Source organism: Triplophysa dalaica, chromosome 24, assembly GCF_015846415.1.
Source record: "Triplophysa dalaica isolate WHDGS20190420 chromosome 24, ASM1584641v1, whole genome shotgun sequence".
Taxonomy (NCBI): domain Eukaryota; kingdom Metazoa; phylum Chordata; class Actinopteri; order Cypriniformes; family Nemacheilidae; genus Triplophysa; species Triplophysa dalaica.
This window is the reverse complement of record NC_079565.1, coordinates 6,221,899-6,431,983: the sequence shown is the minus strand read 5'-3', so window position 1 is coordinate 6,431,983 and position 210,085 is coordinate 6,221,899. Positions and strand designations below refer to the sequence as shown.

Genomic DNA, 210,085 nt, shown 5'->3' with positions numbered 1-210,085 from the left:
TCATTTCATCCATCATCATTACAAAACAAGTTTCTATATTCATTGTGTATATCTATAAATGTTGGTGCGTGCCTGTTTGCATACGCTTTGTACGTCACACACCTGGAACAATAGATGCTTTTGTTTTCGACAGGTCATTAAACTTGATCAGTAGCCGGCCATGAAAAACATTGCATAAATTAAACATACAATGGCAAAATGTGTTTGATATGCTTGTTTACATATAATGGCAAAAGCAGCTTTGCTGTGAGGTCTTCAGCGAGTGAGAGATGTCCCGGGCAGGTGTGTGTGCACCTGCGTGTATGCGTGCATGAAGCACCTGTGCACCTGAGTGCTGTAATGTGCTCAGTGGCTCTGCACTAATTTAATGTGGCGGACTGATGTCATAGCTTAATTCCCATTGGTGGTGATATAACACGCTCATCTCACATTTGTACTGAATGTACTGATTATTGTTTTTCAAAAATGCCCGAAAGGGACTGTGGTGCATTTGTGAATTGCCAACACGGTGATGTCTGAGAGATCTAAACCAGCGAACAATATACATTGGCAGTGTACCATAATCCTAACCTTTATCTCCATACTTAATCCTACATGGTTTGACAGTGATTCATTTTTTTATGAATCATAAAAATATTGGTGTTGTGATGCCGTGAGGCGAAACTATAGTGCACGCGGTGAGTTTCAAAACGTCGTCTTAAACGTGTTCAATGAATTAAATAAAGTGTTTAGATAGAAGTCCCAATGAAACAGAGTTTTGAAGACAAAAGTGGTGTTCCTTACATCACAATTTAACAAGCGGATCGCTTTGGAGACCTGGCAACCGCTCAAAACTTAAACATGTGTTAGCATGTGCATTACTCACTTTTTATTTTCTAACAAATATGTTAGTTCAAGCTTCGTGTTGTAAAACAGATGTCCTGTACCGGATATGCAGGGGCAGGTGAAGAAATGCTGTGCTGCCTCTCTACAGATTACATTTCACAGAAAAGCAGGATTTCATTTGTGCAGGTGCAGGAAGGGCAGGAAAGCACCTTACTGCACATGTTGCTTACTGCTATTGCATAACATGAGGTGTATTTGCATATTATTTCTTTACAGTCCTCGTATAAATACAAAATGTATTCGTAATAGATATGTAAATAAAGCTGCAGAAGAAAATAAGATAAAATAAGCACTGCAGATTGGTCTTTAGTCAGCAATTTTGTATGTGTTGTCCAGCATCTGTGGAATGTCAACAGATCAAAGCTCAGGAATGACATAAAGTCATCCAACGGCAGTGTGAAGGAGTGAGAAAATGCAAATATTCATGAAAGAAGGTATAAGAACTGGCTTGTTTCCATTTTCAACTGATCCTAAAGTAATGTAAAACATAAGTATTGTGTTGTTTAAACTTGAATATGAACTTGTTTTGTTTGCAGTATTCAAGATCCGCAAACATTGCATCTTTTTACTTCTTTTGACCAGTTTCTCCCGATTCAATTCTCTGCAATAAATAAAAAAACAAATTTTAATTTGAGAGAAATTTTTAGTTTATGGTATACACAAGAATTTTGTACAGGTGTTGCTCAGATTTTTAATCTGGATTTGTTGTAGAAAGTCCGGACCAGTCTACAGATTTTATCGTACGATGCCCTGCTTTTCTCTGCAAACTTTCAAAAAGCCTGCAAGTGTGTGATGTCTAGTTTTTTTAACTAAGTCAACGTATTTGATGCCTGGTACAAAACCGACATACATTTTTGCCTTCACATAGCCAACTTTTTTGTGTCAGACTTTTAACGCATCACTTCCTGTGAAAAATAACAGTGTATAATTGAACGTGGCCCTCTACAATAAACTTTAAATTCTTATATAACTTCATTTAAAGTGCTTGGAGACATCTTGAATGTTGTGTCTTTTAATCTTGCCAAAACTGTAATATTACTCTAATTATGCTTGTGTAATGAGCCCATGTCTGTAAAGGCAGTCCTGTGCACATCATCTCCTCTTATAAACAACAACGTCAATGTAAAAGAATAATGAACGTGCTGATTTATAGTCATAAATCCCTGCTTTTATTTTAGACAAACGAGATGTTAAATAATGGCAAACACCTCAAAAGTGTGTTAAATTCCCAGAATAACTCTGAATGTTTTTAATTGCTCGCTCTGCACGATGTCTGATTCAACACGGCCATGCAGTGTTTGTCCCACATTCGGCACGTTGCAGATTTCTGCTTGTCCAGCTGTTCCTGAATCTTGTCCAAACCTCTCAGAGCAGCTTGTGTTGGAGGCTGCGGGCACATCTATTTTTGCGGTTGTTTATTTGAAATGGTTCAATCCGATCCAGATTATTGGCGCTTTATCATCTCTGCCTCCCATCCCCCCTGCTTTAATCACAGAACAAACTGATGCCAACAGGAAACCAGACCCACAATTTTCCTCTCTTCCTTTTGTATCGACAGTAGATTTCACAAAGCCTATCTTTTTTTATATCTGGGCATGGAAACGTGCCTTTTAAAGTTCAACCCTAAAATGATGTCATCTTTTATTCACCCTCTTGTACTTTTAAAGCTGTATGACTTTCTTCTGCAGAACACAAAAGAAGATATTTTGAAGAATGAACTGAACAACAGCAGTAACCATTGACTTCTTTTGTATGGCTACAAAACCAATTCAAGTCAATGGGTACCGTCGTTGTGCGGTACATTCTTCAAAATATATATATTTTTTCTGTTCTGCATAAAATAGGAAGTCATACAGGTTTTGAAGGACAAGAGGGTGAGTAAAGGATGAAAGCACTTTCCTTTTTGAGTGAACTATCCCTTTAAGATTAGTACTTAAAGATTATTAGAATTCATATTATAAGTGTTATTTTTCAGGATTCATATGTGAGCGATTAACTTTTCAAAAACATTTCAATACATGTATGTTCATCTCTCTTCAAAGTTTATTTTGCAGCACCTCATTTGCATCTTCATAGCCAGGAATGTTTTAATATTCAAACAGTGTTGGGTAAGTTACTCCGAAAAAGTAATTCATTACTAGTTACTAATTACATATTCAATAGTGTTATTGGATTACTTTACAAATTACTCTCTCCAAAAAGTATTCCGTTACTTATTTCTCATTACTTTCTATATCCTACATCGACCTTGGTTAGAATTGATTTGAGGATAGACATGAAACGGCTTATTTAATTCATTCAAAAAAAAAAAAAAACGACTTAAATTGTTCTTATTAGTTAACCAAAGTATACAAATGTGAGGAGGATCATTAAAGGATACATTTTAAGTTAGACTTATAACTTTGATGTCATTTCCACTATTGAATATATTACACAGTATTTAGTTCAATTACATCAAAAGTAACTGTAATTAAATTACAGGGGGAAAAAATTCAAGGGAAAAGTAATTAAATTACAGTAACTAATTACTTAGAAACAAGTTACACCCAACACTGTATTCAAAATATGATTTTGATTCTTTCTGCGTTAGTTTTCAACACTAACAAACCTATAATGCCTAAACCCTTTTGGGGAACATTTATTTATTCTCTAAAACCTGTAAGCAAATCATTATAATTATTCATCTGGTGAAGGTGGGTTGACATTGAAGTTATATCTGGTTAAATGGATACTTCACCAAAAATTCTGTCATTTACTCACCCTCTTGTCATTTTAAACCTGTGTTATTTTCTTCTGCAGAACACAAAAGTAGATGTTTTGAACACCTCCCATTCACTTCTATTGTGTGCACACAAAACCAATGCAAGTCCGGTGCCGGTTACCAACATTCTTCAAAATATCTACGTTTGTGTTCTGCAAAAAAAGTCATACAGGTTTAAAATGACAAGAGGGTAAGTAAATGATGACCGAATTAGCATTTTGGGGTTTACTATCCCTTTAACACAGCCGTTTCATATGCCTAAACATTTCAACAATAAATACGTAATTCTTTAACATCACCCTACAAGCAATACAACAAATGCATGTTGTTTATATAAACATTGGTCTGCACACAGTGGACATCTCAGTCTATACGTTGGTTAATGAGTTACTATTTGGTAAGTAAGCGCCTTACAAGCTACTGTACATGTGTGTACATGTGAGACGATCATAACACTACGCTGGTCTATTTTGCATGCATTTCTCTCTTATAAAGAGAGAATATTACATTGAAATCAATAGAGACAAATGTTCCCTGAGTTCAGCACTGAACGACTCACACAAGTGACTCGCAAACAGCTGGGTTATCTGAGTCTTGGCTGTGCATTGAGCTCAGTCCCGTGTCCGAGTCATCATCATTGGCCCTGCAGGTCTTTGAGAGTCCCCTCGCCTGCTCCACCCAAATATTCTCATCCTTGTCAACGAGAGGCACCTGCTCGCTTTCATGCTCAGTCGATCCATCTTTGCTGTCCTTCGACTTTTTCCCTTCTAGTTCGTCTAATCTGTGAACCTTTTCCAGCAGTTCCCTCAACTCCCGTTCCTTCGCATCCAAAAGCTCCTGACTGAATTCCAAGTCGTTCTTTGCGCTCTCCGTATCTGTGTTCAAGCGCAGCCCGATGTACAAACTCGTATCCAGTTGTGTTTTGATTCTCTCCTCGTCTAGCTGAAGGTCATTGTCAAACAGGGGCTCTTGAAACTCTGAGATTGTATCCCCAAGGACCGAAGTCACCCTAAGGGCAATTTCCTCAGCCACATCCTCCGCGTCTTTGTCGGAGAGCTCCTCTCGTCGCCGTCTCATCCACCTGTGGTTAAGTTCTTCCTGTATTTCACCCGAAAGTATATCCATCAGAGCCTCCTGCTCAGTTAGTTCCTCCTGCAGTTTGATCACTTCGTCGCACCGTGACGCGTAATCCTCGAACTGCTCAACAGCACGCGTAAAAGCGCACGGCGCGTCTGGGTGTCCGGTGGATTCCGTCTCCGCGCACTGGTCCTGCATATAGGTGTCCTGGACGTAATTTACCCCGTGTCTTTTCATCCTGTCAAAGTGAACTTTTGATTCACACATCTCGATTTCGTTGTCCAGCTCTTTGATCCGCTGTATCTGCTGTCGAATAGTGTGATCCTGTGAGATAATAAGATGAACGAGCGTCTCCATTTTTTCCGCGGACGAATCGTCTCGTATCAAAGTCTCCTCTTTCTTTTTATTTATTTTGTCCAACTTTCTAAAAGCCTTACGCACGATCCTGCGTTGTTTGTCTTGGGAAATCGCCATCGTGGGTCTGGTTGCGCCCTTGTGGGTGCAAGGACTTTCCTTGCTGAGCACGACGCGCGCCTCGGCGCTCCGCGGTCCGTTGTTGGGCAGGGACGCCTCGTTTTTAACCAGGACGAACCTCACGTTCTCCTGCTCGTCACCCCAGGCGGTCCAAAGGCGGAGGATTTTAGTTTTATTGGGTAATATCCTTTCATACCCTCTCCACTTTTCCACGACGCAGTAAGATTGCGGGGAGCCAGTGAGCATCGCTGCGTTCTCACCTTTCAGTAAGTTCTGATCATCCAGCAGAACCCTCACCACGTCCGCGCAGGTGGTTCGTCTCGACAGTCCGGATACCAGCTTCTCCTCCCGGCATACCCACACCGAGATTTTACCCTCCTCCGGTTCCATCATTCACATTCAGGTTACTGAAACAGGTTTAACAGTCCAGTCGTTCACGGAGTTTGAATGAACTCAATATCCGGTTTGTCATCCATGGGTCAGCTGGAAAGTTTTAGAAAAATTACTTGATAAAATAAAAAATATACGTAACAACTTGTGCTGGCTGGTTGCGTGCGCCCGTAACATCGAACTGATAGTTATATTTGTGTCTAAACTACACTAGTGTGGTTCTGCGCGCTCAGGCACCGCCCACACCACATCATGTCCCAAGATCACATGATAAAGGCCGAATACAAACACCAGCAACTTTACACACATAGTCCTAACTCACTGCAATAAACAGTGCTGGTGTGATGGATTAAAAACTCAAACTATTTAATATGTTAATCTTCTGGAAATGTAAAAACAAACTTAACGTTGTTAATACCATGCCGTGCGTCACAAGCCTACTTAAGGGTAAAGGCCATTTCACATTGAGTCCGAAAGTTTCGCACGCTAAAAATATGCTTTTTGCGTTTTTACGCATCCGTAGCAAGCATTTTAGAGGCGTTTTAAGATACGATTTGAGAATTCAGGGACACCGTACAAACGCGCCAGATACGAAAAAAGGCATAAAATTGTATGTGCAAAGACCTTAAGACAGAAATAGTTCATTTAAGAACCTTTGACTGAATAGTTTTTTAGGGAACCAATATGATTCTATTCTAAAAAAAACTTTTATTGCACCTTTAATTATTAAGAGTGAAGTGTTTTTTTTAAGTGATGCATTACTAGTTACTAATTACATATTCAAAAGATTAGTCTACTGTATTATTCCCTCCAAAAAGTCATTAATGACTTATTACTAATTACTTTCTATATCCTATATCAACTTTAATTAGTTAAGTGATTCAAGGATAGAGATGAAACTGCTTTTTAATTCATTCAAATAACTAATATAAAACTACATGTAGTATTATTAACAGACCAAAGTATCACAAATGTAAGAGTTATAGATTAAAGCACAGATTTTGAATTTTGGTGTCAATTCAGCTTCTACACAAAGTATTTAGTTTAATTACATCAGAAATAACTGTAATTAAATTACAGATAAAACAGAGTAATCCTTTAGCCTACTTTACTTTTTCAAGGGAAAAGTAATTCAATTGCAGTAACTGATTACTTAGTAACTAGTAACACACAACACATTTACAAACAGAGAAAATTATAGATTCCATTAACCTAAACAATTCCCATATAAATAGCATTTCTTTGATGTTTTTCCAGGAGTAAATTCATTTAAATGCGAAAAGATCTTTACAGTCCTGTTTCCTGAATTCGTTTGAAACATTCCCCATTTATGTTTGTCAAAGTTATAAAAGATTAAAAGAAGTTATAAAGAGAATAACTGAAGTGTGTTCTTATAATAATAAAAAATGTGTACAATATATGCTTATACGTCACTGTCTTATAATCAGATGTGCATAAACTTTATCTTGATTTCCAAGCGTCCCATTGGTCATCGTCTATACATCTGAGCAGCCCTATTAATAATTTGATAAAATAATAAATCTTCTTTTTATATCATTGAAACATTTCAGAAAAACTGACTTTCTTGAACATTGATCATTTACTAAATTGTACTGCCATCTAGTGGTGTGATGAAACATTGCATATATTTTATTTTATTTTATCCAAAGCGACTTACATTGCATTATACTATACATTTTTGCAAATGAATATATATTTTTGTATTTATGTCATACATATTTATGTTTAGCAAAATATGGATATTTAATAATAGAAATGCTACAAATAACTTTAAAGCGTTTAAAGATATAAAATTATTATTTAACATCAAGAGTGAAAAATACAAAATCAGAAGCATTTGTGGTTCAAACACTAAGTTTATTTTCTTTTTTGTGTCAATTCTTCAATAAAACGAAAAACATACACAATTGAAAACAATTATTTGACAAAAGTGTCCACCTAGTACAAAAGCTATTCAGTGCTCTTACTGAAAACAAATGAACAAGAAACCAGAATGTCATGAAATACATTAGTTTTCATTTTACTAACAAATACTTTCCAAAACATGTACAACATGGTTGACCAAGAAAATAAATCTTGTTGAACCGTCTTAAGTAAAACTGAGAGCAACAATTTGAACAGAGTAATTTAAGATATGAAATTCTGACATAACTCTTATCTTCTGAGCCTTTGTGTACATGAAATCTTATCAGCCGTCCTCTATGATACTGTAGTCAATGGCTTTAGTATTTATTGTTATTTCATAATGTGCATTTCCCCCATTTTGCATTGTTGATGTCCAATGTGAAAACCAAACGTATAAATGTACATTTTTCATCAATATACAGTAGCAAAATGCACTTTTCTTTCAGCCAGACCCTCAGCACCCACAAGGCATTATGGTGATATAATCCAAACATGATTCACTTTTTGGTGTCAACATTTTAAATCTTTTCTGAGCTGAAAGAAACACACAGAAGGCACTTTCAACACCTGTAGCATTACCCTGGTATGAACAGAAGTGATAGTGGTGTATTTATTTGGTGTACAAGAGAGAAGATATGACCTACTTTGCTTTGTCTTACTGACTTAAAACATATTAACATTTTTGTGGGACAAAATACAAACGTTAGGTGAGAATTCGACAGTCTGTGATGAGAAACACTAAGGCACAATATACTTTTATGCTTTGGTGATTTTGCTATGTAGATTTCCTTTCTTCCGGAGCCTCTTTTGATATGAAAAGATATGGACTGTGAAAATCTGAAAAACACTAATGTGATGATTTTTATAAACGCAAACACTGAAAAATTCACAAACACAACTGTCTTCATCAAGTGGCGAGCGACACGCAAAAAGCAGTTTAGAGTTTTGGATCTGTTTGTCTTCAACATATTCAGTGTCCTGATTTTATGTACATTATTCGTTTCATGTTTTATTTTTGTATTAAAAAACTGTATTTGTTTCTAGTGTTTTAGTTTTTCGATCGCAGGTCACACTGAAAGAGCTCATGTGCAGTGTAAGGCAGACGGTTCCTCATAAATAATACAGTACATTTTCAATGCTCTTTCATAAAAGTTCACTAAGATGAAAATACCCCGGGGTTTAAGTCTTTGTAATGTACTGTTTTGTGTTAGAATAACAGATAGTACAACATAAACAAAGCTTTTGTGTACTATACCGATGCAACTTTATATAAACAACATCCTTCCCAAACAAAGTTGGTTAAAACATCAACCAGGTTAATAACATAAACATCCAATAAACGTAACAAAACCGTACCGCCAATTTTAACACAACTGATTAAAAAACAAACGAACAAACACCAAAGCACGAATGACAAAAATGATAATAAATGTAGTTATTTCACACCACGCCCGAAACGTGCCCTGGGTGGGACTGATACAGGCGCAGCCGCTTAAAATGAGCTTGTGAGTCATTCAAAGGCTTGTCTTAGTCCTCTTCGGCCATCGGCTGTGTAGTTGCCTTGGCTAAACGCCTCAGTGAATATAAAGTCTCCACTGTTCTCTTATTTCCTCTCTGTGGCCAGCGGGGAGCCGGATTCTGCTTAGTGTGACACGTGCGAGATGTGGAACTTCAATCTTTGACCAGTCGGTAGATGTGATGCTGTGCGCCGTGCTCGCTGTTGGAGACCTCGAACACGCAGGCCATGCACAGCAGGGTCTCTTGTGTTTCTCTGTTCGTCACCACCTGCCACAGGGCGAGAAATGCTGTTGTCAGTAATTGAAGAGACCAAAACCACGGTTTATAATTTGGAGTTTATGTAAACAAGCGGGTTCAAATTTGAGTCAGACCGTCATATGTATGATGGGGTCGTGGGGGATGTCATGGCAACCCCGATGACATATTTTAATAGTTTTAACTAACAGATCTTCATTGAGTCTTGTTTAATGGCCTCTATAAATAAACTATTGTACAATAAACTGCAGACATTGTGGAAGAATTTATCCACATAAAATAACACACACGTTTTAAAAACAACAAATGAAAACGATAGTGTTTTAGATTGTTGAATGAGCTAAGGAAAAAGGAATCGTGAATGATGATTTATATTTACAAATCTGATATATGAACTGGACTTAATAAAAAAGGACCTACCAATAGGATGGTGAAGTTTTCTAGTACGCTGTTCATCATGTATTTCTCAGGCAGGTGTTTCAGTTTATGGATGAAGTTGATCATGTATTCACACATGGGGGACCGGCTGATTTTGTACACGAAGCGTCCATTCTCAAACCGGGCGTATTCTGTCTACAGGAGAGATAATAAAATAATACCGCGTCACTAGTTCCAATTTAAGCAGCCTTGGCGATGTCATCCGATCAGAAATGTTGTTTCAGAGGCGGCACATTTCTGCAGATTTGTTATCACCAAATCAACTTAACTTTCTTTTCAATGATACATTTTAGTGAAACAAAAGCTAAAAAGTTCATTCTCACCTCTACTTTTTCAACCACTTGTTTTCCAAACGAGCAAACTTTGGTCGAGCAGGTGATGGTCATATTCTCTGAGCTTTCATACTGACTGGTCACACCGTAAAATCCTCCTGAATCTTCCTGAATGTTACAATTCAGATCAGCCTATAGGCAAAGATTTAAAAATGAATAAACAGCATAAGGAGACAATGGTGACAAGACGTGTGCATTTCCATCCCCAGGCTTCTGTGCACTTTGACAAATTCTTTCGCAGGAGTAAACAGCAAACCATTAATGTATTCTTCACCCACTTAAACTTTGAATAGAATCTCTTGATAGCTTCCGAGGCCGCAGACACATTTATGAAAAGTGTTTGCAACTTTTCCAGTGTATTTAAAATCAGAGAAATACATCATCAGATGCCATTGAATGGCAGCGCTAAAACAAAAAACATCCCTTGAGCAAGATTCAAGGCAATAAAACAAGATTGATGACAAGTGCAACGAGTGTCTAAAGAGCAGAAATGAAAAAGCGTGCGTCCATTTCAACAGCTGCTCTCCCTCTGAAAACATCTAGTACTATAGCAAACAAGGTGTATGTTTGTTGGTATAGCACGCTATAAAACCCAGCTGTGTCGAGCATCCCGGTTCACGTTCTAATAAGAGTTATAACCTTTAGAATGGCGCCAGTATTTTAATGAACAGAGAGACAGAGAATACGCTTTCTATCAGTCTGTATAGGATGTAGCCAGTCGGTTCGCTCATGTGTCTGCACCTGCCGTTCACAGCGGCAGGTGTTCAAATAAAGCGTCTCTATCTAACGCAGCATCAGCGGTATTGAAGGACAGCACTAGTTTGGTTTCACATTCAGATCGCGCTGGGATTAAATACATCACTGAAGGCTTTTAAACAGAACTTTAATAAAACCTGATACTTTGAGCGGCACACGTTCAGACGGGTGACTAATGACTGACCCATTCAGAAGCCTTTATGGTTTAAGGATTTTTTGTATATCTTTTATTGGTTTATTAAACGTTATGCTGACATATTTTATGAAAAGGTGTTGTGTACGTTTTAAAAACTTCTGAATGCCATCAAAGCCGCAATCCGTAACTTTTTTTGGTCTATAAAAATAAACAAAAATCAATCAAGCTTCAAGTACAGTAACTGTTTGTCACAAATGTGGGAAGTTCCAGCGTTCTGGACGTGACATTTTGTGTTATGGACATTTTATATTTTACTGAACCCTTGTTAAAGTCTAAACATAAAACACTGTCAGTCTATGTAAAAAAATTATATCTAAAAAAAGGGAAATAAACAAGCGTTATGGATGTGACAAAAGTGTTTTTGGGAGATGACAAACTTTGTAGGATTTCTGAAAAAAAAGCACAATCATGATGCAATAATACCCAATGAATGGAGAAGGGATGCCTCTTTATAGAACATAAAATAGTTGCTTTATATTTACTTTCATGTGTCCATTTATGAGGAATATGTGGCGTTATGGATGTGACATGGCACTTACCTGACTATGAAAAATCATGCACTAAAAATAAAACACATGCTTTAAAATTTGAAGAGAGATCTCACATGGGTATTTGAACCACCAAATGTTAAAATCTGCTGTTACCATAGTAAAAACCGCTGGTAAAAAAGTATTTTTTTCGTGGTGAGTTGACATTTTCACGGCATTTCCCATGTAAGTTGACTCACCCAAAACTTCACCAGGAAGAAGGCGTTCTGAGGCCCTTTTCCAAATAGCTCCTTCAGCCCGCCCTTCTTCTCTGGGAATTTATCGTAGATCTGACGTATGTCCACTGTCTCCAGGAGCGGGTCGCTGTAGGAAAGATTCGTCTGGCCGATCTGCACAAACAGATGCTTGTTGTACTGCGGAGAGAGGTTGTAATTAGATCAATGCAACATATCCGTTTACAGCGGCCTATTGAAAATGAATTAAACTCTGTTCGAAACTGCACAAAATTATTTGAAAGAAAATCGTCTTAAGGGGGTGGCTGTGAGAAGTCTTTTATAGTTGTATTGATTCCAATGCTGTTCCCAAATGTTGAGTAATGAAGCATTTAAAATCACATTTGTGAAGCTGTTTGTCTCCAAAGCTAAAAGTTTGCGTAACAGGACGCATGCTTTGGGATGGCAACTCATTCCATATATTGTTGCAACAGAAGATTAATAGCTGCTGTCATGCCGGACGAGAGGAACAAGCATTTCATAGAGACGCTGCCAACATGATAGATTACATAAGTCTGCTTTGAGATGGACATTTTGGTAACCTGTAGATCAGGGCAAGGTCTCACTTTTAATCCACCAATGTGGTTTTCATTTTCTTATCTTTAGAATTCCTGTAGCTTTAAGAAACAACATCATTTTCTGTGCTGTGTTCCAATGTAATTTTTTGGAGGATCTATTGACAGAAATGCAATATATAATATACATAAATGTCCTCAAAGGTGTATAAAAACCTTCCATAATGAAGTGTTATGTTTTTATTACATTAGAATGAACTATTTCTATCTACATCGCAGGTCTTACATAACATTCGTGATGTTGTATCTACAGTAGCCCTAAACGTACAAACTCCTCTCAAAAGTGAGAATTTGACAACATCTTAGTTCTGTGTCAGCCACCGTAGTGCATCGAGCTGTTGGTTGCAATTCGCAACCTCACCACTAGATGCTGCTAAATTTCAAACACTGGACCTTTGTTTTGATTTGAAAGTGATTTCATTTTAAAGACAGCAGGGTTAATGCTGTCATGGTTTTTTCTGTCGCCTGCTGTGAATCTCACAGGTGTGCTGACTCACCGATTCTGGGTCCCTCTGGTTCTCCAGGTAAGATGAAAACTCAACCAGCCGCAGTTTGGAGGTGCCGATAGACCGCCCGTGCCAAGGCGGCAATGCGGTTGACGGAGGTGTCGGCGACTCATAAGCTACACACACACAGAAACCCATCATATAAGTCACGACAGGCAGCACACAATGCTAACACCACAAACAGATGTCAAATATACTAATATATATTATAGTTGTGTAATGGCACACATCATAGACAACATTCTAGGTTTGAGCTCTCTGTATGCAAGTAAATACAAATCTAGCTCTGAAAAATTCAAAATGAATTTTGTAAAACAAAATAAAGAAAGCTAACTATTGAATGTCTGACACTAACCCGAACACAAACAGACATTTATAAAATAATAAATACATTATTAATATACACACCTGAAATGGCTGTGGCTGTCTGGATTGGATAATTTTGTGTGAATGGCTTAATGCTGAAAAGCAAGCGAGATTTATGATAAGATGGTGCGTGAAGGTTGCATATCTATGTATGTATAAATTAAGACTGAGCCTAAAGTCGCTCTAACATCATCTGCATATACTTACTCTTGCGAGGATCCCGGCTGCCCTGTTGACACCTGCCAAAACTAGAAAAGCAACACAAATGAGTTCGCTAACAATCTGTATATATTTTGTTACTGGATTTACGGTGGTTTATTGAGTCTCTTACCCCTGCTGCTCCAGGCAAAGTGGGTCTTGGGATCCCTGCCAGTCCCAGTCTGTTGTGGATGGCCGTGGCTGAGACTATCTGTGCCGAAGACATGGCTGCCATCCTGTTGATCGCATCGTTCTTCACGGTCTGGTCCTTCAAGAAATACCAAAATTTAGTCCCATTTGATCTGATGATAGGTCTCTAGTTGTGTTGTTCTATTGCCTTTATTGTTAGAAAAAACTGATTTAAAGAGACAGTTTAGCCCAAAATTTAAATTCCGTCATCATTTAGTCACGCTCAGGTTGATTCAAACCTGTATAAATGTGTCTGTTTTGCTGAACCAGAGAAAGAGATTTGGAAGAATGTAAGCAAACTGTTCTGGGGCACTATTGACTTCCACAAATCGATAAAAATCAATGAATCTAAGAACTGTTCCCTATTCCCTAAAATATATTTGTTGTGTTCAACAGAATATAGAACGTATCCAGGTTTGGGACAACTTGCGGCGAGTAAACTACGACAGAATTTGGGGTAAACTATTCATTTAATTCACGCTTGAATGTTTAGTTCAATCCAGCCTGTAATTCTGTATTAATGGAAACCAGCCTCATTATTCAACAAGGTTAAATTCATCTTGTTAAGTCTAAAAAACTGAATAAATAATTAGAATTTAAACTTTTCTATGTATGTATTATACAAGCTAAATAGGAAAAGAGAAGAGAGTTTTGACATTGACATCTTGAATCAGAACATCGTAAGCCATAAAGTAATGAAACAGTCTCTAGGTCATCTTAATATTTGCATAAACCTACACACTCGATTTTCTACACACATTAAATGATGTGAATTACGTTGCCTTTTCTCCTGCAGGTAACCATAGCTTAAAAATACTTTTTTAGGGATCAGTAAGAGGAAATGTTGAGTCAATGAATTGTCATTCACTGTTTAACCACCAGATGCCACAGCTGCTCAAACACATGAACCCCATATCACCCTATATCAGCCTCCCCCAAAACACGGTGGTCCACAACATCAGTCTTAAACATGTTCATAATGTGCCTTTTGTCATTTAATGTTACGTTGTGTTAATCCATTATTAACTTCCTTCAATATAATAGAATACATTAGAATAAAAGTCATCAAAGGCTCATAAAGTGTTCTGACATTTCAAATTTGCCCCTGAATTTGACCTACATTTTAAAGGTTCTATATTTTACACGTCAAATATTTTTCCGCGCATTCACCCAAAAGCAGGTCTTTTTGAAACACACTTTTGTGTGAAACAGGAAGGAAACAGATAGCATACAGAAGAAAAGAAGTTAGCAAGTGGACTGCATACTAACAACGCCAGTCACAAGCAGAAAATCTAGGTTAGCGACCGCCAAACAGCAGGGCACTCATCCACACACCATGTTTACTACGGATACGGCCTGAGGGAGCACACACATGCACGCTTAAACAAACACAATGTGTCCAACACGAGATTGGCATGTACCTTCAGCTTGGAGTGAAATTCTCTGGATTTCCGCCGGGCAAGAACCTGGATGTGACTAGAGACCTGGTCACACACACACGCAACAAACACAAAGGAACATTTTGTAACCATGGAGATGAAAGGCCTCCTGCCATTAGGCACAAAAACATGTCCTTTAATTACAAACTGAACATCTAATGCAACCTTTAACATCATGTTTACCAACGAGAAAAAAAGTGTCTTCATTGAGTTTGGAATTCATTTATTTTATCTTAAAATTGTAAAGACTTTTAGCGCACAAAGCAACAGGTGTTCAATGTTGTTAAGTATGTTTCGGTAACTAAGGAAGGCAGAAAGCCAGAGAGAACATGTTTAGAAGAAGATACAAAGAATGTCGGATCATTTATATTTACTGGAAATAAATGTAATTCAACATCTATAATTGTTTTGAAATATTATGAAATATATATATAAATGAACAAAAAATTATGTTTTTAAGGACATGTACTTCAGCCTCTATAATTGTTTTTAATATTACAAAAATGAAATATATAAATAAACATAAACAATGTTTTAACCAAATAAAATATTACAAAAATTATATATATAAATAAACATAAATAATATTTTAATTGAATAAAATATTACAAAAATTATATATATAAATAAACATAAATAATGTTTTAATCAAATAAAATATTACAAAAATTATATATATAAATAAACATAAATAATATTTTAATCGAATAAAATATTACAAAAATTATATATATAAATAAACATAAATAATGTTTTAATCAAATAAAATATTACAAAGAACGATATTTATAAATAAACATAAATAATGTTTTAATCAAATAATATACAGAAATTATATATAAATAAACATAAATAATATTTTAATCGAATAAAATATTACAAAAATTATATATATAAATAAACATAAACAATGCTTTAATCAAATAAAATATTACAGAAATTATATATATAAATAAACATAAATAATGTTTTAATCAAATTAAATGTTTCTTAAAATAATGTTTTAAAGGATGTATCATTTTGTTCAGCCTCTACAACTGTTTTAAAATATCATAAAAAATATAAATATATGCAAAAAACTATTATGTTTTAAAGGACATGTTACTCAGTGTCTTTAATTCGTTTTAAATATTATAAACATACGTTTTTTGTTTATTTATATATTTATGTGTTTTAAAGGTTGTACTTTAGCCCTATAATTGCTTTAAATATTATAAAACACTAAATATAAATAAAAGTATTGTTATTTTAAATTCAAAATTGATACCGAAATATAAAATACATGTAATACATGATATAAGAAATAGATGTAAAACTCATCTATAATATGTTAACGTTACATTAACTAACCTGCTTTCTTGTCCTTGTCTTTCCCGTTCTGAGTTTGATGTATCTGGCGATTAATTCATTGCGACCTGAACGGAAAACACAAAGAAATGCTTGTTAGTGAACAAAATTACATAACTTATCATTTTACTTTAATGTGCAAATTTTTCATTGGTACACAGCAGTTTTATCAGTATTTACAGGTTTACAGAAAAAAACATTTTTTGCCTTCTGTAACATTTAAAAATCCATCAGAGTATTTTCAAACAGAAACTTGTCACTTTAATACACACCACAATATCATTGGGTTCCATGTCATATAACTGAACTTGAATACACAAGTGAAATTGTTCAACTAAATGAAAGTCAGTTTTGCAACAAAATGATTTTGGGTGTCTGTCCCTTTAAGGACGCCATCTGACTCTAAGCCAAAAAATAGCGTCAGGGTATTTTCTTCGGTCAGCCTGTACCCAACGTGCCTGCAGTGTAATCTCTTCTTACCCAGACCCGGGCCTCCCTATTCTTCCAAACACAAACACGCGTCCACGCACTCGCACACACGCTCAGTGCGCACACAATGCGGGCATTCATGCACACCCTCCTCTCAGATCAAAGACTCTCCAAACGGCCAGCTGTGAGCATGCTTACTAGTGCATAATTCTGTCTTTTCACTCACTTGAAAACATGCTCAGCTGGACTTGGAAGACCTGCAAAACAACCTCCAGAGAGAAAAGGGACTTAGAGAGAGAGAGAGAGAGAGAGAGAGGGAGCCTGTTGAAAAGTGTTGAGTCTTGAGAGCCCCCTGCCATGGAGCTTGATCAACCAACCAAAGCAAAAAGTGATCAAAGACACTAATTCAGTCTCACCAGAAGATAAGACCAACGCTATCATTACAGAAGGACTGCAGACTACTGATCAACACAAATGTGCTACACGGATCAGATGGTTGTGTGTGTGTGTTTTATAAATAACAGGGTGCTAAATTGTTACCAATGTAATTGCATGTCACTATATGTACTTCGAAGACTACCATGGTACATACCATTGAGAGCACTTCATTGCTGTTGAACATGTCCAAAAATAAATAAACATGGTGCATGTTGCTGTTAGAATAAAAAAACTGGTACATTTTCAATAGTAAAATAGAAACTTTTCTGCTACTTTCAGTCTGATGAAAGATGAAAACATGTTGAAATGCCAACACTTGTTAAAATGCCAAACTCCCAAACATTAAATCGAAAAACAAATCTGTAAGATATCCAATAATGCATAAAGAGAATCTTAAATTATCCTTTTCATAAGTGTAAAAATTGTGTTCTCACTTTCCATAACAATCCTGAATAATCAGCCTTTTTCTGTAAAACAAATATAAATTTGTAATCATTAAAAATATATATTATAAATGTTTTACTCATTTAAAAATATATACTTTATTAAACCGTAAATGTGGTGTGACAGCAAAAAATGTGTAAAATAACTAACAATTAAGATAAATCATTCTTATGCTATTTTATACAATATAAATAAAACTGTTAATAATATAAAACAATATATTATTAACAGTTTTCAACACAGTAACAGTTTATTTGACAACTTCCCATAGTTATAGATATATACAAATAGATCTAGATCATTAATCCAACAATAACTGGAAACATCAGCCTCTTCTGATGACTAACCTTTGTCAGGCAATGTTTAGCTCTAAGAACAGATCTCGTAGAAATCTCATAGAGTTTGGAGATGACTCAACACATGGCCATTAAAGCGTACACCAGAAAAAAAACTTAAACGCAAACACAAGGTCTAAAGAAGTGGTACAAAGTTGAATCATTGACTGAGAATGGTAAGAAATGTGGTTAAACGGCTTGGAAGTGGCCGTATAAGTTTACTGTGGAAAACCCCCGTGCAGTGCAAGGTCGGACCCCATTCTTTTATAGTGCAGAAAAAGCATTGATATCAGCTGGTAGAAGTCATGCCACAAAAGCCCTTCAGGATGTGGTGAAGGTAATCAAATGATAATATGAGCAACAGTTCTATATTCAGGTAGTTTATTAAAAGCGATCAGACAAACGGACCTCATGTTGACTCATGGATGACCTTGAATGACTTCAGCACTTCTCCACTATAGAAAAAGGCAAAAAAAACAAGGACTTTTTCTGTACATTTACGTCCCGCAAGTATTAGGGTGTTGGGTACGACGGTGACTGGTGGGCGGAAACCCCAAATCTTTGGGACAATGGCTGTTGTGCCCTGCATGACCTGATGGATGACTTTAAGGTCTCGGGGTGCTATTAGAATCACAATAACCTAATCTAACAAAATAGGAAGATATTTTTAGGACATCCAAACACTTTGGAATGAAGAGCAAATTGAAGTCACATAATTCAAAGTTGCCAAACAACTTTTTCTGTATCTTAACTGCTAGAGAATGATGCTAACAACTCCAAGGTTGCTCAGGGAACACATCTGATAAACTGTACACCTTGAATGCATTGTAAATAGCTTTGGATAAAAGCATCTGTCGGATGCATAAATGCAAAAAAAAACAGTTGCATGGTTGAATTATATTCATGTGCAAGATTAATCAAAAAAACACATTAGCAGATTCATTTGCGTATTTGCAAAACTTTTATTTTTTGCTGGTGAACATCGTGGCTATGTTGGGTCCGCCAAACATGAAAATATATTCTGGTCTATTCAGCAGGGATGTCATTACTAAACTCTACTACCCCTCCCCAAAATTTGACTCCACCCTTCAGAACCAATTTAATCCTAATTACAGGTGTCCGCTTTCGTTTGGCAGGACCGCGGTTCTCTTAAAGCTACAGACATGCTGTTTCAGATGCACCATGTTTGAAGATTTTGGTCACCTAGATCGCAAACCGTCTGATTCTAAAACATGTCGACTCATACATCCGGAGTAATAATCCTGATTTACCACACAACCGCGCACTACAAAATGCCATATGGTTATAAATTAAAGGTCAGCCTCCGATAGCAGATGGTGACCTGAACAATCCCCTTTCTAGGATTGAGTCAGCTTAGACCGATATGATCAATGCAGGTGTTTCCCTGAGAGCAGGATCGAGGGGTGCGGCCAGTTTTTTGCCCCTGTCGGATAAAGCCATTCACACACATGCTGATATGCACACACATGCCTGCTAGCATCTGATTAGAGTTAGCCAGCTGTCCGCTGTGACGGGTAGGGCCCGTAACTCGATGACACCCCTCCATCGCAAGCCATTTTCAGAGGGAGGGTCTGAGAGAAATTTCAAGGCCAGATGGCAAGAGACCGTGACGGAGTCTTTTCTTTTCCAGTGGACACCCCACTAACACCCCCTCCCCATAAAGCTCATCCCGCCAAAACTGCAACGATTATTTAGTGAAACCAAATCTGAGAGGAAAGTCAAACATACGGCGGCCCCCGAAAAGTGCTCAGACACTTAGGCCGCAGACAAAAAAACGTTGCATCCGTTGTGTTTGAGCAATTGTTGAAGCATTCTAAAATTGTATGGCACTATAAATAAATAATCACTTTATTTTTTGTCTTATTTTGGGAAGTCGTTTTGGGTGAAATGAAAATGTGATGGTTTTGAATGATAAGCTGATAAACAGCTTGTAATGTTGCACAGTTTAGACACCTGTGTGAACTGACTGAGACCTTGGTATTGGTTGGATTTTTTATTAATTTTTACATTAAACGCGTTTTGATAAAAACAAAGAAATTAATATATTTTAATTGTAATTTATACATCCAAGGGTCAAAATTTCCTCACATAAAGACCAACAATGACAAGGCTAAATCAGTTATTATAATACATTTCATTTCATTATTATATGTTTATTTGATTATTTAATGTTATTTTATGTTATGACATTATATTGTCTTGTTTTTTATTTTATCTTATGTATTTATTTTTTCATTTCATTTATATTTTATTATATTGTATAATTTAATTTAATTTTATATATATTTCAAAGAAAGTGGCTAATAAAATTCAGTCAACATCATCTCTACCTTATTCCTGTTTTTTTGTGCACTAATTATATCTGCATCGAAAAAATGTGTGACTTTGTCTAGCTCCGCCTCTGAAGCAACGCTTCACCAGGGCTGCTATTCCCTCAACCAATGAGAGTCTGCGATGTTTCAGAAGGGAAGAAGTCTTCTATACAATTAAATATCATAAAGGTTTGACTCCTATCTGCTATTAAAACTCGCTTTTCACAATCCAATAAATTCCCGGTGCATAAAATCAAATCCCGCCCTACATTTTATCCAGTAAAATATCATACAAATACATCATTAGTGATTCATGTCAAACACTTTTAACCTTCATGACATTCTATAAAAGTCTAAACTATAGGACAGTTTTTCTGAAGCCTATTATCGGCTGTCTAGAGGAAGTAAACTGTACGCTGCCCTATGTTTCAGTTTAAAAGCCCTTAAAGCGTGTACAGCAGTCCAGTACTGAAAAGCCTCTCCAGAAAGCTGAAATCTCTGCTTCTCTTCCTCCAATAGAGTAACCAAACTGGAAACACAGCATGGAAGGAATTGGTTTGGAGGTTTTTTTTCTGTAATGGGAGCAATTAAGCATGCTTCCTGTGTGTGTGTGTGTGACTGTGTGAGTGTACATGCACGCGAGTGCAAGCGTGCTTGTCTGACTGTGTCCTAACATGGTGCGCTGGCTGGAAACATCACACCAGTCTACTGAAAATCACACGTGGAAAAACCAAACAGCCCCAAATGACCTTGTACTCTTTCTTTTTGTGCTCTTTCTTTCTTTTAATCACACTTTCTCCCTCATTAAGTTTAGCTTGAAAAGTTACATCGTGCATACTTGTGTGAGCGCTAAAGATGATGTTTGTCTGTCTGATGGTTTTCATGATACTGTTTTTCTTAGGCACTTGGATTAATGGCGAATTTAAAAAACATGGACTCTTTTAAAGCATTTTTATTGTATGCTCTAAATGAATAAGCACAAGTCGGTGTTGCTTTGCTAGAGTGTTGTGGCTGGTTATTAGTGTGTTGCTATGCAGCTGCTAAATTTTAGGGGGTTTCTAGGATGTTTGTATGGTTGCAAAATGGTAACTTTCTGGCCCACAATAAAAGCCTCTTAAAAACTATCCACCATCTCGGCAGGTGTGTTTACTCGGGCCAAAAAAAACATATTTTTGTATTCACATCTGACATGAATCGGATATTGTTGCACATTTGTAAATATATTAAAAAACTCCACTAGATCTTATTTTTATACATCTGATCTGAGCAACTTCAGAGTAATCACAGTGCTTATATCAACTAGAATCTTTGGTCCGGAGATTATTGTAAATATAAAAAAACTCCACATGTGGCTTTCAATCAGATACATTTAAGATTTCAGCACAAAATAAAGATACCGTAGCCAGATATAAGGCAAAATTAATATAAAATATAAGATCTAAACGCAGTTGCCACATGGCCGATGCAGATAAAAGAAAAAAAGTCAAAGAACCACGAAGTATATCATGGCCGTCATAGCAAGTGGAAACTTTGGATTGGAGATTATCGTAAACGCTCAGATACAAGTCAAGTCTTAAGTGAATGTAAAAAAAATATCAAATAGTAGAAAGACAATTCTGTACATTGAATTGGGATGTTTTAAAAAAACATGAGGACTACTAGGATACAGAAAATATTATTATACAAAACATCTAAAATATATAATATATATATATATATATATATATATATATATATATATATATAAATCAAAATAATTCTAGAATAATAATTATTATTATTATAAATTTTACAATCATTTATCAAATATTATTATCACTATCATAAAACAAGAACAATTATAATAATAATGTTTTTATTATTTTAATATAATACAATAGAAATAAAAATGTGAAATAAGAAATGCGAAAATTATATAAGTATATTCAAGAGCATTAAGAACAATAACTTTTTAACAGCTGCACGGCGCTGAGTGACAAACGCTTGTATAACAGGGATTACAGAATCAGTAACATGATATCAGTGTCCGTCTCAATCACTCATCCGTCTCAAACAGTTAAGAGGTGTGAGGATGGTGCATGCTGTGACCTGTCTCCTAACTGGCTCTCGGTGAGCTAACATGCATGCCCCTCGCACCTATCAGAGCCTAATGAGAACATTAATGCGCCTCAGACAAGACTCATTTCTCAGATCTGTCCGGTCCATCCCTAGCTGTAGCGAAGCCCTTCTTCAAATTCACACGCCATCTCTTGAGAGACGTGATTAAACTCTGTACCCCTGGGAAAGAAAGTGAACAAAAAATGACATGTCCTCAACAGCGGCCCCATTTTACGCGACACAAAAGAAACAAAACGCCATCTTTCAAATGGGAATATACATAGCTGATTTTGCAGACCTTAAAGAGTAAAGGGTTTTTAAAGTGACCCACATTCACGGACCTCCTCTGGAGCAACAATACAACCCTGAACAAGCAATGTCCTATGTGATTGTACAAACACTTTCACTTAAATCCCATATTTTTTACCCATCCTAAGCCACACATTTCATCTGGGCCCTTCTCTGTAACCCTTAACATACCCGTCGGGTGAGTAGTGTCGAGTGTTTACACATTTTTTTATTTATAAATGACAGTTATCCTTATATTAAGGTAAGATAGGACAAAGTATTTTAACATCCGAAAATGACACGCTTCACCTTTAAGAACAGTGGGGGATTGTCTTGTATTTTTGGACCACCTTGTTAAGTACTTCCATCATTTCAACAGCATACTAGTTAGCCAGCAGGTAATAATAAAATGACTTCAACTTCCATACCCTTTATTTTTTCATGCAGAATGTATTATGATCCAAACTGGCACTACACACTCGGGTCTGTTTTCCTGTTCTCCTATTGTGAAAGACACATCTTAAAATCACAGCGTTTCCTATGCTTCAAGGCACACATTATGGCCATGACCGCCTGAACACAACGTGCCACTAAACACTTTATTCATTTTTACAATGTCTTTTTTCTGACTAAGTAAGAGCAAATTTACATTCAGACAGTACAGTATCGCAAAATAAGGACACTACGGAAAGTCCGCTCAGGCCTCCGCTAGTTACAAAATAAATAAACGTACATTAAAGATTAACTTGAGTTGATTTTATTATGTTAAAATAAAGAGACTAGTGAGTAATACAAGATATATGAAACTAGGGCTGATCGATGACAAGAAAAAACATAATCATGATTATTTTAGCAAATATTGACAAAAACAACATGTTTTTATTGAATTAAAAGATTAAAATAGATTAAATAAAGTATAAATTCATGCATTTAAGTAAATAACATAAAAAGCAAAAAATAAATTACATAAAAAATGAATATTCTCCTAAAAAAAGGAAAACTACATTATCTAACTTAAGATGCCGCAATCTCGGTGAGAGTTAGTAAAGGAAAGTCGTTCACTGTTGATTTCTGTTTACATTTATGTATTTTAAGTGATTTAGATTGCATTCAATCTATGCATTTGAGAGTCAAAACCATAATTGTCTGCGCTGTTAATCCAACTAAGAAGAAATTCGACAATCTTTGCGAAAAGGATTGCGTCACCATAATCGTTTTCATTTATTTTCATTATTGTTGGAACCTGTACTTAAAATAAAAACGCTGACAAATAATTGCACAGTGCTAGTAGCACAACTGCTAGACGATCAGTTTTACAGTTTATAGCGGTTTATCAGAATCAAGTGCTTCACAAGTACAGGCGGAAATAAATGTTGAAATGGTTAAAAATATTATTTGGCAGAGATTAATTGAAGTCCTAAAAGAACATCCCCAAAAAAGTGAAACCATTGTGATTAGATCTTGCTTTCACTGAGCCCGGCAGGGAACTGTCAAATCTACTTAAGGGGTGTTTTCTCTGCCTAAATTAAGTGCTAGCAAAAGCAGAGCCAACCGGTTTGTGACATCATTGGAGGGTGCAGTAATTATCTTAAAATGCACAACATACCCCAGATTTAAACTAAACAAGTAATTTATTCCTCAAGGATGTATTAACGTTGAGATATTAGTGGTATGCCGTGAGGTTAAAGTCAACAAGAAAAACCTTTATGATAGTTGGCTGTATAAACTCTCTCTCTTCTGGCTTCACTCCAACTTTCGTGTCTCCAAGAAGCCGAGACGTGGCCCCTCAGGTAAACAGTGAGATAAGACGGGCCACGACGGGAGGAAAAACTAGTGATTGTTTTGAGGGTGAAAGGCAGTTGCCATAGTGATAGCTGCTAATTAACCACACAGCGCTAGCAGCAACCACGCTACAGACCTGGATCTTGACTTGTATGGGTCTGTGATGGGTTTCTCAGAAAAATTACATCTTAGCAGTTGCTACGGACAATGAAATAACTAACGAAGGTGACGGCAAAAAGGCCAGGGTACGGAATGTAACAAGGGCACCGGTGTGGGAGGTAACAGGTTTACCTCTATGACCCGAGACACCCCCCCACGAACAGCAGCCAATTTATTAAAAGCGAATCTGAAATACCTTCAGGAGAACCGACTGTGACCATGGGAACAAACAGGTGTCGATCGAGAAACCGTCGTTTTCGCATTCATTTCAACTTTACAAAAGGATTCATAGAACGTTTTATTTTATATTATAAGCATTATTTGCGGTTAGAATTAAGAATTAGTTCATTAATGCAAAATAAATTTGTGTGAGACAGTTTTCGCGAGTGACGCAAGTGTTTCAAATCAGAAACTGCAAAACTGAATAATCAATAAAATAAAACAATTAATTTGTTTTCATTAGCTAATAAGTTTATCGAAAATTATGCCAGTCAAAATAAAGTACTTTACAAAGTTTTGTAATCCCCAAAATGTATACATTTCTTTACGTTTCATAGTAAAGTGGACAACAGTTGTTTGGTGAGTTGTTTCTGAAAAAAAGCAGAATCTAATTCGGGGGAAAGCCAAGAGCATGTTCAATATCCAAAGAGAGAAAGAGGAGCAGTATTCCCTCTTTCCATGACATCACCCCAGCCGGGAGTTTTAGGGGGGCGGCTGTGGGGAATTGAGGGGGAGTGGGAGCGCAGCTGGTGTCAGCCGCAAGACCATCTGCTCCTAACTAATGGTTCACGCTGACTTTACAACAGAACCCAGGACGGCCAGCTCGCTTCACAGCCTGGCCCATCGGAGTCCCTTTTTCCAGTTTCAAAGGCCCAACGGACCTCACCGTTTCGCCCGGAGGAGTAAAACAACTACCAACTTTCCTGAGAACTTTCTGACGATCATTCTACCCGTCAACCTCAACAAACAACTCTCGATTACACGCAGTCAAAACACCCCTGTAACAGCAGTCTAAATACCGCATAACAAGTCAAAACAACATAGCGGTAATGTTGAGAAAAAGGTCTGCTTTTGAATTGCGCTAAATTGTTGGTGTTTCTTGAAACCCTTAGTTGTTTGCAATCTCAAAGGCAAAAAAAATTTGTGTGTGTTTTGAATTTAACGTAATTTGGGACACAATATGTTTGTTATGCCATACAAAAGGTATAACTATTACTTTGACTACATTGGAACAAATATCCAATTTCCAAAACATGTGTACTGTGAACAACTCCTGAGAAAAGTTCTTTAATATTTCTTAAATACGTTTTTTTTTTACTCACCGTACATCTTCCCCTCATCGGACAGGATGATTTTTCGTCGACCGCAGGGTGGGTAGATAGCCAAGGCCTCCTGAAAGCTCTGCTCAATGTCAGGACTCCACACACCCTCAGCATCCCCGTCCATTGGTTTATCGGCCGAATCGCTCATTCTTTCGATATCCTCCCCGGCACTCTCGCTGCCACTCCAACTGCTGTGATCCATGGCAACGGCTGGGACCTCCGAGCCCGATCCTGGGGAGCGCAAACCTGTGAAGATCAGCCGAAGGAAGTACATGACTGACCAGGTAAACTTCAAGGAAATATATAGCTAAACTCCCTGACAACAAATATTGAGGTATTGCCATGTCCCATAAAACCAGTATCATTGTACTTTCATGTACAGTATATAAACGTACGGATACTCATTCACTTTGGTTTTACATGGTTCTTTAAAGAATAATTGTATGACCATCATGGCGGTGCTCAAAAGATATACGGTACCAATAGCATGGTACTTTTTTACTATGTGTGAAAAGATTGATTTTGAGTTAATATAATGGAAAAACAAAGCAATAAATGTTGCCATTAGAATACAAAATGTCTTGATTCTCAAATCTGGTTTAGGAAATTAACAATGATTAATGCTGAATACATTTAATACAATTAAAACTTTCTTCCCCCTCGTAAAGCTAAAAGATAAAGCCTGAAAACTCATGAAGGAAATAACCGAAGACTTAAACCAAGCTCATTTGGAAGTGGCACTTAAACCATAACAGCTGCTGTCTTACAAGGGAACACTTACAAGCTGCCAATGATTGAATTAAACTGTGGTCGACATTTGCTGAATGACAAATTTTTATCCCTGAACTTAACAGAGAGCGATTAAGCCAAATCATATGCGACGCTCTTCCAAGACACCGCTTTCATCGTCAACGCCGCACAACCACATCATTTCAAGTTAAAGGGAATGGCTCGCGCAAACGCTGTGAAATAACTGTGGCTAATCACAATCCCTTTATAAAACTATAGAGCTAATCAGATATCTGGCAAAAAATCACCTTCATGTGCAGCCAAGTGCCTCATATAAATAGCCAACAGGGGTACAACATCAAACATGTGTGCGCACAACTTTGAAATGAAGCAAAGAAGCGTTAAAACAATGAGAAAACACTAAAAACAGACTCGAATGGTTGTTTAAAATTGTTAATGGCAAAATCTGTGTTTGTAAATCGCGTCTGGCATGGCGGCCATGCTTACGGGGACATGACCAGTGAAAACAGTGCTGCCTATTGTGGAACTACCACCATGTGTTTCCTGTCAAACTTGAGCAGGCTACACTTTACAATTTTTTCGGGTTGTGAGCTGTGTTTCTATGTCAAATGTATGTGATAGTATAAGCTATAGAGCCTCTGGACCAAACTGTCCACAGAAGTTAGCTCAGATTGACAAAAACTCCCTTGGTTGAAAATGTATATATTTTTTTGGCAAAAACAGATTAAAAATCACGTTTTATTATGTATCATGTTTATTGTTTTTTTACTTTATAATCAAAACAAACCAACTGAAGATTGATTGATATGAATTGGAAAGCACAATAAAAAACATGATTTTTTATTTTTTTAAATGATTATTATATAAGTTATGTTATTTTTGCAAAGGAATACTTAATTAATAAAAAATCACAACTAGCTTTATACAACTAAGATATTCAGGATTTTTTTGTACAACAATGTAATTATATGTCATATAATAATACCATAAAAAACGTTTCAACAAAACATCCCCTGATAAAACATTAACAGAATAATAGAATTAAAAATAGTTAATATTCATAAAATACTAACAATATTTAAAATATATATAAATTAATAAAATAAAATACCATTACATAAAAATACTAATACACTAATATGAAGGGTGTATTATTTGGCCACTTCACTTTGCTATGTTTGTTTGTTTTGCAGAGAGTTTTACGTCTCTTTTCATTCTTCATGCTTGTAAGTGCTGCTAGTGTGTGTTGAAAACGTACTTTCCTTAAGGTACAGTCACAAAATACAGGAATGTTTGCACAGTTTCAAAAGTTTGATTTTGAAAGATGTGCTTGTAACATTTCAATAACCCCACGACGTTTCCACTAGCACATTTTTATAAACGATAGAAGTCTACGGCACATCCCCATTTAGAAAACTACATTACTTTTTTGTCACTAGGTGGGTGGGTCTCGCACTTACACTGCAGTGATAACTAACTGTTTTTATGCAGTCTATGCTGACATTGCGAAACCTCAGTGGTACTGCTGAGAGAGTGATAAAAATTCTTGCATGCTGCAAACTGCTAAATGGTTTGGCTCTTAAACATCATCTTCCTGACTTAGACATGAACTCAACTGTAATGACTTCCAGCACAGTCATATGTATGCTTTTGGCTTCGGCCACAATGACATCGCAATGTGTAGTTTTCAACGTAATGCGCATCATGGAAACATGTACAGAACTCTGTCTTGTACCAAAGTGTATCTGCCTTTTCAGTTTTCTAGAACAGATAAGATTTGTGTAACATTTAACTTTTATCACAGAATACCAGATCTGAATGGTTGGCCACCTTGCCATGTGAAACCAAAGATATTTGCACACGCCACATCGGTTTGGATGTCTTAACAAATCTCCGTGTTCCGTTATGTCTGCACATGTAACCGACTCATAATTCCCGGCTGTGCGTCGGGTGGGCAGTCTGTCCGCTCTGGCGCTTTTGCTCAAGCAAAGTGGCCGTGAAAGCCAAGATGTTGTGACTGTTGCAATATGGCTGTGCTTGATGTTGGAGAGAGAAGTGCTTGTGCTGGGGCATCGGTGGCAGATGGAGGGCCGAGATTAGTCATGCAACAATGTACTGTGGTCACACTTACAATACACTTCACCCTGCAGGCAGCCTCAGCCGGCCAAACAAGACGCATGGGTGCGATTCCACACTAACTGGGAGGCACACATCCACCCTGGGCAGCTGTCTCGCTCCCTCTGGTCTACTGTTACTGCCAACGGATGAGGGTACCTTGGAGTATGTGTGTGTATGCTGGGCCTGTCCACATGCACATGCTTGATGTAATTACATGTAATGATATGCATATGGCCATGAAGAGTATCATGATGAGACTCATTTGTGTCAGAGAAATAGCAAACTTTCCCACTTGTCCCTCACAGTTTCTACAAGTTTAAATCACAAACATTTTTAGTGACGAAATCTGCTGTATGTATGCTGGGTGATGCTGAGGCTCTTGTGCTTCAGTACTAAATGTAGCTGTAATCGAACTGTCCATCCGCACATTAACAACTGCTTATGGATGTAGTTGGTAAATAGCAAAGATCAATAATTCTGCCTGCCACTTTGCTTCTTTGAAAAATGAAAATGTATTACAAAAATCTTTTTACCGTAAATTACAATTCCATTATGCCACTAAAACAAACATAATAACTTGACTGTTCCGGTGCATTTAATATTTCACGTATTGCTGCTGTCCTTCTCAAACCTCGTATCTCCATAATTTGTGATTTTTGCCATAAATCATTATTATAAGACACGCTTTACGATAGTCAATAGGTTTTGCAAATATCTAACCGATAAAAAGTATTAAAAAGTGCTTGTCTACTTTGTAGAGTATTTATTTATTTAAAAAGCAAAGCGTATCTTGACATCAGAGGTTTTAGAAGGACAGCGACGATATGTTCTACAACGTAGAACAAAATACAGTACGTTTATATAGAGAGAGTTCCAAATGTCTGAGACTGCGATTTTGATGAGATTAATCTATATTTAAACCTGGAAAAAACCACGTTTTAGCGTTCTGAAAAAATGTCAAACAAAGATGTTGGGAAGTAAAATACTCACGCTTCTACACTTTTTCTAGTACTTTAATCAAATAAGCTAATTTCTGACACTGACCTCCTCCTTTGTACAAAAGGTCAAATATTTGCACAAGATGCTCTTTGAAACATCCATAAATCATATTTAGATAACAAAATGCACAATGAAAGCATTTGTACAAGTGGCCTTAGATGTTGGAACCCAGTGTATGTCTCAAAAATTTTACATGCACAGACAAATAACTGCAAAATCTGTAACTGTACACAGGCTACACAACATCTTTGTTGCAAACTGTGCCAACATTGAATTAATATGATATATTTAATTGCAGCAATTGAATGAATGTCAAAAATGATTTAAACCATAACCAAACATCGAAAACAAACACAAAGCTTTTTCATGATTTTTTTAATGCCAATCCTCTGAATGCTCCATTCAATAAAACGAAACAAATCCTCCCCACATGGTTGCATTAACCCTCGTAAGCCATTGCCATTCTCATAACACAAGATATATAAGACACAATGGAGGCGGCTTATTAAGTTAATAAGTGAAGGCATAATGAACGAAGGGTTTTCATATATCCAGCGTGTGTAAGCGATCTATCTCCGAGCGCTTTTCTCCAGTGCATTTCGAGATGCACGCACAATGCTATTAGTCTCTATATTACTCTGTCATCAGGCAGGAAATTCAATTAAGAATGACCTAAAAATCCCTTCTTTCACTGTTTCTCTGAAGGGCTTGAGCATTTCAATGGCATGCGTTGTGTTGCGGCCGGCACATCCTGTGCTGCGATCGTCGTGTTGTATTTGCTTAGATGAAACCACGTCCTTTTATTTCTGCGGAGGAACCATGTCAGAAAATCCTGCCTCAAAGGAAGCCTTGCCTTAGAATCCAAACAGTATTATCTGAGGAAGACGTCTTCAAGATGCAGATGAAGAGTTCTTAAGAGCCGTGATTCACTGAGAGCGGCGCAGAAACGTCTTTCATCAGAAAATTGTTCTCAATCTTGTGATACCTTTCACCTCCTCCGGCTCTTTAAAAAGAGCTTACTTAAAAATAATGATTTGTCACAGTTATTAATAAAGTAGGAGGCTATCAATTTTTGATACACTCAGAAACAAGTCCATTAGAGGACATTTCACAAGTTATCTGAAGAGCATTGAACTGGCACGTCCCAACGTAAGGGGAGGTGGCACAAATACACCCACCTGAACAGTACCAGTTCACAATTTGGCTGTCTTTACATTGTATGCTTCCCAGATTATGACCTTTCTTTAAATTTGGAGGTCGTACAAACTTTCTACATATCCCAGCAAAAACTGGTCTGGCAATCACGCCGCATGGTTTCCTACAGGCGCTGGGCATGTACTATAAACGCTGTTGTTATTGCTTTTCCTCCAGCTACGTAATCCTCTCAACTAAGTGCCAATGACCCAAAAGTGAGAGCTGAACTTCTGTAAAGTTATTGTGAAATGGAAGGAGAGAGGTCTCCTTGAAATTGTTTTGCCAAAATATATGTCGATAGACAATTTTTTTCAAATTAGTCATGAATTTTGTATGGAATCAAATCGGTAAAATACAACTACACCCCAAAAATGTGCCAAGACAAACATGAAACCTGATGTGTAATACTTTGGTAAATCACATTAACTGACTAAATAATTTTCACTGTGTGCTATCACTTCAGCGCCATATGGAAAGTCCACTTCCTTCCAATCCTGAGACAATCCGGGTGCAGCCTAGCTTCCTTTAAGTCGCGGTGGTCTGTAATAACTCCACGAGCTCCATTCTTCCAAAAGAGGCTATTTTTCGCTGAGTCAGACCCTGCTATTATCCAATGTCTTCCTGGGGTGTCACTCTCCCCACGCCGTCCCACAATGCCTCCTCCAGGAAATGGAAGAGACGACGTGTTCAAATAAGTGCGAGCTCCCGAGAAGCATGACCAGTGTTTGCTCATAACCTTTCCTGACCATCCAGCAGGGCACAAATACATTTACTCCAAAGGGGGTCGTGAACTGTAGTCTCCAACTGATTTACCACAGATAGCTTCTCTGAGGGAACACAGACGGTTCTTATAAATGTCGTTTCAAAACTCAGAGTACATCTGATCGCGCTGTATGAAAACACAATGGCTAGCGCTTTTCGGACATCACCTGAAATTCATCTAGGTCACAGCGGTGTCTTTTCTAATCTATTGTCCCGACAGGAAAAGAAAAGGTTTTTTGCCTTTTGGGCTATATTTTTTCACAGAATACCATACTATCACCAAAAATATATTTACTTACAAAATGTAATGATAATGTTCATACTTTCAATACACATCATACTTTTAAATGTTAAATTGACACTCTATAGAGGGTAGGCTGAATAAAATAAACTAAGACTGTTACAGTTCAGACCTTATTTTATGAACGCTGTACAGGAGGGGAATAATACCGTGTTAACTGGAACTCTGAGGTCTGTGTTTGTTTCAGGAACTGACTCACTAACTGATTCCACTACAAGCACAACTCCCTTAGTCGTTTTTTCTGGGTTCTCCACTAAGCTAAGGCAACATTAAAGAGAGAAATAAATAAAAATATACATTTCGAGATTAAAACACTACCCACACAAAGGAGACTTTTAGTTTGTTAAAACCGCACAAGCAACAGTGTAGTGATCATAAAAATGCTTGTTGAATGTTTGGCCAGTAATCAGGCACTAGCAGACCGCTGACGTCAGTGGCACAGTTCCAGTAAGGGTCTCTCGCACACTCTCTGGCTGTCCTTGGTCTCGTGGAGCGGTGGGCTGTGTGGAGTGAGCGGTCCTTTTGTGACAACAGAGTTTACCTCAGGGCATGGCGTGGGCCTCCTGCTGCCCTGGGCCACTGAGGACACCCTATTGTTCCTGTGTTCCGCGAACAAAGCCGGCCACCAGTGCCCCTGATACACACGGTCCCACTGAGCTATTGTTGAACTGACAAACTCTCAACCCAAATTTCATTACATATGAATTTTCTTTTGTCGCCACTTCGGGCTTCCCTCCCGCGTTTTGCTCCGACAAATGTCTTCGGGTTTCTTTTATACTCGCCCCACACCCCTTCCAGTTATCACACAGGACTTGTGACTGCGCATGTTAAAAGAAATGGGAAAAAAAGGTAAGAGAATGGACACGTGTCTGACAAGGGAAAGCTGGTCTGTATGGTCAAAATGGGGGCCGGAGAATGCCAGAAAAATTAGTTTTTCACATGTTATAAACGTGTCTTCGATGAGCATGTAATGTCATCACTTCTTACAGAGTGGATTCTCAACACCTGTTGCTTAAATGCTTACAGTGTACATGTAATTAAACTGATTGTGTGTTTCAGAAAGCATATTTTGGACATTCGGCAAAATCTGATATAATATCATTTATTATTTAAAATAATTAATGAAAAATGATGTATAAAAAAGTTATAACTGATCAGATGTTTAAGAGGTCATTCAAAGAAGATTTTTTTGTCATTTGCTCAGTCCAAATTTTATTACTGTGGGCTTGCCATTGTGCTTTCAGTAAAATTAAAAAAGTTGAAAAAGCAAAACGTGTCATTCATTTCGTACTAAAACGAAAAGTCATTCATTCTCCGAAGATGTGTACTTTGACTGCACAAATCATAATACCTCCCACAACTGCGGTGTACTTACTCAATAACCCCCTCTTTGCATAAAAAGACAAGAGAACAGTACAAAATACAACATAATGGTGTTGATAAGCTAAATTACCAGACAACATCGGAGCACACACAAGCCATATGGTGCCTCCACCACTATCGCCTGTTGCTGGCATAACAATGGGGCTGGCTAGACGATGAGTGGCAGCAACAGTCAAACAAATGGCTGTTCCTCTGAATTAAGCCCCGCACCAGAATGAATACACAGTTTAGCATCTTTCAGCCTACAGGTGCGCTTAAGTGGCAAACCAGATGTCAGCATGCGAGCGGGTCTGTTTGTGGAGTAATTCAGGCGCTCCGCGAGCCCCTGCTTCAATAACAGCAGGGACAATGAAGGGCCCCTTCCCCCATTTTCCCACAATTCTGTGCTCCAAAAGGAAGCCCTGTCTAGTGATTTGTGATTCTAGTGATTGTATTTTTATTTGTCAAAGTTTATATTCTTAATAAAGAAAATGTAACTTTACAGTAACTGTATAGTTTATATGCATTGAACAAACTAAAATGTTAATTTGTTGACATAAATAAAAATAACCACCCAATGATACAGTGTAAATAATTTGTAAGGAACAATTTGTGTGACTGAGAAGGTTTAAGCATTTTTTGTGTCAGCTTGGGATCTAAAGACACGGTTTTTCAATTTCAAAAGAGTGCAGCTGCTTTGTTTACATAAGTTAAATAGAAAGGCAAAGTCAAAACAACAATACAATGGGGGGGGGGAGCGACCTCCTGTGAGACAACAAACTAGGCTTCTGTCAGATAATGCGTGTGAGAGAGGGGGACACAACAAACGAGTAAAAAGTGTTTCTGATGCAATGCTACTACAGTAGTCAGATCTTTAAACACTAACTCACAAACAAGTTGTAAACGGATATCGTTTATTTAACCTACATACGTACGTACGTACGTCACAAAACTGCCTGATGGATCGAAGTCTGAACAAAATTGTTAAATAAGACACATCATCTTACACAGACATAGTCCTAAATGTTCATTTTAAGCTTTTAAACGCACTTATTACGTCTATAATATTGAAAGCAGTATTAAGACAAAAGATTCAGACAAGAGCCTAATTTTAGTCTGAGGGCGCTATCAAACATCCAGATGAATTATTAACAGGGGCTGGACCATGGACTTTCTCCCTAATCCTTTATTTATGTACACAAAACTGGGTTTTTTGAGGAAAGCAAATAAAGAGACTACGAAATGTGTCAATTTAACAATACGTCACTGAGGTCAAGTAAATTACCACAAATCGCATCACAAACATGAATCAGCATGACGCGCAATATTAAACATTCAAGTTATAGTGACTAAGTTACTTACAGTTACAGAGAGATCGCGGTGAACCAGTTGGCGCAGCTGGTCGCAGGAAAATCCACAAGTGACGAAAATCTCTGCGGATGTTTGTACAATCTACAAACAAACAATTTATACATGGATCGGTTGATTTAAGTGGCAATGTTGGCACAAATACAAGATACAGTGCGATGACGTGACGCGTTTTGCTTCGCTTTTCAATGGGAAGATTATTGTCGCGTCACTTTTTGAAAAAAAAAGCGGTTAAAATTAACTGTATTCTCACCATCTTAGCCTTAGACAATTCATAAACACAATACATATAGGTTAGTAAACAGGTACAGTGAAAAAAATTATATTGATATTATAATAGAAACCAATTTTAAAAGGACACTAAATGGATTATATTACTTAACACCGCTTATCACAACTTCGTATAAAGCGCAAACTTACCTCAGTTTTTGAAACGCGTGTGAAGCTCGGGATCTGCTCGCGCGCACGCACGGATTTGTTTCCAGCTGATCACTTTTTTTCTTACGTCCGAGCGCGTGAGAGAGCGCGACTATTCCGCGTATCTAAGAGCGATGTGAAGTATGCGCGGAATGAGGGCAAGAATGAAATGAACGCGAGGATCTGAGTTTGCGTAGGGGGCGGGGCAGGAGTGACGTCGCCGAAGAGCTCCCGGGAGGTGGGCGGGGCCGCGGCTGTGTGCGTGACCTCACAAGGGGAAAGTTGCATTGGCGAGTTCGACAAAATTCGCGTTTAGCAGCAAATTTAGGGGTCGTGAAAGCTCAAAAACACACCTTCCATTGTGCCTCGGACACCCTGTTCATAGAATAACTTCTATGTGAAACAACGGCTACTTTTTAAAAGTGAACATGAAAAATGAAAATGTTGTCATAATTTATTCCAAACCTGTATACATTTCTTTGCTTGGTTGAACACAAAGGAAGATATTTGGAAGAATGTTAGTAACCAAACAGTTCTCGTCCCCCATTCATAGTAGGTAAACACTACAGGAGTCAATGGGGGATGAGATCTGTTTGGTCACCGACATTCTTTCAAACATCTTCATTTGCGTTTAGCAGAACAAAGAAATGTAAACAGGTTTGCAACAATCTGAGTTTGACACAATTTTCATTTTTGAGTGAACTATTCCTTTAAGGGAACCCCTATGTTTGAAACCCTTTCAATGGGTCCAGAAGTGATGTTGTTACTGGTGTAGTAGGTACATTAGAAATTAAGAATAGAAATATATTCTATATTCTAGGCAGGTTTGTCTACATAGTGGATCGCTCATCCATTATACTAACCATTGCCATCTTGTGGTAAGAATAGACAAAAGCTTGTGTCATAAACAAACACAGCATGGTAAACTGTCATGGGACCAGTAAACTTAAGTGATTTATTTATGAATAATCTATAAATTAGCAGCCGGTTTCATTTTAAACAGTAACGTCATTGTTATATGAAGAAAGGGGTATTTAAACACACGTTAATACTAGAAAAAAAGTTTTGTCTATAACATTAAGAGCAAAGATTTGAATACATCTAAAAGAGAAAAGAGGGAGATATGCATAAAAATATACATAAAAGTCATTGAAAACTTGTGCTTTAACACAGAGAGAGAGAGAGAGAGAGAGAGAGAGAGGAATGAAGGGGTGTAATTAAATAGTCATTTAATTGGATCTGTAAAACAAGCAATGAAGTAGCTTGTTAACTTGTTACTGTTACCCGTGAGAGGAAGCCGGCGTGCCTGAGCTCGCCATTTACACAATGTTGTTCTCCCGTCCTATAGGGACCCAATCAAGTCACAGTGAAAAGGAAACAGTGATGAAGTCCTTGTGCATTTTTTCTGAGAATGTCGTTCATCAAGTCATGACTATACAGGGGTCAAATACAGTAGAAAAACATGAATTGTTCGCAGATTTGTTGACCAGATGGAATCAAAAAACGTATGTGTGAATCAAACGCTCTTTAGGAGATTTGATGTCATGCCTTCCTGTAAACTTTTTATAAATGGAGTCCTTAAGCCGTGCCTGATGTTCTAGATAAATGGGTATTTGTCTTTGATGTTCAATTGCTGTTTGAGAAGCTGTAATTCTCATAATCCGCATGCTGAGGGTGGAGGATCCGACCAGTTAGGGGATCCCTGTATAAGGACAACACCGAGGACGGATGGAGTTTAAATTAGGAGACCAAATACAGGAGATCAGAGAATCTTTTGTTTACATGTAGCTCTTGTTACAACTTTGTCTAACCTTTTAAAGCACATTCATGCAAGTAATTCATGGGCAGAATAGGCACAGAGAAAACTAATAAGACATGTCAGTGTGACACAAAGAGAAAGACAGAAAGAGAACAATGTTTTGAAAAGCAAAAAGGGACAAAATAATTGGAACCTCATTGTAGCAACGCCGTAATTCAGGACATTACATACAGGTCAGTCAATTACTTTGCAGTTTTTCTATAATTTCCCCCACCAATTACACAGCCTCATGGATTTCAATATTCATGCTTTTGTGATAACAGGAAGTAAGAATAGATGGTAAATAATTTAGTCCCTTTTTTCATTTTAATTAAACAGAGCTAGTGAATTCTATATCAACCGTTTCTGCATTACATGTGCAAATAATGGTTTAGAAACAGAGCTAGCGTCATTTTGCCAGGCTGACAATAAAACAGGTTTTAAAATCTCACAGATTTACATTTAAGGAGGGACCCAAGCCGGAATATCAAAGAGATTTTAGGGTGGGCTCTCTTGAATTGGCCCGACTAGCAACCCCCCAGATACTCCTAGAAAACCCACGAAGCAACACACAACAAAACCCCTTAGAACCACCCTTTTTTTTTTAAGTCCATCAGTTCAACCCTTTAAAATGTCTTAACAAAACCATGCAGAAGAACTTCAGACATAAACATCTACTTCCAATGTAATCTTCGGAGGAATGTCCAGAAATCTATTTGGACTAGAAAAATGAAATGAGATCAATCCAATACAAGAGCACTTACAAATCTAGGATTATTTCCTTCCTGTTTAAATTACAGTCTGTCCAACTATCTAGTGACTTAGCACAGGATTACAAATGTTTTTTATATTATAAAATACGTTATTTTTCAAGTTTCTTTTTATTTTATTTGTAGTTAGATATTATTTAACAAACGTCCAATTGTTGCAGTGTATGGAGTCTCCAACACTTGTCGTCAGACCATCCTTTCAGATTTATACCATCACTTTGATTTCATGTCATTTTTGAAGGAAAGCATGCTGAAATGACTTCTCAAGCATCAGTTTCCCATGTGGACAATGATGGTTTTGAAGTAAATGATCCCAAAATAATCTATTTAAATAAGGACAATGAGGGTCCATGTCTGCTAGGCATCTACGTTGTATTTTTAAAGCCGCAAGCATTTGCTGCAGTGAGTGAAGCGAACAGATTCTATCTCTGACAATAAGACATAAATCATAATACAGCACTTGAGAACACAGCCTTCGGAATGGGCAGAGGAACAAGAAAATGGAACGAAAATATGAAAGACTGACAAAATCTCAAAAGGCAGTTTCATCCACGTTTAATGTAGATTTTTTTACATTTTTATCAGGTGCAAAAAGATGAACATGTAAAGTCAGTGTTTTATAAATGATGGCATCTATGAAATGTCGATAAAAAATTGTACAAGTAAAAAAATCTTTGATTAAAAAGGTACCTATACAAATGTTGCCCTAATGTGATTTAAGATGTAAGAAAAATAAATTATAATGAACAAAAATAAGAACCCATTGCTATGGTTTTAAGGTACTTCAGATGGCCAGACTGAGCCAACATGATATAAAAATATTTTGTCTTTGGTTAAGGCACACTCACTACGGAATTCTTCCAAGGAAAACAACACTAAGTGGAAAGTTACAAAAACGCTGGACAGAAATCCAAGAAAAGCATTTCATCCGACATCATGGTTATTTGGTCATGTATACTGGGAATAGGAGTGGACAAATTCCACTACAACTCCTATCAGGCCTTGAGCCTGAGTCAGGCCAAGTAGACTTTCTTTACTCTTACACTGTGATTTAGGATAATATAGTGTGATGAATAATGTGTGAATAACGTGAAGTGCAAGATAGGATGTTCTATATCTTCAATACAATGAATACATTTCTTCTTATAGAAACGCAAAATACATTTCCCCAAATAAGAATCTAAGTCTTGAGGTCTGGAATGCCGCCATGAAAAGCATTTATATTTTTGTGTTATATTCTTTAGTGTTTTACATCGACTTAAAAAAACTGAAGACACAAATGACAGTTATATAGTGGTATTACAGTACGATACCATAATATTTGCCTGCGAGTCTTAGATGTCATTCAAGAAAAGGTCCCCATAGACATGTGCTCATTCCACGTGTCTGTACCTGGTGAAAAGGTTGTACAGAACTCGAAGTGTCGATTTTAGATCACAATTCACAATATCTGAAAAGAAAATGTTGATATTAGAACAGGGGGGGGGTAATAACGTATACCTAAAATATACATTATCATTCAGACAAACCTGCTATAATTGTAGTGCACATAGTTTCATAATTTAAATAAATGTTTAGTATTTACAATACATATTTTTGCCAAAGACTAAAAATAAAAGCATCGACGACAATAGAAATGCTGATAGGATTTGCAGAAATCAAAAGCATAGTTACCCTCAGGCCTGGGTTTTGGCCTCTCCAGGCCACCATCTTGCATCAACTCAAAGGAGAAAAACACATTATGAACCTGCAATTGATACAAAATAACTTTTTGTGATACCTTGATGCTCAAAGCAGGACCTGTGTTAAAAAATAATCTGATTTCTCCAAACTAGACTGTAGACCTAAAGCAGTTATCTCGGAAATCCACACGCGAGCTTGATATTAGAAGTAGAACTAAGCTACACACCACTCCACTTATCCATTTCCTGTGCAGAGGCAGATTACAGATGCATCCCGTTGCTACGTGCCCATTTGGCACAAACCGGGCATGCTGGATGTGACCCAGGTGAGCAGCCTGTTCTCTGGGCTCGCTGTCAACCGCCTGCCCCTCTCAATGACACTCACAGCGGGCCACGGCGGCTTTCAACACTGAAGGACGGTAATCACAGACGTATTGCTAATGTATACCTTTTGGTCGAAATTCTCAGGGGTCAAGAAGAAGTTGTAGAGAGGAACGAAGTATCCTTCCAGCAGTCCCATCAGAAGCACAAGGTACACACCATCTGCGAACTACAAAAATGTCCGAGTCACAAGTCAATCCTCTTGACATCATCCATATTGATGGTAAAAGAAAATGATGGAACTACACACTCCAATTCATGGTTTCACTGGATTTATTAAACATTGCTGGTTCTTAACATATTGTTGGAACAGTTTTATGAAAATCACTATAATACATCACTTATGTAGCTTAAAGAAACAATTAAATTTTTATTTGTCTTTTGTGTTGGTAGTACATAATGTATGTGATACCTGTGTGTCCAGCTCAGATACCTCCAAGTTCAGTTTGTTTAGATGCTTGTTAACAAAGGTGATAAGAGTCTGCAGAAAAAAATGTGGGGTCAGGCTCATCTACGGATGTCAATGTGGAGTCTCTGGCTAATATTCATACATATTCATCATACCTTCTTCACCACATTGAGCTTGTCAGGGGCATGGTCAAACAAGGTATCAAAAGCATCACGCTCTATTTGTGAGAGAGAGTAAAATAATTTTAACAATACACCCACAACTACAGGAGAAGCATACATCAATCATAACTTGAACATGAAGATAGGAATAATTACACTTACCATGTCTGCCAGATAAAGCCCTTGAAAGAAAAACAACAGCCGTGTTAAATTATTTATATATGCAGTATACTATATATTTATTTAGCATATATCGCTGCTGTCCGTCTGAAACCTCGCAGAGGATTTCGTGATAAAACATTTTTTACTTAAAGCATCACGATTAGTCACCCTTTATGTTTGTCACTGGGTTTTGCAAATATCTAACCAATAGAAAGCATTAAAAAGTGCATTTAATCACTTTCAAAGCGCAGCGTTTTTTCTTTCATTTCCTCGAAAAACGCAAATTTTGACATCCTAAGTTTCGCAAGGCCACCGACTTGTAAATTTACATTAACAATTAGTTCAACATAATAACAATTGGCTTATTCTTGATTCTCAAATATCACTGATAACGTAAGTAACTAAAGTAAAAATGAATAAAAAAAACGGATACAATTATTATCCTAATTCCTTTTTATTTAGCCAATCGCCTTTGAGTCTCTTCTAGGAACATTATTGGTACAGTCAAAAGTAGGCGGTATCGGGGGAGGGGTGTTGTAGAGACAATTGCACAAAAGGAGTGAGTGCAGTATGAGTCATCAGTCAATCATGTGATATTCACAATAAAAAAAAACTATAAAATTGTAATCTGTTAATTGTCAACTTCAAAGCCCTTTAAATACACGGCGCAATAAACTCGGCATGCTTTTTTTATTCCTCTCCCATAAAACATGGGCAAAACAAATCTCCTATAATGTTACAGTCACTCAAACCCTGGCAGAACAGAGAGCGGTGATTTGGTCCGGTGGAAGGGTGATGAAATCGATCGGGCAAGTCTGGGACAGCGCTGGACAGGGTTCTCTCCCCATGAGGCCCCTCCTGCCACACTCTCTAATCACTTGTGCCAGCCATCAGCCCGGGCAACAGCAGCTACTATGCGTGTGATAACAGCCTTAGGAAGTTTTCCACAAACACACACACGTGCAAAAGCACACACTTATCTCCCCAGCTGCCAGGTGCCTGCTGGACCTCTCTACAGTCAGCTGTGCACATATGTGTGTGTGTGACTACACAAAGGAGTGATAAAACAGCGTCAAGGCTAAGCCAAGCGGCATCATAATGACTAAAGCACATGAAAGGAAAAATGACAAAAAGGTGTAAAGATGTTAAACCCCTGATATTGACACGTTTATTAACATGCCGAGGTGAGATTCGAAAATGAGCGCCATTGCAGCATTGACATACTCTGTGTTGCCTGTGATTTCCTCCAGAATTTGACGAGATTGGAGAATTCCTTCTCGTTTCTAAATGGGAGGAAAAAGGACAGACGGGTTATGAATACAGAATGAGAAATCTCTGGAGGTCTTAAGACACTGTTGCCTTTGCAAGCCTTATCGAAACATCTGTTATGAGGAAACAGTGCGTGCTAGTTATGCATGAGAGCAAAATACAGCAAGTCTGAAGAAAAACATACATTCTTAATGAACTGTAATAGTATATTAGACACAGATTTCCAAGACTGCTCCAGTATTCCCACACATGGATGACCTTTCATGAATTCTCCTTTTGTTCGTGATTACTAAATAGCGTTTTTTTTTTATTATTACACGTACAAAGGGCATTTTCTACTGACTTTATAATTTAGAAAAAATACCTTTACTATACTTATAGTATTCATTTAATTTTTTAATGTTATTTAACAAACCACATAAACGATTTTTGAGGAACAATAAGACTAATCACAAGCTACATACCTGGACCACAACCACCTGTATGGACACATGATCGGGGAGGCGAATGGGCGCTCTGAAGTGCTGTGACAGCGCCACCAGCAGGTGAAGGATGGCCACAATGCTCTTAGCATGAACAGCTGACAACAATCACACAAATGTTAAAAACAAAATCTGCATTTTTCAGGGCCAGGGCTGGCATGAAGTGTCTACTACTAAAACAAGCCTCTGAGACATGTCGGTCTATTACTTAAGGACATTGACTTAAGCTTGTCTCCATTTAAAACCTGAATCAATAAAGTGAATAAATCTTTCTGCCTCATCAAACTTAAAGCACTATAAACAACCTACAATCTCTTTAGCATCGTTTCTGCCACAGCGGAGAGATTGAATTCTGCTAAAAGGCCCTGTTACATCACCTTAAGTGTTTTGAGAGTCTTTGAACCTCCAGGTTGAGCAACATACCCGTAAATAGTGCCTTAAACCTGACAGGTGCTTTTTCACTCAAAATCCTTCAAAAATGTCAAATTAATTGAATTGTATCTTCTTCATTTAAGAACATGAAGATGACATCTTTCGGGGGGGGGGCTTTCTTGGAGAGCTCACATTCAAGCATGCACCCAAAATGAGCATCTTGACTAGTTAATACAAATGTGTTTGACTGGACTTGGATCTAAACTTTGCAGGATTAAAGCTGTCTAGGAGCAGAAGAAGAGAAATCAGGGACCAACCGTCAACGTTCCATTTGATGCTTCTGGTGGAGACCTTCAAAGCATCATTGATCCTCTCCAGAACCGTCTGAAGTTTCTGTTTCTGGGCAATCTCAGACTGGGTCACCTCAGCGACGTTGAGCTTCTCACCTTCCAGCTTTTCTGTGAAATCCAAAACACAGCATCGAATCAGAACTTGTGGAGGAGATCTCAAGAAGAATCTACTGAGATGAAGTGCACTCTTATATGTGTTTGAGATTCCATACCAAACAGTTTTTGAAGGACCTGTCCATCGTAAAGATCTTCTGCCAGGTCCTTCACAATGATCCTTTCCCCTACCAGCACATCATTGATCCAGTCGATGAGCACCTAATTCAGACATTCAACAAACGCAAATTACATTGAATCAATTTGCGTCAATGCATCTAAAATTACCTTCAGTTTTCATTCATACAGTCATACCATCCAACCTCACACTTCCATACAAAAAACGCATTCGTTTTAAAAGCAAACCTTCATGAGTTCTTGCAGTTTAGGATCATTCTTTGAGTTCGGGTCCACCATGGTGCGGACCTCATTTTCCTCTGTGAGAGACAGGAGATGGAGAGGGTAATAGTTGGAGGTTAAAGAAAACAGGTTTGTAAGGGCTTCCTATTAACCAGAGGGAGCATCTAGATGCATCAATCGAATAATCACGCTACGGGTTGAGTACCTAGCATGATGTCTTCAGGATGAAGCTCAAAAGGTGTGGGACTCAAGGGGAGATTAATGGCGTTCATCCCCTCCTCCTGCAGCTCTGACACTTTAAGATAGAATACATAGTATGAGGTAAGAAATTACAAAACCAAAGGAAAATAATTTGAAGAATGTCAGAAACCAAACAACACTGAAACCCATTTACTTTCATTGTATGGACACAAAACCACTGAGACATTTCTCAAAATATCTTCCTTTGTGCTCCACAGAAAAAAAAGAGTCAAGGTTTTGTACCACATAAGGGTGAATAAATGATAAGAGAAATCATTGCATTTTTATGCAGCTATGTGGAGATTTTAGCGGCATCTAGTGGTGAGGCTCCAAATTGCAACTAACGGCTCACTCCCCCCTCCCTTTCGAAGCACTGTGGCGGCTCTCACAGGACCAAGATGGCGTCACATCTTTTTTTTGATGAAGGAGAGAATGTATTTAAGAAATGCGCTCTGTAGAGCAGTTTGTCCGTTTAGGGCTACTGTAGAAACAACATGGTGAATTCCATGTAAGGGACTCGCGGTGTATGTAGATAGAAATAGCTCATTCTAAGATAATAAAAACATACTTCATTATGTAAGGTTTTTATACACTTCTGAAGACACAGTTATGTATATTATATTGCATTTCTGTGAATAGATCCTCCAAAAAAGTACACAGTGGACCTTTAATATACATTTTTTATCACTATGTGTGTTCCCTGGAAATCAACCCCACAATCTTTCCACTGCCTTCTCCGTGCTTAACCGATTAAGCTACAAGAACACAACCCCACCACCATAAGTGGAATTAAATGCTACATTTGCTCCACAGTCACTCCACAATCTAGTCTGCATTTATTAAAACTCATCCTCCTAACACGCCAGGCCACTTTCCTCTCTCCATCTAGTACCCTTTGAATCTTCTCCTCCTAGAAACCACCTGAGATGCCAGCTCCTCGCTCCTAACACATCCCAGCATGCATCTCTGTCTGCAGCGCTGATTATGGGATGCGAACATCCTGTGCTGGATTCCAGAGGCCTCCCGCGGAGGACGATATCCTATTAATCAACACCCTCTCGAACTCACGAACAGCTGATCTCCTGCTGCTTCTCACAGTCATGGGGCGGAGGGGGGGGTTTGATAAAATCCAAAGGCATGACAAAAACATCATGTAGTGAGTTCATATATATAGGTGATTCTAAAATTGATAGTAGGACTGAATGCTAATTGGCCAATACAGCATAGTTTTAGTATTAAAGGGATAGTTCACTCAAAAAATTTAAATTCTGTCATTTATTCATTCACATGCGGTTCCCATATATGACCAAGAAGATATTTTGAGAAATGTCTGAGCGGTGTGTATACAGTGGAAATCAATGACGACCAATATTGTTTGGTTACCAATGCGCCTATAAATATCTTCTTTTGTGTTCTGCAGAAGAAAGTCATACAAATAATTGCTTTGCTACACTGCCTTTTACTTACCTAACAAACACACACACGGATCTTTAACTTGAGTGTGTGTGCCATACGTTCTGTAATCAAACCGTTCAAAGTCTGCTTCATTTTAATTCACATTTCCAATCCAGTAACGAAAGCAATAAAGAGAAAATGTACCATCTCCTAAATACAAAACGTTGAATAGTCCACATCGAATCAAATCATAGATCAATTACTCATCCCAGTCACCGGTCTAGTCCCGTGCACGGGTGAATAAGATACAGAGAAATAGACAGACAGGACATCAGAAGGCTCAGCTGCATTCATCCTCTTACACAGTGCCGAGTGCTGATGGATGCACAATAATCATTACAGAAATGTACTCTGGGAACTCTGCAAACCAGGTAGAAACACTCCAGCGTAATGGACAGCAGCACACGGCTAATTCGGTTACTAGATAAGAGGACAACATGTCGCTATGGATTAAGATATTATGTAGTCGGATGTGGCTTTTTTGGGAAAGGAAAGCAAAATTAATTTAGATTTGGGCCACTATATCATTAATGAACAGCTGCGGACATGAAGCTCATCTTGAAGTCTGGGCCCCGTTCTCAAAAAAAATATTTTTGCTGCCTGTTCAATTTACTTAACTTGCTTAAGTTAAATCAACACAACTTTTGGAAAATATGGTTACAACATGATTGTTTTATGTTAAGTCATAACTGAATCCATTCATTTTGGGACAACATAAAGGAGTTGTGTTGTGTTAACATAAAATAGTTATAATAGGGCAGAGGACTTATATTTCCCAGCATGCTTTGCGTACACTGCATTTTGAGAGTTATTTTCTTAGATAAGTGTTTTATATTATGCATTTTTCAGTAAAAAGAAACACTTGTTAGTTTAATGTTCATTTATCTTAAAAGTTTTAAAGAGTTAGTTATATTTTTGAGTTTGGTGGTTACCCTTGTTCAGAAAAGTGTTTCCTTTGGTTAGGGCGTGGGTGGTTACAATAATATGCATTTCTGTCGAGTTCTATTTTCTCAATAACATCTTATTGCAGTTAAATGAGATAAAGTCTAATAAATGTTACAAATGTATAATATAAAAATGTTGAACATTTCAATTTATTTTAGTGTTTTTATTTGACCTACAGACTTAGTCGCTCTAAGTTCCAATCATTAAGTACAATCAACACAAATGGATAACATTAGCAAAGCTTATTTCTGTTAAATAAATTGAACTTAATCAGGTCATCTTAGATCAAGCTATAGTCATTAAATTCAAGACAATAATTTACATTTATTCAAAATAAGTGTGTGATGTACCATTTAATTAACACAGTTATGAGCGATTTACTTAAAACATTATGTTACAATTAATTGTATATTACCTTTTCCATTGAAGCAACTAAGTTTTGTGGGACCAGTTGACATAACTTTATTAATTAAATACAACATTTCATTTCTAAGAGTGTACAATAACATCTTAAGCCCTGTTCAGACTGAACGCCTTACATGGTTAGAACACTGCCATGGCTGGGTGTTGGCTGAAGACATGTCTTAAGCACACTGTTTTATGTGCCAATGTGTGTTTATAAATATAAAAAGAGATTATTTCTACAAAATTGTAGTTTAAAGGTATTTGATCATATCTGAATGGTTATATGGGTATATTTACCATCATCAGGTTTGCAATACTAATATAAACACTCCTGCAGGGCACATATTTTGTAGTCTTCTTGTCACGTAGCCTAAACTCAAGACGTCACAAAAAAAAATATCATCTGACGTGTCTGACGTTGGCAATTTAGCGTTCGTGACGTCATCTGTACGACGTCGTAATGGAAACTTTACGGAGCGTAATCACTCTTCACTACTTTCGCTAAAACGTTTAAAAGTGCGTGTTGTTTTGTTGTCCTCAAATTCTAGTCATGCAAAATAAACGTTGACGGTGTAAACGAACATAAATGAAGCGTCCGTCCGGCTCGAGGGAATTTTCCAAACTTTAGGAAAAGTTAGTTTTCGTCAACAAGCACTTTCATGCTAATCCATATTGTTGTAAGACATGTTTACTAGCAAACTAAGCATCGGAATCTTATTTTCTACCTTCTTTCGCCTTTTTTCTCCTGGCCAGAGTCCCACCAAGTTTCCCGAGGAACGAGTCATCTTTCTTCCTCGAGGACGGAGACTTTGGCGTCGGCGACTTGGGCGAGGACGGAGATTTCTGCGGGGAAGACGCCATCGATTCCCGGAGTCTTCAAACGAGTAAGCGGTGTCAGAAAGTGTAAATAATGCGTGTTTATCCCGCTGATTGAGTGAGAAAAACCCCAGGAGCAAGAACGGAAACGGAATTCCAGTTATTTGCCCAGCCTTCTGAAAGCAGCGTCCCGTCCTTTGATCCCGCCCTCTTGTCCTCAGGGAGCATATTTACAAAGTTATTCGCAGTTGTTTGCGCAATGTTTAAAAATGTACAAATTACGTTATTTTTTTAATTACCATGGTATTTATACATTGAGAGTGAAAAATATTCAATATAATATTTATGTAATTGAAAGTATAATTGTTTATTTATAAAAAAATACAATATTTAACCTAAATATTCAAATATATTTGTATTAATTGCGCATTAACTAGTGTTACCAGCAGTGTTGGGTGTAACTAGTTACTAAGTAATTAGTTACTGTATTTTACTTACTTTTCCCTTGAAAAAGTAAAGTAAGGGATTACTCATATGTTTTCTGTAATTTAATTACAGTTACTTTTGATGTACTTAAACTAAATACATTGTGAAATATATGCGTGTGCAATAGTGTATTTGACATCAAAATTCAAAGTCTTACTTTAAAATCTGTGCTCACATTTGTAATACTTTGGTCAGTTAATAATATTATTTATTTGAATGAATTAAATAAGCCGTTTCATGTCTATCCTTGAATCACTTAACTAATCAAGGTCGATGTAGGATATAGAAAGTAATTAGTAATGAGTAACTAAGTACTTTTTGGACAGAGTAATTTGGACAGTAATCTAATTACTCTATTGAACATGTAATGAGTAACTAGTAGTTACTTTTTCAGAGGAACTTACCCAACACTGGTTACCAGGCACTACCGTTTGTTTTATTTATACAGTATATTCTTGATATAAAAAATGATTAGTAAATACTGAAAGTAAAATTAATATTAAATGTGTTTATTGCTTTAAACTAAAATAGCTAACATGCAGTTTTTTATACATTTCCAATGAAATTAGTTTTAGATTTTAGTATAGTTATAAGGGTAGTCATTGTTTCATTGTTTTTACATTTATTAAATAAATTACATAATAAACATACATATAAAACCAAAGACCAACTATACATTTTCATAAGTGCCGTTTGATTCTTGAAACAAATCAAATCATATTTCAGTTTATTAAATAATTGCAAATAATGGTCACTTGGGAAGGTCTATGCATTTCAAGACTAGGAGAGAAACAGAGTAGCTCAACAGATATAATATCAAACTGCCTTTAACATTTGGCCTCTTTTAGAATATGCATTATAGAACAAAACAAACATCATTTTAACAACACCGACATATCAAACAAGTGCAAAAACGTAACCACTTTAACTATATAACCATCACTGCACAAAACCACCATTGCACCATTGTGGATAAAAATAGTTTTTCATACCTCTGTGACTGTGCCATTTTGTGTTTCTTTAAATGAAATTAAACATTTACAAACTCATTTTCCCTAAACAAAGAGGCACTTGTTTTGTTTTTGGTTTATTTCTTTTCAAGAAGGCAGCGTTAAGGTTAACAGTTTGTTTAACATCCAGATGCTGATCTTTAAAGGCTCTCTTATAGTTAGTCTCGCTGGATACTACAGTAGATCCACATCTCAAGTAAAACGTTTAATGAAGGCGAGTTAAGGAATGTCTTAGGTCCAGTTGAACTGATAACCTCTGGAGAGGATCGTGCTCTCCAGATCTCTGTCCTCAGCTTTTTCCTTCAGCCGTTGCTCCTCCAGTAGACTCACGAGTTTGTCTCTTTTCTCCACCACCTTCATGATCTCCACCAGGAGGCTCTGCTCCCCCACCAGCTCACTCGCACTTTTTTCACAGTCTGGAAATAAAAAGTAATACAAAAACAGGAGGCCTGTTGTTAGCTTTGATGATGGTGGTGGTGGATCAATTCACACTAGCTCAGATTCAATATTTTCCAAGGTCTAACTTTGTTAAATTTCACAAAAACATTTATTACATTTTGAAAAAAAGGTGTCAAATAGCTTCAATATTTTGCCAAAAAATTATATACAATAGACTATCATATGATTTTCTCCCACCACGGTGATGCTAGGGTGATGTGGTTGGTTGCTAGGGTGATGTGGGTGGTTGCTAGGGTGTTTCGCTATGCAGCTGCTAGGGTGCTCTGCTCTTTGACTTAAGAGAGGGATATAAATATGACTTGGAAAACATGTTCCATGCAAGTCTATTGGATGTTATTTTGCCATTTCTTGTCCTGGGGGTTAAAATCTTATGTAATCCATTATCACCCCTCTCCTCACACACAATCTGAGGTGTTGTTCATGTTTGCTGAGCCTCATCTTGTAGAACAAAAATACAATTTGCTGGAGGCTTAGGACCAACCATTGACTTGCAAATTAAGACCGCATCACCTTCCTCTGCAGTGATCAATTCCTGTTCACAAGTAAACAAGCCACTTTCAGTATGTTATCACTCTAACAACCAATTATCCAATGTCACATCCGATTCAATTGAAAGAACTGTGCCACGAACCGACCCAAACACTGTCAAACTCAAAATGGAATACGTATGAAAAATATCATGCCTTTTATTAATTAATTTTTCACACAAATTAACCGCAAGTCAAACTGTAGATTTAATTAGCTATTTATTTGTATAGACTAAACATCTCCACCTACTTCGACTTAGTTCAAAAGTAGCTTTTTTTTTTAAAAGTTAACTCAAATTGGCTTTGGAGGCAACTTCAATTTTAATTATCTTAAAGGGGTCAAATGACATGATGACATATGATGATCGTTTGTTTTAGATGTAATGCAATGTGTATACATGATTTAAGGTTAAAAAAACCTGTATTTTCCACATACCGTGCATGTTTGTATCTCCCATTTACTCCACCTCTCTGAAACGTGCAGCATTTGTAAAAAGCTAATCGCTCTGAAAAGCGAGGTGTGCTATGATTGGCCAGTTAACCAGTGTGTAGTGATTGGTCGAATACTGCAAGCGTGTGATGGAAATGTATCGCCTCTTACCATATTTGGAACATCAGGTACCAAAGCAATTGTACTGACAGGTACGCCCACCTTACTTGCGTATACATTTGGGCGGTCTTGGTAAAATCATACCACGAACAACTGACATACATTTGTGGGGGTGTGGTTACAAGAGGTGTTTCGCTTTTAGATAGAATGTATATTTTGTTCCAACACAATTTTACGTGTCTAATACATGAATGGGCAACTTATAACACACAGAAGACACAGAAAGCACATGTTTGCGCCAAATGATCCCTTTAAACTGCTTAAAATCTAGTTCATTTTTCTACAACCTGAATTTGAAAACAAATAAAGTTGAAATTGCCTAAATTATTTCACTAGGCTATTTTCACTAGCCGCAGAAATAAATTAAGAGACCATTCCTAATTTTTTCAGCATTTCTAGGTGTAGAAATGAAGGCCTATCCCTTTTCATGACAAGTTCACCTTCAGTGGCCATTCGCTGCCTCAGTTCTCGCTGCAGCCGACATTGTGTGTCCTCCAACTCCAGTTCCTGCGCACTAGAGACGAGATGATGTATTAGAGATAGATGTACAAACAGAAACATGAATAAAACCCTATAGTCACATGGTCTTACAAGATCATGAGTTCTGACTCGTATCTTGCCAGTTTGTTCTTCTCTAGGACCAGTTTGAACCAGGTTTGGAGTAGCGCCGTCTCATCCGTGGAGTCATCATCTATAAGACAAACAGTTCTTCTTTACTCAGTCAAAACTCAAACACCTGAGCAACTGATAGACAGTTATCACTTGAAAAGGCATTTCAATGACTAAATTGATTCTCCTTGCACATGGCTTTTCCAGGTCTTGAAATTACACTTTCTCAACATTTCCCAACTCCTTCATATCTCATCATGAGAATCCAGCCATACCTATTTCTACAAGCCTATTATGCGTCGAAATACTATTTAGCTAATAGTCTCACATAGTTAAAATGTTAAATTCTGCCACAGCATACTGCCGTTAAATGTCAGTTAACAAAGAGGCCATTCCAGAAAATGCACATCCCCACAGCCCCTCATCTTATACAATTTTTTCACACAAAGACATGTAAACATGCAGCACAATGGATACGGGCAGGTCAAAGTGCACCGTTACAAAAGCTCCCAAATATTTATTAATAGAATTCTGTTGCATTCAGTTAAGACACACTGCATCCTTGTTGTCCACTTTACAAAAGGCCGTCCTCCTCTGCATCCTTGTAACATTGTGGAAGTGCTCTGTTCAATGCTGCGCTCGCCAGAGAGGCACTTTGATGAAACAAGGCCAGAAACATGTCACATGACACACTTAAAGAAATGCTTTTGATGTATTAACATGATGTATTGCATGAGGAAGTGTTTTGTCGCTGCTTTACCCGGCTGCTACAGCTGGTTTTTCAATACCTAACAATTTCAATTCAGCCTGTTGGAAGTTAAGAGAGGACGCAAGGAAAGTGAATGTTAGAATTCAATTTACAGTCTTGATAATTACAGCTCAGAGCTTTCAAAAATATGATTATAAACTCATTATGCGGTACGTGAAAAGGGCGCAGCGACTTTGGCTTTTTTCTTTAGAAAGACTTGTTGCGTTTAATAATCCCCGCGGGGCATGTAGATCAACATTCACCAAAATAATGAAACATCACATTTCCAACTCATTTCGGAGGCACTTTTCCCCTTCTCTGGCTATTTACAGAACCCATTACCTCTGCAGTCATTTCAATATAATTTTGACTCTAAATGGCCATTTAGTGCGAATGCAAATCACTATTATTTGAATCTCTAATTTCGCCCCTCCAAAAAAGTCATAAATAAAGGCTGTTTTGCGGTTGCCTTTCTGTGCCGGCAGTCTGGATCCGCATGGTAGGTGCCTAGAATCTTGGCTATATGAAATCAAGTGTTCAAAATGTTTCTTTGGACAGTGCAAAAATGAAATGCGCTGACCTACGCGGGGAAAATAGGTTAAAAAAGGAAGGAAGGAATGGATAAAAGGGGGAAAAGACGGGAATGTAGGAGAAGCTGCTTTGAAGTGTGAAATAAAGAACTATTTACATAATTAAACTTGAATTGAATGGAAGGAAGAAAAAAGGAAAGAAGAAAGAATGAATGAAGGAAGGAAGGAAGGAAAGTGAAGGGGAGAGACGCAAGAAAAGATTGAAAGGAAAAGAGGAAGAAAAACTAAGAAAAGAAAGGAGAGAAAGGATTTATTATTATATTGATGGTGCTACAGAAAGATCAAACAAAACCACAACATTATAATCTAATTCAACAAAAGTACACAAATATTCCTGTCTTCAGTGTATTATGTCCTAAAGATGTGAGCTCAAGTGTGCACGTTTGACAAGCAAACAGCATCATGTGTGTTTTTTCACACAGCTGTCAGCAACAGAAATGCAAACTGTAAGTGTCATAACACCCCTTTAAATAATCAGATAACATCACAGAGTGCCGTAGGTGGAGTCAACGGACATGTGAGGAAAGTTAAAATGATAATGAAGTATGTAAATCATATTTCTGTGAGTGTGGCGTACCAGTTTCTCCTCTGAGGACCTTCTCCAGAGCTACACCTTTCTCCTCTAGAGCTCTCTGCCTCTCTTCAACTTCCTCCAGCTGTCTCTGGATCATCTGTGAAGCATTAAAACGTCTTAAAAGATTTTCAGTCGTTAAAATGCGTATCGTGTGTGTCTGCGTGTGTCATACCTGAGCTCTGTGGAGTCTTTTTAGCTGTTCCCTCTTGGTTTGTCGGACAGCGATGTTCTCCTGTTTTATCCTCTTGGAGTCAGATGTGCCTCTGTGAGCCTTCGAAGTAAACAATGACATTTATAGTGATGAACAGATTCAGATTTAATAGATTGCAGCCGGGTGAGATTTTGTGTTCTTTTTAGACGGGAAGTGAGATGCTGTACCCGTCGTGTATTGGGTTCCTCATCTTCGCTAGATGAGTTGAGTTCCTGTTGCTGATGTTGCTGAACAGAAGCTATGAATACAAACACACAAGAATAATGTCATTTAAATAGCACATTATTAATTCAGATTATTCATAAATCCATAAAAAGAAATTCTTTTAGGCACATTTAAACATTTCGGTATTTTTACTCGTACCCAGAAATGACATGGTACTGGCATAACACTGATCTCTCAACAAGTTTAACATAACAGTTACTAAAAATGAGTCGTCCAAACTTAAGAAGTGTAAATTTGACCGTTTTTGTCTTTTATGACTAATATTGTCCTCACAAACCAAGTTCCAGACGTAGTCACCCTTTCTTTGCTTCATCTCACTTTCCCTGTGCTAAAGAAAATTTCTAGAATATTCTAGCAGTGACGATTGGATATTTTTTAATATATGAAAATTTGTATAGTTTTTGTTGGTTTGCAATAAACCAATATATCAAAATTAATAATATAAGCTCATGATGATATGATGTTTTTTCCTTCCGAGACCCTCAGAGATGCCTTCTACAGTATGAAAGATGATATTTTAAAGAATGTTGGTAACCAAACAACATTGGCCCCAACAAAACCACAGAGACATTTTTCAAAATATCTGCTTTTGTGCTCTACTGATGACATATTCAGGTATTAAACGAGTGAATAAATAATAATTTCTGTATTCTGTATACATACAAATCCATAAAGTTTTAGGTATAGTAACAGTGACGCATGCCTAGGCACTTACCTTTGCTTCTAAACCTAGACAGGATGGTCATGATGTCCTTCTGGTTGTCTCCCTTCATCTGGTCAACTCCTTCATTTCTCTTTATCCGCAGGGAGGAGAAAAAATTGAGCTTTCTGGATGGCAGGGATGCCATATCATCTTTGGTGCCCTTGGGCACCTTCCCGCTGAGAGCCACTTGCTCCAGTAAGGTTGTCAGCTCGCTTCCACTCCGCGCTCTGGGTTGACTTTCTCCGGCTGATGGATTCTTGGGTTCCTCATCCTGGTTGCATTGCATGCTGCTTCCAAACATGGAGCTGAGGTTGAAAGATCCCTCAGACATGGGCCTAGCTTTCAAAGGTCTGTTTCTCCTGATAACCACAGGGTTGTTACCCTTGCTGGAGAAGGACTTACGGAAACTGTTAGCCCAGTTTTGGAAGCCAAAGAGAGGAGGGCTGGGCTCAGGTGGGGGACGGCTTGGTCCTGGTCTTACATCTGGTTCTGCTAGTTGCTGTTTCTGAGGTTCTTGAGATGAGCTGTCAGTCTCTTTCATTTTACTGGTGGCTACACCAGAAGCGGAGAACTTTCCGGGCGTGGACAACTCCCAGTTTAGCAGCTTCTCCTTCTCGGATAAAGAAAGCAACAGACGCTTTTTAGGACTGTTTGAGTTCTGCTCCTCCAGGTTAGCTGCTTTGTTGTCAGAGACTGGCTCTGAAGAGGGAGCGATGGCTGTTGAGGGCTTGGGAAGGAAGTGGGAGCGATACCGTGGAAGCTTTGGGACGTCATTATTGGAAGGTGCTGTTGATTTGCTTTCCTCCATTAGAGGGCAGTGAGACTCTGTAGCCTGAGCTTCAGGATTTGGTGGGGGAACCTGTGAGAAAACCATATTTTTATTGCATTCTTACATGCACAATAAATTTCCGACTTTTATTGAAAGTTGGTTGTCGACAATAAATTAAAGATTTAATCATGTTAACAAAGTCCTGCTTGGTTTATAGACGATTTCAGGCGCAACAATAAACAAACGTTGAGTGGCATAAACTTAACTTCCGGTAGACCTCAGAAAAGAATCAATAACGGTCGAGTAGTTTTAATGTTGTGTAATAAAATAATAAACAATAAAATAATAGAAATTACTATAGTTTACTGTAAACTATACTATATAGTTTACTATAAATAAAAAATAAAATAAATTGTTTTTAAAAACCAAAGACAGACCGGAAATGAACTTCAGGTCAGAAGAGAAGGTCAACTTAAATCAGGTCAACTTAAGTCCAAGAGAATAGCGAGCATCACATTTGTGACCCTGGACAACAAAACCTGTCTTGAAGGTCAATTTTTCAAATAAGAAAAATTAAGCTTTCTATTGAAATATGGTTTATTATGTTAGGACAATATCTGGTGTAACAACAACTGTTTACAAAGCTGAAATCTCTATGGGTGCAAAAAAGCTAAATATTGAGAAAATCACCTTTGTAGTTGTAAATCGGAGGCACTGTAGCAGGCCACTGACTCAGTTGTTATACATTTAAGGTAGGAAATATCGTTATGGAACATGATCTTTACTTAATATCCTAATGGTTTTTGGCATAAAAGAAAAATCTGTATCTGTATTTTTGGCGATTACTAAAAATGTTCCATGTACTTAAGACTGGTTTTGTTGTCCAGGGTCACATTTATGTAACACTGTTAATTTGTGGCTAAACTAGATGAGCAGAATAAAAACATAGCAAGCAGTGGAAATGAGAAACGTATTTCATACGGTTTCATGAATCTCCTCAAAGTCAGAGTCGCCATTCTCTTCTGCATTGACTTCGTATTTGTCAGCTGGTTTTCCACGTTGAAATTTCTTAATCAGGACGAGAGGCATGGCTGAGACAGGAAATGATGTCAGTAACATTTCTTAAATTTTAAGAAACTTCAATATTTCTTGAATATAACAAGCTGCATTAAAAACAGACATTACACATATGGTACAAACTGTATTGAGGACCAGCAGCGCTCTCTAGTGAAGAAGTTGGGTAACACCAGCATATATGTGCTTCACAAATATGAAATGAGACTAACCTAATAGATAATTCTCCAACTAATTGAGTTCAATTTAGTTAAAATGTAAAATATACAGAGCTTTCACATCAGTTGCCATTTCAATAAGTAAATCACGTGACGCGCGCTCAAGCGTGACCATAAAGCTGCATTAGCTTTCATAAATAGAAATCCAGGAAGGCTGATATTAATCCAGTCAGGGATTAATGCATATCTGAATTAAGATAAGCACACATACAGCTCCTGATTTCACACAGAGACCCTTATAAACAAGGCTTAAACACATTCTTTGTATTTGGAAATGGACTCATTATATGAGCTTTTAAATCAACCCAAGCTAATAAATAACTTGCACTTTAAATTTATATGACATAAATTTAGCAGTAGATTTATATGGAAATGTATATTAGAAAGATATAAAGGAAAAACACTTTTGCCACTTTTAATGTTTGTTTGTTTGTAAGAGGTTGAACTGATGCATACTGGATCGAATTTTCTTTCTCCAGAGGTTGTTTTTGTTGGTCATTTCTCCTTTGGCAGTGAAGCGTTTCCCTGATGAAGACAGAAAACCGGAGAATGTGTGTTAAAGTGATATCGATCCTCTAACATTTGTATAACAAGGAGCTGCTTTCAATTCAACTTTTACGCAGACTGTCAGCATGTGTTTATCGTTTTCTTTGCAATTACGATGGACAATGTTTCCTCGAAAGGATCGTATTAGCCAGCTTCACACAAAAGCATACAAAACGAACAGCTGTTGTCCAACTAGCAGCATGTGTGACCGGACAAAATGTTCTGCCCACTTCAAGACTGATTTACTGGCCAAGAATAATATACATGTAATGTGAAAGTCTGGCTTTGACTGCCACTCCCAAAGACAGAGGAAACGTCTGCCAGCACTTTGTTTTCGGGCCAATAGAAAGTCAGTATTATGACACGGGTCTTATGAAATCGTAAAAACTGCAAAATAAACTACAACAGCTGTTCACTGACCTTTCTGTGACGGGGAGTCAGGACATACAGGCAGAGATTCAACATTATCAGACTTTTGAGATGACTCTTTCACTTCACTACAACAAAATATGCAAACAAGAGAATTAAGCAAGATCATATTATTTAAAGACAACATAAATAGTGAATTAATAGCAATGTTTTGTTTTGTTTAAACACGCATCTAAATCATTTATCTTTACGTTTTATTCCTATAACAAGCGGATGAAGTGATATCAATGAACTGACATCTCATATGGCCCAGATAATGTAAACATATGAATGAGGTCTTTGAGGAGTACACAAGAAGTCTCATTGTTAGATTCAATCCACATTGAGAGGCGTCGATGTCAGTATGGTTTTGTAAACCAACCTCATGTTTATGACCTCCGTTGAGTCTGAGAGGACCGGTGTCCCCGGTCTCTCATCTGAAGTGCTGGGGTCTGTCAAACCCGCCTGGTCATTCTTATTTCTGGAGTCCGTCTCCGTTTCTGTGGGACCCACGCACATACAAATTGTTTAAATTTAACACATAAATAGGACTCTGCTCTCGTGCCGTCTAGGGAAATAAACTTCTACCCACCTTAACCCTCTGGGGGTCTCTCCCAAAAAAGAACTTTAGGTTTTGAACATTTATCATGACAATCGACACTCATTGACAATCATGACAATCATTGTGGAGTGGTATCATAAAACTTTAGATCAACTATTTAAACAAAAACATGGTAAGTGGTAAGATAAAATTAAATAAAACTACTTAAATAGCAGTTGTTTTACAAGTTATTTCAATTACATATCTTGTTTTTAAACCGTGTTTGAAATGTAAAAGTGCTTATCAACTCCTAAAAAATGTGCTCAATGTAAAGGAAGATTTTAAGGGATCGTTCACCCATAGTGAAAATTCTTTCTTTCATTTTTTATTCAGCCTCATATTATTCAAAAGCTGTATGACTTTCTTTTTTCTGCAAAAGACAAAAGATATTCGCTGGTCACCAAATAATATTAGTCTCCCTTGACTCCACTGTATGGACACAAAATCACTTTCTCAAAATGTTTTCTTCTGTATACTATAGATGAAAGCAAGTCAAACAGGTTTTGTAAATTAATGAGAGATTTTAGTTTTATTTTAAGGGAATACCTTTACAATTAAATCACTTCTTTTATAGTCCTTAAAAATCATAGTTGCAGATGAAATCTTGCTGCATAACATGTCTGAACATCTTGCCTATAAATCCTATTCTGTAATAACCTTTTTTTCTATTATGGCAGGTATCAAAAGTAACCATGGGCTATGCAAGGACAATGCCCATCAATTCAGATAATGGTTTAATGTTTAAACAGAATGTTTAAACAACCTTTTCCTTATTTTTTAAATCATCTATTTTACTTGGCAAAGAGTTAACCTTGAGATGCCCCCTCCCATACGAATGACCTTAAATACAATATTTTGCTCTCTTTCTCTTTCTCTAACACACATACGCTCTTCATGTTCATGTGCTTAGTATACGGCAAGAAGAGTCCTTGGAGCAGTTTTGACCTTGTAAATCGAACAAAGTAACATCCTTAAAATATTCGTTAAAGACCATTCAAGTTTAAATCAAGTTTTGTTTGTTCACAAAATGAAGCTGAATTAAGCACTTAAAAGGTTTTTTGTCAGGACAAACAGGACGAAGGTACTGATGTGTCATCTTGCACAATAGATTTGTGTCCAATCAAATACTGTCTAGAAAATGTTGTCCCTCCCCCCGTAATCAATTACAAAGATGAAAAAAGCTGTTGTTTTATGGCTCTCTGCTGAACCTTTGATGCCAGATTTATAGACGGTTCCAAAGCAACAACACAAACAAATGTTACTGCACATGCACACGTTTTTGGACTGCCCTAAACTTCCGGTACACATTCGCAAAAAATGGGTGTATCTTGCATGTCATGTTACCAGCTTTCCTGTAGCTCAGTTGTAAGAGCATTGCGTTAACAACGCAAGGTTGTGGGTTTGATCCCAGGGGATTGGAAATAACTATGTAAAATGTATAGGGTAAAGCAATGTAAGTCGCTTTGGATAAAAGCGTCTGCCCAAATGCCTAAATGTAATGTAAATGTGACCAAACCGGTAAACGGGTCTCATAACATCCGCTTGTTGGAAAAAGCAGTATCTGTGGATTTTAAAGGTAAATAAACTAACCTAGCTAGCTGTTTAAATTTAGGCGTTTTAAGCTATTTTCATATTCAAATGTTGGTGAGAAGAAAAAAAAAAACTTTTATATATCAAACGGTTTATGTGATGGGCATCGATTTGGATAATATTTGGAAGCTAATTTAAAGGGGTCATATGGCGCAAACACATGTTTTTCTGTGTCTTTGGTGTGTTATAAGTGGCCCATGCATGTATTAGACATGTAAAATAGCAAAAATGTAAGTGTCGGAACAAAAGATGCATTCTATCTATAAGCGAATGCTCACCCAGACCTGCCAGAAACGCCTCGGGTAACCACACCCCCACAAATCTATGTCACTTTTTGGTTGACTAAGACCACCCAAATGTATACGCAAGTAAGGTGGGCGCACCTGTCAGTACGATTGCTTTGGGTCCTGATGTTTTTTTCTAAATATGGTAAAAGGCGTGACATTTCTATTACACTGCTTTATTGGACCAATCACTAAGCACTAGTTAACTGGCCAATCGTAGCAAACCTCGCTTTTCAGCTTTTCAGAGCAATGAGCTTTGTAAAAAATCTGTGCGTTTCAGAGAGGCAAGGCAAAGCGGAGATACAAACATGTTTTTAAAAACTTGAATCGTGTATACACATTGCATTACATCTAAAACAAACTATAATATTTGTTTAAGCCGTGTCATATGACCCCTTTAAAAGCAGTCTCAGGAGGATAAAAGGATAGGTGATAGGAAAGACCCAAAAGACCAAAGTTAAATGAGATTATATTTTAAATCAGACATATTTGCAATGGGTCTGATGTATGTACCGTAAAACAGTCAATAAATTCAAAATACTGGGGATTTTCTAACAGTGGTCAGATGATCCAATGCTTTCAAAATGTGGGACTGTGAAGTTAGAGTGAGAAAAATATAAGACCATAAGGCCAAAAGGAGGTTGTTGGTTACGTTTGTGAAGTGTGTGTTTACATTTAATAGCATTTGTTTGTCACTCAAATATTTGTTGTGATGTTTTCATCATTGCAATGATGAATACAAATACTTGCGGACAGCTGGGGTTATATTACACCGTTTAATTGGCAGACAAAAAGGCAGAAACAAATTCATCGAGTTAAAAATGTATTTATTTTATCGCTTACAGGCTTTAAATATAAATTAAGACAAACAGTCTTTCATTAAATACATAGAGCCAAAATGTACAACAAAAGCTTTTCCTCAAAGGATTTTGTAACTTGTGCAAAACTAACTTGACAACTCAAGTTTGAGTTATTATAATGAACAAGAGAGAGGTCTTACATGGGATTGAGATAGTATATCAGCCTCTGCAACATAGAGGACAAACATGGAGAGAAACAAGAAGTCTTGTTACTTCACAGGACACTGTGAACTCAAGCGTGGCGCTAGCAAGAATCCATAATAACAGGTGCGTTTCAAAAGCATGCTGGGATTGGCGAGTGTAATTCTGTTAGTCTGTTAGTTCGGAAATGCCACAAAATGTTTATTGCTGTTAGAAAGGTTCATACATTAGACCCATGCTGAATTCTCAATGGTGGGGTTAATAATGTAGTTATGGAATATGCAGGGAACCGGTGCAAAGCATAACAACTTGATCACCTGACCCATGCAGGCCAATTGCGTTCCTGCTCTGACGGTTCAGCCAATCAGGGTTTGGAGCATTGGAAACTTGAAACATACTTTGTGTGATGTGGCATAGGATGAAAGAATGAAATATGAAGAGAGATGAGAAATTTAGAGAAAGACTTTATGCAGATGTGAATTTCCAGAATGAACTATAATTATGATGCAAAACAGAATAGTGCAAAAGTAACACTTCTTAAAGCTTTATACCAAACAAATTTGTGGAATGTTTATAGATAATAGAAACGTTACCCTATTTACTGAGGGGACAAAATACAATATAGTACAGATTTGAATATATTACGCAATTCCCCAATAAAGCTACTTGCAGCATCACATCACAAAGAAAACCAAAATGCAAATCAGATTTTGGTTAATTTGCATTGACCTTAAAGGAACAGTTCACTCCAAAATATATTACTACTACTAACAATTATGCCATTACTTGCCATCAACTTTTATTCTGTGGTACAGAAACAAATCATGAATCTTTATGCTATGATCAATACAAGAAAATATTAATATTCTGCATTATTACTCCTCAAAAGACTTATTTTTGCTCCACAGAATAAGTAATATAATTTTGTAAAAGAATCTATCCCTTTAAAGGGTGAACTATCCCTTTAAAGATTCTTTACAGAACAGTAGCCAAAAACACCTTACTACTATGAAAAACATTTCAACAAAAAGTTAAGCTTATATACTCATCAACAATGTTTTCAAAAAGCATTTTAAAGAAGAAAAAAAACAATACTGTTTGGCATTTCAATTGCATATATGACGTAACGGGAAATGCAACTTTACATACGTCGCTTTTACGTTAACTGGCAGTTTCCTCAGTAAGGTGCTCTTAGTTTATCATCTTTGGTTTCTTACATTGGTCAAACATGGCAATCATACAAATCTAAACTCTGAATATTTCTTAAACCCTGTAAGACCATGTAGTCAAAGCTTAAGAAAAAAACGACATTGCAAAAAAGCAAATCGCATAATACTGCAAAGTACCTTAAGAAACTTGTGTGACAGCAAATATTGCATAGGCAAGTAAACTAAGCATGGAATGTGACCAGGTCTACAGAGTTTAAATCGTCCCTGCCCCCTAAATTAGCCCAAGATTATCGAGGACCCTTAAAAGAGCCCTCGATAGCGCTCGGCTGACTATCATGCTCTATGGGGGAGGAACGATTTCCTCACGGCTCATCTGACCCGCGACCTCATGCAGCACATATAAGAAGGGCACGCCCAAACTCAGAAGCTCGTAAAGGAAGGCATAGTCCTCCTGCCGCTCTCTGAAGTGCAGCCCTACAGCCCGGACCGCCTTATACATCCAGCGGGCGAGCTGGCGGGGCATGCCGAACAGCGTGCGGCCCACGTGCAGTGGCCGGCGTAGACTTTTCCTAATAAAGGAAGTCAGGGTACCTGAGGGCTGGACGTGGTGGCCATCTGTGGCCGAGTAGTCGGATGTCGTGCTCGCTGAGGGCCTGCCGCTTCCGTGCACCTGCGTGATGCAATAATGATGTCATCACGATGCCATCACACTTCAAATCAGATATATATCAAACGCATCATTACCTCTCCTCTTCTATGTCTACTGCTGGTTGTCCGCTGAGAAAAGTGCAGCTTGCAATAAAAAGTGCCTGGAAGAGATCAATCGTGATTTAGGGACTTCAAAATGTTCTCGATTCAACATCGGACCTCTCAGTGGTGGCTCACCTTGGTTGGAGTCATAAGTGTGACCGCCCAGTCTCAAGGTGCAGCCACAGATGTGACAGCGGAAACACTCTCTGTGAAAGAAGTTGCCCTCCGCGCTCAGTCTCTCCATCACATACACTCGCTTCTTACAGAAGTGGCAGGTGTCGCTGCCGCCCAGACCCTGAGGGAAATCCTTTCGCAGGGTGGTCTGAAACACAGAACATGACATCACAGGAAACCAACAGTGATGTGGTACATTTATGGTAGTGTACAATGCACAGCAAGGGTAGTCTTCCGCAGAACTTAAAAGAAGATATTTTGAAGAAAGTTGTTAACTGGACCCCATTTAGTTCACTGGTTGTAAGTGAAAAGGGGCCAGTGCTGTTCAGTTACCCGATTTCTTACAAAATATCTTGTGTTCTGCGGGAAAAAGAAGGTCATAAGGATTTGAAATGACAAGCGGGTGAGTAAATGATGACAGAATTGTCATTTTTGGGTGAACTATCCCTTTAAAGCCACCAGATTCAGCGAAAACATTTTGTACCAAATAACAATAGATGAGCTTTATTTGTTCTGTTAATACACACGCCAAAGCAAAACCAGTAATTGTTATGTCCTTCATGTCAAGCGTAAGATGCATTTAGTATTGTACTTTAAATAGCCAGGACAAAAATATATTACCACCCCAGATTCTGTACATCTTCTGGCTTCTATCTGTGGAGAAAGACTCTCTTAACTACACACAAGTTGTGGCTGTCATTAAAAGAACATGCACAATCCTTGTACCCTTGTTCGTACACAGAGACTTTTGTTGTTTTATCAATCAGAAGATTCAAACATCTCTTACGCGACAAAAAACCTCATGACACAGCCACAGGCTTTAACTTTATTTGATAACAAAAATAAAACGACTGAAATTGATCAAATTCACTTTAGAGATAGAAATGACGAAATTGCTTAAGGCCCTTTCTGAAGATTCTGCAACTTCACTGAATGATTCTCACAGATGGAAAGTGCTTACCAGCGAGATGGTCAAAGGATTGTTGGGTCTATGATCGGTCTCGTATAATATGGCCAGTGTTGCTGCTTTAACCCCAATGGTAGAGGAAACTTTTCCCACTGTTCTCTGACAGTCAATAATGAACAAATAAAAGTTTAGAATGGAAAAGTAAGAAACAGAGAAAAGTAAGAACCAGAGAACTGCAAGACAGGAAAAAGATTACTAGTTAAAGACTAGCAAAACTACACAACACACTCTATTCTTGCATGCAACTCAATGCTCGATATAGATTATAATCCTGACACACACAAAATAATGACATGCTTTTTATGACAACAGGCCTGGAAAGGCTGCAGGAAATCCAACATGCGATTGACTACAAAAAGCAAAATAAAAGGACAAAAAAATCATTTCTTTGTTGTGAATTGTGTTAAACACAGGGAAAGATATTTGGAAGAATGCTTGTAACCAAACACTTCTTGGCCAGCATTGACTCCCATAGTAGGAAAAATTACAATGATAGTCATAAGTGTTTGCTTTTCTACATTCTTCAAAATATCTTCTTTGTGTTCAACAGAACAAAGAAATTTACAACGCAATTTTCCTACTATGTTAGTCAATAGTGGCAAACAATTGTTTTTGGTTACAAGCATTCTTCCAAATATCTTTCTCTGTGTTCCTCAGAACAAAGAAATGTTTACACATTTGCAACAACTCGAGGGCAAGTAAATGAAGAGACTGAAAATGAGATTAAACGTGAAGAAAAATAAAATGTGAGCGCTTTAATAACTGTAGAACATCTAGGAGATTTAGATGACAGGTTAGTGTTTGTTTACTCGGTTCATTTTTGTTCAGGCAGACGTGCAAACACTCAGTCTGAATACCTGTTTGGAGGTGTCAAGGCATTCAACACGCCTGACTTCAAAGCGATCTGTATGTTTATCATGGCTCAGATGTGATTCTGACTCAGTACTGCACTACAGCAATGAGAAAATACCAGGATTACGATTCTCAGGGTCTAGTTGTTTCAAAACCTCTCCGTCAACAAAACACCACCTGCTCTGAACATAAACTAATGTATCATTAAGTGACTGTGGGTTTGTAGAAGGTCAAAAGTGTGGGACTGCCTATTTTGAAGATCTCTTTAATAAAATTACTTAACATAATGTAAAAAAAATCCCCCGTTACTCGAACCATAAAAAGGAAGAAACATTTGGGCAAATGCAAGGTTTTACCTGCTTGTGTTGGACTGAAGCAACGGGAGACAGAAGACAGGAAAGAGTAGAGCGTTCTGGGATAGTGTGAGCTGAAGAAATGTTAGGAGAAGAGGAAACAGCAGAAGAGTCTTCAGATGCCTGTGTGAGGAGAGCAGGAAGATGTGGAAAGAGGAAACACTTAACAACATAAAAACCCATCATCTCCACAATCCACAGATTATTCAGCCACTGAAAACGACAAAAGAGCAAACGAGAGGGTTTATGGGTTAGCAAATGGTTATCTAAAGTATAGAGAGAAGAGAAAGACAGAAATTATTATTCTTTGAAGCAGCCAACTGCACCACTGTTAACAGAGCGAGAGAGAGACACAGAGAAAGAGAGTGAGAGAGACACACAGTGAGAGAGAGAGAGACACACAGTGAAAGAGTGAGAGAATGAGAGAGATAGAGTGAGTGTGAGACAGAGAGAGACAGAGAGAGAGGGAGAGAGAGAGAGAGAGAGAGAGAGACACAGAGACAGAGAGAGAGAGAGAGAGAGAGAGAGAGACAGAGAGAGAGAGAGAGAGAGACACAGTGAGAGAGAGAGACACACACAGTGAGAGAGAGAGACACAGAGACACACAGTGAGAGAGAGAGACACAGAGACACACAGTGAGAGAGAGAGAGAGAGAGAGAGAGAGAGAGAGAGAGAGTGAGAGTGTGTGAGAGAGAGTCTGAGAGAATGTGAGATAGAGTGAGTGTGAGAGAGAGAGTGAGTCTGAGAGAGAGAGAGAGAGAGAGAGAGAGAGAGAGAGAGAGAGAGACAGTGAGAGAGCGAGAGTGTGAGAGAGAAGCAGTTGCACTGCATTTTAGCTTCTGAACCAAAAATATGGCAATATACTAAAACGAATAGTGTTAGACATGATATAATAATGAATAAGCAACACTCAGGTCATCACATGCTTTAATACGACTGAAGCTGTTGTTCAGCTTGTGTGAGCAGACAGTATGCAGGACTCTGGTCTCAGGCTTCACCTGAGATTGAGTTGATTTGCCTGAGAAGAGACAGCTGAGCTGTTGTGCTCGATCCTTGACGCTTCTCTTGTTAAACTGTACAGTGATTTCAGCCTGTGCTTCATTCTGTAAGGACGGAATGGATGAGAAATGACAAAGCCAAGTAAAACATGACAACGCATGCTTAGCTTAAGCTTTTTTTCTGTTAGTTTTATGCAAATATTATATAAAGTGACGAACAAAAATGTTATTTAAAAGTTATATTATGGCCTCTATTGGATATGCATTCTCCAGGGTCCATGTAGAAAAATGCGGTTGTAAACATGAATTGGGATTCTCTAGCAATGCATTTCAAAATGTATGATTCAAGTTATAAATCTTGTCGGGATTAGTTTTGGATTCATGCACCACATCCTTCACCTGATTGACTTCATCTTCCAGTCTCTGCGTGCACTTGATCATTCCGTCCAAAGCCGGTGTGAAGGACGGACGCAAGTCCAATGGTTCTGTGTCCCGTGAGGACAGATCAGTTTGAGAAACCGATTGGAGCACTTTAAAGGGAATGTGGGAAGTTCTGGAAAGAGACTCGCTGGTTTGAAAGCAAGAGGTAAATTCTGTCAGCTGTAAACTGGAGTGAACTTCAGTCTTTTCTTGCATCTCTACATTCTCATGACTTGAATTTGCATCGGCGTGGCAATCAGAATGTTGGGCACGAGTGTGCCGGGTTTCACTCTGGATGTGAGATTCAAGCAGCCTTAGATATGGAGATGGCTGGGTGACATTTTGGGAAAAAGGTTTGGGAGTTCAGTTAGAAATCCAGGGCAAACAATGATGATTCATGGATGGCTCTTATGGCGGGCTATGCATACCTGCCATTTTTGTTTGGGTGGAGGGGGCGGTGGAGGCGAGGGATGGTTTCTAGGTTTGGAAAAGCGTGGGTTGTCAGTCATATCAAGACATACTGGCCTTTCATCAACTGAGTCGACTTCGGATTCAGACTAGTTACAGTAACATCACAGGAGAGGAGATGGAAATGTTTGGAAAAGATCAGAGGACAGTTAAAAGACTCACAGGAAAATGAACCGTAAAACATGCAGAGAGCAACTGAAAATTGTGCTGTCAAATCCATTAACCACGATTATTCAATTCCAGAATAAATGTTTGTGTTTATTTAAAGAATGTGTGTCTGGCGTGTATATATATATAAAATAGCAATTATGAATAGAAATATGCACATATATATTTAAGAAATATGTATACGATTAATCACATCCAGAATAAAAGTTTACATAGTATATATGTGTAACTTGCATATTCATTTTGCATTTATAAACACAAAAACAAACATGTATATTTATGAAGGAAGTATGTAGGAAATATTAAGATGCATTTATTTTTATCTACCAATAATTGAACTGAAATATAAATGTTTAGAAATTTTGATATTTTACTTTTTTCTTAAATATATGCATGTATGTTTATGTATTAATAATAGTGGTGGGCCGTTAACGGCGTTAACGGCGTTAACGCAGTGAGACTATTATCGCGCGTTAAAAAAAATGTCGCCGTTAATCTATTCTCAAAGTTGGGTTGTGAGCTGGGTCTATACTACGCAAGCTATGATGACTTTCACCTTGATATTTTAGCGCGGATGTATACCAGCTTGACTGCACTGTACGGGGCGAGAACGAGATTTTTCAACTCGCGTGATTCGCGTCATTCGCGGAAGCAGAAGCAGCCTCATCATCTCATAACCAGGGCTTCATTCTCGCAGCCTCATCATCTCATAACCAGGGCTTCATTCTCGCCGCCTCATCATCTCATAACCAGGACTTCATTCGCGCGATTCGCGCAGCAAGTAGGTCTATTGGCTCTTTTCATTAACATATAAATCACTCGCGCTTGAGGCGCCATTCGCGTTTGGTCTGAACACAACATAACGTTACTGTGAAATTACCGCATCAAACGTGACGTGCTAACATGGATGCAGCTATGAAGCCGCCGGGTTTGCTTCAGGGAATATTAATTTTTAAGAAGCTTCCCAATAGGAACATCGACAGGACTAACGTTGTTTGCACCTTGTGCAATGCGGAATTGGTTTAAAAAAAACACTTTCTCTCAACAGGTACTGGTCTAACTTTAGTTGAAACCAGTAACTTTGTATTGAGATCTAATGTATTATGGCTCCTGTATGACATATCGCTTGTTGCTCCCTCACTCTTTGTAAATCGCTTTGGATAAAAGCGTCTGCTAAATGACTAAATGTAAATGTACTGTAGGAGCTCTTCCAGTCTCAAGTACCACCTAAATGGAAATCATCCCTTAGCTAATGCGGAAGTAAACGCAAGTTCATCTTATTGAACATAATTTAATTTTCATCACCAATTATCATAGTAGAACAGCTTTCTCAAGCAGTTTGTGATGCATTTTGGAAACAGGAGATGAGCCCCTGGTCTAATGCGCCACCTGGCTTGAGAAACCCGCTCTCAAAGACTTACTTTTAGTCATTATTTGGGTAGCACACATATTCTGAATGCCTTCGGCAGAATTCAAATGAGCCATTTTAATCTAGATTAATCTAGATTAATTTTGGAATTAATCTAGATTAATCTAGATTAAAAAAAATAATCTATGCCCACCACTAATTAATAAATACAAAAATTAATATGAACTGTACACAGACACAAACTTTTATTTTGGATGCCATTAATCGTTTGACAGCCCTATGATTTTAAAATATAAATGTATGTTTGTGCATATTTGTATATACAGATAAAAATATACATGCCACACACACGCATATTATATAAACAAACATTTATTTTGGTATCGCGATTAATCCATTTGACAGCACTCAATTAAATACATAAATCTTCCACCATCCGAAAAACCGGACTGGACTCCTGATCAATCTGGTTGTTTGCAGTTTACATATAGTTATGGAGTATAATCAGTCAATGAGTAACCTACATCCTTTAAGCTCATAACCATGTAGCCAGACAGTATAATGACCACCACTAATCTCAAAGCCGACAGAAAATACAGACGTACATCAATTACGATTGCAAAATCACAGTTGCATAGCGATAACACCACAGAGTTTGAACCCTAAACACTGCGAGTTTTTTACTTTTGCAGTTCGCAGAAATGACTCAATGCATGTCTCATATCTGCGTTTGTCAGACATAAAATACAGACATTTATAAAGCAAGGAACCCCCAGTCTAAGACAAGCCCAACTCACACAGAACTATAACATTTTTATTATCATCATGGCCTGGCCTGTTGCATTCAATCTCCATCCAACAAACTAAAACCAGAGGATTTACCTTTGCTTCACTTTCAGTGCACAAAGACGAGTATTCATTAGGGATTATGTTTGATATGTTACCCCACTGCCTGTTCTCCAGTTCACAGAGATTTCCTCAAAGTAGCTTACGAGACATAAGATGGTGCCCACCACCAAGAACCTCAAAACACATCAATATTAACGTTTTGGAGATCTTAACATTTAGAGATGGCCCCCAGGACAGTTTATCCAACCCACTTGAGATTCAAACACCACTGAAGACATCTTGGCAAATTGGTGGCTGTACCTGTCTGCGCAAAGCGCAGCTTGGAGCGTTCTCCTCAAACCTGGCCAGCAGTTGAGTCGCCATGGATCGCACCTTGTTTTCTTTCAGTTCACCTCTCTCGCCAACAGAGGGTGCACCCTGATCGGACATTAGATATAGTGAAGGAGAGAAGTGGAGCAAACGTTCACAGGAAGTTTAAAGACAATTTAGCCAACGCAAAAATGGAAAGTTAACACACCTCCTCCAGGTGGCCTATTCCCTTCTTCCTCTTTTTGTTAAAATCATTGTCCTCCAACTTCTTGTCGACCTTAAGACAGAAAAACAATGCGTTTCCTAATTCAAATGGGATTATTTAGTCAAAATAAAACGTTACAGTGGGTATGTGACATAATGTCTACCTTTGGTATTCTCTTTCTTGGCAGTGCGAGATTTATGGAGTTGTGAACAGAATTTGCAGTCTTGGATGAATATTCTTCATTATTTGCGTCCGCCTCTTTAGGTACACCTGCAAACAAACCAAAACTCCATATTTACTTTGACAAAATACACTAAACTAATGTGCATGAGATCATAGAAAGCTCTGATGGAAATCGATGGTTTAATGTCAAATCCCAGGTGAGGTCTACCTGTTGCAGGCTGAGCAGAGTTGCGGAACATCTCGTAGAATTTGGAGAGGTAGAGGATCATGATGAGCTTGTCTGGCCCACGCTCTGCGTCCATCTCTTTCCCTGTAGTGATGGGCTGGATGCCAAACTCACGCTCTGCCACGTCAAACGCCAACTGGTTGTTCTTAGCGCAGTCTGCTTCATTCAGAGAGTCAAAATCACTGGAGGAGAGAGAGAGCGAGAGAGAAGCAATGATAAGGCTTTATCAGGACTAAATTCCATTCCACTAGTGAGGCTGTGTGTCGCCATCTGTATTCCTGGTTACCCATAACAATATTTGCAGAAACGCAGTCACTGGGAGAACGATGTGATGAGAACAGTTCCAGTTGATTTACTCGCATCTCACTGTGAGTTTCTGTGAACAGCCCATCTTTATGATATCATTAAAGCTATCACTCACATCCGGATGGGATTGGAGGAGTGGCAAGATTTATGGCAGACAACACACAGTATGTGTGAGAATTATAATGCATGTGTCTATATAAATCGCGATGCAAGCCTTGATCTCATGTCCGAGCGAACTAAAGGCTTTTCAAAAAGTTTCAGAGCAACACATACATTACAAATTTCATCGTATCATTATAGATTACTATATTCCTGCAGAACTCTTTATGGTCCAGTGTTTGAAATTTAGCGGCATCTAGTGGTGAGGTTGCTAATGCAACCGACGGCTCACTCCACCCCTATTACCTACCTTTCGCACTACGGTGGCTGACACAAAACTTACGTTTTTGCTTTATTTATCGAAAGAGATAACATTTACGAAACACGCTCTGTAGAGAAGTTTGTCCATTTAGGGCTACTGTAGAAACATGGAGAATTTCATGTAAAGGGACTCACAGTGTATGTATATAGAAATCTAAGGTAATAAAAACATATCATCTCATTATGTAAGGTCTTTTTACACCTCTAAAGACAGTAATGTATATATATTATATTGCATTGCTGTCAAAAGATCCTACAAAGAATGATACAATGGAACTTAAAAGCTTAAAATTACTTTCATTTGACATCACAGATCAGAATTGTTGTTTTATCATTCCTTCCTCTGTCTCTTAATAGGGAATGGAAACAATCTACAGACAAAGCTTTTTATTTTCAACTAAGAGAACTACTTTCGCCAAAGCTGTTGTCCTTAATTACACAAACAACTTGTTTTGATGGAAAAAGGTACAGACACGCGTGCGACAAACGTTATGTTATGACAAACGAAACAATAGATCAGCTTTAGTTGATAAAAGGCACCCTTTTTAACCATACAGTATGTTCATGGGGTGTGACCGAGGAAAGACACAAACACGAGGGCCAGTTTGTGTGTGTAGTCTCTCTTACATGAGGTCAGGCCTCTGCCGGTGGATGATGGCGCACAGAGCCAAGCCGCTCCTCCAGGAGGTAGTGAGATCAGTCACATCCACTCCCCTGTAACCCCGAGTCTGCTTCTGACACCAGAACAGCAGACGGCTGGGACGAACCTCTGATTCTGCAACATGCAAGATGAAAAATAAATATTTTGGCACGTTTTAGCCAAGTGACCATACACTTCTGTACGGCAGTGTTTATTAACATTCACTGGTTTCTACTTCTAAGCCTTTAGATCTTATGTAACCACACCACAGTTAAAAATCAAGCAAATTTGTGGGAGTCCCAACAGGTTTGAGGTTCACCTCTGTCTCGATGAAAAACACACACACCCATCTCAAAGGACATGCAAACAAAACTCAGTGGCTTTACAGTCCAGATTTCATGAAACCGTGAATCGATGACATAACTGCAGGAAGACCCATAAGGTTTTACTGAAATAAGGTCTGCGCATGCTTCTGTTGACTGTCTGAACCTTTCGTTATGTAACATGAGCTCTTTGATTGAGTAGAGGGTGTGGAGCAGTGATAAGTCATTGTACCTGTGAGGCCGATTCCAGGTGAGACCAGCCATAAAACAAACATGGATCAGGTGTCTATCGACTGCACGGTTGTCACAACATCCTATGCACGAATCAGGGAAAAATTGTACGGCAACAGGACTGTTCAATTTCGGAGTTTAATAGGGACATCACGGTTGAATCTCACGCATGTATATTTATGCACTACCAGTCTCACCAAAATAAGATTTCTTTTTTGCATTTCGTTTTTATATATGTTAAAAAGTCAATGTTGCATTATTAGATTCTAATTTGAGTGAATTTCTACACCGTGTATCATGCCAAAATGTATGATTATTAGAAAAAGCAATAATAAAAAAAAAACCTAACCAACACTGGCGCAAAAGCAAATCATACTTTAGTACAATATCGCATGAGATCATCTACAAAAACACTTTGTTTTCTCTCCATAATAAGCTGGGACAAGAGGAAATCCTTTCAAAAACAAAACACTTACTTTAATATTATGTAGATTGTGTTGCACAGTTATGTACTTCATTTTTTTTTACGTGGGCGCAAGCGACCACACAGTACGACCTGCGCGTACTGTGTACTATTCTGATGAAAAAATATGAGCCGTCCCTCGCGTAAGCGTACGAAGAAAACTATACTTCAGGCTTAAACAGGAAATCTATATGCACTACATCTGTCAAAAAAGATATACTCTACCTCCTCTGGAGAGGTTCACAGATCTGCGCGTGGATCCGTTGCGCTCCAAAACACTCGAATCCTGCTCACCTTTGATGTAGAGATGTCGTACCTGAGACGGGAAGTTGGTGGTTTATTGGTGTATACACGTTAAGGTGACTGCATACGGATTGCTATGGTAGTGATGGACCGGAGTCTCACCTGATGTGGTCGCACGCAGGAGGAGTTGAGGTTAGGGTAACGTGTAGCTGGGTCTATGGTGTATAGCTCAAAGTTTTTGGAGATGTTTTCAGCTGTGGTCTGAGGTAACAGCCTATAGATGCTCTCCCTGAACGATAGAAAAGATCATGCAGTATTTGCATGTTTTTGTTGATGTATAAGTGCACTGGGCAGTTTAAATGTAGAGTAAACATCATATCTGACCTCTCAGACAGAAGATCGAGGGGTTCTTTACCCTGAGCCCAACCTTTTATCATCCACACTGTGTCAAAGGCAGCCAGGAACCCTCGAGCACACCCTGTGCCCATAGGCCAGAACGGCTAGACACAAAAGAAAGAGAAAAAGAAAAGGCAAATAAAATGGAGAAACACAAATAAGACAGAGAGAGCATAGCTTGCTTACACGGAACTCTAAACAAAAGTTTTCAGGAATTTTCAACAGTTTATCCTCACAATATACCGTTTTTTTTCTCCAGCAGTATATTTAATAAATTCACTGGGTTTTGAAACAATGTTTTGGTTTTCAATTTTGCTTAATAAACTCAAAATTAGCCCTCATGAGAGATATTTACCCACAGATGTTTGCGTTACATTTATAAGAGATGAATGCGCTCTTTCAAACAGCACTTTGGAACCTCTATGTCCATATAAAGTAGCAAATATTCATTAAAAATGTGTTTTCGGTCTTCTGCGATGGCATGAAGGCGGGTTAGTTTTAAAACATGTAAAACTTTGTTGAACTATTTCTTTAACAACTTAAAGGAAATATTCAAATTTTACTACTAAATAAAAAACACATTTATTTATAACCAAGTGTTGTCATATAAAGAATATCTTCTTTATGTCCACTTTATGTTGTCACTTTTGCTGCCTACCTCTAACAGACTGTCCCCAACCAGAGCCACCAGCAGCTGATGGCCGTTCTTTTCTCTCACCAGCGCTGCATTTTCAGAGGCGTACATACAGGTGAAGTCAAACATGGCCACATCCGGCTGACCGTAGTGGTTGATGGCATAATCCAAGGAGGGCAGCTGGTAGTTCGTGCCAAAATCTGCAGCCTCGCGGGCATACGAGAGCAATGCTTCTTGGTTCACATTATTGCTCGCCAACAGCCGTTCAGTCTCAATGTAGTCCTAGAAAAGCACATTCAAATCCAAAGCTTTTTAAACCATAATACTTCCTTATGAATTTGGAAACATGCTCGTGTTATCTTTAAAACAAATGATTCTTGGCTTTTATTTCATAATTCAATGCAATGACATCTATACACTTAGCGGAACAGTTCACCCAAAATAAAAATTCATCATTTACTCACTTGTTTCAAATCTGTATAAATGTCTTTGTTTTGATTAACACAGAGAAAGATATTTGGAAAAATGCTTGTATCCAAACAGTTCTTGGCCACTAATGACAGCCATAGTAAAATAATTTACATTGATAGTCATAAGTGCCCCAGAACTGTTTGCTTTCCTACATTCTTCAAAATATCTTCTTTTGTGTTCATCAAAACAAAGAATTTTAGATAGATTTGCAACAACTCGAGGGTGAATAAATAAAGACAGAATTTTTATTGTTGGCTGGATCTGTTGCTTTAAGTGCGCCTTATGTGTCTTGCCCAATATAGACACAAAAAACAGAGTGAATGAGTTCAAGCGGCACTTGACGTGTGTGGAGCCCGAGTCACTTAAACGTTTACAATCACAGCAATCAAAATGTGAAAACAATAGGGCAATATTTTAATGCGATAAGTAGCTCAAGGTTAAGCGGATCACACTGTGACATCACCAACGGCGAAGCAATGGGCCTGCTTTCATCATCAGGGTTTTTGAGTCAGTTTCTGTGACTCCTGAGGGTGTGAGAGTTTCAGACTCCAGACAAACTCCAAACACTTCAATCCCTCAACTGCTCTAGTGTAATATCCTGTGTCACACGCTGAGAAACCATGTCTGACTCAGATATAGTTTCTTTTCATAAAAAACATGAAAGGGTTCTCTAATGCTCTCCAAAGCAAATAAAACACATCATTAAAGGACTAATGATCACTAAGTGCATGTCATTACACACACACGCACGCACGCAGAACATGGCATCCTGCCAGTATACAGTATAGTCTACCACGGTCTACACTGTCCAACTGTTTTCTAGACATCTGATGGTCAACAAGGTCAAACCTGTGTGATTTACCCCCCCCCCCCCGACTCACATTGATGATCACCCCCTTGTCCAGCAAGCTCTGTTTCTTTGCAGTCATGACAAAGTAGTGCGTGTTGTCCCTGTAATAGACAATGTTTTCCAGATCGATCCCTGTACAAGAGACAAATGGGATCAATTAGCATGTCTGTGCCAATGACAAGCTGTGAAGACTTCTATCATTAACTTTGATTTTCAGTTACAAACAGTCCACTTACACCTCAGACTTAAGGGAGGGTAACCATTACACGCTGATGTTAAATATGTGTCAGCGTTTGAATTACGATTTTTATATTAAAATCATTAAAGAGCGTAACGCCAGGTGTTATTGATGCTCAGTTAAGCAGAATAATGTTAGGAGTTGAGCTTGAGACCAGATAGAGCGTTATGACCTGGACAGTTTCAGCTCACCCGCTTCCTCTTTCAGCTCCAGGAAGAACTTCTGATTGAAGATGAAGGCCACGCCGCTGATCTCCTCCACTTTGGCCTCGGCTGTGGTGTTGCGGTTAACAAAGTTGGCAGTGATGGCGATAGCTAGTTTCCCTCTGAACTCCTTCCTCCTGAAGCCTGGAGCAGAAAATGGGATGTTCATTTCTTTTTATGGTACGCCACAAAACCATCCAAATGAATATTAGCTCAGAAAAAGTAACAGAATTGTTAATTATAAAATGAAAAATTTCATTGTCATTTTATTTGTCGGTATGTAACATGCGCATGACGACGAATCAAAGACACAAGATTGGTCGTTATCGATGTGTCGCCATTTTAACTTACTTTCTTGGTTATCGTCATGTTGTATGTTTACGATTAATTTCATCGTAACATTCTTCAAATAAATCTAAATATTGTTACGCTTCAAAAAACATTTATTAACACATCACAATCCTGTGGATTACTTTTATGATGGATGGATGCACTTTTTAGAGCTTCATCATTAAGTTTCTCATAGTGTTCAAAAGCAATGCTATTATATAACATCCTTTAACTCTCCTTGTGTTTGTCTGAAGAGAAAAAAAAATCATATAATTTTCTTTGAAGTGACTACAATTAGGTAAAAAATCCCCCAGACTTGCATTGAGGGAAGCATGTGAGCAATATCTAGACACAAATATCTTGAGATCTGGGTTCGGACAATCGTATTACCCTAGCAACCACCCGGAACACCCTAACGACTGTATAAACAGCATGCTTTAGTAACAACAACCCAGAAGAACACCATAGCAACACCCTAGCAACCGCCTGGAAAACTCTATCCGAAGCTAAAATCTGTAATTGTTGAAAATACTACTGACAATTAAAAACTAATGCCATAAGTGCCTTGGTCAACATGAATGTGGGTTTTTGGTTTAAAGTGAAAAAAACATTTAAATCAATAGATAACAACTGCTTATGCAGCATCCTGACAAGAGTTCAGGACCGATATGCAGATTATCACACCTCAGCGATACCAGCTGAAAAACAAAAGCGTTTGCAAAACAATTTTGCAAGACCGCCTGTGCACATTCTTTTGTCATAGAAGCAATATAATCACTTTAGTTCAAGAGTCTCTAACAAGTATGGAGCAACTTTGACACAGCATGGTCCAAAGGTTCCTTGTGTTCGCTTCTAGACATGTCCATGTAGGTCTAACCCAGAATCTAACTATGTCAGCAGCAAGTAATGAAAAGAGTTGTGTTGACATACTTCCTGTCAGACAAAAGAGCGTATCCATGTTCTGAATGTGGGACAGACAGTTTTTGTAAATAGTGCTTGGGAAAGAGTCACTGGGGCAATTAGCTTGACCAAATGAGCCTTCAGAAATCGTTACTACGCTTGAGAGAGCTAAATGACAAAATACAACAAATCTCCATAGGCCAAAATATAAAACATAAATATAAACATGTCATTCACAGAAAGAAATTTATATGGAAGACGCTTTTATCTTAAGCAACATTCAAGATTTACACTTAATCTATAAATGTTATCCCTGGAAAACAAAAACAACAGGTAACTTTATCGTCACACAATCACTTTGTTGTCTTGTCAGTATTTTTTTTTAATGTAATTCTTGTAAATTTACATATATGTGTAAATTTGTGTAAATACCAGGAAATGTCTATTGTTCTTATAAAGGCATTCAAGAAAGTTTTTTTATCATGCACCTACATTAAAATGACCATATCCATTGTTCCAGAATAAAGCAAAGTCATTTTAAAGTCTATTGTCGCAAGCAAAGTCAGAGAAAATGTTATTTAGAGAAATCATCAAACATCTAAAAAAGTTTGATTTCAAAAGATAAGCGTAAGATTAAATTCCATGTAATCTTCCTTTCCATGTCATTTCAAATCGTTTCTTACCATCAAGAGTGCTTCTCCTGCCATCTGCGCCAATTATCACATCAAACTCATAATCTGAGATCAGGTGGTCAGTCGGCCGGATCTCCACCCTCCATCCAGGCCCTGGAATACACACATCCGATTGGTCAAATTCAAAAGAGGCTCTGAGAAACGTAAACAAACTTGGCTGGTCTCTAGTGTATTTACTAAAACTATCAAGCATTCCCAGCCCTGCAGCAGTGTGGCCAAAATGATTGACTACGCCATGTGTAAAAAGGCTTTGCAGATACAGCGGAACAGCTAACAGCTTCGGAAAATTTAACCCGTTCTTTCCATATCTAACGCCTCTATAATTTGATGCAAAGCTGGTGCTTCTCTTTCGACAACCAATGCATAGCAGAAATGGTGCTAAAGACCCCGGTGACCCTTGAATCTATATATAGGAAAGAACTGAGGGTTTATCATTTACACAATGCGGACTGGTAAGTGTCAGTGACGCGAGAGGCCTTCTCGGTATCACAAGCGAATGGATCTCAAGGTCATTTAGTGAGCTTTCGATTATCAAGATCCTGATTCGATGCTTCTCTTCAAACGCAAATCCATTAAGACCTCAAAAATGTTTAGATTGTTGGAACTACCTCCATAATGTTTCATCCATTGCGCGATAAAACGACTGTACATGAAGATACTTAAGAAGCGGTAAATACAATTCAATTCAAGTTTATTTATATAGCGCTTTTCACAATGTGTATTGTTTCAAAGCAGCTTTACAGGGGCAAACAGGAAAAACAGAAAAGTTAAAACACAGCACAGTGCATGGTATTTATACAACGAGTAAGTTCATTCTAATAAATAACATCTAATTTCTAAATAAATAAATGAATGAATGCAGTCTCCCGGTGAGCAGGCCAACACTGCCCTGCTGTGGCGAGGAACCCAAACTCCAATGATTGATTAATGGAGAAAAAAACCTTGGGAGAAACCAGGCTCAACCGGGAGGGCCAGATCCCCTCTGACGTGTCATAGCTGCACTCAGACTGGTGACATGTGATGATGGGGCATTATTTATACTGGAGGTTATCCTTAAATAACAGTGCTACAGTAACAAGTCAAACAGTCGCAGTACGGCTCACATTTTAAACAAAGTGTAAATTAATTCCGCTTTAAGTCTATGATGTCATTCTTAAAACGCACTCAACGGTTTGTCTGTGTATGACAAAAGGGTGTGCAAACCGCCAAGAAATGACATAATACAAAAAGTTATGATTACAACTTGCATGTGTTCTCTTGTAAAAAAACAAGTTGTGCTCGTTCCCTGTGTGGTATTTATAGCTATTTATGGCAGCGTGGGATTATGTTATGATGGCTTTGAGTTGCCTATGAGATCTGTGATGTTCCATGATACACGGTAAATGCGAGCTTCCGGACACCGTGGTCCCAACCAGTGCTTATATAAATTCAGTTCTTGGCTCGAAATCTTAAAATGAGAAGCAGTTCCTGCTGACCGTAATATCGCACAACAAGCCTCGGAAATAGGCAGCGGGAATTCTGTTTGATAATGTAAAAGACAACTGGTAGGTGGTTGGTGGATTACCATCAGGGCCTTGGTCCTCAGGTGGCTCCAGAGGCTTGAGGAACTCGACGTTGACGTGTACCTCCACCCCAAGGATCAGAGCGATCTTGAGAAGCATGAGCTGCAGCTGCCGGATACCTGAACACAGAAGGCACTGTGATGTAGACTAAAAAATCAAAGTCGCTGTTATGTCGTTGTGTTCTCCAGAGGAAATACTGGGATTGGACAATAGACATTTATAAAGCTGCAATCCACAACATTTTAATTGTATTTTTTTGTTTATTCTTTGGGTCAAGTTATTGAGTAGGTATATAAAAAACCTGTTTGGAAAACTGTCGACGAGAAGCTTATGAAAACGTGTAGATAAGCTTATGAAAATGATTTATAATTTGAGCTGTCTGGGATGATTTTGGGGGAATGTCAGTTTGACGTCACCTGACTTTAACCATCATAAGATACACTGCGAGGATGTACAGTAACCAGCAATTTTATGTTTTGATGGTGATATAGAGGCAAAAATTAAGGATTGCAGTTTGTTGTAAATACAAACTTCAAGAAAATTTACATTTAATGACACTGACACATTGTTTGCATTCACACTAATTCAGATTTTCTTATCTGGTTTGAGGTTGATGTTCACATTGCATTTTAAACGCGTCTCAGATTAGATGCAAATTTAAACAGGTGGTGAAGCTCCTAAACCCCGCCCATAATCACACAAAGATAAATGCATTTGTTAGGATGTAAAAGTTCAAACCTTACTGTTCACACTACAATAATTCAGATTCAAAGCTAATTTATATCCACCTTCGAAAACATCCCACATAATAAAACAAAGATTCATTGTTATTTTTGTCCTCCCACTGTCCAGAGGACAGGTCTACTGTGTGTCACACGAGAGTGGAAGAAACAGATAAGATTTGTGAACTATATGAATGAACAAGCTATCAAACATCAGACTGATAACAGGATCCAATGGCAGCCCGCAGTCAGTACCCTGCGAGATATAAACAAGGAAAAACAGATTTGCATCATCCCAGCAGCTTTACATGTTTTGCATCTTGTTTGGTTGTGCTGGTCTGCTGTTATCTCATGGACCATCGAGAGGAACATATTACAAAAGCATGAGCTGGCAGAGCATAAAAATGAAAGGCCGGTCAGCATGATGGAAACAGATAAACGTAAAGGCTTATACACAGATCTGAATGTGACAACTATATTTATCACAGCGGGAACATGTTGTACTTGGACTAGGAGTCGGTTCCTTATTCATTCTCTTTAATAAGTATGAACGTATATAAAACGTTTTAAAATGGATGTAGTTTTGAAACAAGATCGTGGTTCATGGAATGAAGTAAGACTGCTTAACAATTAGTCGGTTGCAGTTAAAGGTGTTTGTTCACATGTGTGTGTGTATTTATAAATACAAAATTATTATACACATTGCACCCACATATTTTATGTAAACAAAAACTTTTATTCTGCCAACGATTAGTCGCGATTTATCATTATGCAGCGCTATAAGGAAGAAAGGAAGAAAGGTGACCTACTAATATGGTCTATAGCTCCAGCGCAGAACTTTCCATAAAACTTCTTGGCTCCAAGGTTTCTGAGGTCATGAATGGTGTAAGGCCAAAGGTGCAGAACGTTGTTCCTGGAGAATGTGTCCCTTTTTTCAATCACCACCACTTTGGCGCCCAACAGGGCCAATTCTATGGCGGTCCGAAAGCCACAGGGTCCACCACCAATAACGAGACACTGTGGAAACAAAATAAGAGTCTCATTGAGATCAGTGCTAGATCAATTCAATAGGAGTTCTTTAAAAGAAAGTGTACTGGGATCTGTTGTAGTGTTTATCACCGTTTGACTTTCTTTGGAAAGCAACTGAAAGATTAGCCAACATGACTGTCGTGGAGTGGGCGGGGCGAGACTGTGGTTCGAGACCGGTGAGTAATTGTTAATGCGCGCCAGCTGTGCGCGCACCGGTCTCAAATCACATAGGAGATCGGGATCATATAAGAGAACGAGCGACCAGACTGTCGAAGAGAGAGGACCGGGTCCGAAAACATGTTTGTATTTGTATTTATTGTTTTGTTCGACGGCGGTCGGCCGTGAGGGGCTGCCGGCTGTTATTACTTTATTAAATGTTTAAATGTCTTCCGGTTCCCCTATCCTTCCTTTTAATGAACCTCTCTACAATGATGCCAACAACGGCTACATTACCTCACCTTAAATAGACTTCATGAAGACTTATCCAAGCATGTCTAATCAAATGAAATCTTTTATTCCCTTCACAAAACAACTTTGCTTGTCACTTCAAGCCCTGATCCGAGCAAGTTCAAACACAAGTGTATCAACCAACAATTTCTGTAAAGGATCTTTTAGGGGAAAGCTAGCAATAGCACAGTTACTCCAAGCGCGTATTCTGTGTTTTATTTTAGAGTACAAACGTCTTTACTTGAAAGATGTTGCAACATGATTTCCACAACACAGAGGGCATATCTGTAGCATTGTGTACTTTCTGGGAAAAATAGATAATTGCTGTGGTTTCCATGTTAGTTTCGACATGTTCAGAAAAGATTCTGATATTTTGCATATCCCTTTTTGCATTCTGTATAATAGGAAGTAGGCATTATTTGGATGTGTACTTCGTTTCTGAGTGACCTTTCTAATTTCCTGCAAGTTGGCAAACTGCTCCTTGTGTTTCCTGTGGGCTTCATTCTCTCAGGCCTAAGGATTACTGTCTCTCTAACATGGAAGACCACCATGAAAGTAAAAAAAAAAAGAGAGATGTGGTATCACTAAGATTCAAAGATCAAACAGTGAAACTTCTAACTAATTCAGAAAAAAAACAATCTTCTCATAGGCAGAGGAGAATATATTTATGGGCGTATCTTAAAGGAACCGTGCATCAAATTGTAAAATCAAGTCATTGTTAATTCACCCTAATGTTTTAGATCTGCATGATGACTTTAGATGATGTTAGGCAATAGTTAAGGGGGACAAACTCTGTTCAATTTTGTGGGACAGGGCTCTAGACTAACATTTGAGAGAGGTGGCACTCTATTAGTATTTTGTGCGCAGATGTCTCAAGCAACCCGCGAGACCTGAAGGCTTTAAGTCATTATTCTTCTTCATGAAAGCTGCATTGATACACGTCTTTTATCAATAGCGACTCACAAATAAATAGGATTTATCACGATGTATAACATTAAGATTTTGTATGCTTTGCAATAGAGAGCTTTATACAATATTATAGTGCTTAAACTTTAAACACATGTTTGCTGCATTAGCTTCACATGCTTACAAAACACGCAACATGTTATCTTTGCCGTTTTGTACCTTAGCTGGGAAATTATAGTATTCTGCAGGCGGCAAAACATATTGGAGTTGCAAGATTGCATTACGTCTTTGGGGGCGGGGCACTGATGGATAAGTGAATGGTTGAAGGAAGAGAGACGAAAATGATTGACTGAATGCGCCACTTGCGCACCATATTTCTGCGCATTAAATTTATACAACACAGTATAGAGCCTTGGTGGAAATCTGCTCCACAGAAGAAAGTCTGGCATCCAATAATATGAGGGTAAATACAAATAACTTCAGATTTGTAATTCCATGTATTGTATCTACGACAAACCGAATAGTCTGCTTTCATTTCCTTAATGCCACGCTGTTGTACTCAGGGCAAAAAGTCAAACTTATTTGCGAGGGAACGCAGGATTAGAAAGACAAATAATGTGACGTAAAACAAAAACATATGCAAATGACATTGACTTTCTTTGTGACGTAACGAACACCAAAAACCCTTTTGTAAAGATCAGCAAACACGCCACAAAATAAATACTGTTTGGAAAGAGTAATTTTAACAGTAAATTACACTATTGAATATGTAATTAGTAACTAGTAATTACTTTTTCAGAGTAAATTACCCAACACTGCTCAAGACTGACGCTTCCATAGACAGCTTACAATGCAATAAAGCAGTTGTTGTCTAGTTAACGTTTAAGTAGACTTTAACTTTCATCCTGATTGCACAAGTAAACATTCATCCTGATTATATAGTTAAACAATAAGAGACCTTTTCTCTTAAGCCAACACAATAAAACAAACCCAAACGATAGCTACGGTAGTATATGACCTCAAACATACAGTTAAACTGTGTTATGAAACATGATGAACGGAAGAGCGATCAAGAACCAACCACTTCTACTCTTGGAAATATTAAGCAAGGGCTTTGACTAACATATGTGTGCATGAAATTTTTTACAATTGTCTAACACAAACAGCAGTTTACACAACAAGTGAATTTTGTCAACCCAAGTTGACAAGTTGCTGACCGTCTTTAACAACACAACTTCTTTCAAAGTGCCATCACATTCCTTGAGGCAATTCTCCAAAACGTTGTCTAGTATTTTGGATGCATGAGCTTATAAGCATGAGTAAAGCTCAACAGACTCACCCTGGTGTCAACGCAGATTTTGCCCTTGCCGTACTCCTTGTGGGTGGCTCTCTTGTCCAGCTTTCCCCAGAGGCCTTTGGCCTTCCAGTATGTGACTGCACCTTTTAGGCTGCTGTAGAAGTTCCGGTGGTCCGAGGGGTCCAGCTCGAGTTGCCTGCAGAGAACGCTGAAGGCTTGCAGGGTGCCTTTACAGGTGGTGGCCTGCACAAAATTCTCAAAAAGCTGGCCGGCCTGAGACACCCGTTCATCTTCCGTCTCTCCCATCCCTCCGCGCTTTTTGGTCACTTTCTTTCCCCTCTAATGTCAGGGGATTCAGTCAAGGGCTGGGTGGTACTCGCATTCCTCAAAAAGACTGGGGAAAGAAGAAACGCAACATGAGTTTTTATTAGTTTCCACACTATTAAAGTGTTTTAAATGTCATAACCCATCATCATCATTCATGTGTTGTATGGGACAAAACAATCTATATATGGTTATGGAGTGACATAAAATGACTCAATGATAATGGTAGTAAGTGCACTTCCGGTAAATTAATTTATTGCTTTAAAGCTCTTAGTGTAGTCTCGAGTTCATTGTATACAAAGGTCATTTATCTCAATAAAACAGTGCAGTCCTTAAAAGAAAGTTTACAGGTCTGTTATCCTCGTGGACTTGGACCATAAGACAACGCCTTGGTCAAAAAGGCCGTTTTATACTGAACTGTTGCATAAAAATGCTCTACATATTCAGCAACGCAACACATTTAGTATTTGCTGTAAAAATTGGCAAGACAAATCACAATATCTCAGAGTGCAGGACAGGATTACTGCATACTGAGCAAAGCAAACTGGACAAAACAAAGGAACACTCGACCCTGGATTTAGGACACACTTTGACCTAATAATATAGAACCTGAGCAGAAGACTACTCTCAAGAAATATCATATAAGGCATCTTATTTTATGTACGCTTAAAGGGATAACTAACCGAAGAATTAAAATACTGTCATCATTTACCAACCCTTCAGATGTTTCAAACCTGTGTATATATACATTTCTCACGTATAACACAAAAAATGATATTTTAAAGAATGTTGACAAACAAACAATTCCGGGCCAGTGAGCAAATCCTTTAAGTTCTTTAAATCTCCTTAAGAAGCGTAAACATACACACATCTTTGCAACTCAACAAGTTTGTGTTTCTCACCGATAAAGCCTTAAAAGGACCGTTCACACAAATCATTCAAAAAAAACACAAGAAAAACATTGGTAACCAAACAACACTGGCCTCCATTAACTGCCATTGCATGGACCCAAATTCAGAGACATTTCTCACATCTTCTTTTGTGTTCCACCCAAGAAAGTCATATACAGTTTTTGAACCACGTCAGGGTGAATAAATGACTAAATAAATTAAAACATTGGGTTATGCACTCAACAAAACGATGATTCTTAATGTCTTCCATCACTGCATCTCCATCAATGTCATGATCTCATAAGGAAGTTTACTTTGAACTCTCATTTCAAGAAAATGTAAAAAGCAATAAAACTCCTTCAAATTGTTTTATGGGTGTTGAATAAGGCTGGGGAAATCTAAAGTAAGATGTTGCCAGCAACCTGTTCTCTCCCAATAGGGAATGGAATACGAGATTGGGAGTGAAACCAGATCATTCTGATAAGTGAATGATATGAATGGGTGTGGAGATCATCTTAATGAGTGCAAACTTGCAGAAAGCTTCATCTCAACATCTGTATCTTTTCCTGAGGCTCACTGGAATCTCTCCAGCCTAATCGAAAACAGGCAAGACGTCTCATTAGTTGCTCATGTCTGTCATTTGCATAATTCCTTATTACTCTGAAAAACATAACTTGACCCAAATCCTTTAGACTGGAATCCCTTGAATTCTCCACGGACCAATGAGTGCACGGTTTCTAGCATGTCACGGTGGCCTGGGAAAGTTCCTGTTGCTAAATTTAATCATGTACTGTAAAGGGAGTAGAAAACTGTTCTAAAAACAACTCATGCTCAAAAACTGTGTAGTGTGTACCACCAACAAAAAGATTTTAAGTAATAGACAAATTTAAATCTAACCATCTTACAAAGCACAAATATCGCCATTTGCCTTTTGGACAAAATGGTGATCATGGCACAAATGCAAGAGCAATTCAAACCAAGCCTCCATGATGTTCTTCAACAAGATCATTTACATTTGACCATCACGTCCATCATTACAAATAAACCAAACTACCCCATGCTATGTCGCTATTACTCCCTAAGCTGGACCCTTCAGTTAGACAACATGCTCCCCAAATTGATTCTGACAGCTTGCTTCTGCAACTCTTCAGTTTACCACCTTAAGCTCCTTTTGAAACTTTCCGCATTAGCTTTGAACCATCAAAGAGTTCAATCGCGTCTCAACGGGCACCACTTTAAACAAGAATTTCTACGACCCACATTCCAACAGCCCTAAGATTCCTCATGTGACCTACAGTAGGATACAGTAGGAAATGAGAATATGCATCCAAAAGGACCATCTTTAGGGAAAGTAGGGCTTATTGAGTCAATATGATCAGTAGTTTACTGCCTGAAGGTAAAAGAGAATAAACCAAAGTATTCGGAAAGCACATATGTCCAGGAGAACTGAGTTACATTGGCTGAGGTGATGTCGGTAATTGTTCGGCAACTGATTTATAACCAGTAAGAGTGATAGGTAGTTCATTCGATTAACTGTACAGTAATTCGAAGGTCGCCTCAGTGGATGTTACTGTACATGCAAGTCGTTTGTTGGGAACATACAACAGATCTGATGTGGAAACAGAAAAATCACAATACAGAAAAAATTTACTGTTGTAAATTATCGAAAAAGTAAACTTGACCTGTGTTTTTGTACAAAGCGAGGAGGAATGAAAATAAAATAAACACTGAAAGGATTTTCGAGAAGCACTTTGCCAAGCATATCTAAGCATATCAAAAGGGCGTTTTGGAATTTTAATGGAATCTTCCAATGGATGTTTATTCCCAATTACCTTTTGATAAAATGCATAAAGTACATCAAATAAAGGTGCGTAATTCTGTAAATATTTCTCAGAAACTGCAGTAAGCGTTGATAAAAAGCGCCATGCAGGACTATTTTTTGCACAGTAGTTCCAGAGTCAAGATATCTGATATTGCTAGAGCTCCAGGTCCCTCCTGTTTGTGCACTTTTTGCTCCTTTACAGCAGAGAAGAATTTAAAGCAGCCCCTCGGCATTCAAATGAGTGCTAAAACTTTGTAGCTTTGTAAGAATTCAAAATATGGCATACCAAATGATGTCCAACCCCGAAAATGGGATTTTTGTGTCATATCCTGAGGAGGATGTGGAAAGCAAAATAAACCGAAAATGGGACCTGCTATTTTGGAAATGGTACAATAACTCTAATCCCAACACATTTCACACCCGCAAAACGGCAGGACTCATCACGCATTGGACTTAATGAGGGTGAAGGTGTGGGTCAAATCCGTAATGGACTCTCTAGACTAGAGTAACGTCTTTGGTGAAGATATGATCTAGTGACACTTCACCAGGCAACACCCATGTGCAACTAGGAATTCCAAGTCATCAAATCTTGCCGGATCTACAATTCCCTCACATTCACAGTCACGTAACTGCATACTGTACGTTCTCTGGTTGTTTTGCGGTTTGCGTAAAAATCTTTAGTATGCAAGATGATTTATTAAAATTATATGGTATGATCCTGTTACTGAGCAATAGGACAACATTTTCGCCAATCTCAAATACATTTTTGACAACAAAATGATGCAGAAACCACAATTGTAGCCTATTGAGCGTCACTAATTCTTGCGGCATGACTCTGTTGATACGGGAACATTCCTGCTGAAATGTTCTGAATGGTCACCGCTCAGAATAGACAGGCCTCGAGTTTCAAATTCTGCCATGCTGCGATTCTATAGCGGTGCAGCAATGTACAGCAAAGTTTAAAGCCTTTATATTAGGCTACAGAAAACCTTGAGTAAATAATGGATTCACTTGCTCATGCAGAACATCATTGTGCTTCTGTAACTGAATATTTAAGAAAAAAAGCTCCTTTGAGGTTTCCTGATGTACAGATACTTTCTGCAGCATCTTTAACAGATCATGTTTTCTTGATAATAACCCAAAACGATATTGTGCCAAATCAAACTCAGACTTCCACTTCGACTTTCTCTAACCCACCGGGAAATGGAGGCAAGAGAAATAAGTTATGGAATTTGAATAAATGCGACACTGGGTTAGACACGCAGGTCAAAATCTATTTTAAAGGGAAAGTTCACGAATCATTTAATCACCTTCAAGTTGGTCCAGATCTGTATACAATTCTTTGTTCTCATGAACACAGAGAAAGATATTTGGAAGAATGCTGGTAACTAAAAACTTCTTGGCCACCATTGACTACCATAGTAGGAAAAATTGCTTTATATATTTCTTTGTTATGTTAAACACAAAAGAAGATATTTTTAAAGAATGTAGGAAAGCAAACAGTTCTGGGGCACCATTGTCATTTTTCCAACTATGGCAGTCAATGGTGACCAAGAACTGTTTGGTTACAAGGATTCTTCCAAATATCTTTCTCTTTGTTTGAGGGTATGACAGCATTTACATTTTTGGCTGAGCCGTCCCTTTAAATGGCTCACACCAAAACAGTTTCAACTTAAGAGTTTAAAGCTTTTCACAATCCTCAAACAAGCGAAGGTACTTTGGATTTAGATTGGTATAGATTACATTAGAACAGATGTATAACCATTCATTTCAAAACTACATCTAAAAAGAATGCGCTTATTAAAGAACTCGCCACTTTGTGCCACGGACACAAGATATCAAATGTTAACACGAAGCAACTCTAAAAATATGGGAGTACATATGTTCATCTCAGTTTAGTCAAAAATAAAAAAGTATTAAGTAGCCTGTAGGGTTTCTATATCAAGAAAAGGGCTCTTACTTTGTCTTAAAGGAATATCCCACTTTCAAAATGAAAATTCATTCATTATTTACATGCCCTCGTCATTTCAAACCTTTATTACTGTCTTTCTTCTGCAGAACACAAATGAAGATATTAAAAAAAATGTCGGCATCCAAAAACTGTTGGTCCTCATTGACTTGCATTGCTTTTGTGTCGAGAAGTCAATGGGAACCAACGTTTTTTGATAAATGACATTTTCCTAAATATTTCTTCATTTGTGTTCTGCAGAAGAAAGAAAGTCATAAAGGTTTGAAATGACAAGAGGGGCTGTGGTTGATTTAACAGAAAACTGTTTAATAGAGCCACACCACAGCAGCAGTGTATCAGGATAGCCCTTATAAGTCAACAATAGCATATCCCAACAGCATGTCTATAACTCTGTCCTACAGTTTTCAGAGGGGAAATGTGTTGAAATAGCTCCTCTGAAAGATAATACAACACTGGCTAAAACCTTGGCAGAACCTGGACATTTTGCATTGTTAAAAATGTGATAAAGGGTGAAAAGGTTCGACTGTAAGAGAGACTGTAACTCCCAAAAGGCAAATTAATATTATATACCGTGTGACTCCGGTAGGCTATAAAATTACATTTTGAATACATTACAAGGACTTTAGGATATAGACATAATGGACTTCTATTAAGCAAAACCAAATATTTATCTACGCAACCTTGACGCACTCATTACGAAACCGAATAGATTCACAAGTGGACGCATTACAGAACCGAGACACATCTGACACCAGTCGGAGCCTGTGGATTTCAATACTGTACATATTGTCCTAGCAATGAATAATCCTATACAACTGGGTGAACAACAGAATTCGAAACAATTTACTCACATTATGGAAGTTGGGAAACTTCCAAAAGCAATACAAATAGTTATAATGTGTAAAAGTGTGTACGATTCCTGATAAAGTCAATATTTTATATTCTAAAGGTTTCCACAAAAAGCATTATGAAAGCTGTTTACCATTGAAAATATATGTACAGTAGGTTATGTGCTTTAGGCCTTATTCTAGATGTTATCCCGTTTCATCCACCAGATAACATCCCACCAATATAACCCAACGCATTACCAGTACAGCCCCAGAAACCATTACACTCCAATTATAACAATCAAATCTATTCAATTTTTCTTTCATGTTTCTAAAGCAATTCTTAATATAGACACACTGCCAGTCACAGGTTATGCTAATTCAGCATCTATATTTTGTACGCCTACCATAAAACCAATATTTATAGCATGGGACCAAAACATCTCGGTCATGTGATCAATCTGGTCTATGGTTACGTCAGGCAATTGATATAATGACCAAAACGAAGCTTAAAAGATAAAACTACAATGATACCCAGACAGCATGGAAGTTAATTATTTACACCACACTTAGAAATAAAGCTGACTAAGGTGTAATCCAACACACTGGATATCCGATACAAACGTGCAATTATCGATTTGCAACTTAAACACTTTAAGAAAACACTACATCCTATTCTCACATATTAACCTTGTTTTGTGTTATGTATCCAGTCAGTGCAGCGCGCGTCCAAGTTTCCCAACAGCAGTGACACGCGCTCAAAGAAAGCGTAACAGAAAACTTACTTTAACCTCTGTAACGTGACCTCAGCGCATGCGGCAGACGCTCCCGATGCTCCCGTCCAAATTCAGTCGAATAGCGATGGATTTTATCCGTACAACGTGTATAACGTGATGTTTATTTCATACGAACCGTTTCAGAGTGAAATGTTTGTGTGGGTGCATCCGCTCAATGTTGTTATCGGTCGCGCGCGCGACTCACTGGCTCTTATGCGCTTTATAATTAGAGGCGGCGCTTTACACGCCCAGTGGAAAGTTCAGACACACTTGGAGAAAGCGAACCTCATCCTTAAACTTGGAAGGTCTCAGAGGAGACTGTTTTGACGGTGCCCAAACGCCTCACGTTCCTGGTCACCAACAGCAGACTTTAAACATGCTCTCCACGCTGCTTACTTTCCCACACAATATTGCTATCTTATAATTTTGATTTTATATCTCGATAAATATGAATATCCTCATGCCCACAACAGTGAAAAGGCGTTTATGAGTCGTAGAGTTCAGCTGGCACGAGCAGTTTAATCGCGCGCATGCTGGCAGGTGTCTCATTTGCGCAGATAAAGCAGATGTTGTGCTCTAGCGCCATCTTGTGACCCACAACGCGTAACTCACCAAATGATTGCGATGCGCAGACATGCCCATGCAAGGCACATTTCTGACGTCACGTTTCGATAATTAAAGAAACACAGATATTTTTATATAGTATAATTTAGTTTTATTGGATGAGCTTCGTTTGAGACAAACAAAACATACAATTCAAAAGCGGTTTATCGTTTATGTACGCATTATCTAATTATCGTTAATAATAAGCATTTATAATCACTGTTAAATATGTAGGCTGTTGTATATTGTTAATAAAATATGTTTCTTATGTAAACAATGTACAACAACATTTACAAGACGCTTTTATCCAGTGCTTTATCCTATACATTTTACATAGGTATTTGCAATCCCCTGGGATCGAACCCACAACCTTAACGCAATGCTCTTACCACTGAGCTACAGGAAAGCTAGACAACATTGTAATTTTACCATTTTAATAATTTATTTGTTTTTAAGTGTTTTTAATGAATTCATTTTAAGTTTTTGTTCTTCGTTAAGAACCGCTGCGCTGTCGCTTTAATGGTTTTGCCATCAGACGCAATGGTGAGCCAAACATCTTTTTCCGGTCTTTTTTTCCCCTCAACGTTTCCAAATAAACCACGTCCAGACACAGCGTGTGATTCTCGGCGAGGTTACTCTCTTAAACCCCCAAAACGATGCTGAAGTTTGCGTTATTGTCGTGTTGGGTGTGTTTGGTGGTGGGCAGCACGGTGAACAGAAGGGGACATGGGGACATCGGCGAGACCCTGGATGCGCATGTAGCGCAGGGACAGACCACTTTAAACGAGATGTTCAGAGAGGTGGAAAAACTGATGGAGGACACAAAACACAAACTCGAGGAGGCTGTGCATCAGGTATGAACGCATGCAAAGACAGACATGCATTTTTTATTAAAGCTCACTTTTTGATGTACTCAAATAGTCTAGTGAGAGGATTCATCTTAACATTTTGTTACAATGACACTGTATAAAATACATAATTAGATGGAGAACGAGTCTTCAAAGTCGCTGTTACATGGACGCGACTTGCCGGCCAATTTTCACAATGAAACAACAACAGAGATTAAAATGGGAAATCGGACAATTCAACTGATAGAGAAGATCGACAAGGTAGGCTTCAGTGTCTAAAGTTTATAATCTATATATTATTAGTTATTTGTATATGAAGAATTCCAAAAATAAGATAACTCTTCAATAATGATGTTTTTTAGTGTGCACTCCAATTAATATCAATCAAACTTCATTTGGTTTGTTTTGATTGAACCCAATAACTAAAAATACAGCTAACTAAATAAATAAAACATATAAAAACATGGTAACATAATAAAAAAATATGATTTTGATTTTTCGACAATTTCTTCATATTATAATCTTGAATTTTATTTGCATGGTGCCGTGAATACAGCTGCGTATGTGCATTTGTGGACTGAAATATATAGTAGAATGATTTATATGAAGTCTGTTAAGTTCATAAAGACCGCATCAGTCAATTGTCATGAAAAAAAGTGGTTGTTTTTCCAGCAGATGGTTTTCTTTTCCCCCTCTGTGACTAACAACTGCTTTTCCTCTCTAGGAAACTGACAATAAGACTGGGAAAACTCAATTTTCCAGAACTCTTATTCAAAGCCCTGTTCGATGGAATGAAGTCGATCATGTAAGTTATTTCACTTATTAACGGCTCTTCTTTTATTCCAGTTGTTGCAAAATGTTTATTTGTTGAAAACAGAAATGCCCTGGTATGTAAACCGCATCGCCTGTCACTCTGGGCGCTGAGTTTTATTGTCACCTTGGCAACCTGAGGATAAAAAATGTGGATTTTCCACATCGACAGTCCTCATATTAGAACCTGCTGTTTGCTTGCGGCACAAAACTTGCCTTATTGAAGTGACAGTATTGAAGTACATTTTAACACATCCAAACCTGCACGACTTTCGTTCTTCTGCCGAATTCAAAAGGAGATATTTTTAAGAATATTGGTAACAAACTGCATCGGCACCAACTGATTTCAATAATATAGACCACTGAGACATTTCTCAAAATATCTTCTTTTGTGTTCCCCAGAAGCGTCATATACAGGTTTTAATGTCATGAGGGTGAATACACAATGAAAGATTTTTCATTTTTGGTGAACTGTCCCTTTAAGGATACTGATCTAAACAGTGGATTCCTGTAAACTGTCTGATGAAGTTGTTGAGGTACAGATGGTTCGCATCTATCCTCCCGCTCACTTTTGTCAAGACCTACGCAGTTTCCCATGTTGCACTCAAAACAGGAGTCGTGTTACCAAAATCTAAGCTTTTACTTCTTGTGAGATTTATAATACTCATGTTTCTCGTGTGTCTTTCACAGAATGTAGTCTTAAACCCCCGATCATATAAATGTACACATGTGCGTTAAGACAAAGGTGTTTGTGCGTTGCCACATGCTATAAATGCTTTACCAGACAGCCGTTGGCATTAGAAGTCTTTGGTCATGATGTCATCTGGCATCTTGGCAATATACTGTACATTACACGTTGTGATTAGGACAGCTGGAAAAAAAACGCATGGAAAACAGCGCATTGTGTGGTCAAGGGTTGATGCTAGAAGTCCTGTTGCCGTGAAGTAACGTTTAGTGGTTTGGTAATCATTGTGCGTGCCGTGGCAAATCTTAGCTCATAGTTAAAAGATATGCATGGCATAGGCTATTATTGTATGTGTATATGTTACATGGCTGCTTACGTTAATACAAAAATTGCACATATTTAATACATAAATATATCAAACAGTGTTTCGTTGTTGTTTTTGTCCCAGTAGAGAGGAAGTTGGTCTAGAAGAGATTTCTTTCTTTGTGTGACTCATTTTGAAACGTCTCAGGCTACATGTCTAGACTCTAGACGCTGTAGCTCTTTATAAGGGGGAGGGTTCAGTTTTGATCTTGGCTGCTAACTGGTCGGCTGAGCTGTATTTTTGCCCTTTCAACTCGGTTAATCTGTGAACAGTTATAATGCAGCTAATGATTATCAGACATCACCGTTTAAAAATGAATTTGAGTCTGCAGTTGGGCTAGACCGGTTTTTTATTTGCTAATCGTTTCAGAGATTAAAAACACAACCTCCTTTCCCTTAAGTCATTAAAAAAGTCAAAGTTTCCACCAGTTCATTGCAATTCCAATGTCATAGCATCTCGAAAGAAAAATAAACACACAAAAGACTGTGTGCGATAATTTTGACACAAATGTGCTTCTCTGTTAACAGAATATTTTTCCAAACTGGATTCTGTTTGGAAGGTGAAGCACCTATTCGGAATTTCCTGATCTACAATCCAAAACAAACACAGTTTATTAAAGTAGTTAAAGTTCCAATGTGTTTTTTTTTTGGAGGATCTATTGACAGAACTGCAATATAATAAACATAACAAAGAGTATAAAGACCCTACATCATGAAGTATGTTTGTATTGTCTTAGAATGAGCTATTTCTATCTACATGCACCTCGAGTCCACTAACATGGAATTCATGTTGTTTCTACAGTAGCCCTAAACGGACAGAATGCTCTACAGAGCGCAGTTAGTAAATGCATTTTCTCCTTCGGTAAAGAAGTGAAAACGTGACGACATCTTAGTTCTGTGTCCGCCACCGTAGTGTTTCGAATGGGAGGGATGAACTGAGCCATTGGTTGCAATTCGCAACCTCACCACTAGATGCCGCTAGACTTCCTTCATAGGACCTTAAGGAGCTGCTAAATGAAATGCTGTCAATTGTTAACATTCGCTTTTGAAAATACCCATTTATTTATGGACTTACGATGAAGACTTCTTCAAACGTGTCATCCAGCAGTTTTTCTATTATTGTTTGTTCATGATGTTCACTACCAGTGTCTGTACAGTGTATGATCTGTGTGTTTTTTCTTTGTTCATTAAGGAGTGCATGATTGATGAGGATTGTGAGGAGGGAAGCTACTGTCTTTACGAGATCATCACCTCGAAATGTGTCCCTTGCCAGACAGCTAATATGGTGTGTGCTTTTATAATAAGCATCATTTAAGTTCATTTCCTGTCGATGGCAGTAAGATAAGAAGTCATAATTCAATATATATAACAAAATACAAATATAATTTCTTAAAATAGGATCATTTTTACGTATTGTATATTGAACATTGCTAGCAATGCATCTTTAAAACCGAAAGTATAAAATAGACTTAATTATTTGCTCATCCTCTTGTCATTCCAAACCTGAAATTTGAAGAATGTTGGTAACCAAACATTGACTTTCAATGAATGGACACAAACAACTGATGCTCAAAATATCTTCTTATGTGTTCCACAGTCATATAGTCATATAAATGTTTACACAAGGGTGAATAAACCATTACAGAAATGTTAGTTTTAGGTGAACTATACCTTTAAAATGCAATCCGTGCAACAAGTGGTTAAAGCTCAATTATTTGCTAAATTGTGTAAAAGAATACCTAAAAAATGTTGCATTGCAGGCACTAATATTTGAAATCTATAGGATAGAAAGCGGTCATTTAGCTTTATTCTTCCTAAATTTCTCGATACTTTTTCTAGGAGTGCATAAAAGATGAGGAGTGTTGCGGCGAGCAGCTGTGTGTATGGGGTGTTTGTGCTCACAACCGATCCAAAGGACAATCCGGAACCATCTGTCAGTACCAGAGTGACTGTAGTCCTCAACATTGCTGTGCCTTTCACAAAGGTAGTACACTACTTAAACACCTTAACAGCATAGTGAAAAAACATCAATTCATCTTAAAGATAATGCAAGACGATATCCACAATGAGCATTTGGGTGTGTTGGAAAAAATCTGCAAAGCTAGTTTTTCAGAGAGCAAGGGCCCCCGGTTAGAGGGTCTCTCCTGAAATTACTAAATTGTTTCCTTGAACTTGGAATCTGACTCCCCTCAATAAATCTCACCGCTGCGCCAAAAACACGCTCGAGTATCCAGTTTGTTCTGCAGTTTTCTTAGCGTTGCCAGATCAGACGGCATTAAACACCACAAACATTTTCCTGCCGACCTAATATTTTTTACTTCCTTTCCTGTGTTACACCTCTCTCTGTGCTCTCATTCAGTTATCTCCACCACCCTCTTATTTTTTATATCATATCTCAACATCTCCAGCGCTGCTCTTCCCCGTGTGTCGGCCCAAGCCACAGGAAGGTCAGGGCTGTCACGATCACCTAAACCAGCTCATGGATCTCTTACTGTGGGACGAGGAAGGGCCGCGCGAGTTCTGCCCGTGTGTTGGAGGTCTAAACTGTCAGTCTCTCGGGTGAGCGAACATAGCTCATGACTTTTGAACAGTGGTGTCTTGTCGTTTATGATCAAAACCTTGCTGGCCAAATAAAAGCTTGACGATTTAAAAAATACAAACCTCAAAATTAACATTTAAAGAAATACTGAACAGACACTTTTTTTGTTTTATGTTACAGGAAAAAATCAGTGTGTGTGGATGAGAGGAATTCCTCTGGTGAAGGGATTTTTGACTGAACGCTTTGAAAGAAACTGAACATTATCAGTGGTGCATTATTATGCTCGGCATTTAGTTTATATTATTACTTTTTTATTGTAATTTGTAATAATTATTTGTAATTTGCTTGCCACCAAAGTTAAAAGAATTACAACTCTTTCCAAACACCACCACCAAGAAGAGCAATTTTGAAACAGACACTGTGTTTTGATCTTTTTATGGTGTATGAATTGCTTAGTTCTAGTCTTGTTTGTGTATTAAACTGTATTCAAATATTGAAGCACTTTCTTATGTCAGTATACATTGTTAGTTGATGACAGATGTTCCTATTGTTGTGGATCTTGCTGATCTTTCTGGAAAAAGCGTATGCATATTTTTGTAGCTTCTGAAGTGTTAATATTTCCACAAATAAATAATAAATCGATTGTTATTATTTATGCAACGTGTTCTCATTTGAACAACAGGGGGCAGTATTGAATTATGTTTGTTACAGATAAGGAAACAAAATGGACATTTGATACTCTATTCCTTTAACAATTCGTTTACAACTTTTAACATACGAAAATAAAACGGTCGCAATGATGACTCGTAAGAAAATAAGCTCACATAGTTTATTCTTGATTTCTTTTGGTTTACAAATGAAAGGCACCCATTGATTTTAACCCCCTCTGACATTTTAATGTGGCAATTACGATTCAATCAGAAACCACAGACAGCATGACATTGTTACTTGTAATATAGGAGTACGTCTTCTTGAATATTACGGTATATTAGACCCAACAAAAACAAAAACGTGTAAGGCAGACGAACAGGGAATAACCCCACTTGTAACATCAAATATTGTTATAATCAATCTTACATCTATAGTGATCAGAAGAAAAAAAATCCCCGGGGTGTTGAGACCAGTTATGAAGTGACTTGTTTTTTCTTACCCAACTCAGATCAGACCATTTCAAAAATGGGTTTCGCTGTGTGCTTTTCATTTTACCCTGTTTAGCGGGTGAAACTCATTTTCACAAGAACCTGAACACATACAGTTAAACTGTTTCAAAATTACATTTCCAGTCAAATCCCCACATAAAAATATGGATCCCGATACAGGCGGTAACAAAGGCAAGGATCCCTTTCCATAAATTATAAAAGACAATACTTAATCTATAATCCCCAGTTAGAAACAACATCCATCAACTAGCATTTGCAATATGACCATTAAACTGTGCAAAGAGTTAAACAGGTGTGACGACCATAAATTTAGAGTAATCTGTAAAAATAACTTGTATTGTGATTAGTAGAACACCTCAGTCATTCTGCACAACAAACAACCTATTATTTCAATCATGGAAAATACTTGTTAATTTACAATATTAAATTACAGTCCTATCTAAATAGATCTACAGTAACATTTAGAAAACGCTCACATTGCATGAACACTCAGGCACAATTCACAGAATACATAAGAACAAATTGATTTGAAACGAAACACTGAGTTATTGTAAATTTAATCCTCTGTCAAGACTCCACTGAAGAACAAATTGTAACAATGTAAAAAATAAAGCCTCTGCACAGCTGTGAATTTTGAAAGCCGGCATATTATTAGTAATCTGGAGAAAATGTATATACAATAGCCATTACCTGAACATTATGTGTTGTGGAAAGAGACGCTCATTGATGAAACATGAGCAGAACAAACTTTCTTCACAATCCTTCATAAACCAATCGTATGCAAATTCATTGCGACACAAGTTCCAAAACAAGTCATGCATTTGGAATAGTTTCACATATTATTTACAAAAATTCGTTTTACTCATGTTTTGTGAATAATGTCCAATATTTGTAAACGGCAACCGGTTAAGCAAGTGGACAAACTGAGGTGTTAATTGTTGTGTTTTCCACATTTCTATGAAAAACACAAATCTTAAAGGTCAAAGGAATATGATTCACTATAAAAAGGAATTGATTAATAAATTGAGATGTACCCCAAACCAGAGGTCAAGTAGTACAAATAAATGTATATACAGAGGACAAAAGAACAAAGATTACATTACAACAAAAGCTTAAGTGAAACGAAGCGTGTAGGCTTTGAACCAGTGGCTTGAGACTCTTATTTGATGAAACGCAAATCATTGCTTTCATCTCAAAGAGATTGAGAGATATCAGAATGAAGTGAAGCAAAACAAGCCAAGCTTGGAGGAATAATCTAACACAGACACTGGGCACATGATGGGTCATTTCTGGAGTGTAGGCACAAAGCTGAGCTCAATACCTCATTGCTTTGTGTAAACCATAACCAACAGTCACCCCCAACCCGGTTGCGCTCGAAGGTGGAACAGGTACGATAAGTGCTCGAACAAGCTCAGCAAGAATGCTCTTGCTATTCTTATATCTCGAGCAGTCGGGTGCACTCGTACTCTTATGTCAAGGGTGCGCTTGCACGGGAGGGTTAGAAAGCAGATACTACGCTTGTTTGCTCGGACCTGCAGGCACCTCGGAGTGTCGCGAAGCAGAAGTGTATGCATAGCCGTCTGGGGGAGGGGTTGGGGAGCTCCGGGGATCAGTATCTCATTGAGCTGGAGGCTCGAAAATAAGAGAGGAACTTGAAGCACAAGCTGACGACAAAGTACCAGATGTTTCGGGCCATCTGCGAGCGGGCGATGAAGATGCGCCAGATCAAAACTACCAAGACCGTGTTGAATGTGTAGCGTATGTTTCTCAACCTGCGGGAGATAAGAAACAGAAAAAACAAGTGTTCATCAAAAATGAACTTGTGAGTGCAGATGATTTGCAAAAGCTCAAAGTATTATAATACTCACTTGTTCAAGTGTTTGCGTGCCGCCGGAAGTCCGGACAGTTCTTCGTTGAGAACATACTTTTTAGTGCCCATGCAGTAATTCTCCATGTATTCTGCCCAGTTCAACTGCCTGATGTCAAAGTTAAACACCTAAACAGACGTTCAAGCAGAGTCAATGCAGAATAATCAAGATATAAAGTGTTTCTTTTAAGCATTAAAGGAACAGTTCACCCAAAACTGAAAACTCTGTGAGGATTTACTCAGCCCCAGGTTGTTCCAAACCTGTTTTTTTGCTGCTAAACACAAAGGAAGATATTTGGAAGAATGTCAGTAACAAGACAGATCTCATCCCCATTTACTGTCATACTAGGGAAAGTAAATACTATGGGAGTCAATGGGGGATGAGATCGGTTTGTTTCCGTTGAGATCCTTCTAAATATCTCCCTTTGTGTTTAGCCAAACAAAGACATTAAGGCGAGTCCAGGCTTCATTCACAACACACAAACCACAAATCTTCAATTACTGCATCACACAAGCATTGACACAATACAAACGCTCTGACTCACATCTGCAGATGTGATTCATATAACCGTTGACAGACACAAGTGTATTGATACATAAAGACACACACCTTCTTGTCCTCTGTGCTCATCTGGTTCATGAGCATGGTGACGTTGTCAGTGTTCCACACCCACGAGTGGCTGGTGAAGTACTCCAGCACCATCATGGCCTTGTGCAACCGAGTGATAGTCTTCATCATCCTGCGTCGCCACGTGACGGAAACAACAAACAGGAGAAAACCATGAACGTTAGCATAAAACAAGTGTCGACGAGGTCTGGCTGTGCAGCCTGAGCTGTTGATTTCTATTAGATACCTGAAATGGCATTTGCTTGAATAAGAACAAACGGTGACAAACTATTAAGGCGACACCAACAAATATTAAGAAACCATTTAAAATGAAATCTGCAGATCATGAATTGCTTTGATTTTAATATCTAGCAAGTTTGAATATATTCCCAATAAGGTCCAAAGATCTAAGAAAACAAGTGAAATACTTCTGATAAATCTTTTTAATTTCAGTTCAATGTAATATAAATATATTTGATATAGAATATGATATGATCATATATCATTGTACTGCATGTGGCCTGCACTCCACAAACTTTTCAACTTGAAATTAGATTTTGAAACTCACAAGAGTCAAAATGTTCTCAGTTCTTTGGACTTCAATATAACTGTACAAACACTGAACAAATATAGAATAAAAAAAGGTTTGGCCAAACCAAATACAAATCTGCGGATTCATTTTTGATCATTTCAAATAAAACTGAAATGACCCTAAATTTGCTCTTTATTCAGGTTAGTTTCTATGATTCAGTTTTTTTTTCCCACTGACCTCACCCAACCACATACCTTTGGCAAACACAAGTAAAGATTTCCATTACGATTTGGTTGACCAACGATCACACACTTAAACCTTAAATGATCTCGGAGGGCACCTGGGTAAATGTGTCTGCTTGACATGTACTACCTGTCTGCTTCTAATAACCATAATTTATGCCAAAATTCATGCTTTGTCAAATATAAAACCAATGTTGTTAAATAATCCAATTGTTCTGAAATACCCAGTTTCCCACCGAGACTTCATAAATGATTTGGATTAGGGCGGTAACAAACACATGCATGTCATTAAAACAATGAAATTATTCAAAGTAAATCAAATTAAAAACATTCAAATAGTGTTAAAAACTTTAACAGCACCTATTGTAAATACACTTGCACTCTAAACCAGATACATCCAATAAAATAGATCTGATTTATGGTGCATAACAAAATCGAAAACTCTTATTTCCAGATACCAAACAAATTCAATTGAAATCAACTCGATTTGTCAAAGAAAAATCTGGTAAGAGTTCTTAAGTCAAATTAAAAAGCAGAAATATAGCAAATAAGGTTTTTATACATACAAGTTTATAAGGCAGACAGTTTGGTAGCTGGGCTATAAGACTATAAATGCTTTTCTCAGATCAGCCTGCTGTATTTTGACACTTATTGGAAGTGTTTAGTGTAAACAGACAGAGCAGTCTGAGCAAAGCACTCGCTTGTGAATACAGCCTGTTGTGTTGCTCAAAACATCATTCCCAACGTCCACCGTCATCATACGAGAGCAAACCGAGAGACCTTTAGAGACTTGATGGCACGGCTTGAAAAAAAATCTAAAGGTACCCATGGAATTATGGGATGGCTCCATCTCCTTGACATCAAAACTATAAAACAGCCGATGCCATGAAGTCGAGCAGACCGTTTCTTCCCAGCTGGCCATCCCTGGCACACCACACACCCAAAACCCAGCGGTGGAGGTGAGGAAGGGGTTACGGGGCGGGCTGGATGCGGGCACTAAAGACCTTACCGGGGCTTCTGACCCGTCAACAAGAGCAACCCGTCATACAGCAGGGCAGGTAGGGTATGACTCACTGTTGTCCAGTACTTATTGGTAAAAGGGTTGGATCGCAGGTTAACATTAGGGCGTCTGAAAGCTTGATCTAAGGGGTTGGTCTTGAAGCTCATGTTTACGCAGTTCTCTGCGGAGAGGAATACAGGTATACAACATTCGAGAAAGCATTTTAACACACAGCTACAGAACACGCACACACAGCTGAGCACACACATGGACGGGAAGCGTGCAGAACCCAGTCTCCGAGTGGGTTGTGCATCCTTACCCGAGACATTGCAAGACACGTGACGGCGTGAGGAGCTCGACTAGAAAAGGGGAAGGGGCAAAGCGTTCAGATTTACCTGGGTTCTCTTCCTGACATCCTGAGGAAGAGATCATATAGGAAAGCTGGTGCCTTGTGGCTCACAGCAATCCAGTACTGATTGATAAGGTGATTGGTTGTGAGATTTACATTGGGCCGCCTGAATGCCTGCTCAAGGGGGTTCCTCTTGAAAGTAGATATAACATGGTACTCTATGAGACAAAAAGGGGTTCAACAGAGTAAACCGCACAGCTGGGCACGACTTGGTTATTGGTTAAAATGCAACATCCTACCCTCATTCATAAGCATAAGGATCATAGGAAAGCATCAGGGCTGTTTGCAAATCATTCCAATCACGTTCTACTGTCTATATAGTCGCAGTTTTCTCAAAACCTATATATGACTTTCTCTTCTGTGGAAAACATAAATAATATATTTTAATAAATGGTTTCGCGTCCAAACAATGAAAGTCAATAGGGGCCCATGTTGTTCTGTTACCAACATTCTTCAAAATATCTTCTTTTGTGTTCTGCAGAAGAACGTCATACAGGTTCGGAATGATATAAAAGATGAGTGAATAATGAAGAAAGGGGTGTAAGCTAATCCTTTAACAAACAAAACATTTTCGAAACAAATCGGCGAAACCACAACGCTACAAAATCAAAATGACCTTGACAACAGAACCACCAAAACAACAGAACCAAACCATGAGAAATTACTATTACACCCCATATAACTCATAATTCCTATTTAATTATCGTGAATAAATATATTTAGACAAAGGACATTTAAACATTATTTTAACTCTACTGATCAATCCTCCACCCTCGCAACATTTCAGCAGAAACCTCACAGGTGGATGTGAAACAAGCCTCTTCTAGCATTTGACGGCAACTAACACCTTTTTAAAAACCCTGTTCGAAAGCCTCAATTCTCAGACCCAAACTACTTCCACAACTCGCTTCGCGAAAGAATGAGCCAGTCAACGCCCAGTGGATTAACTGTAAAGTGCTGTAAGCTTGTTCAAACACAAACACGGTCAGCTCACTGCCCTGGGTGTGTGTTCACGGTGTGTGTGTTACTCAGTGCTGTGTGTGTTCACTTGGATGGGTTAAATGCAGAGTACAAATTCCGAGTATGGAACATCAAACTTGGCCTCACATCTCTTCACTATCACTCTTTCAAATGAATAAGCGTGGGAACCGTTCCAATCCAGCATTGCTAAATCTTTCATTTGCAAGTACGGAATGGGAGATTGAAGCTTTGAAGGCCACTGAGTCATTATTTACGATTGCAAATGTGATTCATACCGACTTCACCCCAGTGGAAAGGATTGATCCCGCCCGTTGTGCAGTTGTATACCAACATGCTTCTCGGCCTGCAGAGAAAAGAAGAATGACACTGATGGAAAAGCAGTCGCATATCTCCTGTGATTTATTGGTGTGAGGGATTTAGTGTGTCCGTCGGTGTTTGTGCGGATGCCCGACCTGGAATGCTTCTGAGATCCTGAATACCACGCAGCCGCCAAAGTGGTGTTGATGACTACATCCACTGGCACGAGGTCAGCGACGGCATTATTCGAAGCCCTCATTGTTCGTAGAATCCCTTTCCCTGCCTTCACAAAAAAATTGCATGTTATTCAAGTCCTAACACAAGCAATCGTGCACACAAAATGCAAGTGTGAGCATTACAATCTTCTGGATACTCACAGCTATGAATATTCCACTGGGCCCGTTGAAATTATCAATCCAACCCTTTTAGAGAATGGAAAAAGGATGATAAAATAAACGTTGCGTTTAGGCTGTATTTTTTAATGAGGTGGGAAGATGGAAATTAGCACGCTTACTGGGAAGGGTTCTTTCCAGCTGGCTCCCACTATAGAAGGCCTTACGATGGCAACGTTGAGGTTTCCACACTCCTGCTGGACAAGGTATTCGGCCAGAGCTTTCGTGTATGTGTATGTGTTGGGCCGCTCGCCCAACAGCTTTGGTGTCATTAAAGAAACAAGTTTGTCATCCATCCACCTGTCGGTGTTATAAAAATTAGCCATATACTTTGTTTCTACAAAATCCATATATAACTTAATGGCAATGTTACAGCTTTTTAAGAGGTCAAATCATGACAAATCGAAGAATTATTGAAATGAGAGTGTGGTGTGCTATTCTCATATATTCATATATTTCTTGTAATGTTAACATTATACCGTTTCCTATACTTGTATTTAGTATTAGCTTGTATTCTTACAATGCCTTCCAATATTTTTTTCCGCAATATGTATAGAAATTCACATTTGATATAGCTACGACAGTGCTCACACCTGTGCTATTATATTCTACAGGTAGCATATGACAGATAAACAAATTAGTTATGAGCAGCAAAACCAGTTCATCACTATGTGACCACGTGACAGAGTGTCAGTAATAAATCAACACAGTGTGTTTGGTGTTCAGATACGTGACCCGTCCAGTCAAACAGGAAAACAGTCAACTCAAAAGAGCTGTTAGCTGTTTTGCATGCAGACAGACCTCAACGAAAAAATACTTTACTTTCTGAAAAAAAACATGTAAATCTGGGGCTGGAAAATGTGGGAAAAACAAATTTGGCACAAAAGAAAACATTACACTTGGTGGAAAAAAGAATGCCAAGGCCGATTTTCCAGCAGTTCAACAATGGGCTATTTACACACGACCAGTAAACAGAAAGACGCAGTTAAATTTATGCCAAAGGTTGTATGTGCTTAAGCACTTTTGTTTAAATAAGAGAACATTGTTCTGACATACACATTCTTTAAAGTTCAAGCTGTAGACTTACTCGAGCGTGTCTATGAGCTTTCTGTAATCGACAGGTGGTTGATAGACCACCTCTTCGATGAGCTCCCTGTCGCAGTTGGCGTAGGCTGTGGACACATGAATAAAAACCTCCAAATGCTTAATTCTTTGAGCCAGGCGCACCATCTTCTGTGTGGCCAGCACATTCAACTGCATGGCATCTCTGCAAAAAAAGACCAAAACTTTAGAACAACGTGGTTGGATGTGATTATTTTGTTATGAAGGAGTAAGTACATTGCAAGATCAAATATAGAAATGACTAAAGAATGCAGTGACGTGTGCGTGTGGAAACCATGGCTTACTTCAGAGGCTCATTGAAGCGGATGGTGGCAGCGCAGTGAAACACGATGTTGATGCAGCTTGTGAGGGTCTCCTGGTCGTCTTTGCTCAGGTCCATTTCCGGCTGGGTCAGGTCGCTGTTCACTGCCACGATCTTCTCCGCAAAGTTTGGCTGTTCCTCTCGCAGCTTGTCGAAAAGCTAAAACGCACATTCACATTAATATCCTCACTGAGATCAGCTTTCACTATAATCTAATATCACAGTCTGGTTAACCATTACAGTTGAGGCGGCATATTAGGTTGAGAAACACATATGTATTCCAGTAATTCATACCATGCGAAAAAAATACTATCAATATTACCTAGAATGCGGATGTTTACATCCACACTGTGTAAAGTGCAAATAGATTGGGGGATAAGATTTATCTGTGTGATCCAGAGTTCCCAAAAGTATCTCAATAGTCATCGCAGCAAATCTGGTTTTGGTTCTCACAGCAGTGTGTTAAGAAAATAATCTGATCAGTCTTTAATCTAATGGTACAGAGAAGTATTAAACAAACAAATGTTTTTGTGCAGGTATTGATTGCCGCATGTGTAATACATAACAGTGTCACATTTTGAGTTGTATTTTTTGGGATGGTTTTGCGCAGATCTGGCAACCCTGATCAAAATGGACACATTTCAAAGCTACTTCAATTCAAAGATCTGCACCTACTCTGCACCTACCCTGCAGTTTATCATATCAGCGACACGGGCGTCAGGAGCCTGTCCCGCCTTGGGTCGCACAAGCACATAGGCAGCTCTGACCCCGGGACATGAGCGCAGCAGCTTCTCCAGAAGAACCTTCCCCATGAATCCCGTGGCCCCTGTGATGAGAACATGTTTTCCTTCGTAGTACTCCGGAATGGTGACCATCCTGACCGCACCGTCCCTCCTCTGTAAGACCCCTGAAACAGACCGGCAGTTATGAGGTCTCACTCCGCACATTTCGCACCATCACAATCCTTTCACAAGAGATGTCAGCCAAACCCTCTGTTAAGAAGTGTTGCTTCAGAAATCGTGTCGTTTCGTCAGTATGCGGTAAATATTTCATGCAGGTCACTTTTTCTCTTGCCAAGATCTTTGTTAGTCGCCATTACTCCTTGCCACTCAGATCTTTACTGTTTAAAAGTTTAACCGTAATGCACTTTCAAGTGATGGTGTTGTATTATAATCCAGCACCGCAACAAGATTTTGTTTTGTAGCGGTTTATATAAGTGCCTCCAAATGCCGTTCAGAAATATTGACCACAAGAGTTTTAAACTCATCCAATCAATAAGCAAAATGTAGTAGCGCACAAAAAAACAGAGCTCTTATCTCATGTCTGCTGATAGCAAAGCAATACAACTCATTCAGACAGTGTTTTAGTCAGTCATTGAGTTAATAAGTAATAAAATAATCTAATCTCTCACTGGGTTCGATAAGAAAAATCTTTACTGTTGTGCAAACACATGATTTTTTTTTACATTTCGCACACATTCTACCACAGATTTTTTTGTACTTTTTTTCTGATGTTTCAAAATAAGGTAACAAAGTCTAGTGCTTCACAATACAACTTCTGCTGGCTTTCTGGAAAACTAGCTGTGTGCTGTTTACAGCATCTTTTTGTTCAGCTCAGCAGACACGGATTGTTTAATGCATCACACCTGTGCCAAGAGCCCCAGTTGTATATAACCCAACATCAGCAAAGAACACAGGTGTCTGGGGTTTGTTTTAGGACATTTGGAAGAAGAAAAAAAAAAGAAAAAAAAAACTGCATCAAAAGGGGTCATATGGCAAAAATAAGTGTTTTTCTGTGTCTTTGGTGTGTTATAAGTTGCCCATTCAAGTATTAGACACGTAAATTGCAAAAATTATAATGTCGGAACAAAAGATGCATTCTATCTAAAAGCGAATGCTCACCCAGACCTGCCAGAAACGCCTTGTGTAACCACACCCCCACAAATCTAGTCTGTTTGTATGATTGACTAAGACCCCAAATGTATACGAAAGTAAGGTGGGCGTACCTGTCAGTACGATTGCTTTGGAACCTAATGTTCCAAATATGGTAAGAGGAAGTTGCATTTCTGTCACACGCTTGCAGTATTCGACCAATCACTACGCACTGGTTAACTGGCCAATCATAGCACACCTCGCTTTTCAGAGCGATGAGCTTTGTTAAAAATCTGCGCGTTTTAGAGAGGCGGAGCAAAGAGGAGATACAAACATGCACGGTATGTGGAAAATACAGCGTTTTTGAACATTACAAATTGCATTACATCTAAATGAAACGATAATATTCGTTTTAGCCGTGTCATATCACCCCTTTAATATTAGTACGGGTCAGATTGTTTATTCCCAGAGACAAGACGAGACAGCAAAAAATGAAAATTCTTTCCTCATTTAGCCTCATGTCATTGCAAACCCGTACTTACTATTTTCAGCAGAACACAAAGACAATATTTTGAAAAACACTGTAAAACAAACAAATCTGGCCACTTTAGAATCATATACTTGTTTTAAATTACATGAGGGTTAATAATTTTGAGTGAACCTTCCCTTTAAACGGAACTCGGGTTCAAGAGCAAGGAATTCTGGGTATGTGGAATGGGATAAATATAATCCACGAACTGTGGGATGGGATAAATAAATACTTTTCAGTTCCTATAGAGGCGGCTATAGCATTCTAACCCTGAAAGTCGATCGCACAGGAATGGATCAGATCAGATCATTCTATAAGGGGCCATCTGACATGATTAAGTCCCTTTCATGTATGAACACCAAATGCAAATTGATCCACATCCTCACTTTAAATAATTAATGTGTCACGTGGGATGGCACCTGAGGAACTGTACTACTGCGACAAGTGAGGTGAATGTAAACAAACACGAAAGCCATAACAATATTAATAGAGTGATAGATTTGCAATAAAAGCTGAAGAAACTACTTGAGTCTAGGCATGGGCCGAAAACCGGTTTCAAGGTATACCGAGGTTTCAAACCCACTTAGAGTTTCTAAGGTATGTGCTGCGTTTACACACAAATACATAATTCAGTCATGTGGTCGGATGTTTAGGTCTAATAAATAGGCTATGAATTTTTTTTTATAATATTATATATTTTTACATGTCATATATGTTCCATGAATTTTGGTTCAAATAAAAGTATTTGTGTCCAATTGAAAAGCTGTTGTTTGTGTACACAGACACTTTGCTACGGTTATCGTACCTTCAAAATCTCATACCGGCCCATGCTTACATGAGTCTAATGATGGCGGAAATCCTGTATGCACAGTAAAATATCACATCTGCAGGCCCCAGTGGTCAACACAATATGAAGGAAACATTACACACACAATGTGTCGCTCACACACAGCACGAGAAACACTCAACAATTCGTCTTATTGTCAGCTTCGTTTATTTGTGTTTTAGCTAAATAACTTGACGCCTGAAAAGATGCTCGATTTTACCGTAAGCAAACGCATTAAAGGGCGTAACAAATTTAAAGGAACCTCAGTAAATTATAGCAGACACAAACTTCCTGGTTCGACTTGACATCTTCCCAAAGATACTGAATTCAATTTTAAAGGCCTTTAACCACAATAAACAGTGCTCATACGTGCATTTATGACGGAGAAAGTCGCGATTCCGGTCAGCTTGAATGTGAGAGCGCGAGCCAAAACGACACATGCTTCGCATTTTATAGGACTCACGTGCTGTTGCATGAGGAAAAAACGCACGTTAAAATCTCCTACTCGCACATACTTCTGCTTATTTATATCGCCTATTTTAAAAAGCATATGGAATAAACGTAATTTAGGAGCAAACGCGTTCATTATGAAGGGGGAGAAAAAGCTGACACTCATTGTTTTACAGTTAATAAACGCATAAAACATTTAAATAATAAAGGTCAGATAAGTTTCCATTCGACAATATGTTAGGCAAGCACTACTTGTAGTGGTAAATATAAGCAATATGGAGATTGTTTGAAATAGTGAGTCAACAGCTGTCACATTTGACTAAAGGGGTACCTGTAGCGTTTAACGTTAGTCGATTTCGCACACCGGCGTTGAAAAGCCCACATGCGAAAGTGTGCTAACAGCTAGCATTTACTCCCCCCCCCCAAAAAACGCGCCAAACAAAAAATCGCGCAGATGAAAGACTAAAACGCAGTAAAATGACCAAACCGTGAGATCTCACCTGAGATGTTTAATATGATCCACCTGGTCGTGTCTATCTGCGTGGCGATCCGAGAGTTCAAGTGATCTATCCAACGGTGATGATAGGAAATGCAATAGGGAAGCTTAGCCTGGGTTGCCAGGTCTGCACAGCGGAACCACATCCAGTAGCCAATCAAAACTAACCTTACACTAGAACATAATATTATATCGAACTCAAAATATGTCACTTACGTTTTATAGATACATATCGTATTCGTAAGATTGACAAATAATTATAATTTAAAAAAAATAATTTGACTCCCTACGTAGGGCTCCCTACCAGCGCCCCTATTTTAAGAAAAATGCTTCCTCTGTTTTCTCAACTATCACTTTTATCTTAAGTTTAATATAAATTTGGTAAAGTACAATGTTTCCAGACAATAATTTATACAATACGTCAAAAAAAGTGGGTTTAAAGTATCCCGATTCCGCGTTAAATCAGCGGATTTGGCAACACTGAGGAACAGTAAGCGGTTGCCAGATGATGCGTGACTGCGTCACCGTGCGTTGTAACGTCACCGCCATGCGTTCGTGAAAGAGTTTAATACATAATATCGCGAGTACTTATATTAGTGCTTCACGCAGGCTACTGTAGACTTGTAAATGAGAATTGGTTCATAAAGTGGATCTGGAGAACAAAAATGATTTTGTGTTTAGATTTTTACTGTGGAATTAATGTTTGCTTATCCCTGCAATCTACATCAAACGTCATATAGCTGTCTCGTTTCGGAAGGCCGCGTCCCTGTATCCTCTAAAGGATGCATAGGCTATGTGGAGGATCCTTCACTAGAATCAAACGAGACGTTCTTCGTACTTCCTGTGACATACTGGCAGAAAAGGAAACAGGAAATACCACGTTGCCATGACAACACGTTGCACTCCCACACCAGTCAAATTAATTAAAATGATTTCTGCATGACTTTAAGCGTCTACCCTAAACAATGCCCAACGAGTTAAACAAATGTATGCATCGCTGTTTTAAACGTTTAAAATCGCTAAACCTATTTACTGCATATGCCTGTTAGGATTTAAACGTGACACAAGTTGTAAACTTAACATTTAAACGCCACGTATTTGATTGAATCTGCAGCTGCTGGCGTCTATTCAAATGGCCGACGCAAAGAATTGTGGGTTATCCCCAGCAATGAAGGACGCATCTCATGTGTCCTCCGAATTCTCGTGAAAGTAGGTCGCATTACAAGGGTGCATAAGGAGGGTCCTTCCTCCTTTTATGAAACGAGACAGTCGCAAAGTCTTCAAATGAGACCTCCGAGACTAGACACAGCTTATAGCTCAGTTTTTTAACAAAAGTGGGTCTTCTCGCGTCTAATTTATGTTAGAAGATCCTTTCAAAAGTGATGGACTGTATAACTCACTTTACTGGAGAATAAAAGGACGGTGTTTTATGTGTTTTATACAGGAGCCTAAGAGGTACAAGACTGAGAATTACAGGTTTTTCTGGCTTCGCTTAACTGCTGTACAGTGGTTTACTGGTGTTGCTAGGCAACGTGACTTCAGGGATTTCTCTTGGATATCTTGCTTGAAAGAGAATTCAATTTCACCCCTAAATTAGCACAGAGCGATTGGCATGCGCATGGACGGATTGGATTAAACAGCAGTATATAAATGTCTTTCTGTTTCTCCTTTGCAGGTCCACATATCCGTATTTAAATACCGTGTTTTACATGTCAATTTGTCTTTTATCTGAAATGTGATTTACATATGACTTTCTGGACACAAAAACCGGGCACAGAACGTTGACAATTTTATGACAGGCCACTCAGCCTGGCTGACGCCAGATGAGCCTCATACAGTCATTTATACCTACGGTTCTCTTTTGTGGAAGAAGAGCTCTTTCAGCTGAATCACAAATTGCTGTAAATGTTTTTCTTCTTCTGACGCAGATTAATGAGACACACACATGCACAAATATTTCATCACTTTCATCCTTTAAATGTAAAATAACTATATTTTCTAAAGTATGGTTAAATTAGACCCCTTATATGTACTGTATAGACTAAACTGTGATGTATTCATATTAAATCGGGTTTGATGACTTGTTTTAACTGCCATGCCATCCTCTGCTCACCACAACCCTTTCCTGTCTAAATCCAGTTACCACATTACCCCATTTGTCTAAAAGACCACCCCTTTAGCCCCTATAAATGCTCCTGACTTGCCCATCAGCACAACTAACGATGTCTGGAGTATCCTACAAGACATATGCTGCCTTCCTCAGATTGTTGTGTTGTTTCCACATAGTCTTCCCTGTCCATCTGTATGGTAAGAACTCACTTTTTGAAACTCTGATATAGGAACAAGCCAGAAAATTAACTTTGGTACTTTACTTGAAATCCAGATGCAAAGTGCGGCCTCTCAGGGCCAAGAACCACCCTTAACCGTTCTGTGAGGATCATCGGAGGGTCCGAGGCCAGACAAGGGTCCCATCCATGGCTGGTGAGCATTTTACCCATTCTAAATGGGAAAATACAATAAGTGTGACATCTTTTTTATGATCATCTACAGGTGTCTCTCAGGATCAGAGGGTCACATTTCTGTGCTGCAGCCATCTTGACAGATCACTGGCTTTTAACAGCTGCTCATTGTTTTGCGAGTTTATCAGTGTAAGTACTCTGACAGACCTATGACCAATCCTACACTGCAAAAAAAATTCTTTAACCGTAATTTTACGAAGATAAATAAATTATATAAAACAGTAATTTAATTAAAAAATGTAATTTTACGGTATACTTCTGCCCCAAATTTTGCATTTTTTTACAGTCTACTCTTGAAATACGGTAAAAAATTGTGAAATTACATGTATTAGAAAATTTACAAGAAAAACAGGTGGAAAGTGTAATTTTACAGGAAAAACTGTCATTTGATGGAATATTTATCTTTACAGGATTTTTAAAAGTGTACCTTTGGCCTTTAGATGGTTAATACTTTGATGACTTGCTCTCGATTTTAATTGTTCGCCCTCAGGGACCTCCTGCACTCTGTCGAGGCTGTAGCAGGTGATTTTAATCTCAGAAAGGTCGACCGAGGGGAGCAGACCTTCGGCGTAAAGACCGTTAAGTTCCATGAAAAGTATCACCACTCCTCGCCAATGAGCCATGACATCGCTCTCCTGGAGATCAAAGGACGTATTCAGTTTGGCAAGTCTAGCCGTGAAACAGACATTATTGATATTATAGATATAATAGATATTTTGTTTACATTTACATTTCTGAATTTGGCAGACGCTTTTATCCCAAGCGACTTACATTTCACTTTCCTATACATTTATACATAGGTATATCGAACCCACAACCTTGCGTTGTTAATGCAATGCTCTTACCACTGAGGTACAGGAAAGCTTTATTCTGTTTATTTTATATTTATAACGTGTTTTCCCAACAGGTAATTTGATCAAGCCTTTATGTCTTCCAAATCCTGGAGAGAGGTTCCCACCTAAGACCATGTGTGTTGTTGCTGGTTGGGGTCGTATTAAAGAGAGTGAGAAGTCAATTTAACATGAACACTAGACCTCTGAGATCTCTATTTATTACTAGCGTGATAGGGAAATCCATATATTATGTCTAGGAGGACCGCTGCCTTTGATTCTTCAGGAGGTGGATTTGGACGTGGTGGAGCAAAGCAGATGCAAACAAGTTCTGCAAACTCTTAGACCTGGACAAAAGGTCTTTACAGTCCTGTGTGCTGGTCCAGAGAGAGGAGCTAGAGATGCCTGCCAAGTACGTTGCCACAAAAAAATTATTTACATTGATATGGGTGGTAAATATCTTGGGACATGTTATGTTTGCAACTACAAGTTCTCCATCTGTCTGTGCTCCAGGGGGATTCTGGGGGTCCTCTTCTCTGTCCCAGGGCAGACGGTAGCTTGGTAGTAGTTGGGGTCACCTCATGGGGTAAGGGTTGCGGCCGAAGCTGGAATAACAACAAGATAAAACCTCCATCGAGAAGAGGCTCTCCTGGAGTATTCACTGATGTCTCATTGTTCCTGTTATGGATTAAGATTAATCTTAAGAAAGGCTGGTTTTGTTTTTGCAATTTACCTTTTAAGTTCAATAACTAACCATCAACATTTTGCCCTTGAGCAAATCACTCGAACACTTGAACGTGTTGTTGAATAACTTTTAACTTACTGAACCGGATATAGGTTTGAACAGACCTCTGTGCGGTGTAGAAGATGGTGTTGTATCTGACAGTAAAGGCATTATCAGAAATCCAGCTCATTTGGGGAAAAGCTACAATAACAATGAGTGAGTCACACATAGAAATATCTTTGATATTTGCTTCTCACACTGTAAAAAAATCTTGCAAAATAAATGATTTCCACTAGCTGGGGCGCCAGTAAAATACTGTAAAATAACATTTTGACCTCAAGTCTTTACGTTTTTCTTGAAAATGTGAAGGTTTGTCTGTAATTTGATGGGGGGTTTACCGTTTTTAAAAATATGTGAAGAATCTGATAAAAGCCTTTATTTTTTTAACACTGCAATGACACACAAACAACCACCTGTATATACACAGTTCTGTTTAATTTTTTGGTGCAGGATATGTCTGTGGTCCATTCGTGTCACAGGTGGTAAACATGTTTTATTGGAGTTTCAAGAGTTTGGCCTGGAGAACGACATGCGGTGCCAAAGCGACCATTTGACAGTGTTTGTGGATGGAAACAGGCAAATCGGTGAGGAGAATCAGTGAGAATTCAAAACATGCTTGTCACTTCTTTTACATGGAATGTCAGTAATTGATGGTTATGTATAAAGTAGTACAAACATACTTTACATGTTTCGGATTATGTGCTTTCACCTAGTAAGAATGAAACAGTGAAAAGTAAAACTTAGCTTGTGTGTTATTTCATGTATGTCTTCCTCATATGACGTGTCTAATGCAAATAATGCAGATGTTTTATATGAGTGTGTTCTAACGGTCTATCTTGCTCACTAGGGCAGTTCTGTGGCAGTCAAACTCCTCCTCCAATTCTTATCGTGGGTCCCCAAAGTGTCACAGTGCAGTTTGTGTCTGATGTAAGCAGAACAGGGACCGGATTCATCATGCAGTTCAGCGACGTTGGGGAAGAGTATAGTTTTGGTGAGTAGGATCTGTCAGACTGGTTTCGCTGGTTCCTGACAGTGCCTAGAAAGTCAAAGAAGTTCAGGTTAAAAAAACAACAGAGCTTGCATAAATCAGTTAGTCGGAACGGCAAATAACAATGTGAATAAATCATGCCTGTTTTAGCAGCACGAGTTATGTTCATCTGTCTGCTTCGTCGCCTCGTCTGCAATGTGTGTTCCCTAGTTAGGTAAAGAGAACTAATGACACCCCTGCAGAATTCGGTTTTCATACTGCAAACACATAGGGTCCTAAGAGAGCCCAGATCTTCCCTTAAATGGCACCGTTTCCATGGTTACATGTCTGCCAGGGGGCCGTCTACCGGAAGCTCTGAAGTTCAGAAAAGGTAAAAGCAGGGTTCAAATCATCACCCCGCTCCCCTCAGTGTGACCCCTGCCAGACAGAAACGGGACACCGCGCAGCTTCGTCACCGGACGGGCTGCATTCCGCCAGTTTCACCCTTTGTGTTTGTTCAAAAGCAGAATGTGGAACAGTGGTGCTGTTACAATCCAAAGAGACTGTGCAGAGCCCCGCCCACCCACAACCCTACAACAACAACATCCTGTGCCGTTGGGTCATCTATGCCCCAGAAGGTTATATAGTCAAGGTACAAACAACTCTTTGGTATTCTGTCTTGGCCTGGTATGTACCTGGTTTCCAATGTCCGATCAGTCGTGACATGACTGTCCGGTCATGAATGCATGCATGCAGTGAGATTGGTGGCTCTGTGATCGGTTTCACTGCTCGAGAGAATGTGATACTCAATTAGATTCTAAATAAAGACGCAATGACGCCAGTACACAGAACAAAGAACATGTAATGCTCGTATTTACCTGCTATTTACAAAATACAATGTGGATTGTTTCAATTTATTAACTTTTCCCATGCAGACGCCATAGCTGTATAAACCAACTATGGTAATTATTAAAGAAAAAATATTTTTATAGATTTAATTTATAGATATTTATAAAGGGTAAATTGTAAATTTACTTTAAATAATAATTTTAAATCAAGTAACTGTACTCTGTATTTTAAAGCTAAACTTCAACGACTTTGACCTTGAAGAGTCTGAGAACTGCCAATATGATTCGCTTACAGTTTTTGGAGATATTAATGAAGAGGACGAAATAGGTATAGTACAAAAAATGGCTGAAGCGTTAGATTTTGCTTCTGCATAATCTGTTTTTAGAATGTAAATGTTAATTATTGAATATAACACGACGGAATTATGGGAAATGTAGTGCTCTGCTGTTTTCCCTTTTGTGTTTTAAGTGGCTGTATGTGGCAGAAGTGTTCCCCCAGCTGTCCTCAGCTCCAGTCATATAATGGTTCTGCAGTTCAGCACAGACAGCAACGTATCCGGCCGCGGTTTCAACGCCTTCCTTTCTTTTATCAGCAAAAAAGGTGAGAAACCACTGGTATACATATTACTGTGATGCAATAAAATGAAAACACACTCACTAACTGGAAAATATTTACACCCCCACAGACGGACAACAATAAGGTCTAAAGTCTCAAAGGCATGTGTTTCACATAAAGCTAGAAAGAAAGGACAGTTTATGCTGTGTGTAATGTTTTGGAGGATCTAGTGACAGAAATGCAATAAAATATACGTAACTATGTCTTCAGAGGTGTATAAAGACCTTACATTAACAAGCGATATGTTTTTATTATCTTAGAAAGAGCTATTTCTATCTACATACACCGCGGGTCCCCTCACATGGAATTCACCATGTTGCTTATACAGTGGCCCTAAACGGACAAACTGCAGACCGCGTTTCATAAATACATTCTCTCCTACAGCAGTGAGCAAAAACGTGAAGACATCTTAGTTCTGTGTGAGCCACCGTAGTGCTTCGAAAGGGAGGGGTGGAGTCAGCCGTTGCTTGCTATTTGCAACCTCACCACTAGATGCCGCTAAATTTCATACACTGTACCTTTAAGGATGAATAAAATAAAACAAAGAAATGTGAAAAAAATATTAAAGATAAATTTACTAAACCATTAATCAAAACAAATTCACATTATTGATGTTTACTCGCAACAGAAGCATTTTATCTATTTTGCACGAACTAGTAAATATTATTCTTAATAATTAACAAAAAAAGTAAATAATTCAAGTATTTCATGCAAATTGTTAATCTACTACTGTCATTTGAAATAATTATTTTAGAGATAATAGGATAATATGTGACCCTGCCAATCAATTTTTTGTGTTTTCTACATAAAATCATCTTACTTAGTCTTAAAGTACATTCAAAATAGTACATGTAAAAATCTTGTATGTTTAATTTTGACTAATATTGTGTAAGGCCGTGTCAAAAGTTGAAATCATAGTGAAATGAATGGTTGAACTCAAACGTTTATGTTGGTTATCTCAAAACCAAATTAATCTGTAAAATATTTGTACATAAAACAAAATGTTTTGTAATATTGCACTTTATTAAAACTGAGTTTGTGACCAAAGACATCTGCCGTGCAAAATGATGCATATTACACTTCCTCGCAGATCTCAGAGATACGGCGTATGAAGATAACCGGGAGGAAGCAGATGATAACATCAAAATTATTTCACCACATTTACAGCCAGGTTTGTCCTGCACATACTTTAACTGTTACGTATTCTGATAGTTTCAAAAGAGGCTCTTTGGCTCAAGAATTAACAGTTGATATGAAACGGGACCTCTTATTTACCCCGAAACATCGATTGTGTGGGTGAATTTGGTTCGACCACAAACACTTAAAGTGGCATTCCATTGATTTCTCAGCTGCGTGTGGAATTCCTGCTGTCTATGCTGCCTCTGCGTTGGACGCCCTGAGGGAAGCAGAGGATGATGGGATTCATGCCTGGCTGGGGCACGTGAGCATTGGTCTGGGTGCAGGTCATGAGTGCAGTGGGGTTATTATCCGAAAAACATGGATTCTTACTGTTGCGCACTGTGTCTATAACCTGTAAGTAACCAAAAGAGAAAAACTGCAGATAAGGTCATTCTTAGTGCAGTGAAAGTATTTTCACTTTAAAAATGAGATTGTATCTTATAAATAAACAGTAGAATGTGTTGATAAAAACCTTACAAAGTGTGGCTTTCTTTGTAGGGAGGAGAAAGCGTTGAGATTTATTACAGTAAGAACAGGGAGTATAAAGGAACAGGTGAGAATGCTTATTTTGCAACATGTGAAGTAGAACATGTTCCTGGATCAACACCCTTTGTTGGTCCTAGAACAACATTCCCATCAACCACTCATATCTCCAACAATTCCTAAAAGGTGTTTTGTGTTCATTCTTAGATAAAATGATATTTCATTTTCTATTTCTTAAATCAAAGAGCAATGATTGTTTGATGGAAATGTTTCTCTATGGACAAGATGCTTACCTCCTACTGCAAATTGCATGAAACTGCATTTTATGTATTTTAACACAAAAACTTCTTTGTCTTTCAGACCGGTGATGTCATCAGAGTTCTCATACACCCTCATTTCAACTCCTCCTCTCTGAACTACAATGCAGCTTTGCTTCAGCTTAACTCTCCTTCAAGTCTTGGTGAAAGCACACGGCCTGTCTGTCTCCCCTCGGCTGGACAGGATATCCCCCTCTCCCTCCGCTGCTGGACCAGCCAAATGTGTACGTCATGCATCTGCCATTGACAAAAAAGAGCCAAGTTAAGATGGGCGTTATACAATAGCCTGTCTTGGATCTTGATTATTGTGTGTATTAAGCAAACATGACATTTCACAAATATTCGTCGAAAATGTTTAATAGTGACCTACAGTTGATATGCACTCTTTAGCAGGACATGGCCGGTACCAATCAGTACAGCTAAAAATATCCTTGCTGGAAAGAACAGTGTGTGAACAACACTTCAGAAGCAGATTGACACCTACTATGCTATGTGCTGGACTGACTGAACTGGACACTGCAGGGTCGTGCATGGTGGGTAACAAACTCAAGAACCGGTGCCATCACAATGCAGATGTGTGTGAAGTAATGCTGACCTCTAGTGGTTAAATGCGGAAGTGGTTCTTAATCTGTCATCGTTTACTCACCCCCGTGTTGTACCAGCGTGGTTTTATTCACACCACAAAAGATGTTAGACAGATACTTGATATAAAAATGTATATATAAATTCATCATTTATATACATAACATAAACAATTAAATTATGTTTATTCGCACGAGCGTGAAGACTTCTGCATAGCTTTTCGACCGTTTGGACGTGTCAAATTGTATAGAAAAAACGACCGTTTTATTTCCCTTAAAAAAAATCATCTTTTGTGTTAGTATATTAATTATTAATATAATAATAAATATTTCAGCTGTTTATTTTTGCGCGTCGAGTTTTACGTCAACTACGTCAGACGTCATTCATATAATTCTCGCGTTTCACGTCAATCACGTGAATAATTTGCAGAAACGAGACACGATGAGTTTTTTTTCTTTCTTTTATTTGATAAAATAATTGAAATAATGTAATATTGTAAAATACAATGTAAAAAAATTCAAGTCAGTGATTTAACTATGCCTATTTTCAAGTGTTTTTATTATGTATCTTTGTCTGAATTTCTAAATTTTTATCCCTGCATTTATTTATTTGTTAACACCACGTAATGAATAAATAAAAGCAATTATATTTGCATAATACATGCAGTATCCCAAATGTTTTTTTTTCTCATAATCTATTTTTTACCCTTTAACAGTCTCAGTGGATAGATTCAGGAGGACCTCTATTTTGTCTCAGCAATATATCCAGTGTTGTTTTGATGGGGATGAAGAGCTGGGGAGAACCATGTGGTGGGATGCAGAGATCCGCAGTGTATACTTCAGTTCCAGACCTCATGCACTGGATCTCACAGGAGCTGGACACAAAGTGAAGACACAGACATATGAACAACATTCTTTGTTCTACTTTGTATTCTGTAACCCTCACAAAATAACTAAAAGTGAATTATAAATAAATACAAATATTTTGAAGCACATGACTACGAATTTAATACTGTTCTATATGGTAGACTTTAAATACTGCACTTGAGAGGGTTCTTAATCCGGCCCTCTGAAACTATGATCAGACAGTGGGGTGATCCCACACCATTCACAGACATACATGCCAATTCTCTGACTCAACCCACTAAATTAAATGATCCACTCCTATTAGCCGAGGCCCCTGAGAGGTACACTTCATTGGTTGAATATTATTGACTCCACCCTATGGACACACTGTGCTGGTGCAAAGGTTGGAATAGAGGAAAAAATTAACTGTACCAAGTTCTACCTCATTTACAGTGAACTCTAACCTGATATAAAACAGAAAAGAAAATGGATCCAGTTCTTGTAAGTACCGTATATATATTTTGCAATCGTGACATTTGCAATATGCTATACTAGTGAAAGTCAAGTTTTCTATATAAAAGATATTACAGTGACAGATTATGCAGAATCTTTTCACAGATAAGAACAGATACTTTCCTTTTTCGAGCCATTTTTGATACTTTCTTAGATTCTGCAAAACTGTTCACTCACATGAACATGTGCTTAAACGTCCAAATACTTTTTAGGGCTCCTGTTTACACACAACAGTGATGATGCTTTACAATAAATGATTATTAATGGAAATAAGAAAGAGTTTAACAAAGCGTGCTGTTTGTGCAGACATTGCCTGTGTTAGTTGGAATCTCTATAGTGTTGATCACAATACTGTTCTTCGTCCTGAAACCGGGAGGTTCTGACGGAAGCCGGAAGCAGAGCAAGTTTCCAAAAACCCTGCAGGATCCAAATGTGAAATATCCATTGCCACTCACAGAGAAGGAGGTCAGTCGAGGAAAACGGATCCCTGCACATCTCTGCATTATATTACATGCATGCAATTAGTTATAAATAAATATCGCCTTCCATAAAATCGAGGTGAAGAGTGTAGAGATATTATAGCATTTTATTTGTATTTGCATCCCAATGGAATCATGCTGTCCTCAATCCTCTGCAACAGGAAATCAATCACGACACCAAGAAATTCCGCTTTGGTCTTCCGTCCTCATCACACGTACTTGGTCTTCCAATTGGTATGACATCTGCATTTTATCACATCAGGGGTCACCTGTCATTGCTCTCTGACACAGTTACTTACTGTAAAGCAAGATAATCACAACAACATACATTTGAGAGGTTCTCTGGCATTCCTAGGTCAGCATGTTTACCTGTCTGCAAAGGTAAATGGGAATCTGGTTATCCGAGCATACACACCTGTGTCCAGCGATGAAGACCGGGGATACGTTGATCTAGTAGTAAAGGTACAATTATCTACAGCTTCTTCTTTATGTGCATAATGGTTTATGGCACAGATTAAATATCTACAGTTTAAGAGGCTGAAAGCATGGTGTAACAGTGAAACAGTTGCAATAGACATTACATAAACATTCCCATTAACGTCTAACTTCAGGTTTACCATAAAAAAAACTCACCCAAACTACCCTGATGGGGGTAAGATGTCTCAGTACTTGAATGACATGAAGATTGGGGACACCATTGATTTCAGGGGGCCAAACGGGTTGCTGGTGTACAATGGAAACGGTAAGAATCATTAAGAAGCTTATTAATGTGTTAACACCTGCTTGTAAATGCTTATTTGAGAAATGTTGGAATGCACAAATGGTGTCATTGCAGTGTGAATAATGACATAGCTACACGATTTTCTAATGTCTACTCCAGTGATACTCGCCACTAGAGGGCGATATCTTATTGTTAAAGTTTATTTGATCTTGAGTGGTGTGTTTTTTAGTTATTTATGTATTTATGTATTTATTGAAGTAAAGCGGTAAATATACATTTTTATTGATATTTGCAGGAAAATTTGCCATTCGACCTGATAAGAAATCCGAAGCTAAAGTGCGGAAGTTCAGTCACGTGGGGATGATCGCAGGGGGAACAGGTAATGACAGGCCATCATCTTGATTTTTTGCTTCTAGTGTATGTATGTATTTTTTGACATTAATCTATTAGAATATGAATACAATATAAAAGAATGATATTAATCACATTGTTTCAGGCATCACTCCAATGCTTCAGCTGATCAGGAATATAACTGCAGACCCAGATGACCACACCAAGTGCTCCCTTATATTCGCCAACCAGGTCTCTCACATTCATAATGCAATATAAATTGATAAGCACTGTAATAGTGCACTATTGTACAATCATATGCGTATGATCATATTTTGACCGACTGGAATTTGTGGAACCCACATTACAAGTTTTAATGGTTTCCGTTTATCCCGACACACCCAGAAACTAATTCGTTTGCTATTGTAACGATAAAACCTATCCAAATTTCTTTGTGTTTTTTATGAAAGCTGAACATCACTGCCCCCCCCCAAAAAATGATAAATCAGATTTCTAACAAAACTGTCACAACACTTCATCTACTGTTGGTTGGCTGTGTTTGAAGACTTTATGTTTAACATGCACAGACTGAAAAGGACATACTGTTACGGAAAGAGCTGGATGAGGTTTATAAAGAGCACCCCGATAAATTCAATCTGTGGCACACACTGGACCAACCCTCAGAAGGTATAAAACACATATTTAGTACAGATATGTCAATGCATAAGGTGTGATAACAAACCAGTCTTGAATCCTGCCAATGCACTAAATCACACTAAACACCCTTTAATATAAATGTCTTGATAAAAATACTAGTTTGTAATTATTTGAAAAAAGAACTGTATGTTCTAGTGTAACAATACCTCTAAAGATCTCTCCGTCTCCTTGTTCAGGGTGGAAGTACAGCAAAGGCTTTGTTAACGCTGACATGATAAAAGAGCATCTCCCGCCTCCGGCCAATGATGTGCTCATCCTGATGTGTGGTCCACCCCCCATGATCCAGTATGCATGTCTGCCAAACCTCGACAAGCTGGGGTACAAAACAGAGAACGCTTTTGCATACTAAATCCTCTGCCAATAATTACTGTAGTGCGCAGGGATGTAATGTGACAGCTTGTTGGTTTACAACTGTGTTGAAATTAATGGCACATATAGTGTAATAAAACTTTGATTATTTCTTTTTTGTGTTCAGTCTGTTGTGAATTATTCCCTAAGTATTTTCAGACTGTTTGGTAACCGACTGAGTTTTGAACGTTTTTGCATCATTAAATCAAACTGGGGAAATTATCTTGAGACAAAACATCAGCGAATGAAAAGCTGTGTTTACACTGGACTGATTTGTGACCCTGGATCATAAAACCACTCACAACATTTTTAGTAAAAGACAAAATTGTATGGATCAAAATGATCGATTCTTCTTTTATGCCAAAAATCATTAGGTTATTAAGTAAAGATGATGTTCCATGAAGATATTTTGTACATTTCCTACCATAAATATATAAAAACGTTATTTTTGTGAGTCGATGGCCTGCCACAGTGACCCTTTTCTCAATATTTAGATTTTTTGCATTCTCCGACTCCAGAGTTTTAAACGGCAGTATTTAAGCAAGATATTGTTCAATTCATACAACTCATACATCAATAGAAAGTTTATTTATTCAGATTATGTCAAAAGACTGGTTTTGTTATCCAGGGTCACATTTTATTCCTGCATGATTTGTGGATTTTTTTAAAAGCATTTTGTGTGGAAAAGAAAATCAGCGAATAAAATATGTGAATATGGTCATTATGATAAATAATAATAAAATGACATTATAAACTATGTTGTTATATTATAATTTTTTATTACTTAGTTTTAAATCCTTAAACTTTTTTCAACGATTCCATGAACCGACATCTGAACATTAGTGTCACACATCATTGATAATTTAGGTATTTCTTAACAATTTAAATCAAAACTTTTATAAATCAAATAAAACCCAAATCCCCAACTACACAAAGCAAAAATGTTCATTATTTCTTTATATTATTAGCACTTTTTAAATGACATCAAGTCAATCGTTTAGCATTGCTTAGAAACATATCTAAGAGATGAGCTGCCCATCAGAATAACCAACAAAATTGTATATAATTCAAAAGCAACTCAGCTGTTAGGTAAATTTAACAAGCATGGTGAGAGGATCATCACCTTCTTTTCCAACCAACGCTTGCAACATCCCGCTAGGAGTCACAAAGCACTTTGCCCCTTTAAAAAAGTGCTCAATAAATGTGTGATCGATTCGAACACACTTCCCAACAGCGGCTTGCAGGTTGTTACTTAACAACCCATAAATGTTCCCTTCATCATTTTTCCGTCCAAAAAAGAGGAACAGAGCGTAACAATCTCGACCAATGGAAGAACAGAATCCCACCATCCTCTCGGCTTGGGTCCCATTTACCACTTCCATCCCGGCCATGTGCATGATCTTCCTGTAGACGTCTAAGCACAGTTCCTCCAAGTTCTCCTCCTCTCTCTCCTGCAGATGAAAAACCTGAACTGCGATCTGAATTCTGGGGTTCTTGCTTGGATGATCGAGAACAGCCCAAACCCAATGGGCTCCCAGTAAGATCCTCTGCTCCGGTGTCATGGCCGTGCAGTTGAAGATGTTAGTGAGATTCAACTGGCTGCTGCGTTGGATATACGTCATCAGAAAGATCTCACTGAGTGTTGAAGGACTCGGGTGGAACTTGCTTTCTGGATCCCTGAAGAGCAAATAGTCCTTAGTCCTGGATGAAGCCGCTTGGATACAGTCCCCGAAGAGGCGGATGAGGTCTAATGAGGCAACTTTGTTGGGTTTAGACCATAAGGTTCGAAAAATGCTGGTTTTGGATTCATTCTGGAGATCGGGTTGATTCATAGCAGCTGGTGGAATTCAAAGCGTTGTTTCTCGTATGCACTGCAAATATTCAACCGTGAATTTGTTACCTTATAACTTTGACATGTTACATTTTTTGGGAAAAAACAAATGTATTCACCCTCATGTCGTTCAAATCCTGTATTTCACTCTTTCAACACAAAAGAAGACATTTTGAGATATGTCTCAGTAGTTTTGTGTCTAGTCAATGGGGGTCAATGACGTTTGCTCACCAACGTTCTTCAAAATATCTTCCTTTGTGTTCTGCAGAAAAATTGAAGCAATACAGATTTGTAATGAAATGAGGGGAAGTAAATAATGAAAGAATTAGCATTTTGGGGTAATGTCTTTAATGTTTTGTACTCACCAGTGTCACTCTTTCCTTAGCGTTTGGTGAGAGTGAACCTACAATCGGATCTTTCTTTTTCTCTCCGGCGTCCTATTAAGATACATGTGCTACTTTAAAGCTCAGTCGTGCCGTTTAGATCCTCCCAAAGAAAATGTTTGTCATTCACGTGATGGGACACTTAAGAGATCTCATTTTTCACAGTAAATAGCCCCCAACCCAAACAAAGACATTTTACTCAACGGGTTGGATTTACAGGAATTATATAATAAAAAAAACAAATGGTCTGCGTGAGAAAACAAACGGCTTTTAAACACATTATATAGATTTAGAAGATTAAGCAAAAAGGCCAGTTCACTACAAAAGTGTGTTTAAACAAAATAAGCAGTCGAGAAATTACATCCCGGCTATGCAGAGGTAGAAAAAGATCAAATATCACTAACATGATGTGTAAAGAACTGGCATATTATGGAAAAAAAAAGTGTTTGAAACACCTCGGACGCAAATCTGAATCTGTATTATAATTAGAACAAACAAAATAATAAAAATGTCTTTATTAATAACTTATAACAGGACTGTGAGTTGGGTGGAGGATGTAAGATGTTGGGATCTCTGCTGTAGCGCACCACACCCACAATCTGCTGTAAGTGTCATTAATACTGTGGTGTTAAACACTTTAATTCTGAAGCTCTGACAGCTCGAGGCTTCGTGTGAGGAGGGTTAGGCCGAGGTACGAAAGAGGTGTGACTCCAGATTAGTTTCTGTGGGAGTAAATACGGGTCTGATCACACTACGGCGGTCTGGCTGCGTCTCATTCCTTTAAGAAGCTCGTCTTGGTGAAGTAAATACTGTAAGTGAGAGGCGAGGGGGAAGTATTAGCAAGAGTTCAATAGCATTTTAGTCTGCTGTGCATTTGTGATTCATTTTAAAGCTTTTTGACAAACAAGACTTAAGAATTTGGAATCTATAAATGGAGTAAATATATATTGAGAAAATGAAGCAGATCTAAGATCTGACAGGTCAAAATCCAAATTTTTATGTATTGTTACTTAAAGATTTTAGAAGAATTTTTCACAACAACAGCTTGCTTGACATTAAGTTATGAGATTAGAAAGCAATAAGCATTAATATGAACTAAAAACAATGTATTTAAGCATATGTATTCACTTACTGTGAGGTTGCTAATGCTTTTGGATAAAGACTCGATCTGTGTTCCTGTCCCGTTTGCATGAAGTATCTGAAACGTGAAAGCATTAACTTTTTATTACTTTACTTTTGCTACTATATAATATACATATATAATACACAATTAAATAAGTAAATTATCATTAGTTTAAGCCGTAGTTCACCAAAAAAGGAAAATATTGTCATCACCCCCTTGTCATTTCAAACCTGTATGATGTTCGTTCTTCTGCAGAATACAAAGGAAGATATTTAGAAAAATGTTGTTAACCGGGACCCATTGACGGCGCGCTTTGGTTACCAACTTTCTTCCAAACTTTCTTTGGAAAAAAGAAAAGCAATTCTTCTTTTGTGTTCCGCAGAAGAAAGAAAGTCATGCAAATTTGAATGACAAGAGGAGCGAATGATGACAAAATGTTCACTTTGGGTGACCTTTAAGCAGAAGCAATGGATGATCATGTTAAAGAAGCATTCAAGCACATTTCTTTTTTTTAATGTACCTGAACACGGGCGACTCTTCTATATTGCATGATCCTTTCCCAGCATGCACCTCTCCACATTGTGAAAACGAGCATTTGGTGGTGCAGATGCATGAATGACGGTTAATGATTAATGTTTATAAATCATGCATGCTGTTGTTCACAAAGTTCGTGTTCGAATACATAATCCTGAGTTGACAAGATGACAGGCCCGTTTACATCAATAACCATAACTATAATGATAAATCTATCATGTTACAAACAATAACATTTATTGTTGTTTATTCTAAGCTCATACAGTGCCGTTTTTAAATGCAGTAGTCCTTGAAATTAGAATGGATTTTATTTTTATTGTTATAGTTGTGGTTAAAACCCTGCTGTGCTTTTAAATTGAAAACAATTGTTTTAATTGTTATCATCATTGGTGTAAATAGGCCTTTAGTTTTCTAAGAAAACGTAATGATCAAGGAAATCGGTGACATAATGATACCATAACTGAACTAGTTTATGTTTACTATAACATGTCTTGCATACATGTGCAAGTATGTGAAAGTCTTTCTAATCCGTCTTCTATGTGCTATAAAAACACAGCAAAATATCAGTGGTTGATGAGGTTTATTGATCATCTGTATGTCACATTAGTTTTGAAATATATCATTACAATGAACAGACAAGAGCTCTTCATTAACAGAAGAGTCAAGATTTCTACCTATAAAAATATCATTGTACATCTTATTGTATGAAAATAACCAGGTAAGTCACATTTGTCAAAATGTGCAGTTTTCCGACGTGAAGTATTTTGCGTGTGTTTTTAAAATTCACCAACATAAATATACCATTAAATAAATCCCTAAAATATGCAAATATTGCATAAATATCATTGTACATACTGTCTTTCAAAACAGCACAAAGTAGGTGAAGGTTATAAAAATGGAATACTTGTTTGATAAACCCCCAGAATAAAACGTTTTTAAACAATTCACAAAAATAATAGAAGATTTTTCATTGTCCATCACAGGTAAAGTGGCACTGTTTTGGGCTAACCCTCTTATAACACCATGTTGCAATGGTGAGATGATGTCAAAATACAATATTGAATCCTTGGATCCATCGAGTGACTTTCTGAAGCGTCCAGATAGATCAATGAGGGATGCTGGGGTGTTAAATAATGGCATTGAAGGAAAGCAGGGTGTGTTGAAGTAGGCGTGGATTTGTGGGATATGGGTGGAGGGTTATTGGCTGCAAGCTCAGAGGTGATGGCTATTACAGCATCAGTTCTGTGGGGGTCCCACCTGCTCCCTTCTCTCTGGGTCTCTGTCAAAGATTGGGCTCAGACCCCTGAAGCCGCTGTAGGGCCGGCTGGTCCCGTTGAGCAGAGCCTGGGCTTGGGATGCGTCCAGAGGGCAAATGTAGTCTGTGCAGTCTTCGCCGCGTTTCTTACGATGCCCGAAAGTAGAGAAACCCATTTTACGAGGCTGAGGCAGAAAACAAAAATAAGTCAATAGATGCATTTTGATGCATCGCATCTAATAAGCTGATGTGTAAATATCATTATTTTAAAGTAACCGATTGAAAACATAGAAGACACAAAAAAGCGCAATGTGAGTTCCTCTTTGGATCCACTTTATCTTTCTGCAGAAGAAGCATTTAAACACATTCTCAAAAAAGAACGGGTGAATAAACGGCCTAAAAAAAGACCAAATGTTTCCTCTAAAGCTTTGTTGTGCTTAGTAAGTGCATCAGGGCTGTTCTCTCAGCATATTCTGTCAAGATGGCCTAAGCAAAGCATCAAAAACGCTCATTCAGCGTCAGCTAAGATTCATTACAACTCAGCCTGCCGCATGCGTCTGTTTGTATGATAGCATGTGTGAGCTTCATTCCGAGGTGTGAGGGATTAAGGTGTTTCTGAAAATGACGACAGCAGATGTGTGTTTTGTAGAAGGGGCAGCTAATAAAAACACGGTTTCTCACCCGGACTTTTCCTGTGGTGGTCAGCGGTGTGTATCCTGGTGATTCCATGTATTCTCGTTTCTCCTGCTGAGACTGAGAACCCACCAGTGTGTTGAACTTGGTGGCCAGGTGCCTCCTCAGAAGAGTCTTCTGCGTGGGAATATTCAGGAGCATGGCGAGGGTTTCCGAGTTAAAACGTGGTTCCAGAATCTGAGAAAAAGAAAACGTTTTGAGGAAGGTCTCAGTGGTTCTGTGTCTATACAAAGGAGGTCAACGGGGGTCAATGTTGTTTGGTTACTAACGTTCTTCAAATATCTTCTTTTGTGTTCAGGAGAAGAAAGAAAGTTATACAGGTTTGGAATGACATGTTTTTGTTTAAGTTGCTATAGGGAAAAATGACATATATGTTGATTTGAGAGACTCACTATCAGTCCTCCATGCACTCCACTGCCTCTTAGGTTGGGGGCGTATTCTGCCAGATCAACCGATCTCAGCCACTCCATCACGCGATGATTGGACCACTGAACCACCTCAGAAGGCGATGTCATGTTCTGTCACAAAAACATAAATAAACATTATGACCCTTGTCTCACTACATCTATACATTTCTGCCTCTCATACGCACACACCTCATCTCCAGGTCTTCTCTTCAGGCAGTTGGGGTTAAACTTGTTCACATGCAGGACGTGAATGGCACACTTGATGCTGAGGTGATGCAGTTGGCTGGTGACTTTAAGGAACAGTAGATCATTCTGAAAACGAGACCACCAGTTTGTAAGCATTGGGGCTCCTATGGCAAACACGTTTTTAACTGGTGCTAAATCAGTTACGATATCATGATACGTCTAGTATGGGCAGAATATTGATATTCGTGGTTTTAAATATCATGGTTTATATTGTGACAAATGTCATGTCACGTTGCATGTTGACTTTCAGTATTGCTTGTCATTGCCAATTTGTGATTCCGATTAGGACATGATGTAACAGTTTAAACAGTAATAAAAGCAAAGCATTACAGGAAGTGATGATGAATATTTACCACTGTAAAGTACTGCAGCATTCTCCCGTCCACACGTGCTTCACTAAACTGGTCTTTGTACTGCGGTAGACCAATATCATCCAGCCAACCTGTGCAAAAACAAACAGTTTCTTTATACATAACCGCAATTCTTCAGTTACGATAAGCGTTTATGTGCTTTATAAAGCAAAATATCAAGCACTTGTGTTACTTCTTTAATAAATATTCAGGAATTCATTCATTTATTTATCGCTTTTCACAATTTGCTTGACATACATTTCTATGCTGTAGTAAAAAAATGTAATTATGAAAAATAAAGACAACACTTCAGACGGTTTCAGCACCAACAACGTAAACAAATGTTATGTGGCCCAAACTTAACTTCCATTAGACCTCCACAAAGAATCAATAACTGTTGAGTATTTTTAATATAATTGAATATAATTAATATCCAATTATTTTGTTATATAAATTATTGTTAATATGAATTAAATATAAAACAAACGGTTATATTATAACCAAACACAGACTTGAAGTTAACTCTGATGAAATCGTCTATAACAACTACCCTATATTAAAACAGCACGAATACTTACGTGTGACCCAAACATGATGAAGTTCAGATGATTTCTCTGTGATCTTTGTGTTGAGGGAGCGCAGAGCCAGCTGAAGTTTCTTCCTATGCAGCGGGTGTTTTATTCCCAGCTCCTTAATGTGAAAATCAATGCAAACATCAGTAACGGGCAGGACGCGATTTATGTTTTAACGTTTTTGATGCAAGCGAATCAGACAGCGTCATTGATGTGGAACAGAGGTAAAGCATATGTGGCAGGTAGAACAGTAAGATTATAAGAAATTGCCCATGAACTGGCAAGCTGGATTTGAGTGGCACCACCACGTCCTGAAGTGAGAGGCGTAGCCAAATGATGTCATGTTAATGACCAGGTGTTGCATGAGAACCGTAGATTGTAAAACCTGGACTTTATTGTTCTTACAGAAGCAACACGCATAAATCTAAATTGCATTAAGGCATTAAATAAGTATATAAAACTGCACGATGTTTGCTTAAGCGTATATGTGATATTACCATTAATCGTGAGCCAACATTCACACGTATGAGTTAAAATTGCATTCACACAAATACATTCTTGCATCTCTCACCTTCTCAATGTCCTGTGGTGAAGCAGAAAGCAGTGACTGGCCGCTAGTGACCCACTGTCTGGCCATATGTGCGTACTGACCCAGCCCAAACTCCTCCATCCAAGCGCAGACCTGATCACATGACCACTTTGAGAAGGGAGCGTTCATCTCACTGCATTACACAAAGATGAAAAAATAAACATAATAAACTTAAAATCAAAGAAAATGAGAATAAGTGAATTATGTTTAGATGCCGGGATACCGTGGAGAGGCACCGATGCCGAGGCAGGTGAGTCGAGGACCGGCCGTGGCCCTGAAGCCTCCTCTCTTAAACTCTGAATCCGAATCTGCAGGGAGACTGCCTGACTGGGTTCTTCTGATCCTGTATACCACAGGAGAAGAAATTAACAGCAACTGCTTCAAGAAATGACCCAAAGTGATGTCCCCAACGATGTCCAACAATAGCATTGAACCTATTCGTAAAACTCCAGTTTTGACCTAAACCACTTTTTCCCTCTAAAACACATCACATGATTAATGTTTAATGTATTTTGAACACCATTTCAAATAGTCTTAACCAAGAAATGCTGATTTAAATGTGAACAGACTGCGTTTAGACAAAATACGTACTTTCCCCAAAGTTTTCTGAATCCTTTCTGGTTCTTCTTGTTTTCTGGTGAAACAGGCGACTGCTGGCCCGAATCGACCCCAGACGATACGGGCGAAAGGTCAGACAGCGTTGAGTCATCCGCCTTCTCAGACTTTCCTGCAAACAGAAACAAGCGACCGACGTATTCACACTGTGTTCATGATTCCTGATGACTGCTTTTGGGCTGAATACACATTATTCTGTGTGTACCCACCGATAACAAACTGATCATGGTTTCCTCGCGGTCCTGTGCCGGCAGGCGAGAGAGCACAGGAATAGAAAAGCACAGGCTAATGTCACAAGGCCTTTGTAAATGTTCCCTTCTTTGCACCGATTACGTGATTTCAGGGAATACTTGGGGTTTCAATAAATCAACATTGGAAAAGCCATTTTTCCCTTACAAATGAATACAGCAAAACATTTTAAAGCATTATTTCGGGGTCTTAGCAAGGAATGTACAAATCTGAAATAATGATGAGACTTGAATGCATATTTTTTCCATATAAAGAATTTAATAATACACAGATCAAAACAGGTCAGGGACACCGGATCAATGCTCTTGATCTAAATGATCTAAACCAAAATGGATCTTTCCTTCCAGACACACTGAATGTGAATACGTCACTAGTTTAGACTTGATATGTTTAGACTTGTAGCAGTAGCAGAGCTCATATAAACTCTAATCTACTGTACAAGGAAAGAGAGAGAATTATATTCTCGGCTTCTTTTAAAGAAACGGGATAGCAGAGCTTATTTTAAATCCGATACGACACAGCAAGTGTGTGTTCAGCGGTCGCATGCTAACTGGAGATTGAGAGGACAATACCTAAAGCTGGAGCGCTGGCGCTTCTGCAGCGGTCTTCGCACGGAGCGAGAGAGGAAAAACGACAGCACGGCAGAAGGAGAGGGATTAGTCACAGAAAAAGAATCAAGAGAAAATACAGGGTTGACCATGCAAAGACACCTTAGTGTTAAAACAGGCAGAGAAAGAAGAAGTGCTGTTATGGTCCAATGCTTGGAGTATAAAAGAGCAAACAAGCACAACACCTGATCTTAATTAGGTTAAAGGTCAAAACGCGAGTATAAAAGAAAAATCACGTGAAAACGGACTTTGCCGCAAAGCATTGTGGGTACGGTGTGACAATTGCTTACTTAAGTTAAACTCGCTGCCTTCGCTCTCATCGGGAGACTGCTGCAGCGGGGAAGACGCCTGCAGTCTCATGCCGTTCTGCTCCGGACGACCAAAATGTCCTGGGAGGGTCTGGTACTTGCTGTTGTCTGTATGATATCGATTCTGCATAGAACATAAATCATTATTAGTCTCTTTTAATAGGAAAATGAGCACGGTGGACATGCACAGAAAAAGCTTGGGTTGTGTTTGCGTTTAGTGTGTTCATGCTAGTTAATGCTGGTTAGCAGTACCTCTAAAGCAGCTTCTATAGGTTGTCCCACCACATGCTTAAGAAAAACCAGTAGCACAAAACACACGGTTAGCTGAAGCATACGATGGAGACATATGTGCACAGTGTGGTTAATATAAGCAGTATTGAAGAAATGTGGCTTGAGCAAAGGAAATGAGTGGAAAGTCAAAAAAATCGAAAACACTGAAAAGATGACTTTGTTAAATAAATGAGTCGCAAAGATGTAAAAAGTGTTTACTGCCGTACAGTCTGTGATCTCCCGCTTTGAAGCTCTTCCAGGCTGGTGGACAGCATTCGTGAAATCGACCTGAAAACACAACCATAAAACACATTAAACTAGATTTATCTTAAGAAAATATTCTTAATTTTCTGCGCAAAACATGCAGCCTTGATGTTGGACTTTTTTACAGGGTCTCATATACAGACCACTGTACATTATACAGATGGGACAAAACGTGAGTGTGAGTGTACGCTTGTAATGACATCACAACGACAAGGCAGCCGCTACGTTTTAAAGCCAAACAACACACACACAAAGCACGCTCCACTTGCCATTGTCTGTTGTACACATCCAAAACACCAATGGATACCATAGAAGTCCCCATGGAGGGCTGTGTATAGCGACAGCTGGGCCAGTGAAAGATAAAAAAGGATGCATGAAGAGAGAGAGTTGACAGAGTCAGAACTGCCTGGGTGAAGGTTCGGGACACAAAACGGTTCAGGTTGTGTTGCCATAGATGCCACCTGATCCCGGCGACTGCCTCTAGAAACAGAGGCCCCCGGGGACCACCGGACTCCATCATCAGTGTACTGTAAATAATAAAACCTCTCGCTCACCTGGAGTCCAGCTCTCTCTGCAGACCCGGAGGAGAGACCAGAAGCGGCGAGGGTCCTCGTGAAGACATCTGTGGAGATTAAAACAGCTGCTAAATCATCAAGTAAATGTTCATCACAATAACTTAAATGTAGAATGAAGGTAAGGGAGCATTTGTTATCATAATAAATTGATTTATTAGCGTTAGGGCTGTCACCATATCAGATTTTCGACTTGACGGTTATCACGATATTAGCGATAAAGACATTATTGTGATATCATTTAAATCTACAAAAATAAATCTAAAACATTAGAATCAGATAGAACATTCCGAAACATTTCATAATAGCATAGAACATTCTAGAATATTACAGAAGCAGTAAAAACATTCTGAATATTCCATAATCGAACGTAACATTCTATAACATTACAGAAAAGAATAGAACGTTCTAGAACATTCCAGAATAGAATAAAACTTTCTAGAACATTCCGGAATATAATAGAACATTCTAGAGCATTTGAGAATAGAATAGAACATTCTAGAACATTCCAGAATAGAATAGAACATTCTAGAACATTCCGGAATAGAATAGAACTTTCTAGAACATTCCGGAATATAATAGAACATTCTAGAACATTCCAGAATAGAATAGAACATTCTAGAACATTCCGGAATAGAATAGAACTTTCTAGATCATTCCGGAATAGAATAGAACATTCTAGAGCATTCGAGAATAGAATAGAACATTCTAGAGCATTCCAGAATAGAATAGAACATTCTAGAACATTCCGGAATATAATAGAACATTCTAGAACATTCCAGAATAGAATATAACATTCTAGAACATTCCGGAATATAATAGAACATTCTAGAACATTCCAGAATAGAATAGAACTTTCTAGAACATTCCGGAATAGAATAGAACATTCTAGAACATTCCGGAATAGAATAGAACATTCTAGAACATTCGGAATAGAATAGAACTTTCTAGAACATTCCGGAATAGAATAGAACATTCTAGAACATTCCGGAATAGAATAGAACATTCTAGAGCGTTCCGGAATATAATAGAACATTCTATAACATATTATAAATATTATAATAAATGTATCATAATTTTAATTGTAATCTTTTTAATTTAATCTTTTTAATTTTAATTGTTATCTAAAATTAAAATTAATATTAAAAATTTAAAATTAATAAAAAAATGTAAATTAAAAGATTAAAATTAAATTAAAAAGATTAAAATTTAAATTTAATTCATGTTACTTCACTTACGTTACGTTACATTACATTACTTTTTATTATTTTATTTTATATACATTTTTTGCTTTATTGTAATAAAATGATTGAATATTGTCCTTTAATTGTAATCAGTCTTTACACTTTAAACCTACATATTTAACTTGTAATATAGTTGCAGTAAGAAGAAAAAACGGTACTAAACTAGATGTGCACTACGTTATATGCACTAGGTAGTGTGTACAAGGTAGTGTTTTTTTATCGATAGACTCCAAATAAATAAATTACCTATACTTGTGAACAGTCTTTACTAAACTAGATGTGAACTAGGTTGTGTGCACTAGGTAGTGTGTTACATTTCGATGTAAACAACTAGTTTAGTGCACAACTAGTTAAGTACATTTTTTTATCGATAGACTTTAAATGAATAAAATGACCTATACTTGTACACAGTCTTAGACTAGTTGTCCACTATGTAGTGTGCAATAGATAGTTAGTGTGCACTAGGTAGTGTATAATTCGTTGAACACAACTAGTTTAGTGCACAACTAGTTTACTGCACATCTAGTTTAGTACTTGTACACAGTATTTACAATTCTAATCTACATATGTAACTTGGAGTGTAGTTGCAGTAAGAACTAAAAACTTGGTAGTGCGCACTTGGTAGATTGTACTACAATTCGTAGTACACAACTAGTGTATTGCGCAACTAGTTAAGTATTTTCATCGATAGACTTCATACTTGTTACTTAACTAGGTGTCCAATAGGTATGTACTAGGTAGTGGCGTAGTAATTTTAAAGAATATGATTCTCTGTTGAACTCTCATACCTGCAGTTCTGATCTGATAATATCCGAGTACGCTTTATGAGTCAAGGCTCTGATTTTCCGACCGCCACTGATGTCTTCTTCACTACTGCCGCTCAGTAACGGATCATTAGCCACAGCAGAAAAACCATCTTTCATTTTTCGGTACTGGCCTAACATAGCATTGAGTTCCTCTATATGGCGATCCTGCAAAACAAAACAGATTTCAGTCCATTAACCCACCATGAGCACAACTGCAGCTAACTAAAATGTATATCAAAGTATAAATGCCTCGCAAGTTCAAAATACTATGAAGATCCCGTGTTACCTTTTCATTATTGGTAACTATCAACGTCTCCATTCCCGATCTCAGCCTCTGTAATTCTTGATCTGTGACATATAGACCAAAATTCAGTTTGTATGCTGTGCTTCAAATGTACTGACTACACACAGAAGGGAGATGTTGGGGTTAACCAACCCCTTTGAAAAAACATGATAGGTCCAAAGTAGCTCAGGAGTTGAAAGATATTTGAAAGAATGCATATAACAAACAGTTTTTGGACACTATTGACTCCCATAGTAGGAAAAATAGCTGTATACATTTCTTTGTTATGTTGAACAAAAAAAAGAAATATTTTGAAGAAGTTCAGGGGCACGTTTGACCACCATTGTCATTTCTCCAACTATGGTAGTCAATGGCGCCCAACTGGGTTGGTTACAAGCATTCTTCCAAATATCTTTCTCCGTGTTGATCAGAACAAAGACATTCATACAGATTTGGAACTCGAGGGTGAGTAAATGACAGGATTTTTACTTTTGGATGAATTGTCCCTTTAAATTGAGATTATTGATTCAAGTTGTTCTAACGTACCCCGGTGCTTGTATTAATAGGTTACAGAACGTTTAACTCACAAATCCATTGGAAACTTTAATGTACCCGCAGGGTGCGACGACAAGCAGCCACTTAAACCCCCCCTCCACACACACACACACACACACACACACACAAACAGGTAGCCACTGACAGGATGGGTGTGACAGGGTCGACAGCATGCCAGTGGAAATTAGTCAGATTGACAGAGAGGAGCCTGAGGGACAGTCATATCAAGCTGGGAACAGCATGAGAGCTCAGAGACGTGGGCTTACATTTGTCTCTCAGTTTTCTCAAATACACTTCCTCTACAACAGGAAGCGGCGTCGAGCAGGGGCCGCAGAGATTACCGAAAAGAGCCACATGTTAGTAATCCCAGAACGTTTTTTCAAAACTCCCATGCAGAATTTATCCATGTCATGCAAAATAATTCTGCGTTTAATGCCTCAGCGGCACGTTGCGGCACTTCAGTAACCGTCAGGATTTTAATCTGCCAGACGTACCTCTCTCTGTGATGTCACTGCTGACGGTTCCCCTGGACAGGAGCTGGTTCTGCAAACGCTCGATTTCGGCATCTTTGGCGGCGAGCAGCTGCTGGAGTTTGCCCATCTCTGCCTGCCAAACGGAAAAATGCCTCAGCGGTTAGCACCCTCGAGAACACACTTGAAATGCTTAAAAACAAGATGTCAAAAGGAGATGATAGGAAGCGCGTTTTGCATGAGATCGCAGTGTCGCATCTTCAAAACAGACTGGAAAAAGGATATCGCATGAATCCTTTTGGGAGGACGGGAGAGTATGACAATGACAACACAAATGTGATGGCACGAATGGTTAAACCACAGAAAAAGGATGGTTGCTGTGCGTGGATTAAAATTGCCCGTAATAATTTTACTCTGTACACCTTTAAGCAAACACTGTCAAGATTAAAACTCTTTAATCTTTGAAATTCTTTTCTATACATTTATCACATCCTCAATGGTCCCCTCCGTCGCTGCTCGAACACATAGTAACGTATTTATACTAGACCACGTGGACCTCGATCATTTGCTCTATTTGTGAAAACGCTGGAGAGCAATCGTGAGCCGTCTCAGTAGGTTAGCATCAAAGAACATACACTTTGTGGATCGTGAAGCAGGAAAACACAAATAAACACAATCCAGGAGAAAAGGCTGAAGAAAACATGAGGCACAAGAAGGAAGCAGAACGTTGGGGCTTGGATAGGGAAAAACAGACATTAAGGTATTCGCCCTGTCCCAAATAATGCAAATCATCCAAAGCAAATAACTGAACAGATAAAAGGACTGATAAGATGCTTGGATGATTTTTGGGACAGAGCCATCAATGCTCTCTCCTTGTGTCACACCACACGGGAAGGACGACAAGAGACAGTAAAGGGGGAGCGAGGTTAAGCACCTGAGCCGTCCGACAACGCTCCTCCCAGTGCTGTCGTTCTACCTGAGTGTGCTCGACCGTGAGCTTCAGGGTAGAAAGCTTGGTCATGAGCGACTGGTAACATACATGGAGGGAATAGGTGATAGAGAGCTAGAGGAAGAGAAACCCAGAGGGACGTTTATTAGGGTGTGAGAGTACAGCAAGACGGACGTCCAGTTAATACATAGAAGAGGCAGAGCATCAAAGCAAGAAACTCTATTGACATGAGTTTGCATTTGGTCTTAAAGGGACATTTCACCCAAAAGACGAAAATCCACTTATGATTTATCCCATTATCGTTAGATTTCTGACTTCTTTTATTCAGTTGAAAACAAACAAAAACAAGAATGAATTATGTTTATAATATAATATATATAATAAATATAACATAGTATATTATTTATTATATATTACTGTAAATAATATTTTATGTTTAAATCATATAATATGTCGTTATATTAATTATATTAATATATTTCATTGATATTATTGAATATTAATGTAATTGAATTTAAATTCAATCATATTCTTAAGAATTACATTAATTTAATCTAATTTTATATTTAATTGAATTAAACTTTACATGTTGCAGCTCCAAAAAGTCTCACATCTAACATAAAAATAATAATAATCTAGTAGATGAATAGATATATCAATTAACACATTTGTGGGAGAAAATTATTAATATTTTGATCTTATTTAGCAAAATTTCAATGTTTACAAACATATCTATGAGATAGGTTCAAATATGGTGGCACATTTTTCGAAATCTCTTTCGTTTTCCTGTCTCTTGATAAGTTGTTATATGCGTGTTTCGTCATGAGACATGAAGAAACCAATGAAATGTTAATTTATTGATATGAACAGGCTGCCGGTCTACAACATTTTGTATCATTAGGTTACTCGGAAGAAAGTCATTTAGGTTTGAGACATCATAAAGGTGTAAGTAAATAATGTCTAAATTGTCCTTTTTGGGTGAACTATGCCTTTAAAGCCAATGTAGCAGAAAACTGTTAGTACATACTAAAAAAGTAAATAATAAAGTAGGAAATAAAAGTTTGAAAAAAAATCATATTTTTCCTAATCATTAGTTTCAGAACAAACAAAAGTGTTTAATCTGTTTGAGATGCCCAAATATACATTACCTTTGTGGCTTTGAGTTTCCTCTCATATTGCGATTTCTCTCCTTCAAGTTCATCAACTTTGGTCTTTAGAAGGTGGAGCTCCTGCAGCAAAGCCTGAAAAATACACAATATCACACAAAAAACAATTACACACCACCTCCAAACTGGCAGCACAGTAGCTTTAACACCAAACAGTAGATCTACCACATTAACCATTACCATCTTTATGTTCACCATAGAAGCACCAATTCAGTTCCCACACACCGTGCAGTTAAAAAACGCAAAAGCTCCAGAGTTTCCTGTAAAACCATACTGCCTCCTCACAAAGAGACAGAATTAAACGGTAAAACATCTACCACCACTAAGCCAATAACCCTCTGGAATCTCTCCAGCGCTACTCGCCAACCGTTAGTGACCTCCATCATGCAGAACCACACCCGAAACAAGTTAGGACATTGTGTCAAAAGCAATTCTACAAACACCAGCGGCCGTGAGATTTCCAAAGTGGAGTTAGTCATTCCTGTCGGGACGCCCACATGTGAGACAGGGAAATGGTTAACAACGAGTAGGGGGGTCTTGATGTAAGTCCACCATGTAAGACAGATCTGCCTACATTCTCTCCTCCGCCTCTGCAGCGACAGCCGCATTCCTCTGCGTCCGAGGCACCGAGGCCCACATCGGGGCTCTGGTCATAAGCCTCGCGTGCCGCGGCGTCCCCCTGGCTCTCGAGGGCCTGCTGTTTCTGAATGCGAGTGCTGATTTCCTCCTGGAATTTACACATCTGCTCCTGCAGTTCACTTATTAGGTTTACAACACTCTGAGAGAGCAGAAAAACAAGCCAAAAAAAGAAAATCAGATTTGGTGACATAATAAACAAAGTGTTTTACGAAGATTTGAAGAAACAGTAGGGATAGTTGTAGTATTTCCATAGTGCGAGTATGAAAATAATTGAAGTGTAACTACATTTTAAGCAATAGGAATAAAAAAATCATAAATGATATGTCCATTGTTTCTAAAACCTCAATAGTCTCTTTTGGAAGATATTACACCAGCGTCACAAACTGTGCTAAAAGTCTCCCAAGCTATAAAAGAGGAATCCTGTCGCAATAAAAGTTTCCCTCAAAAGCGATGAAGAACAATGGGCACGTCAATGTTTAATTTGTTAATCACAAGTAACAGATTAGTGAAGCTAATCTTAGCCATGCTGAAATGCTAACACCGTATGCCAGAGGAAGTCTCGTATGATCTCTATTCACACCGTTAATAACACACATGTTGTGTGTTTATATTTAGCCAACTGGGGTGTCTGTGGGGAAAGTGTTCGCGCCTGTGGTATGTTCAAAGTGAACTTTTGCCATTCCATCATTTTGAACGGAGCCGTGCAGCTGTCACCTTTGTGGCTGGTGTTCGTTGATGCAACAAATGCAAGGACGGCTCCGTTACCATGACACTGAGAGCGTATGCTGTGATGTCACTACATGCAATGTAGAAGTATCGCAGGAAATTTGCTAAAAGAGTGTGTCAATATTATAAAATACAAATAAAATTAAATCAATGAAATGCTTGTTTTGTCAATAGCAAATGTTCAGAAATGTTAACCAGTTATTGAAAATATATACTTTTGCGTTTGTAACATTTGCTTATTTGCTCACGCTAATTTTTACGAATTGCAAAAAGTTACAAGTAAAGAGTCGCAATGAGCGACTAGTCAACCTACAAACACTTTGTCGATTAGTGACGTTTACTAGTTTTTTTCTTATACGTATATTTCCTAGTCAATTTATCCTTTATGCGGTTTTGCACATCGCTATAACACAAATACCAATGACAAATATACACACCACGTGAATACACAAAATTACTATTAACAAGATGCACCGCGTTTACAAGAGGAATGCATCGCACAATATGGCCGCTCTAGTGAAGTCCAAACTTCCAGTAAGTCCCGGCTTAAAGTTAAACGAGCCAATCGTCAACCAATAAAGACTGCAAGACAATAAAGATAGATTTTATGGGGCGGGGCTCTCGTAAGTTGCTTGCCAGCCTGTACGCAGGCGCGGTAGATGAGGCGACATCAAACATCATGACTGCTAAGAAAACCAACGTCATTATAAAGTTCATGACATTTTAAATTATTAATATAATAATAAAAATGTTGTTTAATTGGGATTTTTGCCAGCGATTTTAGTGATATATACCTTACCCCATTCAAGTAGGACTGTAGACTTACTATGACGTAAACAGCTACTCAGAGACGTCGCAAACATGGTCGCCGAGTGGCATGACTTCCGTAAATGGTCTTTGAAGACACCCATTTCTCATTTGTATTAAAAACTGCTTTCGTGTCGTGTGGAGCTGAATGTTCATCGGCTGTGTTCAGCACTTCTGCCGTTTGTCATTTCACGTTCATCAAACGGTCCATCACTGTCTCTCATTCTCCCCCTCCTCATGCTATTGTGTCCCAACAGATTAACATCTTCCCTTATCACAGCATTGCCTTTTTGACACCGGGAGCTTACGTGGGAGTGCGTATGCATAATTGCCTCTGCAGACGCACACATCTGTAAATCATGTTTGTTTAAACACGCTGTCAGCGTGTGGAAGGGCTGAGTCTGTGTGATAGTCCGGTTTGCCTCAGATAGCACAATTGTTCTTAAAACACACCATGAATTTAACTGTTTTGACATATTTTCTGTTGCCACATGTATGGGCGGTATATGGAGAAGACCAATACATTTAGACAATGTTTTCCATGACGCTTTCTGGTTCAATCCCAAACTCTTATATTTGTAGGTTTTCCAGTTTGGGAAAGGCTAAAAAAAATGCGACCTTCCCATTTTTAGCTTGTGACAGCAAACCATACATTTGTTTCAAGAATAAAGGTTAGGACAGATGCATGTTTAAAGTTTTATGGTGTTTATCTAAAGTACACTTTGGTCTCTGTTCTAAAAGGCCCCATGGGAGGCGGATAAGTAATTAGGTGTTAAGAAGCGATACATCTACAGGATCTACATATAAACACCACAACACAAGCACTGCCATGAATTACCAAGAACTGTTTCCATTAGTCAAATCTAAATATGAGATAAAATAACAGATGTTTACTGATCTTGTACTTCAAAATACATTCTTTATAATGTACTAATATAATATTACTCTAATAAACCAAATCATATCCTCTGTGTGTTCTTTCATATTAAAATATGATACTAATAGATGACAATTTAGATGACCATGGCTGCTTCTCTGCGTGTGGTGTCCAATAAAATAAAGCCAACATGTGGACAACAAAACGTAACCTAAAGACAAGTGAAACCTCCCACGGTTTTTATAGTTTACTGAAACGAATAAAACAACTCTGTTGATTAAAATCAAATAAAATATTGGCCTTTTGTAACAAAAATTTGAAATATTGCCATAGAAAAAAACTGAAATAAGTACTACACACTACAATTCAATAAATAACCAATATAAATACATTTAAATAAATTAATAAATAAAATGATAAAGCAATATGAAAATTAACAAAAATAAAGTGACAGAACAAGAATGTAACAAATTGCTTAAAAAAATACACAAATCGCTCAAAAAAATAATAATAAATATAATATAGAACATAAAAACTAAAATGAAAAACTAAAAGCTAGTTCAAAGTATTAATAAACTACAGTAAAACTGAAAACAAAACTATAATTACACCTTAGTGTACACATTTCATTCATAGTAAAAAGTATATTATTTCTAAACTGTGAGCAACTCAAATTTGGCTCCAAAATGGTTTGCAGGCCTACTGATCTAAACTAGTAGTTAACATGCAAATATTAAGCAGTATTATTATATGGATAAAATAAAAAACAGCTATCAGATGATGCCAGACAGACAAAGTCGCCACTACCCACTTCACAGATTCATCACTGAAAACTAAATTTCGCGCCCTCTGTAAGCTGTGAGTCTGATACTATACCTCAGCCTTATGATGTCTTTCCTCTTCATCGGTGTTGTTGTGTGTGTCCTCCATACCGACCAACTTGAGTTTCAGACCGGAAACTTCATCCATCAATTCTAGTTTCTGCGTCTCCAGAGAAGTTCGACTGCGGAGCTCCTAAAACACATGCACACGTTAGGAAACACATGGTTATGCACAAACACACACAGGTACAGAGAAGTACTGCAGACAATGTCAAGCAGTGCAGACGGCTTCTTGCTGCTCTACTGGGCAACTCTCACAGTAACATTTAGCCAAATGCTAAGCGCCGCTAAATATACTCGCGCAATGAGCTCTATTTTTACTTCCTCTGCCTCTTCAGAGAGTGTGTGTATAAGAATGTGTGTGAGGCAAAGGGCCAGAAGAGGGAAACTCAGTTTCTCAACATTCCTGATACTGAGGGCTAATTTCAGCAAGGCCATGAGAGTCTTTGTTAACCAGTGTTTAAAATTCCAAGAAGGTCATAGATTATTGCATAAACATTATTAGCCGTACAAAAGATTACTGCGGTGAATGTATGGTACAGAAATGGTATCACGAGGTAATATTATAGCAATTTGATGTACTTTGAAGTTTGCAATTGGTCAGAATGATATTGTTTATAAACCATAAACTGATCTTACGATACATAGTATCACGATGCTGTGCCATGTTCATTATTTAAATCTACATAATAAACCAAATTTTCTTAATACACAGATCTAAATTGAAACATTTCGTATTTACTATAGTAAAATGTATTATAGTGTACACTGAAATATTTTGTAGAATTAACTATGGTAAGTGGACAAATTGTATCAAATATTGTAGTATACTTCAATATTTACAATGGACGACTCAAAAACACTAGGTTTTACTGTGATAAAAGTTATGTAAACTACAACATTTTCAAGTGGGAACTAATTCAAATGTGCGAAAAGTACAATTTATATTGCAATGTTTATAAAACGAAATATTACACTATGTCTACACCGGTCACGACGCGACATGACACACTGCTTATTCTAATGGGATTGTCGCACCGCGCCACATCCAGTGTGGACACAATGTTAAATCATAATATGTTCTAATGCGTTCTATTTGTTGCGTCACATCGCGCCGCGTCCGCGTAGAGGAGCTGTTAGGCTTACTTTAAACGGAAACTAAAAGGCGGCAGTTTTTCACGTAGTCAGTGAATCATTCAGCAAATTCGTTCAAATGTATTCAAGAACAAAGCAAATATCTCAATGAATGACTCATTATATCATCCGAGTCGTTCAAAACACAGAATATTAATTAAGAAGAGTAACAGAGCAAAAAGGTAAATGTAAGTGTTCAAATGAACGTTAATGCGCATATGCAACATTACTTCAGGTACTACGATACTATTGTTCATAAAATAGACAGGAATCGCAGGTGTTTTGAAGCTTTAGCATAGCAATGCTACCGTAGCACCGCTACACAGTGCAACCCTAATATAATACCACAGCATGATCATAACAGACAAAGGAAACATGATGCCGTTAATACCATAATACTCTACTGTAAGTAGATATAGAAAAATATGGAAGGAAAGCAACTTTAGTGATGGATCAGCTGGGAAAGTATCCCAAAGCTCACATTGTAATTTACCAATTTGACCTTTTAACTTTCCTGTCCCATTTTACACACTGAATTTTTAAACACTGTTCTCTTATTCCTATTTCTCAGCACTTCCCCTTTTTAGTTCCTGAATAAAAACGCCCCATGTAAATAAAAAACCTCCTACAACATAGACTTTCAATTTTCGAATGCACTGTCTATTATTTGCTTAATCTAAAGATGTGTACAGACAAATTTTTCAGACTTGGTTAATGCACTGGACACAACAATTCGGTCGAAACTGTTTGGTTCTACAGCAAACTACTAGTCCACAGCAAAGTCCTGTTGTAGTTAATAAAACCGCAGTGTTTAAGCTCTGACTTTACTTGCCCCATCAAGCAGGACAAACATGTGGGGTTCTTCGGTCTCACTATCTACCCATCTCTGGCATTCCATACTGATATGATTGTTAGCACAGCAGACTGCCAAGAATCCTAAACATCTTTCGAGACAAAGCTGCTTTTAATAGTGTGAAATTCTTATAAATTTGACACTAATTGGTATGAAACGGCAATAGAAACACTTGGTAGTTCATACTTAATGTATAGTTATTAAATAATTAATAAAAATATATTGTTTATAAAAAATAAATATTTAAGGGAATAATAATCATTTTTATATTTTCAATTTTTATTTTGAATTATTCTCAAATTATTAAAATGTAATTGTTTTATTTAATTTACAATGCAATTGATAACAACTAAATAACAACTGTAAAAATATTATTAAACTCTGGACAAAATCTTTTAAAAGAATGTCTGATTTGTAAAAAAAACTAAGGCTGTAAAATGATGAATCGTAATAAATTACATCCAGAATAAAAGTTTGTGTTTGCATATGTCTGTAAAATGTGCATATTAATTTTGTATTTATAAAAACACACAAAAAAGCATATATTTAAGAAAAAATATAAAATTAATAAACATTTATATATCATTTTAATTATTGGTAAATATAAATAAATACATTTTACAATATAATTATTTCCTAAATGTATACAAGTATGTATAAGTGTTTGTAAATACAAAATGAATATGCAAAATACAAAGACACATATAAAGTAAACACAAACTTTTATTCTGGATGTGATTAAGTTTGACTGCCCTAAAAGAAACCGTTGAAATTGTTAATCATTTATCCTGTGGTTAAACATACTCTGGAAGGAAAAAATTAGGTTATTCTACGTTTATGAATTTGTTTTCAACAGGACATTAAGAAACCCACAAAGAAGTGACAACGTCTGCGGTTTCTCGGAACGTAGCAGTTACAAAATGTCACATAAATCCAAACAGTTCCTCAATACAAATTAAAAGAACAGCTGACAGTGAACTCTGGCTAAATATATCAAGTCTCAAGTTTGGTCACAGTTCACCTCAGTTACTCATACAGCTAACAACATAACAAAAACACACATTTACAGCTATTTTATAACACCAACCAACAAACAAATAAACAGAGCTTAGGTTGGTCTACGCCAGGACTAGGACGCTGCTAACCGACATCATAAATCACGTAGATTGAAAACATGCACCATGGCTAAGAGGGTACAAGTCAAAACTACACAATTACAACTTGCGCAATTGCCGGGAAACCATGAGTTGCTCGAGTTTCAGGTGTTGAACATTGGACTTTGACAGTGTGACAACTTTCAACACAAAGTATCCTACCTGCTGGAGCATTTCCTCAGTAGAATTGAGTTTATGGTGGTGTTCCTCCAAGGAGCTTTCTAGATCCCTGATCTTTTCTCCTTGAGCTTCAACCTGGTCAGTAAGGACGCTCACCTAAAGACAGCAGACAAACGTTCATTCAGATAAAACTGAAACCTGTTTCCTTCACTCCCCCCACAAGTCCTTTTCACGTTCCTCCTACAGGTATGCTAATGACGGTTGCAACACACGTCCACCTCCAGCGTGCAAACACAGCAGAGGAATGCACATTCAATTCTGGACGGATGGGTTAAAAATCGCCCTTCTTCAGACAAGACGTGCCTCCATATTGACACCGGAGTCTGAGCCTCAAACGATTTGAAAACAGTCTTTTGTTTAATTCCAACTGAAGCACTGCCAACCAGCAGGACAGGTAAAAGCAGAAGTTGAACACCTTGAAGGAGCCAATCGCTTTCATCGGTGTGGACAGCCAATCAGAGTGCGAGAGAGGCCGGCTATGAAGAATGTCACCTTTTGGAACTGGTTTTGTAAAGACAAACACTGTAGATTCTTGTGAAATGTTTGATGCCATAATACTCACATATCCAAGTTTGTTGTGTAGAGATAATTTGTTTGAAGGCTTAGCCATGACGTCTACTACTGTCCTGGCTTAACCAATGGTGCGAAACTAGTCGAACACATTGAAACTTGCTGGTAACCACACAGAACGCTTTAGCAACCATATAACTACATTCTAAAAACACTTTAGCAACCACCCAAACATCATGGCAGCTAAATGTATGCAGATAGACCACTCTCACTATTATTTCGTACAAAATCTAATTAGCAAATTTTGGGCTTACAATAGTGTATTTGGTGCCCCTAGTGGTACAAAAATGAAATGCATCAACTGTATTAAAATGCTGAGAACTGTAGCATTTGCATTGCAAAATCACCTTCCAAGTTGTCAGCAAAAACTCCCAACATTTATTTAGTTAAAACAAAGTGTCAGATTCAAAATGCTCTTTAGCACAAAAAAGCTAGCTTGTTGACACTTAACACATAGCTAAACCACTTCTATGTGAAAAGAAACATCAACCATTCCACCACGATTGTCCCATAACTATTGTCCCATAACTGTGAACATTGTGAATTAGAAAGGGCAGCAGTGTCACCCCGGGCTGGAGTGAAGGGGTGTCACGTGTCTCTTTCTTTACCCTTTTTGACCCCGTGTGGTTTACAAGCATGTTGGTTAGTTTCTGCTCATTGTGTTGACATTGTGACTATTGTGTCGAATGAGGGCTTTAGGTGTAAAACTTACCTGGAGAACCAAAGACTCTTTGTCACCTTCTAGTCTCGCCAACCTCTCCTGATAGCTCTCATTGTTGCTGGAGGACTGATTTTTTACCTGTGGAGACACACACGCACTTGTCTTTATTATGGCGGGAAGTCAATTGATATCTATTGTCTTAAAGAAATAGGTCATCTTACATATTCTAGATATATGAAATACAACAGGAGAAATTCAGAGGAGACGTTGACTTCTCAGAGAGCAAAACTTGATCCACACGCACACAGAAACTGAAAGTCAACAGAGAGGCGGGCAAGAGGAGGTGCTAACCTGCTTGTCCACTTCATTGAATGAATGGCATGCCGCCAATGACTGAATAAACTTCCACAAAGAGACGTACAGCGGCGGTCCACACACATTTGTGTGCTGTTGTAAAGGTGTTAAATGACACTTTGGCAGCCAATAGAGAGTTCTAACCAGACGGCTTTGACATGACTTCAATGCTAAGCCAATAAAGGAGCTCACTACAAATTAACGAAGGCATTTGCATAAAGTCACAATTGCAACGGAAAATAAAGAAATAAGAAACTGAAATAAGAAACTGTTTAGCCACACTGAAAGAGAAACATGTACCTCAGGGTTGCTTAAGAACTTTGCGGTAAACTGAAACTTAACTGTAAAGAAAGCTTGCTAGCTAGGTAAACAAACAGTTATGAATTTAGAAAACTAAATACATAAATCGGTCTAGTCTTGACAGGAGAACTGCCCATATCATCATAGCATGTGCGACCGTGTCGCTAATCAACGTTATGCTAACAGAGCTTGCTTCTGCCATCTCTCTTTAAAAGTCATCAGCTTTCATTCACTGATTCACAGGAACTGATTCAGCACCAAAAAAAAACTGAAAGGGACAGATAAAATAAACATTGTGTCATTATTTACTAACCCTTGGCCACCGTTGACTACAATAGTAGGAAAAATGACAATGGTAGTCAAAAGCGCCCGAGAAATGTTTGCTTTCCCACATTCTTCAAAGTATCTTCTTTTGTGTTTAACAAAAAATAGAAATTTATTAAAAAAAAATCCTAATATGTTAGTCAATGGTGGCCAAGGCATTCTTCCAAATATCTTTCTCTGTGTTTCAGAGCAAAGAAATGTACAATATACAGATGTGGAAGATCTCGAGGGCGAGTAAATGAGTTTTCATTTTTGGGTGAACTGTCCCTTTAAACCTCTCGGCCATTAAAACAAATGATCACCTACAAACACACCTGTGACCTTAACCTTCAGAGAATCAAGTTCAGAGATTTATGATGAAAGAGCACCAACTCAATTTATCATCCCACCAAAAAGATGTGTTTATAAGCCAACCAACCCACAAATCTTGGAATTTCCCTCTTTTTATGTTTCCCTTGGTGCTATAAAGGCCAGAAATGGCTTTAGATGAGATCTGAAGAATCTACAGAGATCATTATTATTACTCCACTTTTGAAGAATGTATGACAGAATTGAGTTTTGCACTACAGACCCTCCCAACATGCACTCCATTTCAGATCCAACTCGTTTTCTTGTTATTCCACATCAGGCATAATGACTGTAATTTCTCTTTCTTTGGAATGTAATGCTTGGTTACATTTAACAGAAGCGGTGCCTGTTTGAGTGACAAGTGTCCTCTCACGAAACCTTGTACACACGCACGCTCCACATTCGGCTTACCGCAATCCCACAATACCTTGTAAAGCACATCAAGCGTGGCTTTCCAACGCCTCCTGCCTACAAGAACAGGTGTGCAGGTTGGTGATCTGAGAGCATGGGCTTCCAAATTGAATTTAACTGCTCGGTTTACTATGAGTATGGAGTGTCATGTCGATGAAAGCTTTTTGTTTGTATTCAAGGCCATGAGCTCAGAATGATTAAAGCTGGAAAGGACAGGATAAAAAGCGCTTTTGTACTATTGCAAATCAGCCCGCCGTACACCCAACAGCAACACAAAGCCTGATTTTTTGGTACAATAAAAAACAGATGACGACAACAACAAACAGCACGACGAAAATCCAAGCTCAAAATCTTCATATTTTAATTTAAACGTCACTAACAAAGCACTCGAAAATATTGTATTGTGAAAACATATTGAACATCTGAATGTGAAAACGCTCCTATTCAAGTTACACATTTAGCAAAGTATCGAACCCACAACCATAGAATACGAGATATGTACGTTATGTGAACACCACAAGAAAAACGATCAGGGAGATCATTGAAGAAAAGCGATATCAGTACGAAAACATCTTAAAGAAACAGTAACTCACCTTTTTAAGCCAAGTGAAATGCTTATAAAAGTCAATTTCTTCTTCCATGCTGAAGGCCCATCTCTACCCGTTATAGTGAGGGAGAGACTGTGGATTTTAACTCTGGGTTTCACACTACGCCTGTTTCACATAGCCGTTAACAACAGGATCTCCTAACATACTTAGACAACTGCACAAACCTCGTTTCTATTGCCAGACGTCTGCCCCGAGCCCCCCACGTCTGCTGCCCGACCAGCTCCACAGAAGCTTTGTGTGTGCGCGCGCGCGTGTGTGTCAGATGGAAAACAATGTCCACGAGGTTACGCTCCCGTTACGCGCTACCAAACACTGTCCCTTTATATCTCCCAGCTGAAACTCTCTCTTCACATGCTCAAGTTCCTCTATCTTAGCAGTTTAACACAAACACGTCCCCTCCCTTTCTGCCTTTGGCTCGCCATCGCAGCTTTTTGGTTTTTCCCTTTGGTGAGGAAGTGGCTCTTATTAACTTTATGTCCAAATGCAAGTCTGAAGAGAAACAAGCGAGTGTCTTCTTCTGCACGAGAGAGAGAGAGAGAGAGAGAGAGAGAGGAAGGAGAGGAAGAGAGAGAGGGACTGCCTTTCAGCACTGCCCCATCTGTTTTTACTCAAGACTGTAAATCATTACACTGAAGACCCCGTTTCCTGGGGAGGACATTTATTCATTCCTATATGTTTGTATATCTTTACAAGCCACCCTGCCGTCCAGTTCTCTTTTTCATGAACAAACAGAGCTGACTTTTAAGATACTGAATAGAACAGAGACTTCGTATACAAATTCTTTGGTTTTAAGGGAAATTTCACCCCAAAATAAAGAAAAATATTCAGTCATAATTTATTACCCACAAGTGATTCAAAACCTGTATTTGCCTCTCTCTATTTGACATAAAAGTCGAAATTTTGAGAAATGTCACTTTTTTTGCTCATAAAATGGAAGTCGATGGGGGCCAATGTTGTTTGGATACCGACTTTCTTCAAAATATCTTCTTTTGTGTTCTGCATAAGAAAGAAACTCACACATGTTTGAAATGACATGAAAAGATTACATTTTGGTTGAAATATCCTACACATTTATCAGGGCTGTACATACAGTATATGTTGCACATGCTACGTCTGTGCTAGGAATAAATGTAAAGTGTAGCGCGCGTGCCATACAGTTTGGCCAGTGCATAAGACAGAGCTGCTTGTTTGTGTAAAGTGCGTTTGTCGTTGTGCTTGTTCGTGTGTGAGGTTAACCATAGCGTACCAGTATTTATTTTCATTTTTATTTTGTTTTTGCAATTAAAACTTGTTTCCGGCTGCATCGAGTGCATTTATCTAGAGCCCTATGATCTGCGTGATGTGGGTTAACATGGAAGGAATCGCGAACGCGGTACTCTCCTATTTAAATATGTCCTCTGTTTGTTCTGCGCCTCTATGAGTGGATGAGTTGAACACTTTAGCATGTTACAAGCGTGACACTCGTGGATTTGTCTGTATCTATACGAGGACATGAACACATGAACTTCATCCACAGAGTTGTTCAAAGTTTATTTTACGAGCATTTCACAGTTTGAGTGTAAGAGTCTGGTTAATTTGAACCAGATGAAAAATAATTAACTTGTAGTCAATTTATCAACAGTAGGAAACACTAAAGTGTACTTAAATATTTACTGTAGTAAGGTTCAAATTTACTACAATACACAAGAATTTTACTGCGGTTAACACTATAGTATACAGTATTTTATGGACAAATGTCCAAATGTGTACAGACGTACACTTGTGTTACAACTGTTTGGCCTATGCTACAAAACTCTAAACCTTTGTAGCACTGGTCCCACGTGCCAAAGAAGTTAACGTACACCTGTATCATTTTATCCCCTCCTCTCCAACAATCTATCACATACAGTAGGGACCAATCCAGGACAGAAAGGCATAAAAGAATGCAAAAATATTCCTCTCGAGTCAGGTGAACATTCATGGCTCGCTCTAAATGTGTCTCAAACCGGCAACCTTTCAGTAACATCTACGTCATTCCCCAGTACGCCCTCTCCCACTCGGCTGTCTCGCTCTGTGCACTTCCTGTTTGTGTCATAAATACAGTGGGGATACGGTCACTCCGAGGACCGTTGTCAGAACCTTTAAACATCTACAGCTGAAGTTAAGCAATACCACTGGCTATTTTCATTGGATTATAACAAAGTGCAGTGCGCAAATGCTACTTAGGAACTTTCCCTAAACCAACCCAAAAAACACACTCTCGAGTGGGAACTCACGATTATGTCGAGCTATCAAGTAGTATTAGAGGTTGCGACCTGAGATCAAGCAGAGGCGAATGTGTCCTATTAGTGCACGTAACTTATCCAAAGAGCTTTGGGAGAGCGGCGCTGCACCTGGCGGAGTCTCTGATCCTGACAGCTGTGAGGCTGGGTCCACTCAGACACAAATGTGCAAATGCATTCATAAACCACCCGTGATGGATTTAAATGCTATCAGACTGACGCCGGTCGCACGTGCACCTCAGACAGGTCTCAGATCAGTAATAAGATGAACCCGCCATTCTTATCTCTATTCTGCAGCCGTCGCCAACATTCCATCCATGCTGCAGTGCCGTCAACAAGCATCATCATGCGTAAACACAGGCCAGATTTGACATGTAAGAACAAAGTGGAATACAGCCTCTCTAATGCTGGAGTCTTGCTATCGTGATCGCATTTCCTGCGCTGTTTTTACCAGCTGTAATTAGCAACCACGTGCGTTTGATCTTGCTCAGAGAGGAGTTCAGAGGGACGCGAGCGTGTGTGTCTAAGGTTTTAACCCACCCCTCTACCCCACAAAAACAAAACAGCTGATTGATCTTCGAGCTCCGCCAACAGGTTGCTTACAACACTGTTTTTCTGTGTCCGTTGACCAGCGAATGAGGGCAGGCAGCTGACCAGAATCATGTGGAAGCATTTTTCGTTTAAATACCAAAATAAATGAGTCTTGTGATTGTTTTCGGCAAAAAGAAATTTCCCGACTTTTCCAGGAGACACAAGATGACTAATTCTGGCTAAAGGGGACCGAACTGTATTTTTGCACAGCAAGAGAGACAGAGCTGAGTGAGCTAGGAGAAAACAATCTAGTTCAAAATATTTCAGAAAAAGTGAAGAGAGGGAGGCAGGAAGCGCAGCACCTACGAATGTCTGCAAGGAGATCAAAAGTCTTTTTCGAGCAACATATACGCATATGCACACAAACGCCAGGTCAGAAAGTCACTCAGGGGATGATGGGAAAAGATACTGAAAAGTCTAAATATTTCATGTCTATGTTGCTTAAAGGTTTCATCGTAATTGTATCAAGATGTTTAGTAAAAACATGTCAAACAATACCAAGGTGTTATTTTATCACACAGCAAAATAATTTCTTGCTTAGAATTTTAGTCTTTTAGTACAAATAGTATTATCCAGTAACAAAATATTAAATCAAGATATATGTATAAGAGAATCTTGTTTATGATTCTCAAATATGTTGATATGTATATGAGAGTCTCGTTTTCAGGAACTGTATTTCCTTCTTGATACATTTCGTTGCATTGTACTTGTACATGTGTAATGACAATAAATTGAATCCAATCCAAATGATAAAAGATAAGTGAATTTAGGCTTGAAACATTACAAAAATATCTTGCAGTGGGGTGAGAAAATAACTAGCTTATACAAAAATGACAATTTTGCTCAATACAGTGGAAGTCAATGGGGGTAAATGTTGATTGGTTTCCAACATTCTTCAAAAATTGTGTCCTGCAGAAGAAAGAAAAATCTAAAAAAGTTGAAATAACATGAGGATGAATAAATAACTGAATTTTTTTCCTTTGAACTATCCGTATATGATATTTATACTGGGAAGCAAGACAAAAGTACTAAGCAAAAATCGCACATGTGTGTCATTCTGTGTGTAAACATTGCCAAAAAGAAGTCGCTTTATCTCTTTATGTTGACTGTAACTTGAGGATCCAGGACCAGACTGAACAGACATTAATAATCAAACCTCCACGTGTAATTATTGGCGGTAACTTCAAAGCTAAGGGTGAATAAGCTGACCTGAAACATTTTGGTATAAATAGTTACCCTGGTAAATTAGTGGCAAAACACACTGGAAATAATTTTCTGAATCAGTAAATGATGCCACACGTAATCCATAATCATGTCACGTCACCCGTCAATGCTGCTTACCGATCCCCTTTCCAGCCAGTTCATAAGGGTCTGCGCGGTGCTGCAAGGCAGCTGGGAGCGCAGCGAGGTACGGCCCTCCTCTCCGGCCTGCAGCTCCAGAGCCAGTCGCAGTTCCTCAGCCAACTGCAGAACCTGAAGCGGCCCGACGCTCATGGGAGAACCCAGATCATACAGCCCATTACTGTACTGAACCGCAGCCTTAGAGCCTGTGGAAAAACAAAACAGACTTATTACAAAACTGTGAAGAATTGGGGATTTATGGTCCGGACACACCTGGGTGCTCATGTGGGACATAAGTTTCGATCTGGAAGAACAATACCATAAAAAACACAAAGTACAGTAGATGAATAAACCTGTATTATTTTACGCCTTGAAATTTCCATTAAAGCCCAGAAATCAAATAAATGTCATCCGTTTTCCATATGGATCAGGTGCTTAAGGAATAGTCTGATATCAAAAGCAAATAGTGTCTTAAAGAGGCAGAACACAGAAAGAAGAAGAGCAGAGGAGATGGACCATCACGCCATGTCATACATCATCACATCATATTAGACATCACCCACGCCACTGCGGCCACGTGTCGCCTCCATCATCCAGCACTACAACACATCCAACCGTCTCCATCTGGATACTAGCACTGAGGAATAAGAAATTTAGAAGACATCTGGAAACCATCAGGATTCTATAACACTATGTTAAAAGCATCTGATGACATCGATCCGTCAGTTTACGCCAGAGTCAACACTTAGAAGACAGCAAGATGGTTGACACTGGATAAATGTCATTTTTTATCCTTTATGATTGCCAGAATTTCGCACCATTTTCCATTATTGTAAATGGCACAAAGTCCGGTGATGTAGGGTTTTGTTAAGCTTCGCAATTACATTTTAAAGAAGAAGTGGGTCATTATGTCTGCACCACCGTTGATCGATAAACAAACACAGCAATGTTTTGTGTTTACACTTTTCAGGGAATTCAACCTATGAATGGCTTTGTGAAAAATAGTATGACAAGATTTTCTTTAACTAAAATACTTCTTAACCCAAACTGACCTCAGCTTTAAATGCAAAGTAAATGAAAACTGGCGGCCTGAAACAAGTGTAATATGCATGGAAAAAATCTGGAACACTATTTAATGTATAAATGCACACAAATTGTGCATTCAGGCGCATGTTTCTTGGTTGGCTGAAGGGATATAATGACCTCACTGGTTCCTTTAATGAAGGAGAAGGGGCGGCTGTGCTAGATACAGAACGATATCCTGAGGGGATTTCCTAACCCTGAGAATCCATCAGTAAATATGACAAAACAAGAAATTTATGTTTTGTTTTATTATAGTTATTAATAAAATAAAAAAATGGATTAACTTTAAAACTTTTATTAACTAAACTAAAATATTAACTATTATATTTCGATAGTTTTCGATAAACCAACTAACGCATTTCCTAATAATGAAAAATATAATTCTATTGTGAAGTACTGTTTGCAGATTTATCTAACTGGTATAGTCACTATAAGCTAAATACGGAGCGAACAAATGCTCATAAAGGCATTAGTAATAAATGAGACGTTCCTGCTGTCACCAGCAGGTGGAGGCATTTCAAGACCCTCGAGGAGCTCTTACGAATCCTTCGAAATAATGAGTCCTTCAGCAAAACAGATCTGCAGAGACACACATGCCTGCCAACAAATCTCTGTCTCTCAATCTTAAACCAAACAGACAGACAGACAGACACTCATTTAAAGTTTATATCCATGTTGAGGGTCATGGTATGAAGTCTCTTACCACATATAACATTTGATAATTAAACAATCATGGTTTCTAATCATACAAATTCACAAGTGATTAAATGATAATCCTCGGTTTATTGATATGTAACATCTGGCACGTCATTCTTACTTCCAGTGGAGTTATAACCGATGACCTGTACTTTTCTTCAGACTGTTATGAAAGTTCATGCCTCATTGTTTAGTGTATAGAATGTTTAGGTCAGGAATAAAGTCATACGCTTTGTAATCTTTCAATGAACCAAACAGCATCATGTTTTAAAATTCAACGCGTAAATGGGAAGTTGACAAATAAACCGTACCAAGTGTCATATGGTGTGACAGCAAAAACTGAGAAAGCAACCGGTTAGCAACACCGTGTCTACACCGGTACCGACCGGCGCAAAATGACACAACACACGGCTTGTTCTAATGGGATTGTTGTGCCACATCCAGCATAGACAAATTTTATAATTATAATGGGTATAATTGTCTTTTGTCGCATAGACACAGTGTAATATTATAGCATTAGAGTGATTTATCTTCATTGTTAGTTTGTATTTTTGCTGTCACACCCACTGATCAATTACAACAGTGTGCCATACACACTCACCTTCTATACGTCCCTAATTCTGCCTAAAATAAACATTGGAAAAATAATTAGAAGTAACAATAAATTTAAAATTGTACCGAGCCTACCTTAAACTAGTTAACTCTTCTTTAACCTTCAAACTTTTCTGGTATATTTAATAAACAAATTATAGATGTTTGATTTTTTTCAATAGCCACATGTCTAACAGGTCTCAAGACAGAAAGCATTCAGACAGCAGTCTGATTTAAACAATATGCCTTCTTTCCTATAATTTACACATTCATTAATACTGTATCTACATCAGCTATTTTTTGATATAGGAGTAAGTGATTGATCACGTCAGAAAGAGAGTACTGTACTGTATTTTAACTGCAAGCAGTGTGCAGATGAAGTAGTTTAACCAGAGGTAATGATTTAAGATTTATCGGCTTTAATATCAGCATAAATTGTATTATCGGCCGATACCGATATGGCCGATAATTTATTGTGCATCAATAATTTATTTATTTGCTAAATAAAACCACCCTCCACACGTTTGCAACCTACTATACTTGTTATGAACATGTAATTGTTTAATATATATTATATAAGTAATAAGCTTTGTAAATGAGAAACATGGGGCACCAATTTTCAAATCTTTTTTTATGGCATTATTTCTATATCAAATTACAAGCTTACATTGAGTTAAGTATAAAAAGCACCAGAAATCAAAATCCTGAATATAAATATAATACAACCCCAGGTTATTAAAACGCAGGATATATGATAAACAGTATTTCTATAATCCATCACAACAATTGTTAGCTGAGCCCCCTTCATCTGCAAGGCGTCCAGTTTACACAGCAAACGTCCCCCAGCCTTAATTTGCTGGCTTCCCACATTAAACATTTATCCTCTATTAGTTAAATCATGTTGGCAATCTCTGAGCTTGCTTAAGGGGCTACACAGCCCCCACATCCTCTCTGTTCCCAACCCTGTTTGGAGTTCCCCCTCTAAACTCCCTGTTAATCTGCTTTGTACTTTACAAAATTGTACATTATCAGTTCAACACCATTCATGGAAACATTAGGAAAATATTCATGTTTTTATGTGTATGTAAATAAAAAGAAAAACAATTCTTCCTTGTAGAGTCTTTATTCATCTCTACTTATTATCCAGCTTACACTAATAAAGTCCTGCAACAACACTATGTTTTCCTTGCATATCTCTTGATCTGTGTATACCCTTTATGAAATACACCTTTGAACAACGTTCTTCTACTATTTCCGACACCATGTTATCAGATTCACACATGCAGGGTGGAGAAGAGTTAGCATGCACAGATCAAGAGATAAATTCTAAACATTGTGTTGGAGCAGATCCTTATCTCACCACTTCCCGAATAACAGCCAATCGGAAACTGACAGGAACACCTCATTTTCCCAACCCATTTTTGGGTGCTAGTTTTATATATATACGATTGATTCCTGCGTATCAAACCAATTTCTTACAACGTCAGAAAATGATCTGTGCCAAGTTTGTTGTGACGTTTTAAGATGTGTTGAATGAAAATATGAATATTCTCGCTCTTACCTGCAATGATATCATCCATTTGCTCCAGGGCTGCTTCTAACATGTGACTTGCATCTGAGGCCATGGCGCAAGGCGTCGGCTGCGTCTGCTGGTTGATTCAAAAATGCGTCATTATAATTATGCAACATCATGAGTAAAAGTCACACTTCCAGTTGTTGGGAAAGCGAGATGACACAAATTTCGAAATTGTGGGCGGAGTCAAAAGAATTCCCAGCAGAGATATCGTGCAATACTTTTAAAAACAAATACTATTACTGAACAACAGAGGTGCCCATTCACTAATATATTGCTTGGACACAAAACCAATGCAAGCCAACGGGTAGCGCCGTTGTTCGTTTACCAACATTCTTTGTAAAGACAAGAGGGTGAGTAAATTATTTCCGGTGGACTATCCCTTAAATGTAACTTGACATTACATACTGAAAACGCACTTGGGTTTGAAACATCTTATACCAAGTTTAATATTTAAAGCATACAAACTACGCTTTTGTATAAAAATACTCTTTAAATACATTAACGCTGGACTTTGAATTGATATATCCCGAGGCAGGGTGACTGTCCCTGAAGGGCCTCGATGGTGATGGGAAACTTGAGAATAATTAGGGCTGTCAGGGTCGAGTTTCACCCTATTGTCATGCCTTGTGGCATGTGTAATACATTCATCATATATGCAGGCACACACACACACACACATAATCACACACAAATAAGCACAGCAATGGCTCTAAATTACTAGAAACCCTTTGTGGAAACGTATTGAGCGAACGACACAACACGGCGAGCGATCAAATATTAGATTTTCGCACGGCAAACTAAATAATCAAATTGATTTACATTTAAGAATAGACTCGAGCCATCTAAAGGGATAGTTCACCCCAAAATGAAAAGTCTTTCGTCATTTATACATCCTCATGTCATTCTAAATGACTTCCTTTCTTCTGCAGAACAAAGAAGAAGATATTTTGAAGAACGTGAGTAGCCAAACAACATTGACCCCTTTTGACTTCCATTGTATTGACACAAAACCACCAACACATCTTAAAATATCTTCTTTTGTGTTGATAAATCAAATTTATTTTATACCTCGTAAATGTTAAATCATCTTTATTAACCCACCACTGTAACTGGGCAACACAGACACATGCCACTCATGTGGCGGGTCACAAAAGACAACTGTGGAAGCTTAAAGGGTTAATTTTGCCAGATAATAGTGTCGACTCTATTTGTGGCTGAAACAACGTGATTCAAACATACAGCAGGGCTACTGTATAATCACGGTGCTGATAAGAATATAAGCCTTCAGTTAAATTACAAGAAGTGGTGAGCGCAGCCTGGTGCTCTTCATTAGAAGATAACATGCTTTTTAATACCAGTAAAAAAAGGGAAATTTAGTACAACCTCAAGCGTTGTGCACACTCCCAGTTTCTCGAGAAGATAAAAGGGTGTGTGTGCTGTTTTTCATGCTATACGGCTTAAAAAGAAATCGTGTTTTATTTGATTATAATGGTGAGGCTGTTCTGTACTTTTTCGGTCATTAAAAGATGGCACGGTTTTAAAGACGAGGTGACCCGCCTGAGGTGTTTACCATTCAAGTCTTACCAAACAAGTTTTACGGTTTCATTTCTATCTCATGACTTAAAACAAATATTGAATTTACAGTAACTCAAATAAATCATTTGTGCCATTGTACTTAATAAATCTGGCAGATTGGCGAGTTCCAACTGCAACACACCCCCCCTCCATGTTTTTCTGATACTCGAGTGTGACGGAATCACATGGAGTTAAAGGTCAAATTCCCCGCGATCCCTTTGTCCAACCTTAAGTTAGTGTGTAACATTGCTGTAAGAGCATAAACAATACATGCAAAATGATAAAGCTCAAAGTTTAGTGCCAAGTGAGATATTGTCTTTAACAGAATTTGATTTTATAGGACTACAGAGAACGGCTGGATCGGACTACAGCCCTCTACTTCCCGGGTACATGATGTCACTATTCCGAGTGCCTCTAATAACCTCCGCCCACAGGAATACGCCCAAAAATGTGCGAAGCCTTCCTTAGAGAAGAGAAAGAGCCGCTGGAGTATTGTTAAGTTATCAAGGATTGTTAACATTTGACTGAGCTACACGCTAAACTACTTTCACTTTCGTCACAGTCCTACAGCTGGTAATAAGAAGTCAGCTACACACATTCTAAGATAACCAACGATCAAATAACGGCTTCCATGAGTTTAACGTCGGCTGTGAAAGCTGTTCTGTGTATTGCACTGATATTTTGTGTGTGTGCGCTTACCTCTTAAACACTTCTATGAAACTTCCTCTGAAGTCCTGCTTGCAAATGTCTCCTGGTCAATCTGCCTGTTTTATTATTCAACTCGGATCCAATATAAAATGGCAAAACTAACGCTTCTGTTATTAGTGTTAAATAATATAACCGGTCTGACGGAACTCAGTTCAGTGTCACCATAGTAGAATCGATCTCTATCAAAGATTGACGTTTGCACATGCACTAGCAGACCGCAGTTACACTTTGATCGATCCGCATGTTTTTAACTGATAAAGTGAAGTTGACACCATTGTTACAGTTTATATCTCAAAGCCGAAGCTTATGAATACACGTGCCCAAAGAGGGGGACCAACCAATCACAACAGCCTGAGAAGCGGAAGCTTGCTGATATGGTACGGGTGGGACATCTTCACACAAACACACACTAAGCGGGGAACCAATCATGACAGCCCTGGTCAGCTTTACCAATTAGAGCGTTTGGGAAGTAGGGACTTTATATAGACCAGAACGAATCCAATCATTTTGTGAGAAGAGGGACAGCGGTGAACAATTGACTTGAAATATGTAAACTAGAAAGCGTTTTTTGAAAATAGAAAAAATGAACATCAATTGTTTAACACCCCAAAAACATAATCAAAGCCTCAAAAAAAAGCAAACAACTGGGTCCTTTAAGAGTTACAAGGTGACTTAGCGCCTCTTCTACCATCTCGCTCATTACTAACATCACACGAGTCACATGTCTGACATTACTCACAGCACAATACTGAGACCCTGACCCCTTAGATCACTTCTGTATTTGCGAAACTCTGATAAGCAGCACAAACAGAGAAACTTGTAAACAGTAAAACCTTGAATTACATAGGTTCAGCACAAGGCATGCGTCGTAAGCCTAAATATCTTTCTAATGTCTTTCTCATAGCGGTTTAAGCCACGGTATTCATGAGGCTTTGAAAAGGCACATTTCTAGCGTAGTGTTTAAACCTGCTTAATATTCAGGAAAAACAGACACGCAGCAGAAATAACAACAGCATACTTATTTAAACTTCTGGATCGTAGTTATTTTTATCAATCCTGAGAGAGTATTTTCTTATATGCTTTATTATGTAGTACAATAAAATGATAATTCAAAAGACATTTTAGTGGTGGATACAGTTACAGCCTAAGGTGGTTTCCAGTTTTAAAAGACGTGAAGCCGGAGCATGAGATAATATTAAACAAGACAGGCTCAAAAAAGACCACAATAATGTCTGGGGGTTAAGAAACCCAGTTTAGGCAAAGTCTGTACACACTGCTTGTTTGTTAAGAGACAAAATAAATATGATTGTCTTCAAACACACGATTTACAGCAACTGGTGCATTATTTACTTGTGATTGACATTTGACAAGTTTAGTCAAAACTATCTTACCAAAACCATAGCCATTCCGTGTGGTATGTATAAAGTAGTGCTAAACAACATTTGAAATACCATTTCATATTTACATATTTCAAATATTGTCAGGCGCCTTACAAGTCAGCGTCTTGTTTAGTAAACTGAATGCAAACTGTGCTGATGGAACAACCGTTCTCCGTCATTTAATCCAGGATGTTTCCATTAGCCAAAATAGTTACTACAGGAAGTCCCTGTATTTTAAAGCTATACTGTACTGTTGTTAATGATGAACCATCCATGGTTATGTTTTACCAGAATGTGAGAAAAATGTGACCATGAACATGTCTGGGAGGTGGTATCACTTTAGGTACTCATTTATCACTGAATTACAAAAACTGTTTCCTTATATGTGACCCTGGACAACAATACCAGTCTTACATAGAACAGGAACATTTTTAGTAATCGCCAAAAATACGCTTGTAGAGGTAAATATTACAGATTTTTATTTTAAGCCAAAAATCATAAGGATATTAATAAAGATCATGTTGCATGAAGATATTTGATGAATTTCCTATCATAAATGTATATAAACTGTGGAGTGGATGAGTGCCTTAGTGCCTCAGATTAACAATTTCAAAGGCAATTTTCTCAATATTTAGATTTTTCCAGCTTTGTAAACAGTTGTTGTTCAGCCAGATATTGTCCCATCCTAACAAACCATATATCAATAGAAAGCTTTCAGATTTCGAAAAATTGACCCATTTTGTCATCCAGGGTCATATATGTTCTTTGATGCTTGCCATCTGCAATGTCATGTGTCAAGAAAATGCACGACAGCAAGAAATGAGAAAAATATGCATATGAAAACACATTTGCTGATCTTGAGAAACTGTGGAAAGGGTCTTATTTAAAAACATACTGGGTTTCCTTGACCGGGATTATGTTAAGGAGATTTAATAATGAAAATTCTCGACTGTATTAATTTCTATGCTTGGTTAAACCCAAAAGAAAGATATTTGGAAGAATGCAACCACGATTTCTGGGGCACCACTGACTACCATATAGACAGATTTATTCTACAATTTTGTGTTGTTCTGTTGAACACAAAAGAAAAATAGTTTGAAGAATTTAGGAAAACAAACCTACATATTTTAAGACATGCCAGTGCAATTTGTTTTAAATCAAGACCCTTCTACAACATTTAAGTTAGTCTGGGACCATAATCCCAGTTCTGTAAACCACCCCATTAAAACAAACCCTACCAAAATTTATCAAACTATACTTTCTTGAATAATTGAATCAATAAATCAATAACGGTTGATATCAAAAAGAACAAACAAAAGGAACAGAATGAATTTATGAAGTTATTACTAAGCGATAATCTTCACATTTACCGAAGCCTTCATCTAGATCACATTTACACTGTCGGAAAAACTTTTGTTTATGGCCAACGGCATTTTGAACTTTAACTTTAAACACATTCGATCCATCCTGACAGAAATCTTATTGAAGTGCAAGTGAACTAAATTTATGATAAACTTTAGCATAAAATTGTTCTTAGCGCTTTGCTATCGTAGGACAAGAGTTGCAAAAAAATTCTGGTTATAAAATGACCACAAATGCAGGTTTGGAAAACATGAGTGTGAATCAACGACAACAGCAAATTGCTCATTTCTGGTACCCTTCACACATTTTATGCAGTTTGAGTACAACTAATCCATACTATTAAAGACCTTGGGGAGAATTTCTGCAGGGGGAGGAAGTGGCATCAGCATTACGTGTCAGACCAATAAACCCGGCACGTCAACACAGCTTAATATGAGAATATCAAAGGCAGCTTTAGCATCCTCACTCAGCACCCTGCATTAAACCATCCTGACGTGTGTGTGTGTTCAGCAAGCAGCTGACAAGCACGACATCTCGCGTGGGCATTGCTCATCCATCGCTTCACTGCACGTTGTCTTTCGAGTATATCGGCGGAGTAACAAAAGCACGGAACACCTGCGAAAATGACAACAGAAAGGTGACCTGTTGCACAACCAGAATGAATGCCGCACGGAGTTGACACAACGCCTCCTTGTTTAGGATCCGGAGCTTGATGGTGCCAAACAACGAGTTGACTATTTATGTGACAATAGCTCACAATTGTAACCTGTCCCACAAACTCGTAGTAAAACAACCACGATGAAGGATATTTCATACAGTACGTGTTTAGTAAACTATAATAAACCCGGTTCAAATAACAAGAGTATTGAGTTGCAACTGCACCGGGCAATATACGCCTCACGTGCTACGATCACCTGACAAGCAGGAGACAGAGAGGAAGTTGTCGCATTAACGAAGAGCCTACGTAACACTTCCGAACGCATTACCATCAAGTGATCAAACCAGTTCCGCCTCGGCTTGATGTTACATGCATGGCCTGTTGTACTTGGGATGATTCATGACTCTTGCTTGAGTTCCGTGTGGGTGGTTGGAAGTTCGATGAGGGCTCAACCTTCGACCCATCCAGAGCTCTACTCAACGAAGCGGATGCGTTCTGGCAGCTGGGTTGAATGGTGCGCTCCTCTACAGTAACAAGAGAAATGTCAGTCCCGAGCAAGTGCATTCGACTGTGGTACTGGAGCCCGTGAAATGTCAGCGAGTTGTACGGCACAGGAAAGCCCTGCTCATGGGGCCAAACATCACATCTCCATCCCACAGGTCCTTGACATCAATACTGTCCAATGCATATTGCATTGGATCTCCACACAGCACTGTAGCTCAGTTCACGGAGACAGAAATACTGTGTTGTAGGTCGTTGCAATCGTACTGTAGGTAACAAATAGTTGAGAATTCACAACTGGGTAGTTAACAGATAAACCATACATCTGTCCTAAAGTGAGAGAGCATAAATATAGAAAATAAACTGTTAATAATATACTATTTTATATTACTAATATTTAGATTTATAATATAAAACAGCAAACGAGAGATTCTTTTTTAAATTTTTTATAGGACACGTGTTCGGTTTATCTGTCAACTTAGAATGGACACATCTGTTGGAGACACGGCTTAAATAAAAAGTAAGTAAATAAAAAGAACTGCACATTAAAATTTTTATTTTCTAACCTGGCACAGATAGAAATCAACTGTAAAACAAAATATATAATTATAGTGGGACCAGGGAAATGCACACGCCCACTATGAATCACATGTGATACTTGCCTACTTAGAAAATTCATTTTAAATTAAAATGATAAATTCAAGAGATGAAACTGACGTAGTCAAACTGGACAATCAAGTTATTTTGAGTGCACTTCTATGGAAATAAGGTCAAAGTAATCGCAGCAGACAAGTCTGTACATCATTCACAACCACAAACTTTCGTCTGCGCCTGTTTTCTTGAACTCTTCACTCCTGTTTAACCTTTCCAACACATCGTTGTAAAAACAATCAATTCTGTAGCGCTTTTTTGTTTATTAAGCCCCTTTAGGCAGCGATGTTTGCTGACATCTTAACTTCCACGACCTCTTTCCGGCTACGAAAGGACGAGGGTCATTTCCAACAGGATGATACTTCAGGGTTCTGAGATGATTAATCTTTAAATATCCAAGACATCACACTCTTTCCTAAAATGCATTGAAAATAAACAGCAATATCTGTGAATTTAGCAAGCACTGTAAAAAGTTACTTTAAGATCAAAGAGCAATACAATCGGATGCTGTTTCCATAAGCCATAGGAAGTGGAAGAACACAAAAGCCTTTATCCTCTCCTCAGAGCACATGATCTTCACAGACAGCTTTGTTGAACCAAAGTCACCATCAAGTTGCAGCACAGCACAGCACGCAGATGCTCACCATCAGGAGACCTTTTACTCATCATTAGAAAACTGTATGCAGAACAAATATCTAAATATTTTGGAGAATAATAAGATAGTCAGATAATGGCCCATGAGACAGTCCATCCTACACAATGACCCTGTTATCTGTTTAGATCCTTCAGGATTTGACCGGCCGATTACATGTGAGGTGAATTTTCTGCTCAGTGATTATTCATCGTTGTTCTCCATCTTACTGTTCTAGTTATACAGTATATCATAAATACAAGAGTGCCATCCTATATAACCAACATTTATGCAATAAATTCACTAAAACTATATATGGGGGTATATTTCAATAACCTATAACGTTATGAAGTTAAAAAACGTAGTTAAAGAAAGCAATTCAGGAGAACTGTGGGGATGAAGTACATTTACATTTAGAGATTCGGCAGACGAATTACATTGCTTTATCCTATACAATTTCATAAGTATTTGCAATCCCCTGGGATCGAACCCACAACCTTGCGTTGCTCTTACCACTGAGCTACAGGAAGTTTAATGCACAAATGCATTTGAAAATAAACGATTTAATGCCAAATGACAGAGATGACATACAAATGTGTATAATTATACATAAACTACGATGAACAATTGAATTGTTATTGAATACAAACTTTATGTTGACATTACTCGTGATATCAAGTTGACACGACTAAGTTAACTGGTGCTGCTTAATGAAAAGTTAAAGTACGTTAGACAAGAAAGAAAGGTTAAATCCATGTAAAATAACACATACCTGTAACGAAGGTAATTCCCGAACCCGACTGATGTTAAATCCCCTCAGCTGATGATTCAGCGCGCGAGTTCGCACCGCTCCATCAAATGAAGCCGTAAGTTGACAAGGTACGTTTCCTCCAATCACCTGTCATGTGATCCGAGGGGCGTGTCCTACATCTGAACATTTGCATGAAACGAACAAACCAAAGAAATGTGATGCATATTAAAACGTATTTTATTTATATCAATTTTATCTGAAAGGAGGTAACAGGAGAAATTAAAAGTGACATTATTTAGTTTTGCTAGGATGTAGAGTTAATAAGTCTTCTTGTACGTTTTGTAACGTTGTCTTCAGATATGCAATAGCTCTGTTTCTATGGATCACTTGATAAGTGAAATTAGAGAGCAGAACAGCAGCGCCACCTACCGAGCAGATCGTTCAAGTTCAGAACAGCAAACAAACTCCTCACGTATCCACTGACGACTGCGCATGCGCGCACCATAAAATACCAGTTTAGGGACATTGGCAAGTTTTTTTCAGTTTTTAGAATTACTTCCAGATACATAGATATATAAACACTTACATTTACAGGCTTAGGACAAAAGCACACAACGTGAATGGAATGATCGCCATACATGACATAATATAAATAAAATCAAGCTACAGTGAGAGTGAAAACCAAGTAATATTATATCATCAACTAACTAGAAATGTAAACATTAAAGTTGTTCTTTTTGAGATATTCGTTACGGGAATTATTTCCATATTTGTGGTTATGCACATATTTTATTTTCAGTAATGCATATATTTTACAGTTTCAGATTCTAGACACTACATTGATTTACATTTAGGCATTTGGCAGACGCTTTTATTCAAAGCGACTTACATTGCTTTATCCTATACATTTTACATAGGTATTTGCAATCCCCTGGGATTGAACCCACAACCTTGTGTTGTTAACGCAATGCTCTTACCACTAAGCTACATGAAAGCTAGAAGACTCCTGGAAGTTCCGTCGTGAAACCAAACAATTTTCCTTATAGTTTCAGTCTCAGATGCAAAACTGGTCCTTTTTATTACAGACAGATTTATGTGATTACAAAAAATGAATGAAGCGTTGTTGGCATAAAAACTGCCTTAGTGTTTTACCATGTAGATTTTGTTCAACATTTAAGTCATTGTAACTTTCTTCATGTCTAACTTATAAATGGTCTGATACCCATCGTCCCATGCATACAGCTGTTTGTCCTGTGGGTGGTAACACAAAGCGGAGTGGCTGGTGTAACGCTTTGGGAAGAAAACCTCGGGGGTGCTCTCGGTGTAGATGGTATCATGAATATCAAACACGCATTGGATGCTGGACCTGCCACCATAGTCAGAGTTGTAGACCACGTACAAGACGCCACAGATCATGAAAGATGCTTCTGCGTTGCGACTGTCGCAGTTGGTATCCCACGTGTGCTCCACAGCCAGACTGTTGTGGTCTAGCTTGGTGATCACCAAGTTTCCACCAAAGTCTGGGTCTGCGTGGATCGACCACAGGCCCATTTCATCAACAGCAAGATCCAGCAGCGTATTGGTGTTGAGGGAATATGCCGGCATTCGACCAGCCCCAGGAAGCAACAACCGATCAGTCACCGTGCGGTTACTGAGGTGGACCTTCAGGATCTCATTGATGGTGTCTGCGAGGTGGTAATATACAAAGCCGCTGTAGATCACATGGCCTGTTCCGTACCAAGGCAGAGGAAGATGGATAACTTCGGTGTTCTTGGTAGAGTTATAATCGGTAAAAGTCTTCAAAGAGGCGTACGCCAAAAGTGTATTGTTTGTAGTGCCACTAAAAAAGTAAATCTTTGCAGAACCTTTCGTTGGATCTTTCATCCACGATCCGGTGGTATCGCCAGCCTTCTTTACGATTTTAAGGGATTTGATACCCGTGAGCACAGAACTGCAGTCTATAATAAACAAGATATTTGTGACATTTAACTATTTATATTTGTGCAGCTTTCTTTAGGAATCTGGACCACTAAACCCAAACATTACATATGCAGGAACTTTACTATAGGCTCTTACTATTTTCCTTAGTGGACGACTATAGGAAGCTCTTTCACAATTTAATTGGAACAAATTTTTTTAAGGAAGAAATTAATTAATGCTGTTTTTCACAGAAATGTACATTTTAATAAAATTCTGCGTGAACTGTACATTCAAAGTTGCAAGTTACTGTAAATCTTACCCTTGTCTTCGGGAATCACCGACTTCTTAAGTTTGGCTTCTTTCACTTGGTGCTCGAGCAGCGAGTCCTCAATCTCCACATGGGCAATTTCAGGGATATTATTCTGCAGATATTCCACATCCCTCTCCACCCGATCCAAGCGCATAGCTACAGTATCAACGTGACCCTTGACCTCTGACCTCAACACATTCATCTTGTTGGTTTGGCCGTGTATCTCCTTGAACACGTCATACATCTTCTGACCAAACTGCTGGAAGTCCTGTTCACATCTGTTCATTCGTCCCTGTTTAGGTGCACGTACGAACACAAAACAAAACTGCTTTTAGGAGTTTTCATTGTAATTTTGATTAGTTTAGTTTTAACACACAGACCTCACCTAAAGATTCAGTTTAGGTCAAATTTAGGATTAAGTAAGGTTGTTTTGTAAGGCTGTTGTACTTGGAAAAAGTCGTATATATAGAAACGGATGCTTTAGAAAAATGCATACTTTAAAATATAGCTTTTGGTCTCAGCTTTAACTAATTCTGCATGTCTTATAGTACCTAATATCCAATGCAAGAAAAGATTCACTTGTGATTACTATTTAAAAGCAAAGATCTTACCTCCAGCTGTTGAAGTTGTCTCTGAAAATATTGCATCATAATATCCGGAGTTGTTCTCTGGGTTTGTGTTGTGCCAAACAGCAAAAAGAGTATAATAATCAAAGACATGTTGTATGTTTTACCCTTGACGTACCCGGAATGTCTTTTCCCCTCTAGTTTAGTTTGCATTATGTAATAAAACCGAAAGACCACCCTTCTTATCTAATGTCAGTCTGGTGAAATGGTGCGAAGCAAAGTTCCAAAATCAACTGGTTTGTTATTCAATTAAAGTTCTGGGACTGTGTCCGAAAGAAGATGCTGGAATAGGCAGGTCTTCACAGGCTCAAAATAACCTCCAGATGTGCTGACACGCATTCACTCAATAAATCTGCATCTCGCAATTCAAATAACTGTTGTTTTCTGCATATTTATGGAAAGTTATATCTCTCCCTAAAAGTTTTTTTTAATAAAATGGCACAAATTTGAGGATACTGTCATTTTGGCACGTAAAGAGACGGTTTCCTGCCAAATGAGTGATGTGGAAAATAATGTTATTCCTGGAAATAATGCCAAGCTTTAAAGAAAGCCTCGTGGCAGTTCACAAAATGTTGGATTGACTACATATGCTACTAATACTTTGAACCAAAACCAAACAGAATTAATTATTTTTAGCCTTGGAGTAGTTTGAAATAAAAGTTTTTTACAGTAAATAAACTGTCAAAGGAACAATCCCACAAATTCTAACCTGTATGTGCACTGGAAGCTTCTGTCACTAAAACAAATTCGTTGTGTGTCCAAGCATACTGGGCAATAAAGCTCTTTCTGGTTCTGAAATCACAAATGTGATGCTTAGATTTCCATTATAAAGACAACATTGTTTATTTGTAATATGATATTTATAAGTAAATTATATATATAATATATTATATTATGTATATATTATAATATTCATAAACATATTTTCATATATAAAGTAAAAAAATTGTGTATTATGGCAAAAAAGTCAAAAAAGTGTCAATGTAATGATTCTCTTCGTCCAATAGATGGCGCCTCACAGCAACATTCCTAAAACAACACGATTCACACAGTATCCATTACAAATTTAACTGACTATGAAAATGATTGTTTGTTTATGAAGACTATAAGTGTATTATTTATTTCCAGTACACTTATTTTATCATGGGTTATCAGCTATTTAATGCTTTCTCTTTGAACATTTACTTGAGACATTTACAGTTAATGTTTCTGACATCATTGGCCCATATTCTTCTACTCAATAATTCAGGCTTTTATATAATGACATGATCTGACAATGTTTCTCGTGTTAGGAAAAATATTAAGCTTTTCAAAAGAACTAGGATGTCAGATTAAATTGCATGTTTCATTTTATCGGGTCCACAACTCCACAAAACAAAACAAAACAATCTCCTAAAAAGGAACTATATTTATACCATATTTCAGTTAACATGGAAACTGTTATTTCATAAAAATAAATATATTTAATTTGAGACTTACCTTGTTCTTGTGAATGAACTTTAACCCAGCATAAACACACAAAAATCCCCTTCAAAAGCTCCAGTGATGGAAGGCTGCATCTTTTTTTATGGCTGAACTCCAAGTTCCAACAGCTTCCCATCCTTAATGCTCATTTTATGTCCTTGTATCAATCGCATAACAGCTTGCTAATGGGCTTGTGAAGTTTTAATATTTTTGAAGCTTATAACCTTCTCTAGCAATAGAAAGTTAACCGTTATGATAATGTACAGAACATCCTGCTTATGAACGTCATTAAGAAACCAAGCATTACACAACCAGAAATCAATGGGTGTGTTTATATAGTTTAACTTTTTTATTATAAAATACAATGGAAGAATACACGAGTGAATGTGTAAATATGTTCTGTACACATGGTACCAAGAGGCCCAAACATCTCTCTCAGCGTCAAATGAGGGCATGCGTGGTCCCTAAACAGTCTTCTCAAATGAGCCAACCCTCTGACACACTTCCATAATTCCATCTCATCTTTTTTAGGGTTTAATCCCTACCAGCTCCCAGCTGTTTGCAACTACACACACAACAGCACAACAAGAAAACTTCAAAGGTATAACTAATGATTCTGTAGTATACTATATTTAAATGCATACTATATTTATATTTTCTTGAGAGTTATTGCTGTGGAACAGCTATACCATCAGGGATCCATCAAGGATCAATTCCAGGGCTTGTTTATACAGTCTTTGTTGCCTTGCTGCCTCATGGGAATGCAATTAGAGAGCAACTCTCTGACACACTTATCTGCTAAAAATCATGTCACGCTTATTTTAGTTTCTCTACATATGGTTGTTGTCCTATATGAACACGCAATTCCAAACGTATCACTTTGATCTATATATTTAACTTCTGGCATTAATTGTTGTTTTTTAGATTGCTTTCCTTGAATCAACGGTTCATAAACTTGGTATGAAAAATTGTTGTTTGTCATCACTGCTTTTCTTTGGATGTTATTTTGACTATAGTTGTTTAAGCTGTCAGTGTTGGAATTGCACTAGTCTATTAAACCTTTTTTTTTTGAGTTTTAGACTGTGTAAAGCACTGCAATCAACTTTTGTTGTGTTACGTGTGCTATATAAATAATAAACTGAACCGAAACTGTTTAAACCTACAGTGTTTATTTAACACTCCGTGAAAAAAGAGACATAAACTTCTTTCGTCTCGAGAAAGTTAATCACCCTCCTGGCATGCACCCTGGGAGTACTAGGGAAAGGAAACAGTCTATTTTTTCACATACAAGATTTGAATATTCATGTTCTGCATTTACATATGTGCCCTTTACCTATATATGGATAACACACAGTGGGACCCAAAAAAGTTAGATTAAAATCTATTTGAAACATTGAAGTTGATTTTGAAGAGTCTTAATGACAAACAATTTGTATTATTAATTATGATTATTATAACACTTTATGAAATAAAAAAAATGCTAAATTAATGAATTTTCACTGTACTGGTCTGTACTGTACTGTACAGCTGAGACGTTCGGCATCATCCAAGCGAAAAGTGGCTTTGTTTGGTAAGACAAAATAACAGATACTTCACTTTTTGGTGAGCTGTTGCTTTTAAAGTGATAGTTCTCCCACAATTCTGTCTTGTCATTTCAAACCTGTATGACTGAAAAGAAAAAGCGAAAAAGAAGATATTTGGAAGAATGTTGGTAACCGAACAGTGACGGTACCCAATGGTATTGTGTCTATACAATAGAAGTGAACATGTTCCGGTTCTGTGCGGTTAACAACATTCTTCTTTTGTGTTCTGCGGAAGGTTCAAAATTACAAGAGGGTGATTAAATAATGACAGAATTTGTATTTCTGGGTAAACTATCACTTTAAGTTAGGTACCCGTTCCACGCTGATATATTATGCACCCTAACATACTCTACCGTAAGTGCTTCAGTGGTCATGAAACCTGATCTGTGCTATGTAGATGGATTTGGTAGTAACACTCTTACAGGAATCTGACGGAAGGACGATCAGAACACACACCCACACTCCTTGTGTAAATTCTGTCATATCCTTATTATCAACATGATCTTGTTATTGGGCTCATTTCATAACCAGGCTCTGTAATGTCTTCATATTACACTGTTCCGCTGTCTCCTGTAGCAGTATGGAGTTAGGATGTAGAGGACTGTGCATGTCTGACTTAAATGCTAAACAGTGTTATAATCTTGTTTTACTCCCCAGTTCTCCTGCAGATACAATCTAAGTCCATTCCAATCCTTTACACTTTTCCCTCCAGCGAGGTAGAACATTTTTGAGCTACGACTGTAGCACGGCCAAATGAAGTTACACAGATAATGAGACGCTTCCCAAAACCTCTCCCATCTGTTATTGGTATGTGAAACAGGCAGTCCCACAGCTATTGATTGAGCCAATATTGCCGCGTCAAGCTGACAGGATTGACTAAATCAGAGTTTATACCTTTTTTGGACAGCGTACTTATGGTTGACTCTGCAATTTAGGCTGGAAAACTAAAAAGTATTTTAACATAAACAAGACGAGACGAGACTAAACTACACTACACTACACTACACTAAACTAAATTAGACAAGACCAAACTAAACTAAACTAAACTAAACTAAACTTAACTAAAATAGACAAGACCAACATAAACTAAACTAAACTAAACTAAACTAAACTAAACTAAACTAAACTAAACTAGACCAGACGAGAGTAGACTAGACTAGACAAAACTAAACTAGACAGGACAGGAAAGGACAGGACTTAGTTTAACTTAACTTAACTTAACGTAACATAATGTAACAGAACTTAACTTAACTAAACTAAACTAAACTAAACTAAACTAAACTAAACTAAACTAAACTAAACTAAACTAAACTAAACAAGACCAAACTAAACTAAACTAAACAAGACAAGACAAGACAAGACAAGACAAAACAAAACAAGACAAAACAAGACCAAACTAAACTAAACTAAACTAGACTAGAATGGACAGGGCAAGACCGAACAAAACTAAACCAAAACTAAAACTAAGCTAGACTAGACAAGACCAAACTAAACTAAACTAAACTAAACTAAACTAAACTAGACTAGACTAGACTAGACTAGACTAGACAAGAAAGGACAAGACAAGACCAAACTAAACTAAACTAAACTAAACTAATCTAAACTAAACAAGACCAAAGTAAACAAAACAAAACTAGACTACACTAGACAGGCCAGGCCAGCCCAGCCCAGGCCAAGACCAAGACCAAGACCAAACTAAACTAAACTAAACTAAACTAAACTAAACTAAACTAAACAAGACTAAACTAAACTAAACTAAACTAAACAAGACCAAACTAAACTAAACTAAACAAGACCAAACTAAACTAAACTAAACTAAACTAGACTAGACAAGCCAGGCCAGGCCAGGCCAGGCCAGGCCAGGCCAAGACCAAACAAAACTAAACTAAACTTAACTTAACTAAACTAAACTAAACTAAACTAAACTAAACTAAACTAAACTAAACTAAACTAAACTAAACTAAACTAAACTAAACAAACAAGACCAAACTAAACTAAACTAAACTAAACTAAACAAGACCAAACTAAACTAAACTAGACTAGACTAGACTAGACTAGACTAGACTAGACAAGCCAGGCCAGGCCAGGCCAGGCCAGGCCAGGCCAGGCAAAGACCAAACTAAACTAAACTAAACTAAACTAAACTAAACTAAACTAAACTAACCTAAACTAAACTGAAATCCAACAACTTTTTCAAACTATATTAAAAACATGGTCCTTGGTAAGTAATTTCAGAATGAATCCCCATCCACATTTTTAGAGATCTTTGCCAATGTTGCATATTTTTGTGAGATTTATATTCGCAATGACATCTATCGTCCCCGCCAAAGGAAGAAGTCGCTTTAAGAAACTTGGCGTTGACACAATAAAGCCATGAATGAGTGAGTTATAAGGGTCGGTTTTAGGTCACAGAATAAAACATGAAAATATGTCTTGTTAACAACAGTCAAAATTTCAGCCGATTTACCAACAACCCTTTCACAAAATCCATTGACTTTGGGGCGATGAAACAGGAAGTGCTAAACTGTATGCATACAAAAAAATCTCTGAGCTACTCTTTTAGCAACCTTGTTAAACGTACAAATTCCAGAGATCAAGTTGGTACTGTATGCCCTTCCATAACTACATTTCTCTTTAGCAAATACTAAGATAAGAATTCTACTCATCAAGTGAATTCATGCAGTCGAATACAGTTGCATGCATAAAAAAAAACAGTGTATTATAATGGAAATATGATGCATTAATACTACAAACCACTCGTAAATGTTAACTTAGGCTGAAACAAGAAATTGACATTACTTGTGGTTTTGTTATTCATGTTAAAGTGTGTGTGTGTTCCATTATATTGTTTGAACATCAATAGCCGTAAGGGTAGAGTCTTAATTGTTGTGCGTATGAATTGCGCACTTAGTACCTAATGACAAACCGTTATTGGGTAATTGTGAGAGCATGGAATCCCCTGACAATAAAGCCTGAAAGACGCTCAATCATTGGCAGAGCTTTCAACTAAGTGATGCATGGTAACTGCTAAATCCTCATTTTCCAGAATCCCCCTGGGTTGTGAATCACGTAAACATTGGCTGTGTTGCACGGCTCACCTGACCGGCTTCAATTTAAGGCTGGAGGCACACATGGGCTCCATTTCACCCCTGAACCGTAATGAGTGTAAAGATATAGCTGAGGACACTCATAAAGAGGAGGAGAGAGACAAATCAAATAAACGGTGGCCGCAGGTCAATATTTATATACTCATAGTGTATAGGCCGATGAGAAGTATTTAGTTGGGTTCACTACAAGCACTACAATAAAAACCTAAAGTACATATTATGCTCTGCATCGGTGTTGAATACAAATTGATTTTCATGGAAAAGTGTCCAGTGGATTTTAAGATGCACCTGATGTTCCAACAGTATAAAGATAAATCTTCCTTAAATAAAGGGTGCACATAGGCCTAATGGGAAAGCCTTTAAAAATGCCTGCAAAACGACTCGAATACATTGTAGAAGGAAAGATTTAACAAATCAACTTTCTAGAATCAAAGAAAAGGATTTTCTTTCCGGCAAATGCCAAATGCACATGCATGAGAAGTACAGACAGACGCTAGAGACAACGAAGATATTTAATTTTAAATTACAATGACTAACAAATGAAACAGGGACACATTATTGTTCATTTATTACTGGTATTTATAACCAGTCTTCTGAAAATGAGTTTACTGTTTGAAAACTACGTTGGATTCGTTCAGCATGCATATGTCACATGCATATATTCTAGATTACCTGGAAGAGATCCTTGTTAGCATACACGCTCTCAAATTACTTTAAAGGTGCAAATGGAGAACATTTTTTTGATAATTAAGTGTACGAGGATGAATAATGTCTGGACTTGTCTCTATAACTGAGTGGCAATTTTTTGTCCAACTCTCTTATGGATTTTTATTGAAAACAGTACATTTTTTACCCTTGATTTCTCTTCCAGCAAAGTTGTGAGAAGAGATCACATTGAATACACAGATCAATGGCAGTGTGACAAACTTATTTTAAGCTCACATTGTCAATTATGGTCCGGTACCCTCTTACCACATTCTGTATACAAGATAATTACCAGCGGTCATTGCCAGAATAAATGCCAACAGACATCTGCTTTCTGCATAATGTATAATCAGAAAAATAAATGAAGAGAGAAAATTGGTCTTGGAGGGATTCAATCCATTCAGTCAAGTGACATCATCGAGAGAAATAAAACATGGCAAGTGGCAACTGATGGAACATATGCCCCTCCTGAAAAAGAGATAAAACAACAGAAACAATCACATAAATTCTAGTATTTAATGGCAATAAACGGAATCATGTTGGTTTAAATGGAAACTATTTATAATGGTCTCAGTGGGTCTCTACTGGTGGGATGTTCTCTCGTGGATGGGAACCAATAGAAGACCAGAACATCCTACAGAAATAAGACCCAAAACACACTACATAAGACATTTTGTAATGGTTTTACTGGTAAACGGCACCCTTTAGAAATTACGTTGTCATTTTAGAAGTGTCTTTATAAACTATTTAAAGAACTCTTGGTCATGGCAATGTTTTCATCCTTGTGCTGTTGTTGTCTCTATGAAAAAAAAACACTCATTGTTACAGAGGACACATGCATTATGTAACACTTCTGTGAATGCGACGGCATATGGAAGCAAATAATATAGAATGACTCCCCAAATTGTATTAGAACCGGTGTGTAGGAGGAGAATAATCAGAAAATATGAATGTTTCTCTCCCACTCAGTATTGTTCTGCATAGTTCATTGGTTTATTGTAGATGCTAATTCAAATGATTTACCTCTTAGCGGCCGAGGCTAAAAACAGGGTGAATGATCTGGACGTTGATGAATTTATCAAAAAGATGCACCTGACATCTTTCCAAACACAAAGGTATGGATATTTGGATGACATACTGGAGATTTGTGCTTTATGTAGCTTTTAAAGGGATAGTTTACCCAAAATCAACATTTTTCATGTACTCACCTTCGTGTTATTCCAAACCTGTATGACTTTCTCCTGCAGAACACACAAAAAGATATTTTGAAGAAATTTTGTTGTTTGATAACCACTGTAACTTCCCTTGTAAGGACACAACCAAAGAGACGTTTCTCAAAAATCATGAGGGAGAATTTAGTAACCTGACAGTGAAACTAAACAAGCACGACACAACTTGGGATTCTTCAGATCTCAATAAAGCCCCAGAGGGATTTCCATCAACACTCCGTCAACCTGATACCATTGATTCCTGTACACTCTGATAAAAACCTCATTATCAAAACCACTAAAAGAACACGATTAAGCATAAAGACGTCAGATAAAAAGGAAGAATTAAGACACAATGTGCACAGTGACGCAAGACAGGACAGTGCTGTAATTTCCACGACGCCTGCGCTACTAAAGGACCTCGCCGTTTGGTGACTGATCGGCGCTGTGGAAAGATCTGAGAGCACTGAGTTTGGCTTTGTATCGTACATCACAGAAATGACTGTTAAATAATTCATAATGCTGGCAGTAATTAGGAAGCGGTTGGGCCCGCAGAACACAGCAGTTACTGGAACACTTCCCTCCTCGCTCCTGACAGTTCCTCTACCCCGTGTGCCCGATTTCTGATTAGCAACGTGTGCCATTAGCGCGTCTAGACATCGCGATTTGCAGCGTTAGGTAAACATAATGTGTCTGTCTGCGGTCCGATTGCAAAAGCAATGCCACAAAACAAGAATAACATCATCAATAAGACCAAGTGACAAAACTAGAACGACCCTGTTGTAATCGGCGAAGCTGTATGCGATGTAAGCTGTTAGACGTGTTATTAGGGCATTCGTTTGATAATATATAATGCAGGCAAGCTTGTTGTGCCACATAATGCAGCTGTTCACTGGAAAGCAAGAATCACTGTTTTCATTTAAATGTGTGAAGGAAAGCTTAAATCCCGTCTTATCAAAGGGACAGTTCACCCAAAAATGAAAATTCTGTCTTCATTTACTCGCCCCTCAGATCCAAACGTCTTTGCTTTGCTAAACACATAGGAAGATATTTAGAAGAATGTCAGCAACCTAACAGATCTTATCCCCCATTGACTCTCATAGTATTTATTTTATAACAGAGGTCTGTAACACTTTTCTTCACAAATGCTGTTATACAGAAAAGTGTGACGCAATATCAGTATCTTATAGGCAACAAGGTTACTTCAACTAAAACTGTTGAAATACTTCTGTAAATTAAAATCAATTACAATATCGGCATAAATATAAACAGAACTTCAACTAAACGAAAATTTGAAATGCTGCCTCAGCAAAAACGTGAAATAACGTTTAAGTTAGGGCACTTCAATTATTCAATGAAAATAAAAAAAACTACAACTTAAAGAAATATATATGAACAGTTTTTTTATGTAGGTTTTAAAAAATGATTTATTAGAATATCCTAATTTAACTAAAGCCTAGTCTGGTTTGAAAATAATCTCTGTCAGAGAAACCATCCCATATGACACGTACAAACAACGGCCCCAAAAAAGTAAAAAAATATAACCCTAATTCCAAATATTAATAAAAGTCACCCTGATCAACTGTGATATTAAAGGGGTCATATGGCGCAAATACGTGTTTTTCTGTATCTTTGGTGTGATATAAATGGCCCATGCATGTATTAGACACATAAAATGGCAAAAATGTTGAAACAATAGATGCATTCTATCTAAAAGCGAATGCTCACCCAGACCTGCCTGAAACACCTCTTGTAACCACACCCCCACAAATCTACGTCAGTTCGTGGTATGATTTGACTAAGACCGGCCAAATGTATACGCAAGTAAGGTGGACGCACCTGTCAGTACAATTTCTTTTGAACCTGATGTTCCAAATATGGCAAGGGGCGTTACATTTCCGTCACACGCTTGCAGTATTCGACCAATCACTACGCACTGGTTAACTGGCCAATCATAGCACACCTCGCTTTTCAGAGCAATGAGCTTTGTTAAAAATCTGCGTGTTTCAGAGAGGTGGAGCAAAGAGGATACACAAACATACACGTCGTTAAATCATGAATACACATTGCATTACATGTAAAACAAACGATAATATTCGTTTTAGCCGTGTTATACGACCCATTTAATATATTTTGTTAATACTGCATAATATTATCGGAATTCTTTTGGCCAGTAAGTCTAAATATTGTACCACGGTTATTGCACAAGTTTTCAATTTTGTGTCCAAGGTAAACCTTTTTCACCCCTGAGCTATAACCTTCGAGCTTAGATTTCTGTATAGTCTCTTGAAGCCTGAATCATCCTCTCTATACTCATCCGCTGTATACGAGGCAGCAGCAATCAGCTTCAACTACCGGCTGTCAGTAATTGTGATCTCCACCTGACTACCAGCAGGGGCATCTGTTCTATCATCAGCACTCACCTACTGGCTGCGGTAAAGAGCACCGTATGACAAGTATTATTTTAAAACTTTAGACCTCTCGCACCGATGTGAACCCGGGTCTCACCACACGTCAGGAAGCCTCGGTGCAGCAGGACATTGATTAAAGAGCCATCAATCATCTTTTGGAGTAGATTGCATTTTGTCTCTCCTTTTTCAAGGACCTACGTGTATCTTTTTACTCTTGACTGATTTCAGAACAGTGGAGCATCACTCATGTGTGGTCTGGGTCTGATGATCCACCATCTAAAAAGCATGAATCAGGTGAAATTACAGTAAAAGATCAATCTTTGATATCTCCAGTTCCCGTTACTATAGAAAGCAAAACATCAGTTTTGTTGTTTTTGGGGTTTTCACGGTACAGATCGTCTTTGTTGGAAGAACGGAGTGAGCCTAGGTCAGCCAAAGCCAGTCGATTGTGTGTAAAAATAAAACTTGTTCCAAAGTCTAATGCGCTGCCTAGTGCTTACACTTAGCGCGCAACTTTAAAATTAAGGTCGTTTCAATGCATTCTGGGAAACATGTGATGCCTTAATTTTCATAGAAAAAGCCATAGTTCACCCAAAAACGTTATTTCATTATTTATTCATCCTCATCTCCTGTTTAACATGTATGACTTTCTTCTACAGTACACAAAAGAACATATTATGAAGAACGATGGCAACCAAACGACATTGACCCCCATTGACTTCAATTGTATAGACAAAACCACAGAGACATTTCTCAAAATCTCTTATTTCAGTTCCACAAAATAAAGTCATATTTACATTAATGCATTTTAGCTACAGCGTTTGAGGGTAAAGAGTGAAGTTTTCGCGGGCAGTCCTATCAAAACGTAGGCGGGGACTATTTGTAGTGACGTAAATCTGTGGCGGTTCGCAAATCGGACCAGGGACGATTCGTTTGCATGATTCAGAGTCGACTCTTTTTCCAAGCCAATTACTTTGTTATTCATTCACCTTTGGATTTACATCTTGGCAGACTGCTACAAACATGGCAACATTACACACCGCATGAAATGTCATTTTCATGATCTCATGTTATGTACTCTAAGCAATTCAACCAAGTTTCTGGTTTCTTTTCCATACATGTGTGTTGCTGGAATCAAAACCCAAGCCTTTAATTTCTTATTCATTTTATACAGTCAGATTGAACAAGAAAATTCCACAAAATAGACCTCATGCACTACACTTAAACCAAGATCAGAGTGTTATTACAACGTGTTATACCGATACATAAAACATGACAATGTCAAAAATACTCACCTGTCAACTAAAGTTCTTAACCAAAGCAGAACAATGTTCAAGGCTCATTTTAAAAACAAATACTGCTCACGAACGGTCACTTCACATGCAGTGGACTTGACACTCTCCTTTCCAGGAAATCTCATTTCTAAAAAGTCCTGGGTGTTTACTGCAGTGCACACATTTAAAGTGACCTTTAACAGAAATGTCTCTCTCTCGCCTTTTCAATAATGTTGTGAACTGGACTTTGCCATGGCTGAAATTCCCCGGTATCCATTATGGGGATGGAGGCGTCCTCAGGGAGTTACAGGAGCCTTGGTTTCCACCGGCCGTGCTCTGGCCAACCCACTGCCGGAGAGAAAATTTGGGTTAGCTGAGGATAACGCAAACACCTATCCGAAGGTGAGAATCATATTTAAAGCCCACATAAGGGGGGACCAAATCGAATTCCCCGATACTAAAGCGCAGGGGTGCTACAATGTCATAGCGACGAGAGCTGGTTTTTGTCACAATGTTATTCTTAAGTGTCCCATTTATGCTTTGAAGGTCCAATTTCTTGAAATCCTTTTTTTCCTGAAATCTTTTTGAAATGCCACGTCCTTTTGTCTAAAATGAGATGGAGTTTTCACATTTGGTTTTACGAGTTGAGGCTATATAAGGGTTTTTACCATCCTGCAATAAATCAGTGTTTGTTTAATATTACGATGGCTTGGGGAGCATAACAAGGTTGGGAAGGACAGGCATTGTGAATTATTGAAGATGTGTAGTCTGTGGTCCTAAGAGGTCACAGATTTGCAAACAAGATTTCAGAGCAGTAATGTGTGAAAAGCCTGCAGAAATGGAAGAGGAGGAAAATGATTCCAAAAAAACCCCAAAAAGTCAAGATGGGCTTCATCAAAGTGCCGTTCGATAAACACAAATAAACCATTATACTGCTCTTTAGCAGGGGGCTTCTTCAGACTTATTACCCAAAAGCTTTTAAGTGTTGTTTTCCCAAAAAATGTCCATTGGTTTCGACAGACTTGAAAATCTTTGGAATTGTTGTTTTGTATGATGCAATAAAAGCGTTGTCTCCCGAGACCTCAAACTTTCGACTTTTTGATGGAAACTGGTCTGTCTGGTCATGGTGATATTGTTGAAGCAAGTGATATGAATACTATTGTTTCTAAGCATCTAACGATGAACTATTAAAAGACCAATGCCTTAAAACCTGCAACGCCTGCTTTGGTCTTAAGTGAATCTTCAAACATTTGTGCTAAATTAAAGGTCCAGTGTATAATATTGAGCAGCATCTAGTGTTGAGGTTAACCAACAGCTCACTCCACCCTCCCTTTTGAAGAACTACGGCGGCTGACACAGGACTAAGATGTCATCACATTTTCAATTCTCTGCCAAAGGAGATGACTTATTTACGAAACGCGCTCTGTTGTCCGTTTCGGGCTACTGTAGAAACAACATGGCGAATTCCATGTAAGTGGACCAGCGGTGTATGTATATAGAAATAGCTAAGGTAAGAAAAACATAATGCTTCATTATGTAAGGTCTTTATTGACATCTGAGGACATATGTATCTTATGTTGGATTTCTGTCAATAGATCCTACAAAAAAATTACACACTGGAGCTGTGAACGATTCAAATGAAATGATGTTCATAATCTTAGAATTACCTCTATGAGCGGGTGCCAGCGGGCGATGGGTTTACGCGGGTACGTCAGCATCTCATTCCAGTGGTCGCGTCCCAAACTCTGAGCTCGGTTTCCCACATTGCACACGCCAATAATCTCATTGTGACCAACACTGTAAATGAGAAGAAGTGTATAAACAACATGACAACTTGACCACAATAGCCTGGAAACAACATCTCTCATTTAAAGTCGTGCGTATTCATAACCACTAAAGCACTGTCTGCCCTTCAGTAAAGATAACATGGTTTTTGTAAAGAGCTTTCTATAAATCATTTACTTTATGCAAGTCTCCATGTCTCTATGCATTTGGTTGTCTGTTCGTTTGTTTTATGTTGCTGATGAGATGTTGTGCTTCATTCTCCTCAAAGAGGACAGTGATGCAAATCTGACACAAAGATCTCTCTGCGTTGGGACTATACAGCGGCTCTGGCTGTTTCTCAGATCACAAACACTAAGAATACACTTCTCTAGTCTGTGAACACAGACCTGGCAAAATAAGAAGTGTATTTCACAAGCTTTAGCAACACCGCTCGCGGTATGTTTATGGGTGTGAAAGACACAACACAATAACTAACAGAAAGGGTTTGAAAATCATTGCTTGTCTTTATTTTACATTGATCAGTAAAATCAATGTAATATAAAAAATAATAATATATCTTTTATGGAGGAAAAATAGCACAAAATTGGTTATATGTTAAATTTATGGAATAATTATGATCTATTTTTCCATTGATTACACAATTGACCCATTCCTTTCCTATGCCAGTCCGGGGTACACATTATTGTTATTTTGTGTTTGCAAGTTTTGTCCCATTCCGACAAAGTAAAAATCCATAGGACACATCGGTCATTTTTCAGAACCAATTTCCTTTTTGTAAAAGATCGAAATGAATGAATATATTGAAAATATTAAAGTAAAAAATTGCAATAAAATGTACAGTTGCGTATAAAGTCGCAAAAAAACAACAACAATCTATAATTTTAAAATTAATTTACATTTTTTCAGAATATTGTCTGTGAACTATTAACAATATTTGACCAAATTTAAATAACAAAATTGTTACTATTTGCATTTAGTTGCAGAAAATGAAAACTGGAGAAACAGGTCAAAAAAAACGTGCGGTGTATTTTTTCAGATCTCAAATACTGTAAAGAAAACAAGGTCATTTTAACTCTCGAGCAATTCAACGGTTATAATCTGTACATGTAAAAAAAAGTGATAACCTTGATTTGTATGTCTTGTCATGCTGTCAGTCTGCTGTTTGATGACTCCTGAGGTTTGATTTTTCAATGAGGTTTGATTTAGTTCGAATGGCCACAATACATCTAGAAATGCTGATTACATGAAAATTTGGAATGGTCTCTTAATTTTTCCGCAGCAGTAGTACTACTGAAAATCAGACCTATAGTTGGTCTTGTTTTGTAAAAAACAATTCACGTTAGTATCTTACCGATCATAGTCCATTACTGCTATTAGAAGACTTATTTGGTCAATGTTCTCAGGTGGAACGTCAAAAACAATGGCTTCATTATAGACCGGATTAAGAGTGTTCCTCTTCGTCGATGTTTTTCTTTTCTTCAGTCTCCGTCCATCACACATCAGAGAAACCTTTACGTAAGGATCTTAAACAGAATATATATTACTAAAACAGTCATTTGACACTGCTTGTGTACCTTTAAAAAACCCTCTGCCAGATTCTCAAGGGTGGGTCGATTAAATCAATGCTCTTTTGGAGAGCCCAGGGTGCCCTATGTTTTAACATGTCATGTTGAGACACTAATCATTACTTCAGATGCAATAACTCATTTAGAGGTGAGGACGTTCAGGTGCCTACCGGACGCTCCAGTGATGTCCATTGCTTTGAGATTTCTGGCTTTAATTATTGTTATAGTCAGTCGGCCGGCGGTTGGCAAGTAACAAAGAGAGAACATCAGCTCTCCCAGGTCCACATTATCCTGAAAGAGACAAGCAGGAGACATTAGCCGAAGGAATGATAGCCTAATAGTTGACTTCAACAGGTGAGTGCAAATTAAACAGATCATATAAGCATTTATTCATACATACCCCATTTAGGAAATGTTAATAAATTAAAGGAATATCTAATAATTGAAACAAGATTTAAAGGGACAGTACACCCAAAATAAGACATTAATGCTTATTTAATTTCAAATCCATATTTTTTTATCGGCTGAAAACAAAAAGATCAAAGAGCTTTAGTAAAGTATAGTACAATAAAACTAAAATGTAAAGTCTGAAATTCAGGAAAGACTCAATATACTATAATGCTAAAAGATTAGATGAGTAGCAGAGAAGTGTTCCACCTCAAGGGAATCCTTCTCTTGCAATCTGCTTTCCACTCCATCACAAACCTGCTGTTTAATTATCACGTCTGAAAATAGTCACAATTTGCTGCTTTTATTTTAATTAGATATTTTCATATTGCAAACTACAAAATCAAACCATTAGCCGCAATGTAAAGAGGAGACAACAAAGCATGACCCAAAAATAATCATGTCACACGCATAATACTCACACGTGATAAAATATTTGATAGAGAACAATGTAAGGTATTATCATAACTGAAATGCAACCTCATATGCAAAAACCTTAAGCAACATCATATAAAAAGCACTCCTTATGCCATACAATTAATTTGTGACCTTAAAAATATACAATAAAGCCATAAATATTGGGTAATTTACAGTTAAATGTTACTTTCTATTAATACTTTGTATTATTGAACATATTCTATGCACAAACATGGATAGATTTTGTTTATTGAGCTCAATGCACAATGCATTCTGGGATTGCCTTTCCACAATAGATACATGCAGATCTACAGTATGTCTACACTAATGCGGATACATTTGAAAACACGGTGTTTGTTAAAACGCTTTACTAAAAGTTGCTCATCCACACTAGGCTGATATAGATTGATGACAATGGAAAAAACGCGTTACAACATTATCATGTGATCTAGGTTTTAGCGTGAACGTTCATGTTCATATGCCCAGGCAGTCAGTACTGTACATCCTCGTACTGTGCATGAATAAAATGTACAACGCTTCAACGTCTCATTTCTGTCTGGGTTTTACAGACTTTTTGCCCTTTCTGAAAAGTCAAGGTGAGAGAAAAGTTTGTCATGGGTCATACAAGTGTACAGATGTATGCTGGGAATCATGCCAAAAGCAGATATCACTGGCCTAGTGCTTTTTGGATATTTTACTGCAAAAATCGTGGCTTTAATCCACTTTGAGAAGCATGATCATAAACACCAAATAATAAAAATAAAAACGTCTCCGTGTGGACGGAAAACCAAAACGGACAAGAATAAAATGCACTAATGAAAATGTGTGTATACAAGATTATAATTTTCAAGCCAAACCATGATAAATCTGCAATATGCATGACATGTACTCTTCAACAATGTACTCTTGGCATCTCACTTAGCCTTACTGGCACACAGCCCATATTATTGGGAAAACCTCCCTGAAGCAAACCGGGGTTAAGAGCTTTGCCCTAGGGCGATCAAGTTAATTTGTTATCTTGTCGGATTCCTGGGTCACTATCGGTCAGCTGATTGACCGGTATCTATACTCGCCTCCAGCGTTAATGCAATGACACAACAGGATGGAGGACCAGAAGACAGCCATACATTAATAATGAGCAAAAGTGTGTGCGGAACCCAAATGGACCTTTAATGCACGTGGCAGCCACATCTGCCAGAACTTTTGCGTGCTGTCAATTATTCACTGATCTACAGTATGTTAATGGACATGCTCTGCGCCGTGATCGGATGGGTGTGTAGTGCTGCTAAGAGCATGTAAGATCCCTTATCATTACTTAGGCTCCCTTATCTTTCTTCCCCAAGTAAGCGAATGATGTCAAAGTTCTCCGAGTGTCGGAGGCGCATCGAGTGAAAGGATGCTATCATCCTGCATTCTGATCATAGACATAAAAGTCCGTTGTAAAATAAACTGCATGACTGGTCACCACACCTCATTGGCTTTCTAAGGCTCCCTGTCAAATGTAATCATTCGCGATTGCGTGTGTTTGAGGAGCTCAAAGGGCCTGTTAAGATAGATCAGTTCCATCCCGAGCAGTTCGGAGCCCTTGGGCGTCTAGCGCAGTGGGAGGCTTCATCTATTACGGTGAAGCAGAAAAGGTCATGGAAGCAGGCAGCAGATACGGGCTCATTATCTGGCCGGGTCACAGCGCTGCGTCCGGGGCTGTTGGTCATGCTGGGAGCTGTGTTCATTAATGCTCTACAGGGATCAAGCGGACAGAGATGGAACTGGTTGCAGTTATACCGCTTCACAGGTCCCAGAGCAAGATCAGTTCCGCTCGTTCAGCATCACATTTAATCACCTCTTCATCGCAGGAACATTCAAACAGATACGTGAGATTTTTAAAACAACATTTCACCCAAAATACAAATGATGTTATCAATTATTGAGTCATGTTCCCTGGGTTTCTTTCATTAAACCCAAAAGGAGAAGAAAGGCAGAATGAAAAGAGTTTTATTCAATTCGGTAAAAGTCACATATTATACTGCCTTAAAAAGAGAACATTTATTTCTATAGTCTTTAAAAAGGTGCCTTACGTTACTAGAGAAGAACTATTTTTTGCTAAATGATTCCATAAAAAATATTTTAATAAAAGGTTAATTCTTCCTTCTATTATATATATATATATAGTAAGTAAGAAAATAAATCCTTCGAGCAAATTGTTCTTTGGGGAATGAGAAATGGCTTCTCAGGCATTGCGGTGAAGAACTATTTTTAATATGTTTTTATAATTTGAACAACTTTATGTACATGATCACAACTACATGTAAAATAAACATCTTCACTTCTATTATGACAGCTAATGGGGGAGGAGATCGGTTTGGATACTGACATTCTTACAAATATCTTTCTTTCATTTATACAGGTTTGAAACAATCTGAGGGTGGGTAAATGATATCAGAATTTTCATTTTTGGGTGAACTATCCCTTTAAGTCACATCAACTAAATTCTGAAGGTTTAATAAAAAAATTGTAAATTTCTGAATGTTATTAATTTACATAGAATATTTATAATGACTATCAAACTGGTGATGCTTCTTAACATTTTCTTAGCACAAATTCATTGGATTTTCCGGTCCTATTTTGATTGACAGGATATATATCAGCCCTGATCATTGGCTGATTTTAAACTATCGGCCAATAGGCGAAAGCATGAATAGCCGAAAGCATGCTTCTATCCACCAATGCAGATTATTGGCCGATATATTGGTGCATCTCTAATTATTACACAATATTGTAGAACTACAGCTTATTGTTTAGTACAATGCAGAGAGAATGACAGAAATTGGCTGGATGAGAAAGGAGCAGGAGCCAGAAAGGACCACAAGCTGGGGCTTGAACTATTCCAAAAGCGCTACTCAGTCGGCGCACACTCCACTAGACCAGCGGTCCTGACAACAAAAGGTTAAGGTGAACTTTTCCTTAAAACGCTGACAAACCAGCATACAAATCGACCATGAAATCAGCACAAATACTGTTGCAAGCACATCTTCCCTTACCACACCCGAAGTATTGAGTGAGATCAATAAATGTTATCCCCACAGAGCTTGATGTAATGTAGGCAGTTTGTGTTTGTTGTTTCTTTTACATAATAATTAGCATCTGGGAAAGAGAGTATGGTCAGGGAGCAATGTAATGTTTCCTCCCGTTGCCTGGGTCTCATCCATGCAAAGCACAGCCTTCATTAAAAGAAAGGTAAGTGAGGTTGACTCTTGGTGCAAATTAAACCTTAAATTGGATTCTCCTCATCAAACCAGGCCCTGTTCGCTTCATTATAAAGAAGAATGCATTGTGAGGGAACAAATACAATGAAGAAAGAAAATGCTTGGGGGAATAGTTAGCCCCAAATTAAAATTCTGTCATTATTTACTCATGCCTGTGTCATTCCAAACCTCTGCGACATTCTGTACGACTTTCTGCAGAACACAAAAGAAGATATTTCGAAGAATGTTGAATGGAGACACAAAAACAGGTTAACATGACGGTAATTAAATCATGACAGATTTTTTTGATGTTGATTGAAATATCCAACGAAGATTTCTAGTTTATACCACAGAAAACTATTGCATGGAAATGCATCAGAAAAAGCTCACATTATGACCATAAACGAGATTTTCCTTGCAAATCACTTAGTATTGTCTCTTTCCCTAAGCCCTACCCCTTAGTGGGGTGGCAGAGTAGGCGGAACGTGCCTTAAATGGGCGTGTCACATCATTTAAGCAGGAGCAACTGCTCTAAACACTCCCTATTTGTGTACTAGAGATATTAACGGTTGGACCTCATGAAACCAATTCCTCTCAAGCTAGATAATTCAATTAGGGCCTTCCATCTGTAGACTATAGAATAACAGACGCCTCCTGCTCTCATAAGCACTTAAATCAAGTCAGCGGTAAAATTATGGTCACTGTGCGCCGTCAACGCAATTATAGCACTGTTGCGAAGAGGCTGAACGTGGCTCTGAGAGGAGTCTATATAGTGTTATTTATCTCCCCTCCTCCTCCCGGTGCTGCTCGCTCTTTCCGAGGCCTATTAGCAGGAACGAGTGCTGGTCACCGTCACCACATCAAAAAGAGCGAAAAGATTAATGACAGCGAGGGCAAAGCAAAACGGCGTGTTAACATTTGCTTAATCGCCGATTTCCTACTGTGCAGCGAGACCACAGGAAATAATATATTGACAGGAAACACTAATAATATATTGACAGGAAACGCTAATAATATATTGACGCTTGGTTACTTGATTTTGATTGATCATTTGTGTCATTCTGTATATGATTCTTTCTTTTCTGGAGCACAAAAGAAGATATTTCGAGGAATGTCTCGGTGGTCTTGTGTCCAAATAATAAAGTATAATAGTAATAAAGTTAATGGGGGTGTTGTTAGGTTGCCAAACATTTTTAGATATCTTTGTAGTGGAGTAGGCGGGGCGAGACCGTGATTCGAGACCGGTGAGTGTTAATGAGCGCACGTCTCGTACCACGGAGGAGAGCGGGAGCATAAGAGAACGAGCGACCGGACCGTCGAAGAGAGAGGACTGGGCCCGAACGTGTTTTATGTTTGTATGTATGTTCGTGTGTGACATTTTACTTTGTTATTTTTTGTTTGTTTTGTTCGCCGGCGGTCGGCCGTGAGGGGCTGCCGGCTGTTATTATTTTTATTAAAACTTTATTTAAATGTCTTCCAGTTCCCGTCTCCTTCCTTCCTTCCTTGCCTTGAGCTTTTCTACAATCTTCTTTTGTGTTCTGCAGAAGAATGTAAGTTATACAGGTTTGGATTGACATGAGGATGAGTAAAATTGAGACAGACGTTTTATTTTTGGTTGAACTATGCCGTTAATTGTTCTGTGTATGAAATATAGCTACATCTAGTGATGAGGTTGTGAATAGCAACCAATGGCTCACTCCACTTCACCGCTCCATCTTGAAGCTCTATGGTGGCTGACACAGAACCAAGATGTTGTCATGTTTCACTTCTTTGCCGAAGGAGATAATGTATTTACAAAACGCACTCTGTAGAGCAGTTTGTATGTTTAGGGACCCGCGGTGTATGTAGATAGAAACTGTAGATAGAAATCCAAGGTAAAAAAACATGACGCTTCATAATGTAAGCTGAAGACATAGTCATGTATATTATATTTCATTTCTGTCAACAGATCCTCCAAATTGACACACAGCATCTTTAAGTAAAACAGGAACAACACAAGGTAAATGTATTGTGGTTAAAGGTGAATCTGACAGCAGATTCAATAGCACTAAATCCCGCTGATTGACCTTTTAGTCTTCCGGATTAGAGACCCCTCATCATTCTCTACCCAGCTGGGTGGAACGGATTGGCCTTTTCGTACATTAACTAGCTCCTGTTTTATTTATAGGCAGACCTAAATTACACCTGGAAGAGATCTGAGCAAACATTATTATTCATTCAGATCGGAACGCAGATTACTCGGGATCAAAAACCAGAGGGTAATGTTAAAGTCTGATATTTAAAAGTTGCATTTGAATTCAGTTTTTGTATGTCATGCATCTCGTTCGGTGGATTGCATTTCATTTCAATCTAAGACGGGCTGCGCTCTTGGAACGCTCATGCATTTTTAACAAGTTCTACATTGAATCTCTAAGTGATACAAAGAGTTAGCAGTGATGTGGAGACCAGTAACATCGGTCCGACACTGTTAGCTGATCTGCAATGATGCCAATTATACACAAATTCACCTGCTATAACTAATTTATACGGTAAGCAACTGAAAGATATAGATAAATGGTACAAAACATAATTTGGAATTGTTTGCTTTGAAATATTAATCACAGTTGGGCTTTATTCAATTATCCTGTGTAAACATGATTTATCATAATCAGGGTAAAGCCGGATTTCCATTTTTAAAGTTTGTAAGTATTTGCTTTATGATTGTATGCGATTAACTAACAAACACCAAACATCAGTTGTTTTAGTTGATAATGCCTGAATCATGTATGTTACCTATTACATTAACGTACAATGTTGTTCACGTACGTTATGGTAGATATAGATTCAAGCCTGCAAAATAATTAATGCATGGGTTGCACGTGTGGCTTGTGTTCCCGAGCAGGCCTTCCCTAGAGATATGGCCCAATTCTATATACTCAAACAGCATATGATGCTCGCTTTGATGCTAACCTCCACATCTCTGATAAAACAAACTGCTATCATCTCTTTGGAAAAAAATGATTTCAGCTTTAAAAAGAATTTAAACTGAAATGTAAGTATCCATTTAAAACGACTATTTTCAATTTAAACAATATTAAATACTTGTGTTTTGGTTGATTTGGTTGAAACATCACCCAAATATGAAAATTGTGTTATAAGTTACTTACCCCAAAGTCAATCAAAACCCTTTCTCTCTTCTGTGGAACACCAATAAAAGTATTTTGAAAAATCTTTTTGAATTCAATGGACAAAGATAATTGTTTGTGTTCCTGGTGAGTTGATGATGATGTGCATTAACGTTATACATTTTCTGTAAATAAGCAGGAATTTCATGCTTACTTTAGCGGCAGAGCATGCACAACAGTGTTACTGCTGCAGAATATTATTTTGTTAGCTAACGTGTAACTACAATAAAGTTCTTTTCACCGATCAATTTCTTGTGGTCAGTCTGCACAAGATCAACAAGCTTGTTTGCTTTGCGGCCCCTTTAAATGCAAGATAATATTTTGATCTACGTCAGAGCGTCAGCGCGCCCAAGACTTTCTACAGCGTTGTTGGCATTGCGGTTTTTCTCTCGACAGCGGCGCTCTGAACGTACAGTTAGACGTTGTCACGATTTTGCATCTCTGCCGAAGGAGATATTTACGTATATTACCATTGTGGTATATGACAATATTGTCTATTATTTTTTGTGTGCATAAAAATGTATCATATTTGAGACGTGTTCAACTTTCACCAAAAACAATGTAATTTTGCTTATGTTGTTCATGACACACAAACTCGTTCTATCTCGTTTTAAATTTTACTACCAGACAGTTGGGACAAGTACTCCTGTGAGACTGAGGTTTGAGACGGATCGATTTCCCACAGTCAGAAACCTACCCTGGCCTCCATTTAAAACAATAAACCTGAAACCGCTGTATATTGGTGTCAGTGCAAATGCTCCAGCTATTTCAAATGTGGGTCATCCCTACATGGGCCAAGTGTAATTATGAAATATTCACAAGAATATTTTAATGTTGCTATCTCTGAAGCATTAAAGTGATCCGCAGAGAAAGAAAACTATCCTTTGGTTGTACAGTACCTTCAGTACAACCATGAAATGCTTCCATTATACGTGACTGAGGATTATTTGACTTCAGAGCATTCACATGGGTCTTATAATCATCTGCAGAGAAAAATACAGGTATATTTTCAACAATGCAGGTATATTTTCAACAATGCAATAGTTTTTTATATCAAGCTTATTATAATACTAACAAATTTATTAATAAATATTATAATATTCATTGATGTATTTTCAAAGCTGTATAAAATTAATATCTACATTTTTATATGACAACATAAAATATTGAACAATAAGTCTTGACAAAGCTAAGTCTGTTCAACAAATACCTACAAGCTTTGTTATCTTTTTAATTTTACACTTTAAAATAAGCATCATTTAGTACAGGGGTTTTAAAAAATTTTCATGCTAAGGACCCCCAAATATGATGAACCTTTTGCGAATGACCCCTTACTGAAATACATATCCATTATATTTGTATAAAGAAGCATTTAAACTGTTAGACAAATAGTAAATGTGATATTATAAAGACAACATTTTGTGTGTAGAAATGAAACGGTAGAATTGTATACATTGGCTGTCTTGTTTTTTTTTTCTAGGGACCACTAGAATGGAGCCCAGTAAGAAAACCCCCGAATTACTAAATTTTATGATCCGTTTCACTTCTGAAGACCGCTGGATGCTCCCCACAATGTAGCTGATCTTAGTTTTTACTATCATTGGACAAAATATAATATCTGTACAACGTTTTTACTTTGGAAAAATGTTACTTTACTACATTAGCATATATGATTCATACTTTTTACTCCACTACATTTCATAAATACATAATACTTAAGTAGATTAAAACTCCACTAATTTCTTACTTTTACTGAAGTATTTTTATGTAATATTTTTCCAAAATAAAACGCTCTGATAAAGTAGAGATACTTTCTAATGTAGAATAAAAGTAGTCCACCTCTGCACGCACGCATGCACACCTCAATTTTGGTCCCCGCGGTGACACGAGTCCCCATGTGTTGGTGTGCATTCAGGTGTAGGTCCCCACCGGGATATAAAAACAATGCCACACACACAGGCAGATTGTTCCATAATTACTCAAAAACATGGTCAGGCTTAACTCCATTACTAAAGGATTTCTAAATTTTGCAAATCATAAACATTTTCCGATGGCGCTCACCCGATAAGATGCTGATTTACGTTCTGCTGTCAAACAAGTTTACTACATTATAAACTTTCATGTTATGGTGTTTATTCCTATGTTTGGATTAATTTAACCAGACAATATAATCAATGCACAAATTACCTAGCATAGATTTCCAATTCCAGTCTCCTCTACACGGACAGCATCATCTTGAGTCATGAACTCAAAGCCTGAAGTGTTACAACATGACGGTACGTTCAGCGGCTTTTGTACTACAACCTTCACAGCCTAACAGCAAATAAATGGCCCCATCTCAATTCACCGGCTATTCCTCTATTGTTCATGTTCCTGCCGTCATTCAATTCAACTTCCTGTGTGGTGCTGTCAACTAAAATCAATTATGAATCAACAGGAATGCATTTCGAAATGTTGAACTTTGACCGTTATATAGATCACACTTCAGACTTACCGCACTAACATAAACGATATCCCTGCACAGCCTGGTTTCCTGCGGAAAGTCAGGTAAGTCCAGGAAGTTGTCCACCACCACTTGGCCAATGACATCGTGACGCGAGAAGCGGTCAAAGTCATACACGCTGAAGTGCAGCTTGCGGGTGGGCAGCTCGGCGTACTCCACGGGAAATAGAAAAACCTCGTCGAAGATGGGGTTTAGAGTCTTGCGGTGCACCTTGGTCTGATGTTTGGTTTTGCGGTCCGGGAGAAGGTAGATCTTTACATACGGGTCGGACGTTCCGGTAAAGTCCTTGGCAGGGAGATCTTGGGCCTTATGGATCTTCACGATGAGCTGCTCTAAATCACAGTCGTATTTGATGATAAAATGCAGACGACCGCAGCTGTCCGCTCGCCTGCCGTCATCCGCGTCTACAGAACGCTGCTTGTACAGCTCAGGCTTAATGCTGCCCAGGCCCGGACCCGTTATGGACTCCTGTCTCTGGAACTGGGCCATGTTGAAGTCAGGGTTGGAGACGTTCATTTGTCTCCGGATGGAATTGTGCCTGATGCGGGAAGAAAGCGTTAGCGTTTCTCATGTGGGTGGATCTCAATACCCTATTTGCTAGCTTCGTGATTCTTAGCATCTTCTTCATAACTAGACTGAGAGGAACTTTAATTAAAGCTGAAGGTCACCGAGGACCAAGCTGTCTGACAAATGCCAACTGGGAATTGCTAAATGAATATCAATGGCAGGCGATTAGGACAGATGAAGACAGGAAAACATGGCTCACCTGACAGATGAGGTCGGGTCGGTTACTTGTCGCTGTACGCGAGCTACGTGGACGTGATTGAGCTCCCTGGCCTTACACTGGGCCTCCAAGTGGATGTCCGGGGACGTATGACTGATCTTCATGGCTGACTCTGGCAGCATCATTGGGGCTGAAGGATCTTTCTCAAAGTCTTCGCTATATTCCCGCTCCAGACCTTCCACCTCGGTCAGGACGGGCTGCTGTTCTCCCTGGTGGTCCTTTAGACCAGGCAGGAAGCGATCGCGCCATGGGGCCCAGAACAGCTTCCATGACACGAAGAGGGAGACGGCGAATAGTGCGAGGCCACATGTTGTCACCAAGAGAGAAAGCAGGCTTATAGACACATCTGGAACGAAGAAAGACAAAGCTGGTCATTGGTCGTAATCTGCAAAACAAAATTCAAACCAGTGTGACTTATAACAGTACCACAGCGGTACCCACTGACTTGCATTGTTTCTGTATCCATGCTATCGATGTTCGGTTACCAACATTCTTCAGAATATCTTCTTTTGTGTTTTGCAGAAGAATTAAGTTCATAAAAGGTTTGAAATGATGACAAAAAAACCAGCTCCAGGAAACTAAAGACATTCTGAAGTCTGTTATGCAACGAAATATGTCAGATTTGATGATTTATACAATGTTATCACCCCTTTTCACATATACCGCAATCAAGATACTACATGCAATTTAGTAGGGGAGTTTCCAATACAATATCTGGGTTTGACTTAAATCATAATTCTAGCTGCTGAATGCACAGTAATAGATCTCTGCTCTGGCTACCTCTCTCACGCCCCTTGAGATGGTTTCTCTGAATTAGGCCACCCAGGCAGAGAAGCTTTTAGCGTGGACTGAATGAATCCCTGTCAGACAGTTCTTCCTCTTGCTTTCTACTCTGTCCACTCTCTTTATTCCGGAGATAAAGAAAATGTATATGTTCAGACGACTTCTTTTACAAACAATGGTAGTGCATGATGACTAGAGACCATTTTAATATCATATTCCAACAAAAGACCAAAAGTAAAGAACTGTTGCGTGAACTGTTACGACAGGATTAAAAAGAATGGAAATAATATTATAAAGTAACATATTATGAATAATACAAATACCCCAAAAATAACCTATTGATGTTACCATTATAAATATGGCAAACATGAATTTTGAGGGGTTTCGTGTAAAGTCGGGATGTTAGATTTTTTTTACTTATAATAACAATTGACAAGTTACAGTTTCCAAAAAATCGTTTCACCAAGATATCAAATGCTGTTCTACTCCAGATTTGGCTGCATTGAAATTTCATGACTGCTCATAAAAATGAGCACACTTCATTGGACAAAACCGATCTTCTACTGGCTTATAACAATCATGTTTATTAGCATCCAGCAATGTTCCATAGACTCTGTGGGATATCAATAACACCCCAAATTAACCAATGGCTTTATTTATGTAATACTGCACTGATCTACAATACGAGCACGATATTCAGCACGTTCTAAACATCTCTTGTTGTGGGTTATCTGTCATAAAAAAAGAGGGCCATGAGAACAACGTGATATCTAAAAACACTGTGTATTTTCTGGCTAGTATGAGTATTAAAATAAACTCGAGATGAGTTCAACCTGCACTAAAAAGAAACATCTCCCCTCAGGTTAAGATACAAACATATAATATGAATAAATGATGCAACAGAGAACATATTCCGACAAGCTGCTTCCCTGGGACACATATTCAGCGCAATAACATTTTGTATGTATTGTTTATGTGAGAGACTTTTAGGGTAAGCTACGGCAAACAGGACACCAAACTCAAAGGCATAGTTCAAATTCTAAATACAAATTCTGTCATGGTTTACTCTTGTAATAGATATGTATAACTTTCTTTCTTCTGAAGAGCACAAAAGAAGATATTTTGAAGAATGCCGATAACAGAAAACCGTTGGTCCACTTTGATTTGTATTGTTTTTGTCAATGGGGACCAACGTTTTTTGTTTACCAACATTCTTCAAATATCATCTTTTGTGTTTTGCACAAGAAGGAAAATCACACATGACAACAGGGTGAGTAAACAATAAAATGACAACATGGTGAGTAAATGATGACTGAAATTTCATTTTGAAGATGAACTATTCATTTAAAGGGGTCATATGCCGCAACACATGTTTTCCGGTGTATTTGATGTGTTATAAGTTGCCCATCCATGTATTAAACACATAAAATAAAAAAAATAAAGTGTCAGAAACAATAGATGAATTCTATCTAAAAGCAAATGCTCACCCAGACCTGCCCGAAACGCCTCGTGTAACCACACCCCCACAAATCTATGTCAATTCGTGATATGATTTGACAAAGACCACCCAAATGTATCGTCAAGTCAGGTGGCGTACCTGTCAGTACAAATGCTTTGGAACCTGATGTTCCAAATATGGTAAGGGGAGTCACATTTCCGTCACACGCTTGCAGTATTCGACCAATCACTACGCACTGGTTAACTGGCCAATCATAGCACACCTCGCTTTCAGAGCGATGAGCTTTGTTAAAAATCTGAGCGTTTCGGAGAGGTGGGGCAAAGAGGATACACAAACATGCACAATATATAGAAAATACAGTGTTTTTTAACCTTAAATCAAATATTTACATTGCATTACATCTGAAACGAACGATAATATTAATTTAGCCTTGTCATATCACCCCTTTACACAAAATAACAAATACCACTTAATCCATGCAATGTAGGGTAAACACTGTATATTAAATATCATAAAATAGTATTTTAATGCAAATTCAATGAAAAATCACTAATAGGCTTCTTCCACTGGACCACTGGTTGAAATAAAGACAGAGTTTTCACATTTTTGTCAAAGAAGAATTAATAAAGAGAATTATAGAACTAAGATGCAGTTGATTTAAAAATAAGTTGTATAAGTTGTCTTTAAAAGACTGATCCATCACTATGGAAACATCATCTTCCACCTGCGTCAGTTACATTTATAGAGTCAACAGTTTGTACTAAACACAACAGTTAAAAAGTGATTTTCCAAACATGAATTATGTAAATTCTTAACACAATCCTACAAGACACAAAATCTTTTGACATCCATGACATCACATGATTTACCTTTGCATCTTCAGTAATGACACTAGTCTAAAACAAATGTTTTTTAAATTTTGTTACAAAATACTGTGTTTGCCTATTAGTCCAAGTGTATGGACTGGATCGATCCACATAAATCCATAACTCTCATAGTTAATCAGCAATAAGGATGTACATTGTTAAAAAATGCTGGGTTGTTTTCAACCCATGGTTGGGTCAGATATGGATCAACCAAACCGTTAGGTTAAATTAACAAACAAGGTGCCCCTATTTGACCCAACCATGGGTTGAACACCCAGTCTTTTTTACAGTGTAAATGTATGTATACATTGTTAATATGTTGGAGAAGAGAGAGCAGTCAATTTCGAGGGCAGAGCTTCTGAGAGTTTCTCAGAAATTGCTCACTGCATGTTCTAGACCCCAATGCGGAGTAAATCTGAATGTCTACCAAAGGTGCAAACTTGCCACAAACTTGCAATTTTTCAGGTCTGTTACCTTGTATTCAGATGAAAAAAGATTAATTATTTGGACTTTAAGTGTTAGGTGGTTAATAGCCAGATGGACTTGACAAATTGCCTTTCAATTTGCTCTCATTTTCAACATGTTCATGTTAATAAGCCAGACTCGTTGTACCTGATCTGGGATCACAATGTTTTTTGTTCTCCATCTATGAGCAGGTGTCCGCTTGAACATCAGCAGGTGTTAATGTACATTATCATCTCAAACACATCCACACAACCGTGTTGCTTTATGTGTATCTGTTCATAAATAGCGCACCATACGTGTTATGACCACATACAGTATATGCATCTACTGTATGTAGGTATTCTGAATGAACATAATGATCTATTTATATTTCCTCTTTTGTAAATGAGATTCATAACGCAGGTGTCGGAGCGAAGATGCTCGCAGCTGTTGGCCAATCAGAAAGGACTTGGAGAGACTTTTCAAAGATTTGATGGAAAGATGCAACATTTATTTTCACCACAGAGGATGAAAAACCAAACATAATCACGACAGTCCAGATGACACCTGCAAACCTGCTGTTTTATAGATATAGGTGAGAATAGCTATGAATAAATATGACTCACCAAATAACACAGAACACTCACAGTCAATAGACTTGTCCCCGTGTGATTTAGATACTGTTTGGCAAGCGGTGTTTGCGCATTCAGTGACATATAAACCTGTCAATACACTTTCTCACCTGAATTTCATCTGAATTACCCATATGTCATTCATTAGTGCGATGCAGATGTTATTAACCTCTCAAAGTGCCAGAGTCCCTCGGGTTCTATTACGAAAGACTTTTCACCTTACAGCCACTTTGCACTGCACACGAATTCCCAACAGACCAAGAGTATATTTACTGTGTTACTCATCTGTTCCCTTTCATTAAATTCTTGTACAATGTGTCTTGAGGGACCGAACTGCCTGCACGAATCCTCTCTCATGGGTGCGAAAGGGCCTAGTGTTAGCGGATGTCAATGCAGGGTAATCGCCGAGGATAAAGAATGTGTACGGAGCAGCAGGGTGGGGTGGAATCTTAATAGCTCCTTGTCAAGCGATTACAGATCCAGGTCTATCGGAGGAGAATCTGAGGAGTTTTGATGTATGACTGGAGGTTCTGCGAGACATACGTTTAGTTTGAATCCTATATAATATGCATAGAATCAAACGAAATCTGTTCCCTTGACAGGTAGTTATGGAGATTCGCATCCCTGTCGAGCCCCGCAGGAACGCAGAATATAAAATTGTTTAATGCTTAATTTACCTTCAGTATGCATACACAAATAAAAACGCTCTCGATGTTCTTGTAGGAACTGTAGGCCTAAAATTTGGCTGAATTCAATCCGAACGTGGGCTGGATTTCCTAATGGAGAGCTTCAGGACAGCTCTAAATGGACCATTAATGGTCTGTAGGGAATGACAGTGGGTGTGTATGCAGATCTACTTTGCATCTTAATATTGAGGTTACAATGTTTACGATGAATAAATCAAATAAATACATATGAATATAAAATCGAGACCCACACAAACATTAACTGCATTTCATAGCTAATGTTAAATGCTGTTAATGTCATTTAAAGGGTGGGGTACAGTTTGTCAGACAAACTCCATCTTCATCAATGCACACTGACAATTATGCGACCGAATAAACACACACATTTCGTTGTTTTAAAACGTAAAGGTCACGGAAAAACTTTATAATACATGTACAATATTTCAAGAAGTTTTTTCTCCCGGTAAACCGACGCAATTTATCCACGCGGCTGCACTGTAATCCGCTTTAATGCAAGTTGGGGCGTTTTCGAATAGTTACGATAAACACAACCTCACCGACACAACACAACACTTCAGGCAGCGACAACACAAAGTATTTAACGTTACCCGAGTCTGAATATCTCGGTCTCCCCAGGTCGCGAAAATAGTATGAGAAATCCAAACAGTTGTCATCCTGCACTTCTCCTCTCGAGCAGAGGTCGGTCAGCAGCTCCAGCGCCTTTCCACAAATCTCATCCTCTCTGTCTCCAGGCATTTCCCAGCAGCATCCTTCTGACTTTAATATCCTATATAACGCCTATAGAGACTCCGCCGACCGCAACCTCGAGCCTCTGAAAGTGCTCTTCATGTTTGCTGACACAATCCCATAAGGAAAGTTGAACCGAACGGTGTTCAGTGGCGTTTAGTTCAAGCCCACAACTTTACACATGTGCACCAGACTATAGTGATGGTTAAGTGTCGTTTAAAGCAGGTTGACACTGGTTGAATTCATTCGGATGGGATACGTTGTGTCCGCAAAGTGTTGCTGCTGAAACGCATCTTCATGAATGAAAGCTCGAGCTGGCGCGCATCGCTCTCGTGCACCCTTATGTGGTGTTCCTGCCAATCTAATTAGGCTCCTCCCCCAACAGACTTGTATTGGCCATTTGGTTAGTAAATCCAATTTGCAATCTCTTAATCCTTCATAAATCGAGTTGGAGAAAAATAGGGAAATTGGTCAAAACCCAAAATGCTGTCCAAATAAGTAACTTTTTGAGGAGTTTGCAAGACTATTTTGTAAGATGTACAACCCAAGGGTTCCGTCCACAATCACTTCCTTTTTGCGGTTTTGTTGCATATTTAATTCAAATAAAATGTTTGTTTAACATTGTATTTTATTCGATCGATTAAAACTAAAGCATAGAGTGCGTCTGAACCATATTTGGGGAATAAAGTGAATTTCATGACTTTATTTTGAATTTGGTCTGCAAATGTTGACCATGTGATTAGGTGACGAATGTCAAAAACCAATAATTGTAAAACTATAAAAAAATAGAACCAAGGTTATCTAGAACAAAAGACCCGTGTGAATGAAAAATCCAACTACACACTAAAGAGCAGAGACAATGAATAAAAATGTCAGGTCACGACTAAAGTTGAATAAACTGGAAAACTATTAGGTGTTAACAAAAGCAAGCATCAGTCCAAGAACACACATATAATGCACTTTGTCGTCTGCGAATGAACTTTAAAAGAGATGACTGACAGGTTAACTCCTGCTTTTTTGATGGATTACGTAACGCTATCTCCAGAAGGATGGATCCTATATCATTCCCAACACCCATAGTCCAGTAATGGAATAGTGAGAGATTTCTCTTGCCCCAAGTTCAAAGAGTCCGGCAGCTACAGCTCTATCACTCCAAAACAACATCAGAAGGCTTAAGTAGATTCTCTCCACTCCCTTCCCCTTCCTCATCTGCTCTTTAGCTAAAAGCTAAAAGACCGAATCTCCTCAAAGACGCTCCTTGTGTTCAGACATAATTAACAAATCTAATGAGATATACAAAGACTTGAGTCAAAGCTTAGACAAGCGCGGACTGTCATCCATCACAGTATAAAGGCTAATGAGATGTGTAGATCTCTCACCCGTGCTTTCTCAGTGGCACCCTCTCTCTTTTTAGCTCCTTTCTGTGGTCATGTGGTGGCACATCTTGTGTTTTAATTAGCTCTCACACTTGGTGAGTGCCAGCCATTTTCCTCAGTGTCAACACACAGAGCTGTTCTCTGTGATAATGCAGGTTCTGTGTTTCTTGCTGGATTATTCATTCGGGACTAATCTAGTGACCGGTCATGTCTCTCCACAGCTGTTCCTGAAACAGACAGAGTGAATGAAAACAGTCAGTTCGGAGGTAGCTCAGAAGCAGTACGCCATGCCACAGTTTACTTATAAGCCGTGTTTTTTCGGTCTAAAAATATTTTTTAATAGTAAAATTAATAAACGAGAAATATTTTACGTTTTTTGCAATAATACATTTTTTTTGCGTAAACTGTACATTTATCAACCTGCAAGATACATATTTTTTGTCTTTGTTAGTCTAAAGATTTACTAAATGTTTAGAGTTTAAGAATTTCCTGATCACTTTGCTAATAAATGAATCTCAGTCGGAGGCCGAAAAAAAAGAAAAGTGCTACAATATAACATTAAGCAAGACTTAAATTTGTAGGATAAATCTCAAAGCTGCAATCTCTAACTTTTTATAAAAAATCGACAAATCAGTGTATAAAAAAATAAGTCTTCAAAACTGTCTCCTAACTTAAGCCCCTTTGCGCAAAGGCCATAAAGATTTATAATTAAGTACGATTTTGTGGGAAATGTGAATTCGTTGCCATTTGACTTAAACCCCTTTAAGGGTAATTGTGTACAGTACATTTTATGTTTCAAACTGAATTTGCGATAAGAGGCAAAATTTGTAAAATGCAACTTTAAGATGAAACTTATGTTTCAAAAGTACATATGTTGTAAATTAAATCTTTCTCAGTCAGCATTTGTTTAAGGGAAACTTCACCCAAAAATGAAAATTCTGTCATCATTTACTCTCCTTCGAGTTGTTCCAAATCTGTATAAATTTCTTTGTTCTGATGAACACAGGGAAAGATATTTGGAAGAATGCTTATAACCAGACAGATTTTGCCCCCAATTGACTCCCATAGTAGGAAAAAATACTAACCATACTATTATATATTTGTTATGTTGAACATAAAAGAAAACATTCTGAAGAATGTAGGCGTGCAAACAGTTCTGGGGCACTTTTGCATACCATTGTATTTTTTCCTACTATGGTAAATTATGTGGGGCAAATTCTGTCTGGTTGTAAGCATTCTTCCAAATATCTTTCTCTGTGTTCATCAGAACAAAGAAATGTATACAGATTTGTATCAACTCGAATGTGAGTAAATGACGACAGCATTTTGAGGTGTAAGAATTACACAGCTAGTTTCTTCGTCAATAGTACGAAGCAAACAAGGGTCCTAGGGGTTCAAGTCTCTACTGTTGGACATGTTGATGCCAGAGGTGCTATATATTATTCAAGTTCGCTGTTTGCATGCAGAGGCTAAAAAGGTTAAAAATCGCTGCATCCATTCAACAGCCATGAGACACCGTACCATGAATAGATTAAATTCACTGCTCATATAAAAGAACATTCAAATAGACCTTTAGTTGACAGAGCAAACTTACATAACCTGGAACTTTCCCTCCTCTGCTTGCTTGAGGAGTAAGTGAATGTTCTGACATCTACATCACTTCCACCATTGCATGACAAACAAGTCTCTCACAACCAAAGAAGCTGAAACGATATTTATTCTGCTCTATGATTTCAGCCTTGGTGGTGATAATCATAAAGTTGTGGAGTTGGATCATCCGTCCACACTGATATTTTAACTAAGGACGCTAAGGAAATATTACACAATTTAAAGCAATAACTAAAATATGACGTTTAGAATACTGATTTTGGTACTTCCATGATAAGAACTAGGGATGTAAAGATTCACATGTTTTTAACAGCAGGGGCCGCTGTGTTTACTGCTAACCTGGTAAACGTGGATTAATAAAAAGGAAAAATGTCTTTGTTTGTTGTAAATATTTTGTATTATTTATTTTATTTGGAATTTGTTTTAAAATTGCAATTTAGTTGTTATTGACATTTTTATTATTATTATTTAACTAATAACTGTGCAGTATATGAGAAATAATAAAAGAGCAGTTTATTATTTCTAACAATTTTTGTTAAAAAAAATTGAATTTTGAGATCAGAATTGTGAATCACATTGCATCACGAGCTGAGTGAACCATTACATCCCTAATAACAACTCCAGCAGAATCAGAAGTGCAGTACAGAAACTGCAGAATACAACATGTATGTGGAGCATCTTGCCGTCATCAAATCAATCACTCTGTGAAGATGTTGCTAACTAATGAACAACCCTGTGATGTCTATTTATAGCTCAAACAAGTATGAAGACAGCAACAATGGGTTTGCAATATTTTAGCTTTTAAATCTCTATGAGAGCAACAGTGAAATTAATTATCAACTTGTGAGTCGTTCTAATTTAATAGAAAGGGCTTTAAATACAAACCTGCACAATAGAAGATGCTCCGTGGTGTACTGGTCAATGATATTTTTACATAGTTTGTAAGCTGTTGTTTTGAGCCCTGTCACTTTTTTCCTTTATTGAACACAAAGGGGACACTTATTATTTACATTTACGCATTTGCATTTCTCCCACAATAAAGGAATTTAGATGTAAAAGGCTAAAAATGAAAGATTCCAAAGCAACTAAAATTGGCTTAATGTTTAATACTTTAACGCACAGGTGTTCTAAACTCAAAACCTACTTGTTGTAGACTAAAAAAACAGAAGAAGGATAGTAATTTCAAATCCTGGCCCAAAACAAGTTCTTTGCCTTAGTGGTTAATGCTGTGGACTCATGGCTTCCAGGTTCTTGGTTTGAGTCCAGCCTATGGCTATTTCTCCATTATTGATCATTGGGGAACCATATCTGACACTAACTTTCTCAGTTGCACTGTTCCTTCCCCTTGCCAATAAAGAAATATTTAGCCATGGCTGGCTTCAAAAACCCAAAACCTACTTGCCACAGTAAACACACTGAAAGAATGAAGGGTAGGAATTCACAAACATTTGTCAACACAACTTTTGTGGCTTAGTGGTTGATGCTATGGGTTGATGCTTTCCATGTTGTTGGTTGGACTCCAGCCTAGGGCATTTTTTCCATTATTGATCACTTGGGAACCATATCTGACAGTAACTTTCTCAGTTCCACTGTTCCTTCCTCATGCCAATAAAGAAAAAAATTGCCATGGCCACTTCAAAAACCCCAAAAATACTTGTTGTGGCGTAGAAGTCATCAGTGTCAATTTAGAACATGCCTGTACATTTTTTCTCATGGGACACAGAGGGGAACGGTCTCTGACAGCAGAGAATATTGCTGTCAGATACGGTTCCCCCTGCCACAGTAGACACTCTGAGAGAAAGAAGGGTAGGAATTCAAAAGCCTGAACCAACACAACTTCTGTGGGTTGGTGGTCAAGCTATGGGTTGATGCTTTCCAGGTTGTTGGTTTGAGTCTAGCCTAGGGCTCTTTTTCCATTATTGATGACTGGGTAACTACATCTGACAGTAACTTTCTCAGTTGTCAGGATGTGATCCCTGCTGTAAAGGAATAATTCAGTAAAATTATTATAACATTATTATAAATACACAGGATGTTGCAATTAGAAACACAATTGTATATTGGTTAGTGCACACCTCATGGTTTAAAGGTCACTGGTTTGAATCCTGGCTGAATTGCTTTTAACTCTTTTTATTTATCTGGTTTTTACGCGGAACCTTATCTGAGTAGCTGTCAACAGCAAATCCCTGTATTGAGGAATGCGATGTGAGCCTGTGAACCTAGAGACCTAATTTTCTCACACACACAACACTGCTGGAGATATCTGATGGAGCCTTCAGTGCTTAGTATAGGCACCTACATTTTTTCATGTCTTAAATTCACACAAATTGTAAATGCATGACATCAAGCATTTGCACCATTCTCATTAGATCAACATGCACATTAGATTTACTAAAGATTCCCCAAATGCCAGACAACGATTTTTCCCCTTACCATGGTGTCACCTTTGGCTCTGCAAATGTCGTTTTGAAGCCCATCTCTCTATGTCTCATTGAGTACTTTTAAAAACAAATGTGTCAACACTGCGTCTATGCACTCCATCATTTAGATAATTCACACCTCATAAATATCAGTTTATCTATAGAAATACACACCAGACCAGACCATCCTAAATTAGCTCTCGCCAGCTGCTAATTGAAAGTAAAAATGGGCTTTGGTGTGCAAGTAAAACAAGGTTACTTGACAGTGTGTGGTAACTTTTAAACCCATTCAATGCAAAAATGTATAATCTGACTTTTGCTCATGAAGGTTGTTGAACTATTTAAAATAAAGACAAACAAAAAGTCCTCCACTTTTTATTTGAGCATTGTTTTTCTAAAATATAATGTAGAACACAATTTCAAGGCTGAAAGAAGAAAATCATTCATCATGGTCATTTAGTTTTTCCCAATTCACTTGATCAATCTTTTGATAGGACAAATTCCATGTGTGTCTGCTATCATTGACTTATGACATCATGTTGCCAGTTCACTGACATTACATCACAGGCCCTGAGTGCAAAGTGTATTATATTATAATAGTATAAAAGCTTTGAAAGGGCATGTCCCATAAGAGGGCAATGTGCCATTGCTGCACCGTTACTATGACAACAGTCCCTCTGCTGAAGGAGGCGTTGTGTCATCTGTAATGAGGTTAAAAAAGAAATAATCACAGCCGAACTCAAGTCTGCCATAGCAGCTGGGATCCCTCAGGTGGGAGGCTCTGTCCACTGCATTATGACATGACGTGGTTTGTTTTAGTCAATGTTGATGTGTCTATACCATAAGGTTCATTATGAAAAATTTAAGCTGAAATTTTATTTTCAGAGCTTACTCCACCCTAAATGTTCCCATGGTTTTGCATTCACCTTCAAGCAATGAGTAAACTTTTGTATGAGAGAATTGTCACCAACTCTAAAAATACTGTGACTATTAAAATATCTATTCTTGATGTACTGTACCTTTAGCTATAACTTTTCCTTTCTATGATTACTTGTTTTAACAAACTCTGAACCTTTCATGGCCTGCTATGTATTGTGTATTAGCGCATTTCACGTTCTTTCGCAGAGACTCCTGCTGAGAAATAGCCAGATTGACTGAAAAAGGCCACGCTGTAGTTGTCGAGTTAAGTCTTAGTGAAGTCATTTTTCAGACTGATGTGGTTACCTTTGAAAATGTCACCTCAGCATCAGTGCCGTGGCATATGGTGGCATTTCCGAAATCTCTCAGGGATGCACCACAAAATGCTAGGAAATGCTATTTAGCTCTGTCTATATTGTTACAGGTTGAGAAACAAAACAAAGTGAAGCTATAATAAAATAATTGGAAAGCTACCATGTTATAATAGCTGTCATTTGAAAATGGGAAGGTCTGATATGGCAAGATGGTCCCACAAAAGAAGGAAAAGAAACATGACAGACTGGGGAATTTTATCTCCAAATATTCACAAGTAAAACCCAACTTTTACAATTTTTATTAAAGGTCTGCTTTAAAGAGTACATAACATGAGATCATGAAAATTTGTAGATCGCCTACATTTTGCTAGGATTGCCCCCGAAAACTTCACTCTTCACCCCCAAACACTGTAGCTCGTGAGCCTCATTCACGGTAGACCAATCACAGCAGACTAGACCATCTGACTAATCAGGGGAGACTAGACCATCTGACAAATCACATCAGACTAGGCTTGCGGAAAGGACGAGATTAGACATATGAATCGCGCAACAAACCTTTTGAGAGTCAGTCAAGAAGTAAGGTAAGAGTAATTACCCATTACTACAAAATAATTGTGTTTTTACACTTTCTCTGTTTGTCGGGCGCCTTAAAAATACCTAGTTATGTACTCTTTAAATTCAGCTTCCTTTAACTTCTTACTTACAAATAAATGGAGAGAATCTCAGATGTGTTTTTATTGGCTCAATCATGGATTTGGAAAAAAGATGGATTTGTTACTGCAGAAATAGCATGTGTTATTCACCAGCTGAGAATACAATGATGACTTAGTGAGATTCGATATAATGGAGTACAAAGACACGCTAGGAAAAGTCAAGACATAAATAAACTATGCTGGCATTCACAGAGAAGAGCAGACTCCACCCTTTTCTGCTCTTAAAAATTAAACTTTCATATAGGGCAAAACCATACAGTGACCTGTAAAATCCAATAATATGCCATTGTTAGAAATGAATGTGTACACAACCTATCCAGGTCTTGTAATTGCAACTCATAAAACAAAACACACTTTTTATCAAGTACATAAACAATTTAAAGCACCATGACCACTGCATTTATATCTTCAAAAGATTACACAGTTTTTGTTTATACAATATCACACCACACCATATGTAAAAGGCCCATGTACACTCACCTAAAGGATTATTAGAAACAACATACTAATACTGTGTTTGACCCTCTTTCGCCTTCAGAACTGCCTTAATTCTACGTGGCATTGATTCAACAAGGTGCTGAAAGCATTCTTTAGAAATGTTGGCCCATATTGATAGGATAGCATCTTGCAGTTGATGGAGATTTGTGGGATGCATGAAGCTCCCAAAGATGCTCTATTGGGTTGAGATCTGGTGACTGTGGAGGCCATTTTAGTACAGTGAACTCATTGTCATGTTCAATAAACCAATTTGAAATGATTCGAGCTTTGTGACATGGTGCATTATCCTGCTGGAGTAGCCATCAGAGGGTGGGTACATGGTGGTCATAAAGGGATGGACATGGTCAGAAACAATGCTCAGGTAGGCCGTGGCATTTAAACGATGCCCAATTGGCACTAAGGGGCCTAAAGTGTGCCAAGAAAACATCCCCCACAGCATTACACCACCACCATAATTGCATTAATGAGAAATTGAACAGGTGTTCCTAATAATCCTTTAGGTGAGTGTATGTAGGTCCTTATATAGATGAAAACAAACCCTCAAATACATCAATCAGACCTCAGTGTGTGGAATACAATACAACATACAGAACATCAGAAAACAGAATACAATAGAACAGAACTGAATAACAGAAAAGAACAGAATAGATAATAACACCTAAAAGCCAAAGTGGCCAGTGCCTGTGAAATAGCTACATTTATTGGCTCCTATACGTGCATTATGTGTAGTGTGAAGCAATTACATTCCCAGCAATAAAGGTGTTCTCTCTTAAGTTAAGCCGTCTAATAAAGGTTCAGCCCTCGATGTGTATTATATTGCACTATACCGTGTACCTGCGAGCAGCCATTACAATCACTGCTAGAGAATAACACACGCTCTTAGTCATCAGCTTCCAAATAACTGACGAAGAGGGAGATCTATTGTATGCGAGCGAAGGAATAAAACAATAGAATAGTAAGTTACAGTCAAATTACACCTTCTTTAAACATGAATACCCCTCTCTGCTTTCTCGTGCCAAAAATAAACGTTCCCCTTCGAGCTGAGTCTCAAAGGCATGGTTGAGCGAAATAAAGCGGCTAAGATCTTTACCAGCAAACATGTCTCGCCCTGTCTGGACACGACATTGATTTTTTTCTGTTCTTCTTATCAGATTTGTAAAGACTGAAACCCTCAAGAACACAAGTATGAGCTCTTAGAACAAGATATAACACTTTACACCGAGATACATCAGCGAACTGACTCGTAAATCGAGATGAATAACATATGACAGTGCAGCGTTCATAAAGCACAAAAACAAAAGAGCTTTTTACAGAGTTTTAGGCAAAATTGGATCACTTATCCACCAGTAAACAGCATGTAAAACATAAACCATTATTAATAAGATGGGTATAAAAAAGTTTGGTCTAAACAGACAGAATAAGCTGCCATGTGGACTAGACCAGGGGTTCACAACCTTTTCGACTGTTTTACCAATATTCTAATGTCTCAGTTAGAAAAACTCAAAATACCTACCCAATATAATATTTCAGAGCTTGATATTAACCGGAAAAGTGTTTATTTGATATAAAATTGGACAAATAATGAGAAATATATAGGTTTTTTCGCTCAAAAAAAATTTGTTGCTAGATTAACTTTATTCTAAATTTTATTCTGACACCACACAATTGAATTGATTTATTTGAATTTAAGATTTACCTGTCCGCAATTCACCCAGTTTGAGTTCATCACCTTATTTTATTTAAATTCAGCTGAATGTAACTAATTTGTGTTGAGCCAATTAAATTTGAATGCTTCAGTGATGTAAGCAAGATGTAATGTATGGTGCTAACAGTAAGCAGATAGTTTAGTGCATGACCATTAGTAAGGCTGCATACATGGCAAAATGGCATAAATGTGCTCGTCCCCACCCTATTAAAACCTTCACCACTACGGTAACGCCTCAAAAATCACAGACAACAGAAAATCTTATGAATTTCATCATTACAGAACAGTAAACGCTAACAAGACTCCTTGTCTTTCATCATGCACAAAAACATACACAAAATAACATTTCATTTTGAATTTTAATACCTAAATCCAGTCATAAGGACGATGCATGCTGGGAACTCAGTCCACTGTGTAGTTTCAGTGAGTCAATTATTCAGGTTGTCCCAACACAAATGAAATAAATTTATTTCAGTATTACATATTTAAATTGTGTTTGAACAAGAAACACATACACATATGTTAGATCGAACTATATTGATTAAGTTAAACAAACAACACCTAACAATCATTTTCTTAAATGTATAGTTGTTAAAATGTATTTCATTGCTCGTTTTAAATGGGGTATATCCAGGGTCGATGACATCCTTCCACTAAAATCTCAGCCAGGTTGCCATAGGGAACAATGGCGTTTCGCTTCAGAATGCACACAGGATTAGGATCCACAACGTGAGGCTAATTATTCAAACACTTCGCCATACTATGACAAACATAAAGGAGAACCACTTCAGGCAATCCGCTTCAAGTTACATCAACAAA

The 210,085-nt window shown here is 38.0% G+C and overlaps 12 protein-coding genes across 32 annotated transcripts; 3 read left to right on the top strand and 9 right to left on the bottom strand.

The window, feature by feature from the left end:
• Positions 1 to 2,910: 2,910 nt before the first annotated feature.
• rassf10a (Ras association domain family member 10a) lies at positions 2,911 to 5,780 on the bottom strand. The gene has a single exon (XM_056740716.1). It carries the CDS (start codon positions 5,588 to 5,590, stop codon positions 4,202 to 4,204), a length of 1,389 nt encoding a protein of 462 aa, XP_056596694.1. The 5' UTR covers positions 5,591 to 5,780; the 3' UTR covers positions 2,911 to 4,201.
• Positions 5,781 to 7,602: 1,822 nt separating this feature from the next.
• tead1a (TEA domain family member 1a) lies at positions 7,603 to 35,495 on the bottom strand. The gene is made up of 13 exons (XM_056739863.1): positions 35,290 to 35,495; positions 34,864 to 34,953; positions 26,016 to 26,261; positions 16,392 to 16,456; positions 15,024 to 15,086; positions 13,547 to 13,681; positions 13,423 to 13,463; positions 13,258 to 13,310; positions 12,841 to 12,965; positions 11,736 to 11,909; positions 10,048 to 10,188; positions 9,707 to 9,859; positions 7,603 to 9,298 (listed from the first exon to the last, which is right to left on the bottom strand). The coding sequence occupies exons 3-13, from the start codon at positions 26,215 to 26,217 to the stop codon at positions 9,185 to 9,187; spliced, it is 1,266 nt and encodes a 421-aa protein (XP_056595841.1). The 5' UTR covers positions 26,218 to 26,261; positions 34,864 to 34,953; positions 35,290 to 35,495; the 3' UTR covers positions 7,603 to 9,184.
• A 2,898-nt stretch (positions 35,496 to 38,393) lies between these two features.
• On the bottom strand, positions 38,394 to 47,481 carry parvaa (parvin, alpha a). Its single transcript, XM_056740155.1, has 13 exons — positions 47,346 to 47,481; positions 43,781 to 43,870; positions 43,582 to 43,652; positions 43,335 to 43,437; positions 43,090 to 43,230; positions 42,383 to 42,498; positions 41,874 to 41,932; positions 40,650 to 40,669; positions 40,482 to 40,543; positions 40,330 to 40,398; positions 39,985 to 40,086; positions 39,529 to 39,601; positions 38,394 to 39,304 (listed from the first exon to the last, which is right to left on the bottom strand). The coding sequence occupies exons 1-13, from the start codon at positions 47,479 to 47,481 to the stop codon at positions 39,228 to 39,230; spliced, it is 1,119 nt and encodes a 372-aa protein (XP_056596133.1). The 3' UTR covers positions 38,394 to 39,227.
• Positions 47,482 to 48,546: 1,065 nt separating this feature from the next.
• On the bottom strand, positions 48,547 to 91,011 carry mical2b (microtubule associated monooxygenase, calponin and LIM domain containing 2b). Of its 3 annotated transcripts, XM_056739404.1 has the most exons (37): positions 90,060 to 91,011; positions 83,485 to 83,836; positions 80,573 to 80,780; positions 79,044 to 79,160; positions 77,471 to 77,572; positions 75,546 to 75,701; positions 75,148 to 75,248; positions 73,820 to 74,077; positions 73,150 to 73,265; positions 72,928 to 73,054; positions 72,748 to 72,838; positions 71,493 to 71,640; positions 70,122 to 70,321; positions 69,894 to 70,000; positions 69,734 to 69,802; positions 69,517 to 69,633; positions 66,791 to 66,919; positions 66,342 to 66,692; positions 65,943 to 66,047; positions 64,948 to 65,067; positions 64,597 to 64,689; positions 63,734 to 63,838; positions 63,394 to 63,426; positions 62,734 to 62,920; positions 62,593 to 62,657; positions 62,440 to 62,518; positions 57,586 to 57,703; positions 57,216 to 57,292; positions 56,706 to 56,774; positions 55,939 to 56,048; positions 54,201 to 55,047; positions 53,428 to 53,498; positions 53,222 to 53,320; positions 53,053 to 53,146; positions 51,120 to 51,219; positions 50,969 to 51,042; positions 48,547 to 49,348 (listed from the first exon to the last, which is right to left on the bottom strand). In XM_056739404.1, exons 2-37 carry the CDS (start codon positions 83,746 to 83,748, stop codon positions 49,164 to 49,166), a joined length of 5,292 nt encoding a protein of 1,763 aa, XP_056595382.1. In that variant the 5' UTR covers positions 83,749 to 83,836; positions 90,060 to 91,011; the 3' UTR covers positions 48,547 to 49,163. The 3 variants fall into 3 exon arrangements, with proteins under 3 accessions (XP_056595382.1, XP_056595383.1, XP_056595385.1); XM_056739405.1 differs by lacking the exon at positions 64,597 to 64,689; XM_056739407.1 differs by lacking the exons at positions 63,394 to 63,426; positions 63,734 to 63,838; positions 64,597 to 64,689; ... (2 more) ...; positions 66,342 to 66,692; positions 66,791 to 66,919 and having other exon boundaries at positions 48,553 to 49,348.
• Positions 91,012 to 91,179: 168 nt separating this feature from the next.
• dkk3b (dickkopf WNT signaling pathway inhibitor 3b) lies at positions 91,180 to 96,553 on the top strand. The gene is made up of 7 exons (XM_056739408.1): positions 91,180 to 91,507; positions 91,637 to 91,762; positions 92,226 to 92,306; positions 94,552 to 94,644; positions 95,199 to 95,343; positions 95,768 to 95,918; positions 96,079 to 96,553. Exons 1-7 carry the CDS (start codon positions 91,310 to 91,312, stop codon positions 96,134 to 96,136), a joined length of 852 nt encoding a protein of 283 aa, XP_056595386.1. The 5' UTR covers positions 91,180 to 91,309; the 3' UTR covers positions 96,137 to 96,553.
• A 160-nt stretch (positions 96,554 to 96,713) lies between these two features.
• On the bottom strand, positions 96,714 to 109,144 carry far1 (fatty acyl CoA reductase 1). 2 transcript variants are annotated; one of them, XM_056739693.1, is made up of 12 exons: positions 108,985 to 109,144; positions 105,495 to 105,715; positions 104,792 to 104,967; positions 104,473 to 104,652; positions 103,508 to 103,685; positions 103,371 to 103,415; positions 103,149 to 103,276; positions 102,972 to 103,039; positions 101,702 to 101,873; positions 99,536 to 99,665; positions 98,927 to 99,054; positions 96,714 to 98,830 (listed from the first exon to the last, which is right to left on the bottom strand). In XM_056739693.1, exons 1-12 carry the CDS (start codon positions 109,124 to 109,126, stop codon positions 98,668 to 98,670), a joined length of 1,731 nt encoding a protein of 576 aa, XP_056595671.1. In that variant the 5' UTR covers positions 109,127 to 109,144; the 3' UTR covers positions 96,714 to 98,667. The 2 variants fall into 2 exon arrangements, with proteins under 2 accessions (XP_056595671.1, XP_056595672.1); XM_056739694.1 differs by lacking the exon at positions 101,702 to 101,873 and adding an exon at positions 101,316 to 101,487.
• Positions 109,145 to 109,294: 150 nt separating this feature from the next.
• LOC130414050 (ovochymase-2-like) lies at positions 109,295 to 119,094 on the top strand. Of its 8 annotated transcripts, XM_056739688.1 has the most exons (21): positions 109,295 to 110,189; positions 110,780 to 110,881; positions 111,120 to 111,287; positions 111,364 to 111,461; positions 111,531 to 111,628; positions 111,990 to 112,162; positions 112,407 to 112,502; positions 112,590 to 112,741; positions 112,843 to 113,038; positions 113,167 to 113,269; positions 113,564 to 113,697; positions 113,961 to 114,104; positions 114,605 to 114,732; positions 115,163 to 115,256; positions 115,398 to 115,529; positions 116,635 to 116,715; positions 116,894 to 117,077; positions 117,222 to 117,276; positions 117,567 to 117,747; positions 117,914 to 118,056; positions 118,821 to 119,094. In XM_056739688.1, exons 3-21 carry the CDS (start codon positions 111,170 to 111,172, stop codon positions 118,992 to 118,994), a joined length of 2,484 nt encoding a protein of 827 aa, XP_056595666.1. In that variant the 5' UTR covers positions 109,295 to 110,189; positions 110,780 to 110,881; positions 111,120 to 111,169; the 3' UTR covers positions 118,995 to 119,094. The 8 variants fall into 8 exon arrangements, with proteins under 8 accessions (XP_056595666.1, XP_056595664.1, XP_056595665.1 ...); XM_056739686.1 differs by having other exon boundaries at positions 109,295 to 109,967; positions 110,095 to 111,287; XM_056739687.1 differs by lacking the exon at positions 110,780 to 110,881 and having other exon boundaries at positions 109,295 to 110,435.
• A 130-nt stretch (positions 119,095 to 119,224) lies between these two features.
• LOC130414053 (NADH-cytochrome b5 reductase 2) lies at positions 119,225 to 122,176 on the top strand. Its single transcript, XM_056739697.1, has 9 exons — positions 119,225 to 119,451; positions 119,770 to 119,928; positions 120,104 to 120,176; positions 120,298 to 120,409; positions 120,560 to 120,684; positions 120,959 to 121,042; positions 121,160 to 121,245; positions 121,581 to 121,680; positions 121,887 to 122,176. Exons 1-9 carry the CDS (start codon positions 119,437 to 119,439, stop codon positions 122,057 to 122,059), a joined length of 927 nt encoding a protein of 308 aa, XP_056595675.1. The 5' UTR covers positions 119,225 to 119,436; the 3' UTR covers positions 122,060 to 122,176.
• Positions 122,177 to 122,842: 666 nt separating this feature from the next.
• Positions 122,843 to 125,473, bottom strand: rep15 (RAB15 effector protein). Of its 2 annotated transcripts, XM_056739696.1 has the most exons (3): positions 125,405 to 125,473; positions 124,255 to 124,326; positions 122,843 to 123,929 (listed from the first exon to the last, which is right to left on the bottom strand). In XM_056739696.1, the coding sequence occupies exon 3, from the start codon at positions 123,888 to 123,890 to the stop codon at positions 123,144 to 123,146; it is 747 nt and encodes a 248-aa protein (XP_056595674.1). In that variant the 5' UTR covers positions 123,891 to 123,929; positions 124,255 to 124,326; positions 125,405 to 125,473; the 3' UTR covers positions 122,843 to 123,143. The 2 variants fall into 2 exon arrangements, with proteins under 2 accessions (XP_056595674.1, XP_056595673.1); XM_056739695.1 differs by lacking the exons at positions 124,255 to 124,326; positions 125,405 to 125,473 and adding an exon at positions 124,009 to 124,148.
• On the bottom strand, positions 124,942 to 165,725 carry ppfibp2b (PPFIA binding protein 2b). Of its 8 annotated transcripts, XM_056739683.1 has the most exons (26): positions 165,604 to 165,725; positions 157,352 to 157,439; positions 153,421 to 153,626; positions 146,934 to 147,020; positions 145,634 to 145,747; positions 142,326 to 142,463; positions 138,975 to 139,178; positions 138,383 to 138,475; positions 136,310 to 136,421; positions 135,264 to 135,325; positions 134,960 to 135,142; positions 132,910 to 132,977; positions 132,319 to 132,379; positions 132,074 to 132,109; positions 131,804 to 131,945; positions 130,633 to 130,768; positions 130,265 to 130,384; positions 130,024 to 130,174; positions 129,459 to 129,570; positions 128,884 to 128,972; positions 128,474 to 128,596; positions 128,270 to 128,395; positions 127,866 to 128,054; positions 127,187 to 127,369; positions 125,405 to 125,470; positions 124,942 to 125,081 (listed from the first exon to the last, which is right to left on the bottom strand). In XM_056739683.1, exons 2-26 carry the CDS (start codon positions 157,413 to 157,415, stop codon positions 125,019 to 125,021), a joined length of 2,928 nt encoding a protein of 975 aa, XP_056595661.1. In that variant the 5' UTR covers positions 157,416 to 157,439; positions 165,604 to 165,725; the 3' UTR covers positions 124,942 to 125,018. The 8 variants fall into 8 exon arrangements, with proteins under 8 accessions (XP_056595661.1, XP_056595654.1, XP_056595655.1 ...); XM_056739676.1 differs by lacking the exons at positions 124,942 to 125,081; positions 125,405 to 125,470 and adding an exon at positions 132,625 to 132,699 and having other exon boundaries at positions 126,495 to 127,369; XM_056739677.1 differs by lacking the exons at positions 124,942 to 125,081; positions 125,405 to 125,470; positions 132,074 to 132,109 and adding an exon at positions 132,625 to 132,699 and having other exon boundaries at positions 126,495 to 127,369.
• Positions 165,726 to 166,351: 626 nt separating this feature from the next.
• Positions 166,352 to 168,639, bottom strand: olfml1 (olfactomedin-like 1). Of its 2 annotated transcripts, XM_056740271.1 has the most exons (4): positions 168,424 to 168,639; positions 167,822 to 168,104; positions 167,448 to 167,540; positions 166,352 to 167,309 (listed from the first exon to the last, which is right to left on the bottom strand). In XM_056740271.1, the coding sequence occupies exons 1-4, from the start codon at positions 168,589 to 168,591 to the stop codon at positions 166,756 to 166,758; spliced, it is 1,098 nt and encodes a 365-aa protein (XP_056596249.1). In that variant the 5' UTR covers positions 168,592 to 168,639; the 3' UTR covers positions 166,352 to 166,755. The 2 variants fall into 2 exon arrangements, with proteins under 2 accessions (XP_056596249.1, XP_056596248.1); XM_056740270.1 differs by having other exon boundaries at positions 166,352 to 167,540.
• Positions 168,640 to 175,249: 6,610 nt separating this feature from the next.
• syt9b (synaptotagmin IXb) lies at positions 175,250 to 200,008 on the bottom strand. 2 transcript variants are annotated; one of them, XR_008905641.1, is made up of 8 exons: positions 199,576 to 200,008; positions 194,080 to 194,443; positions 193,305 to 193,851; positions 183,711 to 183,831; positions 183,327 to 183,498; positions 181,858 to 181,987; positions 180,212 to 180,538; positions 175,250 to 176,538 (listed from the first exon to the last, which is right to left on the bottom strand). XR_008905641.1 is itself a non-coding variant. In XM_056740693.1 (7 exons), exons 1-7 carry the CDS (start codon positions 199,721 to 199,723, stop codon positions 180,467 to 180,469), a joined length of 1,554 nt encoding a protein of 517 aa, XP_056596671.1. In that variant the 5' UTR covers positions 199,724 to 200,008; the 3' UTR covers positions 179,217 to 180,466. The 2 variants fall into 2 exon arrangements, 1 of the variants encoding a protein (XP_056596671.1); XM_056740693.1 differs by lacking the exon at positions 175,250 to 176,538 and having other exon boundaries at positions 179,217 to 180,538.
• Between the last annotated feature and the right edge of the window lie 10,077 nt (positions 200,009 to 210,085).

Bases quoted from the DNA above. Each gene is read 5' to 3' on its own strand.
- rassf10a (XM_056740716.1), bottom strand. From the start codon at position 5,590: ATGATGGAACCGGAGGAGGGTAAAATCTCGGTGTGGGTATGCCGGGAG.
- tead1a (XM_056739863.1), bottom strand. From the start codon at position 26,217: ATGGATCACAGCAGTTGGAGTGGCAGCGAGAGTGCCGGGGAGGATATC. The intron at 15,087-16,391 runs GTTAGTTAATGT...GTGTGTGACCAG, and splicing joins AGACAAGGACAAGAAAGCAG to GTCTCTAGTCACATCCAGGT. The intron at 9,860-10,047 runs GTGAGAATGAAC...TCTCTCCTGTAG, and splicing joins AAGTGGTTGAAAAAGTAGAG to ACAGAATACGCCCGGTTTGA.
- parvaa (XM_056740155.1), bottom strand. From the start codon at position 47,481: ATGGCGTCTTCCCCGCAGAAATCTCCGTCCTCGCCCAAGTCGCCGACG. The intron at 41,933-42,382 runs GTATGTAGCTTG...CCTCCCATTTAG, and splicing joins TACAGGTGGTTGTGGTCCAG to AAACGAGAAGGAATTCTCCA. The intron at 40,670-41,873 runs GTATGTCAATGC...TTTTCTTTCAAG, and splicing joins GAAATCACAGGCAACACAGA to GGCTTTATCTGGCAGACATG.
- mical2b (XM_056739404.1), bottom strand. From the start codon at position 83,748: ATGGGAGAGACGGAAGATGAACGGGTGTCTCAGGCCGGCCAGCTTTTT. The intron at 80,781-83,484 runs GTGAGTCTGTTG...TTGTTTCCACAG, and splicing joins AAATCTGCGTTGACACCAGG to TGTCTCGTTATTGGTGGTGG. The intron at 75,702-77,470 runs GTAAGAAACGAT...TTTCTGCTCCAG, and splicing joins CAGGAGAAGCACTCTTGATG to GCTTCAGGAGGAAGGAGTTC.
- dkk3b (XM_056739408.1), top strand. From the start codon at position 91,310: ATGCTGAAGTTTGCGTTATTGTCGTGTTGGGTGTGTTTGGTGGTGGGC. The intron at 91,508-91,636 runs GTATGAACGCAT...ATACATAATTAG, and splicing joins TCGAGGAGGCTGTGCATCAG to ATGGAGAACGAGTCTTCAAA. The intron at 95,919-96,078 runs GTGAGCGAACAT...TTTATGTTACAG, and splicing joins CTAAACTGTCAGTCTCTCGG to GAAAAAATCAGTGTGTGTGG.
- far1 (XM_056739693.1), bottom strand. From the start codon at position 109,126: ATGTGGTTCCGCTGTGCAGACCTGGCAACCCAGGCTAAGCTTCCCTAT. The intron at 101,874-102,971 runs GTATGAATCACA...TTTGTCTCATAG, and splicing joins TTTCCACTGGGGTGAAGTCG to AGTACCATGTTATATCTACT. The intron at 98,831-98,926 runs GTGAGTATTATA...TATCTCCCGCAG, and splicing joins GCACGCAAACACTTGAACAA to GTTGAGAAACATACGCTACA.
- LOC130414050 (XM_056739686.1), top strand. From the start codon at position 111,170: ATGCTCCTGACTTGCCCATCAGCACAACTAACGATGTCTGGAGTATCC. The intron at 114,105-114,604 runs GTGAGTAGGATC...TTTGTTCAAAAG, and splicing joins TGGGGAAGAGTATAGTTTTG to CAGAATGTGGAACAGTGGTG. The intron at 116,716-116,893 runs GTTTGTCCTGCA...TTGATTTCTCAG, and splicing joins TTCACCACATTTACAGCCAG to CTGCGTGTGGAATTCCTGCT.
- LOC130414053 (XM_056739697.1), top strand. The intron at 120,685-120,958 runs GTAAGAATCATT...TGATATTTGCAG, and splicing joins GCTGGTGTACAATGGAAACG to GAAAATTTGCCATTCGACCT. The intron at 121,043-121,159 runs GTAATGACAGGC...ACATTGTTTCAG, and splicing joins GATGATCGCAGGGGGAACAG to GCATCACTCCAATGCTTCAG.
- rep15 (XM_056739696.1), bottom strand. From the start codon at position 123,890: ATGAATCAACCCGATCTCCAGAATGAATCCAAAACCAGCATTTTTCGA.
- ppfibp2b (XM_056739683.1), bottom strand. From the start codon at position 157,415: ATGGCCTCAGATGCAAGTCACATGTTAGAAGCAGCCCTGGAGCAAATG. The intron at 147,021-153,420 runs GTAAGCAGCATT...GTGTCTCCACAG, and splicing joins ACTGGCTGGAAAGGGGATCG to GTAAAAAATCAGTCCTCCAG. The intron at 125,082-125,404 runs GTAAGTGAATAC...TCTCACTTACAG, and splicing joins AAAGCATTAGCAACCTCACA to TATTTACTTCACCAAGACGA.
- olfml1 (XM_056740270.1), bottom strand. From the start codon at position 168,591: ATGCAAACTAAACTAGAGGGGAAAAGACATTCCGGGTACGTCAAGGGT. The intron at 168,105-168,423 runs GTAAGATCTTTG...GCACCTAAACAG, and splicing joins GACAACTTCAACAGCTGGAG to GGACGAATGAACAGATGTGA. The intron at 167,541-167,821 runs GTAAGATTTACA...TGTTTATTATAG, and splicing joins GGTGATTCCCGAAGACAAGG to ACTGCAGTTCTGTGCTCACG.
- syt9b (XM_056740693.1), bottom strand. From the start codon at position 199,723: ATGCCTGGAGACAGAGAGGATGAGATTTGTGGAAAGGCGCTGGAGCTG. The intron at 183,499-183,710 runs GTAGGCACCTGA...ATTCTGTTTAAG, and splicing joins GGACATCACTGGAGCGTCCG to ATCCTTACGTAAAGGTTTCT. The intron at 181,988-183,326 runs GTAAGATACTAA...TCTCATTTACAG, and splicing joins GCAGTAATGGACTATGATCG to TGTTGGTCACAATGAGATTA.